The 246,446-nt window shown below is 43.6% G+C and overlaps 2 protein-coding genes and 3 long non-coding RNA genes across 11 annotated transcripts; 3 read left to right on the forward strand and 2 right to left on the reverse strand.

Moving 5' to 3' along the window:
* Nucleotides 1–82,538: 82,538 nt before the first annotated feature.
* Nucleotides 82,539–83,606, forward strand: LOC145422079 (uncharacterized). Its single transcript, XR_013903470.1, has 2 exons — nt 82,539–82,827; nt 82,904–83,606. It is a non-coding gene; the product is annotated as an uncharacterized LOC145422079 (long non-coding RNA).
* Nucleotides 83,607–93,219: 9,613 nt separating this feature from the next.
* Nucleotides 93,220–118,608, forward strand: LOC145422080 (uncharacterized). Of its 3 annotated transcripts, none has more exons than XM_080293386.1 (7): nt 94,028–95,214; nt 97,483–107,782; nt 107,859–110,206; nt 114,522–114,651; nt 115,207–115,238; nt 115,363–115,451; nt 117,957–118,608. In XM_080293386.1, exons 3-7 carry the CDS (start codon nt 110,184–110,186, stop codon nt 118,034–118,036), a joined length of 354 nt encoding a protein of 117 aa, XP_080149512.1. In that variant the 5' UTR covers nt 94,028–95,214; nt 97,483–107,782; nt 107,859–110,183; the 3' UTR covers nt 118,037–118,608. The 3 variants fall into 3 exon arrangements, with proteins under 3 accessions (XP_080149510.1, XP_080149512.1, XP_080149511.1); XM_080293385.1 differs by lacking the exon at nt 117,957–118,608 and adding an exon at nt 115,633–116,011 and having other exon boundaries at nt 94,036–95,214; nt 102,107–107,782; XM_080293384.1 differs by lacking the exons at nt 97,483–107,782; nt 117,957–118,608 and adding an exon at nt 115,633–116,011 and having other exon boundaries at nt 93,220–95,214.
* Nucleotides 118,609–127,470: 8,862 nt separating this feature from the next.
* Nucleotides 127,471–133,611, reverse strand: LOC145421862 (uncharacterized). The gene is made up of 4 exons (XR_013903235.1): nt 132,500–133,611; nt 131,529–131,679; nt 130,981–131,035; nt 127,471–129,548 (listed from the first exon to the last, which is right to left on the reverse strand). It is a non-coding gene; the product is annotated as an uncharacterized LOC145421862 (long non-coding RNA).
* Nucleotides 133,612–139,877: 6,266 nt separating this feature from the next.
* LOC113010981 (sickle tail protein homolog) lies at nt 139,878–235,897 on the reverse strand. Of its 4 annotated transcripts, XM_080292722.1 has the most exons (24): nt 235,161–235,897; nt 210,180–210,505; nt 203,437–203,635; nt 196,760–196,958; nt 192,778–192,871; nt 187,514–187,790; nt 186,668–186,944; nt 181,334–181,648; nt 180,232–180,327; nt 179,959–179,996; nt 179,698–179,867; nt 177,197–177,372; nt 173,513–173,649; nt 168,989–169,136; nt 168,598–168,916; nt 165,077–165,199; nt 159,258–159,549; nt 158,263–158,358; nt 156,426–156,630; nt 156,251–156,335; nt 147,694–147,903; nt 144,455–146,359; nt 143,508–143,630; nt 142,451–142,969 (listed from the first exon to the last, which is right to left on the reverse strand). In XM_080292722.1, exons 1-24 carry the CDS (start codon nt 235,408–235,410, stop codon nt 142,895–142,897), a joined length of 6,135 nt encoding a protein of 2,044 aa, XP_080148848.1. In that variant the 5' UTR covers nt 235,411–235,897; the 3' UTR covers nt 142,451–142,894. The 4 variants fall into 4 exon arrangements, with proteins under 4 accessions (XP_080148851.1, XP_080148850.1, XP_080148848.1 ...); XM_080292725.1 differs by lacking the exons at nt 142,451–142,969; nt 144,455–146,359 and adding an exon at nt 139,878–141,504 and having other exon boundaries at nt 147,694–147,906; XM_080292724.1 differs by lacking the exons at nt 142,451–142,969; nt 144,455–146,359 and adding an exon at nt 139,878–141,673 and having other exon boundaries at nt 147,694–147,906.
* On the forward strand, nt 191,887–206,718 carry LOC113011043 (uncharacterized). Of its 2 annotated transcripts, none has more exons than XR_003270436.2 (3): nt 191,887–192,102; nt 192,792–192,931; nt 205,177–206,718. It is a non-coding gene; the product is annotated as an uncharacterized LOC113011043 (long non-coding RNA). The 2 variants fall into 2 exon arrangements; XR_013903215.1 differs by lacking the exon at nt 205,177–206,718 and adding an exon at nt 198,434–200,611.
* Nucleotides 235,898–246,446: the final 10,549 nt, after the last annotated feature.

The raw sequence follows: 246,446 nt of genomic DNA on the forward strand, positions 1-246,446 counted from the left end.
ACATGTGATTATGCGCAGAGGTCCACCCTACCAGCCAACCTCAGATCTCCACGCAGGCACACATGAATGCACATACATTTGCACACATCCAGAGATAAACTCACCCCAAACAATCCACATTCCAAGAAATCCAGACGTGGCTCTGATTGCACACACATGCGATTATGCGCAGAGGTCCACCCTACCAGCCAACCTCAGATCTCCACGCAGGCACACATGAATGCACATACATTTGCACACATCCAGAGATAAACTCACCCCAAACAATCCACATTCCAAGAAATCCAGACGTGGCTCTGATTGCACACACATGCGATTATGCGCAGAGGTCCACCCTACCAGCCAACCTCAGATCTCCATGCAGGCACACATGAATGCACATACATTTGCACACATCCAGAGATAAACTAACCCCAAACAATCCACATTCCAAGAAATCCAGACATGGCTCTGATTGCACACACATGTGATTATGCGCAGAGGTCCACCCTACCAGCCAACCTCAGATCTCCACGCAGGCACACATGAATGCACATACATTTGCACACATCCAGAGATAAACTAACCCCAAACAATCCACATTCCAAGAAATCCAGACGTGGCTCTGATTGCACACACATACGATTATGCGCAGAGGTCCACCCTACCAGCCAACCTCAGATCTCCACGCAGGCACACATGAATGCACATACATTTGCACACATCCAGAGATAAACTAACCCCAAACAATCCACATTCCAAGAAATCCAGACGTGGCTCTGATTGCACACACATGTGATTATGCGCAGAGGTCCACCCTACCAGCCAACCTCAGATCTCCACGCAGGCACACATGAATGCACATACATTTGCACACATCCAGAGATAAACTCACCCCAAACAATCCACATTCCAAGAAATCCAGACATGGCTCTGATTGCACACACATGTGATTATGCGCAGAGGTCCACCCTACCAGCCAACCTCAGATCTCCACGCAGGCACACATGAATGCACATACATTTGCACACATCCAGAGATAAACTCACCCCAAACAATCCACATTCCAAGAAATCCAGACGTGGCTCTGATTGCACACACATGTGATTATGCGCAGAGGTCCACCCTACCAGCCAACCTCAGATCTCCACGCAGGCACACATGAATGCACATACATTTGCACACATCCAGAGATAAACTCACCCCAAACAATCCACATTCCAAGAAATTCAGACGTGGCTCTGATTGCACACACATACGATTATGCGCAGAGGTCCACCCTACCAGCCAACCTCAGATCTCCACGCAGGCACACATGAATGCACATACATTTGCACACATCCAGAGATAAACTAACCCCAAACAATCCACATTCCAAGAAATCCAGACGTGGCTCTGATTGCACACACATGCGATTATGCGCAGAGGTCCACCCTACCAGCCAACCTCAGATCTCCACACAGGCACACATGAATGCACATACATTTGCACACATCCAGAGATAAACTCACCCCAAACAATCCACATTCCAAGGAATCCAGACGTGGCTCTGATTGCACACACATGTGATTATGCGCAGAGGTCCACCCTACCAGCCAACCTCAGATCTCCACGCAGGCACACATGAATGCACATACCTTTGCACACATCCAGAGATAAACTCACCCCAAACAATCCACATTCCAAGAAATCCAGACGTGGCTCTGATTGCACACACATGTGATTATGCGCAGAGGTCCACCCTACCAGCCAACCTCAGATCTCCACGCAGGCACACATGAATGCACATACCTTTGCACACATCCAGAGATAAACTCACCCCAAACAATCCACATTCCAAGAAATCCAGACGTGGCTCTGATTGCACACACATGTGATTATGCGCAGAGGTCCACCCTACCACCCAACCCCAGATCTCCACGCAGGCACACATGAATGCACATACATTTGCACACATACAGAGATAAACTAACCCCAAACAATCCACATTCCAAGGAATCCAGACGTGGCTCTGATTGCACACACATGTGATTATGCACAGAGGTCCACCCTACCAGCCAACCTCAGATCTCCACGCAGGCACACATGAATGCACATACATTTGCACACATCCACAGATAAACTCACCCCAAACAATCCACATTCCAAGAAATCCAGACGTGGCTCTGATTGCACACACATGTGATTATGCGCAGAGGTCCACCCTACCAGCCAACCTCAGATCTCCACGCAGGCACACATGAATGCACATACATTTGCACACATCCAGAGATAAACTCACCCCAAACAATCCACATTCCAAGAAATCCAGACATGGCTCTGATTGCACACACATGTGATTATGCGCAGAGGTCCACCCTACCAGCCAACCTCAGATCTCCACGCAGGCACACATGAATGCACATACATTTGCACACATCCAGAGATAAACTCACCCCAAACAATCCACATTCCAAGAAATCCAGACGTGGCTCTGATTGCACACACATGCGATTATGCGCAGAGGTCCACCCTACCAGCCAACCTCAGATCTCCACGCAGGCACACATGAATGCACATACATTTGCACACATCCAGAGATAAACTCACCCCAAACAATCCACATTCCAAGAAATCCAGACGTGGCTCTGATTGCACACACATGTGATTATGCGCAGAGGTCCACCCTACCAGCCAACCTCAGATCTCCACGCAGGCACACATGAATGCACATACATTTGCACACATCCAGAGATAAACTCACCCCAAACAATCCACATTCCAAGAAATCCAGACGTGGCTCTGATTGCACACACATGTGATTATGCGCAGAGGTCCACCCTACCAGCCAACCTCAGATCTCCACGCAGGCACACATGAATGCACATACATTTGCACACATCCAGAGATAAACTCACCCCAAACAATCCACATTCCAAGAAATCCAGACGTGGCTCTGATTGCACACACATGCGATTATGCGCAGAGGTCCACCCTACCAGCCAACCTCAGATCTCCACGCAGGCACACATGAATGCACATACATTTGCACACATCCAGAGATAAACTCACCCCAAACAATCCACATTCCAAGAAATCCAGACATGGCTCTGATTGCACACACATGTGATTATGCGCAGAGGTCCACCCTACCAGCCAACCTCAGATCTCCACGCAGGCACACATGAATGCACATACATTTGCACACATCCAGAGATAAACTCACCCCAAACAATCCACATTCCAAGAAATCCAGACGTGGCTCTGATTGCACACACATGCGATTATGCGCAGAGGTCCACCCTACCAGCCAACCTCAGATCTCCACGCAGGCACACATGAATGCACATACATTTGCACACATCCAGAGATAAACTCACCCCAAACAATCCACATTCCAAGAAATCCAGACGTGGCTCTGATTGCACACACATGTGATTATGCGCAGAGGTCCACCCTACCAGCCAACCTCAGATCTCCACGCAGGCACACATGAATGCACATACATTTGCACACATCCAGAGATAAACTCACCCCAAACAATCCACATTCCAAGAAATTCAGACGTGGCTCTGATTGCACACACATACGATTATGCGCAGAGGTCCACCCTACCAGCCAACCTCAGATCTCCACGCAGGCACACATGAATGCACATACATTTGCACACATCCAGAGATAAACTAACCCCAAACAATCCACATTCCAAGAAATCCAGACGTGGCTCTGATTGCACACACATGCGATTATGCGCAGAGGTCCACCCTACCAGCCAACCTCAGATCTCCACACAGGCACACATGAATGCACATACATTTGCACACATCCAGAGATAAACTCACCCCAAACAATCCACATTCCAAGGAATCCAGACGTGGCTCTGATTGCACACACATGTGATTATGCGCAGAGGTCCACCCTACCAGCCAACCTCAGATCTCCACGCAGGCACACATGAATGCACATACCTTTGCACACATCCAGAGATAAACTCACCCCAAACAATCCACATTCCAAGAAATCCAGACGTGGCTCTGATTGCACACACATGTGATTATGCGCAGAGGTCCACCCTACCAGCCAACCTCAGATCTCCACGCAGGCACACATGAATGCACATACCTTTGCACACATCCAGAGATAAACTCACCCCAAACAATCCACATTCCAAGAAATCCAGACGTGGCTCTGATTGCACACACATGTGATTATGCGCAGAGGTCCACCCTACCACCCAACCCCAGATCTCCACGCAGGCACACATGAATGCACATACATTTGCACACATCCAGAGATAAACTAACCGCAAACAATCCACATTCCAAGGAATCCAGACGTGGCTCTGATTGCACACACATGTGATTATGCACAGAGGTCCACCCTACCAGCCAACCTCAGATCTCCACGCAGGCACACATGAATGCACATACATTTGCACACATCCACAGATAAACTCACCCCAAACAATCCACATTCCAAGAAATCCAGACGTGGCTCTGATTGCACACACATGTGATTATGCGCAGAGGTCCACCCTACCAGCCAACCTCAGATCTCCACACAGGCACACATGAATGCACATACATTTGCACACATCCAGAGATAAACTCACCCCAAACAATCCACATTCCAAGAAATCCAGACATGGCTCTGATTGCACACACATGTGATTATGCGCAGAGGTCCACCCTACCAGCCAACCTCAGATCTCCACGCAGGCACACATGAATGCACATACCTTTGCACACATCCAGAGATAAACTCACCCCAAACAATCCACATTCCAAGAAATCCAGACGTGGCTCTGATTGCACACACATGCGATTATGCGCAGAGGTCCACCCTACCAGCCAACCTCAGATCTCCACGCAGGCACACATGAATGCACATACATTTGCACACATCCACAGATAAACTAACCCCAAACAATCCACATTCCAAGAAATCCAGACGTGGCTCTGATTGCACACACATGTGATTATGCGCAGAGGTCCACCCTACCACCCAACCTCAGATCTCCACGCAGGCACACATGAATGCACATACATTTGCACACATCCAGAGATAAACTCACCCCAAACAATCCACATTCCAAGAAATCCAGACGTGGCTCTGATTGCACACACATGTGATTATGCGCAGAGGTCCACCCTACCAGCCAACCTCAGATCTCCACGCAGGCACACATGAATGCACATACATTTGCACACATCCAGAGATAAACTCACCCCAAACAATCCACATTCCAAGAAATCCAGACGTGGCTCTGATTGCACACACATGTGATTATGCGCAGAGGTCCACCCTACCAGCCAACCTCAGATCTCCACACAGGCACACATGAATGCACATACATTTGCACACATCCAGAGATAAACTCACCCCAAACAATCCACATTCCAAGAAATCCAGACGTGGCTCTGATTGCACACACATGCGATTATGCGCAGAGGTCCACCCTACCAGCCAACCTCAGATCTCCACGCAGGCACACATGAATGCACATACATTTGCACACATCCAGAGATAAACTCACCCCAAACAATCCACATTCCAAGAAATCCAGACGTGGCTCTGATTGCACACACATGTGATTATGCGCAGAGGTCCACCCTACCAGCCAACCTCAGATCTCCACACAGGCACACATGAATGCACATACATTTGCACACATCCAGAGATAAACTCACCCCAAACAATCCACATTCCAAGAAATCCAGACGTGGCTCTGATTGCACACACATGCGATTATGCGCAGAGGTCCACCCTACCAGCCAACCTCAGATCTCCACGCAGGCACACATGAATGCACATACATTTGCACACATCCAGAGATAAACTCACCCCAAACAATCCACATTCCAAGAAATCCAGACGTGGCTCTGATTGCACACACATGCGATTATGCGCAGAGGTCCACCCTACCAGCCAACCTCAGATCTCCACGCAGGCACACATGAATGCACATACATTTGCACACATCCAGAGATAAACTAACCCCAAACAATCCACATTCCAAGAAATCCAGACATGGCTCTGATTGCACACACATGTGATTATGCGCAGAGGTCCACCCTACCAGCCAACCTCAGATCTCCACGCAGGCACACATGAATGCACATACATTTGCACACATCCAGAGATAAACTAACCCCAAACAATCCACATTCCAAGAAATCCAGACGTGGCTCTGATTGCACACACATACGATTATGCGCAGAGGTCCACCCTACCAGCCAACCTCAGATCTCCACGCAGGCACACATGAATGCACATACATTTGCACACATCCAGAGATAAACTAACCCCAAACAATCCACATTCCAAGAAATCCAGACGTGGCTCTGATTGCACACACATGTGATTATGCGCAGAGGTCCACCCTACCAGCCAACCTCAGATCTCCACGCAGGCACACATGAATGCACATACATTTGCACACATCCAGAGATAAACTCACCCCAAACAATCCACATTCCAAGAAATCCAGACATGGCTCTGATTGCACACACATGTGATTATGCGCAGAGGTCCACCCTACCAGCCAACCTCAGATCTCCACGCAGGCACACATGAATGCACATACATTTGCACACATCCAGAGATAAACTCACCCCAAACAATCCACATTCCAAGAAATCCAGACGTGGCTCTGATTGCGCACACATGTGATTATGCGCAGAGGTCCACCCTACCACCCAACCCCAGATCTCCACGCAGGCACACATGAATGCACATACATTTGCACACATCCAGAGATAAACTCACCCCAAACAATCCACATTCCAAGAAATCCAGACGTGGCTCTGATTGCACACACATGCGATTATGCGCAGAGGTCCACCCTACCAGCCAACCTCAGATCTCCACGCAGGCACACATGAATGCACATACATTTGCACACATCCAGAGATAAACTCACCCCAAACAATCCACATTCAAAGAAATCCAGACGTGGCTCTGATTGCACACACATGCGATTATGCGCAGAGGTCCACCCTACCAGCCAACCTCAGATCTCCACGCAGGCACACATGAATGCACATACATTTGCACACATCCAGAGATAAACTAACCCCAAACAATCCACATTCCAAGAAATCCAGACATGGCTCTGATTGCACACACATGTGATTATGCGCAGAGGTCCACCCTACCAGCCAACCTCAGATCTCCACGCAGGCACACATGAATGCACATACATTTGCACACATCCAGAGATAAACTCACCCCAAACAATCCACATTCCAAGAAATCCAGACGTGGCTCTGATTGCACACACATGCGATTATGCGCAGAGGTCCACCCTACCAGCCAACCTCAGATCTCCACGCAGGCACACATGAATGCACATACATTTGCACACATCCAGAGATAAACTCACCCCAAACAATCCACATTCAAAGAAATCCAGACGTGGCTCTGATTGCACACACATGCGATTATGCGCAGAGGTCCACCCTACCAGCCAACCTCAGATCTCCACGCAGGCACACATGAATGCACATACATTTGCACACATCCAGAGATAAACTCACCCCAAACAATCCACATTCCAAGAAATCCAGACGTGGCTCTGATTGCACACACATGCGATTATGCGCAGAGGTCCACCCTACCAGCCAACCTCAGATCTCCACGCAGGCACACATGAATGCACATACATTTGCACACATCCAGAGATAAACTAACCCCAAACAATCCACATTCCAAGAAATCCAGACATGGCTCTGATTGCACACACATGTGATTATGCGCAGAGGTCCACCCTACCAGCCAACCTCAGATCTCCACGCAGGCACACATGAATGCACATACATTTGCACACATCCAGAGATAAACTAACCCCAAACAATCCACATTCCAAGAAATCCAGACGTGGCTCTGATTGCACACACATGTGATTATGCGCAGAGGTCCACCCTACCAGCCAACCTCAGATCTCCACGCAGGCACACATGAATGCACATACATTTGCACACATCCAGAGATAAACTCACCCCAAACAATCCACATTCCAAGAAATCCAGACATGGCTCTGATTGCACACACATGTGATTATGCGCAGAGGTCCACCCTACCAGCCAACCTCAGATCTCCACGCAGGCACACATGAATGCACATACATTTGCACACATCCAGAGATAAACTCACCCCAAACAATCCACATTCCAAGAAATCCAGACGTGGCTCTGATTGCACACACATGCGATTATGCGCAGAGGTCCACCCTACCAGCCAACCTCAGATCTCCACGCAGGCACACATGAATGCACATACATTTGCACACATCCAGAGATAAACTCACCCCAAACAATCCACATTCCAAGAAATCCAGACGTGGCTCTGATTGCACACACATGTGATTATGCGCAGAGGTCCACCCTACCAGCCAACCTCAGATCTCCACGCAGGCACACATGAATGCACATACATTTGCACACATCCAGAGATAAACTCACCCCAAACAATCCACATTCCAAGAAATCCAGACATGGCTCTGATTGCACACACATGTGATTATGCGCAGAGGTCCACCCTACCAGCCAACCTCAGATCTCCACGCAGGCACACATGAATGCACATACCTTTGCACACATCCAGAGATAAACTCACCCCAAACAATCCACATTCCAAGAAATCCAGACGTGGCTCTGATTGCACACACATGTGATTATGCGCAGAGGTCCACCCTACCAGCCAACCTCAGATCTCCACGCAGGCACACATGAATGCACATATATTTGCACACATCCACAGATAAACTAACCCCAAACAATCCACATTCCAAGAAATCCAGACGTGGCTCTGATTGCACACACATGTGATTATGCGCAGAGGTCCACCCTACCAGCCAACCTCAGATCTCCACGCAGGCACACATGAATGCACATACATTTGCACACATCCAGAGATAAACTCACCCCAAACAATCCACATTCCAAGAAATCCAGACGTGGCTCTGATTGCGCACACATGTGATTATGCGCAGAGGTCCACCCTACCACCCAACCCCAGATCTCCACGCAGGCACACATGAATGCACATACATTTGCACACATCCAGAGATAAACTAACCCCAAACAATCCACATTCCAAGGAATCCAGACGTGGCTCTGATTGCACACACATGTGATTATGCGCAGAGGTCCACCCTACCAGCCAACCTCAGATCTCCACGCAGGCACACATGAATGCACATACATTTGCACACATCCAGAGATAAACTCACCCCAAACAATCCACATTCCAAGAAATCCAGACGTGGCTCTGATTGCACACACATGCGATTATGCGCAGAGGTCCACCCTACCAGCCAACCTCAGATCTCCACGCAGGCACACATGAATGCACATACATTTGCACACATCCAGAGATAAACTCACCCCAAACAATCCACATTCCAAGAAATCCAGACGTGGCTCTGATTGCACACACATGCGATTATGCGCAGAGGTCCACCCTACCAGCCAACCTCAGATCTCCACGCAGGCACACATGAATGCACATACATTTGCACACATCCAGAGATAAACTAACCCCAAACAATCCACATTCCAAGAAATCCAGACATGGCTCTGATTGCACACACATGTGATTATGCGCAGAGGTCCACCCTACCAGCCAACCTCAGATCTCCACGCAGGCACACATGAATGCACATACATTTGCACACATCCAGAGATAAACTAACCCCAAACAATCCACATTCCAAGAAATCCAGACGTGGCTCTGATTGCACACACATACGATTATGCGCAGAGGTCCACCCTACCAGCCAACCTCAGATCTCCACGCAGGCACACATGAATGCACATACATTTGCACACATCCAGAGATAAACTCACCCCAAACAATCCACATTCCAAGGAATCCAGACGTGGCTCTGATTGCACACACATGTGATTATGCGCAGAGGTCCACCCTACCAGCCAACCTCAGATCTCCACGCAGGCACACATGAATGCACATACCTTTGCACACATCCAGAGATAAACTCACCCCAAACAATCCACATTCCAAGAAATCCAGACGTGGCTCTGATTGCACACACATGTGATTATGCGCAGAGGTCCACCCTACCAGCCAACCTCAGATCTCCACGCAGGCACACATGAATGCACATACCTTTGCACACATCCAGAGATAAACTCACCCCAAACAATCCACATTCCAAGAAATCCAGACGTGGCTCTGATTGCACACACATGTGATTATGCGCAGAGGTCCACCCTACCACCCAACCCCAGATCTCCACGCAGGCACACATGAATGCACATACATTTGCACACATCCAGAGATAAACTAACCCCAAACAATCCACATTCCAAGGAATCCAGACGTGGCTCTGATTGCACACACATGTGATTATGCACAGAGGTCCACCCTACCAGCCAACCTCAGATCTCCACGCAGGCACACATGAATGCACATACATTTGCACACATCCACAGATAAACTCACCCCAAACAATCCACATTCCAAGAAATCCAGACGTGGCTCTGATTGCACACACATGTGATTATGCGCAGAGGTCCACCCTACCACCCAACCTCAGATCTCCACGCAGGCACACATGAATGCACATACATTTGCACACATCCAGAGATAAACTCACCCCAAACAATCCACATTCCAAGAAATCCAGACGTGGCTCTGATTGCACACACATGTGATTATGCGCAGAGGTCCACCCTACCAGCCAACCTCAGATCTCCACGCAGGCACACATGAATGCACATACATTTGCACACATCCAGAGATAAACTCACCCCAAACAATCCACATTCCAAGAAATCCAGACGTGGCTCTGATTGCACACACATGTGATTATGCGCAGAGGTCCACCCTACCAGCCAACCTCAGATCTCCACACAGGCACACATGAATGCACATACATTTGCACACATCCAGAGATAAACTCACCCCAAACAATCCACATTCCAAGAAATCCAGACGTGGCTCTGATTGCACACACATGCGATTATGCGCAGAGGTCCACCCTACCACCCAACCTCAGATCTCCACGCAGGCACACATGAATGCACATACATTTGCACACATCCAGAGATAAACTAACCCCAAACAATCCACATTCCAAGAAATCCAGACGTGGCTCTGATTGCACACACATACGATTATGCGCAGAGGTCCACCCTACCAGCCAACCTCAGATCTCCACGCAGGCACACATGAATGCACATACATTTGCACACATCCAGAGATAAACTAACCCCAAACAATCCACATTCCAAGAAATCCAGACGTGGCTCTGATTGCACACACATGTGATTATGCGCAGAGGTCCACCCTACCAGCCAACCTCAGATCTCCACGCAGGCACACATGAATGCACATACATTTGCACACATCCAGAGATAAACTCACCCCAAACAATCCACATTCCAAGAAATCCAGACATGGCTCTGATTGCACACACATGTGATTATGCGCAGAGGTCCACCCTACCAGCCAACCTCAGATCTCCACGCAGGCACACATGAATGCACATACATTTGCACACATCCAGAGATAAACTCACCCCAAACAATCCACATTCCAAGAAATCCAGACGTGGCTCTGATTGCGCACACATGTGATTATGCGCAGAGGTCCACCCTACCACCCAACCCCAGATCTCCACGCAGGCACACATGAATGCACATACATTTGCACACATCCAGAGATAAACTCACCCCAAACAATCCACATTCCAAGAAATCCAGACGTGGCTCTGATTGCACACACATGCGATTATGCGCAGAGGTCCACCCTACCAGCCAACCTCAGATCTCCACGCAGGCACACATGAATGCACATACATTTGCACACATCCAGAGATAAACTCACCCCAAACAATCCACATTCCAAGAAATCCAGACGTGGCTCTGATTGCACACACATGCGATTATGCGCAGAGGTCCACCCTACCAGCCAACCTCAGATCTCCACGCAGGCACACATGAATGCACATACATTTGCACACATCCAGAGATAAACTAACCCCAAACAATCCACATTCCAAGAAATCCAGACATGGCTCTGATTGCACACACATGTGATTATGCGCAGAGGTCCACCCTACCAGCCAACCTCAGATCTCCACGCAGGCACACATGAATGCACATACATTTGCACACATCCAGAGATAAACTAACCCCAAACAATCCACATTCCAAGAAATCCAGACGTGGCTCTGATTGCACACACATACGATTATGCGCAGAGGTCCACCCTACCAGCCAACCTCAGATCTCCACGCAGGCACACATGAATGCACATACATTTGCACACATCCAGAGATAAACTAACCCCAAACAATCCACATTCCAAGAAATCCAGACGTGGCTCTGATTGCACACACATGTGATTATGCGCAGAGGTCCACCCTACCAGCCAACCTCAGATCTCCACGCAGGCACACATGAATGCACATACATTTGCACACATCCAGAGATAAACTCACCCCAAACAATCCACATTCCAAGAAATCCAGACATGGCTCTGATTGCACACACATGTGATTATGCGCAGAGGTCCACCCTACCAGCCAACCTCAGATCTCCACGCAGGCACACATGAATGCACATACATTTGCACACATCCAGAGATAAACTCACCCCAAACAATCCACATTCCAAGAAATCCAGACGTGGCTCTGATTGCGCACACATGTGATTATGCGCAGAGGTCCACCCTACCACCCAACCCCAGATCTCCACGCAGGCACACATGAATGCACATACATTTGCACACATCCAGAGATAAACTCACCCCAAACAATCCACATTCCAAGAAATCCAGACGTGGCTCTGATTGCACACACATGCGATTATGCGCAGAGGTCCACCCTACCAGCCAACCTCAGATCTCCACGCAGGCACACATGAATGCACATACATTTTCACACATCCAGAGATAAACTCACCCCAAACAATCCACATTCAAAGAAATCCAGACGTGGCTCTGATTGCACACACATGCGATTATGCGCAGAGGTCCACCCTACCAGCCAACCTCAGATCTCCACGCAGGCACACATGAATGCACATACATTTGCACACATCCAGAGATAAACTAACCCCAAACAATCCACATTCCAAGAAATCCAGACATGGCTCTGATTGCACACACATGTGATTATGCGCAGAGGTCCACCCTACCAGCCAACCTCAGATCTCCACGCAGGCACACATGAATGCACATACATTTGCACACATCCAGAGATAAACTCACCCCAAACAATCCACATTCCAAGAAATCCAGACGTGGCTCTGATTGCACACACATGCGATTATGCGCAGAGGTCCACCCTACCAGCCAACCTCAGATCTCCACGCAGGCACACATGAATGCACATACATTTGCACACATCCAGAGATAAACTAACCCCAAACAATCCACATTCCAAGAAATCCAGACGTGGCTCTGATTGCACACACATGTGATTATGCGCAGAGGTCCACCCTACCAGCCAACCTCAGATCTCCACGCAGGCACACATGAATGCACATACATTTGCACACATCCAGAGATAAACTCACCCCAAACAATCCACATTCCAAGAAATCCAGACATGGCTCTGATTGCACACACATGTGATTATGCGCAGAGGTCCACCCTACCAGCCAACCTCAGATCTCCACGCAGGCACACATGAATGCACATACATTTGCACACATCCAGAGATAAACTCACCCCAAACAATCCACATTCCAAGAAATCCAGACGTGGCTCTGATTGCACACACATGTGATTATGCGCAGAGGTCCACCCTACCAGCCAACCTCAGATCTCCACGCAGGCAGACATGAATGCACATACATTTGCACACATCCAGAGATAAACTCACCCCAAACAATCCACATTCCAAGAAATTCAGACGTGGCTCTGATTGCACACACATACGATTATGCGCAGAGGTCCACCCTACCAGCCAACCTCAGATCTCCACGCAGGCACACATGAATGCACATACATTTGCACACATCCAGAGATAAACTAACCCCAAACAATCCACATTCCAAGAAATCCAGACGTGGCTCTGATTGCACACACATGCGATTATGCGCAGAGGTCCACCCTACCAGCCAACCTCAGATCTCCACACAGGCACACATGAATGCACATACATTTGCACACATCCAGAGATAAACTCACCCCAAACAATCCACATTCCAAGGAATCCAGACGTGGCTCTGATTGCACACACATGTGATTATGCGCAGAGGTCCACCCTACCAGCCAACCTCAGATCTCCACGCAGGCACACATGAATGCACATACCTTTGCACACATCCAGAGATAAACTCACCCCAAACAATCCACATTCCAAGAAATCCAGACGTGGCTCTGATTGCACACACATGTGATTATGCGCAGAGGTCCACCCTACCAGCCAACCTCAGATCTCCACGCAGGCACACATGAATGCACATACCTTTGCACACATCCAGAGATAAACTCACCCCAAACAATCCACATTCCAAGAAATCCAGACGTGGCTCTGATTGCACACACATGTGATTATGCGCAGAGGTCCACCCTACCACCCAACCCCAGATCTCCACGCAGGCACACATGAATGCACATACATTTGCACACATCCAGAGATAAACTAACCCCAAACAATCCACATTCCAAGGAATCCAGACGTGGCTCTGATTGCACACACATGTGATTATGCACAGAGGTCCACCCTACCAGCCAACCTCAGATCTCCACGCAGGCACACATGAATGCACATACATTTGCACACATCCACAGATAAACTCACCCCAAACAATCCACATTCCAAGAAATCCAGACGTGGCTCTGATTGCACACACATGTGATTATGCGCAGAGGTCCACCCTACCAGCCAACCTCAGATCTCCACACAGGCACACATGAATGCACATACATTTGCACACATCCAGCGATAAACTCACCCCAAACAATCCACATTCCAAGAAATCCAGACATGGCTCTGATTGCACACACATGTGATTATGCGCAGAGGTCCACCCTACCAGCCAACCTCAGATCTCCACGCAGGCACACATGAATGCACATACCTTTGCACACATCCAGAGATAAACTCACCCCAAACAATCCACATTCCAAGAAATCCAGACGTGGCTCTGATTGCACACACATGCGATTATGCGCAGAGGTCCACCCTACCAGCCAACCTCAGATCTCCACGCAGGCACACATGAATGCACATACATTTGCACACATCCACAGATAAACTAACCCCAAACAATCCACATTCCAAGAAATCCAGACGTGGCTCTGATTGCACACACATGTGATTATGCGCAGAGGTCCACCCTACCAGCCAACCTCAGATCTCCACGCAGGCACACATGAATGCACATACATTTGCACACATCCAGAGATAAACTCACCCCAAACAATCCACATTCCAAGAAATCCAGACATGGCTCTGATTGCACACACATGTGATTATGCGCAGAGGTCCACCCTACCAGCCAACCTCAGATCTCCACGCAGGCACACATGAATGCACATACATTTGCACACATCCAGAGATAAACTCACCCCAAACAATCCACATTCCAAGAAATCCAGACGTGGCTCTGATTGCACACACATGCGATTATGCGCAGAGGTCCACCCTACCAGCCAACCTCAGATCTCCACGCAGGCACACATGAATGCACATACATTTGCACACATCCAGAGATAAACTCACCCCAAACAATCCACATTCCAAGAAATCCAGACGTGGCTCTGATTGCACACACATGTGATTATGCGCAGAGGTCCACCCTACCAGCCAACCTCAGATCTCCACGCAGGCACACATGAATGCACATACATTTGCACACATCCAGAGATAAACTCACCCCAAACAATCCACATTCCAAGAAATCCAGACGTGGCTCTGATTGCACACACATGTGATTATGCGCAGAGGTCCACCCTACCAGCCAACCTCAGATCTCCACGCAGGCACACATGAATGCACATACATTTGCACACATCCAGAGATAAACTCACCCCAAACAATCCACATTCCAAGAAATCCAGACGTGGCTCTGATTGCACACACATGCGATTATGCGCAGAGGTCCACCCTACCAGCCAACCTCAGATCTCCACGCAGGCACACATGAATGCACATACATTTGCACACATCCAGAGATAAACTCACCCCAAACAATCCACATTCCAAGAAATCCAGACATGGCTCTGATTGCACACACATGTGATTATGCGCAGAGGTCCACCCTACCAGCCAACCTCAGATCTCCACGCAGGCACACATGAATGCACATACATTTGCACACATCCAGAGATAAACTCACCCCAAACAATCCACATTCCAAGAAATCCAGACGTGGCTCTGATTGCACACACATGCGATTATGCGCAGAGGTCCACCCTACCAGCCAACCTCAGATCTCCACGCAGGAACACATGAATGCACATACATTTGCACACATCCAGAGATAAACTCACCCCAAACAATCCACATTCCAAGAAATCCAGACGTGGCTCTGATTGCACACACATGTGATTATGCACAGAGGTCCACCCTACCAGCCAACCTCAGATCTCCACGCAGGCACACATGAATGCACATACATTTGCACACATCCACAGATAAACTCACCCCAAACAATCCACATTCCAAGAAATCCAGACGTGGCTCTGATTGCACACACATGTGATTATGCGCAGAGGTCCACCCTACCAGCCAACCTCAGATCTCCACACAGGCACACATGAATGCACATACATTTGCACACATCCAGAGATAAACTCACCCCAAACAATCCACATTCCAAGAAATCCAGACATGGCTCTGATTGCACACACATGTGATTATGCGCAGAGGTCCACCCTACCAGCCAACCTCAGATCTCCACGCAGGCACACATGAATGCACATACATTTGCACACATCCAGAGATAAAATAACCCCAAACAATCCACATTCCAAGAAATCCAGACGTGGCTCTGATTGCACACACATGTGATTATGCGCAGAGGTCCACCCTACCAGCCAACCTCAGATCTCCACGCAGGCACACATGAATGCACATACATTTGCACACATCCAGAGATAAACTCACCCCAAACAATCCACATTCCAAGAAATCCAGACGTGGCTCTGATTGCACACACATGCGATTATGCGCAGAGGTCCACCCTACCAGCCAACCTCAGATCTCCACGCAGGCACACATGAATGCACATACATTTGCACACATCCAGAGATAAACTAACCCCAAACAATCCACATTCCAAGAAATCCAGACGTGGCTCTGATTGCACACACATGTGATTATGCGCAGAGGTCCACCCTACCACCCAACCCCAGATCTCCACGCAGGCACACATGAATGCACATACATTTGCACACATCCAGAGATAAACTCACCCCAAACAATCCACATTCCAAGAAATCCAGACATGGCTCTGATTGCACACACATGTGATTATGCGCAGAGGTCCACCCTACCAGCCAACCTCAGATCTCCACGCAGGCACACATGAATGCACATACATTTGCACACATCCAGAGATAAACTCACCCCAAACAATCCACATTCCAAGAAATCCAGACGTGGCTCTGATTGCACACACATGCGATTATGCGCAGAGGTCCACCCTACCAGCCAACCTCAGATCTCCACGCAGGCACACATGAATGCACATACATTTGCACACATCCAGAGATAAACTCACCCCAAACAATCCACATTCCAAGAAATCCAGACGTGGCTCTGATTGCACACACATGCGATTATGCGCAGAGGTCCACCCTACCAGCCAACCTCAGATCTCCACGCAGGCACACATGAATGCACATACATTTGCACACATCCAGAGATAAACTAACCCCAAACAATCCACATTCCAAGAAATCCAGACGTGGCTCTGATTGCACACACATGCGATTATGCGCAGAGGTCCACCCTACCAGCCAACCTCAGATCTCCACGCAGGCACACATGAATGCACATACATTTGCACACATCCAGAGATAAACTAACCCCAAACAATCCACATTCCAAGAAATCCAGACGTGGCTCTGATTGCACACACATGTGATTATGGGCAGAGGTCCACCCTACCAGCCAACCTCAGATCTCCACGCAGGCACACATGAATGCACATACATTTGCACACATCCACAGATAAACTCACCCCAAACAATCCACATTCCAAGAAATCCAGACATGGCTCTGATTGCACACACATGTGATTATGCGCAGAGGTCCACCCTACCAGCCAACCTCAGATCTCCACGCAGGCACACATGAATGCACATACATTTGCACACATCCAGAGATAAACTCACCCCAAACAATCCACATTCCAAGAAATTCAGACGTGGCTCTGATTGCACACACATACGATTATGCGCAGAGGTCCACCCTACCAGCCAACCTCAGATCTCCACGCAGGCACACATGAATGCACATACATTTGCACACATCCAGAGATAAACTAACCCCAAACAATCCACATTCCAAGAAATCCAGACGTGGCTCTGATTGCACACACATGCGATTATGCGCAGAGGTCCACCCTACCAGCCAACCTCAGATCTCCACACAGGCACACATGAATGCACATACATTTGCACACATCCAGAGATAAACTCACCCCAAACAATCCACATTCCAAGGAATCCAGACGTGGCTCTGATTGCACACACATGTGATTATGCGCAGAGGTCCACCCTACCAGCCAACCTCAGATCTCCACGCAGGCACACATGAATGCACATACATTTGCACACATCCAGAGATAAACTCACCCCAAACAATCCACATTCCAAGAAATCCAGACGTGGCTCTGATTGCACACACATGTGATTATGCGCAGAGGTCCACCCTACCAGCCAACCTCAGATCTCCACGCAGGCACACATGAATGCACATACCTTTGCACACATCCAGAGATAAACTCACCCCAAACAATCCACATTCCAAGAAATCCAGACGTGGCTCTGATTGCACACACATGTGATTATGCGCAGAGGTCCACCCTACCACCCAACCCCAGATCTCCACGCAGGCACACATGAATGCACATACATTTGCACACATCCAGAGATAAACTAACCCCAAACAATCCACATTCCAAGGAATCCAGACGTGGCTCTGATTGCACACACATGTGATTATGCACAGAGGTCCACCCTACCAGCCAACCTCAGATCTCCACGCAGGCACACATGAATGCACATACATTTGCACACATCCAGAGATAAACTCACCCCAAACAATCCACATTCCAAGAAATCCAGACGTGGCTCTGATTGCACACACATGTGATTATGCGCAGAGGTCCACCCTACCACCCAACCCCAGATCTCCACGCAGGCACACATGAATGCACATACATTTGCACACATCCAGAGATAAACTAACCCCAAACAATCCACATTCCAAGAAATCCAGACGTGGCTCTGATTGCACACACATGTGATTATGCGCAGAGGTCCACCCTACCAGCCAACCTCAGATCTCCACGCAGGCACACATGAATGCACATACATTTGCACACATCCACAGATAAACTCACCCCAAACAATCCACATTCCAAGAAATCCAGACGTGGCTCTGATTGCACACACATGTGATTATGCGCAGAGGTCCACCCTACCAGCCAACCTCAGATCTCCACGCAGGCACACATGAATGCACATACATTTGCACACATCCAGAGATAAACTCACCCCAAACAATCCACATTCCAAGAAATCCAGACGTGGCTCTGATTGCACACACATGCGATTATGCGCAGAGGTCCACCCTACCAGCCAACCTCAGATCTCCACGCAGGCACACATGAATGCACATACATTTGCACACATCCAGAGATAAACTAACCCCAAACAATCCACATTCCAAGAAATCCAGACGTGGCTCTGATTGCACACACATGCGATTATGCGCAGAGGTCCACCCTACCAGCCAACCTCAGATCTCCACGCAGGCACACATGAATGCACATACATTTGCACACATCCAGAGATAAACTAACCCCAAACAATCCACATTCCAAGAAATCCAGACATGGCTCTGATTGCACACACATGTGATTATGCGCAGAGGTCCACCCTACCAGCCAACCTCAGATCTCCACGCAGGCACACATGAATGCACATACATTTGCACACATCCAGAGATAAACTAACCCCAAACAATCCACATTCCAAGAAATCCAGACATGGCTCTGATTGCACACACATACGATTATGCGCAGAGGTCCACCCTACCAGCCAACCTCAGATCTCCACGCAGGCACACATGAATGCACATACATTTGCACACATCCACAGATAAACTCACCCCAAACAATCCCTATTCCAAGAAATCCAGACGTGGCTCTGATTGCACACACATGTGATTATGCGCAGAGGTCCACCCTACCACCCAACCCCAGATCTCCACGCAGGCACACATGAATGCACATACATTTGCACACATCCAGAGATAAACTCACCCCAAACAATCCACATTCCAAGAAATCCAGACATGGCTCTGATTGCACACACATGTGATTATGCGCAGAGGTCCACCCTACCAGCCAACCTCAGATCTCCACGCAGGCACACATGAATGCACATACATTTGCACACATCCAGAGATAAACTAACCCCAAACAATCCACATTCCAAGAAATCCAGACGTGGCTCTGATTGCACACACATGTGATTATGCGCAGAGGTCCACCCTACCAGCCAACCTCAGATCTCCACGCAGGCACACATGAATGCACATACATTTGCACACATCCAGAGATAAACTCACCCCAAACAATCCACATTCCAAGAAATCCAGACGTGGCTCTGATTGCACACACATGCGATTATGCGCAGAGGTCCACCCTACCAGCCAACCTCAGATCTCCACGCAGGCACACATGAATGCACATACATTTGCACACATCCAGAGATAAACTAACCCCAAACAATCCACATTCCAAGAAATCCAGACGTGGCTCTGATTGCACACACATGTGATTATGCGCAGAGGTCCACCCTACCACCCAACCCCAGATCTCCACGCAGGCACACATGAATGCACATACATTTGCACACATCCAGAGATAAACTCACCCCAAACAATCCACATTCCAAGAAATCCAGACATGGCTCTGATTGCACACACATGTGATTATGCGCAGAGGTCCACCCTACCAGCCAACCTCAGATCTCCACGCAGGCACACATGAATGCACATACATTTGCACACATCCAGAGATAAACTCACCCCAAACAATCCACATTCCAAGAAATCCAGACGTGGCTCTGATTGCACACACATGCGATTATGCGCAGAGGTCCACCCTACCAGCCAACCTCAGATCTCCACGCAGGCACACATGAATGCACATACATTTGCACACATCCAGAGATAAACTCACCCCAAACAATCCACATTCCAAGAAATCCAGACGTGGCTCTGATTGCACACACATGCGATTATGCGCAGAGGTCCACCCTACCAGCCAACCTCAGATCTCCACGCAGGCACACATGAATGCACATACATTTGCACACATCCAGAGATAAACTAACCCCAAACAATCCACATTCCAAGAAATCCAGACGTGGCTCTGATTGCACACACATGCGATTATGCGCAGAGGTCCACCCTACCAGCCAACCTCAGATCTCCACGCAGGCACACATGAATGCACATACATTTGCACACATCCAGAGATAAACTAACCCCAAACAATCCACATTCCAAGAAATCCAGACGTGGCTCTGATTGCACACACATGTGATTATGGGCAGAGGTCCACCCTACCAGCCAACCTCAGATCTCCACGCAGGCACACATGAATGCACATACATTTGCACACATCCACAGATAAACTCACCCCAAACAATCCACATTCCAAGAAATCCAGACATGGCTCTGATTGCACACACATGTGATTATGCGCAGAGGTCCACCCTACCAGCCAACCTCAGATCTCCACGCAGGCACACATGAATGCACATACATTTGCACACATCCAGAGATAAACTCACCCCAAACAATCCACATTCCAAGAAATTCAGACGTGGCTCTGATTGCACACACATACGATTATGCGCAGAGGTCCACCCTACCAGCCAACCTCAGATCTCCACGCAGGCACACATGAATGCACATACATTTGCACACATCCAGAGATAAACTAACCCCAAACAATCCACATTCCAAGAAATCCAGACATGGCTCTGATTGCACACACATGTGATTATGCGCAGAGGTCCACCCTACCAGCCAACCTCAGATCTCCACGCAGGCACACATGAATGCACATACATTTGCACACATCCAGAGATAAACTAACCCCAAACAATCCACATTCCAAGAAATCCAGACATGGCTCTGATTGCACACACATACGATTATGCGCAGAGGTCCACCCTACCAGCCAACCTCAGATCTCCACGCAGGCACACATGAATGCACATACATTTGCACACATCCACAGATAAACTCACCCCAAACAATCCCTATTCCAAGAAATCCAGACGTGGCTCTGATTGCACACACATGTGATTATGCGCAGAGGTCCACCCTACCACCCAACCCCAGATCTCCACGCAGGCACACATGAATGCACATACATTTGCACACATCCAGAGATAAACTCACCCCAAACAATCCACATTCCAAGAAATCCAGACATGGCTCTGATTGCACACACATGTGATTATGCGCAGAGGTCCACCCTACCAGCCAACCTCAGATCTCCACGCAGGCACACATGAATGCACATACATTTGCACACATCCAGAGATAAACTAACCCCAAACAATCCACATTCCAAGAAATCCAGACGTGGCTCTGATTGCACACACATGTGATTATGCGCAGAGGTCCACCCTACCAGCCAACCTCAGATCTCCACGCAGGCACACATGAATGCACATACATTTGCACACATCCAGAGATAAACTCACCCCAAACAATCCACATTCCAAGAAATCCAGACGTGGCTCTGATTGCACACACATGCGATTATGCGCAGAGGTCCACCCTACCAGCCAACCTCAGATCTCCACGCAGGCACACATGAATGCACATACATTTGCACACATCCAGAGATAAACTAACCCCAAACAATCCACATTCCAAGAAATCCAGACGTGGCTCTGATTGCACACACATGTGATTATGCGCAGAGGTCCACCCTACCACCCAACCCCAGATCTCCACGCAGGCACACATGAATGCACATACATTTGCACACATCCAGAGATAAACTCACCCCAAACAATCCACATTCCAAGAAATCCAGACATGGCTCTGATTGCACACACATGTGATTATGCGCAGAGGTCCACCCTACCAGCCAACCTCAGATCTCCACGCAGGCACACATGAATGCACATACATTTGCACACATCCAGAGATAAACTCACCCCAAACAATCCACATTCCAAGAAATCCAGACGTGGCTCTGATTGCACACACATGCGATTATGCGCAGAGGTCCACCCTACCAGCCAACCTCAGATCTCCACGCAGGCACACATGAATGCACATACATTTGCACACATCCAGAGATAAACTCACCCCAAACAATCCACATTCCAAGAAATCCAGACGTGGCTCTGATTGCACACACATGCGATTATGCGCAGAGGTCCACCCTACCAGCCAACCTCAGATCTCCACGCAGGCACACATGAATGCACATACATTTGCACACATCCAGAGATAAACTCACCCCAAACAATCCACATTCCAAGAAATCCAGACGTGGCTCTGATTGCACACACATGCGATTATGCGCAGAGGTCCACCCTACCAGCCAACCTCAGATCTCCACGCAGGCACACATGAATGCACATACATTTGCACACATCCAGAGATAAACTAACCCCAAACAATCCACATTCCAAGAAATCCAGACGTGGCTCTGATTGCACACACATGTGATTATGGGCAGAGGTCCACCCTACCAGCCAACCTCAGATCTCCACGCAGGCACACATGAATGCACATACATTTGCACACATCCACAGATAAACTCACCCCAAACAATCCACATTCCAAGAAATCCAGACATGGCTCTGATTGCACACACATGTGATTATGCGCAGAGGTCCACCCTACCAGCCAACCTCAGATCTCCACGCAGGCACACATGAATGCACATACATTTGCACACATCCAGAGATAAACTCACCCCAAACAATCCACATTCCAAGAAATTCAGACGTGGCTCTGATTGCACACACATACGATTATGCGCAGAGGTCCACCCTACCAGCCAACCTCAGATCTCCACGCAGGCACACATGAATGCACATACATTTGCACACATCCAGAGATAAACTAACCCCAAACAATCCACATTCCAAGAAATCCAGACGTGGCTCTGATTGCACACACATGCGATTATGCGCAGAGGTCCACCCTACCAGCCAACCTCAGATCTCCACACAGGCACACATGAATGCACATACATTTGCACACATCCAGAGATAAACTCACCCCAAACAATCCACATTCCAAGGAATCCAGACGTGGCTCTGATTGCACACACATGTGATTATGCGCAGAGGTCCACCCTACCAGACAACCTCAGATCTCCACGCAGGCACACATGAATGCACATACCTTTGCACACATCCAGAGATAAACTCACCCCAAACAATCCACATTCCAAGAAATCCAGACGTGGCTCTGATTGCACACACATGTGATTATGCGCAGAGGTCCACCCTACCAGCCAACCTCAGATCTCCACGCAGGCACACATGAATGCACATACCTTTGCACACATCCAGAGATAAACTCACCCCAAACAATCCACATTCCAAGAAATCCAGACGTGGCTCTGATTGCACACACATGTGATTATGCGCAGAGGTCCACCCTACCACCCAACCCCAGATCTCCACGCAGGCACACATGAATGCACATACATTTGCACACATCCAGAGATAAACTAACCCCAAACAATCCACATTCCAAGGAATCCAGACGTGGCTCTGATTGCACACACATGTGATTATGCACAGAGGTCCACCCTACCAGCCAACCTCAGATCTCCACGCAGGCACACATGAATGCACATACATTTGCACACATCCACAGATAAACTCACCGCAAACAATCCACATTCCAAGAAATCCAGACGTGGCTCTGATTGCACACACATGTGATTATGCGCAGAGGTCCACCCTACCAGCCAACCTCAGATCTCCACACAGGCACACATGAATGCACATACATTTGCACACATCCAGAGATAAACTCACCCCAAACAATCCACATTCCAAGAAATCCAGACATGGCTCTGATTGCACACACATGTGATTATGCGCAGAGGTCCACCCTACCAGCCAACCTCAGATCTCCACGCAGGCACACATGAATGCACATACCTTTGCACACATCCAGAGATAAACTCACCCCAAACAATCCACATTCCAAGAAATCCAGACGTGGCTCTGATTGCACACACATGCGATTATGCGCAGAGGTCCACCCTACCAGCCAACCTCAGATCTCCACGCAGGCACACATGAATGCACATACATTTGCACACATCCACAGATAAACTAACCCCAAACAATCCACATTCCAAGAAATCCAGACGTGGCTCTGATTGCACACACATGTGATTATGCGCAGAGGTCCACCCTACCAGCCAACCTCAGATCTCCACGCAGGCACACATGAATGCACATACATTTGCACACATCCAGAGATAAACTCACCCCAAACAATCCACATTCCAAGAAATCCAGACGTGGCTCTGATTGCACACACATGTGATTATGCGCAGAGGTCCACCCTACCAGCCAACCTCAGATCTCCACGCAGGCACACATGAATGCACATACATTTGCACACATCCAGAGATAAACTCACCCCAAACAATCCACATTCCAAGAAATCCAGACGTGGCTCTGATTGCACACACATGCGATTATGCGCAGAGGTCCACCCTACCAGCCAACCTCAGATCTCCACGCAGGCACACATGAATGCACATACATTTGCACACATCCAGAGATAAACTCACCCCAAACAATCCACATTCCAAGAAATCCAGACGTGGCTCTGATTGCACACACATGTGATTATGCGCAGAGGTCCACCCTACCAGCCAACCTCAGATCTCCACGCAGGCACACTTGAATGCACATACATTTGCACACATCCAGAGATAAACTCACCCCAAACAATCCACATTCCAAGAAATTCAGACGTGGCTCTGATTGCACACACATACGATTATGCGCAGAGGTCCACCCTACCAGCCAACCTCAGATCTCCACGCAGGCACACATGAATGCACATACATTTGCACACATCCAGAGATAAACTAACCCCAAACAATCCACATTCCAAGAAATCCAGACGTGGCTCTGATTGCACACACATGCGATTATGCGCAGAGGTCCACCCTACCAGCCAACCTCAGATCTCCACGCAGGCACACATGAATGCACATACATTTGCACACATCCAGAGATAAACTCACCCCAAACAATCCACATTCCAAGAAATCCAGACGTGGCTCTGATTGCACACACATGCGATTATGCGCAGAGGTCCACCCTACCAGCCAACCTCAGATCTCCACGCAGGCACACATGAATGCACATACATTTGCACACATCCAGAGATAAACTAACCCCAAACAATCCACATTCCAAGAAATCCAGACGTGGCTCTGATTGCACACACATGCGATTATGCGCAGAGGTCCACCCTACCAGCCAACCTCAGATCTCCACGCAGGCACACATGAATGCACATACATTTGCACACATCCAGAGATAAACTAACCCCAAACAATCCACATTCCAAGAAATCCAGACATGGCTCTGATTGCACACACATGTGATTATGCGCAGAGGTCCACCCTACCAGCCAACCTCAGATCTCCACGCAGGCACACATGAATGCACATACATTTGCACACATCCAGAGATAAACTAACCCCAAACAATCCACATTCCAAGAAATCCAGACATGGCTCTGATTGCACACACATACGATTATGCGCAGAGGTCCACCCTACCAGCCAACCTCAGATCTCCACGCAGGCACACATGAATGCACATACATTTGCACACATCCAGAGATAAACTAACCCCAAACAATCCACATTCCAAGAAATCCAGACGTGGCTCTGATTGCACACACATGTGATTATGCGCAGAGGTCCACCCTACCAGCCAACCTCAGATCTCCACGCAGGCACACATGAATGCACATACATTTGCACACATCCAGAGATAAACTCACCCCAAACAATCCACATTCCAAGAAATCCAGACGTGGCTCTGATTGCACACACATGCGATTATGCGCAGAGGTCCACCCTACCAGCCAACCTCAGATCTCCACGCAGGCACACATGAATGCACATACATTTGCACACATCCAGAGATAAACTAACCCCAAACAATCCACATTCCAAGAAATCCAGACGTGGCTCTGATTGCACACACATGTGATTATGCGCAGAGGTCCACCCTACCACCCAACCCCAGATCTCCACGCAGGCACACATGAATGCACATACATTTGCACACATCCAGAGATAAACTCACCCCAAACAATCCACATTCCAAGAAATCCAGACATGGCTCTGATTGCACACACATGTGATTATGCGCAGAGGTCCACCCTACCAGCCAACCTCAGATCTCCACGCAGGCACACATGAATGCACATACATTTGCACACATCCAGAGATAAACTCACCCCAAACAATCCACATTCCAAGAAATCCAGACGTGGCTCTGATTGCACACACATGCGATTATGCGCAGAGGTCCACCCTACCAGCCAACCTCAGATCTCCACGCAGGCACACATGAATGCACATACATTTGCACACATCCAGAGATAAACTCACCCCAAACAATCCACATTCCAAGAAATCCAGACGTGGCTCTGATTGCACACACATGCGATTATGCGCAGAGGTCCACCCTACCAGCCAACCTCAGATCTCCACGCAGGCACACATGAATGCACATACATTTGCACACATCCAGAGATAAACTAACCCCAAACAATCCACATTCCAAGAAATCCAGACGTGGCTCTGATTGCACACACATGCGATTATGCGCAGAGGTCCACCCTACCAGCCAACCTCAGATCTCCACGCAGGCACACATGAATGCACATACATTTGCACACATCCAGAGATAAACTAACCCCAAACAATCCACATTCCAAGAAATCCAGACATGGCTCTGATTGCACACACATGTGATTATGGGCAGAGGTCCACCCTACCAGCCAACCTCAGATCTCCACGCAGGCACACATGAATGCACATACATTTGCACACATCCACAGATAAACTCACCCCAAACAATCCACATTCCAAGAAATCCAGACATGGCTCTGATTGCACACACATGTGATTATGCGCAGAGGTCCACCCTACCAGCCAACCTCAGATCTCCACGCAGGCACACATGAATGCACATACATTTGCACACATCCAGAGATAAACTCACCCCAAACAATCCACATTCCAAGAAATTCAGACGTGGCTCTGATTGCACACACATACGATTATGCGCAGAGGTCCACCCTACCAGCCAACCTCAGATCTCCACGCAGGCACACATGAATGCACATACATTTGCACACATCCAGAGATAAACTAACCCCAAACAATCCACATTCCAAGAAATCCAGACGTGGCTCTGATTGCACACACATGCGATTATGCGCAGAGGTCCACCCTACCAGCCAACCTCAGATCTCCACACAGGCACACATGAATGCACATACATTTGCACACATCCAGAGATAAACTCACCCCAAACAATCCACATTCCAAGGAATCCAGACGTGGCTCTGATTGCACACACATGTGATTATGCGCAGAGGTCCACCCTACCAGCCAACCTCAGATCTCCACGCAGGCACACATGAATGCACATACCTTTGCACACATCCAGAGATAAACTCACCCCAAACAATCCACATTCCAAGAAATCCAGACGTGGCTCTGATTGCACACACATGTGATTATGCGCAGAGGTCCACCCTACCAGCCAACCTCAGATCTCCACGCAGGCACACATGAATGCACATACCTTTGCACACATCCAGAGATAAACTCACCCCAAACAATCCACATTCCAAGAAATCCAGACGTGGCTCTGATTGCACACACATGTGATTATGCGCAGAGGTCCACCCTACCACCCAACCCCAGATCTCCACGCAGGCACACATGAATGCACATACATTTGCACACATCCAGAGATAAACTAACCCCAAACAATCCACATTCCAAGGAATCCAGACGTGGCTCTGATTGCACACACATGTGATTATGCACAGAGGTCCACCCTACCAGCCAACCTCAGATCTCCACGCAGGCACACATGAATGCACATACATTTGCACACATCCACAGATAAACTCACCGCAAACAATCCACATTCCAAGAAATCCAGACGTGGCTCTGATTGCACACACATGTGATTATGCGCAGAGGTCCACCCTACCAGCCAACCTCAGATCTCCACACAGGCACACATGAATGCACATACATTTGCACACATCCAGAGATAAACTCACCCCAAACAATCCACATTCCAAGAAATCCAGACATGGCTCTGATTGCACACACATGTGATTATGCGCAGAGGTCCACCCTACCAGCCAACCTCAGATCTCCACGCAGGCACACATGAATGCACATACCTTTGCACACATCCAGAGATAAACTCACCCCAAACAATCCACATTCCAAGAAATCCAGACGTGGCTCTGATTGCACACACATGCGATTATGCGCAGAGGTCCACCCTACCAGCCAACCTCAGATCTCCACGCAGGCACACATGAATGCACATACATTTGCACACATCCACAGATAAACTAACCCCAAACAATCCACATTCCAAGAAATCCAGACGTGGCTCTGATTGCACACACATGTGATTATGCGCAGAGGTCCACCCTACCAGCCAACCTCAGATCTCCACGCAGGCACACATGAATGCACATACATTTGCACACATCCAGAGATAAACTCACCCCAAACAATCCACATTCCAAGAAATCCAGACATGGCTCTGATTGCACACACATGTGATTATGCGCAGAGGTCCACCCTACCAGCCAACCTCAGATCTCCACGCAGGCACACATGAATGCACATACATTTGCACACATCCAGAGATAAACTCACCCCAAACAATCCACATTCCAAGAAATCCAGACGTGGCTCTGATTGCACACACATGCGATTATGCGCAGAGGTCCACCCTACCAGCCAACCTCAGATCTCCACGCAGGCACACATGAATGCACATACATTTGCACACATCCAGAGATAAACTCACCCCAAACAATCCACATTCCAAGAAATCCAGACGTGGCTCTGATTGCACACACATGCGATTATGCGCAGAGGTCCACCCTACCAGCCAACCTCAGATCTCCACGCAGGCACACATGAATGCACATACATTTGCACACATCCAGAGATAAACTCACCCCAAACAATCCACATTCCAAGAAATCCAGACGTGGCTCTGATTGCACACACATGTGATTATGCGCAGAGGTCCACCCTACCAGCCAACCTCAGATCTCCACGCAGGCACACATGAATGCACATACATTTGCACACATCCAGAGATAAACTCACCCCAAACAATCCACATTCCAAGAAATCCAGACGTGGCTCTGATTGCACACACATGTGATTATGCGCAGAGGTCCACCCTACCAGCCAACCTCAGATCTCCACGCAGGCACACTTGAATGCACATACATTTGCACACATCCAGAGATAAACTCACCCCAAACAATCCACATTCCAAGAAATTCAGACGTGGCTCTGATTGCACACACATACGATTATGCGCAGAGGTCCACCCTACCAGCCAACCTCAGATCTCCACGCAGGCACACATGAATGCACATACATTTGCACACATCCACAGATAAACTAACCCCAAACAATCCACATTCCAAGAAATCCAGACGTGGCTCTGATTGCACACACATGCGATTATGCGCAGAGGTCCACCCTACCAGCCAACCTCAGATCTCCACGCAGGCACACATGAATGCACATACATTTGCACACATCCAGAGATAAACTCACCCCAAACAATCCACATTCCAAGAAATCCAGACGTGGCTCTGATTGCACACACATGTGATTATGCGCAGAGGTCCACCCTACCAGCCAACCTCAGATCTCCACACAGGCACACATGAATGCACATACATTTGCACACATCCAGAGATAAACTCACCCCAAACAATCCACACTCCAAGGAATCCAGACGTGGCTCTGATTGCACACACATGTGATTATGCGCAGAGGTCCACCCTACCAGCCAACCTCAGATCTCCACGCAGGCACACATGAATGCACATACCTTTGCACACATCCAGAGATAAACTCACCCCAAACAATCCACATTCCAAGAAATCCAGACGTGGCTCTGATTGCACACACATGTGATTATGCGCAGAGGTCCACCCTACCAGCCAACCTCAGATCTCCACGCAGGCACACATGAATGCACATACCTTTGCACACATCCAGAGATAAACTCACCCCAAACAATCCACATTCCAAGAAATCCAGACGTGGCTCTGATTGCACACACATGTGATTATGCGCAGAGGTCCACCCTACCACCCAACCCCAGATCTCCACGCAGGCACACATGAATGCACATACATTTGCACACATCCAGAGATAAACTAACCCCAAACAATCCACATTCCAAGGAATCCAGACGTGGCTCTGATTGCACACACATGTGATTATGCACAGATGTCCACCCTACCAGCCAACCTCAGATCTCCACGCAGGCACACATGAATGCACATACATTTGCACACATCCAGAGATAAACTCACCCCAAACAATCCACATTCCAAGAAATCCAGACGTGGCTCTGATTGCACACACATGTGATTATGCGCAGAGGTCCACCCTACCAGCCAACCTCAGATCTCCACACAGGCACACATGAATGCACATACATTTGCACACATCCAGAGATAAACTCACCCCAAACAATCCACATTCCAAGAAATCCAGACATGGCTCTGATTGCACACACATGTGATTATGCGCAGAGGTCCACCCTACCAGCCAACCTCAGATCTCCACGCAGGCACACATGAATGCACATACCTTTGCACACATCCAGAGATAAACTCACCCCAAACAATCCACATTCCAAGAAATCCAGACGTGGCTCTGATTGCACACACATGCGATTATGCGCAGAGGTCCACCCTACCAGCCAACCTCAGATCTCCACGCAGGCACACATGAATGCACATACATTTGCACACATCCACAGATAAACTAACCCCAAACAATCCACATTCCAAGAAATCCAGACGTGGCTCTGATTGCACACACATGTGATTATGCGCAGAGGTCCACCCTACCAGCCAACCTCAGATCTCCACGCAGGCACACATGAATGCACATACATTTGCACACATCCAGAGATAAACTCACCCCAAACAATCCACATTCCAAGAAATCCAGACGTGGCTCTGATTGCGCACACATGTGATTATGCGCAGAGGTCCACCCTACCACCCAACCCCAGATCTCCACGCAGGCACACATGAATGCACATACATTTGCACACATCCAGAGATAAACTAACCCCAAACAATCCACATTCCAAGGAATCCAGACGTGGCTCTGATTGCACACACATGTGATTATGCGCAGAGGTCCACCCTACCAGCCAACCTCAGATCTCCACGCAGGCACACATGAATGCACATACATTTGCACACATCCAGAGATAAACTCACCCCAAACAATCCACATTCCAAGAAATCCAGACGTGGCTCTGATTGCACACACATGCGATTATGCGCAGAGGTCCACCCTACCAGCCAACCTCAGATCTCCACGCAGGCACACATGAATGCACATACATTTGCACACATCCAGAGATAAACTCACCCCAAACAATCCACATTCCAAGAAATCCAGACGTGGCTCTGATTGCACACACATGCGATTATGCGCAGAGGTCCACCCTACCAGCCAACCTCAGATCTCCACGCAGGCACACATGAATGCACATACATTTGCACACATCCAGAGATAAACTAACCCCAAACAATCCACATTCCAAGAAATCCAGACATGGCTCTGATTGCACACACATGTGATTATGCGCAGAGGTCCACCCTACCAGCCAACCTCAGATCTCCACGCAGGCACACATGAATGCACATACATTTGCACACATCCAGAGATAAACTAACCCCAAACAATCCACATTCCAAGAAATCCAGACGTGGCTCTGATTGCACACACATACGATTATGCGCAGAGGTCCACCCTACCAGCCAACCTCAGATCTCCACGCAGGCACACATGAATGCACATACATTTGCACACATCCAGAGATAAACTAACCCCAAACAATCCACATTCCCAGAAATCCAGACGTGGCTCTGATTGCACACACATGTGATTATGCGCAGAGGTCCACCCTACCAGCCAACCTCAGATCTCCACGCAGGCACACATGAATGCACATACATTTGCACACATCCAGAGATAAACTCACCCCAAACAATCCACATTCCAAGAAATCCAGACATGGCTCTGATTGCACACACATGTGATTATGCGCAGAGGTCCACCCTACCAGCCAACCTCAGATCTCCACGCAGGCACACATGAATGCACATACATTTGCACACATCCAGAGATAAACTCACCCCAAACAATCCACATTCCAAGAAATCCAGACGTGGCTCTGATTGCACACACATGTGATTATGCGCAGAGGTCCACCCTACCAGCCAACCTCAGATCTCCACGCAGGCACACATGAATGCACATACATTTGCACACATCCAGAGATAAACTCACCCCAAACAATCCACATTCCAAGAAATTCAGACGTGGCTCTGATTGCACACACATACGATTATGCGCAGAGGTCCACCCTACCAGCCAACCTCAGATCTCCACGCAGGCACACATGAATGCACATACATTTGCACACATCCAGAGATAAACTAACCCCAAACAATCCACATTCCAAGAAATCCAGACGTGGCTCTGATTGCACACACATGCGATTATGCGCAGAGGTCCACCCTACCAGCCAACCTCAGATCTCCACACAGGCACACATGAATGCACATACATTTGCACACATCCAGAGATAAACTCACCCCAAACAATCCACATTCCAAGGAATCCAGACGTGGCTCTGATTGCACACACATGTGATTATGCGCAGAGGTCCACCCTACCAGCCAACCTCAGATCTCCACGCAGGCACACATGAATGCACATACCTTTGCACACATCCAGAGATAAACTCACCCCAAACAATCCACATTCCAAGAAATCCAGACGTGGCTCTGATTGCACACACATGTGATTATGCGCAGAGGTCCACCCTACCAGCCAACCTCAGATCTCCACGCAGGCACACATGAATGCACATACCTTTGCACACATCCAGAGATAAACTCACCCCAAACAATCCACATTCCAAGAAATCCAGACGTGGCTCTGATTGCACACACATGTGATTATGCGCAGAGGTCCACCCTACCACCCAACCCCAGATCTCCACGCAGGCACACATGAATGCACATACATTTGCACACATCCAGAGATAAACTAACCCCAAACAATCCACATTCCAAGGAATCCAGACGTGGCTCTGATTGCACACACATGTGATTATGCACAGAGGTCCACCCTACCAGCCAACCTCAGATCTCCACGCAGGCACACATGAATGCACATACATTTGCACACATCCACAGATAAACTCACCCCAAACAATCCACATTCCAAGAAATCCAGACGTGGCTCTGATTGCACACACATGTGATTATGCGCAGAGGTCCACCCTACCAGCCAACCTCAGATCTCCACACAGGCACACATGAATGCACATACATTTGCACACATCCAGAGATAAACTCACCCCAAACAATCCACATTCCAAGAAATCCAGACATGGCTCTGATTGCACACACATGTGATTATGCGCAGAGGTCCACCCTACCAGCCAACCTCAGATCTCCACGCAGGCACACATGAATGCACATACCTTTGCACACATCCAGAGATAAACTCACCCCAAACAATCCACATTCCAAGAAATCCAGACGTGGCTCTGATTGCACACACATGCGATTATGCGCAGAGGTCCACCCTACCACCCAACCTCAGATCTCCACGCAGGCACACATGAATGCACATACATTTGCACACATCCACAGATAAACTAACCCCAAACAATCCACATTCCAAGAAATCCAGACGTGGCTCTGATTGCACACACATGTGATTATGCGCAGAGGTCCACCCTACCAGCCAACCTCAGATCTCCACGCAGGCACACATGAATGCACATACATTTGCACACATCCAGAGATAAACTCACCCCAAACAATCCACATTCCAAGAAATCCAGACATGGCTCTGATTGCACACACATGTGATTATGCGCAGAGGTCCACCCTACCAGCCAACCTCAGATCTCCACGCAGGCACACATGAATGCACATACATTTGCACACATCCAGAGATAAACTCACCCCAAACAATCCACATTCCAAGAAATCCAGACGTGGCTCTGATTGCACACACATGCGATTATGCGCAGAGGTCCACCCTACCAGCCAACCTCAGATCTCCACGCAGGCACACATGAATGCACATACATTTGCACACATCCAGAGATAAACTCACCCCAAACAATCCACATTCCAAGAAATCCAGACGTGGCTCTGATTGCACACACATGTGATTATGCGCAGAGGTCCACCCTACCAGCCAACCTCAGATCTCCACGCAGGCACACATGAATGCACATACATTTGCACACATCCAGAGATAAACTCACCCCAAACAATCCACATTCCAAGAAATCCAGACGTGGCTCTGATTGCACACACATGTGATTATGCGCAGAGGTCCACCCTACCAGCCAACCTCAGATCTCCACGCAGGCACACTTGAATGCACATACATTTGCACACATCCAGAGATAAACTCACCCCAAACAATCCACATTCCAAGAAATTCAGACGTGGCTCTGATTGCACACACATACGATTATGCGCAGAGGTCCACCCTACCAGCCAACCTCAGATCTCCACGCAGGCACACATGAATGCACATACATTTGCACACATCCAGAGATAAACTAACCCCAAACAATCCACATTCCAAGAAATCCAGACGTGGCTCTGATTGCACACACATGCGATTATGCGCAGAGGTCCACCCTACCAGCCAACCTCAGATCTCCACGCAGGCACACATGAATGCACATACATTTGCACACATCCAGAGATAAACTCACCCCAAACAATCCACATTCCAAGAAATCCAGACGTGGCTCTGATTGCACACACATGTGATTATGCGCAGAGGTCCACCCTACCAGCCAACCTCAGATCTCCACACAGGCACACATGAATGCACATACATTTGCACACATCCAGAGATAAACTCACCCCAAACAATCCACACTCCAAGGAATCCAGACGTGGCTCTGATTGGACACACATGTGATTATGCGCAGAGGTCCACCCTACCAGCCAACCTCAGATCTCCACGCAGGCACACATGAATGCACATACATTTGCACACATCCACAGATAAACTAACCCCAAACAATCCACATTCCAAGAAATCCAGACGTGGCTCTGATTGCACACACATGCGATTATGCGCAGAGGTCCACCCTACCAGCCAACCTCAGATCTCCACGCAGGCACACATGAATGCACATACATTTGCACACATCCAGAGATAAACTCACCCCAAACAATCCACATTCCAAGAAATCCAGACGTGGCTCTGATTGCACACACATGTGATTATGCGCAGAGGTCCACCCTACCAGCCAACCTCAGATCTCCACACAGGCACACATGAATGCACATACATTTGCACACATCCAGAGATAAACTCACCCCAAACAATCCACACTCCAAGGAATCCAGACGTGGCTCTGATTGCACACACATGTGATTATGCGCAGAGGTCCACCCTACCAGCCAACCTCAGATCTCCACGCAGGCACACATGAATGCACATACCTTTGCACACATCCAGAGATAAACTCACCCCAAACAATCCACATTCCAAGAAATCCAGACGTGGCTCTGATTGCACACACATGTGATTATGCGCAGAGGTCCACCCTACCAGCCAACCTCAGATCTCCACGCAGGCACACATGAATGCACATACCTTTGCACACATCCAGAGATAAACTCACCCCAAACAATCCACATTCCAAGAAATCCAGACGTGGCTCTGATTGCACACACATGTGATTATGCGCAGAGGTCCACCCTACCACCCAACCCCAGATCTCCACGCAGGCACACATGAATGCACATACATTTGCACACATCCAGAGATAAACTAACCCCAAACAATCCACATTCCAAGGAATCCAGACGTGGCTCTGATTGCACACACATGTGATTATGCACAGATGTCCACCCTACCAGCCAACCTCAGATCTCCACGCAGGCACACATGAATGCACATACATTTGCACACATCCAGAGATAAACTCACCCCAAACAATCCACATTCCAAGAAATCCAGACGTGGCTCTGATTGCACACACATGTGATTATGCGCAGAGGTCCACCCTACCAGCCAACCTCAGATCTCCACACAGGCACACATGAATGCACATACATTTGCACACATCCAGAGATAAACTCACCCCAAACAATCCACATTCCAAGAAATCCAGACATGGCTCTGATTGCACACACATGTGATTATGCGCAGAGGTCCACCCTACCAGCCAACCTCAGATCTCCACGCAGGCACACATGAATGCACATACCTTTGCACACATCCAGAGATAAACTCACCCCAAACAATCCACATTCCAAGAAATCCAGACGTGGCTCTGATTGCACACACATGCGATTATGCGCAGAGGTCCACCCTACCAGCCAACCTCAGATCTCCACGCAGGCACACATGAATGCACATACATTTGCACACATCCACAGATAAACTAACCCCAAACAATCCACATTCCAAGAAATCCAGACGTGGCTCTGATTGCACACACATGTGATTATGCGCAGAGGTCCACCCTACCAGCCAACCTCAGATCTCCACGCAGGCACACATGAATGCACATACATTTGCACACATCCAGAGATAAACTCACCCCAAACAATCCACATTCCAAGAAATCCAGACGTGGCTCTGATTGCGCACACATGTGATTATGCGCAGAGGTCCACCCTACCACCCAACCCCAGATCTCCACGCAGGCACACATGAATGCACATACATTTGCACACATCCAGAGATAAACTAACCCCAAACAATCCACATTCCAAGGAATCCAGACGTGGCTCTGATTGCACACACATGTGATTATGCGCAGAGGTCCACCCTACCAGCCAACCTCAGATCTCCACGCAGGCACACATGAATGCACATACATTTGCACACATCCAGAGATAAACTCACCCCAAACAATCCACATTCCAAGAAATCCAGACGTGGCTCTGATTGCACACACATGCGATTATGCGCAGAGGTCCACCCTACCAGCCAACCTCAGATCTCCACGCAGGCACACATGAATGCACATACATTTGCACACATCCAGAGATAAACTCACCCCAAACAATCCACATTCCAAGAAATCCAGACGTGGCTCTGATTGCACACACATGCGATTATGCGCAGAGGTCCACCCTACCAGCCAACCTCAGATCTCCACGCAGGCACACATGAATGCACATACATTTGCACACATCCAGAGATAAACTAACCCCAAACAATCCACATTCCAAGAAATCCAGACATGGCTCTGATTGCACACACATGTGATTATGCGCAGAGGTCCACCCTACCAGCCAACCTCAGATCTCCACGCAGGCACACATGAATGCACATACATTTGCACACATCCAGAGATAAACTAACCCCAAACAATCCACATTCCAAGAAATCCAGACGTGGCTCTGATTGCACACACATACGATTATGCGCAGAGGTCCACCCTACCAGCCAACCTCAGATCTCCACGCAGGCACACATGAATGCACATACATTTGCACACATCCAGAGATAAACTAACCCCAAACAATCCACATTCCCAGAAATCCAGACGTGGCTCTGATTGCACACACATGTGATTATGCGCAGAGGTCCACCCTACCAGCCAACCTCAGATCTCCACGCAGGCACACATGAATGCACATACATTTGCACACATCCAGAGATAAACTCACCCCAAACAATCCACATTCCAAGAAATCCAGACATGGCTCTGATTGCACACACATGTGATTATGCGCAGAGGTCCACCCTACCAGCCAACCTCAGATCTCCACGCAGGCACACATGAATGCACATACATTTGCACACATCCAGAGATAAACTCACCCCAAACAATCCACATTCCAAGAAATCCAGACGTGGCTCTGATTGCACACACATGTGATTATGCGCAGAGGTCCACCCTACCAGCCAACCTCAGATCTCCACGCAGGCACACATGAATGCACATACATTTGCACACATCCAGAGATAAACTCACCCCAAACAATCCACATTCCAAGAAATTCAGACGTGGCTCTGATTGCACACACATACGATTATGCGCAGAGGTCCACCCTACCAGCCAACCTCAGATCTCCACGCAGGCACACATGAATGCACATACATTTGCACACATCCAGAGATAAACTAACCCCAAACAATCCACATTCCAAGAAATCCAGACGTGGCTCTGATTGCACACACATGCGATTATGCGCAGAGGTCCACCCTACCAGCCAACCTCAGATCTCCACACAGGCACACATGAATGCACATACATTTGCACACATCCAGAGATAAACTCACCCCAAACAATCCACATTCCAAGGAATCCAGACGTGGCTCTGATTGCACACACATGTGATTATGCGCAGAGGTCCACCCTACCAGCCAACCTCAGATCTCCACGCAGGCACACATGAATGCACATACCTTTGCACACATCCAGAGATAAACTCACCCCAAACAATCCACATTCCAAGAAATCCAGACGTGGCTCTGATTGCACACACATGTGATTATGCGCAGAGGTCCACCCTACCAGCCAACCTCAGATCTCCACGCAGGCACACATGAATGCACATACCTTTGCACACATCCAGAGATAAACTCACCCCAAACAATCCACATTCCAAGAAATCCAGACGTGGCTCTGATTGCACACACATGTGATTATGCGCAGAGGTCCACCCTACCACCCAACCCCAGATCTCCACGCAGGCACACATGAATGCACATACATTTGCACACATCCAGAGATAAACTAACCCCAAACAATCCACATTCCAAGGAATCCAGACGTGGCTCTGATTGCACACACATGTGATTATGCACAGAGGTCCACCCTACCAGCCAACCTCAGATCTCCACGCAGGCACACATGAATGCACATACATTTGCACACATCCACAGATAAACTCACCCCAAACAATCCACATTCCAAGAAATCCAGACGTGGCTCTGATTGCACACACATACGATTATGCGCAGAGGTCCACCCTACCAGCCAACCTCAGATCTCCACACAGGCACACATGAATGCACATACATTTGCACACATCCAGAGATAAACTCACCCCAAACAATCCACATTCCAAGAAATCCAGACATGGCTCTGATTGCACACACATGTGATTATGCGCAGAGGTCCACCCTACCAGCCAACCTCAGATCTCCACGCAGGCACACATGAATGCACATACCTTTGCACACATCCAGAGATAAACTCACCCCAAACAATCCACATTCCAAGAAATCCAGACGTGGCTCTGATTGCACACACATGCGATTATGCGCAGAGGTCCACCCTACCACCCAACCTCAGATCTCCACGCAGGCACACATGAATGCACATACATTTGCACACATCCACAGATAAACTAACCCCAAACAATCCACATTCCAAGAAATCCAGACGTGGCTCTGATTGCACACACATGTGATTATGCGCAGAGGTCCACCCTACCAGCCAACCTCAGATCTCCACGCAGGCACACATGAATGCACATACATTTGCACACATCCAGAGATAAACTCACCCCAAACAATCCACATTCCAAGAAATCCAGACATGGCTCTGATTGCACACACATGTGATTATGCGCAGAGGTCCACCCTACCAGCCAACCTCAGATCTCCACGCAGGCACACATGAATGCACATACATTTGCACACATCCAGAGATAAACTCACCCCAAACAATCCACATTCCAAGAAATCCAGACGTGGCTCTGATTGCACACACATGCGATTATGCGCAGAGGTCCACCCTACCAGCCAACCTCAGATCTCCACGCAGGCACACATGAATGCACATACATTTGCACACATCCAGAGATAAACTCACCCCAAACAATCCACATTCCAAGAAATCCAGACGTGGCTCTGATTGCACACACATGTGATTATGCGCAGAGGTCCACCCTACCAGCCAACCTCAGATCTCCACGCAGGCACACATGAATGCACATACATTTGCACACATCCAGAGATAAACTCACCCCAAACAATCCACATTCCAAGAAATCCAGACGTGGCTCTGATTGCACACACATGTGATTATGCGCAGAGGTCCACCCTACCAGCCAACCTCAGATCTCCACGCAGGCACACTTGAATGCACATACATTTGCACACATCCAGAGATAAACTCACCCCAAACAATCCACATTCCAAGAAATTCAGACGTGGCTCTGATTGCACACACATACGATTATGCGCAGAGGTCCACCCTACCAGCCAACCTCAGATCTCCACGCAGGCACACATGAATGCACATACATTTGCACACATCCAGAGATAAACTAACCCCAAACAATCCACATTCCAAGAAATCCAGACGTGGCTCTGATTGCACACACATGCGATTATGCGCAGAGGTCCACCCTACCAGCCAACCTCAGATCTCCACGCAGGCACACATGAATGCACATACATTTGCACACATCCAGAGATAAACTCACCCCAAACAATCCACATTCCAAGAAATCCAGACGTGGCTCTGATTGCACACACATGTGATTATGCGCAGAGGTCCACCCTACCAGCCAACCTCAGATCTCCACACAGGCACACATGAATGCACATACATTTGCACACATCCAGAGATAAACTCACCCCAAACAATCCACACTCCAAGGAATCCAGACGTGGCTCTGATTGGACACACATGTGATTATGCGCAGAGGTCCACCCTACCAGCCAACCTCAGATCTCCACGCAGGCACACATGAATGCACATACCTTTGTACACATCCAGAGATAAACTCACCCCAAACAATCCACATTCCAAGAAATCCAGACGTGGCTCTGATTGCACACACATGTGATTATGCGCAGAGGTCCACCCTACCAGCCAACCTCAGATCTCCACGCAGGCACACATGAATGCACATACCTTTGCACACATCCAGAGATAAACTCACCCCAAACAATCCACATTCCAAGAAATCCAGACGTGGCTCTGATTGCACACACATGTGATTATGCGCAGAGGTCCACCCTACCACCCAACCCCAGATCTCCACGCAGGCACACATGAATGCACATACATTTGCACACATCCAGAGATAAACTAACCCCAAACAATCCACATTCCAAGGAATCCAGACGTGGCTCTGATTGCACACACATGTGATTATGCACAGAGGTCCACCCTACCAGCCAACCTCAGATCTCCACGCAGGCACACATGAATGCACATACATTTGCACACATCCAGAGATAAACTCACCCCAAACAATCCACATTCCAAGAAATCCAGACGTGGCTCTGATTGCACACACATGTGATTATGCGCAGAGGTCCACCCTACCAGCCAACCTCAGATCTCCACACAGGCACACATGAATGCACATACATTTGCACACATCCAGAGATAAACTCACCCCAAACAATCCACATTCCAAGAAATCCAGACATGGCTCTGATTGCACACACATGTGATTATGCGCAGAGGTCCACCCTACCAGCCAACCTCAGATCTCCACGCAGGCACACATGAATGCACATACCTTTGCACACATCCAGAGATAAACTCACCCCAAACAATCCACATTCCAAGAAATCCAGACGTGGCTCTGATTGCACACACATGCGATTATGCGCAGAGGTCCACCCTACCAGCCAACCTCAGATCTCCACGCAGGCACACATGAATGCACATACATTTGCACACATCCACAGATAAACTAACCCCAAACAATCCACATTCCAAGAAATCCAGACGTGGCTCTGATTGCACACACATACGATTATGCGCAGAGGTCCACCCTACCAGCCAACCTCAGATCTCCACGCAGGCACACATGAATGCACATACATTTGCACACATCCAGAGATAAACTCACCCCAAACAATCCACATTCCAAGAAATCCAGACGTGGCTCTGATTGCGCACACATGTGATTATGCGCAGAGGTCCACCCTACCACCCAACCCCAGATCTCCACGCAGGCACACATGAATGCACATACATTTGCACACATCCAGAGATAAACTAACCCCAAACAATCCACATTCCAAGGAATCCAGACGTGGCTCTGATTGCACACACATGTGATTATGCGCAGAGGTCCACCCTACCAGCCAACCTCAGATCTCCACGCAGGCACACATGAATGCACATACATTTGCACACATCCAGAGATAAACTCACCCCAAACAATCCACATTCCAAGAAATCCAGACGTGGCTCTGATTGCACACACATGCGATTATGCGCAGAGGTCCACCCTACCAGCCAACCTCAGATCTCCACGCAGGCACACATGAATGCACATACATTTGCACACATCCAGAGATAAACTCACCCCAAACAATCCACATTCCAAGAAATCCAGACGTGGCTCTGATTGCACACACATGCGATTATGCGCAGAGGTCCACCCTACCAGCCAACCTCAGATCTCCACGCAGGCACACATGAATGCACATACATTTGCACACATCCAGAGATAAACTAACCCCAAACAATCCACATTCCAAGAAATCCAGACATGGCTCTGATTGCACACACATGTGATTATGCGCAGAGGTCCACCCTACCAGCCAACCTCAGATCTCCACGCAGGCACACATGAATGCACATACATTTGCACACATCCAGAGATAAACTAACCCCAAACAATCCACATTCCAAGAAATCCAGACGTGGCTCTGATTGCACACACATACGATTATGCGCAGAGGTCCACCCTACCAGCCAACCTCAGATCTCCACGCAGGCACACATGAATGCACATACATTTGCACACATCCAGAGATAAACTAACCCCAAACAATCCACATTCCAAGAAATCCAGACGTGGCTCTGATTGCACACACATGTGATTATGCGCAGAGGTCCACCCTACCAGCCAACCTCAGATCTCCACGCAGGCACACATGAATGCACATACATTTGCACACATCCAGAGATAAACTCACCCCAAACAATCCACATTCCAAGAAATCCAGACATGGCTCTGATTGCACACACATGTGATTATGCGCAGAGGTCCACCCTACCAGCCAACCTCAGATCTCCACGCAGGCACACATGAATGCACATACATTTGCACACATCCAGAGATAAACTCACCCCAAACAATCCACATTCCAAGAAATCCAGACGTGGCTCTGATTGCACACACATACGATTATGCGCAGAGGTCCACCCTACCAGCCAACCTCAGATCTCCACGCAGGCACACATGAATGCACATACATTTGCACACATCCAGAGATAAACTAACCCCAAACAATCCACATTCCAAGAAATCCAGACGTGGCTCTGATTGCACACACATGTGATTATGCGCAGAGGTCCACCCTACCAGCCAACCTCAGATCTCCACGCAGGCACACATGAATGCACATACATTTGCACACATCCAGAGATAAACTCACCCCAAACAATCCACATTCCAAGAAATCCAGACATGGCTCTGATTGCACACACATGTGATTATGGGCAGAGGTCCACCCTACCAGCCAACCTCAGATCTCCACGCAGGCACACATGAATGCACATACATTTGCACACATCCACAGATAAACTCACCCCAAACAATCCACATTCCAAGAAATCCAGACATGGCTCTGATTGCACACACATGTGATTATGCGCAGAGGTCCACCCTACCAGCCGACCTCAGATCTCCACGCAGGCACACATGAATGCACATACATTTGCACACATCCAGAGATAAACTAACCCCAAACAATCCACATTCCAAGAAATCCAGACGTGGCTCTGATTGCACACACATGCGATTATGCGCAGAGGTCCACCCTACCAGCCAACCTCAGATCTCCACGCAGGCACACATGAATGCACATACATTTGCACACATCCACAGATAAACTCACCCCAAACAATCCACATTCCAAGAAATCCAGACATGGCTCTGATTGCACACACATGTGATTATGCGCAGAGGTCCACCCTACCAGCCAACCTCAGATCTCCACGCAGGCACACATGAATGCACATACATTTGCACACATCCAGAGATAAACTCACCCCAAACAATCCACATTCCAAGAAATCCAGACGTGGCTCTGATTGCACACACATGTGATTATGCGCAGAGGTCCACCCTACCACCCAACCCCAGATCTCCACGCAGGCACACATGAATGCACATACATTTGCACACATCCAGAGATAAACTAACCCCAAACAATCCACATTCCAAGAAATCCAGACGTGGCTCTGATTGCACACACATGTGATTATGCGCAGAGGTCCACCCTACCAGCCAACCTCAGATCTCCACGCAGGCACACATGAATGCACATACATTTGCACACATCCACAGATAAACTCACCCCAAACAATCCACATTCCAAGAAATCCAGACGTGGCTCTGATTGCACACACATGTGATTATGCGCAGAGGTCCACCCTACCAGCCAACCTCAGATCTCCACGCAGGCACACATGAATGCACATACATTTGCACACATCCAGAGATAAACTCACCCCAAACAATCCACATTCCAAGAAATCCAGACGTGGCTCTGATTGCACACACATGCGATTATGCGCAGAGGTCCACCCTACCAGCCAACCTCAGATCTCCACGCAGGCACACATGAATGCACATACATTTGCACACATCCAGAGATAAACTAACCCCAAACAATCCACATTCCAAGAAATCCAGACGTGGCTCTGATTGCACACACATGCGATTATGCGCAGAGGTCCACCCTACCAGCCAACCTCAGATCTCCACGCAGGCACACATGAATGCACATACATTTGCACACATCCAGAGATAAACTAACCCCAAACAATCCACATTCCAAGAAATCCAGACATGGCTCTGATTGCACACACATGTGATTATGCGCAGAGGTCCACCCTACCAGCCAACCTCAGATCTCCACGCAGGCACACATGAATGCACATACATTTGCACACATCCAGAGATAAACTAACCCCAAACAATCCACATTCCAAGAAATCCAGACATGGCTCTGATTGCACACACATGTGATTATGCACAGAGGTCCACCCTACCAGCCAACCTCAGATCTCCACGCAGGCACACATGAATGCACATACATTTGCACACATCCACAGATAAACTCACCCCAAACAATCCCTATTCCAAGAAATCCAGACGTGGCTCTGATTGCACACACATGTGATTATGCGCAGAGGTCCACCCTACCACCCAACCCCAGATCTCCACGCAGGCACACATGAATGCACATACATTTGCACACATCCAGAGATAAACTCACCCCAAACAATCCACATTCCAAGAAATCCAGACATGGCTCTGATTGCACACACATGTGATTATGCGCAGAGGTCCACCCTACCAGCCAACCTCAGATCTCCACGCAGGCACACATGAATGCACATACATTTGCACACATCCAGAGATAAACTAACCCCAAACAATCCACATTCCAAGAAATCCAGACGTGGCTCTGATTGCACACACATGTGATTATGCGCAGAGGTCCACCCTACCAGCCAACCTCAGATCTCCACGCAGGCACACATGAATGCACATACATTTGCACACATCCAGAGATAAACTCACCCCAAACAATCCACATTCCAAGAAATCCAGACGTGGCTCTGATTGCACAAACATGCGATTATGCGCAGAGGTCCACCCTACCAGCCAACCTCAGATCTCCACGCAGGCACACATGAATGCACATACATTTGCACACATCCAGAGATAAACTAACCCCAAACAATCCACATTCCAAGAAATCCAGACGTGGCTCTGATTGCACACACATGTGATTATGCGCAGAGGTCCACCCTACCAGCCAACCTCAGATCTCCACGCAGGCACACATGAATGCACATACATTTGCACACATCCAGAGATAAACTCACCCCAAACAATCCACATTCCAAGAAATCCAGACATGGCTCTGATTGCACACACATGTGATTATGCGCAGAGGTCCACCCTACCAGCCAACCTCAGATCTCCACGCAGGCACACATGAATGCACATACATTTGCACACATCCAGAGATAAACTCACCCCAAACAATCCACATTCCAAGAAATCCAGACGTGGCTCTGATTGCACACACATGCGATTATGCGCAGAGGTCCACCCTACCAGCCAACCTCAGATCTCCACGCAGGCACACATGAATGCACATACATTTGCACACATCCAGAGATAAACTCACCCCAAACAATCCACATTCCAAGAAATCCAGACGTGGCTCTGATTGCACACACATGCGATTATGCGCAGAGGTCCACCCTACCAGCCAACCTCAGATCTCCACGCAGGCACACATGAATGCACATACATTTGCACACATCCAGAGATAAACTAACCCCAAACAATCCACATTCCAAGAAATCCAGACGTGGCTCTGATTGCACACACATGCGATTATGCGCAGAGGTCCACCCTACCAGCCAACCTCAGATCTCCACGCAGGCACACATGAATGCACATACATTTGCACACATCCAGAGATAAACTAACCCCAAACAATCCACATTCCAAGAAATCCAGACGTGGCTCTGATTGCACACACATGTGATTATGGGCAGAGGTCCACCCTACCAGCCAACCTCAGATCTCCACGCAGGCACACATGAATGCACATACATTTGCACACATCCGCAGATAAACTCACCCCAAACAATCCACATTCCAAGAAATCCAGACATGGCTCTGATTGCACACACATGTGATTATGCACAGAGGTCCACCCTACCAGCCAACCTCAGATCTCCACGCAGGCACACATGAATGCACATACATTTGCACACATCCAGAGATAAACTCACCCCAAACAATCCACATTCCAAGAAATCCAGACGTGGCTCTGATTGCACACACATGTGATTATGTGCAGAGGTCCACCCTACCAGCCAACCTCAGATCTCCACACAGGCACACATGAATGCACATACATTTGCACACATCCAGAGATAAACTCACCCCAAACAATCCACATTCCAAGAAATCCAGACATGGCTCTGATTGCACACACATGTGATTATGCGCAGAGGTCCACCCTACCAGCCAACCTCAGATCTCCACGCAGGCACACATGAATGCACATACCTTTGCACACATCCAGAGATAAACTCACCCCAAACAATCCACATTCCAAGAAATCCAGACGTGGCTCTGATTGCACACACATGCGATTATGCGCAGAGGTCCACCCTACCAGCCAACCTCAGATCTCCACGCAGGCACACATGAATGCACATACATTTGCACACATCCACAGATAAACTAACCCCAAACAATCCACATTCCAAGAAATCCAGACGTGGCTCTGATTGCACACACATGTGATTATGCGCAGAGGTCCACCCTACCAGCCAACCTCAGATCTCCACGCAGGCACACATGAATGCACATACATTTGCACACATCCAGAGATAAACTCACCCCAAACAATCCACATTCCAAGAAATCCAGACGTGGCTCTGATTGCGCACACATGTGATTATGCGCAGAGGTCCACCCTACCACCCAACCCCAGATCTCCACGCAGGCACACATGAATGCACATACATTTGCACACATCCAGAGATAAACTAACCCCAAACAATCCACATTCCAAGGAATCCAGACGTGGCTCTGATTGCACACACATGTGATTATGCGCAGAGGTCCACCCTACCAGCCAACCTCAGATCTCCACGCAGGCACACATGAATGCACATACATTTGCACACATCCAGAGATAAACTCACCCCAAACAATCCACATTCCAAGAAATCCAGACGTGGCTCTGATTGCACACACATGCGATTATGCGCAGAGGTCCACCCTACCAGCCAACCTCAGATCTCCACGCAGGCACACATGAATGCACATACATTTGCACACATCCAGAGATAAACTCACCCCAAACAATCCACATTCCAAGAAATCCAGACGTGGCTCTGATTGCACACACATGCGATTATGCGCAGAGGTCCACCCTACCAGCCAACCTCAGATCTCCACGCAGGCACACATGAATGCACATACATTTGCACACATCCAGAGATAAACTAACCCCAAACAATCCACATTCCAAGAAATCCAGACATGGCTCTGATTGCACACACATGTGATTATGCGCAGAGGTCCACCCTACCAGCCAACCTCAGATCTCCACGCAGGCACACATGAATGCACATACATTTGCACACATCCAGAGATAAACTAACCCCAAACAATCCACATTCCAAGAAATCCAGACGTGGCTCTGATTGCACACACATACGATTATGCGCAGAGGTCCACCCTACCAGCCAACCTCAGATCTCCACGCAGGCACACATGAATGCACATACATTTGCACACATCCAGAGATAAACTAACCCCAAACAATCCACATTCCAAGAAATCCAGACGTGGCTCTGATTGCACACACATGTGATTATGCGCAGAGGTCCACCCTACCAGCCAACCTCAGATCTCCACGCAGGCACACATGAATGCACATACATTTGCACACATCCAGAGATAAACTCACCCCAAACAATCCACATTCCAAGAAATCCAGACATGGCTCTGATTGCACACACATGTGATTATGCGCAGAGGTCCACCCTACCAGCCAACCTCAGATCTCCACGCAGGCACACATGAATGCACATACATTTGCACACATCCAGAGATAAACTCACCCCAAACAATCCACATTCCAAGAAATCCAGACGTGGCTCTGATTGCACACACATACGATTATGCGCAGAGGTCCACCCTACCAGCCAACCTCAGATCTCCACGCAGGCACACATGAATGCACATACATTTGCACACATCCAGAGATAAACTAACCCCAAACAATCCACATTCCAAGAAATCCAGACGTGGCTCTGATTGCACACACATGTGATTATGCGCAGAGGTCCACCCTACCAGCCAACCTCAGATCTCCACGCAGGCACACATGAATGCACATACATTTGCACACATCCAGAGATAAACTCACCCCAAACAATCCACATTCCAAGAAATCCAGACATGGCTCTGATTGCACACACATGTGATTATGGGCAGAGGTCCACCCTACCAGCCAACCTCAGATCTCCACGCAGGCACACATGAATGCACATACATTTGCACACATCCACAGATAAACTCACCCCAAACAATCCACATTCCAAGAAATCCAGACATGGCTCTGATTGCACACACATGTGATTATGCGCAGAGGTCCACCCTACCAGCCAACCTCAGATCTCCACGCAGGCACACATGAATGCACATACATTTGCACACATCCAGAGATAAACTAACCCCAAACAATCCACATTCCAAGAAATCCAGACGTGGCTCTGATTGCACACACATGCGATTATGCACAGAGGTCCACCCTACCAGCCAACCTCAGATCTCCACGCAGGCACACATGAATGCACATACATTTGCACACATCCACAGATAAACTCACCCCAAACAATCCACATTCCAAGAAATCCAGACATGGCTCTGATTGCACACACATGTGATTATGCGCAGAGGTCCACCCTACCAGCCAACCTCAGATCTCCACGCAGGCACACATGAATGCACATACATTTGCACACATCCAGAGATAAACTCACCCCAAACAATCCACATTCCAAGAAATCCAGACGTGGCTCTGATTGCACACACATGTGATTATGCGCAGAGGTCCACCCTACCACCCAACCCCAGATCTCCACGCAGGCACACATGAATGCACATACATTTGCACACATCCAGAGATAAACTAACCCCAAACAATCCACATTCCAAGAAATCCAGACGTGGCTCTGATTGCACACACATGTGATTATGCGCAGAGGTCCACCCTACCAGCCAACCTCAGATCTCCACGCAGGCACACATGAATGCACATACATTTGCACACATCCACAGATAAACTCACCCCAAACAATCCACATTCCAAGAAATCCAGACGTGGCTCTGATTGCACACACATGTGATTATGCGCAGAGGTCCACCCTACCAGCCAACCTCAGATCTCCACGCAGGCACACATGAATGCACATACATTTGCACACATCCAGAGATAAACTCACCCCAAACAATCCACATTCCAAGAAATCCAGACGTGGCTCTGATTGCACACACATGCGATTATGCGCAGAGGTCCACCCTACCAGCCAACCTCAGATCTCCACGCAGGCACACATGAATGCACATACATTTGCACACATCCAGAGATAAACTAACCCCAAACAATCCACATTCCAAGAAATCCAGACGTGGCTCTGATTGCACACACATGCGATTATGCGCAGAGGTCCACCCTACCAGCCAACCTCAGATCTCCACGCAGGCACACATGAATGCACATACATTTGCACACATCCAGAGATAAACTAACCCCAAACAATCCACATTCCAAGAAATCCAGACATGGCTCTGATTGCACACACATGTGATTATGCGCAGAGGTCCACCCTACCAGCCAACCTCAGATCTCCACGCAGGCACACATGAATGCACATACATTTGCACACATCCAGAGATAAACTAACCCCAAACAATCCACATTCCAAGAAATCCAGACATGGCTCTGATTGCACACACATGTGATTATGCACAGAGGTCCACCCTACCAGCCAACCTCAGATCTCCACGCAGGCACACATGAATGCACATACATTTGCACACATCCACAGATAAACTCACCCCAAACAATCCCTATTCCAAGAAATCCAGACGTGGCTCTGATTGCACACACATGTGATTATGCGCAGAGGTCCACCCTACCACCCAACCCCAGATCTCCACGCAGGCACACATGAATGCACATACATTTGCACACATCCAGAGATAAACTCACCCCAAACAATCCACATTCCAAGAAATCCAGACATGGCTCTGATTGCACACACATGTGATTATGCGCAGAGGTCCACCCTACCAGCCAACCTCAGATCTCCACGCAGGCACACATGAATGCACATACATTTGCACACATCCAGAGATAAACTAACCCCAAACAATCCACATTCCAAGAAATCCAGACGTGGCTCTGATTGCACACACATGTGATTATGCGCAGAGGTCCACCCTACCAGCCAACCTCAGATCTCCACGCAGGCACACATGAATGCACATACATTTGCACACATCCAGAGATAAACTCACCCCAAACAATCCACATTCCAAGAAATCCAGACGTGGCTCTGATTGCACAAACATGCGATTATGCGCAGAGGTCCACCCTACCAGCCAACCTCAGATCTCCACGCAGGCACACATGAATGCACATACATTTGCACACATCCAGAGATAAACTAACCCCAAACAATCCACATTCCAAGAAATCCAGACGTGGCTCTGATTGCACACACATGTGATTATGCGCAGAGGTCCACCCTACCACCCAACCCCAGATCTCCACGCAGGCACACATGAATGCACATACATTTGCACACATCCAGAGATAAACTCACCCCAAACAATCCACATTCCAAGAAATCCAGACATGGCTCTGATTGCACACACATGTGATTATGCGCAGAGGTCCACCCTACCAGCCAACCTCAGATCTCCACGCAGGCACACATGAATGCACATACATTTGCACACATCCAGAGATAAACTCACCCCAAACAATCCACATTCCAAGAAATCCAGACGTGGCTCTGATTGCACACACATGCGATTATGCGCAGAGGTCCACCCTACCAGCCAACCTCGGATCTCCACGCAGGCACACATGAATGCACATACATTTGCACACATCCAGAGATAAACTCACCCCAAACAATCCACATTCCAAGAAATCCAGACGTGGCTCTGATTGCACACACATGTGATTATCAGAATCAGAATCAGAATACTTTATTCATCCCGAGGGAAATTAGGGGTTACAGCAGGAAGCACGCTAATGGCGCATGCGCACTCACAAAGGAACCTTCTGACCAACTTTACACAAACATCACATTGGGCAGACATGTCAGAAGGTAGGCTGATAGGAAAAAAACAACGAAAATACACTACATGAGGTAAGAGGAGGAGAAAAAAACTCCACTCAGACTGAGCTCCTAGTGGGAGAACAGTTTGATAAAAGAAAAAACACCTCAGCACAAAAGCACATGACTATCAATACACCATAGAAACACGAGACAAGCAACAGGGGCGGGTAAAGGGTAAGAGAGAGCCGGCGTAGACAGCGCATCCGGTCTTGCAGCATCTGTGCTGGTCCAGTTGACTGCTATCATCCCCGGTAGGGCACAAGCATCGAAGGCGTTGGAAAGTGAGGGGGATGAGTGAGTGCTTATCAGTGTAAGTGTGTGTGTGTGCGTGTCCATAGTTTAGCTGAGACAGTGTCCTTCGGCCTATCAGACTAAGTAAACAGTCCTCCAGCCAATCCATTATGCGCAGAGGTCCACCCTACCAGCCAACCTCAGATCTCCACGCAGGCACACATGAATGCACATACATTTGCACACATCCAGAGATAAACTAACCCCAAACAATCCACATTCCAAGAAATCCAGACGTGGCTCTGATTGCACACACATGTGATTATGCGCAGAGGTCCACCCTACCAGCCAACCTCAGATCTCCACACAGGCACACATGAATGCACATACATTTGCACACATCCAGAGATAAACTAACCCCAAACAATCCACATTCCAAGAAATCCAGACGTGGCTCTGATTGCACACACATGTGATTATGCGCAGAGGTCCACCCTACCAGCCAACCTCAGATCTCCACGCAGGCACACATGAATGCACATACATGTGATTATGCACAGAGGTCCACCCTACCAGCCAACCTCAGATCTCCACGCAGGCACACATGAATGCACATACATTTGCACACATCCAGAGATAAACTAACCCCAAACAATCCACATTCCAAGAAATCCAGACGTGGCTCTGATTGCACACACATGTGATTATGCGCAGAGGTCCACCCTACCACCCAACCCCAGATCTCCACGCAGGCACACATGAATGCACATACATTTGCACACATCCAGAGATAAACTAACCCCAAACAATCCACATTCCAAGAAATCCAGACGTGGCTCTGATTGCACACACATGTGATTATGCGCAGAGGTCCACCCTACCAGCCAACCTCAGATCTCCACGCAGGCACACATGAATGCACATACATTTGCACACATCCACAGATAAACTCACCCCAAACAATCCACATTCCAAGAAATCCAGACGTGGCTCTGATTGCACACACATGTGATTATGCGCAGAGGTCCACCCTACCAGCCAACCTCAGATCTCCACGCAGGCACACATGAATGCACATACATTTGCACACATCCAGAGATAAACTCACCCCAAACAATCCACATTCCAAGAAATCCAGACGTGGCTCTGATTGCACACACATGCGATTATGCGCAGAGGTCCACCCTACCAGCCAACCTCAGATCTCCACGCAGGCACACATGAATGCACATACATTTGCACACATCCAGAGATAAACTAACCCCAAACAATCCACATTCCAAGAAATCCAGACGTGGCTCTGATTGCACACACATGCGATTATGCGCAGAGGTCCACCCTACCAGCCAACCTCAGATCTCCACGCAGGCACACATGAATGCACATACATTTGCACACATCCAGAGATAAACTAACCCCAAACAATCCACATTCCAAGAAATCCAGACATGGCTCTGATTGCACACACATGTGATTATGCGCAGAGGTCCACCCTACCAGCCAACCTCAGATCTCCACGCAGGCACACATGAATGCACATACATTTGCACACATCCAGAGATAAACTAACCCCAAACAATCCACATTCCAAGAAATCCAGACATGGCTCTGATTGCACACACATGTGATTATGCACAGAGGTCCACCCTACCAGCCAACCTCAGATCTCCACGCAGGCACACATGAATGCACATACATTTGCACACATCCACAGATAAACTCACCCCAAACAATCCCTATTCCAAGAAATCCAGACGTGGCTCTGATTGCACACACATGTGATTATGCGCAGAGGTCCACCCTACCACCCAACCCCAGATCTCCACGCAGGCACACATGAATGCACATACATTTGCACACATCCAGAGATAAACTCACCCCAAACAATCCACATTCCAAGAAATCCAGACATGGCTCTGATTGCACACACATGTGATTATGCGCAGAGGTCCACCCTACCAGCCAACCTCAGATCTCCACGCAGGCACACATGAATGCACATACATTTGCACACATCCAGAGATAAACTAACCCCAAACAATCCACATTCCAAGAAATCCAGACGTGGCTCTGATTGCACACACATGTGATTATGCGCAGAGGTCCACCCTACCAGCCAACCTCAGATCTCCACGCAGGCACACATGAATGCACATACATTTGCACACATCCAGAGATAAACTCACCCCAAACAATCCACATTCCAAGAAATCCAGACGTGGCTCTGATTGCACAAACATGCGATTATGCGCAGAGGTCCACCCTACCAGCCAACCTCAGATCTCCACGCAGGCACACATGAATGCACATACATTTGCACACATCCAGAGATAAACTAACCCCAAACAATCCACATTCCAAGAAATCCAGACGTGGCTCTGATTGCACACACATGTGATTATGCGCAGAGGTCCACCCTACCACCCAACCCCAGATCTCCACGCAGGCACACATGAATGCACATACATTTGCACACATCCAGAGATAAACTCACCCCAAACAATCCACATTCCAAGAAATCCAGACATGGCTCTGATTGCACACACATGTGATTATGCGCAGAGGTCCACCCTACCAGCCAACCTCAGATCTCCACGCAGGCACACATGAATGCACATACATTTGCACACATCCAGAGATAAACTCACCCCAAACAATCCACATTCCAAGAAATCCAGACGTGGCTCTGATTGCACACACATGCGATTATGCGCAGAGGTCCACCCTACCAGCCAACCTCGGATCTCCACGCAGGCACACATGAATGCACATACATTTGCACACATCCAGAGATAAACTCACCCCAAACAATCCACATTCCAAGAAATCCAGACGTGGCTCTGATTGCACACACATGCGATTATGCGCAGAGGTCCACCCTACCAGCCAACCTCAGATCTCCACGCAGGCACACATGAATGCACATACATTTGCACACATCCAGAGATAAACTAACCCCAAACAATCCACATTCCAAGAAATCCAGACGTGGCTCTGATTGCACACACATGCGATTATGCGCAGAGGTCCACCCTACCAGCCAACCTCAGATCTCCACGCAGGCACACATGAATGCACATACATTTGCACACATCCAGAGATAAACTAACCCCAAACAATCCACATTCCAAGAAATCCAGACGTGGCTCTGATTGCACACACATGTGATTATGGGCAGAGGTCCACCCTACCAGCCAACCTCAGATCTCCACGCAGGCACACATGAATGCACATACATTTGCACACATCCGCAGATAAACTCACCCCAAACAATCCACATTCCAAGAAATCCAGACATGGCTCTGATTGCACACACATGTGATTATGCGCAGAGGTCCACCCTACCAGCCAACCTCAGATCTCCACGCAGGCACACATGAATGCACATACATTTGCACACATCCAGAGATAAACTAACCCCAAACAATCCACATTCCAAGAAATCCAGACGTGGCTCTGATTGCACACACATGCGATTATGCGCAGAGGTCCACCCTACCAGCCAACCTCAGATCTCCACGCAGGCACACATGAATGCACATACATTTGCACACATCCACAGATAAACTCACCCCAAACAATCCACATTCCAAGAAATCCAGACATGGCTCTGATTGCACACACATGTGATTATGCGCAGAGGTCCACCCTACCAGCCAACCTCAGATCTCCACGCAGGCACACATGAATGCACATACATTTGCACACATCCAGAGATAAACTCACCCCAAACAATCCACATTCCAAGAAATCCAGACGTGGCTCTGATTGCACACACATGTGATTATGCGCAGAGGTCCACCCTACCACCCAACCCCAGATCTCCACGCAGGCACACATGAATGCACATACATTTGCACACATCCAGAGATAAACTAACCCCAAACAATCCACATTCCAAGAAATCCAGACGTGGCTCTGATTGCACACACATGTGATTATGGGCAGAGGTCCACCCTACCAGCCAACCTCAGATCTCCACGCAGGCACACATGAATGCACATACATTTGCACACATCCACAGATAAACTCACCCCAAACAATCCACATTCCAAGAAATCCAGACGTGGCTCTGATTGCACACACATGTGATTATGCGCAGAGGTCCACCCTACCAGCCAACCTCAGATCTCCACGCAGGCACACATGAATGCACATACATTTGCACACATCCAGAGATAAACTCACCCCAAACAATCCACATTCCAAGAAATCCAGACGTGGCTCTGATTGCACACACATGCGATTATGCGCAGAGGTCCACCCTACCAGCCAACCTCAGATCTCCACGCAGGCACACATGAATGCACATACATTTGCACACATCCAGAGATAAACTAACCCCAAACAATCCACATTCCAAGAAATCCAGACGTGGCTCTGATTGCACACACATGCGATTATGCGCAGAGGTCCACCCTACCAGCCAACCTCAGATCTCCACGCAGGCACACATGAATGCACATACATTTGCACACATCCAGAGATAAACTAACCCCAAACAATCCACATTCCAAGAAATCCAGACATGGCTCTGATTGCACACACATGTGATTATGCGCAGAGGTCCACCCTACCAGCCAACCTCAGATCTCCACGCAGGCACACATGAATGCACATACATTTGCACACATCCAGAGATAAACTAACCCCAAACAATCCACATTCCAAGAAATCCAGACATGGCTCTGATTGCACACACATACGATTATGCGCAGAGGTCCACCCTACCAGCCAACCTCAGATCTCCACGCAGGCACACATGAATGCACATACATTTGCACACATCCAGAGATAAACTAACCCCAAACAATCCACATTCCAAGAAATCCAGACGTGGCTCTGATTGCACACACATGTGATTATGCGCAGAGGTCCACCCTACCAGCCAACCTCAGATCTCCACACAGGCACACATGAATGCACATACATTTGCACACATCCAGAGATAAACTCACCCCAAACAATCCACATTCCAAGAAATCCAGACGTGGCTCTGATTGCACACACATGTGATTATGCGCAGAGGTCCACCCTACCAGCCAACCTCAGATCTCCACGCAGGCACACATGAATGCACATACATTTGCACACATCCAGAGATAAACTAACCCCAAACAATCCACATTCCAAGAAATCCAGACGTGGCTCTGATTGCACACACATGTGATTATGCGCAGAGGTCCACCCTACCAGCCAACCTCAGATCTCCACACAGGCACACATGAATGCACATACATTTGCACACATCCAGAGATAAACTCACCCCAAACAATCCACATTCCAAGAAATCCAGACGTGGCTCTGATTGCACACACATGTGATTATGCGCAGAGGTCCACCCTACCAGCCAACCTCAGATCTCCACGCAGGCACACATGAATGCACATACATTTGCACACATCCAGAGATAAACTAACCCCAAACAATCCACATTCCAAGAAATCCAGACGTGGCTCTGATTGCACACACATGTGATTATCAGAATCAGAATCAGAATACTTTATTCATCCCGAGGGAAATTAGGGGTTACAGCAGGCAGCACGCTAATGGCGCATGCGCACTCACAAAGGAACCTTCTGACCAACTTTACACAAACATCACATTGGGCAGACATGTCAGAAGGTAGGCTGATAGGAAAAAAACAACGAAAATACACTACATGAGGTAAGAGGAGGAGAAAAAAACTCCACTCAGACTGAGCTCCTAGTGGGAGAACAGTTTGATAAAAGAAAAAACACCTCAGCACAAAAGCACATGACTATCAATACACCATAGAAACACGAGACAAGCAACAGGGGCGGGTAAAGGGTAAGAGAGAGCCGGCGTAGACAGCGCATCCGGTCTTGCAGCATCTGTGCTGGTCCAGTTGACTGCTATCATCCCCGGTAGGGCACAAGCATCGAAGGCGTTGGAAAGTGAGGGGGATGAGTGAGTGCTTATCAGTGTAAGTGTGTGTGTGTGCGTGTCCATAGTTTAGCTGAGACAGTGTCCTTCGGCCTATCAGACTAAGTAAACAGTCCTCCAGCCAATCCATTATGCGCAGAGGTCCACCCTACCAGCCAACCTCAGATCTCCACGCAGGCACACATGAATGCACATACATTTGCACACATCCAGAGATAAACTAACCCCAAACAATCCACATTCCAAGAAATCCAGACGTGGCTCTGATTGCACACACATGTGATTATGCGCAGAGGTCCACCCTACCAGCCAACCTCAGATCTCCACACAGGCACACATGAATGCACATACATTTGCACACATCCAGAGATAAACTAACCCCAAACAATCCACATTCCAAGAAATCCAGACGTGGCTCTGATTGCACACACATGTGATTATGCGCAGAGGTCCACCCTACCAGCCAACCTCAGATCTCCACGCAGGCACACATGAATGCACATACATGTGATTATGCACAGAGGTCCACCCTACCAGCCAACCTCAGATCTCCACGCAGGCACACATGAATGCACATACATTTGCACACATCCAGAGATAAACTAACCCCAAACAATCCACATTCCAAGAAATCCAGACGTGGCTCTGATTGCACACACATGTGATTATGCGCAGAGGTCCACCCTACCACCCAACCCCAGATCTCCACGCAGGCACACATGAATGCACATACATTTGCACACATCCAGAGATAAACTAACCCCAAACAATCCACATTCCAAGAAATCCAGACGTGGCTCTGATTGCACACACATGTGATTATGCGCAGAGGTCCACCCTACCAGCCAACCTCAGATCTCCACGCAGGCACACATGAATGCACATACATTTGCACACATCCACAGATAAACTCACCCCAAACAATCCACATTCCAAGAAATCCAGACGTGGCTCTGATTGCACACACATGTGATTATGCGCAGAGGTCCACCCTACCAGCCAACCTCAGATCTCCACGCAGGCACACATGAATGCACATACATTTGCACACATCCAGAGATAAACTCACCCCAAACAATCCACATTCCAAGAAATCCAGACGTGGCTCTGATTGCACACACATGCGATTATGCGCAGAGGTCCACCCTACCAGCCAACCTCAGATCTCCACGCAGGCACACATGAATGCACATACATTTGCACACATCCAGAGATAAACTAACCCCAAACAATCCACATTCCAAGAAATCCAGACGTGGCTCTGATTGCACACACATGCGATTATGCGCAGAGGTCCACCCTACCAGCCAACCTCAGATCTCCACGCAGGCACACATGAATGCACATACATTTGCACACATCCAGAGATAAACTAACCCCAAACAATCCACATTCCAAGAAATCCAGACATGGCTCTGATTGCACACACATGTGATTATGCGCAGAGGTCCACCCTACCAGCCAACCTCAGATCTCCACGCAGGCACACATGAATGCACATACATTTGCACACATCCAGAGATAAACTAACCCCAAACAATCCACATTCCAAGAAATCCAGACATGGCTCTGATTGCACACACATGTGATTATGCACAGAGGTCCACCCTACCAGCCAACCTCAGATCTCCACGCAGGCACACATGAATGCACATACATTTGCACACATCCACAGATAAACTCACCCCAAACAATCCCTATTCCAAGAAATCCAGACGTGGCTCTGATTGCACACACATGTGATTATGCGCAGAGGTCCACCCTACCACCCAACCCCAGATCTCCACGCAGGCACACATGAATGCACATACATTTGCACACATCCAGAGATAAACTCACCCCAAACAATCCACATTCCAAGAAATCCAGACATGGCTCTGATTGCACACACATGTGATTATGCGCAGAGGTCCACCCTACCAGCCAACCTCAGATCTCCACGCAGGCACACATGAATGCACATACATTTGCACACATCCAGAGATAAACTAACCCCAAACAATCCACATTCCAAGAAATCCAGACGTGGCTCTGATTGCACACACATGTGATTATGCGCAGAGGTCCACCCTACCAGCCAACCTCAGATCTCCACGCAGGCACACATGAATGCACATACATTTGCACACATCCAGAGATAAACTCACCCCAAACAATCCACATTCCAAGAAATCCAGACGTGGCTCTGATTGCACAAACATGCGATTATGCGCAGAGGTCCACCCTACCAGCCAACCTCAGATCTCCACGCAGGCACACATGAATGCACATACATTTGCACACATCCAGAGATAAACTAACCCCAAACAATCCACATTCCAAGAAATCCAGACGTGGCTCTGATTGCACACACATGTGATTATGCGCAGAGGTCCACCCTACCACCCAACCCCAGATCTCCACGCAGGCACACATGAATGCACATACATTTGCACACATCCAGAGATAAACTCACCCCAAACAATCCACATTCCAAGAAATCCAGACATGGCTCTGATTGCACACACATGTGATTATGCGCAGAGGTCCACCCTACCAGCCAACCTCAGATCTCCACGCAGGCACACATGAATGCACATACATTTGCACACATCCAGAGATAAACTCACCCCAAACAATCCACATTCCAAGAAATCCAGACGTGGCTCTGATTGCACACACATGCGATTATGCGCAGAGGTCCACCCTACCAGCCAACCTCGGATCTCCACGCAGGCACACATGAATGCACATACATTTGCACACATCCAGAGATAAACTCACCCCAAACAATCCACATTCCAAGAAATCCAGACGTGGCTCTGATTGCACACACATGCGATTATGCGCAGAGGTCCACCCTACCAGCCAACCTCAGATCTCCACGCAGGCACACATGAATGCACATACATTTGCACACATCCAGAGATAAACTAACCCCAAACAATCCACATTCCAAGAAATCCAGACGTGGCTCTGATTGCACACACATGCGATTATGCGCAGAGGTCCACCCTACCAGCCAACCTCAGATCTCCACGCAGGCACACATGAATGCACATACATTTGCACACATCCAGAGATAAACTAACCCCAAACAATCCACATTCCAAGAAATCCAGACGTGGCTCTGATTGCACACACATGTGATTATGGGCAGAGGTCCACCCTACCAGCCAACCTCAGATCTCCACGCAGGCACACATGAATGCACATACATTTGCACACATCCGCAGATAAACTCACCCCAAACAATCCACATTCCAAGAAATCCAGACATGGCTCTGATTGCACACACATGTGATTATGCGCAGAGGTCCACCCTACCAGCCAACCTCAGATCTCCACGCAGGCACACATGAATGCACATACATTTGCACACATCCAGAGATAAACTAACCCCAAACAATCCACATTCCAAGAAATCCAGACGTGGCTCTGATTGCACACACATGCGATTATGCGCAGAGGTCCACCCTACCAGCCAACCTCAGATCTCCACGCAGGCACACATGAATGCACATACATTTGCACACATCCACAGATAAACTCACCCCAAACAATCCACATTCCAAGAAATCCAGACATGGCTCTGATTGCACACACATGTGATTATGCGCAGAGGTCCACCCTACCAGCCAACCTCAGATCTCCACGCAGGCACACATGAATGCACATACATTTGCACACATCCAGAGATAAACTCACCCCAAACAATCCACATTCCAAGAAATCCAGACGTGGCTCTGATTGCACACACATGTGATTATGCGCAGAGGTCCACCCTACCACCCAACCCCAGATCTCCACGCAGGCACACATGAATGCACATACATTTGCACACATCCAGAGATAAACTAACCCCAAACAATCCACATTCCAAGAAATCCAGACGTGGCTCTGATTGCACACACATGTGATTATGGGCAGAGGTCCACCCTACCAGCCAACCTCAGATCTCCACGCAGGCACACATGAATGCACATACATTTGCACACATCCACAGATAAACTCACCCCAAACAATCCACATTCCAAGAAATCCAGACGTGGCTCTGATTGCACACACATGTGATTATGCGCAGAGGTCCACCCTACCAGCCAACCTCAGATCTCCACGCAGGCACACATGAATGCACATACATTTGCACACATCCAGAGATAAACTCACCCCAAACAATCCACATTCCAAGAAATCCAGACGTGGCTCTGATTGCACACACATGCGATTATGCGCAGAGGTCCACCCTACCAGCCAACCTCAGATCTCCACGCAGGCACACATGAATGCACATACATTTGCACACATCCAGAGATAAACTAACCCCAAACAATCCACATTCCAAGAAATCCAGACGTGGCTCTGATTGCACACACATGCGATTATGCGCAGAGGTCCACCCTACCAGCCAACCTCAGATCTCCACGCAGGCACACATGAATGCACATACATTTGCACACATCCAGAGATAAACTAACCCCAAACAATCCACATTCCAAGAAATCCAGACATGGCTCTGATTGCACACACATGTGATTATGCGCAGAGGTCCACCCTACCAGCCAACCTCAGATCTCCACGCAGGCACACATGAATGCACATACATTTGCACACATCCAGAGATAAACTAACCCCAAACAATCCACATTCCAAGAAATCCAGACATGGCTCTGATTGCACACACATACGATTATGCGCAGAGGTCCACCCTACCAGCCAACCTCAGATCTCCACGCAGGCACACATGAATGCACATACATTTGCACACATCCAGAGATAAACTAACCCCAAACAATCCACATTCCAAGAAATCCAGACGTGGCTCTGATTGCACACACATGTGATTATGCGCAGAGGTCCACCCTACCAGCCAACCTCAGATCTCCACGCAGGCACACATGAATGCACATACATTTGCACACATCCACAGATAAACTCACCCCAAACAATCCACATTCCAAGAAATCCAGACGTGGCTCTGATTGCACACACATGTGATTATGCGCAGAGGTCCACCCTACCACCCAACCCCAGATCTCCACGCAGGCACACATGAATGCACATACATTTGCACACATCCAGAGATAAACTCACCCCAAACAATCCACATTCCAAGAAATCCAGACATGGCTCTGATTGCACACACATGTGATTATGCGCAGAGGTCCACCCTACCAGCCAACCTCAGATCTCCACGCAGGCACACATGAATGCACATACATTTGCACACATCCAGAGATAAACTAACCCCAAACAATCCACATTCCAAGAAATCCAGACGTGGCTCTGATTGCACACACATGTGATTATGCGCAGAGGTCCACCCTACCAGCCAACCTCAGATCTCCACGCAGGCACACATGAATGCACATACATTTGCACACATCCAGAGATAAACTCACCCCAAACAATCCACATTCCAAGAAATCCAGACGTGGCTCTGATTGCACACACATGCGATTATGCGCAGAGGTCCACCCTACCAGCCAACCTCAGATCTCCACGCAGGCACACATGAATGCACATACATTTGCACACATCCAGAGATAAACTAACCCCAAACAATCCACATTCCAAGAAATCCAGACGTGGCTCTGATTGCACACACATGTGATTATGCGCAGAGGTCCACCCTACCAGCCAACCTCAGATCTCCACGCAGGCACACATGAATGCACATACATTTGCACACATCCAGAGATAAACTCACCCAAAACAATCCACATTCCAAGGAATCCAGACGTGGCTCTGATTGCACACACATGTGATTATGCGCAGAGGTCCACCCTACCAGCCAACCTCAGATCTCCACGCAGGCACACATGAATGCACATACATTTGCACACATCCAGAGATAAACTCACCCCAAACAATCCACATTCCAAGAAATCCAGACGTGGCTCTGATTGCACACACATGCGATTATGCGCAGAGGTCCACCCTACCAGCCAACCTCAGATCTCCACGCAGGCACACATGAATGCACATACATTTGCACACATCCAGAGATAAACTCACCCCAAACAATCCACATTCCAAGAAATCCAGACGTGGCTCTGATTGCACACAAATGCGATTATGCGCAGAGGTCCACCCTACCAGCCAACCTCAGATCTCCACGCAGGCACACATGAATGCACATACATTTGCACACATCCAGAGATAAACTAACCCCAAACAATCCACATTCCAAGAAATCCAGACATGGCTCTGATTGCACACACATGTGATTATGCGCAGAGGTCCACCCTACCAGCCAACCTCAGATCTCCACGCAGGCACACATGAATGCACATACATTTGCACACATCCAGAGATAAACTAACCCCAAACAATCCACATTCCAAGAAATCCAGACATGGCTCTGATTGCACACACAAACGATTATGCGCAGAGGTCCACCCTACCAGCCAACCTCAGATCTCCACGCAGGCACACATGAATGCACATACATTTGCACACATCCAGAGATAAACTAACCCCAAACAATCCACATTCCAAGAAATCCAGACGTGGCTCTGATTGCACACACATGTGATTATGCGCAGAGGTCCACCCTACCAGCCAACCTCAGATCTCCACACAGGCACACATGAATGCACATACATTTGCACACATCCAGAGATAAACTCACCCCAAACAATCCACATTCCAAGAAATCCAGACGTGGCTCTGATTGCACACACATGTGATTATGCGCAGAGGTCCACCCTACCAGCCAACCTCAGATCTCCACGCAGGCACACATGAATGCACATACATTTGCACACATCCAGAGATAAACTAACCCCAAACAATCCACATTCCAAGAAATCCAGACGTGGCTCTGATTGCACACACATGTGATTATGCGCAGAGGTCCACCCTACCAGCCAACCTCAGATCTCCACACAGGCACACATGAATGCACATACATTTGCACACATCCAGAGATAAACTCACCCCAAACAATCCACATTCCAAGAAATCCAGACGTGGCTCTGATTGCACACACATGTGATTATGCGCAGAGGTCCACCCTACCAGCCAACCTCAGATCTCCACGCAGGCACACATGAATGCACATACATTTGCACACATCCAGAGATAAACTAACCCCAAACAATCCACATTCCAAGAAATCCAGACGTGGCTCTGATTGCACACACATGTGATTATCAGAATCAGAATCAGAATACTTTATTCATCCCGAGGGAAATTAGGGGTTACAGCAGGCAGCACGCTAATGGCGCATGCGCACTCACAAAGGAACCTTCTGACCAACTTTACACAAACATCACATTGGGCAGACATGTCAGAAGGTAGGCTGATAGGAAAAAAACAACGAAAATACACTACATGAGGTAAGAGGAGGAGAAAAAAACTCCACTCAGACTGAGCTCCTAGTGGGAGAACAGTTTGATAAAAGAAAAAACACCTCAGCACAAAAGCACATGACTATCAATACACCATAGAAACACGAGACAAGCAACAGGGGCGGGTAAAGGGTAAGAGAGAGCCGGCGTAGACAGCGCATCCGGTCTTGCAGCATCTGTGCTGGTCCAGTTGACTGCTATCATCCCCGGTAGGGCACAAGCATCGAAGGCGTTGGAAAGTGAGGGGGATGAGTGAGTGCTTATCAGTGTAAGTGTGTGTGTGTGCGTGTCCATAGTTTAGCTGAGACAGTGTCCTTCGGCCTATCAGACTAAGTAAACAGTCCTCCAGCCAATCCATTATGCGCAGAGGTCCACCCTACCAGCCAACCTCAGATCTCCACGCAGGCACACATGAATGCACATACATTTGCACACATCCAGAGATAAACTAACCCCAAACAATCCACATTCCAAGAAATCCAGACGTGGCTCTGATTGCACACACATGTGATTATGCGCAGAGGTCCACCCTACCAGCCAACCTCAGATCTCCACACAGGCACACATGAATGCACATACATTTGCACACATCCAGAGATAAACTAACCCCAAACAATCCACATTCCAAGAAATCCAGACGTGGCTCTGATTGCACACACATGTGATTATGCGCAGAGGTCCACCCTACCAGCCAACCTCAGATCTCCACGCAGGCACACATGAATGCACATACATGTGATTATGCACAGAGGTCCACCCTACCAGCCAACCTCAGATCTCCACGCAGGCACACATGAATGCACATACATTTGCACACATCCAGAGATAAACTAACCCCAAACAATCCACATTCCAAGAAATCCAGACGTGGCTCTGATTGCACACACATGTGATTATGCGCAGAGGTCCACCCTACCAGCCAACCTCAGATCTCCACGCAGGCACACATGAATGCACATACATTTGCACACATCCAGAGATAAACTAACCCCAAACAATCCACATTCCAAGAAATCCAGACATGGCTCTGATTGCACACACATGTGATTATGCGCAGAGGTCCACCCTACCAGCCAACCTCAGATCTCCACGCAGGCACACATGAATGCACATACATTTGCACACATCCAGAGATAAACTAACCCCAAACAATCCACATTCCAAGAAATCCAGACGTGGCTCTGATTGCACACACATGCGATTATGCGCAGAGGTCCACCCTACCAGCCAACCTCAGATCTCCACGCAGGCACACATGAATGCACATACATTTGCACACATCCACAGATAAACTCACCCCAAACAATCCACATTCCAAGAAATCCAGACATGGCTCTGATTGCACACACATGTGATTATGCGCAGAGGTTTACCCTACCAGCCAACCTCAGATCTCCACGCAGGCACACATGAATGCACATACATTTGCACACATCCAGAGATAAACTCACCAGAAACAATCCACATTCCAAGAAATCCAGACGTGGCTCTGATTCCAACCTCAGATCTCCACGCAGGCACACATGAATGCACATACATTTGCACACATCCAGAGATAAACTAACCCCAAACAATCCACATTCCAAGAAATCCAGACGTGGCTCTGATTGCACACACATGTGATTATGCGCAGAGGTCCACCCTACCAGCCAACCTCAGATCTCCACACAGGCACACATGAATGCACATACATTTGCACACATCCAGAGATAAACTAACCCCAAACAATCCACATTCCAAGAAATCCAGACGTGGCTCTGATTGCACACACATGTGATTATGCGCAGAGGTCCACCCTACCACCCAACCCCAGATCTCCATGCAGGCACACATGAATGCACATACATTTGCACACATCCAGAGATAAACTAACCCCAAACAATCCACATTCCAAGAAATCCAGACGTGGCTCTGATTGCACACACATGTGATTATCAGAATCAGAATCAGAATACTTTATTCATCCCGAGGGAAATTAGGGGTTACAGCAGGCAGCACGCTAATGGCGCATGCGCACTCACAAAGGAACCTTCTGACCAACTTTACACAAACATCACATTGGGCAGACATGTCAGAAGGTAGGCTGATAGGAAAAAAACAACGAAAATACACTACATGAGGTAAGAGGAGGAGAAAAAAACTCCACTCAGACTGAGCTCCTAGTGGGAGAACAGTTTGATAAAAGAAAAAACACCTCAGCACAAAAGCACATGACTATCAATACACCATAGAAACACGAGACAAGCAACAGGGGCGGGTAAAGGGTAAGAGAGAGCCGGCGTAGACAGCGCATCCGGTCTTGCAGCATCTGTGCTGGTCCAGTTGACTGCTATCATCCCCGGTAGGGCACAAGCATCGAAGGCGTTGGAAAGGGAGGGGGATGAGTGAGTGCTTATCAGTGTAAGTGTGTGTGTGTGCGTGTCCATAGTTTAGCTGAGACAGTGTCCTTCGGCCTATCAGGCTAAGTAAACAGTCCTCCAGCCAATCCATTATGCGCAGAGGTCCACCCTACCAGTCAACCTCAGATCTCCACGCAGGCACACATGAATGCACATACATTTGCACACATCCAGAGATAAACTAACCCCAAACAATCCACATTCCAAGAAATCCAGACGTGGCTCTGATTGCACACACATGTGATTATGTGCAGAGGTCCACCCTACCAGCCAACCTCAGATCTCCACACAGGCACACATGAATGCACATACATTTGCACACATCCAGAGATAAACTAACCCCAAACAATCCACATTCCAAGAAATCCAGACGTGGCTCTGATTGCACACACATGTGATTATGCGCAGAGGTCCACCCTACCAGCCAACCTCAGATCTCCACGCAGGCACACATGAATGCACATACATTTGCACACATCCAGAGATAAACTAACCCCAAACAATCCACATTCCAAGAAATCCAGACGTGGCTCTGATTGCACACACATGTGATTATGCGCAGAGGTTCACCGTACCAGCCAACCCCAGATCTCCACGCAGGCACACATGAATGCACATACATGTGATTATGCGCAGAGGTCCACCCTACCAGCCAACCTCAGATCTCCACGCAGGCACACATGAATGCACATACATTTGCACACATCCAGAGATAAACTAACCCCAAACAATCCACATTCCAAGAAATCCAGAGGTGGCTCTGATTGCACACACATGTGATTATGCGCAGAGGTCCACCCTACCAGCCAACCTCAGATCTCCACACAGGCACACATGAATGCACATACATTTGCACACATCCAGAGATAAACTCACCCCAAACAATCCACATTCCAAGAAATCCAGACGTGGCTCTGATTGCACACACATGTGATTATGCGCAGAGGTCCACCCTACCAGCCAACCTCAGATCTCCACGCAGGCACACATGAATGCACATACATTTGCACACATCCAGAGATAAACTAACCCCAAACAATCCACATTCCAAGAAATCCAGACGTGGCTCTGATTGCACACACATGTGATTATGCGCAGAGGTCCACCCTACCAGCCAACCTCAGATCTCCACGCAGGCACACATGAATGCACATACATTTGCACACATCCAGGGATAAACTCACCCCAAACAATCCACATTCCAAGAAATCCAGACGTGGCTCTGATTGCACACACATGTGATTATGTGCAGAGGTCCACCCTACCAGCCAACCTCAGATCTCCACGCAGGCACACATGAATGCACATACATTTGCACACATCCAGAGATAAACTAACCCCAAACAATCCACATTCCAAGAAATCCAGACGTGGCTCTGATTGCACACACATGTGATTATCAGAATCAGAATCAGAATACTTTATTCATCCCGAGGGAAATTAGGGGTTACAGCAGGCAGCACGCTAATGGCGCATGCGCACTCACAAAGGAACCTTCTGACCAACTTTACACAAACATCACATTGGGCAGACATGTCAGAAGGTAGGCTGATAGGAAAAAAACAACGAAAATACACTACATGAGGTAAGAGGAGGAGAAAAAAACTCCACTCAGACTGAGCTCCTAGTGGGAGAACAGTTTGATAAAAGAAAAAACACCTCAGCACAAAAGCACATGACTATCAATACACCATAGAAACACGAGACAAGCAACAGGGGCGGGTAAAGGGTAAGAGAGAGCCGGCGTAGACAGCGCATCCGGTCTTGCAGCATCTGTGCTGGTCCAGTTGACTGCTATCATCCCCGGTAGGGCACAAGCATCGAAGGCGTTGGAAAGGGAGGGGGATGAGTGAGTGCTTATCAGTGTAAGTGTGTGTGTGTGCGTGTCCATAGTTTAGCTGAGACAGTGTCCTTCGGCCTATCAGGCTAAGTAAACAGTCCTCCAGCCAATCCATTATGCGCAGAGGTCCACCCTACCAGCCAACCTCAGATCTCCACGCAGTCACACATGAATGCACATACATTTGCACACATCCAGAGATAAACTAACCCCAAACAATCCACATTCCAAGAAATCCAGACGTGGCTCTGATTGCACACACATGTGATTATGTGCAGAGGTCCACCCTACCAGCCAACCTCAGATCTCCACACAGGCACACATGAATGCACATACATTTGCACACATCCAGAGATAAACTCACCCCAAACAATCCACATTCCAAGAAATCCAGACGTGGCTCTGATTGCACACACATGTGATTATGCGCAGAGGTCCACCCTACCAGCCAACCTCAGATCTCCACGCAGGCACACATGAATGCACATACATTTGCACACATCCAGAGATAAACTAACCCCAAACAATCCACATTCCAAGAAATCCAGACGTGGCTCTGATTGCACACACATGTGATTATCAGAATCAGAATCAGAATACTTTATTCATCCCGAGGGAAATTAGGGGTTACAGCAGGCAGCACGCTAATGGCGCATGCGCACTCACAAAGGAACCTTCTGACCAACTTTACACAAACATCACATTGGGCAGACATGTCAGAAGGTAGGCTGATAGGAAAAAAACAACGAAAATACACTACATGAGGTAAGAGGAGGAGAAAAAAACTCCACTCAGACTGAGCTCCTAGTGGGAGAACAGTTTGATAAAAGAAAAAACACCTCAGCACAAAAGCACATGACTATCAATACACCATAGAAACACGAGACAAGCAACAGGGGCGGGTAAAGGGTAAGAGAGAGCCGGCGTAGACAGCGCATCCGGTCTTGCAGCATCTGTGCTGGTCCAGTTGACTGCTATCATCCCCGGTAGGGCACAAGCATCGAAGGCGTTGGAAAGTGAGGGGGATGAGTGAGTGCTTATCAGTGTAAGTGTGTGTGTGTGCGTGTCCATAGTTTAGCTGAGACAGTGTCCTTCGGCCTATCAGGCTAAGTAAACAGTCCTCCAGCCAATCCATTATGCGCAGAGGTCCACCCTACCAGCCAACCTCAGATCTCCACGCAGGCACACATGAATGCACATACATTTGCACACATCCAGAGATAAACTAACCCCAAACAATCCACATTCCAAGAAATCCAGACGTGGCTCTGATTGCACACACATGTGATTATGTGCAGAGGTCCACCCTACCAGCCAACCTCAGATCTCCACACAGGCACACATGAATGCACATACATTTGCACACATCCAGAGATAAACTCACCCCAAACAATCCACATTCCAAGAAATCCAGACGTGGCTCTGATTGCACACACATGTGATTATGCGCAGAGGTCCACCCTACCAGCCAACCTCAGATCTCCACGCAGGCACACATGAATGCACATACATTTGCACACATCCAGAGATAAACTCACCCCAAACAATCCACATTCCAAGAAATCCAGACGTGGCTCTGATTGCACACACATGTGATTATGCGCAGAGGTCCACCCTACCAGCCAACCTCAGATCTCCACGCAGGCACACATGAATGCACATACATTTGCACACATCCAGAGATAAACTAACCCCAAACAATCCACATTCCAAGAAATCCAGACGTGGCTCTGATTGCACACACATGTGATTATGCGCAGAGGTCCACCCTACCAGCCAACCTCAGATCTCCACGCAGGCACACATGAATGCACATACATTTGCACACATCCAGAGATAAACTAACCCCAAACAATCCACATTCCAAGAAATCCAGACGTGGCTCTGATTGCACACACATGTGATTATGTGCAGAGGTCCACCCTACCAGCCAACCTCAGATCTCCACGCAGGCACACATGAATGCACATACATTTGCACACATCCAGAGATAAACTAACCCCAAACAATCCACATTCCAAGAAATCCAGACGTGGCTCTGATTGCACACACATGTGATTATGCGCAGAGGTCCACCCTACCAGCCAACCTCAGATCTCCACACAGGCACACATGAATGCACATACATTTGCACACATCCAGAGATAAACTCACCAGAAACAATCCACATTCCAAGAAATCCAGACGTGGCTCTGATTGCACACACATGTGATTATGCGCAGAGGTCCACCCTACCAGCCAACCTCAGATCTCCACGCAGGCACACATGAATGCACATACATTTGCACACATCCAGAGATAAACTCACCCCAAACAATCCACATTCCAAGAAATCCAGACGTGGCTCTGATTGCACACACATGTGATTATGCGCAGAGGTCCACCCTACCACCCAACCCCAGATCTCCACGCAGGCACACATGAATGCACATACATTTGCACACATCCAGAGATAAACTAACCCCAAACAATCCACATTCCAAGAAATCCAGACGTGGCTCTGATTGCACACACATGTGATTATGTGCAGAGGTCCACCCTACCAGCCAACCTCAGATCTCCACGCAGGCACACATGAATGCACATACATTTGCACACATCCAGAGATAAACTAACCCAAACAATCCACATTCCAAGAAATCCAGACGTGGCTCTGATTGCACACACATGTGATTATGCGCAGAGGTCCACCCTACCAGCCAACCTCAGATCTCCACGCAGGCACACATGAATGCACATACATTTGCACACATCCAGAGATAAACTAACCCCAAACAATCCACATTCCAAGAAATCCAGACGTGGCTCTGATTGCACACACATGTGATTATGCGCAGAGGTCCACCCTACCAGCCAACCTCAGATCTCCACGCAGGCACACATGAATGCACATACATTTGCACACATCCAGAGATAAACTCACCAGAAACAATCCACATTCCAAGAAATCCAGACGTGGCTCTGATTGCACACACATGTAATTATGCGCAGAGGTCCACCCTACCAGCCAACCTCAGATCTCCACGCAGGCACACATGAATGCACATACATTTGCACACATCCAGAGATAAACTCACCAGCTCTCGGAGCAACTGCAAATGGACGCGGAGCTCACGTTAGAAAAAGCAGTGATACGGATTCGCCAAAGTGAGCTTGTTAAGAAGCAGCAGGATTTTCTTAAAAAAAACTTCAAGCAGGAAAATCTTTGTAACGTGGACATCATTAAAGGAAAAATAAAACACTTTAAACCAAGAAAGACTGTGCCACAAACCACAGAGAGGAATGTGAAAAGCCAATGCAACCGATGTGGAAAGACACCCTTTCACTGCAAGAACCTGTGCCCAGCCAAAGAGGTACTCTGCAATCAGTGTAAAAAGAAAGGTCACTATGCAAGAGTGTGCAGGTCTGGGGCAGTGGGAGAAATATGTGCAGCAGGTGGTGACAGTGAAGAAAGGGAGGAACCTTTTTTTTGGAACACTACCTTCACAGAGAACTGAGGATGCGTGGTTGACTAAAATAAAAGTTAACAATGTAGACTGCTGGCTCAAAATTGACACAGGAGCGGACGTAACCGTCTTGCCTGAAAAAGAGTACAATGCTCTAGCACAAAAACCACAGCTGCAACCCACAGATCTGAAACTGTATGGGGCGGGAATGTCTCCACTAGCAGTTAGAGGGACATTTACTGCTAACCTGAGCACTCTGAGCAAAACTACAGTACAGCCTGTGTATGTAGTAGCAGACCTGACGCAAGGGTTACTTAGCCGCTTAGCAAGTGTAGCACTTGGGCTAGTGGCCAGAGTAGAAGCAGTGTCACTCACTTCGGTAGAGGCAATAAAGCAGCAGTTTCCAAAACTATTCAGTGGGTTAGGCCGAATGGAGGGGGAATACAAAATCGAGCTTAAAGCAGACGCTAAACCATTCGCCCTGTCAACCCCAAGAAGGGTCCCGCTCCCCCTGTTGCCCAAAGTCAAAAGAGAGCTCGCTCGTATGGAAGAGTTAGGTGTAATCTCCAGAGTAGAGCAGCCTACTGACTGGTGTGCAGGAATGGTTCCAGTACCTAAACCAAACAGAGATGAAGTGCGTGTGTGCGTGGACTTGACCAAACTAAATACTTCTGTGAAAAGGGAAAGACACATGTTGCCATCAGTTGAGCACACCCTAGGACAGCTAGAGGGCGCAAAGTTGTTCTCAAAACTCGATGCTAACTCAGGGTTTTGGCAAATACCTTTGTCCAAGCAGTCAGCTCTTCTCACAACCTTCATCACACCATTCGGAAGGTACTGTTTCAATAGACTCTGTTTTGGCATATCCTCAGCCCCTGAGCATTTTCAAAAACGAATGTCTCAGCTTTTGGAGGGGCTGGATGGAGTTGTCTGCCAGATGGATGACATTCTGGTTTATGCTGACACACAGACCCAGCACGACAAGAGGCTGGTTGCAGTCCTCGAACGGCTCACAAAAGCTGGGGTGACATTGAAAAGTGAGAAGTGTGAGTTTGCAAAGACCTCAATCAAGTTCCTCGGACAGATCATTGACACTACAGGAGTCAAAGCAGACCCAGAAAAAGTGAAAGCGGTCAGCAACATGGAGGCACCCACCGATGTGGGTGGAGTGAGACGATTCCTAGGAATGGTTAATCATCTAGGCAAGTACCTTCCCCACTTAGCAGAGAAAACACAGCCGTTGAGAGAACTACTCAGTACCAAAAACATAGAACAAAGGTATGCTCAAATAGAGAAGGAAGTGTTAGCCATAACCTGGGCATGTGAGCGATTCTCTGATTTTCTTATAGGCATTGAGTTCCATGTTGAGACAGATCACAAGCCTTTAGTACCACTTTTGGGCTCCAAGAACTTAGACGAACTGCCACCACGAGTACAAAGACTGAGAATGAGATTAATGCGGTACTCTTTCACCATCTCACATGTCCCAGGCAAACACATCGCAACTGCAGACGTGCTGTCCAGAGCACCAGAAAAAACTGTTTGTGACGAGACATTAAGAGACGAAATGAACCTGTATGCACATCAGGTGATTTCAGGTCTTCCTGCAACAGAGGAGAGACTACAACAAATAAGAGAGCAGCAAGACAAAGACGAAACGCTAAAACAAATCAAACTCTACTGCAAGAATGGCTGGCCGGACAAACTCAAAATACCAGGTCCATGTTTCCCATACCACCAGCATGCAGGGGACCTGACTGTTGAAAATGACCTTCTCCTAAAAGGTATGCATATAGTTATTCCAAAGATATTACAAAAAGATGTTTTGACACGACTGCACACAGGTCACCAGGGCATTGTAAAGTCCAGGGAACGAGCCAAGCAGTCGGTATGGTGGCCAGGACTGAGCTCTCAACTACAACAGCTGGTAGCAGACTGTGAGACGTGTGCAAAGGTGAGACAGCAACCCAGAGAAACACTCATGCCAACTGAGTTTCCTACACGGCCGTGGGAGTTAGTTGGTGCTGATCTTTTTGAGTGGAGTAACAGCCAGTATTTGGTTGCAGTGGACTATTTCTCACGATACATAGAAATAGCTAAGCTGTCCTCTACCACATCAGCAGCAGTGATTGACCACTTAAAGTCCATATTCGCACGCCACGGCATTCCAACAGAGTTAAGGTCGGATAATGGTCCACAATTCTCCTCAGAACACTTCCAAAAGTTTGCTTCAGAGTGGGGCTTTGCCCACACCACTTCCAGCCCGAGATTCCCTCAGAGCAATGGTGAGGCTGAAAGAGCAGTGAGAACAGTAAAGAGCCTTCTGGAGAAAGAAGGAGACCCATATCTTGCTCTCATGGCATATCGCGCCACACCACTTGCCAATGGACATAGCCCTGCAGAGCTTCTGATGGGGAGGAAACTTCGTACCACAGTTCCCATACTTCCATCCTGCCTCAACCCAGGCTGGACAAACATCACTAAACTGAGAGAGAGAGAAGGGAAGGAGAGAGAAAAACAGTGGAAATGGTTCAACAACAGACACAGAGCACAAGACCTCACTGGACTACACCCAGGAGATCAAGTTTGGATCACAGACATGAAAACAAATGGGACTATATCAGGCAGAGCAGATACACCACGGTCTTACCTTGTTGAGACCCCGAGGGGGCTTCTACGTCGAAACAGGAGCCATCTCATCACACTAAAAGGGACCAAAACTGAACCAACTGAACAACAAATCCCTGCCCTGCCAGAAAACAGCAGCAGCCCTGTTTCAAACCAGGTTCAGCAGTGTCTTATACCACCAAGTAACCTGTCTACTGAAAGAAGATATCCTTCAAGAGACAGAAACCCACCGAGGTACCTTAAGGACTTTGATTTAGGTAGATGGTACTCTCGAGCACCTGAGTGACCAGCCCGGGGCAGAATAATCCCCTCACTCAGTTGAAGGACTGGGTTGTCTACCCCACCTTCATAGTTTGAATAAGTTCACACAGTTAAATAAAATAATAGTTATTAATAAAGGCAATAAATGTTTGTTACAGATTTGAGTTAATGTAACAGCCTTGGAGTATCCAGCTACAAGTTAAGTTGCAGTGATTTCAGTATTGACATAAAAGTGATTAATACAGAAAACATTATAGTTTATAATGTACTCAGAAGGGGGGATGTTATGGTAAGGACTAATTCAATGGTTCATGCAGCACCCTCTGGTGGTTGTGCCGTGTGTATTTGTTGTTGCAGCTTGGCAATAAACGGAGTCGCCATGTTAAGACAGAGCTGTCCCAGTCTCGTTAATGGTGTTGCTATTATAAACCCGAGAACTACCAAAACATACCCTACCAGCCAACCTCAGATCTCCACGCAGGAACACATGAATGCACATACATTTGCACACATCCACAAATAAACTCCCCTAAAGAAACTCCCCTGACACTGGCAACAGTGACGCCAGTATGTTACGTAGCGATGAAAAGTCTAACGGTGCAGATTCACGGAGTAATCAGAAAGGTTTAGCATGAATCTGGATATTAGATTCAAGATTTAAGTTTTAAGCTTATCAGATATCACTTGTTAGAAGAGATTTCTTTCTAAGGATACCGTTTGAAGAAATCTCTTCTCAATCTGCTGTCCTTTTCTGCTTGCATCTTTTTTTTTCATCTAACACTGACGTTATTCCATGTTAATTATTTTTTCTCCGTGAAAAACACAGCAACTCATCTTATCCCGGTACCAACTCATCTTATCCCGGTATCCACGGTACCCATCCCTAGTTGTCACATGACATTTGTGGACCCCGCTATTTTTTTAGTTGGACAATTTATCAGTAAAGTTTCAATCTCTGTTATTACCCCTAGACTAGACCGGCTGCACCGCACAGACACAGACACTGCAAACCTCATCTCTGGAGAAAAACCACAAGAACAACATCCAAAAGAAAGAAAACATACCTTAGAAACATGCCGGGTTAGAGGAGACGGCAGCACTGCAGAGGTGAGGACAGGCATCTGGTGAGGACAGGCATCTGTTTGAAATAGACAAAACAGTAAACATAGTCATACAGACTCAGAGACGCTTTCCATCCAATCTGTCTGAGTTTGAGCTGTTTTACAGTGAAGAATGGGCAAATATTTCAGTCTCTAGATGTGCAAAGCTGCTAGAGACATACTCCAAAAGACCTGCAGGTGTAACTGGAGCAAAATGTGGCTCTATAAAGAGCAGGGGGTGAATAGAAAAGAATGACACACTTTTCCAAATTTCATTTGCTTAGAATTTTGACAACCATGTATTATTTTCATACCACTTCACAATTATGTGCTACTTTGTGTTAATCTACCATTGAAACTGTCAATAAAAACATCTTTTGTTTGTGGTTGTAAGGTGACAAAATGTGCACAAGTTCAAGGACTATGAATGCTTTTTCAAGGGACTGTAATGTCAAATCACCCCCCATGCACACATCAGTGCACATGCATGTACACATATGCAGAGTTACATTATCAAAGAAGCTAAAAAAACAAGCTCTGCTTTAACTTTTAACTAAAAAAAAGACTGCAAACTTTAGGAACAATATGGAATGAGTGATAATGTCATCATTCCATGAATTGAAAAAATTTGTTTCACCTTAAATCTTTTTTTCTTTTCTTAATTGCAAAAACTGTAAATTTGGCTCAGGGGGACCTGAAAGCCAGGAGACAATTTATTGACTTTGCCCACAATCTTATGGAGGAAAAGATTTCCAATAAATATTAATAGAGCAAAATCTCTCTCTCTTAAGTATTTGCGCCTAACCACGTCCTAACCTAGCAGTCATATACAGCTATTAATTAATCCTGCATTTTTTTGTCAAAGACATTTCTCACCATGAAATTACCCGATTCAAAACATGAACACACTGTTAGCCTTTGCAGTAATTTCCATATCTTAGTACTGCAAAATCAACAGTAAAAAACTCTAAAGGATGTTGTCGAAGGAGTTTGCAAAGAAAAGACCTGGATGACTGAGAACCTTCACAGTCTAAAGGATGTTAGCAGTTTAGTACTGTAATTTGCATGTAATTGTGAGAAAATTCCATGAGATTACATTATTTTTACGGTAACTCACCGTACTCATGGAAACAGCTGTAAAATACAGCAAATGTAACAATTGGTGATGTTACTGAGATTATACTATTACACCATCCGGATTTATGTTGTTTTCTACTGTAGATCTAAGAGTAATTACTTAAATCCTCATTCAGAGTGTATTACTATAAAATGCAATTCACTGTGAAAGTAGTATAACATATAAACTACAATATACAGCATGATTTTTAACTTAAGGAGTAAGTTGCAGCCACACTAAAATTTAATTCCTTGAACTGAATGGAACCTCATATATTAATAAAGGTATTTGTTTAGTCAAACAATGTGAAACATTATTAATACTATTAATTAATAGTATACTTGTAAGGTTAGTATTGTGATAGAGTCGAGTATATTTTAATTATACCCTTGTAGACATTATGACATTATGCTAGTACAATTATGGTGAACAAAAAGTACATCTAAAAGTTAATTTCAAGAATACTGTTATGTACTAAAACGGGGGCCAATATAGTACCAAGAAGCATTATTAGTATACGTACTAGGTAAGGTATACTTGGGAAATATAATTGAAGTATACTTATTTTTTGTATGGCCAGCAACAAAAACTAATGGCTACATTTAGAGTAATGTTTAAAAATGACTTCATTTAGCAGGATGTTGCTTTTTTCTCTTCTTATTCTTTCTTATACTGAACCTTCATTTGTTTTGTATAAGATGGTAATTTTTAAGACACCTCTGCCTAACTACAGTGAACTGACCTAATAATATGCTCTGGTCGTCATTTTACACAAGGTGTCACATCCATGAAACCTACACCACTAACCAGCATCAGTCCTACAACTTCACTCTCAAAATTAATAAATTCTGGGACAAGCAGAAACTGTATTTTTAGCGGTGCATTTTGCTGCAGGCCAGACTGCTATTAAATGCTCTCCTAAAGAAATAATTCCTTTGTAGCACCACTTCGTCTTGGTTCAGAAGAGATGTCCTGGATATACGTGATAATGTAACACATTATCACAGTTTAGCGCGTTGGGTTGTGTTTTTAAAGCGATTGTTATGTTTTAAAGCTTTGTAATGCGACAGGTGCGATAGCCGACACCACACCTTCACCTGACGTACAACGTGACGTATGACGCACACGTCGGGTATTCACTTTCAAAACAAAAATGGGGATAGAAAATAGAAAATATTGCTCGAGGTGGTTAATGCTCCTTTCGCTGGTTGCCAACCACCATTAAATAACAATAAGAAGAAAATATTGATCTGCTTCTCTTAGTTTTGCACGTTTAAGCTGCAATTCAGACTCAAACAAAGGTGCAAAGCAGGAGAACAACATGGCCATCAACTATTCTGTGCCACAGATTCAGTTCGCTGCAGCACAGAGTGATGATGAGACTGTTAACATGTGCAACTTAGAAGTAGTCAGAGGTAACTGGATGTTCAATGGGATTAAATGCAAGGTTGATTGGATTATATCTGAAGATCATATGCTATTCGTGATAACTCTGCTAGACTCCAAATTGCAGCTCGTCCATGCGGGAGTATCCCAAAATTAAATGAAACCACTTAACACTTTTTCCCTAAAACGGACTGACATGGGACACATTCAAGTTGGATCGGAACCAGCTAATCAGTCTGAAGGTAAGTGTTTTTTTCACTTATTCGAGAGAAGTCCGAAATGCGTTCTTAGTACTGTTTGTTTTGACTTTTAAGCTACCCTACCAGGATATTTTCATTCAAAGACAAAATGTCAATATCTATGAATGTGGAGACTCAAAAGACTGGTTAGGTAATAGTTGCCGATGGATTTATGAGACTTGATAGAAACTTGGACGTTTGCAACAGGTGAATCGGTGAACTACCGAGGTTGCGCCCAAATGCTTAAAGCTGTTAGCTGGTCAGTGTTTTCAGGTGTGCTTGTACTACCTGTACGGTGCGGAGTGCTGACTAAGTCATGTTAAACCCATTAAAGCGTCGAGCTCAAATATCTTTTCATTTTTGTGCACTGTTCTCTTGTTGGCACACATTTTCTGTTTATTGAAGCCTTTTGTGAATAATTTTGATCATGTAAAAACTGGGAATTGGTCCCTATTGACAATACTCTTACTTTTTGCATTGCATATGTCCTTTAGCAAAGGTAATTGGTCACTGAACTTTTTGCAACTGTGTATTTCTAAATTTTGTGGCTTCAGTGCACACAAATTTATATTGTTCAGCTTGCATGTTAAAAGCCTGCCAAGCACCCCAAGGCTGATTATGCTTGGTAAGAAGTCATTTATGAAATAGAGCTGATTAGACCATATTAAAATTTCTGTTTGGCACAGGAGCTTTTCGTGGACACAGGTATCCAGTCTCTGTTTTGTTAGCTCAAATTTCTGTAATTTCCTTTATAAACCAAGGTTGTTGGACATGTGTCTCAGTGAATCCAGCAAAGTAACAATATCAAATTTCACATTACATATTACTGATCAACATAGTAGTCTAGCTACACCAACAGCAGGAATACTGAAGTCAATACTGTAAAGTTTAACAGCAGCACAAACTATAAACTCCAAAATAACCATACAGTTGATTCACCTCCGGTACTTTAACTGGGCTGACTCTTTGTTAGGTGTGTTTAATGGGCAGAATAATTCCCAATTATGTACAATTATAATATGTTAAAATGGACTTATGTACATAAGGCCATTAATAATTAACTGTACGTAGCTATTTGCTTTATGACTATCTAGACAGTGTGAAGAAGTGAAGTATTGAAATTATTTTATGTTGCATAATGACAACATGTTGCCCCTATACATTTAAGGACAAAGTTCAATGACCGCCACCTGCTGGATGGTGAGTGCAGAGGGGCGTGTAATTGTTGAGCTGGACAAAGAGAACATCTTTGCTGATGCAATGTCAGTCTTCTTTGGTTCATTCTATGTATTGAACCTGGAATACCAGGAGTCAGCGTGTGCAAGGTTTTTTGTAAGGATAAACCCAGAAGAGGGAACAAAATGTACCTCCAAGGTTGGGACAAGAAGGACTGGGACCACTGTGAAGCGAAAGGTTGTTCACATTAACCCTCATGTCACAACTTTCCTCCAGTGGCTTACTGAATTTGAGTGGAGAACTTCAAATTAGGTAACTGTTTTTGCCATTTTTAGTAAATTTCTTGTATAATTTAAGTGACCAATGTGTGTTACCCATGTCTCCACAGATGATCCATGGCCCATGCTTTCTGGATATTTACACAAGACGAGCAACAATGAAGACAAGCTCTCTCGCCATCTTGCAAGACGCTGTTTCTGTCCAATAGGTTTTTTGAGTGCAAGTGTTGATTTTTTTTCCTGCTTTTACCTGTTTGTTAAAAATTATTTCAACTACTTACACTTTAATTGTCACATGTATTGGCTCACCCTACAAATCAATGAACTCAGTCCACAAAGCAAGATCAGGGTTCAGTGCAGGTCAGTCAAGTTCCTTCACGCCACACACGCTCATCCATGTCGTGGACCCTGCTTTGTGCATTGATTTGGTGGTGTGAGCCAGTATTTTGGACAAAGTGTATATAAAGGCAGACGTGTGGGGCTTGATATTATATCCATTACAATTCAGTTTGTTTGTATGGTGCCAACAAAATGAATGCCAAGGCACTTCACATTGTAGGTTTGAGACCCTACAAAATATAACTAAGGAAACCCAACACTTGAGCATGTGTTGTCTGCCATGATATGGACATGACATAATATCGTTATTGTTTGTACAACCATCTGAGAAAATAATGTATTACATGGTTTAGTAAAAACAAGTGCTTGCTCAATGAAAATATGTTTTCAGTTCTTTTCAGTTATTGATTTTGGAAATGTGTATTTCAGCAGGGAAGAATCAGAATTGAAATAAAGTGGTGTAAAGCACATGAATTATATTTTGTGTGTGTGTGTGTGTGTGTGTGTGTGTGTGTGTGTGTGTGTGTGTGTGTGTGTGTTGTGATATTATTCTGTTATTATATGTTACCTTATATATGTAATCAAAGTAGTTGAATTAGAATACTGCTGTAGATCATATTATACCCTTTAAAATAGAGTGTGTGATCTGTATGTAGTTTAGTTCTCATTATACTTTTGAGTTAACAGAACATATTCACATATTAGTTCATTAGATAAATGTGCATCACTCTGTATCCTTGATCTGCTGGGAATGTGTTACACTGTTTTCTTGACATGCTTAATTGTTGAATCATGAAGAGAAGGTTGTAAGCAGGAGACTCTGTGTCTAAAGACAGGGGAGATAGATAGACCACATTCCACACCCCCACCTTACAGAAAGCAGAGAAACAACTGCCGAGGTCATAACTTAGGCGCTGTAACAGAGAAAAAATGTGATGTTTTGGCTTTTACGACTAGCTGGGGGCCACTAGAGACTATAAAAAGCTGAGCAACCCGTCACCATTTTGAGACATGTGCCTGACCCTCTGGTAGCATCTCTCCCGTCCGGACGTTCTAATGCTCTTATTGTTGAATTGTATGCAAATAAATGATTGTTGATTGAGCATATATACACCGAGTATTTGTCCTTCCTTCAGCCCAAAGATTCAAAGAACTGCGTGTTTTCAACAACTTGGTGCCGTGTGACCCGGATCTTTGGTGTGCTGAGGAGGTGCAGATTTGACCTTTGGTGAGATCGTGAGGCGAGGTGAACAGAGGACCGGTCCAAAAATAAAAAGGTAAGCACAGCCTGTTGTATTATAAATACCAAATGTGCATATTGGGCTTTCCAAATTAATCTGTTCGCTGAGTCACATGTATTTTCACAGTAAATTTGTCGGTGTCTGGTTTTTGGCGCAAGATACTAACAACATAAGTTGAGGCTGAATTCCAGGGTGTTAAATAAACTGCTTCTACCGAGATACTAATAACATACTACGTTGGTCTAGATTGCAGTAATCTGCTTCTACCGAGATACTAATAACACACTACGTTGGTCTAGATTGCAGTAATCTGCCTCTACCGAGATACTAATAACATACTACGTTGGACTAGAGTGCAGCCACTTTACCTTCCACATTTAATTTTGTCTAATACTGGCTTCTGTAGCAATAATACGTTAGAATTTATTCTGAAGACGCGGCCATAAGTTCAGTACATTGAAGTCGAGGTTTGTTTATTTTGTTTATGGTGTCAGTGACGTCCTGGCTTTTGCCGGCTATGAAATAGAAGTTGATTTAAGGACAAGCAGATGCTGGCTTCACGGTGCAGTTGGACGCTGGCAACGCGAGAGCGAAACACGTCCGTAGGTTTGGTTTATGATACGGCGTGTTCCGGTGGTGCGGCCGTGAAGTGCAGTAGTGGTTGGTGCTAATTTTAGTACATTTGAGAGAGGTTTTGACGGTGGTTTGTGGCGTCAGTCGAGTATAAAGGGCTGCGGCCATAATACAAAGTAAAAATTTAAGTACAGAGCAACACCTGGTTTATGATGTCAGGTATAACTTCGGGGATGCAAGCATCACTTTTATGATGCGACTTTGCCCCGTGGTGGCGGTCATAATCGCAGAGAAAAGGGTATTTTGGTCTATGGTGCAGTGTGCTTTAAGAAGATCTAATAGTTGAGCTCAGAGGTTTCTGTGTAAAATTCCCGCTGAGGAAAAGTGTTGTGTGTGAGTGTCAAAGCGCGCTCTGGGTGAGAGAGTGTGTGTGAAGCTGCGAGGCGCGCTCTGGGTGCTGTCTTGTGGGTGAAGCGCGCACTGAGGGAGAGTGTGACTGAGACGCGCTCTGAGTGTGTTTTGTGTGGAGTGTGAAGCGTGAACACAGTGACAGTGACGGTTAATGTGTTTGATTAGGAGGACATTAGAGCAAATACACATTTTAGGATCAAAGGTTGATGCCTAGTGTACCTGTGGAACTTTGCCTATGGAGTAGCGACCCTCCTGTCCAGGGACGCTTGGCCAGGACCGGCGGCGTCCGGGTGCTGAGGTGGTGACTTGGGGAGGTGAGGGCCCCCGCATAGCCACGGAAATAACACTGGAACGACCGTGTAATCACGGGTTCACATTTATTTCCGGACTAGAACAAGACACATTTTGCGAACAAACGTTGAGTCTAGATTTAGTAAAGAAATATAAAAAGGTTGAATTCCTCGTTTCAGTGGTTGAAATTGTTGTGTGCCTGTCCCCTGACGAGTGTGAAATTAAAATAAAGAGGGAATTTGGAGCCACATAGAGATAGACGGGCATAATTGGGTGTATTACTCTGTGGTGTAATAAAAATAAAAAGGAGAGATAGTAAGAGGTGTGCAGTGGAGAATTATGGAGGAGTAGAGAGAGGAATGTGTTGGGAGACTGGCGTACAGTTTACGCTGTCAAGGTAGGCGTGTTGCCTGCTTATCTGTTTAACAGTGATGAAAATGAAATTAAAATAAATCTCTTAGTGTGTTAATACAGGAAGCTGCGGACCTGGACCAACTGCCCCCACAAGCACAGCGGCCGAAGCAAAATTATAGGTAATGGGAACCACACCCAGCACGAATCAGCAGCTGTGAAAAAGACAGCAGCGAGGAGAGAATTAGAGGAGGAATTAAGAGAAGTTTTAACACATAAAATTGGGGCCAACGGACTTGTGGAGGTTGGGAAGGCGTCCGGAGCATCACAACAAAAAGGTGAAACAAAAACACACACAAGCAGAGAAATCTGAGAGAAAGGCTCCTTTTAAGGTAACGCCTAGTTTGAGAAAAGATAAAATTAACCTGCTTTTATACAAATGCACATACACGCAATGAAGAAACAGCTTACACTCATGAACACGTGAAGATTTTCCAGCAAGGTTAAAGAAAAATTAACATACTTAAATGATGAAGTCTATACATTACTGACAAAGAAACCCTCTGGGTTGCAGGACAACAATTTAACAAAAAAAAAAAAAAAAGGAACACTGGTCTAACCAACCAGGCAAGACACAACAAATTTAGTGGTTAAAAGATTCAAATTGTGACATGTTTTCTGTTGATTGATTAATAAAAGTGATTACTGAATGAAAGAAAGTTCCTTTTTGGGCTTTTAAACATGATCTTAAGAATTTTAACATGTACTTGTGTTGTCCTGTCAACTTGGTGGGTTAGGAGTTGATTATATCGGGAGACAAAAAACAAAAAAAAAGGGGGAGAGAAGGCTGACACAGGGCCTGGCCCCATTGCCTCCCCTCTGAATAACACAGCCAACACAACATCATTTTCCTGTTCGTTTGTTTTTGTTTTTTTGTTTTTTGTTTGTTTTTGTTTTGTTTTTGTTTTTTCTATACATATTTAATTACAGGCTGCTTTGCCGGCCCTGAAAGCCGAGGCTGACTGGACTCCTGCTCTCCCCCATACGTGACACTGACCAAATGCTGCAACAGCTGGACCCACAACAACGACCTGAGAATGTCAACAGACCTGCAGGAATGTGATCTCATGCAGCCGAGACGGAGAGCACTAAACCTAAGGCCCGTTTCACTACACGGGGGAAAATTCCCAGACTGCGTCAGCTGACAGAGCTGTGACGAGACGCCCGCCAAGCCCGAATGAAAAGTAAGGCCGAGCGAAAGAATGCTGACCTTGATAACTTTGCATTCACACTGTGCAGGACAGTGATGGACCAACACGGATGATCGGGTGGCGAAAAAGGGCGTGACCGAGACAGGAGGAGTAACTGAGGTCAGAAGGCACCTCAGAATGGACAAAAACACAGAAGAAGATGCAGGTTTCACCTGCGGTGAACATCGACACTGGAGAAAGGACTGCCCCAATTGGGGTCAGAACCAGGACGGACTGAATTTTGAGCAGCAGCAGCAGCAATGGTCGCAAACAAACTGAAAAGGAGGGGGGCAGGACCCCAGGCCATGCTTCAGGCCGTGGTTTACCCAGAACACCAGAACAGGAAAGTGATGAACACAAACACCCACACAAACACACACATCTACATGCACTGACTCAGAATGAAGGGAAACACACACACACACACACACACGCACACACACACACGGGAATGTTGATTCACTGAGAAGTGATGCACACACATACACATGCACACGCTTGTGCAATAAAGAGTGATCCACACGCACACACACATACACGCTGATGCAATGAAGAATGCTTTGCTTATGCTGATATGCAAAATGCTGCACACAAACATCCCAATGCATAATTTTTATGAGGAGCCATTGATTACCATTAAAAACTTAGAATGTGTTATATGTCCCACAGAGGGCATTTATGTAGATTTTAGGAATAAGGTCTAAAAAAGTTTGGTTATGAAAACAATGTCTGTGCGTGATGTCTGTTTATGGCTCAAGGCCTTGACTGAATTCTTTGCTGTGCTTCACACAGCCCTGATGAGGAACAGTGGCACAGAGTGAAAATGATGAATTAATAGTGTAAGTTTTAGGTCGGAGTACGGCATTTTCTGTGATTGAGTTTTAATTCAAGGAGGAACAAAAGGTGTTACGGCACCTGAGGTTCTCATTCCCACACAATATTGTCCCGGCAGGAAGCAAAATGTTCCTGTGAATTTCTGGTTGATTGTTTGGTTTTGTTTAGCGCTAGCTTGATTTTATCAGTGAGCTTTGTCTTGTGTTCTTTCTCGTAAGCGAGAGAGGGATAGTTTTATGCTTGGACATGTCTGCAACGGGCCCTAATTTGTGTTATTTTAGTAGTATTTTGTTGGTTATGTCTGTTTTCGTTTTTGTTACAGTGCACTGGAGAAAAAACATCTGAGAGGTGTGATCCACCGGTGGTGATATGTTGATATTTTGTGAGTTCATGATTTAACAATCAGCTCTTTAAACCAGGCCTGAAAGATTGAAATTTAAAGCGCTATGAAATATTCTTACAAAAACAGTTGCAAAGTGTGCTTCTCCATGATTGTAATTGGCTTGGGAGAAATTCACTTATAGGGAACACTGAGAAGTTCTGAGTCTAAAAGGATTGCACCGAGTCAATCCGGCCCAAAAAACAACAAGGAATTGTTTTCCTTTAAAATGATGACGTCATCTTGCTGGTGATGGAGGCTCGAATAGGTTGCGCGGGAGACTCCATTATCAGCAACATCTGGTATGAATGTGTATGGAGGTATGCATGCGAATGGACTGTGATGGACTGACGACTAAAAGTTTTGACTGACTTGATACGGAGACAATGACTGCACCCACTTTAGGATTAGTAAATGCCAATAAACAATTCATAAACAATTCACCCAGCCGACAAGAGAAGGGTGGATGCTTCGCTTTGTTTTGTTTTGTTTTTTCAGGAGCAGGAGGATAAGAGAGACTGGAGGAGGAGACTCTAGCTTCACATAAGTATGAACTGCAGACTTAACACTGTGGTTGCTGATTTTGAGTTACTGATGTTTGCATTAAGAAAACTGTGCTATATTAGCTGTGTTTTGATTAAGGTATCATGTTATATTATTGGGAATGCCAAATGCTACAGTGGAGAAGACTTTTGATACCACTCATGACTGGAATATGTTATTATTAACCATAGCAGGCCACTGTAAAAAGTCAATTAAATTTTATAGAGGAAAATCGCCAAAATTGAACAATACCTATGAATGACTGGCCACATTCAGAATAGAGATATGCAATAATAAACATTGGTCCACATGATTTAGGTTCTCACTTGAAATAGTAAGTTATTAAATGTAGAATATAATCGACAGGGACATTTGATAGGATGTGGTACTGAAAAAGAACAAGAGCAAAGTAAATAAAGAAAATATTGTGTTTAGTTTGGATAAATTCAAATTAAAATGTACCATTACACTCAGAGGATCAATATGGAATAAAACATATGCAAAATTTGTAGGAAGTACATGACTGATAACTGTTCTGTCCTGAGCGTTTGTTTCTAGAGCACCCACTTGACCACACCAACAGTTTCTCGCCACCGAGGAGGGGTACTTGCAAAAAAAAAGAATAAAATAAAAATCTGAGTTTAACAAAACATTTTAAATGTAAATATCAAGCTTACCTTTCTTTTTCCATGAAATATGCTTGTGGGCACGCCAGCCATTTTGAAAAGGTGGGCAAAACAATTGGCAAGGCCACACCCCCACACGTGTGATATAATTTTAAAGGTACTGTTGCCCTCTCTAAGAAACATCAGGACTTAGAGGAGTGGCAAGTAGAGTATGCGAGCTACAAGCAAAAACTAAAATGTGTACTACAGTGTGCAAAAATGAAATACTGGGTCATCAGGGGGTCATGAGGGACATTTATAAAACTAAAAGTCCCACTAACCTTAAAGTGCACTTGAAAAGCCCACACAAGAAGGTTAACCTAGCTTACCTAGAAGACCTCATCAGGGGGAGCACACGCCCCCTCCTTGAAGAGCTCACCCACTCAACCCGCATCCCCAGAAAACAGCTAACCCCAGATAAGGCAGCGTGATGTATCCCGAGACAACAGGACTGGGACATCTAAATAAAGGTGTGAAACAATCGCCTTCAAAAGGTTATCAATTCACTTGAACCAAAATTAGGAACACACGGTGCGGCAAGAGTTAATAGTTATTAGTCTCAACACCCAAGGATAACCAGAAGAGCATGACTGATATGGTGGGACTGGGATTTTGTTACACTTAATTTTTGCGAAACACAAATAAAACTAAATTGAAACTAAGGATTTTCAGAAAATAAAAACTACACTAAACTAGCAAAGAATTGGTAAAAACTAATTAAAACTGATATAAAATTGAAAATCTGAAGTCGAAGCTAAATAAAAATAAAAACTGATGAAAATTGCAAAACTATTACAACCCTGGTGCAGAGATTGGCAAATCTGACCAGGAAACGTTATAAAATGGATTGTCAGAACAGTCAGCGTTAAAGCCACATTTGACAGTCCATACTAGGATGGCATTGGACATCTTGGGGGTGGAAAGGGGTTGGTGTGACCAAGGTGTGGTTTGGCTTGTCGTATGTATATTTGAGATCATATGGCTCTGGATGGACCGGTTACCAGGGCATGGAAGGAGGACAGACTCATTAAAGGAGGAGAAGGAACTTGCTGGGATTGGAGATCCTCTGGGTGAGTGGTTGATTAAAAGTATGCATAAAATAGAAGTTATCTGTTGTTATTGATTGGTAATAGATTGATAATTGGCCACATTTACAGCTGTATTGACTTGTTGTGGACGTAGTCGACTTCAGGTTTAAACACTCTAATTAACAGGGTGAAAATAGTGACATTAAAGGAAGAGTATGCAGCACCACCCTGTCAGACGCCAGTGATGGTTTTCATTGCAGGTGTAACCATGATCGTTTTTATACATATTGCAACTTGTTGCTCATTGTAGAGTTGTGCTCAAGTTAATAAGGGTTAAAAGCTACAGTCAGCGCGAATGTCTGACTGATCTATTGAGGGAAAAGGCTTCGAGCATAGAAGGCCGCACGCGCTTACAAAACACTGATATCATGTTATTCTTTGTGATCTTTTCTTAAATTATGTCTTTAAGTTTAGTTTAAATAGTGGCAGTTAATTAAACGAGATTTATTAAAATATTAAATACCTGAGTCAGAACGTTACACGCGGATCACCTTAAGAGTCTGGGAAACTTTGTAGCTGCCTAACTTTTTTGAATGTTCTAGCTCCGTTGATTTGACACATTGGAATGTGTCAAAAAAGGGGGGGAAGGTTGAGCTTTAACATCAAACCAGGATTATTTGAACATTTTATAACTTCATTTGTGTCTTTAATAATTTAGGAATGGTAAAGCTTAAGCTAATAGCGGTCCGAGAAGACGGACCTTTTAGAGAATCAGTGAAAAAGCATAAACTATCACTTTCATGTTTAATCATTACTCATTGAAATGAACTGAATAGCGTTTAGAAGATTTGTTAATTTTTTGTCTTTTGTTAAAAAGAGGGGTTTCAATAATTTTCAGACACACCTTGCAAATGTGCTTATAACGAGTTGGCACTCGGCCTTTTGAAGGTCAGAAGCTTCGTTTGGCGTGACTGTCCGGACTGATAAAGTGTAAGAAATGCCTTGAGTGCGGAGGGCGAAATGCAAACATGCTTACACACACATAAGATATGATTAGAATAAGTCCCTGGGACATTCTGAATGTTTTAGACCAATTCTGAATCACTAGAAGGTCAGTAGATAAGAACATTAGATTATTAGGGTTAGGAAGAGAGGTGCTTTGGTTTTCTGTCTCTTACAGAGAAAGGAACAGACACCAGACGAGGTCACAGAGATGCGAGGATCCTCCGTAGCAGAGTCAGACACAGTGACAGCCGAGACAGCAACTGGGGTCAAGTGTCATGACGTTTGGGCTCCTGGAGAAGATGGATCCCACAAACACAGCAATAACCATGAAGGGGTTGGCGAAAACCAGGAACACCAGACCAACGAGGTTCGAGAGGCTCTTGGCAAAAAGGGGGACACGGCGGTGACCCCAAAACACACAGATCCTTGTTTGAAATCGCAATAATCCCCAGAACTGTGCAATGACTAAAGGGTGGTCTAACCCCGGAGGACGAAGAAAGAAGCTGAGAATCACCCAACTGGAAGACACTGGTAGCTGCAGCAATAAAAATAAAGGTTAAAAGCTCCTTAGACAGAGGTTCTAGTCTAAGTACATTTGAAAGGTATAAGGGGGCATTAAAATGGGAGTGGAAAACTGGAGCACCAAAATAAAGCTGTGGGAAAATGGGGAGTGATGGGAGTGTCATCTGTAACTGCTGTTATGGTTGTAAATCTAACTTTGCTTGCATCTGAACTGCATGAACACAGAGGTCATCCCACATATGGTCCACCCGTTAAAGGGGGACAGAGGGCCTCAGGATCAAGAAAACCTGGACCTTGCAACGCTGAAGTGCTTGTTATTAGTGATCTCTTTAATGAGAGATCAAAAGAGGGTATTGTGATATTATTCTGTTATTATATGTTACCTTATATATGTAATCAAAGTAGTTGAATTAGAATACTGCTGTAGATCATATTATACCCTTTAAAATAGAGTGTGTGATCTGTATGTAGTTTAGTTCTCATTATACTTTTGAGTTAACAGAACATATTCACATATTAGTTCATTAGATAAATGTGCATCACTCTGTATCCTTGATCTGCTGGGAATGTGTTACACTGTTTTCTTGACATGCTTAATTGTTGAATCATGAAGAGAAGGTTGTAAGCAGGAGACTCTGTGTCTAAAGACAGGGGAGATAGATAGACCACATTCCACACCCCCACCTTACAGAAAGCAGAGAAACAACTGCCGAGGTCATAACTTAGGCGCTGTAACAGAGAAAAAATGTGATGTTTTGGCTTTTACGACTAGCTGGGGGCCACTAGAGACTATAAAAAGCTGAGCAACCCGTCACCATTTTGAGACATGTGCCTGACCCTCTGGTAGCATCTCTCCCGTCCGGACGTTCTAATGCTCTTATTGTTGAATTGTATGCAAATAAATGATTGTTGATTGAGCATATATACACCGAGTATTTGTCCTTCCTTCAGCCCAAAGATTCAAAGAACTGCGTGTTTTCAACAGTGTGTGTGTGTGTGTGTGTGTGTGTGTGTCCATCCATCCAATTTTTTTGGAACCCTCCAGTCTCTTACAGTATGTTACTGTTAACTGAAATTACGGTAAATTACGACCTGTTAAAAGAGTAAATGACCGCCTGTTAGGACACGGTATCCTCTAGCAGAGATGAATATTTTTGGTACTGATGATGCGTGATAACGGTAAGTTACTGGTTAATTTATTGCAGTTTATTACCTTGCAGCGGGCTTACAGTGACATACCGTGAATAAACGGTAGTATACCAATTTCTTAATCACAGTATGATGTTACTTTGTTGACGTAATTTACGACATAACGACATAACGGTATCTCACTGACATAACTGTCGCCAGTGAGATACCGTAAAAAAGGCTACGGTGCGTTACCATAATTTGTCCAAGAGTATTATACCACACCAGCAAAAAACGGTATCATCCTGCAGAAAGGTAAGCTACCGTAACACGGCGTCACGGTATGACGCTGGCAGCAGTGACGCCAGTATGTTACCGTAAAGTGGCGATGAAAAGTCTAACGGTGCAGATACACGGAGTAATCAGAAAAGTTTAGCATGAATCTGGACATTAGATTTAAGATTTAAGTTTTAAGCTTATCAGATATCACTTGTTAGAAGCTCCTTACCGTTTGAAGAAATCTCTTCTCAATCTGCTGTCCTTTTCTGCTTGCATCTTTTTTTTTTCATCTAACACTGACGTTATTCCATGTTAATTATTTTTTCTCCGTGAAAAACACAGCAACTCATCCCGGGGTGCCAGGAAGTCGAGCTGCGGATCGCAACAGAAAACTTTTCAAACTGATTGCAGGTTGATCCAGGTATACATTTGAAACAGGTTCTCCTCGGTGACGTGACAGTCGGAACGCATCTGCATAACCATGGTTACAGGGGGACGCTTTGGAGCTCTGCTGCTCAGCAGCAAAATATTTCAGATCAATATGTAAATACTCCAACTCTAAAACCAAGTAAAATAAATATGCTGCATATGTGTATATTGCGTTCATGTGTGTGTGTGTGTGTGTGTGTGTGTGTGTGCGCTGCGTGGTGACGTAGGCGCGTGCATGTGTGCCCCGGTCACAGCTCCTTTCAGCATGGCCGGAGGTAAGTCACTGCCACTTTGCTCGCAGCTAATTAAAGTTTGTTCAGATCCCAAGCTGCAATGTGAATACAGCCAAACCGCCGCGTTTTTGTTTGTCATTAAGAGACTCATTCGGGATAAGTTTTGTGGAGGGCGGAGTTCACTAATATACGCTTATAATGAGTTTTAGCCGAGAACGCAGCTAAAATGCTAGCATGCTAAGTTAGCCTGATTGCTAGCGGCTACTCGCGGCAGTCTTTTTTTAACAGCATGCACTCTTTTTTTCCTTCGTCAGGAGAGGTGTACTGGCAGTCGCGTGACACACACAGATCAGACACATGTTTCTGTGTTGCAGGTATGGAGATGTTCTTATGTTTTGGAGATGCAGTCTTTCAGTCATTGTTTTTATAAGTACAGTGTTGTACTGCCTGTTAGATGGCGGTTATTAATATAATTGTACTGAAGTATAATGTTTGAACTATAAGTACCAGAATATTGGGTCCTGGTTATTGAATTGTATTTATCTGACTGTTTATTTGTTTTTGAATTATTTTGTTTATTGTTCTTAAAAGTTGTTTTTGATGTTTTTTCAGTGACATATTATTTATTTTGTGCTTTTTGTTTTTGAGAGCTTAAGTTAATGTTTTAAAACAATTTGTTGTATTTGATTCATTATATTATTGTAGTGTTAATGAAGCTGCAGACACAGCTGCTTTCAGCATGGCCGGAGGAGAGGTGTACTGGCAGTCGCGTGACACACACAGATCAGACACATGTTTCTGTGTTGCAGATGTGCAGTAAAGAGCCAAAGACCCAGTACTGTCTCCTGCCTCTTACTTTCACGCCAGAACACAACGCAAGAACAACAGGCGTAACACATGAACGGGTTACACATACTGAGGTGAGTTGTTGAGGATATGTCGAGCTGTCGATAAGCACGGCTGTTTCTGTGCTCTTATATACTGTTAGCCTGTTTTGCTGGCGTTAGTGAAGCTGTTTTCAACTGGATGTAACATTGTTGAACTCTGATGATTAATGAATAAACTCTCGATGTGACGACGTGAGCATGTAATTGTAACCCTGTGTTCATTTAGTCGTTTGATACCGTTTAATATCCAGCACATCTATTGGGTGTTTTATAACATGCCCTGGAATCATTTTAAGTTTTACAATGCCGGTGATTTACGACTCTTTCGCGACAGTCAACTGTGGCGTAAACTCTGGCGGGTCTCAGAGCTAGCTTATGTGAGCCAGCAGTGACATCTATACATGCAGTAGCCTTAAAATACTGATTATTTATTCTCCTGCTAGGTAAGAATTTGTGTTTTATACGTTTATTGTCACATTGTGCGCCATGTTATTGTTTCGGTGAAATGAATTTCTACAATGGCGGACTTAGACAAAATAGTGTTACTGTTAATTTGACTCTCTGCAGTGTTTAAATGCTTACACATACACACACACAGTTACTGTCCCTCCACACGTATCAGTTCTGCTTCTATGCCCCATCTTTGTTTACTCTTTCCCACCCAACAAGTGCATAAATAAGATGTTAAAAACGTCATCATCATATCAAACATGATCGATTTGGGGGGAGTTTGTTTGGCACATGCTGACTGCATCCTAATTATAACCAGAAGAGGAGGCGAGAGCAGAGAACGAGAGTGCAGCAGTTTGGTGAAAGGAACAGGTGAAGAAGAGGTGAGCATCCAAGAGACGAGCAAGAGGACGGTTTCAAAGCAGACATTATGGCACAATAAAAGCTGTAAGAGCAGAGATTCATTCATATCTTTACTATTTTTCTTTAGCTTCTACTCCCGCTGCTTACAATAAATCCGAGATAAAGAACAAACAAGAACAACTCACATGGCATTGATTGTTTAGTTCAGTGTCACTCTGTGATTGTTTGACATTTCATATAAATGTGACTCTAAAATATAGCCAATAATATTAAAAAGCTGCTGTTACTGAGTCAAACTTGAAGGATTATGATAAACTTCAGTTCTTACTGAATCTGTAACATTGCTTTTTTTAAAATTGTTAAATGACTTTTGTGTCACTGTGCACAGTGAAAAGCTCACCTGATGTAGTGGTGAGGCCATGTTCACCACTAGATGGAGACAACCTGGCACAGGTTTTTCTATGCACTAAATTTCACCCTGAAAAGCCTTGGTGGGAATTGTTGTTTCATAGAAAGTAAAGGAAAACATGTCTTGAGGACTTTTTCCAGTGTTTTCAAAATTGTGTTTTTCACATACACATCAAAACTTCACACAGACAAACACACACACAAAACAACAAAATATGTCAATTAGGGAGGGCAGAGAGCGCAGCAACAAAAACTAATGGCTACATTTAGAGTAATGTTTAAAAATGACTTCATTTAGCAGGATGTTGCTTTTTTCTCTTCTTATTCTTTCTTATACTGAACCTTCATTTGTTTTGTATAAGATGGTAATTTTTAAGACACCTCTGCCTAACTACAGTGAACTGACCTAATAATATGCTCTGGTCGTCATTTTACACAAGGTGTCACATCCATGAAACCTACACCACTAACCAGCATCAGTCCTTATTAGATTATTCTGTTATTATATGTTACCTTATATATGTAATCAAAGTAGTTGAATTAGAATACTGCTGTAGATCACATTATACCCTTTAATATAGAGTGTGTGAGCTGTATGTAGTTTAGTTCTCATTATACTTTTGAGTTAACAGAACATATTCACATATTAGTTCATTAGATAAATGTGCATCACTCTGTATCCTTGATCTGCTGGGAATGTGTTACACTGTTTTCTTGACATGCTTAATTGTTGAATCATGAAGAGAAGGTTGTAAGCAGGAGACTCTGTGTCTAAAGACAGGGGAGATAGATAGACCACATTCCACACCCCCACCTTACAGAAAGCAGAGAAACAACTGCCGAGGTCATAACTTAGGCGCTGTAACAGAGAAAAAATTTGATGTTTTGGCTTTTACGACTAGCTGGGGGCCACTAGAGACTATAAAAAGCTGAGCAACCCGTCACCATTTAGAGACATGTGCCTGACCCTCTGGTAGCATCTCTCCCGTCCGGACGTTGTAATGCTCTGACTGTTGAATTGTATGGAAATAAATGATTGTTGATTGAGCATTGATACACCGAGTATTGTCCTTCCTTCAGCCCAAAGATTCAAAGAATTGGGAGATTTCAACAACTTGGTGCCGTGTGACCCGGATCTTTGGTGTGCTGAGGAGGTGCAGATTTGACCTTTGGTGAGATCGTGAGGCGAGGTGAACAGAGGACCGGTCCAAAAATAAAAAGGTAAGCACAGCCTGTTGTATTATAAATACCAAATGTGCATATTGGGCTTTCCAAATTAATCTGTTCGCTGAGTCACATGTATTTTCACAGTAAATTTGTCGGTGTCTGGTTTTTGGCGCAAGATACTAACAACATAAGTTGAGGCTGAATTCCAGTGTGTTAAATAAACTGCTTCTACCGAGATACTAATAACATACTACGTTGGACTAGTTGCAGCCACTTTACCTTCCACATTTAATTTTGTCTAATACTGGCTTCTGTAGCAATAATAAATTAGAATTTCTTCTGAAGACGCGGCCATTAGTTCAGTACATTGAAGTCGAGGTTTGAAGTTTGTTTATGGTGTCGGTTACGTCCTGGCTCTTGCCGGCTATGAAATAGAAGTTGATTTAAGGAAAAGCAGATGCTGGCTTCACGGTGCGGTTGAACACTGGCAACGCGAGAGCGAAACACGTCCGTAGGTTTGGTTTATGATACGGCCGTGTTCCGGTGGTGCGGCCGTGAAGTGCAGTAGTGGTTGGTGCTAATTTTAGTACATTGAACAGAGGTTTGACGGTGGTTTGTGGCGTCAGTCGAGTTTTTTTTTTTAAGGGCTGCGGTCATAAAACAAAGTAAAATTTTACTTGCCAAGAAGTACATAGAGCAAAACCTGGTTTATGATGTCGGGTATAACTTCGGGGATGCAAGCATCACTTTTATGATGCGACTTTGCCCCGTTGTGGCGGTCATAAGCGCAGAGAAAGGGGTATTTTGGTCTATGGTGCAGTGTGCTTCAGAAGATCTAATAGTTGAGCTCAGAGGTTTCTGTGCAAATTTCTGCTGATGAGGAGCGCTCTCTGTGTGTCTCACTGATGGTGAAACGCGCTGTGTGTGTAAGGCGCGCTCTGGCTGTGGGTGAGGCGCGCGCTGAGTGTGCTTTTTGTGTGTGTGAAGTCTGAACACAGTGACAGTGACGGTTGATGTGTTTGATTAGGAGGACATTAGAGCAAATACACATTTTAGGATCAAAGGTTGATGCCTAGTGTACCTGTGGAACTTTGCCCTAGGAGTGGCGACCCTCCTGTCCGGGGACGCTTGGCCAGGACCGGCGGCGTCCGGGTGCCGAGGTGGTGACTTGGGGAGGTGAGGGCCCCCGCATAGCTACGGAAATAACACTGGAACGGCCGTGTAATCACGGGTTCACATTTATTTCCGGACTAGAACAAGACACATTTTGCGAACAAACGTTGAGTCTAGATTAGTAAAGAAATATAAAAAGGTTGAATTCCTCGTTTCAGTGGTTGAAATTGTTGTGTGCCTGTCCCCTGACGAGTGTGAAATTAAAATAAAGAGGGAATTTGGAGCCACATGGAGATAGACGGGCATAATTGGGTGTATTACTCTGTGGTGTAATAAAAATAAAAAGGAGAGATAGTAAGAGGTGTGCAGTGGAGAATTATGGAGGAGTAGAGAGAGGAATGTGTTGGGAGACTGGCGTACAGTTTACGCTGTCAAGGTAGGCGTGTTGCCTGCTTATCGGTTTAACATGTGATGAAAATGAAATTAAATAAATCTCTTAGTGTGTTAATACAGGAAGCTGCGGACCTGGACCAACTGCCCCCACAAGCACAGCGGCCGAAGCAAAATTATAGGTAATGGGAACCACACCCAGCACGAATCAGCAGCTGTGAAAAAGACAGCAGCGAGGAGAGAATTAGAGGAGGAATTAAGAGAAGTTTTAACACATAAAATTGGGGCCAACGGACTTGTGGAGGTTGGGAAGGCGTCCGGAGCATCACAACAAAAAGGTGAAACAAAAACACACACAAGCAGAGAAATCTGAGAGAAAGGCTCCTTTTAAGGTAACGCCTAGTTTGAGAAAAGATAAAATTAACCTGCTTTTATACAAATGCACATACACGCAATGAAGAAACAGCTTACACTCATGAACACGTGAAGATTTTCCAGCAAGGTTAAAGAAAAATTAACATACTTAAATGATGAAGTCTATACATTACTGACAAAGAAACCCTCTGGGTTGCAGGACAACAATTTAACTAAAAAAAAAAAAAAAAAAAAAAAGGAACACTGGTCTAACCAACCAGGCAAGACGCAACAAATTTAGTGGTTAAAAGATTCAAATTGTGACATGTTTTCTGTTGATTGATTAATAAAAGTGATTACTGAATGAAAGAAAGTTCCTTTTTTGGGCTTTTAAACATGATCTTAAGAATTTTAACATATACCGGTGTTGTCCTGTCAACTTGGTGGGTTAGGAGTTGATTATATCGGGAGACAAAAAACAAAAAAAGGGGGAGAGAAGGCTGACACAGGGCCTGGCCCCATTGCCTCCCCTCTGAATAACACAGCCAACACAACATTTTCCTGTTCGTTTGTTTTTGTTTTTTGTTTGTTTTTGTTTTGTTTTGTTTTTTCTATACATATTTAATTACAGGCTGCTTTGCCGGCCCTGAAAGCCGAGGCTGACTGGACTCCTGCTCTCCCCCATACGTGACACTGACCAAATGCTGCAACAGCTGGACCCACAACAACGACCTGAGAATGTCAACAGACCTGCAGGAATGTGATCTCATGCAGCCGAGACGGAGAGCACTAAACCTAAGGCCCGTTTCACTACACGGGGGAAAATTCCCAGACTGCGTCAGCTGACAGAGCTGTAAAGAGACGCCCGCCAAGCCCGAATGAAAAGTAAGGCCGAGCGAAAGAATGCTGACCTTGATAACTTTGCATTCACACTGTGCAGGACAGTGATGGACCAACACGGATGATCGGGTGGCGAAAAAGGGCGTGACCGAGACAAGAGGAGTAACTGAGGACAGAAGGCACCTCAGAATGGACAAAAACACAGAAGAAGATGCAGGTTTCACCTGCGGTGAACATCGACACTGGAGAAAGGACTGCCCCAATTGGGGTCAGAACCAGGACGGACTGAATTTTGAGCAGCAGCAGCAGCAATGGTCGCAAACAAACTGAAAAGGAGGGGGGCAGGACCCCAGGGCACGCTTCAGGCCGTGGTTTACCCAGAACACCAGAACAGGAAAGTGATGAACACAAACACCCACACAAACACACACATCTACATGCACTGACTCAGAATGAAGAGAAACAAACACACACACACACACACACACACACACACACACACACACACACACACACACACACACACACACGTCTCCAAACACACAGATTCAGAATGAAGTGAAATACACACATGAACACGTGCACTCGTTGAGTGAGTGAGAAATGACATATACACACACACACACACACACACATTGGAATGCTGATTCACTGAGAAGTGATCCACATACACACACACACACACACGCTGATGCAATGAAGAACGCTTTGCTTATGCTGATATGCAAAATGCTGCACACAAACATCCCAATGCATAATTTTTATGAGGAGCCATTGATTACTTAGAATGTGTTATATGTCACCTAGAAGGCATTTATGTAGATTTTAGGAATAAGGTCTAAAACGGTTTGGTTATGAAAACAATGTCTGTGCGTGATGTCTGTTTATGGCTCAAGGCCTTGACTGAATTCTTTGCTGTGCTTCACACAGCCCTGATGAGGAACAGTGGCACAGAGTGAAAATGATGAATTAATAGTGTAAGTTTAGGTCGGAGTACGGCATTTTCTGTGATTGAGTTTTAATTCAAGGAGGAACAAAAGGTGTTACGGCACCTGAGGTTCTCATTCCCACACAATATTGTCCCGGCAGGAAGCAAAATGTTCCTGTGAATTTCTGGTTGATTGTTTGGTTTTGTTTAGCGCTAGCTTGATTTTATCAGTGAGCTTTGGCTTGTGTTCTTTCTCGTAAGCGAGAGAGGGATAGTTTTATGCTTGGACATGTCTGCAACGGGCCCTAGTTTGTGTTATTTTAGTAGTATTTTGTTGGTTATGTCTGTTTTCGTGTTTGTTACAGTGCACTGGAGAAAAAAACATCTGAGAGGTGTGATCCACCGGTGGTGATATGTTGATATTTTGTGAGTTCATGATTTAACAATCAGCTCTTTAAACCAGGCCTGAAAGATTGAAATTTAAAGCGCTATAAAATATTATTACTGTAAACAGTTGCAAAGTGTGTTTCTCCATGATTGTAATTGGCTTGGGAGAAATTCACTTATAGGGAACACTGATCTAAAAGGATTGCACCGAGTCAATCCGGCCCAAAAAACAACATGGAATTGTTTTCCTTTTAAAATGATGACGTCATCTTGCTGGTGATGGAGGCTCGAATAGGTTGCGCGTGAGACTCCATTATCAGCAACATCTGGTATGAATGTGTGTGGAGGTATGCATGTGAATGGACTGTGATGGACTGACGACTAAAAGTTTTGACTGACTTGATACTGAGACAATGACTGCACCCACTTTAGGATTCGTAAATGCCAATAAACAATTCATAAACAATTCACCCAGCCGACAAGAGAAGGGTGGATGCTTCGCTTTGTTTTGTTTTGTTTTTTCAGGAGCAGGAGGATAAGAGAGACTGGAGGAGGAGACTCTAGCTTCACATAAGTATGAACTGCAGACTTAACACTGTGGTTGCTGATTTTGAGTTACTGATGTTTGCATTAAGAAAACTGTGCTATATTAGCTGTGTTTTGAGTAAGGTATCATGTTATATTATTGGGAATGCCAAATGCTACAGTGGAGATAACTATTGATACCACTCATGACTGGAATATGTTATTATTAACCATAGCAGGCCACTGTAAAAAAGTCAATTAAATTTTATAGAGGAAAATCGCCAAAATTGAACAATACCTATGAATGACTGGCCACATTCAGAATAGAGATATGCAATAATAAACATTGGTCCACATGATTTAGGTTCTCACTTGAAATAGTAAGTTATTAAATGTAGAATATAATCGACAGGGACATTTGATAGGATGTGGTACTGCAAAAGAACAAGAGCAAAGTAAATAAAGAAAATATTGTGTTTAGTTTGGATAAATTCAAATTAAAATGTACCATTACACTCAGAGGATCAATATGGAATAAAACATATGCAAAATTTGTAGGAAGTACATGACTGGTAACTGTTCTGTCCTGAGCGTTTGTTTCTAGAGCACCCACTTGACCACACCAACAGTTTCTCGCCACCGAGGAGGGGTACTTGCAAAAAGAATAAAATAAAAATCTGAGTTTAACAAAACATTTTAAATGCAAATATCAAGATTACCTTTCTTTTTCCATGAAATGTGCTTGTGGGCACGCCAGCCATTTTGAAAAGGTGGGCAAAACAATTGGCAAGGCCACACCCCCACACATGTGATAAAAGGTACTGTTGCCCTCTCTAAGAAACATCAGGAATTAGAGGAGTGGCAAGTAGAGTATGCGAGCTACAAGCAAAAACTAAAATGTGTACCACAGTGTGCAAAAATGAAATACTGGGTCATCAGGGGGTCATGAGGGACATTTATAAAACTAAAAGTCCCACTAACCTTAAAGTGCACTTGAAAAGCCCACACAAGAAGGTTAACCTAGCTTACCTAGAAGACCTCATCAGGGGGAGCACACTCCCCCTCCTTGAAGAGCTCACCCACTCAACCCGCATCCCCAGAAAACAGCTAACCCCAGATAAGGCAGCGTGATGTATCCCGAGACAACAGGACTGGGACATCTAAATAAAGGTGTGAAACAATCGCCTTCAAAAGGTTATCAATTCACTTGAACCAAAATTAGGACCACACGGTGCGGCAAGAGTTAATAGTTATTAGTCTCAACACCCAAGGATAACCAGAAGAGCATGACTGATATGATGGAACTGGGATTTTGTTACACTTAATTTTTGCAAAACACAAACAAAACTAAATTGAAACTAAGGATTTTCAGAAAATAAAAACTAAACTAAACTAGCAAACAATTGGTTAAAACTGATGAAAATTGCAAAACTATTACAACCCTGGTCCAGACTAAGATGGTGTTGGACATCTTCAGGGCAGAAAAGGGTTGGTGTGACCAAGGTGTGGTTTGGCTTGTTGTATGTACATTTCAAAATGTTACAGCTCTGGATGGACCAGTTACCAGGGCATGGAAGGATGACAGACTTTATTACATGAGGAGAAGGGACATTTTCGGGATCGAAGATCCTCAGGGATGACAAGGCTGGAGCAACGGTACTCGAGAGAAGAATTTCTGATATTTTCTGAGATATGATGTCACCAACCTTCTCTTTTAATTGTCTAGCTCCAATGAATTGACACATGGGAGTGTGTCAAAAAGGGGGAAGTTGAGTCCGAGCATCAAACAATGGTTTTATGAACATCTTATGACGTTATTTCTGTGTTTAATAATTTAGCTATGGTAAAACTTAAGCTTATAATGTGTTAGACTTAGAAAGGGTTCACTAATTTTTGATTTCTTTTACACACACATAGATTATGATTAGAATAGGTCCTGAACATAATATTTTAAACCAAATTTGAATCATTAGAACAACAATGGATAACAATATTAGATTATCAAGGCTAGGGAGAGAGGTGTTTTGGTTTTCTGTCTCTTGCAGAGAAAGGAACAGACACCAGACGGGGACACGGAGATGTGAGGACCCTTCACAGCAGAGACAGATGTAGGGACTGCCGAGACAGCAACTGGGGTCAAGTGTCATGACGTTTGGGCTCCTGGAGAAGATGGATCCCACAAACACAGCAATAACCATGAAGGGGTTGGCGAAAACCAGGAACACCAGACCAACGAGGTTCGAGAGGCTCTTGGCAAAAAGGGGGACACGCCGGTGAACCCAAAACACACAGATCCTTGTTTGAAATCGGGGCAGAATAATCCCCAGAACTGTGCAATGACTAAAGGGTGGTCTAACCCCGGAGGTCGAAGAAAGAAGCTGAGAATCACCCAACTGGAAGACACTGGTAGCTGCAGCAATAAAAATAAAGGTTAAAAGCTCCTTAGACAGAGGTTCTAGTCTAAGTACATTTGAAAGGTATAAGGTGGCATTAAAATGGGAGTGGAAAACTGGAGCACCAAAATAAAGCTGTGGGAGAATTGGGGAGTGATGGGAGAGTCATCTGTAACTGCTGTTATGGTTGTAAATCTAACTTTGCTTGCATCTGAACTGCGTGAACACAGAGGTCATCCCACATATGGTCCACCCGTTAAAGGGGGACAGAGGGCCTCAGGATCAAGAAAACTTGGACCTTGCGACCCTGGAGTGCATGTTGTAAGTGATCTCTTTCAGAGATCAAAAGGGGGAATTATTAGATTATTCTGTTATTATATGTTACCTTATATATGTAATCAAAGTAGTTGAATTAGAATACTGCTGTAGATCACATTATACCCTTTAATATAGAGTGTGTGAGCTGTATGTAGTGTAGTTCTCATTATACTTTTGAGTTAACAGAACATATTCACATATTAGTTCATTAGATAAATGTGCATCACTCTGTATCCTTGATCTGCTGGGAATGTGTTACACTGTTTTCTTGACATGCTTAATTGTTGAATCATGAAGAGAAGGTTGTAAGCAGGAGACTCTGTGTCTAAAGACAGGGGAGATAGATAGACCACATTCCACACCCCCACCTTACAGAAAGCAGAGAAACAACTGCCGAGGTCATAACTTAGGCGCTGTAACAGAGAAAAAATGTGATGTTTTGGCTTTTACGACTAGCTGGGGGCCACTAGAGACTATAAAAAGCTGAGCAACCCGTCACCATTTTGAGACATGTGCCTGACCCTCTGGTAGCATCTCTCCCGTCCGGACGTTGTAATGCTCTGACTGTTGAATTGTATGGAAATAAATGATTGTTGATTGAGCATTGATACATCGAGTATTGTCCTTCCTTCAGCCCAAAGATTCAAAGAATTGGGAGATTTCAACAGTCCTACAACTTCACTCTCAAAATTAATAAATTCTGGGACAAGCAGAAACTGTATTTTTAGCGGTGCATTTTGCTGCAGGCCAGACTGCTATTAAATGCTCTCCTAAAGAAATAATTCCTTTGTAGCACCACTTCGTCTTGGTTCAGAAGAGATGTCCTGGATATACGTGATAATGTAACACATTATCACAGTTTAGCGCGTTGGGTTGTGTTTTTAAAGCGATTGTTATGTTTTAAAGCTTTGTAATGCGACAGGTGCGATAGCCGACACCACACCTTCACCTGACGTACAACGTGACGTATGACGCACACGTCGGGTATTCACTTTCAAAACAAAAATGGGGATAGAAAATAGAAAATATTGCTCGAGGTGGTTAATGCTCCTTTCGCTGGTTGCCAACCACCATTAAATAACAATAAGAAGAAAATATTGATCTGCTTCTCTTAGTTTTGCACGTTTAAGCTGCAATTCAGACTCAAACAAAGCTGCAAAGCAGGAGAACAACATGGCCATCAACTATTCTGTGCCACAGATTCAGTTCGCTGCAGCACAGAGTGATGATGAGACCGTTAACATGTGCAACTTAGAAGTAGTCAGAGGTAACTGGATGTTCAATGGGATTAAATGCAAGGTTGATTGGATTATATCTGAAGATCATATGCTATTCGTGATAACTCTGCTAGACTCCAAATTGCGGCTCGTCCATGCGGGAGTATCCCAAAATTAAATGAAACCACTTAACACTATTTCCCTAAAATGGACTGACATGGGACACATTAAAGTTGGATCGGAACCAGCTAATCAGTCTGAAGGTAAGTGTTTTTTTCACTTATTCGAGAGAAGTCCGAAATGCGTTCTTAGTACTGTTTGTTTTGACTTTTAAGCTACCCTACCAGGATATTTTCATTCAAAGACAAAATGTCAATATCTATGAATGTGGAGACTCAAAAGACTGGTTAGGTAATAGTTGCCGATGGATTTATGAGACTTGATAGAAACTTGGACGTTTGCAACAGGTGAATCGGTGAACTACCGAGGTTGCGCCCAAATGCTTAAAGCTGTTAGCTGGTCAGTGTTTTCAGGTGTGCTTGTACTACCTGTACGGTGCGGAGTGCTGACTAAGTCATGTTAAACCCATTAAAGCGTCGAGCTCAAATATCTTTTCATTTTTGTGCACTGTTCTCTTGTTGGCACACATTTTCTGTTTATTGAAGCCTTTTGTGAATAATTTTGATCATGTAAAAACTGGGAATTGGTCCCTATTGACAATACTCTTATTTTTTGCATTGCATATGTCCTTTAGCAAAGGTAATTGGTCACTGAACTTTTTGCAACTGTGTATTTCTAAATTTTGTGGCTTCAGTGCACACAAATTTATATTGTTCAGCTTGCATGTTAAAAGCCTGCCAAGCACCCCAAGGCTGATTATGCTTGGTAAGAAGTCATTTATGAAATAGAGCTGATTAGACCATATTAAAATTTCTGTTTGGCACAGGAGCTTTTCGTGGACACAGGTATCCAGTCTCTGTTTTGTTAGCTCAAATTTCTGTAATTTCCTTTATAAACCAAGGTTGTTGGACATGTGTCTCAGTGAATCCAGCAAAGTAACAATATCAAATTTCACATTACATATTACTGATCAACATAGTAGTCTAGCTACACCAACAGCAGGAATACTGAAGTCAATACTGTAAAGTTTAACAGCAGCACAAACTATAAACTCCAAAATAACCATACAGTTGATTCACCTCCGGTACTTTAACTGGGCTGACTCTTTGTTAGGTGTGTTTAATGGGCAGAATAATTCCCAATTATGTACAATTATAATATGTTAAAATGGACTTATGTACATAAGGCCATTAATAATTAACTGTACGTAGCTATTTGCTTTATGACTATCTAGACAGTGTGAAGAAGTGAAGTATTGAAATTATTTTATGTTGCATAATGACAACATGTTGCCCCTATACATTTAAGGACAAAGTTCAATGACCGCCACCTGCTGGATGGTGAGTGCAGAGGGGCGTGTAATTGTTGAGCTGGACAAAGAGAACATCTTTGCTGATGCAATGTCAGTCTTCTTTGGTTCATTCTATGTATTGAACCTGGAATACCAGGAGTCAGCGTGTGCAAGGTTTTTTGTAAGGATAAACCCAGAAGAGGGAACAAAATGTACCTCCAAGGTTGGGACAAGAAGGACTGGGACCACTGTGAAGCGAAAGGTTCTTCACATTAACCCTCATGTCACAACTTTCCTCCAGTGGCTTACTGAATTTGAGTGGAGAACTTCAAATTAGGTAACTGTTTTTGCCATTTTTAGTAAATTTCTTGTATAATTTAAGTGACCAATGTGTGTTACCCATGTCTCCACAGATGATCCATGGCCCATGCTTTCTGGATATTTACACAAGACGAGCAACAATGAAGACAAGCTCTCTCGCCATCTTGCAAGACGCTGTTTCTGTCCAATAGGTTTTTTGAGTGCAAGTGTTGATTTTTTTTCCTGCTTTTACCTGTTTGTTAAAAATTATTTCAACTACTTACACTTTAATTGTCACATGTATTGGCTCACCCTACAAATCAATGAACTCAGTCCACAAAGCAAGATCAGGGTTCAGTGCAGGTCAGTCAAGTTCCTTCACGCCACACACGCTCATCCATGTCGTGGACCCTGCTTTGTGCATTGATTTGGTGGTGTGAGCCAGTATTTTGGACAAAGTGTATATAAAGGCAGACGTGTGGGGCTTGATATTATATCCATTACAATTCAGTTTGTTTGTATGGTGCCAACAAAATGAATGCCAAGGCACTTCACATTGTAGGTTTGAGACCCTACAAAATATAACTAAGGAAACCCAACACTTGAGCATGTGTTGTCTGCCATGATATGGACATGACATAATATCGTTATTGTTTGTACAACCATCTGAGAAAATAATGTATTACATGGTTTAGTAAAAACAAGTGCTTGCTCAATGAAAATATGTTTTCAGTTCTTTTCAGTTATTGATTTTGGAAATGTGTATTTCAGCAGGGAAGAATCAGAATTGAAATAAAGTGGTGTAAAGCACATGAATTATATTTTGTGTGTGTGTGTGTGTGTGTGTGTGTGTGTGTGTGTGTGTGTGTGTGTGTGTGTGTGTGTGTGTGTGTGTGTGTGTGTGTGTGTGTGTGTGTGTGTCCATCCATCCAATTTTTTTGGAACCCTCCAGTCTCTTACAGTATGTTACTGTTAACTGAAATTACGGTAAATTACGACCTGTTAAAAGAGTAAATGACCGCCTGTTAGGACACGGTATCCTCTAGCAGAGATGAATATTTTTGGTACTGATGATGCGTGATAACGGTAAGTTACTGGTTAATTTATTGCAGTTTATTACCTTGCAGCGGGCTTACAGTGACATACCGTGAATAAACGGTAGTATACCAATTTCTTAATCACAGTATGATGTTACTTTGTTGACGTAATTTACGACATAACGACATAACGGTATCTCACTGACATAACTGTCGCCAGTGAGATACCGTAAAAAAGGCTACGGTGCGTTACCATAATTTGTCCAAGAGTATTATACCACACCAGCAAAAAACGGTATCATCCTGCAGAAAGGTAAGCTACCGTAACACGGCGTCACGGTATGACGCTGGCAGCAGTGACGCCAGTATGTTACCGTAAAGTGGCGATGAAAAGTCTAACGGTGCAGATACACGGAGTAATCAGAAAAGTTTAGCATGAATCTGGACATTAGATTTAAGATTTAAGTTTTAAGCTTATCAGATATCACTTGTTAGAAGCTCCTTACCGTTTGAAGAAATCTCTTCTCAATCTGCTGTCCTTTTCTGCTTGCATCTTTTTTTTTTCATCTAACACTGACGTTATTCCATGTTAATTATTTTTTCTCCGTGAAAAACACAGCAACTCATCCCGGGGTGCCAGGAAGTCGAGCTGCGGATCTCAGCAGAAAACTTTTCAAACTGATTGCAGGTTGATCCAGGTATACATTTGAAACAGGTTCTCCTCGGTGACGTGACAGTCGGAACGCATCTGCATAACCATGGTTACAGGGGGACGCTTTGGAGCTCTGCTGCTCAGCAGCAAAATATTTCAGATCAATATGTAAATACTCCAACTCTAAAACCAAGTAAAATAAATATGCTGCATATGTGTATATTGCGTTCATGTGTGTGTGTGTGTGTGTGTGTGTGTGTGTGCGCTGCGTGGTGACGTAGGCGCGTGCATGTGTGCCCCGGTCACAGCTCCTTTCAGCATGGCCGGAGGTAAGTCACTGCCACTTTGCTCGCAGCTAATTAAAGTTTGTTCAGATCCCAAGCTGCAATGTGAATACAGCCAAACCGCCGCGTTTTTGTTTGTCATTAAGAGACTCATTCGGGATAAGTTTTGTGGAGGGCGGAGTTCACTAATATACGCTTATAATGAGTTTTAGCCGAGAACGCAGCTAAAATGCTAGCATGCTAAGTTAGCCTGATTGCTAGCGGCTACTCGCGGCAGTCTTTTTTTAACAGCATGCACTCTTTTTTTCCTTCGTCAGGAGAGGTGTACTGGCAGTCGCGTGACACACACAGATCAGACACATGTTTCTGTGTTGCAGATGTGCAGTAAAGAGCCAAAGACCCAGTACTGTCTCCTGCCTCTTACTTTCACGCCAGAACACAACGCAAGAACAACAGGCGTAACACATGAACGGGTTACACATACTGAGGTGAGTTGTTGAGGATATGTCGAGCTGTCGATAAGCACGGCTGTTTCTGTGCTCTTATATACTGTTAGCCTGTTTTGCTGGCGTTAGTGAAGCTGTTTTCAACTGGATGTAACATTGTTGAACTCTGATGATTAATGAATAAACTCTCGATGTGACGACGTGAGCATGTAATTGTAACCCTGTGTTCATTTAGTCGTTTGATACCGTTTAATATCCAGCACATCTATTGGGTGTTTTATAACATGCCCTGGAATCATTTTAAGTTTTACAATGCCGGTGATTTACGACTCTTTCGCGACAGTCAACTGTGGCGTAAACTCTGGCGGGTCTCAGAGCTAGCTTATGTGAGCCAGCAGTGACATCTATACATGCAGTAGCCTTAAAATACTGATTATTTATTCTCCTGCTAGGTAAGAATTTGTGTTTTATACGTTTATTGTCACATTGTGCGCCATGTTATTGTTTCGGTGAAATGAATTTCTACAATGGCGGACTTAGACAAAATAGTGTTACTGTTAATTTGACTCTCTGCAGTGTTTAAATGCTTACACATACACACACACAGTTACTGTCCCTCCACACGTATCAGTTCTGCTTCTATGCCCCATCTTTGTTTACTCTTTCCCACCCAACAAGTGCATAAATAAGATGTTAAAAACGTCATCATCATATCAAACATGATCGATTTGGGGGGAGTTTGTTTGGCACATGCTGACTGCATCCTAATTATAACCAGAAGAGGAGGCGAGAGCAGAGAACGAGAGTGCAGCAGTTTGGTGAAAGGAACAGGTGAAGAAGAGGTGAGCATCCAAGAGACGAGCAAGAGGACGGTTTCAAAGCAGACATTATGGCACAATAAAAGCTGTAAGAGCAGAGATTCATTCATATCTTTACTATTTTTCTTTAGCTTCTACTCCCGCTGCTTACAATAAATCCGAGATAAAGAACAAACAAGAACAACTCACATGGCATTGATTGTTTAGTTCAGTGTCACTCTGTGATTGTTTGACATTTCATATAAATGTGACTCTAAAATATAGCCAATAATATTAAAAAGCTGCTGTTACTGAGTCAAACTTGAAGGATTATGATAAACTTCAGTTCTTACTGAATCTGTAACATTGCTTTTTTTAAAATTGTTAAATGACTTTTGTGTCACTGTGCACAGTGAAAAGCTCACCTGATGTAGTGGTGAGGCCATGTTCACCACTAGATGGAGACAACCTGGCACAGGTTTTTCTATGCACTAAATTTCACCCTGAAAAGCCTTGGTGGGAATTGTTGTTTCATAGAAAGTAAAGGAAAACATGTCTTGAGGACTTTTTCCAGTGTTTTCAAAATTGTGTTTTTCACATACACATCAAAACTTCACACAGACAAACACACACACAAAACAACAAAATATGTCAATTAGGGAGGGCAGAGAGCGCAGCAACAAAAACTAATGGCTACATTTAGAGTAATGTTTAAAAATGACTTCATTTAGCAGGATGTTGCTTTTTTCTCTTCTTATTCTTTCTTATACTGAACCTTCATTTGTTTTGTATAAGATGGTAATTTTTAAGACACCTCTGCCTAACTACAGTGAACTGACCTAATAATATGCTCTGGTCGTCATTTTACACAAGGTGTCACATCCATGAAACCTACACCACTAACCAGCATCAGTCCTTATTAGATTATTCTGTTATTATATGTTACCTTATATATGTAATCAAAGTAGTTGAATTAGAATACTGCTGTAGATCACATTATACCCTTTAATATAGAGTGTGTGAGCTGTATGTAGTTTAGTTCTCATTATACTTTTGAGTTAACAGAACATATTCACATATTAGTTCATTAGATAAATGTGCATCACTCTGTATCCTTGATCTGCTGGGAATGTGTTACACTGTTTTCTTGACATGCTTAATTGTTGAATCATGAAGAGAAGGTTGTAAGCAGGAGACTCTGTGTCTAAAGACAGGGGAGATAGATAGACCACATTCCACACCCCCACCTTACAGAAAGCAGAGAAACAACTGCCGAGGTCATAACTTAGGCGCTGTAACAGAGAAAAAATGTGATGTTTTGGCTTTTACGACTAGCTGGGGGCCACTAGAGACTATAAAAAGCTGAGCAACCCGTCACCATTTAGAGACATGTGCCTGACCCTCTGGTAGCATCTCTCCCGTCCGGACGTTGTAATGCTCTGACTGTTGAATTGTATGGAAATAAATGATTGTTGATTGAGCATTGATACACCGAGTATTGTCCTTCCTTCAGCCCAAAGATTCAAAGAATTGGGAGATTTCAACAACTTGGTGCCGTGTGACCCGGATCTTTGGTGTGCTGAGGAGGTGCAGATTTGACCTTTGGTGAGATCGTGAGGCGAGGTGAACAGAGGACCGGTCCAAAAATAAAAAGGTAAGCACAGCCTGTTGTATTATAAATACCAAATGTGCATATTGGGCTTTCCAAATTAATCTGTTCGCTGAGTCACATGTATTTTCACAGTAAATTTGTCGGTGTCTGGTTTTTGGCGCAAGATACTAACAACATAAGTTGAGGCTGAATTCCAGTGTGTTAAATAAACTGCTTCTACCGAGATACTAATAACATACTACGTTGGACTAGTTGCAGTAATCTGCTTCTACCGAGATACTAATAACATACTACGTTGGACTAGTTGCAGTAATCTGCTTCTACCGAGATACTAATAACATACTACGTTGGACTAGTTGCAGCCACTTTACCTTCCACATTTAATTTTGTCTAATACTGGCTTCTGTAGCAATAATAAATTAGAATTTCTTCTGAAGACGCGGCCATTAGTTCAGTACATTGAAGTCGAGGTTTGAAGTTTGTTTATGGTGTCGGTTACGTCCTGGCTCTTGCCGGCTATGAAATAGAAGTTGATTTAAGGAAAAGCAGATGCTGGCTTCACGGTGCGGTTGAACACTGGCAACGCGAGAGCGAAACACGTCCGTAGGTTTGGTTTATGATACGGCCGTGTTCCGGTGGTGCGGCCGTGAAGTGCAGTAGTGGTTGGTGCTAATTTTAGTACATTGAACAGAGGTTTGACGGTGGTTTGTGGCGTCAGTCGAGTTTTTTTTTTTAAGGGCTGCGGTCATAAAACAAAGTAAAATTTTACTTGCCAAGAAGTACATAGAGCAAAACCTGGTTTATGATGTCGGGTATAACTTCGGGGATGCAAGCATCACTTTTATGATGCGACTTTGCCCCGTTGTGGCGGTCATAAGCGCAGAGAAAGGGGTATTTTGGTCTATGGTGCAGTGTGCTTCAGAAGATCTAATAGTTGAGCTCAGAGGTTTCTGTGCAAATTTCTGCTGATGAGGAGCGCTCTCTGTGTGTCTCACTGATGGTGAAACGCGCTGTGTGTGTAAGGCGCGCTCTGGCTGTGGGTGAGGCGCGCGCTGAGTGTGCTTTTTGTGTGTGTGAAGTCTGAACACAGTGACAGTGACGGTTGATGTGTTTGATTAGGAGGACATTAGAGCAAATACACATTTTAGGATCAAAGGTTGATGCCTAGTGTACCTGTGGAACTTTGCCCTAGGAGTGGCGACCCTCCTGTCCGGGGACGCTTGGCCAGGACCGGCGGCGTCCGGGTGCCGAGGTGGTGACTTGGGGAGGTGAGGGCCCCCGCATAGCTACGGAAATAACACTGGAACGGCCGTGTAATCACGGGTTCACATTTATTTCCGGACTAGAACAAGACACATTTTGCGAACAAACGTTGAGTCTAGATTAGTAAAGAAATATAAAAAGGTTGAATTCCTCGTTTCAGTGGTTGAAATTGTTGTGTGCCTGTCCCCTGACGAGTGTGAAATTAAAATAAAGAGGGAATTTGGAGCCACATGGAGATAGACGGGCATAATTGGGTGTATTACTCTGTGGTGTAATAAAAATAAAAAGGAGAGATAGTAAGAGGTGTGCAGTGGAGAATTATGGAGGAGTAGAGAGAGGAATGTGTTGGGAGACTGGCGTACAGTTTACGCTGTCAAGGTAGGCGTGTTGCCTGCTTATCGGTTTAACATGTGATGAAAATGAAATTAAATAAATCTCTTAGTGTGTTAATACAGGAGCGCAGCCTTTACATTGTTTTATTGTAGAGTGACAGGAACTGCCTATGAGCTTCTAATCAAGCAGAAGTGTTGACGGAAAATCTATCAAAGGAAATAATTGATGAAAATCAAAGAAGAGAAATATTTATGTGATGTTCCATTTTCCTGAGAGCTGATTGGCTGTGATGACTCCTTCAAGTACTACATGCTACTTTGTCCTGCTAGTTAAGCCTGCTGTCTGTTCTCAGGCCTCCTCCTGCTTCACTGCCATATATCCACCACCAGAGTGCTCCACTGACCTGCCTGCTGACATCACAGCACACCCCTGTGTCATGTGACCTGGCAGGAGTAGCAAAGCTGGACTCAGACCTGGCCCAGGCAAGTTCAAAGGCAGCTGTGGTAGAGAGAGTATATGGGCTCAAATTGTGCTCATAAATATTTTGTACTTGTAAATCAGGATTTGTGTGTTAGGTGAGCACTCGGCTGTCAGGGAAACTTGTTTTGTAAAGTTCGTTTAGCTAACCTGTGCAGGTGAATGAATTTACCCTGACTAAAGAAATCAAGAGAAACGCACCAGGCTGCTCAGTAACTAACCACAGTTACTGTACTTTTATTATGAGTATTATACTGTAAGAGCAACAGGCTGGACTCTGCTTCTGCTCCTGTGCAGAGCTGATTATTAAATATGTGCAAACAGAAGCGTGTTTTCTGTCGCTTTCCACATGTGGAACGACATTAACGCCAACTTTTAAAAAGCTGGCACTTCAGTAACCCCTCATTAGTCAATAGCTACGGATTAAATAGCAAAGCCCGATACTTATGTACTGAAACCAACTACTTCCGCTTGGCAGCTTAAGTTAAAATGTTAATTTTTTCCTCTGATTATTTTTTAGCACTGACTCTGTGTATTTTTTGTTTGTTGCAAATATTCAGGTTAAAAAACTGTCCGAATTATATTTAATGAGGTATGTTCACAAAGTCACATGTGCAGTACTCTGTACAGCTTGCATCCTTTAGGACAAATAATTTGAAGCATTAATATTTCTTGTTCAATACTGAGCTGATAACACCTCTGTATGTTGTGACCAGGATGCAGCAGCAGACTGAACCTCGACTGAAACCTGCTCCATCATCTCATCTTTGCAGATGTCCATTTATAAAGCATCAACAACTCAAAGGTAAACATGATATTAGAAAATGTGTTAGTATATAAGGCCTTTAAAACAAATAAAAAATAAACAGCTGTCGGCAGAACTGTAGGACTGAACAACTTCAGATCCCGAGTGTGTGAGGCCGGAGAAGGATCAGCTCTATTTCAGATTTGAGATAAACTTTATATTTCAGTTTGTGATGATTCAGGAGCCGTCCTCAGATTCAGACCTCAGCACCACCCAGTGACAGCAGACAGATCATCCTATATCTTCACTCTTTGTAGTAACTGTAACTGTAGTAAATTAACTGAAGCAAACAGTACAAAGGTTAACGTACCACATGTGCTGTCAGTGAAAGCTGCAGCTGTTTTATTGATAAATTTAAAGACAAAAGGTCAAAAGGATTAATCACCCCTGTAACTGTGTCACTATACATCAGCATTAACAGGACCTCAGTTTGGTGTTTCAGAAAGCTGCTGATCTCAGACCTGCACAGCTTCTGTTTTAAACACTGAATGTACTCAGCTACATGAAGAGCACATGATGTTTTCTCTGACACAATTAAATAAAACCTGATTAAACTCAAAGGTTGTTACTTGTTTTTGAACTAAAAACTTGTGATCTGGAATTCTTTCACTGTTTTTGACAATAGTGTTATTTATCATAAAGTAATTCAGAGTCATTCATACCAGAGTAACCAGAGAGCACAACATATATTTAACTTTCTACAGGACTTAAAGCTATGATATTATGTAAAAGTCCAGACCCTCTGAGGATTATCTGAGTACTTCTAACACTTGAGGGAAGATGAACAACTTTAATAATAGACCAACGCATTTCGGCTTGTGACCTTCATCAGGGCCACAGCCGAAACGCGTTGGTCTATTATTAAAGTTGTTCATCTTCCCTCAAGTGTTGCTGGAGTTCCTGCTTTGTGAATTCTTTTATCCTCTCCATGCACCTTGGAAGCAGGTGAAGTTGTGCCAGAAAACTTTTTTTTTGCTACTTCTAACATTACACAAAGCAAAGGTCTCCATCAGTGTTCATGAAATGCTGGGTTCATCCTTCTTGTGAGGGAGCTGCTGGTGAAGATCACGAGCCCTGCTTGATCCTGGCGACGAGTTTCAGTCTTCCTGGTGTTTCTGAAATGATGCCTCTCACTGTGGGTCAACAGAACATCTGGCACAGGACAGCTGTAATGAAAGAAATTGAAGAAGTTTTGAAAAAAAATCTTGGAAATGCCCTATATGTGAGAAGCAGATTTTGTAGATAACTAACAAGATAACTAAAAGTATAATTTTCACCATACATTTACTAACCTTGTCATCTCCTGCACTGTCTGTTTTGGGGCGTGTCCTTCCCAGCGCTCATGAGACTGCTTTGCTGCACTGTGGTATGAGGTGCTAACCTGTTGACAGTGTTAATTTTAAAATGTATTCCACCAAAGATTATAGAAGTAATGTATTCTGAATACTTTACAACTACATGAATGTCCTATTGCTGTGTGATTTATTACTATTACCGAAGGTTACTCTCCATACCAACACCAACTAGATGTTTAAATCTTAATATAAATGAGTAACAGTAGGTGCACATCAGGTCAGGCTGCACTTTTTGCAGCGATCTCGTATAGAAAACAGGTCCGCGGCTCCGAACCGTAGTAAAGGGACCTCTGGCTAATACGTCGGGGTCTTTTTTTTTTTTTTCCTGGATCACCTGTTGAGAAAGAAAAAAGAAAACAAGCAGAAGAAGACTAGAGCAATAAAATAAACAACACCATGATGATCTATGGGAATATAACAGTAAATACTAAATGTTAAACATTATTGTGCAGCACGTAAGATCGACAGCGCACAGTGTGCTTTAAGGTAGGAGCCAAAAAGGAGCAGAGCAGCGGCGTTAAGGACGTCCTCGCCGTACCTGGGTCCATCAGGTCCTCCAGACGCGTGAGCAGTTTGGTGAGTTTCACCATTTGCTCCAGGAGCTGCGCCTGGATGACGGCCGATTCCAGCAATACCACCGTCTTTCACTCGCCCAGTTTGAGGACCTGCTGTCCCGCGTTGGTCCCAGCATCGATGTGCTATGCTATCAATGAATGCTGTCGGTGTTTACTGAAAGCAAACTGTGGTACAGAGACGACTGTTTATAATATTTCTAGTTATACTCAGAAGCTCTCATCAAGTCCCGATTTAATTCGATTTATGCTGTTATCAGTGTTTGAATGATAGCATGGCTGTGGTGTCCTATCAGTGTATGCTCTCGCTGTTTGCTGATATCAGACTGTGGTATGAGGACCACTGTGGGTTAACCTTTGTAGTGATACTCACTCCTTTTTATTTAGACCTGGTTTAATTCTGGGATAGTTGAATATTTGTATATAATCCCAGCAGACTGTTTTAGATTATATCTAATATATATCATGTAATTATCCTTGTAATTACAAAAGGTTTTATGTAAGATTTATGTTTTGTAATTTAAATCTGACATCACAAAAGTATTTTGGAATTTGAATAATGTATTTTGTAACTGCAGCATTTTGTCCAGGTTCCTTGCCACCGGGGACTCCTTCAGGACCATCACATTCAGTTTTCGAGTCGGTGTGTCCACGGTGAGCCAGATCACCCCCCAGGTAGCGACGTCCATCTGGGACTGTCTAGTGGACGACTTCATGGCTGTGCCTTCAACTGCAGACTGGCGGTGCATTGCAGAGGGATTCCAGGAGCGCTGGAACTTCCCTCTCTCCCTCACAGTGGAGGTTGTATCTGCGCTCCATGGAGCTCCGTCCTGAAATTGCGGAGAAGTGCGTGAAGGCAACGTGTGTTCTCCACAATTTTCTGCGCTGTTTGAACGAGACAGGGGCATCTGCTGTGAGGGGTGTGGCACCTGCTGTGAGGGGTGTGGCACCTGCTGTGAGGGGTGTGGCACCTGCTGTGGTGGAGCCGTTGCAAGGCCTGGGTCGTGTAGCAGCAAACAACTCCTCCAGAGAGGCTGTCCTGGTGAGGGAGAAGTTCATGGCCCACTTCTCGGCGCAGGGAGCCGTGTCTTGGCAACCAAAGGAGTAGCCTGTTTGAAGTCTGAGTGACTTCCCCACAACGGCTCTTTTAAGAGCCACCCACAAACCTCTAAAGAGTGTTCCTGTCTTTTTAAAATTTTCTTAATAAATGCAGCTCTACTCCAAAATAAACTAACCTCTCTTTACTCTCTAAATAACTTGGCTTCACTATGTTCCTATAACCAGTGTGATGCAACTGTTTGGGCAACCTTATTAATAGTCATTATTTTCCTGTATGAATCGCTGTTACAGTAAAAAATGTCACTTGCATATATCATATAGGAGACACACACATTGATATACACTAAATATTCATTTCATTTCTCTTTTTTTGTGTTGCCAATTTATGCACCTGCTTTATTTAGTTTAAACAATTATTGCACACTTTCTGTAAATCCAGTGAACTTCATTTCACTTCTCAAATGTCACTGTGTGTGTCTCCTATATGATGTATTTAACTGACAATTTTTATTGTGACAACCAACGATTTGTACAGGAAAATAATGACTTTTCACAGGTTGCCCAAACTTTTGCCTCCCACTGTATTAGAATGTTTTGTCATTAGTATAATATTTGCTGTGTAGTAGAGCTGAGACATTAGTCATTACAAATGTTTATTGGAAAAATATATATAAATTCAGTAACAAAAACATTAAACATAAATATATAAAATGTAACTATTTACAGAGAGACAGGAATAAAAAGGACCCAGCTTGGAGTGGAAGAGCCTCAGGGAGAAGGAGGGGAAAAATAACAGCACTGTTTCTGCCCTGGAGAGCTGCTGCCTCATCAGAAAACGACTGATTGCTAGGGTCCACGGCAATGATGAGCTTTTCCTCCATACTGAATGAAGAATGAAGGGCTTTGGCTGGACCTGCTCCTTTGACCTAGGTCACAGCCACGTCACCAGGCTCCTATTGGTTGTCACGGTGCGATTTGATGCTGGAGTTCAGATTTTTCCAACTTGAGCGGTAGATGCGAAACGCGCGTATGCACAAAATGCAACACAAAAACTGACGCGCGTGGTTTTATTCGCGTGCCAGACGCGGTACACTGATGCCCGTTTCACGCGTTTTCGCGATACAAATCTGCTTCCAAATTTTCGCGGGACACGCAATCGCGTTCTCTGATTGGATAGTTAAATCTGTGATTGACATGACCTTGGCCAATCAGATGAGAGGAAGAAAAATAGGGTCAAAATTCGTACTTGTAACTTGAAAGTTTAGTGCAGACTTTCACACGTATTTTTTGGATAAGTCCACACACAAATCTTTTCTACACACACAAATCCTGATTTACAAGTATAAAATATTTATGACCACAATTGAGCCCATAGTAATAAAGCACTGGAAGGATGAGGTGGAAACAGGAAGTGTGTAGATTCAGTGGACTTGGCTTCCTCCATCTGCCTCCATGCTCTCTTTACTGGTCTTCTAAAAACTTCTCCTGTAGCTGTTTAAATGTTTAGGATATCATTTAGAATTCAACGTTTGTACACATGTCTAAATACAGGGTAACAAAATACAGTTTGCATCTAATCAGTAAGTGCAATAAGAGCAGATTATAAGTTCAGTAGAGAGCAGATATACAGATGTACTGTTGTATACATATGTACAGACATACAGATGGTGTAGCATACAGATGTTCTGTATTGCTGTACAGATGGGCAGATATACAGGTGTACTGTGAACAAATATACAGATGTGCTACATATATGCAGATGTATCGGTGTGAGGTAAACAGATCCACAGAGTGCTATGAATATATCTACAGCAGTGGAAGCGTAGCTCTCTGAACAGCCTGTAACAGTGAACAGTGTAGGCACTATAACAGAGACTCTGTCAGTGTCCTAAAACTATAGCAGTAACCAATGTGAGCATGTGGTGAATGTTGAGAATGAAATGATCATGGTCACTGGGAGGAGTGTAGAAGGGTTCAGTGAGTGAACTGAGTTCAGTAGGGTGACAGCTGTGGGGGAGGAGCTCTTCCTAAACCTGCTGGCTTTAGTCTGAAGGCTCCTGTAGCACCTTCTGGGGGGGAGGAGCTGGAGGAGTTTATTGGCAGGACGAGAGGAGTCCCTGAGAATGATGCGTGCTCGGCATAGACATCTCTTCTTGTGGACATCCTCAATGGCAGGAAGTGGAGTCCCTGTGGTGAAAACTGCCCAACCAGTGCCTTGTGGCCAGCAACAGAGCAGTTCCCATACCACACTGTGACACAGTTGGTCAGGATGCTCTCTATCACATAGTGGTAGAAGTTAACCAGTATGTCAGCAGACATGTGGTTATTCAGTGTCCTCAAGAAAAAGAGGCACTGATGGGCCTTCTTGACCAGGCTGGAGGTGTTAGTTTACCAGGTGAGATTCTCAGAGATGTGGGTCCCCAAGAACTTGAAGCTGGAGACCCATTCAACCCGTTCAACATGTCCCCATCATTTATGTAGATGGGGACATGTTCTCCCTCCTGAAGTCCACAATGAGCTCTTTGGTTTTGCTGGTACTCAGGAGCAGGTTATTGTCAGCACCACACAGCTAGGTGCTTTACTCTTCCCTGTAGCAGACTCATCATTGCCTCTGATGAGACAGTCACCGCGGTGTCATCTGCAGACTGGATGATGGAGTTGGATCCGGACCGAGGTCTGCAGTCATAGAGGAACGGGCTCAGCACACAGCCCTGTGGAGTGCCAGTGTTGAGTGTGATGGTGGTAGAGCAGTTATGGCCTGACCTTACATGCCAGGGTCTGTTGGTCAGAAAGTCCATGATCCAGGTAAAGATAATAATAATAATAATGGATTGCATTTATATAGTGTCTTGCCCAAGGACACAACGACCAGGGGGATCAAACCGGCAACCTTCCGGTTATAGATGAGCTTCCCAATCCCCTGAACCACGGTCGCCTGGAGTTGCTGAGTCCAAAATCCACAAGTTTGGTGATCAGGTTGGAGGGAATGACTGCACTGAATGCTGAGCTGAAGTCAACAAACAGCATTCTTACAGAAGTATTGCATAAATATCTGAGTACACGTTGCAAGAAACTGCATTCCCAGATCACATCCAGTGTGTGCTGGAAAATTTGCAACGATTCTACAAAAATGTTCCACGTGGTGGTTTTTTTTCTTCCTACTGGTGATGATCCAGTGGAGCTCCAGTCACTCCAGGCTCCCTTGTGGTGCCACAAAACAAACATACTCGTGCGTCCATGATGATCCTGCTGCTTCACTTCTGTATGAATTGATCTTTTCATCACGGTTCACTTTGGACAAGCAGGAAACAGAGGTGACGCTGACTTGTGGCTTTGCAGGAAGATTCCCTTTAACAACAAGAGCATGCACACAGTTTGTTTTAGGCCACCATGAATAGCTCACATTGTAAATGACAAAGAGCTAGTATATGATACTGTAGCTTCCACTCACTGTGACAGGATGGCTCGTAGGAGGTGATTACACTCTGCTTCATTGGGTTCCAGTTCAGATTACGGGACAACACATGGAAAGACAGAAACTGGAAACAAATGTTAGAAAAATGTTTACTGTTGGAAAACATTCAGTGAACAATATCAATTTTTCTGTTTGGCAAACTTCAAATCTGAGTCTCCAGAAGCCAGTCAGACAGTAGAGTTGGTATAAACAGAGAGAGGAGATGAAGCTTCTTTTAGACAGAGGAAGGAAAATATTTAGATTCACTTAAAAGGATAATTCTGCATTTTTAGCACTTTCCACTTTCACTTTCATGCCATTAAGCTCTAATTAGCTTTAATTTCACTTCAAATACATAAACACAGACCCTGCTCACCTCTGTCTCTTCACTGCTGTATATGTGCTGGATTATTTGGACTACATTGCATTGTACAGTTAAACTATGATTGTATCTGTGGGGCTTAAAAACAATGACATTTGTCCACTCACTCACAGTGGATTCATTTTCAAAGATCAGCACTTCTTTAGGGCTGATCTGGAGACATTAACTGGCTCTAGGTGACAGAAAGCGCTGCAAGGACTGAGAAAAAACAGGATTCCACAAACGGGATGTTTTTATTGTAGACACTGTAGCAACTGAGACCAGTGAGAAATAAACCAGGAGAGATGGAAGGAACAGATCAAACAACAGATCTTAAGTCCATGATACAATCTGAATGAAGAGAAAAGGCTCACTGTGTGGAAGGCTGAGATACTCGTCACTTCTGCAGACGAGCAGCAGAGACAGTTCAATTTTCCCAAAGGTTTTGGGGATCATCACGATGCTTTCTGGCAGAACTGAGAGCAGCCTTTGTTCCTTTTGCTCAGCAGGGTTTTCATCTTACAGTGTGATTTAGCAGGTGGGGGAACCTAAAATCAGCTGCAGTGGCTCTTTGTAGAAACTGAAATCAACAAGATGTAAGCAGGTATTTCTGTCCTGGCTGATTTCCACCCTCTACACTGACAGGTCACTGTTACACCGTCTTTTTTCTACATTTAAGCATCACCAGCTGAAATTCATATTCATCTCTGTTACACTTGATGTAACAGACCACGAGCACCACAGCCATTGTGCATCAGTCGCACACAGTTCTTTACTGTAAACGAACCTGATTATCCTGCACTAACCTGCAGAGGACTTTCATGTGCTCTTTAAGTAACACAGTTAGTTTGCTTTACAGCGTGTTTCACAATATGAGAACATGAAGACTTCCATGTAAGCTTTCAGTTTATATCAAATGCCACTGAGCAGTCCTTACCTTTAAATATAAGCTCTCCTCTTCCTGTCCTGTATTCTTTCTCCATCTCTGCGTGAAGTTATTTCAAACTCGTTTCTGTCCCTGTGAAATACAGCAGCTGGACCTTTAGCTACAACACACTGTGAGAGAAACTACACAAAAACAGCTTGTGTGTTTGCTGATGTTTGTTGGGCTCATAGAAACGTTGCGTTTGAAATTACCTGCCACAACATGTTACTCCCTTTATGCTTGATCGTCTTCTGTAGGGCTCATTAGATGGCCCACTTGGACCTGTTACTGTGGCACACGTCATCTCTTTGTATGTAACGTCCCCTGGTGATTATTTCAAAGAGGACTGTACGCTCAGAGTGACAGAAACAATAACCCCCTCAAATTTGTTAAACCAAAAGTAAAAACAAAATGTAAGAAGTCCAAAGTACAGTTATTTGTTTACAATGTAATGAGGAAAAGTAAAAAATACTCCAGTAAAGCACAGATATCTGAAAGTTCTACTTTAGTACAGTAGAGTACAAAGTATTTGTACTTTGTTACTTCCCCTTTGTGACGAACCTTTACTGAGGCGAGTGAGTCTCAGCTCTTTGTTCTGGGCTGTTTGGTGACCTCTTGGATTCAATTCAATTCTTTATTTATTTGTCACATGTAGTTATAGCTGGTACAACATACAGTGAAATGTTTTTTCTGGCTAAAAAAGTACTCCCCCCGACTGTGCAAACATGCTAAAAAGGATTTTACATAAGCTAAGAAAAAAAGGAAAAGAAACAAAAGTTAAAAGTAAAAAAATATATAAAAAAACAATGTAAAAGTCCATATGTTTGTGCTTATAAATATATATCCATGACGTGCAAGATATTGCACTGTAATGATTTGAATGAGAAGACTATAAAAATATACATATTTACATAGTACAGATGTATATAATAAGGTACGGATAAGGTTCAGAGAAGAAAGATAAAGTGCAAATTATGTACTGTGTGTGAGATTGTCCATCATGTTGTCCGGTTTGTGTTTTGGTTGAGGAGTCTCACAGTTTGTGGGTAAAAACTCCTCCTGAACCTTTCTGTTCTTGTTTTCAGGCTACAGAGGCGCTTCCCTGACCTCAGTGGCCTGAACAGTTTGTGGGCGGGATGGCTAGAATCCCTAATGATCCTGATGGCCCTGGATCTGCACCTTTCAGCATAGATGTCCTGCAGTGCTGGTAGAGATGTTCCCATAGTGCGTTCAGCTGTGCGCACAACCCTCTGCAGGGCTTTCTGTTGCTGTACTGTGCAGTTCCCGTACCACACCATGATGTTGTTGCACAGGATGCTCTCAATGACACCAGTGTAGAATCTCCTCTGTATATTCTTGGAGATCTTAAACCTCTTTAGACGCCTCAGGTGATAGAGGCGCTGTCTGCCTTTACTAATGAGGAAGTCCGTGTGTGTACTCCAAGTGAGGTCCTCGTTGATGTGGACACCGAGGTATTTGAAGTTGGAGACTCTCTCCACAGGGGTTCCATAGATCTGAATTGGGGTGTGAGTTTTCTCGCCTCTCTGTTTTCTAAAGTCAATCACCATCTCCTTTGTTTTACTGATGTTCATGGAGAGGTGATTTGCCTCACACCACTTTGCTAGTCCATCCACCTCACTCTGGTAGGCCGTCTCGTCGTTCCCAGAGATGAGTCCCACCATGCGTCGTGGCTGGATGCCCGGCCGCTCCGAGGAAGGTTCACCTCTGTTCCATGTTTTCCATTTGTGGATAATGGCTCTCTCTGTGGTTTGGTGGAGTCCCATAGCTTTAGACATGGCTTTATAACCCTGTCCACACTGACAGGTCTCGATTCATTTGTTTCTGAATCTCTTAGGATGCTGGCATGATGTCTGGCTTTGGAGGATCTTCTGGTCTGTGACACGCCACAGTTGATTTATCTTAATAATAAACACTTTCATTTAGAAAGTGCATTTTGTGTTGACTTGTGTTGTTGTTGTGTAATATTTAAATGTGATGATCTGAAACATTTAAGTGTGACACTTTCACACCACTGTATGTTATGTTATTTTATTTTTTATATATTTCTGTCTTTTTCTGGAGCGATCATGATCGGCCACCTAGACCAAAACTGCCAGGGCCGATTTCCTCCCAGTCCAGCCCTGATTCCTCAATCATTCTTGTGGGCTGCATCTCTCAGACCATGAAGATTGAGACTCATTTTACATAGCGGGCCACATACAGCCCACTGTATGCCAGACCAGTGAAACTCCCCTTACTGTGTAAAGAAGTGACATATTTAACTGTTTTTCTACATGATAAAGAAAAAGCTGCTGTGACAAAGACAGAAATCTGTTGGCACGGCTCTTTGTACTTAAATCGTAAGAAATAAACGTGTAAAAGCCCTGACAGCTCATTGCCCACACTGCACAGTTTTTTCCTTTCGTTTTTTAAACTGTAGTCGTGAAAAACAGAAATTTCTGTAGTAAAAACTTTTCTGTCTTTTAATTGTCATTTGCTTGATGATTTTGTGTAGTGTTAAATATCAACACTTCACCGAGTTCCTTTGATTCCTCCGAGGCATCCGATGGAAGACAAAACACTGCTCAGTAGACCATTTAACTCTTTATTACATCTAGGAGGGAGATGCGTCCTGCACGACATGTTGATCTCAAAATGCTGGTGAGCCCCTGACAGTTTTATTACAGAAGCTCTCTCACTCTAGTCTAAACAACAGTGTGTCAGTAACTTTCCACCAGAGATGGTCCCGTCTTATCTACTTTTTCCCAGGCAAGCGTGAGTGAGAGTCTGCAGCGTTTGACTTCTAGGGACACTTGTCTAATGCCTTTATTTTTTAGGGCCGTGTCCAGTTAATACTACACTATATGGTTATATGGCAGAATTGAGGCACTTCAAATAATTTAATCCCAGCAGTAGCATGAATTACAATACAGGAGGTTTTTATCACTAGGAAAGCTGTAAAACTTCTCGGGGGCCAAATATAATTGTATGAAACCGTTGTGGTTTCGAGCCTGTTTCTACCCAATAAACCATCACACAGACCCACTGAAAGCTTCACACGTCTCAGGTTATCTGTGTGCAGTTACCTGTAGCATCAGAAGCTTGAAACTTGCTCCACTCTGTCTTCATCGCTGTGCTCTGCACACTTGTTGCTCACCGCATCATGTGCATGTTCTCAGGTGCTTTTGGCTAGAATTCATAGGATAGACACAGACAGGGTTCATGAATTATTGCCTGTATCATAAAATAATGGAACGGGCAGAATACATATATGCTCAAAATCATTCATACATTTCCTGCTTTTCAGGAATTGAGGTGGTAATTAGCCTTTGGTGCAGTTTTTGACCCAAAACCAATGATGAGTAGCTTACATCACTGTCACTGGTACAGTGCTGCACTGATGCCTTCCTGAGAGCCATCCCAATGCAAGCACAGAGAGTTAAGTCAGGAGTTTTTTCATGCGCTTTCATTATTTCTTTTAACTAAGGGGGAGTGAGGTCAAATTTTACCTCAGGCATGTCATGAATACTGAAACCTGGGCTGACTGAACTGACCACAGCTTCTGACTTTAGCATCACTGTGTCCTTTACACAAGAGGCCGACTATATTATATTATATATATTATAGTATATTTCTATGCAAAACAAGAGGAACTTCAATACACAGCAGTATATTCACAGTTTAAACCACACTGTAAAATATAACTTGTTTCAACTTAAAAATATCAGGTAAAGGGCTGCCTTAAAATTTTAAGTTAAGTCAAGAAATAGAGTTTGTTCTTGTAACACAACCAAATGTTGTGTTGATGAAAAATCACATGTCGTCTAAACTTTCATCTTAGTTTAGTTGACTGAGATTTGTTAGCCAGTTCAACTCCTTTAATTGTCATTTTTACTTGGGAAAACCCTTTCAGCTAAATTAAAATAATCTATTGTTTAAACTCTTGTCCTAGTTCAGTTGACTTGGGTTTTTCAGTTAATTCAAATACTTTAGTAGTTCTTTTAACTTAGGAATCTATTTCAGCTTAACATAATCTGTTAGCTAAGTTGATTTAAGTTTATTAATTAACTGAGCTCCTTAAAGTAGCTGAGTGAACTCGTAAATCAGTTTCATTTTAATTATCAGAGTTGACTGACTGGATGTAAAGAAAAATGTGTATTGAACATCTTAAGTTTTTCTTTTTTAAGCTTTCTAACGTCCATTTCAGCAAAACTACCTGTTAGGCTTATCTTAGAGTTCAGGTTTAAATATCTACATTCCTTTAAATAAATTTTCTGTTGTTTACAGAAAAAAAATAAAAACCCACAGATTCCAATAAAGTGTATCTGATCAATTCAGGCAGAAAGTTTGTTTTAAGAACATGACAAGATAATTACTCATGAGCATGCAACATTCAACATTTATTGTGCCATCTTAGTCATCTGAGAAACAGAAATCAGTGACGTAGCTCATCAGGCTCACAATCCATCAAAACTCAAAAGTTGCTCCCTGCGAAACAATAAATTTGAACTTGGTCTTGAGCCCAGTTTGGGTGAAGATTAAATTCTGACCAATACTCTAGGAGCAGTAGTGATTCTTGTGAAGTAACAACATAAAGTCTGCATTATTGTAATGTATCAACGGGACACTTGCTATTTTAGAAAAGTTATTCTTTACATTTGCAAAATTTTTAAACTTCATTGTGCTCAGTCACACCTGTTAGCACAAAACTTGAAATATTAAAATAGTACAAAACCTTTGATGAGTGACAGTAAAGATCAGTTTATAACAACTAAGACATCAAACTCTTCTATTTGTCTTCGTTTACAATTGCAACAAATTGGGGCCTGGGGCTCGGTCACTCAGGCACGGCTGGCTGCCGGCGGAGCTCACAGGCGCGTCACTGCAACTCCCCCTGGCTTCTGCTCCACGGCTGCTGAGTGAGCCCTCATCTGGGACTCTCCTCAGCTCTTTCTGGGACAGTGGCGCGGCTGCCCCTCTGTTGGTCTTCTTTGGTCTCTTGTGTTCTGGGGGCCTCTGGATGTCTGGAGTTTTGATCTCCTCCATACCTGCTTCATGCCCTGGAGGACGGGGCTGTGGCCCCCCCCACACCCTCTAGCAGATCATTACATGAAGGAACCTTTTAAAAACAAGCGCGTCCATGCTCACAGGTGTACACACGGGTGATCACACCCACAAACTACACCCTTTTTGGCTCCTACCTCAAAGCACACTGTGTTCTGTTGATCTTATGTGCTGCACAATAATGTTTAATATTTAGTATTTACTGTCATATTCCCATATATCATTGTGATGTTGTTTATTCTATTACTCTTGTTCTCTTCTGCTTGTTTTCTTTTTTCTTTCTCAGCAGGTGATCCAGGTGATTGATAGATGCATTTTTTTTTCTTTTTCTTTTTTTCTCTGCCCGTTCTGTTGGTTTTTGTTTTTTGCCCTTCTCCCCCGTCCCTCTTCTCAGCTGTTTCTCTTTCCCTCTTTCTTTCTCCCCTTCTTTCCCCCAGTCAAGTCTGTCCTGTATTTAGCAAGTGAAAATAAAATAAACAATAAAAGGTGAATCAAATGGACCATTACGGCAAGGCTGGGATGGTCAATTTGGTAAAGTAAATCCGTTGGGCATCTTTCTTTGCCTTTAGACAACAACTCTGATGGCATAAGAGCCAAACGGGACAGGCAAAAAAAAAGAGAAAAAAACCCCCCAAAAAAACAAAAACAATTGCAACAAATTCCACAGAACCAATATCTCTGAAAATGAGTGCATGCTTCTGAAACATTTGATAATATGAATATTTCAGCAACATTAGTTTGAGTCTGCTCAGTTGCAAAACAAAGGAAAAACTACTGACTTGATGAGATAAGCATCTGCAGAGTCCACCATTATATTGTTGTTCACGTAAGTTTCTTAAACCATGAACAAATGAGTAATTGTCTAATCTGGAATGTAAAGTGTAGTCATTTAGTGACATACAAAAGTGAGAATGAGAACTTGCAAGAATAAAAAAACAAACAGTAAAATAAAAACTGTCCTTAACACTAAGGCAATTGTATGCTGTGAGCATACAATTACAGTTCTGCATGGCGTTCTGCAAGAGTCTGTTTCTTAGACCATGCACTAGTGAGACGCACTGCCTTCCACCAATGTTCATTAGGATGTTCTGAATGACTTCAAAGATGCCCTTAAGTTCCGTTGGATAGTCTATGTTGAGGGCAAAGAGAAGGCCCATCAGCATGGAAATGGCACTTGAGACATCCCTCAGATTAGACAGGATTACTGCCGCCTCAACGACAACCAACACATCGATGATGTCTTCTTCTTTCACCATCACAATGGCAACTTTCATCCTCTTAGAAAACGTGTCTTCAATACCTGTCGGCTATAAAAGGGTTCAAAGACAAAAAATAAAATAAAATTACACAATATCCCTCGTGCTTAAGAATTCATGTCTTTCCAAAGAAGAGCCACACTGATGCCTTGGCTGATGCTGATTGGCTTTGGGTAACACTTATTAGTAAAGTTTTTTCAGAATGAGATATGCACCCCCATGTTACAAATCCATTTCTTGCTTTAAACAAAGACCATGTTCATAAATAACTGAGCATGTCTTCAATTGCAGAATTCAAACAAAATTTTCCATTTAAATGGTAAATGGCCTGTATTTGTAAAGCGCTTTATTAGTACCTTAAGGACTCAAAAGCGCTTTACACATTCAGTCATTCACACACATGGGTGGATGACTGAATCGTGGCTCAAGAGTTGACAGTTCGTCTTATCATCGGAAGGTTGCCGGTTCGAGCCCCGGCTCCGACAGTTTCAGTCATTGTGTCCTTGGGCAAGACACTTCACCTGTTACCTACTGGTGGTGGTCATAGGGCCCGGTGGTGCCAGTGTCCGGCAGCCTCGCCTCTGTCAGTGCGCCCCAGGGTGGCTGTGGCTACAATGTAGCTGCCATCACCAGTGTGTGTAAATTTAAATCTACTTACGCTAAATATTGGCTGTGCTCTAAACCAAATCTGTCTGAGAATACATGAACTGTGCAAACTGCAGCTACACTACAGGATCAGATTGTGGCTCCATAGACCATGCTTCTTTGATCAGTTTATTGATTCAAGTTTATTTTTTCTCCCTATATTAACAGCATAAAAAAAAAAAAGAGCATATAGACATGGCTGAACAGGTTGCATAATTGGCACTGAATATCAACATCCACCTTTACCCAGCTGCCCAATGACTCTGGGCCAGTAACCTTTATTTGCTATAGTTTATTTGCTTGTTTTATTCAATTTTAAATCATGCTTTTTATTTGTTCTTGTTTCTAATGTCTCTGTAAAGCACTTTGAATCACCTTGTTGTTGAATTGTGCTATACAAATAAACTTGCCTTGCCTTGCCTTTAATTGCTTACCCAGTCTACACAGTCTACATAGTCTCTTTTCCAGGGTCCAGGACACTTCACGAAGTATTGCCCCCCACAGCTGTAGCAGCCACTGCAGCCCCTTAAATATCCTAATGTCTCTGCCATTACAATATACAATGTGAGAAATCAAACGTAAAGCTGAAGTGAAGAGTACAGCAGCGAAATGTCAAAGACCCTGGTGAAGACACGAATAAACACAAGACACTAATAATATCAATGCTAGCTTGCCAGTTAGTTTCTCTGAAACCCAGACCAAATCCAGTGTCAAAGATCTTGTAATAATACATTTGGTGAGGAAGAAGTACACATGTTATCATGTGGCATCTATTGTTTAGTTTAAAATCCACTGTGGTGCTGTCATTATAAAATTTACTAAAATAAACAATGCTAACCTTCACAGTCTTGAGAGTGTGTGAGGTCCTCTGTCCTCTTCCTTTGTGTAGGGCTCTGGTCAAAGAAGTCAAAAAGAAAACAAAAACACTTTTTAAACAGTGTTTATGAAGCATGCAGACAGCTCCAAATTCACAGCTTTTGATACATAATTCCATCAATATATGATTATCATTGGAGATTTTGAATCAGGCTTATCAGGACATTCAAGTAGAATATGATAAATAAGTGTATACTTCTTCCCACTCCCTTTCAACATGTAAATTAATCAGAATGGTTTTTTGTATGTAATTTGTATAGTATCTTTTTCTCTCTCTTATTTCTTTTCTAAATGTACTTGTATATTGTTCACATGTTGAAATAAATTACCAATCAATCAATCAATGATATCCAACCTACCACCAATATACACAGTAAAAGTTACCACACTAAATGTCCAGTTGTGAAATATGATGACAGACTTTACTCATCAGCCTTCTTTCAATGAGTTCATCAGTTGAACTGGATAACCTAAAACTTAAAGGATTAGATTTCGCAGTTGAACACTTACATCATCACCGAAGCATTTTATGAGCCTAGTTAGCCCTCCCATGCCGCTCTTGATTTTGTACAGCTCCACGAACCTCTCCATAATGGTCAAGCATAGCAAAAAGGAACCCTTTCAGGTCAACAGATGTAAGACAGGCAAATTCTGCTTCAACCTGAGCAACAGAAGAAGAGGGGTGGGGAGTACAGGCAGAATAAAAAAAGATTCTTTGAGACCCAAATTTAAGCAAACTGAGGCTTAATCTGAGGCCCATTAGAGAAAACACAAACACACAAAAGCAAACAAACAAAAAGATGCACTTTACCTGCCGTTCAGCGAACAAGGAAGTTCAGAGAACAATAAGCTCTGTCTTGAAATCTTTTAAAGTAGAATGATTGTGAAAATGACTTATGTGATGTAAAACTGGAGTAAATGTGTGATTAAAAGAACACTGAGTGAAAGGACAAGTAACAATTGCCTTATTCCTCAGATGTTTACCTTGATGAGCAACACATTGCTTTAGTCCAACTGTCTCATTAAAGTTACACAACAGGCTTTTTACATTAAAGCCAGCGAGTCCATTACATACTCGCTTTTTATATCTGAAATACTGTGCACATTCTGTGTATATGTAGTGGACAGCAATTTACCCAAAAGAGTGCAAAGTTTGCAAGTCCACCTCATTTAAATGACAAAGTCAGATGTGATCATCTAGACCTGTGAAAATAAATTAATGACAAACCTGCAGTTATGGATGTTATTACAACCACAAGAACCTAAACAGTCTGCTCCACTGCTTTTGTTAATGAATCATTTGTTGGTAGCACGTCTGAATATTTAGTTTATGCCACCTGCATGCGATCATCAATAGTGCAATATTACTTCTTAAGGACCCTGACACTACAATCTTTATATCATTTGTTCTACAGAGCTATTAAGTTACAATATAATCTGTGGTGTTTCCAATATGACAAAATGCACAAATTGTAACTTACCATTCGACTCCACTGACAAAAATAAATCCCCAGCATCAAGTTTGGCTTCACAGACCTAAAATAAGTAAAATAAAAATATGTTATAATTATATTGTTTTCGCCATTTATTCATGTTTGCTAATTTTCTGACATATAAACAATGTTAGTTTTGTTACAATACAGGGAATGCAGTTTAATTAAAAGGTAAATTATGCAAAAAAACAACAACCCAAAAACACTTCTGCAGTATATCATGCCAAAAATCAGTGTCTCTTATGCCAATTATTTTATCTCTACAGCTCTTTTAGTATGGAAACTCACACAATCTAGTCATACTGATCACAAGAGTCCAAAAATAAGTTAAATTAGTGAGCTGTTGTTAAGCATAGAGCATTTCAGGGTAACAAATAACTGCACAATGTAATTAAAGCAAAAAATAAACACACTGGAGGACTATCTGATAAAAACTAATATAATGCTGGTTTGTGGACCATATTTTGTCTCAATCCTCAGTGCACTCTTGCAGCTTAGCATGCAGCACTTAATAACAACTTAAGTGATTACATAGGTGTAAACAGATGACAACAAGCATCGGAGTCCTGCCAAAAAGTTCTTTTTGAACCCAGCCAGTTATTGGAAATATTGCCAAAATGAACTTCCACCAAAATACAACAGCCTGTTGTTACAAGTACAGAGACAATATGAAACAAGCTTAATTAGCTGAGTTAGCTTGCTAATATCGCAGCAGTGGTTGAGTGCACAACCTTAAAGCTAGCGGCACAATACTTGTGATTTGGTCAGTGCCACATTAAACCCATAAAAAAGGCCATATGTCAGTTTATTAGGTCAAGTTTGGTCATGACACACAAGCTGGACCTTGTGGGCTAAAGTTACATTAGCTAAAGCAAACATTTCGGTAAAAGAGAAAACCCACGTCATGCCATGAATTCAAAACATGTTCCAACTTTCGTAGCTCTCTTTCCTTATAGTTATAACTAATGTTACTCACCGTGAAAGCAGATTCCAAAGAAGACGATTAGAAGACGTCCAAGTAAAGTGAGCATGTCGTTAACCGCCAATTCCCCATGATGCACCTCGATAGCAGTCACGTGGGACAGTTTTGAATCCTGCTGTGCTCAACTTACCCACATTGTCAAGTTAAGATAAGTTGCTGATTTAGCTGGACATGAGTTTTCAAGTTAGCTTTTTTTTTTGGTGTAATTGGGACGTTTTTAACTTGTAATTCTATGTTATAACAACAACTTCAGTCATCTATCGTCAAACTGATATAGAATAATATGTTGAAATAACAAACGTCTAGAATTACATTTTACAGTGCACAAAGACATAAACACAAAGCGTTTATGGATCACGGATCAGGATCAGTGAGATGTGGCTTTCTCACCCGACGGCACGGACACGGCCGTGGCTGAAAGCCGACAGCTCGCTGATTCTGATCCGTTGGCCGGTCCGCGCTTTGTGTTTACGCCCTTTTTGCGCTGATTCTGAAGCTGCAGCTTTTATCTCTGTCCAAACAATATTGACTGAACTGTGGTGTAATCTATATGGATGTACATGCATGCGCCACTAGGCGGCAGTACTTACCCACAAACAGGAAATGGGTTGGCACGTGAACAGCCACAAGAAAAACTGCATTAAAGATTGTTGTTGCTCCACATTATCACTTGAGCAGGAGTGTTATTCAAGAGCCCAACACAACATGAAGCAGCAGCCAAAGAAGATCCAAACTACGCTTCACATAAACATCGTCATGAATTCACTCTGACTTTTGCTGTTTCGCTTCGAGCGCGATAAAAATCACACTTCATGCACAGCTCTCTCGCTCTCTCTCTCTCTCTGTGATGGATGCATGCAACCACACAACTGAGATGCTTGGGTAATATTCATTTGGTCTTTTGTCTTATGTTTACGTTATGCTCTAAAGCTTCTGTGATCATAAGTTAACTAATTTGATATTTTGAGTTTACCTGTAATGCATGACAGCACTAAGCTATAGCCCAAATGGTGGCATAGACTTTGCTTTGCATTGTTTGTTATTTTATATAGGTGGGTGATTATATTTCTGCTCTTTCTGAGTTACCTGACCTCCGCTCCAGTCCTTCCTGGTTTGGCTGAAAGAGGAGGCTGAGGGTGGAGCTGGTTCAAATGCAGAAGCCAATAAAGTGGACTGGACCATCTATTGTGATCATGCAGGGGGAATGGGGTTCTTCTTGAATGATGGTTAGCTGTTATCTCTTTAGTTTTCACATTTGGTGTATATAATGGTTTATTCATTTGCTATATAACTGGAGCTGTTTCTCATTTGGGCAGGTCAGTTTGTTGAGTTATGTTTTTGTTAAGTGACTTTTGAGTAGCAGTCTGTTAAGTTAACCTCTTTTATGGGCCCACTTGCTTCTTAAAAACTTTATTTTTTGTTATTTTGAATTTTTGTAATCATCTTGTCCTTTTTGGGGGGTATAATAAAACCCATTTTTTTGAAGATTACATTTGTGCCTGTGTTCCTGCCTGCTTGAATCATGACACTCTCTCTCTCTCTCTGTACTTCAAGAACAGTTTCCCGTCTAAAAATCTGTTTTCTGCATTATTCGCTTGCTTGTTACGCACAAGTCTACCGTTGTTTACAGCCTGTCGGATGCTGTTTATTTCCTTTCACTTACTTCCAAAAAGAAAGCCTAATTTCTGCTGTTCAATACTGAACATATTTAAACTTTTTAAAAATGAAAAACTTTTGCTGTGTCTCTAATCCAACCTCTGTAACCTTGCTTCACTTCAGCAGCATCAGGTAATGTTCAGATGTTGATTCATGGTTTTCTTTCGTTTTTGATTTACTGCAGAATATTTTTATAAAATCCAGGCCAGGAAAATCACCTTCATGTTTTTCTGTTTTATCCTCAGCTACTTTGACACAAAGGCCTCTGCTGTGATGTTTACACCTTTGATAAAGTCTGGCAAGTGTCAGCTTTCTTTTTATTAGGGGTGCAACGATATTCGTATCGATATTGAACCGTTCGATACAGTGCTTTCGGTTCGGTACGCATATGTATCGAATAATACAACATTTGTAATTTATTTTATCAACTTTCCTTCTGACGATGCTGTCTGTGTTGAGCGCTCAGTGAATCTGCGTTCGACTACTCCGCCTAGGCTGCACTGTCGAGCGCAGATCCACTGAGCGCTCAACACAGACAGCATAGTCAGAAGGAAGAGCGCAGGGCACCTCCCCCACCCCTCATTCAGATCTGGCGTTTGGAATTATTTTGGTTTTCATGTGACGTATGACCCTGAAGGTAAGCGAGTCATGGACTAAAGTAAAACAGTATGTTGGATGTGCCACGCAATGCTCAATTACATGGGTGGGAACTAGTGTGTTAGCGCAGTTAGCTCGTTAACGTGTTGGCCGTCTAGCCCCATGCACGGGGCGATCGGCGGTAGCTCGTTAACGGAGATTTGCCGTGTTGTGGCGTTAAGGTCATTTCAACGAGATTAACCTGAGAGCACTAGTGGGAACACAACGAATATGACTGCACATTTACTCCGACATCATCCTAGTGCAAAGACAAAAACAACAAGCATGCTACTAACTTTAGCCGAGTCATTTAGACAGCTGTTAGCACATGATTCTCCTTATGCTGCTGAGAATATAGCCCAGAAGAAGCGGATAGTATAGCTTTTATTTTGGAAAGAGACATTTCTCTGTAATAAACTCTCTTTTCCAAAGATGAGTGATTCCTCAATCAGATACAGGGCTTGCAATATCGCTAGCCCGACGTCCCGGAGCTAGCGATTTTTTCAGTCGGGCTACCAAAATCTATCTCTTCCCTGCCCGTCGGGCTATTGTAGGAAAAATATATGTCAATGCTTTTGCATTCTTTCAGAAATGTAGCTGGGTAATTATGTCATTGGCATCGGTGAGCCACTGTCAATATGTGACATATTGAAGTCGCGTTTGAATTTGCGCTTGTTTTTTTGCTTTCACTTTGCAATCGTGCGAACTGTGTATAGAGAGCGACAGCACTGATCTGTGAGTGATGATAATTTGTGCACCAATTCCTCTGACATCGTCTTATTAATCGTTAGCTTACTATGCAAACATGACAAGTGAAATCTCCCGCAGCTTAAACATGTGAGAGGTTGATCGCGCAGAGAATCGCTGAGCTTATGTGAGTCCGTGTGTAAAAGCAGCAGGATTTATATTTTAGTTCTGCTGAGCCAAATAAGACAGGTCAGGGTGAAGAAGTGACAGCCAAAGAAAAGCTTACCACAAAACGGAGAAGTTATGACAAATCAGACTATAAGGCAAAAAGAAAGTGCAGCTTTATGGTTTCATGGACAAAAGAATTTCTGTGGCTGCAATATGACAAGCTAAATAACCAGGGCTGCACATAAGTGGTCCGCAGGTGCGCATTCGCTGTCAAAATAAAAAACACGCACAAGGGTTAGGGTTAAATTTAAAAACTGTACTTTTGAGTTAAAATATATATTTATAATTTTAATAAATGACAAATTAAAAAGGCATGAACATTTTTTTTGTATCGAAAAAATATCGAACCGTGACACCAAAGTATCGAACCGAACCGAACCGTGAATTTTGTGTATCGTTGCACCCCTACTTTTTATAGATATAAAAATATGGATATGTAGTGATGCATGATCAGAATCCAATCGTGGAATCGATTCTAGAAATCAGTGACGATACCGAGCCCTAACAGTTACACAATCATATCAAAACTCTGTCCTGATAGTTTCCACTTTCTCTTTTGTATCAGACACACTGAGAAAATATTCGGGATAAATAACCATGAAAAGAATGTATATATTCAGTTTAGAGGTTTACACATCACATCATTATAATCACAGAGCCTGTTTCACTAGAATCGTCCACTTGATGGCGCAGTAGAGCAAATGAATCATCACAATGCTTCAAACCATAAATCGACCAGTTGGATAGAAGCTTCAGTTCATCACGAGGCTTCATCTCACCAACACTACTCACCAAGTCTCGTTCAGTTATGTTCTTATTATAGTTATCATAAGAGTCTGAACACATATTTTACCCATTTTACCTGAATTAACATGAAAACACAGTGAAGCAGCAAGTTTTTTAACCTTTAACATGTCTGGGCCTCTTTGCTTAGGCTGCTGCCCCCGCGACCCGGCCTCGGATAAAGCGGATGAAGATGGTTGGATGGATGTTTTTAAACACAAATGAAACACTATACCATGAATTGCATCATTGTTGTTGTTTTTTAATTAGTTTTTTAACCATTATGATCTATTTATTGATTATTTATCACCTGTAATATATTTCTTATGACTGTTTTTACTAGCAGGCTTTATTTATTGACAGCTATGTTTACCAGGGTTACATAGAGCTGCTCAAAGCTCATTCCTGTCTGCAGAGCTCATAGTGCAGGAGGCCACTAGAGGGCGCTGTTACACAGGCACACACTCACATTTAAACATTCAAACATTTAACAGTAAAGTGTGAGCGACAGAGACTTTAAACGAGAACCTGAACATGAAAACAGAAACACTGTGACCACAAACACTGATGACACACTGTGGATGTGACGTCACAGTGGGCATTTACACACTCTTTAACACACACCTCTCTGATTTCACCTGAACTCACACTTTAATAAATTCACCTGCTGATCTTTATTCACACACAAGATACACGGCTTGTAATTCCTTCCGCAATGAGAAATGAAGTGCTGGAAAAACTACACGATGGAAATCAAGGTGTTGTAAAATGTAAAGCTCGTGTACGCCAAACAGTGTGGTGGCCCGGGCTGAGTCAACAAAACTCTGAGATGGTGATGCAGAACATGCATTCAAGAAAGACACAATCACAGTGAGCCACTCATGCCAACAGGATACCCTGCCCGCCCATGGCAGAGTGGGGGAAAACGTACCTTCTGGCTGTTGACTAGCACTCTAGATTTGTTGAGATTGCTTTGTTAAACAAAATCAAACGATGTCATTACTCACCTGAAATCTTTCTTCGCCCGTCATGGCATCCCAGAGGTCCTCATGTCTGGTAATAGGCGACAGTATTCAGGTCAAACCTTTGCAGACTTCACAGCAGCGTACGGCTTTAAGCACATCACAAGCAGTCCTAAGTTTCCGCAAAGTAATGGAGAAGCAGAAGGTGCTGTACAGACTGAAAAAAAGCAGCTGATCCATATCGAGCTCTTCTTGCCTATAAAGCTACACCACTGCACCACGTCTGCGAACCACATTGCCGATACTTCCATCGCAGCTGGAGCCGACACTGCCGGACGGCGCACTGCTTGCTCCAAAGGAAAGGGAGAAAAGAAATATTCTGTTTTTGTTTAAAAGGGGAGATGTAGTGTATTCATAATTGTCCCTGGTTGTGGCATCGCAAGAAATTAGTTGTTTTTATAAATATATGGGTATGCATAATAGTTATTATTCATAGATACCTACATCCCAAGTTCCTGTTATTCATCTGAAAGAAGCAGATAGAATGAGTGTTGTTACCATGGTAATGCCAGGAGAAGCAGTATTGGTTCTGTGTTACATTAATGTTGTAAGAAAGAGGAAGAAGAGAGGGTCCTGTAGGACGCAGTAAAATGGACACTGATGTTCTGAACATGCACTGAAAAGAAGGTTCAGTAAACAAGTCGCAACGATACTAAGGCTCAGTTATCTATTTTTGTTTTTGAAGATGCAACACTTGTTGTATGGGCTGTATGTGTTTATTGTTCGATTGTGTAATTACGTGTTGCACACTGGCAATGCATGCAGGTGGAAATAAAGTGAGTAAAGAGTTGGTCTTAGTGCACACAGTTGTCCCCTGTACTTATTCCGATTCAGAGTAAGAATCACACACAAACTATAACATGACAACACTGACTGGGTAGTTATCAGTGAAAGCAAAAACATTAACAACATTAAATGGAGTTAACAAGGAGCATATTACTGTTTTTAATGGTACAGTCACAGTAAGTGGGCAAAGAACTGCACATCAAAAATGACAGGAAGGTACCAATGGAAGCAACAGCTGAAGTCAATATGACATTAAAAGAGATTAAAACACCGATCCTGTGGTAAATATCAGAGAGCAACACTGACCTCTGTATATTCTTTTTACTGTTTAAATTTGAAATGTTTTTGCTTTAGTTCTTCAACCACGTGGCGCGTCCGTGTGGTCATTCTTTACTTCTGCTTGAGCCGAGTGATTCTTCTCACTGGACTCCTATAATGGTCTAATGATCATACTTGAAAGTGCAATAAAAGCCATCATAAAACATTAAGTGCATTCATTTTGACAAGAGTCACTACAAACAAATGGAAATGAGCACAGTATGCACCAGCTACAGTACAGTGCAAGCAAAAAAACCTACTCAGGGCATCAGTTTTTAACAGTTTAGTTTTAATACCTGAAACATTTGCACAGCACTTCATGTTAACAGTAGCTACATAAAAGCTCTATACTGACAGTTTTACACGTTAAATTCTTAAACAGCTTACAGTCTGTATGGGATTGTCTTTTGGATAAACTCTGATAGTCACAACCTCAATATTCAGCAGTATTGAACCCCCAAAACAGAAAGCTCTCTGCTGTAACATAAACAAACACCAGGAAAAGCTTTCTGGAAAAATGGTTTTGAAAAATACTAAACCATGGCTCCATTATGATGACTACAGCAACTACAGTGTGTTATTCGATTCAATTTCTCTTCTGAAGAACTGACCAATGGGTGTAAATGTTGTGGGCATGTTGTGAAGTTAACTCATAGACGAAGATAATATGACAGGCAGAAAAAAAAACAACACGGCGCCCAACCAATGGGCAATCCAGTCCAATGGATTTCAGCTGATTTATCAACGAATGGTAACTCAATGGAGCAGACTAAACCATAGCAACGTCTGTCTTTCACTGAAAGTCTCGTGAACTCTTTATGGACATCTTTGCAGTTCTTCCAGGAGGAAGAAGTGCTAGGATTTTTTTTAAACTAAGCATTTCAAATTTGCAGCAAAGAGGAAAAATATCTTAAAAATGTTTTCTACAGTAACAATCAAAATATTCACTGACAAACACCAGGGCTGAAAGAAGTATTTGGTTTAATAAATGCCCCTGCAGTATACAAACACTCCACTAGAAGTAAACCTTGCTAGGTTGTGAGCATCATTAATAAAGGTAATTACTCTGTTAAAAATATTCCCTGTGTTCCTGTTATATATTATGCTAATGAACTAAACTAGCCCTAGAATTTATATTCAGTTCATGAAATTACTTAAGCAATTTAGTGCAGTGGACGAGTGAAGCCGAGCTGATTTGAAGTCATTTACAATCTGCTGGGAAATATTTTCACTTGATTATCTGCAGTCGTTGAGCTCATGAGAACATCTGCATGGAGATCGTGTAAAAGAAATATCTATGGATTAAAGTTAATATACGGAGACAATTTTATTCAACATTACTGGTTACATTTTTGACATACAGGTTGAAGACTGGTGAAGAATGTTAAATTTAACACACTGTTCTAACATCTGGACCTCTCTGTGAAGGACTGAAGAGCTAAAGAAATGCCGTCTTCACTGGACCTTAATTTCTTGTCATCTCACATTTTGATAACGGTGATTAGGGGACAAACACACGTTGAGAATAATTTGCTTGTTTATGTGCATGGATAAAATCATACATGTAGCACTTGGAAAGAAAGCAACTGGGCATCTTTATGACACTTTTTATTTATCTTTGCATTTGGGATTTTTTAGACACATTTTTTTTTCTCGGTTACTTTTTTGGCCTGTGTGGTCTTGTGTGGCATTTTCTCTCATAGTAATATTGTTCAGGGATTTTGTGTTTCCAGATGCCATTAAATGCCATCATACATGCATTATACACAGTGATATGTCTGTATGCTTTGAAGCCATGACAGTGCCCGTCATGCACACGTACAGCTTGGCTCCCTGTGCGTTTCTTGCTACATCCTGCAGAGCTGGGGTTGGTACACTCTTTGCCCCTTGAGTCACTGTGATGGGGGGAGAAGAAAATGGGGAAGAAGTCGAGACAGAGGAGGAGGGTGAGGAGTAATATTAGCTGAGGTGGAGGTGAAGACGAGGCGATGCCGACACTTGCCATTGCTGCGAAGCCCACGGTGGGCTGGACTCATGTTAAGGTGGTGTGCTGACAAGGCGTGTCTAGAAGAAGGGAGGAGACGACTCAGATTCAGAGATGGGATAAAAGTTTTGTGAGGACAAGGAAATGGAAGGAAATGAAGAGGATGGAGAGGGGGATCAAGGTGAAGAGCCTGATGGACAAACTGAAGGAGTTTTTCAGCAAAGAGTTCAGGAACGACAGGTAGGCACATCTGAAGGAGGCAGAGAAGGCTGAAGGTGAAGAAGCAGTGGAGGAGCAGGAAGAGGACAGGTTTGGAGGTCATCAGTGGCATCTGGGCAGTGAGAAGTGGACAGATGGGTGTTTCCTCGAGCTAGGCTTTAATCAGAGAAGCACGCAAAGCAACAACACAATGCTTTACTGCTTCTGCTGACAGCCTGCAAACACACACCGCGGGTTACAACAAATCAGTGGCAGTGACATGCACACGACAGAACATCACTTGATATATTTAAAAGTAGAATGGGAGGCAGAGCCTTCAGTTTTCAGGTCCATCTTTTATGGAACCAGCTTCCAGTTTGGATTCAGGAGACAGACACTATCTCTACTTTTAAGACTAGGCTCCTTTTTGACAAAGCTGGATCAGTTATGCTGCAGTAGACCGGTTGCTGGGGGCTTCTAATGATTCACTGAGCGTTTCTCCCTTTCTCACCCCTTTTCACTCACCATGTGTTTATAAATCACTCTGTTTTGGAGTTTGTAAGTGCTTTGTCTCTTTGTCTCTAGGGGCCACCGTAGATTTATGCAGTTAAACTAATTTCTAGAATAGAAACCAATGAGCAGTTTATTTGAAAGACCTGTGTTTTTTCTCTTTTGAATATTTATTATTTCTCATTAAGTACATACAAAAGTATTTCCTATCGGATTAATCAATGGAATGATCAATAGATTATTTGATTACTAAAATAATAAATAGCTGCAGCCCTTTTTCAATGCATCACTAAACAAGAACGGTAAAACATCCATGCAGTGCTTAAAGGATGGGAAACCTCTTCGTGCCATAAACATGAAGTGAATCAGTGGCAGATGTTTCCACAGAATTATTCATTTCTGTAAATGATGAATCCTGATGTGTTTGCGTCTAAAGAAATGGAGTTCTGAACTCAGAAAAACTCACTGCCAGATGAAGGATAGTTGTACAGGTTACATGCAGGTCAAGATTCACTCACTGATGTAGAAACTTCAGTGTCAAATTTGTCTAGTTTCAAGACATTACATGTTTAATTTCGATATAGGAGATGTCACTAAATCTCTAATGTATACAGGGAGTGTATCTTGACAGTACAGGGTACATCTAGAAACTTTAGGACGACGCACATCTGAAAAAAGAAGAACAGGACAAAAATCCACTGCAGAACACACACAAGTGCAATCAAAACATCAAACTCAATTTAAGGTCATTTCCTTGTCCATTATTACACAGCACCCAGCTATCCTGCTCCATTTGGACCACTTTGTGGACTCTCTCTCTACACACACAGTAGGTAGGTAGATGTGGTTGAAACAGCACCAGAGTCATGCAGTGCTTACATTTCTATCATGTAGAGCATGGTTTCTGCTTTTCTAATAGCACAGTTATATTGACTCTTGTCCCATATAGTTACAAGTATAGGTTTATTGACTTGAGTTGGAGACAACTGAATTGAATTGAAGCTTCAGTATATTTATTATAAAACTATCATTTATGTTTTTGCACTGTGAGGTGCAACTGTAGAAGAATATAATGATGGTTGACACAAAAAACCAACAACAAAAACACCAAACAAGAATACAAATCCTTGAAACATTAGATGAACTCCTCTTTAGTCTACGATGACTCAGAGCTGTTAACCTCAGGTGTCCTCAAACTTCATTTACCTGGCTGGCCTGTTTCTGGGTGAACTGCTGCTGGCCCTTAGGAGTCTTTTCTGGTGATCCAGAGGCACGGTGAGATTTGGCATGAGATCGCAGAGCAGAAGAGCTGGAGGTGCTGCTGGAGGTCTGCCATTTACAAAAGTAAACAAAAGGTTAGTATGAGACAATGGTGGATAAACTACATTTATATAGCCCTTTTACTAGTCAAAGCTAAAAACTATACTGTGTGTTGCTGAAAAACATGTAGGAGATACAGAATGTTTTTACAAGATTCAATTAGAAGCAGTCAAGAGCTTTAGATTAAAGCATAAATCAAGATTACAGATGACATCGGACATTTAATGACACTGTAGAAAAAATAAAAATGCATGAAAATCAATGCTGCTGCCAATCACTGACCCATCTCAGGGGAGCTGCCATTTTTTCTTTCTTTTTGGTTTTTACGATAAAAAAAACAAGCAATTAAGCTGTGTATTCATACTGGCCTTTAAAGTAAAAAGAATTATAAATAATTTTTGGTATCTACTGAAGTAGTTTTAAAAGACTGAGTCATTTAAAGTGGAAAAAATCTTGACTTCTTCTTCTTCTAAAGCAGTAGGATTTTTAAGGATCACCCTCTCACATAGTACTGTTTTCCTTTTCAAACATCAGCAACAGCAGCAAAGAATTTCCCTGAAAGGCATACACGAAGAAGAAAAAGGCAAACAGCAATGCAGAACCCACACTTGTGTTCAGAAAACCTAGGTTATGGTAGGAAAACAACTTTCCATCGGAGATGTGATTAAATGCATCAGTTTTCTTGTTAATTTTGGGTAGTTTGAAGATTTGTCTGTGAGAGGAATTCAAAGCTGGTGAAAGACAAATTCAAAGAACACAGAGGTAGATGGTAACGCTGCCCACCACCATCCCAGCAAACTGCAGTGAAACAGCTGGGCAGAGGAATATCAGACCTGTTTCTTGATGCCGTTTCTTTCGCTGGCGCGTGCAGTCTGGGGTTTGGCTCTCTTACTCTCAGGTGGATTTGGACCCTTAGTGATCTGAGTCGCTGACCTTTTGGACGGACTTCTCTCTCGTTCTTGTTTGACTTTTCTTTTAAGCTGAGCTTTGTCAGCTGAGTCACATAAAGAAGCAGGGGCAGTTATACTCTCCACACTGATTTCCAACTGTTTAATCGACTTCTCGAGACTGTCTATAGAGTCGAACGCATTTTTGCAGAGCTCCTCTACCCGGTTATGTGACTCTGAATGTCTGGTATTAATATAAGAGGAGATATTGTCTCTGTCGCAGGCGCTGCTTTCGTCCAACTTCATTTGTTCCATTTTATTAATTTTAAACATCTGCGATTTATTTGTCTGGCTCTTGGTCTCCTTGACTGTTGTGCCACATGCTGCTACTTCCTCCTCATCAACAACAACTTCTTGTTTGCCCCTGTTTCCTGTTTTGATAGCCTGGCTAAATGCTGTCAGTCTTTTTTTAGGGAACTTGAATTTGAATTTCCTTTTTGTCTCAGTTTTTTTAAGTGAAGGTGATTCAGTCTGGCCCTGGTTTTCAAGAGCGGAGCTTTTATCTGTTGAAGGTCCTTCATGCTGTATTTGTGGAGGATTCTGACCATCTCCTGTCGTGAGCGATCCCATATTAATATTCGCGATACTACTTTTTCTAATACCCTGTTCCTCTTCCTCCTGGTTTGTCTTTTCCTCATCTGAAATGCTCTCTGGAGAAAAAATCCCACCAGTATCTTCCTCACTTTCAAAGATTGTAGACAGCCGCTTGTAGGCCGACTGAAAGTCCACGGGCTGGTTCAAGAAAACAATAATAGGTTTTCTGTCAAACTGATCATTACCGTCCTCAAAACCATGGTTCTCATGTCCTACATAGGTGGGCTCACCAGCGGTGTCCCCAGATACTGTTTGTATTTGAGAGCCATTCATTTTGGCTGAGGTTTCCTCTTTGGACTGTGGTCTGACTCTGGTCTTGGAGATTATACGGCTATATTTACAAATCTGAGGCGGTGGAGGGGGCGGTCCCTCACCAGCCTCATCACAGCTCAGGCTACCTCCGTCTTCTGTGTATTGCAGCTGGTTACCTGTTACTGTTTGTTCCCGGTTCCCCTGCTTGCTACTACAATCTAAGATGGGTGACAATGGGGAAGGTTTTGTAACGGAGGTTGAAGTTACACACTCCTGGTCAGGCCTCAGTGATGCATTCTGCTGGACTGGTGGACCTGATGTCCTCTCGTTTTCACTGGATTCTAAAGTTAGAACCACCATCACATTGGACTTCTTCTCTGACGCTTCTTTGGCGGTTTCATTCATGTCTTTGGGACTTTTGGCACATCCTTGAATGTTTTCTTTCTGTAGAGTAACAACTGTTGTAACCTTGACCTTCTTTTCTTTTGTGGCTGGCGACGATACCTGTCCAACAAACTCTTTCACTTGATTAGGAGTTCTGACATTTTCTTTCTGTGAAACTCTTCCTACTCTAAGTTCATCTAGTTTTATATCTTTGTCCTGACTTGATGTTGGCTCCTCCTCATCAGTCTGGAAACGTTTAACATCTTTTAAAGTTCCCAGTGGAAATATCTCCACATCCTTTACTGTTGGACAAGAAGGCACTTGTTCAATTACCGTCTCCACTTTGTTCTCAGTGAGACTGTTTTCCCCACCTTCTCTGTTTGCTTTTAGTCCAGCTGCTGCTATGAGAGGGTAGTCATTTGTAAAGCACAGCTGAGGGTCTGACTGTTGGTCACATGTTGCTAACTCATTAGCTACTTGTGAGTTTAGAGACGTCCTCTCCTTTTTTGCATTTTGTTTATTTCCAACTGATGAGTGATTCTTATTTGTCAGTTCTGTCACCTATGAACAGAAAAGGTGAAATGAAACAACAACAGAAACAGTACATATTTCGCCTTTTCTGCACAATAATTACTTTAAATTTACATCCATGTTTTCTCAGTACAATCATTCATTATTTTACTTTAAATGTAATACAGCAATGATCAGAGCCGATATATGACAATGATGATTTTTTGAATAGCTCTTGAGACAGAATAAATGACTTTTTTTCCTTAGAGAAGGCTTTGGCATACTAATCCTCTATTGCGATGCATGGTGCTGCCACCACCATATTTAACCCATAAACTGATATGAAAAAACCCACAACTCTGTGTTTAGCAATAAATGGTTTAAGGGTGAAAGAAAGTTTGATCCCAGTTTAAAAGGAAATTAATTATTTGAAGAGTCAAAGAACGCGAACAGCTACAGTTTATTTTTCCAAAAAGGTAGGTACAGAGCACGAACAGCACGGGCAGCATGTTTATGAAGAAAGGAACCTTCTCATATGGGCTAAGAAAAACTAAAACTTCATTTTACTCCTAATTCCTCACTGTAATCTTTTTTTTCTTCTTGTTTTTGTAATAGGAAATTAAAAAATCAAAGTGACAGGAATATAATGCAAACAGTTCATTTCAGCCACGATTTAAACAGAATTACATGAGAATGTAACAAACTTCCAGATGAGTTAAACCAGAGCTAACAAAAAACACATAAAGGCCAACCTCTATATTGTAACAATATTTCACACTGCACATAATGACAAATGGTAAAGTAAATGGACTGGTTCTTATAAAGAGCTTTTACTCTACCTGAGCACTGAAAACACAACATGCCTCATTGACCCATTCATACAAGCACGTTTTTAGGCTTAAGTGCTTTCAAGCTAACATTCACACTTGGAGGGATGCATCAGAGGAGTCAGGGACTGAACCACTGAATAGTAAATGATCTGCTCTACCTCCTGAGCTACAGCCACCCCATATGTTTACACAGTGTCCATCTCTAACTACAAAAATCAGTATCTTACAGCAAATACAGCAGAACACTGTCCAGTGATGCTCACTGGAAATTTATTTTTCTGAAACAGGTTTAATGTTTGTTTGTCATGACAAATTCATCATTAACAGGAAAACAATTAAAGTTCAGCTTTTGTCAGTTAAAAGCAGAGAAAATCCTGAAATTATTAGTCAAAGCAGAAGCATGTTTAGTCCACTTAGGGCAGGCTAAACTAAAACACAAACCTGAATTTTTAACTGTTAGATTTAGCTTTCCATAGGCTCATCTCAGTATTAGCAACCTGGTGTTTTCTTCAGATTAAAAATTTTATCTTAAAAATAACTATTTATTTAGTATACCTGCAGTTCTTTCAAGACTTTCTCCTCTTCCTCTTCCTCCTCCCCCTCTTGTCTTTGTGCTGACACTGCAGCAGGGGCAGAGGTGGATATAGCCAGATGTGCAGCAGTGCACATCTGGGATTTGTGTTTGACCTCTGGTGGCTGTCGTGGAGGTTTGAGCTGAGGAACTAGAGGTAGCTCTTTTCCTTTATCATCTTCATCCTGTGCAGACTGCTTGTGAAACACAGAACAGAATGAATTTAGGTGTCTTCTGTCACTGAGAAAGCTCATTGTCTAAAACCATTGGAGTCACTTCATCTTTTTTAAACAAGAATGCGCTGTTGGCTGTTGTGAAAGGATGTGTAACATTAATTAAACTACAATTTGAAGTCATAGGTTTAACATTTTGTCACCCTGACCAGTTCGCCAAAGGGCTAACACAGACACTAGTAATAAACTACTACTAATAAAAAACATACAACTGTCGCTCTAACTTCAGGGTTTGTTGTACTAAAATTAATCTGTGGTTTGATATATTTACTCAGTTACTCTTTTGAACATAGTGCAGTGTTTCAATGTTAAGTGTGAAGAACTAAAAAGAAAGTGCTTATTTGTTGCTTAGATTGTCTGTTTGGGAGACAGACTGTTGGAGTCAAATTGTTAAATGTTGTCAGTGTGTTACTTAAATTTGTAAGTCTTGGTTCAAACTGTATGATCAAAGACATTCCTTTGTTTCTGACTCCCTCCCCAGCCAGTCTGTTGGTGGGGGAGGCTGCAGTGTTTTATTATAGGGCATCCTATGTGAAGATTTTTTCTTGTTTAGTAAACTTCCTGCTTTTATGACCCTTTTGTGGGCAGGAGGTCACACAAACGCACCTCCAAACACAAACACACACTCACGTGCACCTACACATACACACACACACACATTCTCGCGCATACACACACACACACACACACACACACACACACACACACGTGCTTACACGTGCACACACATACACACATAGTATCTTATCCTTTAGAACCATAGGGGGGGTTTACAATGGGTGGTGCTTGTGTGTACTGTAACTGTTTTCAGTTAAAGGCTGCAAGGAAGGCTGCTTTATTTGATGCTGGCTAGGAGGCGGGTGAGGAGCGTTCAGCTCCAAGAGCCTGGTTCCGACCAGCCTCCCTTGCTAGCAAGTAAAACCGGTTAAAGCTGTTCGTCTTGCTTCCTTGCTTTGTTAACGGAAATAAGTTTCTAAACCAGCGGGGCCTGTGGAAGCGCAGACCCAAGACAGACACCCTCTCTGCTTTTAAGACTAGGCTTAAGGCTTTCCTTTTTCACAAAGCTTATAGTTCAGGCTGGATCAGGTGACCCTGAATCCTCCCTTAGTTATGCTACAATAGACTTAGGCTGCTGTGGGCTTTCCATGATGCACTGAGCATTTCTCCTTCTCTCACTCACACTGCATTTAATTATGAGTTATTATTAATCTCTGGCTCTCTTCCAGGGCACGTTTTATGACTTGTCTCCTTTCTCTCACCCCAACCAGTTGCGGCAGCTAGTTGCCCTTCCCTGAGCCTGGTTTCTTCCTGTTAAACTGGAGTTTTTCCTTCCTTGTTGGGGTTACATGCGTTTTCTTTGTGTTACCTTAGTCTTTACCTTACATTATAAACCACCCTGAGGCAACTGAATTGAATCGAACTCTTTTTTATGGGGAATTTTGACTATTCTTTCAGAATTGCAGGTCAGACACTGACGTTGGATGAGAAGTCTCCGCTCTAATTCATCCCAAAGGTGTTCTATCGGGTTGAGGTCAGGATTCTGTGAGGCCACACATCAAACTTCTGCAGCCATGGCTTAATGGATGTTGCTTTGTGCACTGGTGTGCAGTCATGTTTGAACGGGAAGATGTTCCCACAAGTTTGGAGGATGAAAATGTCTTGGTATGCTGAAGCATTAAGACTTCCTGTCACGCGAACTAAGGGATTTAGCCCAGCACCTGAAAAACAACCCTTCACTAAACTTTACACTGTTCTCCTGGAAACCACCAAACCCAGGCTCCTCCATCAGATTGCCAGATGGAGAAGCATGATTTGTCACTCCAGAGAACACGTCTGCTCAAGAGTACAGTGGTGGCGGGGGTTGACGTAGGAGCAGCGACATGTAAAGACGCGTGGCTGAGTTGCTCTGTGGGGATACGCTATTTTTTCATATAAATACTGTGACATTGGGCACTAACGCGTTATCGGTCATCAGCTGAGTTACCACTGCAAATGTGCGCATCGCCCAAGGGAACTTTACAACAATGTCAGGGTCCAAAAACACCAGAAAGACTGATGGAGCCAAGGCAATTGATAGCAATGCTACATCCCCGGACACGGCCGCGCTAATGGCTGCCATGGCTAACTCGGAGAAGAATGTAGTCGCCAAAATTTCTACGCTGGAAGCAAAAGTCGAGACCAAGTGCCAAGCTCTCAATGAGCTGATCGATTCACTTTGCAGCAATGTTTCTGACCAAATAGATGAAGTGCGGACTGAACTTTGTGCTAAGATTGATGCTCTAGCAACTACCTGCACTGACCACCATAGCTGGCTAACTAGCCTGGAAGAAGATGCAAACACGTATTCGGACCGGGCTGTGGACTTGGAGAAGCAAGTTCACGATCTGAAAGAAATTGTGTCAGCTCTTTCGGACAACACCAAAGACCTTGAGGGGAGACAGCGCAGATGCAACATTCGAATATTTGGCGTGAGAGAGCACTTTGAGACTGGGACGCACCCTGTCAACTCTGTGGCCCAGCTACTAAAGGAGGTTTTGGCCCTGGATACCGCTCCGACACTGGATCGGGCACATCGCAGCCTCCAGCCCATCCCTGCGAGAGACCAGAGACCCAGGCCACTTATTGTCAAATTTCATTACGTTCAAGAAAAGGAGGAGGTAAACAGTCCCCTGACGCATGATGGAGTCAAAATCCTAATTTTCCCGGACCTGCCATCTGCAGTCGCGAAGAGACGGGGGGCCTTTAAAGAAGTTAAAGATCTACTGCGCGGATGTCGGGGTGTGAGATTCCGGATGCTATACCCAGCAAAGCTGAGGATTTCTTCTCCTCTTGGTGAGGAAATATTCACCAATCCAACGGCTGCTAAAGACTACGTCAGGAATCGCATCTTGGCTGTGTGTGGGAATCAAGACACGGGCTGAGTGGACTGTGCGACCTCAGTTGCTTTTTGACTCTCTATTGTTCACTGACTCAGACTGCACTTTAGAGAGGTTTGAACTTTTGCTTCTTTCATAATTTAATAGGTCTGCAAATAATTGTTTATCACTGAGTGAAGTAATCGACCAAGAGAAGTCACGTGTGCCTTTCCAATCTGCCAGATGTCTAACAACTGGGTCATAGTTGGCGTTCCCTGCTAGGGGCAACTTTTGTATTTGGGGAGTGAAGAGACATGTTGGATATAAGCTCTTTTTGTTTTTGTTTTTGTCTGTCCCGTTTGGATCTTTTGCCATCAGAATTATTGTCTAAAGGCAAAGAAAGATGCCCAACTGCTTTACTGTACCAAATGGACCATCCCAGCCTTCCGTATTGGTCTATTTGATTCACCTTTGCTTTTATTGTTTATTTCATTTTCATTTGCTGAGCACGGGACAGACTTGACTGGGGAGAAGAAAAGGGAGAAAGAAGGAGGGAAAGAAAAAGAGCGGGGGATATAAGCTCTTTTGGGGGGCAGGGCGTAGTTTGCTCCCGATTTGTGGGAGTTGCGTTTATAGTTACTCTGGGTTTTTACTTTTGCACTTTTGTTTTTTTTAATTTTTTTAATTTCTTTTTTTCTTGTTGGCTGCAGTTTTGTGCGTATACTTACCCCAAATTATTGTTCAGCTTGCCTGTCATGATTGTCTTGAAAGTGTGAATATAGCCAACTGTGTAACCAAAAGTGCTGCAACTACACCTGATTCTACTAAATTTATTACATGGAATGTGAAAGGCCTAAATAATTTTAGAAAATGCAAAAGGATATTCACTCATGTGTCAACTTTCAAACCGGACATTGTCTTTCTACAGGAGACACATCTGTGTTCCATGCAAAGCAAGAGGCTGACACAAAGTTGGGTTTCCCAGGTCTACCATTCTGGATTTAAATCGCGGGGGTTGCCATTCTTGTTAGGAAAAATTTTCCCTTCATCACCTCAAATGTAAAATGTGATGTGAATGGTCGCTTTCTGATAGTTACTTGTAAGCTTCACAACACTCCAGTTATCTTGGTAAATACTTATGCACCAACTTGGGACAATCCACAATTTTTTATAAGACTAATTGGCCTGCTGCCAGACTTCAATACGCATCACCTGATTATGGGCGGGGATCTGAATCTGGTATTCGATCCCAACCTTGACAGGTCTAAGCCGCGTCAGTCTACTGGGACCTCCAGATCAGTGTCCGTTCTGAACACATTTCTTCAAAACTATGGCATTTCAGATCCACTGCGTATCACTGAGCCCTTAGCAAAATACGATTCCTTCTTCTCCCCCGTGCATCATTTGTATTCCAGGATTGATTATTTCCTTCTGGATATTTTATTATTATCCCAAGGGTCACTATGTGTAAATATCATGTAATTGTAATTTCTGATCATGCACCAGTGCAGGTTGATATCGCATATCCAAACGTGTGCGCAAGGCAGCGGTTCTGGAAATTTGACTCAGCATTAATGTCAGATGAGGAGTTTTGCAAGTTCATTGAACACCACATCGAGCTTTTTCTAGAAACAAATAACACTCCAGATGTTTCAAAATCTATAATTTGGGAGTCGCTAAAAGCATATCTGCGGGGCCAAATTATTTCTTTTTCGTCTTATAAGAATAAAAAGCAAAACAAACGGCTCTGAGAGCTGACAGAGCTCATAGCTAACATTGACACACAATATGCTACCTGTCCAACCGCTGATTTATATAAGCAGAAGGTACTGCTGCAGTCTGAATTTGACACCCTCTCAATTAAAGAAACTGAGAAGCTCCTACTTAGATCAAGACATCATAAATACGAGCATGGTGAAAAAGCAGGTAGATATCTTTCGCATCAGCTTCGTCAATCCGCCGCAGCTCAGTCTATACCCGACATACAGTTAGACTCCGGTCAGGTGGTAACACACCCTGACGGAATTAATGCTGCTTTCAAGTTATTTTATCAGGATCTCTATACTTCCCGCACTGATTATTCAGAGGCTGACTTGGATTCCTTTTTGAGGAACATAGATACTCCCACTATTAACCCAGACCAACGTGAGCTACTAGAAAGACCTATTACCTCTGCGGAAATATTGCAGGCAGTTAATTCCTTGTAAAATGGCAAGGCACCGGGCCCAGACGGCTTCTCGTGTGATTTCTATAAATGCTTTGCTGGCAAGTTAGTTTCTTTACTGTCTGAGGTTTTTTCAGAAATTCAGGCAACAAGCACGTTTCCTCAAACTCTGTCCCAAGCCACTGTCTCTTTAATACTCAAAAAAGACAAGGACCCTCAAAAATGTGGATCCTATCGCCCCATTAGTCTACTGAATGTGGATTATAAGATCCTCACAAAAGCTCTTGCACTTCGTATTGAGAAGGTAGTACCTTCTATTATACATGAGGACCAAACAGGCTTTATAGTGAACCACCAGTCATATTTCAATATCAGATGGCTGTTAAATATCCTATATTCTGACCATTCAGTTGATCACCCCGAGATAATAGTCTCACTGGATGCCGAGAAGGCTTTTGACTGCGTGGATTGGCAATATCCGTTCTCCGTTTTGAAAAAAATTTGGCTTCGGTTCTAATTTTATTTCATGGATCAGGACTCTGTACTCAGCGCCCCTGTCTTCAGTCTGCACCAATAAGACCATTTCAGAATACTTTTCCGTACATAGAGGTACCCGACAGGGATGCCCCTTAAGCCCCCTGCTATTCAATCTGGCAATAGAGCCGCTGGCAGCAGCATTGAGAACGGACCCCAGAATAAGGGGGATCACTATTCATAAGTGCTCCTTGTATGCAGACGATCTCCTTCTGTATATTACAGATCCGGAGGCATCAATTCCTTCAGTTCTGGACCTCATTGGATCCTTTGGCCGCCTGTCTGGTTACAGTTTGAACCTGGCTAAAAGCACAATGTTCCCTATTAACAGTCTGGCAAAGGAGGCTGACTACTCAGCCTTTCAGTTTAGACTGGAACACTCCTCATTCACCTATTTGGGTATTCAAATCACAGACACTTATCAGGATTTTTTTAAATAAAATTTTACCCCTTTATTAGAGAAAACAAAATTGGTTTTGGCACGCTGGTCAGCATTACCCATCTCTCTTGCTGGGCGGGTCAACACAATTAAAATGGTAGTCTTGCCTCGATTCATGTACCTCTTCCAGATGATACCCCTTTTTCTTCCTAAAACCTTTTTCACCCAGTTAGACGGACTCATATCATCTTTTATTTGGGACAAAAAAGTTCCAAGAAAATCCCTGTTACAGTGTTCTAAGTCGGAAGGCAGCCTGGCCCTACCAAACTTTATGTATTATTGTTGGGCTGCCAATATTGTGAAACTATCCACCTGGATGCGGGCTTTTAGGGAGGGCAGAGGGCCGCCTTGGTCCACTATGGAGCTAGACGGTAATCTCACCATATCCCCTGTTGCAATACTGTGTTCAGGTCTACCAGTCAGTCGCAATGTTAATTTTAAAAATCCTGTGGTTAAGAACTCTCTCAATGTCTGGTTTCAGGGTCGACGACATTTCGGGCTGAGGCGGTCACTTGTCTGCTCCCCTATTGCATCAAATCATCTTTTTTTACCAGCTCAGAGCGATGCGGGGTTCAAGGTTTGGTACAGCAGAGGAATTATCTGCTTCTCTGATCTGTTTGTTAAAGGGTCATTTTTATCCTTTGAAACATTATCTAAAGATTTTGGAGTGCTTTACCTTGTAAAGCACTTTGTGACATATGTCTGTGAAAGGTGCTATATAAATAAACTTTACTTACTTACTTACTAATTCCAAAGACTCACTTCTTTAGATACTTACAAGCGCGTAGCTTTGTAGTTAAACACTTCACTTCTTATCCAAGTCTACCTAATGACTGTCCACTTGAGGATTGTCTGCAATTTCAATCTATTGCTAGAGGCCACATCTCTAAAATATATAGCACACTGCAGCATATAAAGGCAGACTGTGTCCACAGCCAGAAACACCTGGGAGCTGGACTTAAACCTCCAGATCCCAGACGACCTATGGGACCTTAGTGTGAGCAGGATGCATGAATCCTCAATCTGTATACGGCATTGTATAATACAGTTTAAAATTCTTCACCGGGCATACCTAACCAAAGCTAAACTAGCCAAAATATACAATACCTCTGATGATAGATGTCCGAGGTGCAAGCAATCACCCGCCACTATGAGCCATATGTTCTGGACCTGCTCTGATTTGAACCGGTTCTGGGAATTCGTTTGTAAGGTTATTTTATATGTGTGTGGGAAAACAATTGATCCCAATCCGATGACAGCAGTCTTTGGTGTACTCCCAAACCACCACGGGATAACTTCTTATCAAATGAATGCAGTGGCTTTCTCATCTGTCCTGGCACGCAGGCTAATTCTTCTTAAATTGAAGGATTCAGGTCCGCCAGTGTTTGTTCAGTGGGTGAGAGAGGTGATGAGGTGCTTGCAGATAGAGCATCTGAGATACAGTTTGAGAGGGTCTCAAAGTAAATACTACAAAACCTGGTCATCCTTTGTTGAATATGTGGAGAAGTCGTCATTTACTGAAGTATGATGTATTACTGCTTTTATGTGTGTTTGGGTTTTTTTCTCTTTCTTTCTTTAAACCCACCTACTATCTGTAGCAAGCCAAAAAGAACTGCGCACAATGCAGCCCCCCTTTTATTTATGTATTTATTCTATTCTATTTTTGTTTGTTTTGTTCTTTGGTGGGTTTTGTGGGGGGGGGGGGGGGGGGGTGTTGTTGTTGTTGTTGTTTTTTTGCCTTGTTCACATGGTAGTTTTTATTTGTTTGTGCCCATAGATTATACGTTTTCCTGCATCCAACTGGTTTGCACTGTGTGGCGCAACCGGTTTCACAATGGCTGTGTTTGTAATCACAATTTGAGTTGTATTTTTCTGTACTTTTGTCATATTGGAAGATCATAAATAAAGTTGTCAAAAAAAAAAAAAGAGTACTGCATCCAACACTTTACATTGTACTTGTGATATAAAGCTTCAGAAATGTTTGTAGTGCTTTTGCACAAGTCTGCTTGGTGCTTGATTCTAAATACCTGTGAACACCTGAATTTAATGTGGATGAGTGAATCCCTCCAACAAAATAGTGTTCAGGTTGTTTTCATTCTTTTCTCCTAGCTTGTTCTTTATTGTGACTCTTCTTTATATAATGTAAAACATTTCAAAAACAAAAGATAGTATTTTAAGAAAGTATTTTTGTGGGAAAATGTATAATGTACTTCCACTTGGCAATAGTTAGCGTGTAAAGTTATTCATGTCAGGAGGGTGACGGGCCAGACTGGAAGTGTCCATGGTACACCTGTCTTAGCTGAAGGCACAACAAACCTGGGCTCCAACAGGCTCTTTCCTAGTTACAAAGACCACCTCTCCTGACCTTCCTGTTGTGAGACCTGAAGTGACAGCATGGATTCTGAGAAGACAATAAAACAAATACAAATATTAGGTGAATTGTGATTTTAACCAGTAGAAAGTCCTTCCTGATGCTCAGTGATCAACTGACCTCCGTGGAGGAGGAGGAGGAGGGCTCTTGCCTGCCCTGTCTGGACTGTGCTTCATCTCCTTGTCTAAGCTGGAGCGGCGTGGTTTTTCCACCTGTGGCCGGCTGCTGCACTTGGCACCAGGAGAAGCTGATGAGGTAGCTGAAAGACCAACCGATGACTGAAGGTCCACAGCGGCTGCAGGAAGCTGTGACACTGCTGCTGGAGCTAAACACATCACAATGCTGTCATTTAATAAACTGTCTTTCATATAAATGACAAAGAAAGTAGATTAATGTCTGCCTATTTTGAAATGTTTAATCAGCCTGGTTTCATCATGATGCCATTCAAGATGATCTTGAAACTGCTTTGAGAAGCTACTCTGCTCACTTAAAGGAACAATGAATGAAATTAACAACATGTGCACTAGAGGGACAACTGTGAGACAACTCCCAAAACAGGAAAGGTTTTATAAGATAAGATAAGATAACCTTTATTAGTCCCACACGTGGGAAATTTGTTTTGTCACAGCAGGAAGTGGACAGTGCAAAAGTTATGAGGCAAAAATTAGAATACAATAAGAATAAATACAGTACACAACTGTACAGAATAGAATAAAATAAAATACTATATACAGTAGAATAAAATAAAATAAATATACAATAAGATAAAAATAGAATACAAATACAAATACTATATACAACTGAGTAAAAATACAACGATGACAGAAAGGATTATTGCACTTAGTATTATAGGTGGAAGCCACTGACATTTTTCCTCTCCTCATCTTTTCTGACTGTTGTTTCAGTAGTTTTGCATTTGGCTAGAGTCAGTGTGCCTACTGGTGCCACAAGGTGATACTTGGACCCTACAGAAGTCACAAAGGTAGTCCAACTCCTCCAGGAGTGTCTTTCAGCAGAGTCTCAAGAGCATGGAGGGGATTCCATGAGACAGGCAGTTACCCTATGAGAGAAGGAGGGGTCCGTCGAAAATCCTTAACCCATCAGCAAGGTCAGCAAGGAATAGCGTGAGTGCTGACAAAGTTACAAAATGACCTCCATCAGGCCACTGGTGTGAATGTCTCTGATCAAACAATCAGAAACAGACCTCATGAAGGTGGCCTGAGGACCCGACATTCGCTACTGTGCTTATTGCCCAGCGCTGTGGAGCCCGACTGACATTTTAAAAAGAATAATAACTGGCAGCTGCACCACAGCTGCTTTTCACAGACGAGCAGGTTCACCCTGAGCACATGTGACAGATGCAAAAGGGTCACAGGTCAAGGTCAAGGTTCTTTAGCAAAGAAGAATGTTATGCTGCCTGTAACATCACTCAACATGACCAGTTTTTTGGTGGGTCAGTGGCAGTCTGGGGAGACCATGTGCTGGTGCTGGGGTTTCTGGGTTCCTCATGGTGCCCAACAATGCCCAGCTTCATGTAAGAGTATGGTGGCAGTTCCTGAGTTTGAAGGAATTGATTGACCTGCCTCTGTGCCTGCCTGTGTTAAATCCTGTACAACATCTGTCTTCTCATTTGGAGCACCAATGTTGTCAATCATGTATATAAGCATGTGGGGACCATAATAACTATTGAGTACCATCTTGAGTTGCTGTAACTACTGTGCCAAATCATTTTTTGACTGTGATTTTCGAGGTGTCTTTGAATTCAGTCCTCTTTATATTGATTATTTTAATTTCCATCAAACACTGCAGCATCCTTTTGTTTCTAACACATTATATATCCATATCAGTATCTTTTTGAGCAGTGTAAATGACCTTGATAAGAATGAAAAGAGCTGTATTAACGTACTACAAGGAGGTGATATCTAAGGTGATATCTTTCTTCAAACTGGAGTCATACCTGTGTTTGGGGGTTTTAAATCAGTGGAGTCCCCTTGATCACTTTGTTTGGAAGGTGTGTCTTGCTGGGTGGCAAACACGAGTGCCTGATCCTCCCCTGAGATTTTAGCACAAACACAAAGTATCAGTATTAGCTGGTCACAACCACACTACCACTTTACCATTACTTTAGTGGTAATACTGTGAAAGTTATTATAGTTCACCATTAGAGACTGATTATTGAAGCCATAATGTTTCATATTGTTTTGGGCAGCCAGACACGAGTCCCATGGTCAAATACAAAAATATTTGAAGTGAAAAGTTAAGAACTGTTGAATTTAAACACAACAACAAAGGGTTTCATGCATGCCTTAACATAATTATGACACTATACAGTGCTGATTGGCAAAAAAACCCAAAACAGTTTTCTTCAAATTTGAAGGGTTATAATAATAGGCCAGCGGGGGAGCTGGCTCTAGCCCCTCCCTCACAGACACACACTATCTTGGTTGGCTGCTGCCTCTAAACATATTGTGCGTTGTCAGTCTTGTGTGCCGGTCAGTAACATTCAATATTTATTATTTACTGTGTTGTTCTCTTTTTGCTTGTTGTTTGTTTTTCAGCAGGCGATCAAACAGATTTTTAGTGTCGTTTCTCTCTGGCTCTCGTCTCCTGTCTTTTTCTTTCCCTCTCTTTCTGTTGAGTCTCTTTCCAACTTTTCTTCTCTTTGTCTTTCTCTTTCCCGTCTCCCAGTAATGTCCATTCTGATTGTAATAACTTAAAAGTAAAAAAATAAATACATCAATAATATAGAGTGAATAAACTATGATAATCAAGTGGACCAGTATAGGAAAAGCTGTATTGATCCACTTGGGAAAATAAATCTGTTGGGCATTTTTTGTGCCTATAGACAATAATTCTGATTGTTAGAGTGCTGGACAGGACCGCAACCCCCCCCCCCAAAAAAGAAAAACAAAACAAAGAACAAACTGCATGAGAAGCATTGAGGGACTCTACCTTGCAGTGTCAGGTTCAGAGGTGTGTTCTGTTCTGATTTCGATGCAAGTCGAGCTGTATGTTGTGAGGCAGAATTGTTCACTCTGAATTCTGACACATCCAAACTAGGGATAGACTCCATTACGCTGGCCTGGACCTCTTGTAGGACCTGGTTAAAGCCGATACTGGTGCTGGGAGGTTGAGTGTGGCTAGAATTGAAGGTGGCCGGTTGTTTCACTCGGCTGGGACTGGACTGACCCATACACCTGGCTTTTCCACTGAGGCCGCCCCCTTGAGTTTTTTTCTCTGTTGTCTGTGGAGAATAGTGAAAGTTTGTTTCAAACTAGGCACAAAACTGAATGAGAGCTTTTTTAAAATACCACAAGAATGCAGTTTAGACAGACAATCGTGGTCTGAACCAGACTGACAACAATTACTCTAAAACAGATTGGAAACGATTTCTAAATACGACCTAAATATCCCCCAACCCCAGAAAAAAAGCCAGTGCTTGTGATATCATGACAGTAGGGATAACACAGCCCGGGATGAGGCGAGGCGGGTCAGGTGGGTTGGAACTCTACATTATCCCTGACATGTGTAGAAACCTCTAAAACTTTGAACATGCTGATGGCAACAGATATATGCAATTTTTTCCAGGATATATTTATTGAGCAATTGTCTGTATGACAATGGAATTTACAGCATGAGATAGTTGCTCTGTTTTTGTACATTAACACCACATAGCATAACAAAATATAACAAAACGTAACATAACATGGTACAATACCCTCCCACACGCCCACAACCCCAGTCCCAGCTGTCCAGCTAGCTTGTCATAATGAGAAGCCAAAAATCAGATTGCTGATTGTGCAAAGGCCTGTTTCCAAAGTCTAAATGTATTGTCTAGAATAGACGGTTTAAAAGATGGATTCCCTACAATAGGTGTAATAGGTGATAGAGACTTCAAATCAAAGTGTAGTTTAATCTGCTTAAGAATACGTCATATATAGACTTATCAATGGGCAGGGGAGACAGCAGTATAGCTTCTATACAGTAAGGCTGACAAGCTTCCAGCTCCAGTTGCAACCATGTGAGGGGGTTGCCGTTGTCAACTAACCAGTACGTCATGAATTTTATATGCGAAGCCCAGTAATAAAACAGGAGATTCGGAAGCGCTAACCCTCCCTGCTTTTTAGACTTGCAAAGATGTTTCCCAGCAATTCTGTGTGTTTTATTGCCCCATTAAAAAGGTAAGATGAGTGAATTTAGGTTTTTAAAAAATGTTTTAGGAAGGAACACAGGGAGATTGGGAAATAAGTGCAACCACTTGGGCAAAACTATCATCTTTATAGCATTAACTCTGCCAATGAGTGATATAGGAAGCGTATTCCAGAACTGTATACTTGACTGAAGCTCAGATATTAAGGGAGAGAAGTTAGATTTTAATAGAGAGGGATTGCTTTTTGTAACCTGAATACCCAGATAAGTGAGCTTTGCATAAGCTATACTGAATGGGAGGTTTTGCAGCCATGAGGGGTTGCTCACATGTATCGGCATTAGTTCACTTTTATTCAGATTTATCCTGTATCCAAAGACCCAAAGAACTTAATTTTGTCTAATATGGCAGGAATAGTCTTTCCTGGTTGGGTGATATATAAAAATATATAATAACACATCATCTGCATAGAGTGAGATTTTATTAGTAGTTGTATCAGTATTACAACCAAAAATAGTTGGATCTTTGCGTATGCTTTCAGCAAAGGGCTCTATTGCCAAGGCAAATATCAGTGGGGAGAGGGCATCCCTGCTTTGTCCCTCTGCATAAGCCAAAGGATGGTGATAGAATCTGGCTGGTAAGAACGCGAGCATGAGGACTGACATAAAGCAACTCCACCATCGACATACATTTCTTACTCAATTTAAATCTTTCTAATATTTTGAACAAATAGGGCCATTCGATCTGGTCTAATGCCTTCTCAGCGTCGACTGCCAAAACTGCCAACTCTTCTTTAGGTCTGGCAGTGGAGTAAGTAATGTTAAATATTAGCCTGAGATTAAAAGATGAATTTCTCTGGGGTATAAATCCAGTTTGATCTGGGTGTACTAAAGGGGGCTTAATCTATTGGCAAGTACTTTAGAGAATACTTTCCCATCCAGGTTTAGCAAGTAGATGGGACGATAAGAACCAGCATTCCTACCTATTTTACAAATAACAGTTATAATTGCCTCTGTAACGGTGGGAGGGAAGACTTTATCTACTAGAGTTTGAGCAAATGTTTTATGCAGGTATGGGCACAAAATCTCACTAAATTCAAAGCTCAAAGTATATCTGCTTGGTGTACAAAAAGATTTTACTGATTTTTGCTGAGAGTAGATTATTATATTCATATTTTAAAGACAGTATTCTCTTATGTAGCAGGATGGATGGCGTTTAGGCTTTCTCTTTATCCAAATCTTTAATTTGTTTGTCCAAGTCCAGGAGCTTAGCCCGGTTTCTCTTCCTTCTGGCTGATTCAAAAGAGATAATAGCATCGCTTAAATAGGCTCCCAAAGTGTAGCAGGCTTAGTTTCTGAGTTGCCATTTCCATCAATACGGAGAGATCTGTGTTTCTAAATATTCATGAAAATCCTTCTCGCGTAACAATAGAGGGTTAAGCCTCCATATTTGCTGCGGTCTAGTTGCATTTTAGATGTTTTAGGTTAATGTGACAGGGGAGTGATCTGAGATGACATGATACAGTGGCTTGCAAAAATATTCGGCCCCCTTGAACTTTCCCACATTTTGTCACATTACAGCCACAAACATGAATCTATTTTATTGGAATTCCACAAAGACCAACACAAAGTGGTGCACACGTGAGAAGTGGAACGAAAATCATACATGATTCCAAACATTTTCCCAAATAAATAACTGCAAAGTGGGGTGTGCGTAATTATTCAGCCCCCTGAGTCAATACTATGTAGAACCAGCTTTTGCTGCAGTTCCAGCTGCCAGTCTTTTAGGGTCTGTCTCTACCAGCTTTGCACATCTAGAGACTGAAATCTTTGCCCATTCTTCTTTGAAACAGCTCCAGCTCAGTCAGATTAGATGGACAGCGTTTGTGATAGAGATGGACCGATCCGATATTAAGTATCGGTATGATACTGACGTAAATTACTGAATCGGATATCGGAGAGAAATAAAAAATGTAATCCGATTCATTAAATATCAAAAAAGCACCTCAGAAAACTTGCGACATGGCCTAACTCGGCTCATAACCGTAGCACGTCGGAGCAGTATGCGTCACGTGATAGAACGGCTGTGGCGTGCGAGACCTGTCGGCGGTCTGGTTGAGCATTTGTAGCCTCACTACCATTTCATCTCCGACAAAGTGATCCCAGAGAGAAGTAAAACAAGTGTGTAAGTTCATCTCTGAATGTTTGTAAAGCATTCCCACGTTACGTTTAACAACCGATATATGGAGCGACTGCCTCTTTCTCTCCCTCTCCTGCTGCTACTTCAATCATGAAACTGATAAATGATCAGCTGATCGGCTTTTCTCTCTTCTTTGTTTTTGTCTCACTTTGCACCAGAAAGAGGAAACCAGCGGCTGAACAACAGCAGCACGTTTAAGCTTGATAAGCTGTTGTTAGAATTTATTTAATGTTTCTTTCTACACCAGGATCTTTTTCTACGCAGCTGACGGCTGTAACTGTTGTTTTGATTTGGTGCTGTATAAATAAAATTGAATTGAATTGAGTATTGCTAACTTTATCTCATAATTAAAGAGTCTGTCCTCTTTTGTCTGTTTAATTGTATTCTTGAGCTCGGTTGTCTGTTTTCTTATGTTTTGTTCAGTTCTGTTGTTTTTATTTGTTGTTTTTATTTTTAATGGTGATGTTACTGTAAAAGATAAAGTTTAAAACTCAATAAAGACATGGAAGAAAAAAAAAGAAGGCAAATCCAATTAAATTCAATTCAACATTATTTATAAAGCACTTTGAAATAGCCAGCATAGGACCAAAGTGCTGTACAGTATGTAGTTAGGAATAATAGATAAAACACGCGTTGGACAGCTTGGGTTGTGTCATTCAGCCAGGGATCAGATTGAGTTTTAGGCTGCCTGGTTTTTAATGAAGCCACAGTGTCCAAAGCAGTCTGGCAGGTGGAATAAAACCATGAGCTCAGTTCCTCAGTCCGGCTGCATAAAAACTCCAGGATTTTACAGTTTGGATTAAAAACTGCTGAAAGCTGCTCAACAGTGGAGGAGTTAAAAACGCAACAGCAGCAGCGCTGCTACAGGCAAGAGGAACTTCAAAAATAACAATACTATGGTCAGAAAACACAGCATCACAAATCTCTACGTTGAAAACAGAAAAAACGAGATAAAACAAGATCAAGTGTGTTTCCACGTTCATGTGTGTGACAGTTCACACATTCCACAAGATTAAAACAAAATCGCTGAGGTTTAAAAAGCCCTTTGCCATGGGCATATCAGGGCAACACGTGAATATTAAAATCCCCAACAAGAAGAACACAATCATATTTTGGCATGCTAAGAAGTCATTCACAAAGTCTTTATTGTATTCTGGAGGACAATTGTTAGGGCCAATGCATAGAAAAATATTTTTGGTACCATTTCAGTTATTATGTTACATGTTTGGTTTATATAAGACGTTATCAGAGAATATATGCCGCGTGTTTAATTTTTGTCTGGAAAGATAAAAATGATGGCGCATGTGTGGTAGCAGGTTAGAATGAGCCAGTACGGCAATGGAAATGTGCGCTGTAGCAGCAAAGAGCTTTTTGACTGTGACATCGTTTGTTTGTATGTACGAGTCAGAAGTAGAAGAATTATTTTTTCATCGCTTGGGACAGAAATTCGCCACTACAATGATAAACCACCGCGCACAACACTGTGTGAGAGCAGCCCTGCTCAAACAGCCAGTTCAAAGCTGCTGAATGGTGTGGATAACTGCTTACATTTAAAATGACCTTTAAAAATCATTGCAGCCCAACATCTGCGGTGAATTAAAATAGCAGCAATCGCAGGTTGTTCAGAGAAGATGCTACATTTAACAGTGCTCAGCCACGTCTCACACACGCACAGAAAATCCAGTCCTCGGGATATGAAGAGAGCCTTCAGAATAAAAGTTTTGTTTGCTAGGGACCTAGCATTTACCAGACCAGTCTTGACAGTAAGCGGTGGATCTGCGTTGTTAGCCATCCTAGAAGCCCGACACAGAGGCCACAGGTTCTGCAAATTCACTCCAAGCCAGCTGGGACAAGCAGAGCAGGGTTTTCGGGGCTGGAACGTCCCATCCAGACTGGCGACAGGTACCAGCCAGTCATCGACAGGTTCCAGTGAATGCAGAGAGATAGAGAAGCGAGGCACCGCTCCGTGTTTTTTGGATAAGGGCGTACAAGAGCACCTTAAAGAAACTTCCAGCTTCACCAGGCAGCCATTACAGCGCCCCCGGTGACGGGGCACTTACGCCGGAGAGGTAGAGCTGGGATATGGCACAGCTGAGTTGGGATCTCAAATTTTTATGTCCAGCTTGGTTCAACTTTGCCAGATCTTTGGCAGAAAGTCAAAAAGCATTCATGTGAGTGAAAACTGATGAAACCCACCTTTATATATTTTTAATTTCTTGATTTTATTAAATTTACAGAACTCAAGTAGCCTTGGGATCTGCCAACAATGATTCCTGCAACATTTTCAATCAATAACATGATAAATGATGCCAAAGTGACACAGATTGTTGACATTTACATTTCTGTAGCCTATTGTCCAGAGGTTTATCTATAAGTGAATGAGAGTTTAGTGTTGACCTCTAACCTGTGTGTCTTTGTGTCTTACCATGGTCCGCTCACTGTGGGTGTGTTCTGCTGGTGTTGGTGCCAGTTGGTCCAGTTCGTCAGACTCCTGAAGACCCGTTCTCCTCTGCAGGGCAGGACTGCCCTCTCTGCTGCGAGGATGCACCTTCACAACATGACAACATGTCTTACACACCACAGACAAAATAAGGTGCTCACATTTTGCTGCTTTACAGTTGTTACTGCCATACCGCTAGTTAATGTATTTTGTTTTGCACTATGCATATTTTATATGTCATCAGCAGAGATGGGCAGTAACGCATTACTTGTAACGCGTTACTGTAATCTGATTACTTTTTTCAGGTAACGAGTAAAGTAAGGGGTTACTATTGCAAAAACAGTAATTAGATTACCGTTACTTTCCCGTAGGAACGCTGCGTTACTGCGTCACTAAAACCATGATTTTTTGCGAGAATGTCTCATGACAGTAGGGTTGCCAACTCCCTGAAAAATAAATAAGGGACACCTCGACCCAGTTGTCTTCACCCTTCCCAGTGTGGTGAATTTTCTAGCTCTTTTTTTGTGTGTGAAATTATTTTTTTAACTATTTGACTTGAAGTTGATTTAAGTAGATGCATATTCTATTCTTTGTGATATGAACACATGTGAAACAAATGATCATTTAGCCATTTATTTTTAGCTCAAAATGACAACATTAACACATAAAACAGGTCTCCTTCTTAAACAGAAGCCTGTCATGCTTAACTTTTGAGAATATAAGTAAATCTTTCTTTAAAAGAACTCTGTCCTGCTTAACTTAAAATAATAGAAAACAATAGAAAGAAAAACATTCTTGTAACAGTGCACATTTAGTGCATTTAGTACAATTGGCTTCAGCTGAGGTATTATTTCAGCTTTTCTAATGCTAATCAGCTGCTCCTGTTTGTAAACCCGCTTGTTCCCATGATTACGCATCTTAACTCATCATCATTATTCATCTATGTATTACTTTTATGTATTAGTCATCTATTTGTTGTAATCATCTATTCTTGCAGTTGTTTATTACACAAAATAAGTTATATTATCACACTTCTGGCCACATAGCGCTGATATTCACTGCACATGCCCATATTAACTTTTTCCAGCCAGGTGTTTTCCTTTTCCCATTCTTCCCTTTCTCTGAGGGGAACAAACATTGCTGCTCTAATGCTGGGCTCACACTGTGCAGTTTTAGGCCCATTTTGAGCCGATTTTTGAGTGATCGGACCGATTTTGGCCTTCATCGTGCATCGTGTAGTATACGTGGGGTAACGAGAAGTGATTAACACCTCACGACCAGCTCCCGATCATCAATCGCTCGTGAGGGTCTCATCACAGCCGCTCACACTGCTCGCGCGCAAACACGTAAACGTTGGTGTAAAAGACGGCGCAGCACGGCTGTGCAGCCTGTGATCTGGACACAAGCGATGGAGGCACAACTTGTAGAACTTTGAAAAGCTCATCCGAGCCTTTTCGATGTGGCCTCACAAAATTATCACGACCACAACAACCGTGAAAATAGTTGGATTTACATGCTGCTCAATCACAGCTGCCCGATCAATGTTTTTCATTAGCAATTTAGCAAAGTTGATGGTGGTGGTGTGTCTGTGTGAGTGAAAGACAGAGAGAGCGAGCGACAGATTTTCTGTTATAACCTTCATGTTATGGAGGCACAGTGTGAGCACTCAGGTCGCATCAGAGCATCGGGCGGTATAGTGTGAGACCTGCATCGTGACCTACCAACTTCTAACCCCTGCGAGTCAATCGTGCAGTTTGAGCAGGAGCTGAATAACGTGACTGAAAAAAATTGCACAGTGTCTGCCCAGCTTTAGGTGTACTGTCGTCCGAGACTTGCACCGCAGTGTCGGCGTTTGTTTCCCTGTTGGCCATGCTTCTTGTTGTGGTCATTTGTTGTCTTCCGGTATTTTCTCCGTAAGCGACCTTTCCTCGACCAATGAGATGAGTGGTAATCTGAATTGTCATACTCGTAAGTGTGCTGTCAGCTCATTGGTCACAAAGCAGGAGAGGGGCTGGGAATTATGTTTTCAAACAAAGCGTTAATTCCATTAAAAGTTATAGACTACTTTTGATTCTCACTGTATTACGGGACAAAGTGCGTCCCTTATTAGCTCAATACGGGACGTGTACTTTTGTTTCTAAATACGGGACGATTCCGTATTTTAAGGGACGGTTGGCAACCCTACATGACAGTGACGTAAGCGAGTGCGACGTTCGTGACAACAGCTGTGTGCAGATCAACAATGGATCACATATCGATTGTGGGAGAGAGTATGAGCGTGCAGCGTTTAAAGCGTGGAAGTACTGACCTTACTTTGAGTTTGATTCCATAAAAAGTGACAAAAACATTAGTGTCCGTTGTGCGTGGGAAGAAAACTTCTTTTTACAGCAAAAAAAACCCCTAAACTTCCAACAAGCACCGAGTAGCTACGACGTAATGGGAAACTCACAGAGAAACTCGCGGATTCTTCCACTGACCGCGGCACACCTGCACCAGGGTAAACCTCCGCCCACCCTACTCCTGCTTTACAGGTGAAAATAGAGCAACAGGACCGCTGAGTCTTTGACTTTATTTATTTTCTGCTGTGTTTTACTTGCATCTATTTGAAAGACTGAGTGTAAACACAAAAAAAAAATTATTTTATGTGCTGGAATGTGCAGAAAATAGGTTTAAATGTTAAACAAATTTCTTCCAGTCAGAGAATGTTGCATATAATTTAATTTTTGCTTGATGCATAAAGTTAAAAGATTAAAACTAATAAAACAAGTTTTAAAAAGAGACTTTTCCATTTGATTACATTTTGTATGATGGATTATGCAGAAAAAGTAGAATTGGGCTGTAGAATTGGGCACGATTTACAACCTCTTCAGGTTGTAAATCGTGTTTTTAAAAAGTAACTAAGTAACTAAGTAATTAATTACTTTTGAAAATAAGTAATCAGTAAAGTAACAGGATTACTTTTTTGGGGAAGTAATCGGTAATTAGTTACTGATTACTTTTTTCAAGTAACTTGACCAACACTGGTCATCAGGTCATTTATTTTGGAAATTCTCATGTAGGAACTATTGTACTGCATGTTGTTTCCGCTGGAGCACCTGAGTGACATGCACGCCCATGTTGAAGTATGAACATGGTAAGTTGAAGCAGGAGAGGGCAACTTAAGTCAGCGGAAGTTAAAGTGTTCTTAAAAGTATCTGTAAAGTGCTCATTTCTGCCTCTAAGCATGGGTCAGCCTGCGAGGTATGTTGTATATGTTATATAGATCATTTTATGTCTGTGTTTTACTCGTCTTACAATCTCATTGAATTTTATGTTGGTTTTTTTTCAACGGTGGCCTAGTTTGTGATCAAGGTGCTATAACAATATCAATCCCAAGATTATACAATTCATATGAAAGCCACCTTCATGCCATCAGTAAAAAGAACTCTTAAAGAGTTCTTTAATGACTTTAAGAAGAGATGAAAGTGATCAGTTATGCAGCCCAAGAACTATTATCCATATGGTACCTTAGCCACAGTGGGTGAGTGCCGTCCGGGGATGGGTTTCAGAGGGAGACCGGGGGAATGTTGGGAGGTCTGGACCACAGAAGGTGGTGTGCTCTTCGTTCCGTGGGCCACAATTAGAGACGGCAAGCCCACCAACCTGGTCTCAGCCTGGCTCCCAGAGAGAGAAGGAGTGAGCTGAGGCAGCCTGACTGAGGACCGAGGTTGGGGTTTTGGGGAGTTCTGAAGACTCTGGGTCTTTGCTGGTCCGTTGCCCAGTTCAACAGCTTCTACCGGCTCTAACTGGGCTGATCTGGGTGATGGGACCAACTCTGACACACACCTGGTGAAAACAGGAGCATTTTCAAGAGCGTTTTCTTGAGCAGTTTTAACTCTGAGTGAAAATACTGAGTACCTGCGGAGAGAGCTGAGGGTGTCAGTCAGGGCTTTGACCCTCTTTAACATGGAGTCCATCTTAAGAGGCGCCTCCTTCAGGAAACGCATTGCCTCTACCTCCTGCCTCAACACCAAGCGCATCTTCATCTGCAGCTCTGGAAACTCACCTGGAAGATACCAAACAAGGAAGGGAACTTTACTCTGAGTACACTACCAAAATCTACATGACATTAGGGCTGCCACAAACGATTATTTTGATAGTCGACTAGTCACCGATTATTTTTGCGATTAGTCGATTAATCAGATCATCATCCATTGGGCGTAAAACGTACAGCTTATTGCACCAGCAGCATCTGCTCTTATATAACTATCATTAGCTTACAGCTTTAAGTGTTTAACCCTTTAGAGCCGGTCAGAGCGGGCACGCTCTGTTTTGCGTAACTATTTTTAAATCCTGGTAGCACTGCAACCATGTAAGCTAGCGCAAAAATTTTTTTTGCATATGAAACCGGAGGAGTTGTACTTACATCTTATGCCATCAGCTTGTCCTAGGTCACGGTTTCCTTCCACATAAAGCTTTGCAAAAACTGCATAAAAAGCACTTGCAGCAACAAAAACATAATATTCCAGAAACACGCTTTGCCGATCCGATCAGCTGTTCATAACACTTCCTACGTTGGAATAGACGTCAGCGCGAACTTTTGCATTTCCGCCATTACCTGCCCGAAACCGGAAGTGACGTCATTTTCGCGGAAATGTAGTCTTTTTTACCATCAGGGCCTCAGGGCCTATGCTGGTCTTTTTAAAAGTTATGTTTGACTTTATGACTTTCTGTGTCGTTTCTGGGATGCTTACGACTCATATTGCACTGCTGGAAATAGTTTATTTTGATGCATATGCTGCTTTTTTGCAAATTTGCAGTATAATATTTATTTTCGTTTTTCCTGCAGTGAATAAAAATTGGTGTATTTCAAAAATAAAACTATGAAGACACTCAAAATAAATTTCCTGTGGTGGGAAACTATTTTGTGCAACTTTTTTGTATTTACAGTTTTGAGGGATAAGCCTCTTAAATTTCTCTAACTAGAAATATATGTAAAAAAACAAAAACGATTTTCAATTTTTTTGTAGTTTATTGCACTTTTTTGCAATTTATGTAATTACTATGCACTTAATGAATACATATTATTAAAATCTGGGCTATAATGGTTGTATTGATGTATAGCAACTTGAAATGCTCCCAAAAATGGCTCCACAGCATGTAAAAATATAATATAAGCTCTGGCGGACTTGGTTCTATGGTAGGTCTTAAAAGGTTAAGGTATGTGCTAACTAAAAATAAAGACAAGATGATAGTTTGTTTCAGTGAAGTTTAATAAACTCCTTGCTATCTAAAATATAACAGGACACCAGAGTAGATTCTCCAGCATCTCACACTTCTGATAATCAGCTGTCTGCTTGACGTTTATTCAGCTGTGTAAAAACTATAACTTTAATCTCAGCCAAACAGATTTACTCAGGAACAAATAAAATACTAAAAAAAAAAAAAAAAAAAAAAAGCCAAACAATAACATTTTTAAGTTATCTAAGTGACTCATATGTTTAACCTGAGTAGCGAAAGACGGCGGTGGGTTTGAAAACGATTTGCCGGGAGTCCGGTGTTCTCACTGTTACCCACTAGCTATCGAGCTAGTGGGTAACAGATGTCTCCGAAAACGTCGGAGCGCTTTTGAAAATATGTGGTGTCTTGATAAACTGAGCAGATATTTGAGGTTTACACAGCTACATTCCCGCCTGAAAATATGTTAAACGTTTATTTTGTGACCCATAAAGAATAATAAGAGTAATATTAAAACTAACTAGCTGCCGCCATTGTTGGAAACTGAGCTGGGCTGCGCTATGAATTCTGGGACACAGCTTCTTCTTCTTTGGGGTTTAACGGCAGCTGGCATCCTTGTACATGCAGTGCTGCCATCTTCTGTTTCAGTCCGTTATTACACTCTTAAATCCTGCTACTTATTCCTGCGTCTTTTGGGATCTTACAAAGCTTCAAACGACGCGTCGACTATTAAATCAGTCGTCGACGATTTTGATAGTCGACTAATCGTGGCAGCCCTACATGACATATCAGGTTAATTATTTATTTCATTATTTCAATAACTCCCAGAGGTGACTGATTGAATTTTTTGAGCTTTTAATTAATTAATTATTAAAATCACTATAATATTTATTAGAACATTACATGACCAAACCATTCATATATCAAAATACAGATCTAATGCACCTATTACATGTTGGCCAATAAAATGATTGGTTCAACCTTTCACTGAGTCACCCTAAACCAGGTGTCGGCAACCTTTAACACCCAAACACCGGTTTCCATGGAAAAGAAAATACTGGGAGCCGCAAATACTTTTTGACATCTTAAATGAAGATAACACTGCATATTGTTTTTTCATCTTTGCACTTTGTATAAAAGTGTGTTGCTTTTGAAATCCACGAGGTGCTACAGAGAAAGTTAAATTTTACTTACGTAATGAACACATTTTGAAGATAAATCAATAATAACAAAAACGAAACTTGTCGACTTGAAGGTGTTTTTCAAATGAGTTAAAAAGCTGAACTTAAATCATCCATGTAGCAAACAAAAAATTTCATGTCACAAAAAATGTCACAAAAATGTCATTTTTATATCGCCTTTGACCAGAAATGAGCAGAATTTATAAAATATAATAGAAAAAAAGGTCTATGTCACTAAACAATTAAAAATTAATGTCTGCAAAATATCAGCATAAATATTTATTTCACCTGGTTAATGTTCCTGAACATTTGCTCACAGCGTCTGCAAAGCAGGCCTGTGCGAGGTCACTTTCATCTTTATGCAGGACTGTAAGCTGTCGTCTGTGAGGTGTGAGCGGTGTTTGTGGAGAACATGTATACGTGGATCCAAAGATCGACCGGACTCCAAATGCATATTTCTTCGTGTTTATGTGTCGGGGATGGCATTCCATGTTTGTCCGGTCTTCAAAGGGTGTCAACATCACTCCATTTGTGATCCTGAACAAGAGTGGCCTTCTGATGGGCAACATCTCGACCCTCTGTCAAGCGTTTGAATTCGTACACCCACATATCTTTGTCAGCTATGTCAGCCAGCTCCAGATCAGGTTGACTTACACCTGCAAATGCAGGGAGGGAGGGATCGATGGTCAGGGGAGTGATAATGTGTTTTTTCCTCTCCGAACTCTTGGAATTGTTTCCCAAAACGATGCTTGCATCGTGGTGATTGCAGACTGCAAATATTCTGCATTTATTACCTTGTGACCTTGTTTAAACTCTCTTAAAGAGGGGAAGTGAGACAGTGTGCCTCTCTGTAAATCTCTGACTAAAACTGTCGGCTTGCGCTCAAGCCCTAACACCTCCTCCAGCATGTGCCTGCCCTGAAGAGTTGTATTCAGCTTGTTCAGGTTTGCTATCATGTCCACCGTCAAGTGCAGCCTTTCCAGCCACTCTGGCTGTTCAGAAAAGGCGAGCAGTTTGCTGCTCATGAAAGTTTTCACCTCTTCCAGACGTGCACCAAAGCGTTTCAGCACCTCTCCTCTGGACAGCCACCGGACTCTGTTATACATGAGGAGATCAGAGTACGTGCTCTGCATCTCATCCAATAACAAATGGAACTGACGGTGATTTAAACATTTTGCTATTATTTTATTGCTAATCTGAATGACAACATTCATGACCTCTGTGCATTCTGGAGGAAAGGTTTGCGTGCACAATGTCTCTTGGTGCAGGATGCAGTGAAATGTCAGCAGCTTTCTATCCAGTGACTTCTGCAGCAATGCCAAGAAGCCCCCGTGCACACCAATCAGACTTGGCGCCCCATCAGTAGCCACTGACACTAGGTGGGTTGTTTCCATTTCTTTAGCTCTTAAACAATCAAGCACAGCTTCACAGACGTCCTTCTCCAGTGTCTGGCATTTTAGTGGTATCATCTCAATCATTTCTTCCTGTGGTGGTGCGGCTTCCCATGCCTGACTATTTCCTGAGTGGTCACAAAATCTGCATGTATAGTTGAATTTGCCAATTTCATCCTTCCGCATCAGTTCCGAAACAGCTTTTTTCCTCTCTTCTCCCTCTGGATATTTATCAGCAAAGGTCGTGTGTTTAGTTTGGACATGTCTTGCGACATGTAAGCTTTTATTGTTAGCCAGTCTCTCTCCACAGATTAGGCATACTGGTAGGCCAGAATGAATCTGCCCAGGTATCATTAATTATTCTGTTTCTTCAGATATTTTTCTTTTCTTACTTTTCTCCGGCTTCCGCAAGCGTGACGCTTGTTTAAAATAAAATATAATTTAATTTTAATATTTCACGATCACAATAATCTTCCAATTTGAACTACAATTTAAAAAAGAACTAACAAAAATAAAGTACACCTCAATTAAATACTTATAACTTATTTTCCCACGCCACGCAGAGCCGCAGTATAAAGATGAAAGAGCCGCATGCACTGCAGGTCGCTGACCTCTGCCCTAAACCCACTAACCTTTGAGAATGGCCAGAGTTTCCCCGACCCCCCGTAGGCTCATCGCTCCTTCCTCTACATCTCTCAGAGTTACACTCAGCTGGCTTGAACCGGTAATGGAGCTTCTTTGCAAATGGTCCACATAGTCCTCCAGTTCACTGCAAAGTAAAGAACACAGAAGACAGAAACATGGCATTAACAGTCACAGGCAGCAGAGTCAACTGTGTGACGGCCTGCTGTAGAAACAAGATGGCAGCAGAGAGCAGGTTTAAGGAGTCACAGTCACTGGTCCTGTGTGTGGCCGTAATAATCAGTGATTATTCCGTTAATTCTTTTTGTGAATAACTTGAAAACTGCTGCACCTAAAAGTCTGCTACATGAAATGTTCAAGTGACTGGAATGTTCTGACATGGTATCTTGTAGCTTGCCAGCACTTTACTAGATAGACCAGCCTGACAACATAAACACACATAAGCCATCATCAGAAGTGATGTATGTATAAAAGCTTGGGTGCTGCAAGGTTAGACTAGATTGAACTTCAATTTCATTGCACAGCTTACAAGTAATATAAAAGTACATATGCAGTTAGCCTCTAACCTCAAGGGTAGGAGCAATAAATGCATAGACACTATGCACATAAATATACATAATATAATAACCAGAGCTAAGTGAGCAACATCAAGCAGGTCTACAGAGTGACACAACACCCCCACCTGACATAATCTGACCACCTCTCACTGGTCCTCATCCCTGCCTACATCCCCTGCAGCAAACAGACCCATCCAGGCACCTGGGTCATTAAAACATGGCTAGATGGTGCTCTCCTCCAACTACAGGACTGTTTTGATATAACAGCCTGGTCCATCTTTGAACAATGGGACCTGGAGACCTTCAGTCAGTCTGTCCCTTTCTACATCAAGTGTTGTGTAGATGTGACAGTGACAGAAACCAAACGTGTTTATCTTAACCCAAAGCTTTATGGCTGTGGTTAAAGGCTGCGCAGATCCTCACAGGTGGAATGACTGTCTCACTGCGTCCCACATCAGCAGCGATGACGCGCTGTGAGAAACCCTGCTTATGCAGTTCAACAACGCGACCACGTTCACGTTGCCTTTGTCATCAGAACGTCATGACAGCGTGACTACCTGACAGAAAATGACAATGAATCCACATCTTTGCCACAGATTTGGCCTTTTAAAGGCGTGTGATCCTAACCTTTTGATCAGCTGTAAAACAGCCTGTTTCAGTTTAAGTGCTGTTTTCAATAAACTGCATGTTCAAAAATGTTTTGCTCCCATTTCTTCTTGTTGCATGTTGAAGCTCTACTTGGAAACTTGTTAAGATCCAACCATGCAAAATATGATTTTTGGCCATTTTTCAAGTGGTCTTAAACTTTTGATCGGGACTGTTTACTGAGTTTATTGTCTACTGAAGCATATTTTCAATATGGTTATATGCAATAAAATTCCAAAATAAATTAGGCAAGGAAAAAAGTATTCCTTTTGTTCTATGTTCCAGCCTCAGCTACTTTGACATAGTAACATCTCCTCTAATATTTCCACCTCTGATGAATCTCCCAAGTGTTAGCTTTATTATAGATACCAAGAGCACGAACCTCAGAAAGAACCTTGGGGCTTAAGAGAGTAGGCTGGCTTGATATGTTGGTATCTGGTTAAACGTGTGTTTGAATTCGCATAGAGAAACATAACTGTGTCCCAGTTATTCTGAAACTCCTACTCACGAACCTTCATAAATGCCAAACCATGTTAGCAGAGTACGTTGAAAAAAGAAGTTAATGTGTAGCATGTTATTATGTGAACGAATTATGATGTGTTTGGACGACCATGCCATACCAAATCAAATCACTTCCCACCCCACTCCTCTATTTTTAACAATTGCTTTTTAACATTAGGCCTACAAGTTGATATGTCACGCCATGCATGCCACCAATGATTTGACTTCAGCTGCATTTTACACTATAAAGGGTCATGATGTCAGACCACGTCTGTGAATGTTGGAAGGACTAAATCATGGTCAGTCAGTGCTTTAACTTTAAATGAAAGAGGACAGCTGAAATCTTGACATCAGCATCTATTTAGGTCAGCAACTCTTAAAGTCTGATGTAAAGACACTACACATAACTACTCGTTTATATAACAGCTGGAAGGGAACAGATCTAAACAAGGTTGGACAAGGGCTACCATGGGCTCAAGCAAAGGTAGGACTTTTGGAGTTGCAGTAAAAGCTTTCACTGGGAGTGGGGTGGCTCTGTCGGCCAACGGTGACGTTGAGTCACATCAGGGGATGATTCCTTTGGTTGCAAAAAGAAATCTATGGGAAATCGAACCTTCAGCAGCAGTTATGACCTCAACAAATATTTTGCTGATAAGTTTATGGTTTCAGTTGCTAGTTTCAAGTTTCATTGTAAAACTGCATTAGATAAATTTCAATTGAACATAATGTTAATTTTGTAAATGATTATCCCAGTTATAGTCCAGCATGATGATAAAGCAAGTCATGTATCTCAGTTTCTGCATTAGATCCACTCCTCACTTGTTTGGATTAAAACCACCAAGATATTGATGCTTAGGATTGAAAATGGCATCTGAACAAACCACAAGACTGCCAGAGCAATTTGCTTTAGAGATATGACACCAAAGTGATGTTTATCCATAATGCACAGCATAACGTTTGGAAAAAAACCCCTAATACAGCATAGCAGCACAAACACCTAACACCAACCGTCAGAACGGTGGTGGAAGGATGAAAATTCGGGCATCTTGCCGTTACCAAGTCCACTATGAACTCATCTGTTCACCTGTTCAGTATTCTAGAGTCAAATGTGAGGCCATCTATCTTACAGCTAAAGCTTGGATCAAACTTGGTCATCAACAAGACAATATGGAAATCTACAAGAGCTTATCATCTATAATAATGGCGGAAAAAGAAAAGAATCAAGGTGCTGCAGTGGTCCAAAGTGCAGACCTCAACCGGACTGAAATGCTGTGGCGGGCCATTCAAACAGCTGAGCACAGACCAAACTTAAACAATGCTGTAAAGAGAAGGGAAAATTTCTACAAGTTAATGCTGTGAAATGTGGTTCTACAAGCTACTGATTCATGAGGTGTCCTTAGTTATTAATAGCGTTACATCCCTGGGTGGATCCTATCCACTGGATACTGTGGCTCACAAATAGCTCACATAACTCACAGATGCAGGCCTTGCAGCAGTTAACTCAGAAGGTGAAGAGGAAATGATGTCTCACTATGTTAACGGGTCTTCATATAGGCTGCAAAAACTGCTTGTTTCTTTATTTTAAAAAGGCCTTCGTAAAACTAGAACATTACTATTTGCCAATGATCGAGGAAAAACTAGATCATTTTAAAAGCCCTTAGTTAAACCCAGCTGTCTTAGTTAATTTTAAGTCAGTTTCAAGCCTTCTCTTTATCTCAGAAATTCTTGAAAGAGAAAGTTGTGAAACAGCTAAGTGATCATCTGCAGAGGAACAATTTATTTGAAAAGTTAACTCAGGTTTCAGAGCTCATCACAGCACAGAAACAGCATTAGTGAAGGTTACGAATGATCTTCTTGTGGCCTCTGACAGCAGGTCTGTCATAACAGACCAGCACAGTGTGGTTCATGGCTACTCCTTCAAAAGATTAGTATTTTTAAAAAATTCTTGAATTCTTAAATTCATTTTCTTACCTAAGCTGTGTGAGTATTTTCTCCTCTTCAGCGAGGTAGAGGCTCCTCTCCTCTTCCAATTCAGCTCTCTGTCTGAATGCTGCCTCCTCAAATCGAGCCAGCCGATCACACATCAACACCACTAGCTCATGGCCTGCCATCTGCAGTGTAGAACTCACAGTCTCTTGGTTTGATAGCTGAAAAACATCCAGCAAGTCAGAAATCAGGAAAACGTTTTGGGGTTTTCAGAGCAAATATTGGTAATATGGCCATTTCAACACAACACTTAATCTATAATAGCTTGTTTAAGGCAAATGATGAACTGAGGTGTTGCAGCAAGGCCCAGCATAAGATCATCTTCTCCTTCTGACTGCTCTCTGTAGGGATCACAACAAGTGATAATTTACCTCGATCTCACTATCCAGCCATCACAAGCATCCTCCACTGTGACACCTACCCTCTGCATGTCCTTCTTCACTATATCCATGAGGTCTTCTCCTTGTCCTCCTGCCGTTCAGCTGCATACTCAGAATTCTTTGCACAATATGTTGTTTACCCCTCCTTTGCACATCTCTAACTTTTACTCCAACCTAAGGCGGCAGTAAATTATTGCCACCATAAAAAACACAAGTCGCAGCAGGTCTCACTACCATCCTATAAACCTTCCCTTTCAGTCTTGCTGCTTTCCTTCTGTCACAAATCATCACTGACACTCACACCACTGTGAGCGTCAGTGACACTGCACTCTTCTTCAGCTCTCTTGTGTCTGTTGCTTTGGATGATTGCCTCCAGATATTTAAACCTTGACTACCTCTACTCCTTGCATCTTCATTGTTACACCTGTCTTCCTCGTATTCACACATACATTATATTCTATCTTGCTTCTTACATTCCTGTTCTCTTCAGAGCCTACCTCCACCTCTCCAGGCTCTCTTCCACTGCTCTCTGATCTCACTACAGATCACAGTGTCGTCTGTAAACATCATAGTCCACATAGCTCCCTGGTGTAATCCCACCCACTTAACAGTTTGATACTGTTGACCATAATATTTTATTATAGCAATTAGAGGATTCTGTAGGTATTAATGTTCCACAGGGCTCCGTGCTAGGACCAATTCGGTTTACATTATACATGCTTCCCTTAGGCAGTATCATCAATCATAGCATACAGTTTCATTAATTTGCTATGCAGATGAAACCGAACTCTATCTGTCCATGAAGCCAGATAACAGACATCAATGAGTTAAACTGCAGGAATGTCTTAAAGACATAAAGACCTGGATGTCCTCCAATTTCCTGCTTGTAAATTCAGATAAAACTGAGCTTATTATACACAGCCCCAAAAATCTTACACAATGGTATCTAACCAGATGCTCATTACCTTGGCCTCCGGTAACACTGTGAGGAATCTTTGATTCCTTTTTGACCGGGACATGTCCTTCGATGTCAAATTAAACAAATATGTAGAACTGCATTTGTGCAGTATCTCATCCTGTCTCAGGCTGATGCTGAAAACGTAGTTCATGCATTTATTACTTCTAGGCTGGACTAGTGTAATTCATTATTATCAGGATTTCCTAAAAACTCCCTGAAAAGCCTTCAGCTAATCCAAAATGCTGCAGCAAGAGTCCTGACAGGGACTAGAAAGAGAGAGCATAGCTCTTCCATACTGGCCTCTCTTCTTTGGCTCACAGTTAAATCCAGAATCAATCATCTTTAGGCATGAAAAGATGAAAAAAATCCTGATTGAGGTTGTCATAATTCATGCATGACAGCGTTAAATAACAATAATTACAATGACAGTACAAGAAAACAGCCTTTGAACAGGACCAAAGCAGAATGGCTTCCAGGTCCTTCTTCGGTGAAATCGGCTTCCTGTTTGACAGACACCCTCTCTACTTTTAAGGTTAGGCTTAAAATGTTTTGAGAAAGCATATCGCTGGGGTTGGATCAGGTGACCCTGAATTCTCCCTTAGAGACACTCCGATATTTCTAGGCTGCTAGGGGCTTTCCATGATGCTTTGCATCCTCTTCAGTCAGATGTGTTTTTTTTCCATCACTATGTGTTTATACTCCACTTTGCATTTAATCATTAGTTATTATTAATCTCTGGGTCTATTCCACAGCATGACTTTGTCCCATCTTCTTCCTCTAACCCCCAGGGGGTCGCAGCAGATGGCCTCCCCTCCCTGAGCGTGGTTCTGCTGAAGGTTTCTTGCTGTTAAAAGGGGTTTTTTCTTTCCTATTGTCACCAAAGCACATGCTCATGGGGGGTGGGGGGTCTGATTGTTGAGGTTTTCTCTGATTTCTCTGTATGTAAAGCACCTTAAGGCAACTATCGCTGTGATTTGGCGCTACATAAATAAAACTAAATTGAAGCAAATTGATTTGGCTTGGAGCACTTTGAGTTGTCAGTGAGACAACATAAGTAGTTAAAAAGTACACGTCAGTATTTACTACTATTATTAATAACTTTATTACTTGTGCTGCATTAACTGTAAATAGTGAGCAGAGTTGAGTACCTGTAACTGTCTGAGCTGGTTCAACTGGAGTCGCAGCTCACACACATTCCTCTTGGCTGACACTAAACGCTGTTGCACTCTGCTGTCAGAAGCAGGGGCCCGAGCAGCTGGATGGATGGAGGTAAAGCTGTCAGTCAGAGCAGCAGGATTCTGGGGCTCAGATGATACTCCTGAAGGGCAAAGAAATTGTTTTCTTTTCAGAATTTTCACACCGTGAGACACACTCATAGTGGCAATATGTACATTTAAGAAACCTCTCACCAAGTCTGTTGTTTATAAGGTTGCATTCTGGACTCTCACTGAAAAACACAGACAGACAAAAGACCTAAAATGACTGTTTAACCCAGGTTTATATCGTATGCAGAAATAATCTTACTTTATGAGGCAAAGATCTGTTAGTCAAACTAATATTATATTTGATTAAATGAATTCTTGTTTTATACACATTGTTATTTTAAATACTACCAACAACAAACATAATAAATGTAAGAATAATTAATATAGTAATTGTTAATATCAGTAGATGTTACAGACCTGACAGCATCCTTGTCTCCGGGTCCTATGGACAAAGCGTGGTGCACTAGCCCTGCTAGACTGGCTATCTGCTCCTCCATGGCTTTGATTCTCTCACTGATAAATAGGAATACATACATTATATCCATCACATAACACTTATATGAACCATGAGAACAGCTTGCCACCATGTAACTGTCATAATTTCGTTTAAGCACCATTTCCCAACCATTGGTCTCATGATTCTTTATATTGGAAAGGAAATACACTCCGATATTAGTGGATAAGCAATTTTGAGAGCATCCTGGTAGTTCACCCTGAGTCTACATCATCAGGAGGAAGAAAGGTTCACATGATCAGCCCTAACCATACACTTTATCAAAAGGAACAGTTGAAGCTTAATCTTAAAAACAACTCCCCTCTCCACTTCCTCACTGGTCACATCCCCATTGACACTTAGTTTAGCTATGAATCTGAGCTCCCTGTACTGATCATACTTGAAAAAGCCTTAAAGGACAAAATAAGGTTAATCATTTTATGCATTTTGTGACTTAAGTGGGGTCAGTTTTGGAAGAGTCCAGCTGAACCAAGCACAACATTTGTTAATGGAGTTTTACTTTTATAACACATTTCTACTCTGAGCATTCAAAGCAAATCTCAAGAGGCCTGTTTTTTTACTTTGCAGATATCATCACTGTGTGATATTTTGCAGTTACTGAGTGTCAGATTTTGAAACTTCTACCACGCAATTTCGACCTAGTAATAGAAATATCTCATAGGACAAATGCGAGATAAGTCGTTAGTTGTGTATTTAATTCAAAAAGGGCAACATGTCATGTTTTGTTCTTGGAGCAGAGTATATCTGGGCTGATTATCAGCTACTGGTATAATCTATCACTATAAGCATTCACTGAGTGTAATATAAGGACTATTTTTGTGATGCAACTGGCTAAACATGGAAAATAACCGAACCCACTGCTTAGTTATCTTTCTCATACATTATGAAAGACACAAGAAAAGTTGTTCTTTTTTGTCGTTTAAAAGAACATCTGTGATTTATGTTTCCTGTGGTTTCGTCATAGGCTGCAATGCAACAAGGCAATTACTCTGGCTATCAGCTCACCTTTGGGCATTGCTGGCATTCATATGGCCCTGAAACAGTCTCTCAGTTTGTCCCAGAGGACTGTCAGCAAAAACAGATGAGGTGGAGGATGAGGATCCACTTCCTCTGCTTATAATCTCTAGTGTAGCACTGTTATTGTCCTGCCCCAGGGACTGGCGAATCAGTGACTTCTTCTCAGGAGACACTAGGCCCACACCTCCGATGATTTGTCCACCATCAAACATCCTGACTTCACTGAGTCTGTGAGGGGAACTAGGCGGGATTTTGGTTCCCATTGGGGGAAGCTGACCGTCAGCATACTTCCTATTCTTCCGCCTAGAGAAAGAAAAAGCAGATGGAATAGAAAGTGAATGTATGTACAGCAGTGTAAAACCCACATACAATATGGTCCTTTGACAAATAGATGAAACATCAAGTAATCAGTTTATCAAAGTCTCTAATTTCTATCGTAGTTTTCAGTATAATAGAGATGGATATAATAGCAATCAGTTAGTTATTACAAGTCATCGATTGATTTTCATGTCATTGATTGAAATAAATGTTCCCAATCTTGTAGTTGGTCACCAGGTTTGCACACATCTCAGGAGGAATTGTTGCCTACGTCTCTAACTAACTCTAAATCCTTTAGGTTTCTTGACTACTGCCAAGCAAGTTGAAGCTTCAGCTACCTTCACAGGCTTTCTACAGGATGGTCTGGAGGAAAGAGCTTACATAGAGCTCCAGACCACTGATGTTTTTTACATGACAAAAGTGATTTAGACAAAGAAACAAAAAAACAATTACAAACAACAATATAGTATACACAACTGCACCAAATTGTGGATTATTAAACATTATGTCTCTCCCTTCTGAGTCCCTGTCAGTACATACATTAGTAATTGATGAACAAATTGATTTAGTTTGCTTTAAAGAAACCTGGTTAGAGCAGAATAATTATGTTAGTCTAAATGAATCAATAGCCTTGAATCCTTGAACCACAAGCTACAGAGGGTGTGGCAGCAATCTTCCACTCCATCTTACAAATCATCCAAAGACCCACACAGAGTTTTAATTAATTTGAAAGCTTGATGCTTACCCTACCCTCACTGGAAAACTTAAAAAAACAAAACAAAAAAACAACCCCAATCCTCTTTTGTCTGATCATTTCCTTATAATACTTAAATCTCCAATAGTGGGTTACAAAGCAGTGGAAAAGTACATTTCATCTCTTTCTCAAAGGACTGTAACTAAGTTTAAGGATATAATTTCCCCATGTGCCAACACAGTGCCGAGCAGGTACTTAAACTCTACTCCCTAATATTTTTTTTACAACTTCAATGCATATTTAATTTTCTGTAATATATTTATAATTAGAGCTATTTGCATTTATTAGAGATATTTTGTTAAATTTTGTAACTTTGTAATATATTCTTTTATTTAGTTCAGTTTAGTTCATTACTGTTCTTTTCATTTTGGAGCAATTGTCACCACATCGTTTCCTCTTCGATTATTAAGGTATTCTGATTTTGATTTTGATTCAAATGATTCCTGGAAGAAATATAATCCAGTTCAGTTCAATTTTATTTATATAGTGCCAAATCGCAACAAGGTGCTTTAAACTGATAAAGACTCCACAACAATACAGAGAAAACAAATAAAATCCCAACAATCAGATGGTCCCCTATGAACAAGCACTTTGGTGACAGTGTAGAGGAACAAAAGCTCCCTTTAACAGTAAGAAACGTCCGGTTACTTACGTTCAGGGAGGGGCGGCTATATGTCACGACCGGCTGGGGATGAGGGAAGGAAGACAGGACAAAGACATGCCAGGGAAGAGACCCATGGATTAATAATAACTTAAGATTAAAAGCAGAGGAAAAAAAGCAGAAAAAAAAGAGTGAAGAAGAAACGCTCGGTGATAATGGAAAGCCTACTGCAGTGTAACTAAGGGAGTATTCACAGTAACCTGATCCAGCCCTAACTATATTTTTTTATCAAAAAGGAAAGTTTTAAGATGAATCTTAAAAGTAAATCCAAATCCAAACTGGGAGCACATGGCTCTGCCTCCCATTCTACTTTTGAATACCCGAAGAACCAGAAGTAAACCAGAAGCCTGAGAGCAAAATGCTCTAAATGGTAAATGGCCTGTATTTATATAGCGCTTTTACTAGTCCCTAAGGACCCCAAAGCGCTTTACATACCCAGTCATCCACCCATTCACACACACATTCACACACTGGTGATGGCAGCTACATTGGAGTGAGAAGATATTAAGCGGCCTTTAAGATAAGATGGGGCATGATTATTCAAGACCTTGTATGCAATGAGAAGGATTTTAAATTCAGTTCTGGATTTAGATATATATCTGAGCAATAAAGCTTATGAGTAGGAAACACTGTTGTATCCGGCCTGCTTTATGCACAAAAATAATCACGTGAGTAAATTACTAAATTAATACAATCCATGTAGAGATTTATTTTCCTGTGCCAAGACTTGTTGATTATATGATTTTTGGCCAGGCCTGCCCTCAACAGCACACACAGGCTGTACATTCACTTTAAAATATTTGCTATATAAAAGACTTTCAGGATGGCTGTCTGATCTTGAGTGATATAACATCACCAGTGTTGGGTAGGTTAATTTTTCCAAAATGTATTTTTTAACATATTCCGTTACGTTACATTACTCAATAAGAGTAACATATTCTGAATACTTTGGATTATTTAATACATTATCATGCTTTTTACAGCTACATGAATGTCCTATTGCTGTGTGATTTATTACTATTACTGAAGGCTACTCTCCACACCAACACCAACTAGATGTTTAAATCTTAATATAAATGAGTAACAGTAGGTGCACATTAGGTAAGGCTGCACTTTTTGCAGTGATCTTGTATAGAAACTATTCAGCGCGTATATAAAACAGGTCTGCGGCTCCGAACCGTAGTAAAGGGACCTCTGGCTAATACGTCAGGTTCATGTCGGGCTCGTAGCTGAAAACTAGCTTTACTTTGTTGTCTGGGTCAACTTTGCTAGCAGAGACAGAGAGAGGCGTTGAAAGGCTGCTCCAACGGGACTTATTGTTTCAGAGGAAACACGAACACAGTGTACAGTCGAGTCTTAACAGCTTACTTACAGCTGGGCTCGTCAGGCTCTCTTTTTGGCTGCAGTGGTTATTATTATATTTACATGCTTCATACATGCTATGCCTTTATCACACTGCCTATCGTCTTCATATTAAATAATTTGTTGAATAATACTATTTAAAAATATTTCTTCACGTCATTATGCGGGCCACAATAAGGGGTGACATGTGCCGCGAGGTTAAGTCACACGCGTTAGAGCCTCTTAATGTGCGTTTTGTTTAGGTTTCCATCAGCGTGGAATTACCAGAAATAGAGAGGGCATAGCCTTATGAAACAGGAAAATACCGCCGTGTAATCCATTTATTTCAACAAAGTAACTATTCTGAATACCACCTTTTTAAATGGTAACTGTAACGGAATACAGTTACTCATATTTTGTCTTTTACATACGTAACGGTGGTACATGTATTCCGTTACTCCCCAACACCTAACATCACACTCACATAGGCCTTGCCCAGTCAGCTCCTACTTGAATTCAATTCAGTTTTGTGCCAAATCACAACAATTGCCTCAAGGCACTTTAAACGTTCTACTATTGGATTGCAAAATGACATGCTGTAACTGTCAGGCCACATACCCAAAGTGACTTTTCTATTTCTTTGGTTTAGCTAACCAAAGAAACGGTGTGGCTGTAGCTCAGGTGGTAGTGCAGGTCATCTGCTAATGGGAAGGTTGGTGGTTTGATTCCTGGCTGCTCCAGTCTACATGTCAAATATCCCTGCAAGATACTAATGTCACGGCGGGGTGCGCCGGTGTGTTTTTTGAAACAGGACCCAAAAGCAGATGTGGACGAGGTATTGCAAGTTTAAACAGAAAGCGATCCTTTATTTGGATGATTACAGGGGTTAACCAAGGAACCCTAAGCAAACTAAAAAACACTAAGAAACAAATACTACGAAGTTCTATGATTATGGTGGGGATAACAGACGACCCGACAATGACATTCAGAGAACAGAGGACTTAAATACACACATGAGGTGATCAGGGGAAGTGGAGACACATGAGGAAACAGCTGACTAGGATAAACATAATGATGCACAGGCAAGAGTAAAACTAACCGCATGAGCACAGAACACAAGACCCCTTTTCAAAATAAAACAGGAAACATGCAGACTTAGACACGACAACACAACTTAACAGGCCTAACAAGCATGACAGACTAGACAAGGAACCAAACATAACCACACAGACATGACACATGAACCAGGGAAACTTAGTACAGGGGAGATGACATAACTAAGAAACAGGACTACACAGTAATCTAGAAATTAACTAGGTGCACTAAGCTAAGGCACAAAATAAATACAAAAGATACATAAACTCAAACACTGGGTCGCTTGACCCAGGACCATGACAACTAACCCCAAGTTGCTTTCGCATGCAGCTATCAAGAGTGTGAATGTTAGATAGAAATCACTATAATACTATCAGCTCATTTACCTACATTTGAATTACCGAAAAATGTCGAACTAAAGATTACACTGACAAAAAAGTTTGTTTTTTGTGTGTTTAGATGTTTCTTTTATATGCTGCCCAATGACTGTAGAAAACTGTCGGGTAGTCCAGTTTACTGAAGAACACCTCAGGCTGTCAGGTTAAAACACTCGGTCGTGTTTTCGTAGCGTAAACGCTGGCCCTCCTCTCAGAGCCTACGCTCTATCTGCTATTCCCTAACAGAGATACGCAAGTTTCTCCGTGACTGCAACTGCCAGTCAAAGCTGTTATGATGACGTTTCACCCCAATTTAACATCACTGTGGTAGGAATTAGGAATTAGAATCAAATTTATGGGAAAGGAGACCTCTTGGACATCAATCAGCGTGATGAGAACTATTGAAAACAAAAGAAAGAATCTTTGGAAAAAATTTATCCTAGGAGAATTAATTTATTTTAGTCTGACCCCAGTCCCATCCGCTAACATGGAGGAGGTTTATGACCTATACTGCAGCCAGACACCAGGGGGCGATAGAGACGTTTTGGCTTCATTTTTGTGGAGCTGTCGCGTCCTCCATGTTTTCTACAGTCATTGATGCTGCCCAACTAAAAATGATCATTTTTAACCCATTATAAGAACTACATCTAACACATGTACCTAAACTGGTACAGACTGTTGCCTCCTGGCTGCTGCATACACCCAAATGGTGCAGAAATGAAGCATTAAACTTCAGACATTTCCTATTGCATATGTGTGTAAATAGGCAAGTATACCTGTGGAGGGAATGGGTCCCGTCCTCTAGATTATATTGGCTCTCTCCATAGCCCATCAGGGGTTTAATGGAGGCTCGGTACTGCTGCAGCCCTACTGGGAGTCCTAGGACTCCAACATTCACCACATCTGTTGCGAGAGATGGAGGGGCACTGCACTGGGAGGAGATGCTGCGGCGAGCTATTCCATCCTGCAGAGAAGCGCAGTAGGAGTCTGGATGTGGTCCTCCTTCACCACGCACCACCAAGGCCATGACCTTACTGCTGTCAACGTTCTCATCTGACACATACATGCATTTACACATAAACACACTGTCACTTTAGAATGTGGAGCAAACACACATAAAGAGTAAAAACACAGCCAGTGGTTATGTTTCCAAGAGTGTAGTGCAAGCAAAATCAGTTCAGCATTGTGCACCGGGTTGCCATGTGGAACAAAAAACAAAAAAAATGCAAAAAGCTCAAATACACACACACACACACACACACACACACACACACACACACACACACACACACACACACACACACACACACACACACAAACCCCAGACATTCAGACATTCTGCTTAAATGTGAAACTAAAGCTAGTTTACACAGCAGTAACGAGGTTTCTGGTTATCTGTGTGTATAGCAGCGGCAGACATTGACATACGGCATGTATGTATGTCAATGTCTGCCGCTACTATACACACAGATAATGGGAGATGGCATACATCATTACAACTAATCACAGCCCATAACTTCTTCCCTTATGTCACAGCAAAGGGGGAAAAAAACACTTGCAGTAGTGACTCATTGTTCAGTAGGAATCAGCTAAAAAGCACATTCCTGCTGGAGGAATCTCACCAGGCTTGACATCTCTCCTCTCCAGGATGGCACTGCTGGTGCATATGGTACTGGATCGTCCTGCTCCCGAAAGGCGAAGTGTCTGTGCTAATGTAGTGCTGGGGTCCCGCACTCCCCCACTGCCCCCTCCACCATATGCCACCCTGGAAGGGGAGGAGGGCATAGACCGGGCCATGGGTGGAGACATGGAACCTTGCAGGCTTTGGAGGGTGCCACGACTGGATGATGACAAGGTGTGGACTGGACTGTGACTGCCATACAACACTTCTCTGGGGATCTGAAGAAAGTGAAAAAAAGTGCTCTGAAACTGCACCATCACCACAACTTAGAACCACAGACGGGGGGATAGAGCACTTTCCATAACACTTCATTGACGGCTGGAGTCACATCAGCCTGTTTTAAATCAGCAGTGGTGGTACAATCGTGAAAAAGCCTGGACTCAGTTGACTCAGTTGCAAACTATAGACGCATGTCACATCTATCTTTGTTGTCCAAGATCTTTGAAAAAGTTGTTTCTATGCAGCTCACCGACCATCTGTCAACAATCAGTTTGAGCCATTTCAGTCTGCTTTCAGACCAAACCGCTCCACACAACCAGCTTTAATCAAAGTGGTAAATGAGACAATGATCGCACTTCAGTTTTATTACTGCTAGATCTAAGCGCTGGTTTGACACTGTGGATCACTGTATTTTACTGGATAAGATTGAACGTTTTATCAGCATTTTTATCGGCATGTATCCTGGCTGAGATCCTACCTGTCTGGGAAATCTCAGAATGTTAGTTTTAAAAATGATCTCTCTGAGACCTGTGCTGTGAGGCATGGGGTCCCCTCAAGGGTCTGTACCTGGCCTATTACTGTTTCCTCTCTATCTGCTGCTTCTTGGTCTTCTTCTATGTTATTTTCATGTAACCTTTCACTGTTATGCTGATGCCTGCAACTATATGATCCTTTAATCATTGGAAACTGTGCTGACTTGTCCAAACTGGAAGCTTGCCTATCTGCAATTAGGGGCTGGTTATCTGATAATTTTCAGCTTTGATGGTCATTGGACCACAAAACTTTCACTTGTCTTCGCGTATTGATTATTGTAATGGTCTCCTCTCTGGGTTGACGAAGAAAAGTTTTAGAGGTTTACAGACTGTACAAAATGTGGCTGCCTGCATTTTAACCAAAATAGGGAAATATGAACATATTACTCTAGTACTGAAATCTCTTCACTAGTTGCCTTGTAGGGTTCGAGCAGATTTTAAGATCCTGTTGCTCACCTACAAGACTTTAAATGGTCTGGCGCCTTCATATCTCTCTGACCTTTTGCACCTTTATGTTCCATTCAGTGCTCTCCAATCTCAGGGCAGAGACATAGTCCCAGCAGAGTTTACTGGTTTCAGGTGCTGGATGCCAAGCACTGTTGTTCACACTGGTGCACACTAGTACTGCTGGGTAACCCTCACAATTGCGACATGATACTTCTTTCTGCTCATTTAGTTTAATTTCATGTTTTTGTTCAATCACCTTTTATGAACAGCCCCGTTCTGAGTGAGTTGGGGATTCCTTCCTTTTCTGCTGTGGAGTCCTTTTTGGCCAGTTGTTGTTTAACAGGTCTGAATATGCATTTAATTCAAAAGTGTTTAGCTGATCCCAACAAGTCAGTTTCATCTTTCAGGCTTTGATCATAAAGCACATGTAATGTATTAATGAAACTCAGTCAACCTTCCAATGAAAATCAAGCGGAAATTTCATCATTTCACCAAACCCCAAGAAGTGTATAGCTGAATTTTAAAAGTACTTCCATTTGATAAATGGAATTTTTATGTTTTTGTGAATTCTGGATACACCCTTACATAAAATATATATCACTCACTCAGACAAACAAAAACATTCCTGACTCTGGGTCTTAAGAAAAAGAAATAATGTATAAGAAAGAATAAGTAATCTCAGCTAATTAAAAATAATAATAATACAAACGATACAAAAATGTACCAAATACCAAACCACCACCCCAAAATGTCACATACAAACATTTACTGAAAATGTTGAAAGTATAATTGTGCCTCTTTGTCCTCAAGAGAGGTCAGAAGTGTAAATATAATATAAATGGCACTCAGAAACATAAGTACAAGTTGCAAAGCCATAGCAGATATGAGCCTATCTGATGAATCTGTGTGTGTCTATCATGGAAGTCTTTAGCAAATTTAGCTGAATATGCATGGGTCACAGTGCCAACATGATCAGCATTACAACTAATGTCGTTCCACTGCAAGCTCTAGTCACAAGTTTGGTTTCTGCCAGCAGCTACATATCAGATGAAGGTTTTCCTAGATATAAAAACATTATGGTGTTAGTCATCCTGTCAATTTCATTGCTATTGTCAATTACTGAATGGAGAATATGTCAGTGAACAAGTCATTTCTGAAACCAAATTATAAGCCAAATAATTGTGCAATGGGACAAATGAGTACAGATTCCTCCACCTCCATTTTTCTTTAATCCTACATATTAAATTTCTTTACAAATACTCAAATATGAATCTTCTCATGGTAAAGACTGGTTTGTTTTCTCCATTCTCCATTATTGTCTCAATTCTCCACACTACCAAGTGAAACAATAAATAATGTGTGCATATTTTGACTTAGCTCTGCATGACTACAGTTAATATTCCTATTGTTGTGCAAATAAGAGATGCATATTAGTCTATGTGACTGAGTAAACCTACAAAGAGCTGGCATGCCGAAAGAGATGAACTGCCAGAAGTTTAAAAATCCAACAGGTTGCTTTCCTTTTGTCCAGACCAGTTACACAAGGAGAGCAACCTGTCAAACAGATGATTGTTCGAGTACAAACTGAGTTGACACAAATTCCCAGCAACAACAAAATATTCTTCCAGCTATGACTCTGCCCTGACTGTCTTTCACTTCACCATTCAGACATCCAGTACTACTTACTTGACTTCCATTATTTCCCTCTACACTTTCTCCAACACAAACCCAAACCTAACGTTAGCTCACCCTACAACATAGGGACCTCAAACACATTTCTCTCTCATGAGTAATGCAAGTACAGACAGAAACAAATACTGTTGCAATAGTTCTCTTCTATCAATGTTAAGTTACTGAATTTTCTCAAATTATGAGCTGGTTAGTAACATATATGTAGAGGGCAGGGTAGCAGAATCCCCATTCTATTAAGCAAATGTGGTTCAATATCCAGTCTCAAACTATATGATGAAATTAGCTCTCAAAAGTAGTGGCCCAGGAAAGGAAAACAAAGAGAAGAACCCTTCAGAGTCAACAGGCATCTCAGTGTGGTAGAGGTTGATGTTTACCAGTCAGGAGGTTAGTGGCATGTTACCAAGCCTGAGCATTTGTGAATGTAAGACAAACAAATCTTGGAATGGAAAAAAGTGTTTGTATGAATGTGTGTGTGCCTGGATGAATACGGCTTGTAGTAGGAAATGCTCAGTTAGAGTAGAAAAGCATCATATGAGTACTCGTCCACTTGGGGATTCAATCCTTGGCTTGGCCAAGATACTAACCCCAAGTTGTTCACTGATGCATCCGTGGGAGTATGAACATGTGTAAATGTTTATAGAAAAAGTGCTTGTGTGATGAGCCATGTGGTATAAAGTGCTCCAGAAGAGTAGAAAAGCACTAGTAGCAGAACTCATGACCAAGTTCATCTGTGAGTTTTATCAGTGTACAAGATTCAATTATCCAATCAGTTGGAAAATTACATTAAATAGTTTTGTTTGTTTCAAATACATTCTGAATTGTACCGTTTCATTTTCCACTCTAGTTGAGCACTCAAAGTCCTTTATTCAACATGCCTCATTCACACATGCACGTGTTTTCTACCTAGCATTATTTTTCTTTCTCAGCAAAATCTTACTGTTTATTTCTAACCCAGCATCTACAGCTACAAAGACAAACATTAAGAAAAGCACAAAGGAAATCATTATTTAACCTGCAAAAGAAACTCCCATCGGGTTTCTCCTCAGGCTTCACCAAAATAATGTTGAGTTAAAACAACCAAATGACAAGTATCACTTTCTCATTATCACTTTTTCCTCACATTCTAGTAGGACCAAGTTGTCACTGTAAGTTGTTTGAAATATATGCTCATATCTGGGTAAGAAAGGCCATTGTAAGTTTAAGTTACCACGAGATAGCTTGGAATAAATGCAAAAATAAATACAAATAAGTTGTTATGAGTCAGTGTCATGGAGTCATGTTTTGTACTGTGTGGTTGTTGTCTGTCACACACCAGAGGGTGGCGTAGTTTGTGTTCTATGTTATTGATGTTTTGTGAGTTCCAGGTGGAGGCTGACCATTGGTGGAGCACTGGGAGAGGCCGGCTGTAAATGAGGACCCTTCTGCCCCTGGCTGCTTCCTGCTCCCAATGAGCTGTGGCTGTGTGTGAGACTCTGTTCTCTGGAATGAGAAGCTTTTGCTGTGTTGTGAATAGTTTTGTTGTAAATAGTTGTAAGTATTTTTACTCGGTAGCTGTAGGGCTGAGAAGCTATTTTCTCCTGTTTTTGGTTAGGGAGGCAGATAAGAGACCTGCATTTTCTTTTGGGTTTTCTCCGTGTAGGTGAGTCAGTTTCACTTCATTTATAGAGAGTTTTGTTTGTTGTTTTGGCCATGCTCACCCTGACGCCCGCTACCTTTTGGAATTTAATAAACTGACTGGTTATGTAACTCTGTGGCAGTTTTTGGTTTGTTTTCCTTGAGAGCAGGAGTGTGAGGACATTCTCTCTTTTCTTTTTATTTTCCTTGTGTTGTCCACCGGTTTCCCCTGGGCTGGGGTGTAACAAAGTTCACAGGTTTTAAACAGTTAGAGCTCTGTAAATGGGCCCCGTACTTGGATACATTTTGCTAATCCTTTATTCTGATGGACAGATTAACAACCTAACTAGAAGTTTCTGATCTTTATGTTTAGTTGGCCTGATCCACACCAGACACTGGTTCAGTGTCCAGGCTCTCATATAACTACTGTTAATATTTTTGCATTTTATATTCACTTTCAGTGCTGTGTCCTGAAATCAAAGAGATGGATGTTAATAGCTTTGCTCAAAATTCTAGTACTGCTGAAATGTAATGGGAAAATGTTGTTTGTAGTGTGTTTAACTATCCCTTTGATTAAAGATCTTGTATATACTGTAAATATTAACGACTTTTTGCATGTACCATTTTCTGTGGAGAAAATAAACCACAATGCATTAAATTGAAAAAAAACAAACAAAACAAAAAAAGCTGACTGACTCACCTTTCCTCCTACAGTGGCAGATTTGGCATGATGTTTGAACACATGTTCAGGGTCTTTATGATACGCCTTCAAGAAGGAGTTGGGGGTGATGTTTCTAGAAGCAACAGATTTGCATGATGTGACAAATCAATGTGTGCAACAACTTCTACAAAAGGTATACTGAATCAGTTTTGACACATGTGAAACGCATTATTAAATATTTAGCTTAAGTTGTGGTATGCTGAAATCGCTGAGTAGTAATTAAATGGATCAGACATGTTGTTTGGTCAAAACAGGTCTCATGGCTGTGCAGCGTATATTTTAAAATAAAGGGGTGGTCTAAATTTTGTTTGTGAGAACAGTTTTATTTAGTTTATCGTTGTGATGTTCAGCATGCAATTGTTAACATTTTGCTGTCTATTTCAATCCAGTTACTGTTGATATATGAGGCAAATTGATTTCCTTTTGCTGCCTAAACCTAAAACGCTGAGAAGTCGTTTTGTAGAAGGTGGGAGGCTCTGTAACTGAAAGGAGATGATATTGAGAGTGCCATTATCTCTAGGTACAGCAGGGGATGGAGGATACAAACCATTTAGAGCACGACATGAAGTGTATGCTTTTTTTGAATGATGAAGCCTTTTAACCTCAGGGTTCTTAATCCTTTTGAATTTGACAAGAAGCAAAAAGTGTAGCTGCCAGACTGAGTATGTAAGGTTTAGTGCTAAAAACAAGATTAAGGAAAACTATGTATCAATTAAAGATGGCAAAAGTGAAAAAGATGTTTCCTCAATTTACAATTGACACCAAAATCTTTTCATATAACAAAACACAGTGACAGATAATCTGAATTTGTTAATGAGTAAAAAGGACAGAGGGGATTGTGATTTGTTTATAAACAGTTGTGCTGGTAAGTTTACATACCGTGGCAGAATTTGTCATTTTTGGGCCATTTTCCAGAGAATATGATTGATAATACAAAACTTTTATTTCAATCATGATTAGTGGTTGGGAGAAACCATTTATTATCAAACATACCCTTTTTAAATCATAATGACAACAGAAACTACCAAAATGACCATGATCAATGTTTATATACCATGAAAGTTTTAATAATAACGGTGACCAGTCCGTGATCTGTTTCTTTGTAATTAGTTTGTGTGTATAAAACGTCAGTGAGTTTCTGGGCTCCTGACAAACCCCCAGTGCTGCACTGATGTTGGATTCTGAGCTACAGGGAAAGCAAAAGAATGATCAAAGGATCTGTGGGAGACGATAGTTGAACTTTATGAAACAGGAAAAATGATATCCAGGCAATTGACAGCATCAATCAGCAGTGTTCAAACAAAGAAGTGGAAAAATTCTTTTGTAATGGAAACAAACATTTCAGCCAAAACTGCCACAAAACTTGTTCGGGATGCAAGAAAAACCCCCACAAATAACTTCAGTTGACATACGGGACTCTCCGGGGAAAAAAAGTGGATTTCAAGATACATAATAGGAAGCACTTAAAGAAAAATGGACTGTGTGACATGAATGATGGACCACATAGTTGCAGTTTCGACACTTCATTATTTGGTTGCTCTTTTCTCTAACACTCGGCCGCAGCTTTTCAGCTGCTAGCCACACACAAAACAACAACGCATGTCCTAGTACATTCTTTAATAGGGGAGACGTAATTGGCTGATGGAGCTCCAGTGTGTCTCAGCCTCCCTGCAAGCCACACCCCGCCACATACTCCCATCGCCCAACCTAGCCCGGGGAGCCGTCTGGCCTAGCCTATTCCATCCCTCTGCGGACGGTAAGTGGGGACTGGCCATGACCATCTGTGTCCCGGCCCATAGACCAGCAGCAAGGATGAGTCGGATCAGGGGGCCGACCGTGTACCCAGATCCTCCTTTTACAGAAATAACAGCCTCTAAATGCTTCCTATGGCTTCCAATGAGAGTCTGGATTCTGGTTGAAGGTATTTTGGACCATTCTTCTTTACAAAACATCTCCAGTTCAGTCAGGTTTGATGGTTTCCAAGCATGGACAGCCGCTTTAAGTCACACCATAAATTTTCAATAATATTCAGGTGTTGGGACTGAGATGGCCATTTCAGAATGTTGTACTTGTTCCTTTGCATGAATGCCTTAGTAGAGTTTGAGCAGTGTTGAGGTTCATTATCTTGTTGAAAAATCCGGGCCTGGCGCAACTTCAACTTCACTGATTGTGTGAATGTGGTGAGGCATTGTGTTCCTGTTTCTCTTTAAACTTTATTCTTCTACCTTATTCTAGTTGCTCCGTTTCTTTGCCGCTTAACTACTCCCTCAGTTTTCAGCCGATTGCCACCATTCAAATATTTAAACTGTTCTGCTATTTCTGCTAATGCCAGCTATGTCCTTTGGTGCTCACAACTTTTCTACTTTTTGAGATATTAAGCTTTTTATGCCACTTTTTGGCCCATTTGATGAAAGAGACCACATTTTCAGTGTGATCACCAGTTTAGCTTGCTGGGCTGAGCCATGTTTTAGCTCAGTGAGATAAGCAGCCGTTTTCAGAGCGGGAGGCCAGGGTTAGAATCCCGCTTATGGCAACATTTTTTTCATTAAACAGTTCAAGTTTTTTAACTCTTTTCAACACAAATTCTACCTTCTTCACCCCTTTTCAGCTGTTTTCAGTTCCTTCGCCTCTTTTTAGCACAATTTTCAGTTTCTTCATCTCTTTTTTCAGCACAATTCAGCTTCTTCTGCGCAGTGCACATTTTTTCTCTCATCATATCTTTGTTTTGGGACTGGAACTGGTTTGGCTCAGTGGGATGAGCAGCTGCCGAGAGACCCAGTGATGAAGGTTCGAATCCTACCTGTGGCGGTTGCCGCACATCTTCCCTGCTTGCATGCACACTGCTTTCTTGACACTCTGCAGTGTACCCTTTCAAATATAGCCATCTTCGGCAAGCAGTTCAGCTTCTACACATCTGTTCAGCAGATAATTCTGCTTCTTCAGCTTTTTTCAGCAGATTCCACTACACGGCATTCACACTGCATTTTTGCAGGAAATGCAACTTTTTCTAATTCTTGATTCTGTCACTGATCTTCTGCATCACTTTCCCATACAGCATTTCCTTGTGCAAAGTGCACTGAATAGTTGAACGATGCACAGTGACACTATCTGCAGCAAGATGATGTTGTAGGTCTTTGGAGCTGGTTGGTGGCTTGACTATGACCATTCTCACCATCCCTCGCCTCTGCTTATCTAAGATTTTTCTTGACTTGCCACTTCGGGTCTTAACTTGAACTGTGCCTGTGGTCTTCAACATCCTCACTATGTTCCTCACAGTGGAAACTGACAGCTGAAATCTCTGAGATAGCTTTTTGTATCCTTCCCCTGAACCATGATGTTGAACAATCTTTGTTTTCAGGTCATTTGAGAGTTGTTTTGAAGCTCCCATGTTGCCACTCTTCAGAGAAGATTGCAAAGAGGAGAAAAACGTGTAATTCAGTACAAAAGAAATTTCAGCTCTCACAAACTATTCCAAATTGCAAAACGCTTACCTATGTCTCTAACAAAACCACTCTAACTTTGTAAAAATAGGAAAGATTTCTGTTTTTCACTATCTACTATAGAATTGATTTGTTTTTTAAACAACCTAACTCCAAAGAGTCTAACAGACACATTTCTCACTTTATCATATAAAAAAAACCCCAGTTAAATATGTAATGTTTTTTACACTGACAGAAAGGGGAGTGTCACTGGTGCTGCCTGCTTAAGATCAAAGTGGGCTGCATGTGTACATGATGTAAAATTAGTTTAACACCCCTGATTGTTTGTGTTGTGATTATAAATTTTTATATAGATGGTTTCACCCAACCCCTAACCACGAGCGAGTAAAAAGTTTTTCCATTAGCATTCATATTCTCTAAAACAAAAAAATGGCCCAAAAAAGTCACAAATTCTGACAGGGTATGTAAACTTATGAGCACAACTATGTAATTGTGTATATCATTCTCTTTACCACCCTCACCTAATATCCTCCAGGTCATAGTAAACATTGCGGGTGGTATCTTTGATGTAGATGGCCATGTTTGGAGACTGCAGCATCTTCATGGTGAGCTGTTGAGGGAAAGCGGTAACAAACAAAGCCCGAAGAGCATCCTGATTGCTGATTTCTGTGGGCACCCAGACTTGCTTTGTTTCCTCCCCATACTGCAGGAACAGCACACCTGACACAACACAAACAGGCAGGAAGAGGGGCCATCAGTCTGTGTCAGAACCGTACAAAGAAACATCTTCAAATCTTAATACGCAAACTGATGAGTGGCAGCTAAAATAAATATTTTTGATGTTTATTTTAATATATTTAGCCATATACAACATAAGAATGCTAATCCACAACAAAATCTTTAAATTAAATAGGGTACAGGTGCTTGCTTCTCAATGGCTTATGAAGCAGACAGCTTATAAACTAAACCTTCAAGCTCCAACACAAGAACTTGCAGGTGAAGTGTGAAGTATGAATAGATTCATGTTGAGAGATTATTTAAATCCCAGTGATTCACGAGCTATCCTATGCACTCAATTTGTCTCATATGCATACTGTCATGGTCCACATGACCCAGCGTTTTGTGTTTCATTTTGGTATCATCTTATGTTTTGTATTAATTCTTAGGGTTTGGTTCTTGTGTTTAGTGTTTTAGTGTGCTCCCTCCTGTGCTCTGTTCGTGTCCCTGAGTTAGTGTTGTAGAACAGTTTGTGAATTTCCTGTTTTACTTTGAAGGTCTGTGTCTCGTTGTGTCTATTAGGTTCAGCTGTGTTCCCCTCTGGTGTGTCATTCCCTAATTACCTTGTGTGTTTTTACAGTGTGTGCCTGCCTGTGATCCTTGTCGGTTCGTCTGTGTTATTCAGTGTTTCTCCGCGTCTCTCTGCCCTGCTTCCTCCGTGTCATCTCCGTGTATCATCCTGTGTCCTTATGTTTTCAGGGTTGTTTATTAGTTTTTCCCAGTCTAGGCTTTAGTAGCTCCCTGTTCCTTATTTCCTCTTTTTGTACTTCGTCGTCACTGTAAATAAACACTCACTCGCACCCCTGCCAGTTCGTGCATTTTGGGTCCTTTTCTCGTAACACCATACGACTGCTGCCCCAGCCGTGACACATACTTAGTTACGGACCTACAGGCCTTTTAGCTGTGAGATGACTGAGCTAACCACTGCAACACTGTCTATCTAACAGAAATGCTACTAGGAGAAACCTCAGCAGTCAAATTAGCTGCCAGGATTAATGTTAATTCAGTTGGTAACTTGATAAAATGAAACTTGTTTTAAAGGGATTTCTGCAGCTACAACTCTAATGCCTCCAACTGTGTAATGCTTGACACGCTTGATTAGCAAGCAAAAGGTTGCTGGTTTGATTCCAGTGGGGGACACAAATGCCTTTATTTGTGTTAAGAAGAAAATCGGATGTAAAGTTCTTCACCCTTGTTCAGAACTGTAGTATCAAACTTGTTCTTGAAAAGCAGTACACTCTTTCGCCCACTCTACAACACTGTGTTAAACAGTCTGGTTAAAGAATTAATACATATCCTGACTTCTACAGGTATATCATCTGAAACATCTGCCTTTCCATTTTTCATCCTCTTCATAGCTGCCCTCACTTCCCACTTACTAATCCTCTCCACTTCCTGATTTATTCATTTCTCCCTAGTGCAATAGCAGCATGAAACCCTGTGTGAGAGGGAAGGGGCGGAGCATGGACAGCGAGGTTAGGAGTCTCACGGTTTTCTGACCGTGTGCACAGGTAGTTCTGGATAACTGCTTATTTTTTGGAACTTCCATGCTTATTTAGGAAGGAGTTCATTGTTACATCTTCAGTTTGTAATACATAAACAGTCTTCAAATCATAATGCAACTGGAAGCATTTCTTTTGGAAACCAGGAACACAAGACTCCTTTTTTAAACTTTGTTTATTGGAAATTACCCTACATAGAGTTTCAAAAGTTCTGTTAAGTGACGTGGCGCTAAACAATTGAGACTCTTAAAAACAAGTTATAACATTTTAAAGTGGATACTGAAACGGACTTGAAGCCAGTGTTAGGATGCCAGTATAGGTGTAATGTGATCACACCTTTTCTTTCCTGTCAAAAGGCAAACATCTGCATTTTGAACACTGAAGTAAGAACTGATCAGAGCCAACATATAAAGAGTTACAGTAATTAAGATGACAGGTAATAAAAGCGAGGCAGGCCTTCACCTTACTGAGGAGCCTTAGTTAAAAGAAACTTGTCTTAACAGCTGAGCTGATCTGTTTATCAAATTTTAAAGCACTGTTGAAAGTCACACCAAGGTGCCTTGCAACCAGATGACAGTAAGACACTAAAGGACCAATAGCGCTGTCATACCCATGTAACAGATTGGGTTGCCCAAAAGTTTATTTCCTCACGACTGTACATCTCTGGGACAGTTCACTAGTGCCTGGTTAGAAATATGGCTGTTGGTTTGTATACGCAAATACAAATGTATTTGAACACAGTGTCCAAATACATTTGAACACTGTGTTCAAATACATTTGGACACTAACTGTGTTCAAATGTATTTGGACATTGACACAAGTTTTGTTTTTTTTCTGTTTACTGAAACATATTCCAATTAGAGCTGGGCGATAGAACGATAACGATATGTATCGCGATATAACTTTTACTCGATAGAGAAATTAAGCTATCGCGATAGACCTCGCCGCTCTTGTCCTCAAAGAAAAAAAAAAAAAAAAAAAAAAGGTCAGCCAATCCAAATCAAGTAGCGCAGAGCCGAACCAATCACAGCTGCAGCGTCACGTCGCGTGACTTGTTACGTACAGCACAAGTGCCAAGCCGCACGTGTGTTTGTTTGGGAAGCAGCCAGCGGGTAATGGAGCCAGCGCGTAATGGAGGAAATGAGTGTGCCGACTAGAAAAATCAACCGAGCGTGACCGAAGAGAAAACAGATGATGGTTCCAATGCCGGAGAGATTGTCGAACGGAAGAGCCATAGAAGTTCCGTAGTGTGAAGGTATTTCGGCTATTTCAAGTCTGACAAAAAACAGAGTAGCGTGCACTGTAAATTGTGCCGAAAGCAAGTCTGGAAATACAATAAACTGGTGCATGCGTCACACTGTGCGCCACGTTATTGTTTCGGTGAAATGAATTTCTACAATACTGTTAATTCTACTCTCTGCAGTGTTTAAATGCTTACATATACACACAGTTACTGTCCGTCCACACATACGACTCGGTTCTGCTTCTATGCCCCAGCTTTGTTTACTTTTTCCACTTCTAGACTTCTGATTGGCCAACATTTCGGCACGGTTAGGAATCTAGCGCCACCTGCTGCTTTGGCATGTTCATAGCAGCGTTTTCCTTCATTTCTGCCTTTATGTGTGGACGGGATTATTTTTTAAAACGAAAACGGAAAATCTCCGTTTTCAAAAATACCCGTGTACGTGTGGACGTAGCCTCAGTCTCTGACTGGAAGCGCTAATTCTTCATTCGGCTTTTGTCAGACTAAAGTAACTGTTAAAACTGTTTGAAAAGCTCAGCTATACAACAAGGAGAGATTGAGAATTTCCTTTTAGTTCTCAGTTTATTTGATATTGACAAAAGTTAGTCAGTTTTGTCTGTTCTTCTGTAAAACAAACTAAGATTTATTTTTAGAATTAATATTTTGTTTCTAAGTGGAATTGACAGTTTAGTCTGTTTCGTTTGTTCTATTTTGAAACTTAAACGCTTTAGCGGCTGCCTTTTGTGTAGTTTGCAATATTTGCCTTTATTTATCTGAAAAAGTCTCATGTTCCTTAAGTACATCTACCCTGTTGAACTTATTATGGGAAATAAATATTTAAATAAAAACAAGCTGCTGATTATTTCACATTTTACTTGTGAGCAACGGCACATTTAAATCTTACAAATATAGTTATTTGGCTTATATCGTGATAGATATCGTTATCGCCTGAAATGAAAAAAACATATCGTGATATGAAAAAATCTCATATCGCCCAGCTCTAATTCCAATTATAGTTATATAATGGGCATGGATATGTTTACACTCTCAGCTTTCATTTAAGTCTACACTCAAATTGGATGAAGAGTTTAGGAGTTTCAGCTCATTAACATGTTCCACCCTCTTTTTACAGGGACCAAAGTACAGTGGCCCCTCATTTATTGTGGGAGTTACATTCTAAAAGTAAACTGCGATAGGTGAAATCTGCGAACTAGTCAGCTTTATTTTTAACAATTATTATAGATGTTTTAAGGGTTTAAAACCTCTCACTACACACTTCTCAGACAAGCATGAACATTTTCTCTCTAGTTTAAACAGCCTCAAAGTTCAAACCTTCGTAGAAAAATAAGTCCAGTATTATAGAATGAAACCAAACATCAAACCCTGTTTTCAGGTCCAAAACATGGGAATAGAGCAACCATTGATTGACAATGGTCTATAGCCAATCAGGACGCAGAACACAATGCGCTGTAAAAAAAACAAAAAAACAAGAAAACAAGAAAGAAAAAAGAAAAAAGAAAAAAGGAATGCAAAATTTTAGGAAACTAATTTTGCAAGGCCGCAAAAGGTGAACTGCGTTACAGTGAGGGACCAATTGGAAAATTTACTTAAAGGCTATTTCATGGGCAGGTGTTGGCAATCCCTTCATTATGACATCATCAAATTATCAACTGAAAGCTGCTGCAGTAGAGGCCTGGGAGAGTCAGGAGGAAACTGACTCAGTTTCAGGAGGACATCTAGTGATGTCCATGAGTTCAAGACTTAAGGCTGTCATTGTCAGCAAAGGATTTTCAACCAAGTATTAGAAATGAACATTTTATTTTCAGTTATTTAATTGTCCAATTACATTTGAGCCCTTGAAATGAAGGGACTGTGTTAAAAATACTTTAGTTCCTCACATTTTTATGACATCTTTTTCAACCCACAGAATAAAAGCTAAAGTCTGCACATCAACTCCGTCTGAGTTGTTTCATTTAAAGTTTATTGTGGTAATGTACAGAGCCATGCACACCACTGCATCCTTGTGCTGTGGTGTTCCTCAAGGCTCTGTGCTTGGCCCAATGTTATTCTCATTATACATGCCCCTCTAGACTTAATCTTTGAAAAATATAACATTTGCTCCATCGTTGCACTGCTTTCTCAAGTGCATGAGAGAAGTCAGAGAATTGCTTTTGGGCAATTCCCTTATCCTGAATGAAAAGAAAACGGCAATTGTAGTGTTTGGCAACCATACCCCATGGGACATATTAGCTGATACCTTTGGTTCCTTTGTCACTTCTCTCTCTGACTCGGTTAGTGACCTAGGTGTCCTGCTGGATAGCTCTTTCAAATTTAACAAACAAGTGTCCTCAGTAATCAAATCTAGCTTTTACCAACTGCGCCTTATTGCTAAGGCTAAGCACTATGTCCCTCATAAAGATCTTAAAAAACTCATTCATGCTTTTGTGACATCTAGATTGGATTATTGTAATTCTCTCTACATTGGTCTTCACTCTGCTCTCCTTCACAGACTCGCCTCCTGACTGGTACTAGAAAGCATACCTCTATCACCCCTGTTCTTGCTGATTTGTATTGGTTATCCATAAAATATCATATTGAATTTAAAATATTGTTGCTCACCTTTAAAATTATAAATAATTTAGCCCCTAGCTATCTGGTCGATCTCCATAGTCCACATGTCCCTGGGCGAGCCCTCAGTTCTTCAGCCCAATTACTCCTGGCTCAGCCTAGATCTAGACTTAAATCTAGGGGAGACCGTGCTTTTGCCCTGGTTGCACCTAACCTGTGGAACGACCTTCCCATTGCTATCCGTGCGTCAGACTCCATTTTATCTTTTAAATCCAGTTTAAAAACTCACTTATTTAACCTAGCTTTTCCATCTAGTTGGTGTCCCTATTTTATATTTGGCTCAATTTTTTTATCTATGTACTTTATCTTTTAGCAATATCTGCTCTTGGTAACTTTATTCCTGTATAATTAGTGCACTCAACCTGCTGACATTTGTGGTACTTTGTTTATTTAACCATGTCTTTATTTTCCTGTTTCGATTGTAAAGCACTTTGGTGTACCGCTGGTTTTTTAAATGTGCTATATAAATAAAGTTGTACTGTATTGTATAAAATCAGAAAAAAATTGTCTCTGTTCAAATATATTTGGTCCTAACTGTATATCTGGAGGTCATCTGCAAAGCAATGAAAGGACATTATGCTTTTTATAAATGGACCCCACGGGGAAGCAAATATAAAGAGAAAAGAATGGGCCCCAGTAGAAAACCCTGAGGTACTCCACAGTAGAGCAGGGCGATATGGCCAAAAATATTTATGCGATAACGATATAACTGATGATATAATTGATGTGAGACAAAATACAAAATACAACTCCACAACTTTACTAGCGCAAAAAACCCATCCATTTATTTTCTATGCTGTTTTTTTTAATGTGTGTGTGTGTGTGTTTATTGTATCATTATGTCTTCTAAAAGTAAATGTTTTAAAGAGAGATGGAAGTGATCTGGGAATATGGTATTTTATCATAAATTGGATCCTGACAGCATTTTCATGACCATATTTTCCATACAGCTTCTGCAGGATATTCATATGTGTTGTCCAAATCAATTAAGAAGCAAACTATTTCATACAGTGTTATTGAACAGATTTATTTAGATGTGTCTACATACCTAACGGCCAACCTCTTGTCTGACCACTTGAGCGGCCTACAGGTAGACTTGCTCTAGCCTTAGAGCCCCTTGTAAAGGCAGCAGATAGGGGTATCATCTCTCCACCAGACATGCTACTTGAAACCAGCCTGTTCTGCTCTTTCACCAAGTGTGGGACACCAACACCTTGGGGACTGTCAACAAACCAGGGACTCCTTACCTGGATTGAAAGAAAAAGCAAAAGGATTATGATTATGGGAGAGAGGAGAAAATGGTAAAAAAAAATTATTAAAAGTGCTTCCACTACTAATCAAATCTTATGTTAAGGGACATCCATCCATCCATTCGCTTCCGCTTATCCTTTTCAGGGTCGCGGGGGGCGCTGGAGCCTATCCCAGCTGTCATAGGGCGAGAGGCGGGGTACACCCTGGACAGGTCGCCAGTCTGGGGCGACACACAGGGACAGACAACCATTCGCACTCACATTCACTCGCACATTCACACCTAGTGGCAATTTGGATTATCCAATTAACCTATCCCCACAAGCTGCATGTCTTTGGATGGTGGGAGGAAGCCGGAGTACCCGGAGGGAACCCACGCAAACACGGGGAGAACATGCAAACTCCACACAGAAAGACCCCGGCCTGATGGTGGAATTGAACTCAGGACCTTCTTGCTGTGCGGCAACAGTGCTAACCACCGTGCCACCGTGCTGCCTCATGTTAAGGGACATATATATCCATATATATTAGGGCTGTCAAAATTAACACGTTAATGCAGCTTAATCCATCATCATGACTAATCTGATTACATTTTTTATCTTGGCACATGCGCAAATGGGCAGTTGATCTGGTAGTAACGGCCAGAAGAACCAGTCAACTCAATATGGAAGATGATAAACAGCACATTGGCTCGTTTGATAGAAAATTTTAATTAAAACAACAAGACAGAACAGTTGACCGACATAAAGTACTATGCACATTGTGCAGGAAGTTATTTTCTTTTTACCGAAGCACTTCCAGGGTAAAAATATCACACAAAGCATATGCTACTCGGGGATGCTGCTAGCACTTTGGCTAACGTGTCGCCCAGCTTGTGGCAAACCACTCTCACGGAGCATTGGGGCCTCAGTAAGTCTACCTCAGACAAATTGACAGACACAACTGGCAAGTAGATTGCACCAAACTGCAAAACTATTAATATTGTCGAGGACACAGCCCTTACAAAGGTTTTGCAAGTTGCCTTTCGAGATGCATTGTACAAGGCTCCAACAACAAGCACAATAATGTCAAAAATTAATGGGCTCTAAGACACTGGAAAGGAAAAAACAAGAGAATTTAGCTGCAGCCAAACATGTCACCCTGTCAGGTGTCAGGTGGGAAATTGAAGGAAAAATCACAACTGTAGGGATTGATTGTCCACGAAACTCAACAGCTGCAGCTAAACCTTTGCCATTTGAGCATATGCCTTGTTGCATCACTGTGAGTGTTGGTGACAGTGGATTTGTCCAGGTTTCAGAAAATTGTTGGTCAATTCAAACATATTCCAACCAACGTCCCAGAGCTGGAAACACGACAAACAACCCTGGGGGAGCAGAAGGAGCCATTGATCCAGCAGAGCCACAAACTTGTGATGCTGATGCCACAAGAAAGAAATAAAAAATTTTTTTTAATTAATTGATTAAAGAAAATCCATTTCTTGTTTTAATAACCATTTTGTTCTTCTTCCATCTCTTCCTCTGTCTGTGTGTTTTCACTACAGGTATGTAACTGAGATTCTGGGTGGGGAATCCTATATTTCCTGCTCAGTGGTACTGCCTGCCCTCTCCCACTTGCATCATGTGATGGAAACCTCTAATGATGACTCTGCATATGTAACTAGGTTTAAAACAGCATTCCAAGAACACCTAACCTCCCACCAAGAAAACTTTATCAACAATGATTGTCTCAAGATTGCCACAGCTTTGGATGCTCGATGGAAGTGCCTCCCCAAGAGTGACAGAGAGAGGGTGTGGCCCACACTTGGAAGACTGCTGCATGATCAATCCCCACCTCAGACTTGTGAAGATAAGCCACCCAAGAAAATGAGTCTATTACAGATGAATCAGATGAGGAGTTTCTGCCTGACAGAATCATGCACTTGATTCTGTAGCTCATTCAGGAGCTGGTGACAAGCTGGCACTGCTGGCTTGCAAATATCTGGCCACTCCTGCAACCACTGTTCTGTGTGAGAGACTGTTCTCAGTTGCAGGCAACACTGTAAATCAGAAGCGGTCAGCTCTCCTCTCGGACAATGTAAACAAGTTAGTTTGTCTCAGTAACAGGGCCACATTAATGTGGATAAATGTTTGCAGAAAGTTTTTTGTAAACATGAATGTTAAGATGTTCAATAAACATGTTCTGTAGGGCTGTTCGATATAACGATCTACAGGGTGGGCCTTTATATAGATACACCGTAACAACATGGGAATGGTTGGTGATATTAAAGTCCTGTTTGTGGCACATTAGTATATGTGAGGGGCAAACTCCTCAAGATGGGTGGTGACCATGGTGGCCATTTAGAAGTCGGCCATCTTGGATACAACTTTTGTTTTTTCAATAGGAAGAGGGCCATGTGACACATCAGACTTATTGGTTCACAAGAAAAACAATGGTGTGCTTGGTTTCAACGTAACTTTATTCTTTACCGTCGTTGTTGCGAACCACAACGCATAAAAACAGGCGCTTGTCCGTCCGTAGTGTGGTTATATTAAATATAAGAGAAAGAGAGAAGTTTAAGAAATGAATATAGCCACTACAGTGACATCAAAACCATGAAAAAATATTGCCGTAAAGAGTTTATTTTGCGACACCACGAAACAAACGACAGCGTAAAATGAAACGATAGACGTTTTTATATCGTCATCCGATATATATCGTTATATCGAACAGCCCTACTCCAGAGTTCACTTTTTAATTTACTCGATTACTTCTCCACACTCTGGACTCTTTGCTCAGTTCAGCTATGGTTCCCCTGTTGCTCTGTATGGACAGCAACCCATGCATTTCTCCATGTAATCTGCTCTGTCATGGCTCAATATTCCACCTGAGATCTGCTCAGCTTGCAGTACTGATTCATCTTTTATCTAGCTACAGTCCATTAGCTGCTACATTCACAATAATGGTGTGATGTTGTCTGGGCGGGCCTTCCCCACACCGGACCTACATGAAGACCGAAAACAAAGAAACAATGTATGTATGCACAATTAAGTTAATTCATAACTTAATGAATTAACAACATAATAAAACATAAAGTAACATGTGACTGAATATTTGCTTTAATTTGCTGAATGTTTGATTTTGCTGGCAACATAGTGTTTACACAAAGAAACCTGGGATAGTCAGTGCAGCAATGTTATTCTGACAATAGCAAATCATAGTAAATAAATATATGGAGAGAATAATGTGCTTAATGTGCAAAAAGTCAATACTTCTGGGACAAGTTGAAAGTTTTACGACTGCTCATCCACTTTGTCACACAGGGCACCAGAACCATTGTCTCCTGTGGGCTGCAAGCTGGGGGCCTCTATGGATTGTGTGTTAGTTTATCCAGTAATTGCCAGATGACATTGGAATCTGGGAGTTTAGAGGCTGGGTCAGCTCAATGCCTCTCCTTTGTGTGCCACTAGCTGTTTCTGGGCAGGGTTTTTGGTGCACTGTGTCAAAGCAATCTGGGAAGCCATAGTTTACTCTACTGACTTATCTTAGGAGACAATAGCGATTATGTGGCAGTATGCAATGTATTTTCAGTTGAAAACATTGGAAGCCAACACTATCATGCTGCAGGTACTGGGAGTCTCCCTACAGCCTAGAAGCTAGTCTCTGGTACCTTCTCAGTTTCACCTGGACACAGGTCCCGGTTCCCCTCCAAAGCAGCACAAACAAAGTCATAACACAAAAGAGAAAAAAATATCAAAATTGACAAAGGCAGACCACATAAAATTACATTGTTGGCTGCATACAGTTGTTATCTTATGTTAACCCACAATCGTCGAACTTCTTTCATCTACGTGAAATTCTCAGAGAGTGAGAAGAGGCTGCAGGTCAGACTCAAACCCTGAATGCATCTCTTAATAATATGATGAGGGGGGGGGGGCAATGTTATTTTTGTATGACTGTGTTATGAATGACTATTCTATTTTAATAATCGGATGACTGCTCAAGATAGGAGATTAAAATTTTAGGGTCCACGAGAGAGAAAAGCACACCAGGACATCAGAGGAGACAGAATAAGAAATACATAAAACATCATTAAAAAGTCTTGTAAGGCGAGATTCCCTTTTGTAATGTGATTTAATGCTATTTTAGCATGTTTAAATAATTTGGGACTGAACCTTTCCACAGAAAAGTGTTTATAATTATTAAAATTCAATAGAATAAAACTTATAATAAAATTCAATGCAAACAAAAGAGTAGTCTAGAAGGAAGGACATAATCAAGGTTTAACCATCAGTCTGTCTCTCTCACATTACAGGAAACAACCTGCATTCCAGCTGCATCATCAGCAGGGCACACAGCCAAAGACATAAATCACACAAAAACACACAAAGATAATAATTCAATATGACCAATAAGAGCTTGTGGCTTTGTGTTTTAAAATTTGAAGTAAAAAATGGCGGATATAATTGAAGGAAACTGTTTCCAGGGCCTACTCCGTGGATCGGCTTCCTCCGAGGCGTGGACGTCTATCAGCAGAGAATGTACCTTCACCTATCAGCAGAGAATGTCCCTTAGTCTGTAACACAGTCAAATATATTCTCAAGTAATATTCAAGTATGCCATTCAGCGTGTTAGTACGAGCTCGGGAGCAGCTTGGGAGAACAAGAAAACAGAGACTGCTTTAGATTGTCTTCCCAAAGTGACTCAACTTTATTCACAAGTACAACAGTTTATATAGAGGGTAAAATTCATGAGACAGCAGATTATCAGTTTAAACCAGTACAGACCAAGATAAGGCAGCGTCTTCCTGCCCTTGGGTGAAGAAGCATCCTTTGTGTAGTTTATTAGTTCAGCTACAATTGTGATTATCTCAGCGACATATTTTCAAGGCACAAAACGAAGAGTTCGTACATTAGTGAAATCTGAAACAAACCATTTGGCCTTCAACAGGCGTCTAAAAGATTAAGAAACTAATGTAGCTGAGGGAGTGATCTCTGTGGTATTTCAACCTTGTACTAGCCTGTGATTCTCACACATCAATTCTTGGGTCAAAGAGAAAAACACTGAAACAAAGGGGCCTTATTGAATGACAGAGTTTTCCTGCATAATGTCACTATAAAACAATATCCAGTAAATGCTCCCATGGTACTAAAATACCTAACAATAATTGCTATGAGACTGTTAATATTCCAAAGGTGTGATATTTCGATAGCGAATAATTACACAATTGTTTGTTTGTGAATGGTATGTTAGTTTGTGCAGAGTCTCTAATGCCCATAGGTGTAAATTTGAAGAGAGACACATTTAAAACACACCGCAGCTTCAAAAAGTCTGAAAATAAAGTAGGTTGAGAGGACAGTAATGTCTTACTGCCCCTGTGCCCCCCACTTACTGGAACAGAAAATAAAAATCTCCCCATACAGCTAACAGCACACTGCAATAATCATAATCCCGGCTCACCGCTTCAGCAGGCTGTTATGGCTATTATGACTCATCTGAGCGCAAACAGACATCCCTGTTGTCATTACAGATCAAACTTGTGAGGAATGCTCACCATTCCTGCGCAAATGTGTCATTTTTCTTAATGCCTGCGTGTGGAAAATAGATATTAGGAAACAGCGTCTTCAGTTCTTTTAGTTCTTTCACCTGGTGGACTCTTCGCCTACAACAGCAGTGCTGGGTCAGAACGGATTCCTCCCATTGAATCCCTTAAATGATGGTACCTTTCTGTTTGTGTTGGCTCTCGTCACATGCTGACGTAACAAACAGTGACAGACATCTGGCGCAGACGCTGAATAGCCCGCATAATGACGCGCTGATGGAGCAGCTTGTTGAGCCGGCTCCAAACACTCAGGAGCTTGTGTATCGCAAGTTGAAGGCTAATGTAAAGTTCATATCCTGCTAATCGCTTTGGCTACTTTTACACTAAGTTGTCTTTTAAGTAGTAGAAAAAGAGCGGCTCAGAGGAGCTGTTGGTCTTTACAGATAAATTAGAGGAACTTACCTGGAGGAGATGCTTGGTGTCAGCAGTGCGGCTTTAGAGTTTTAGCACTTCCCAGGTAACTTAGCTCTAAGGGTCAAAATCAAGTCCTGCGGTTTCACGGCAGGTTTAAGGTTCTTTTCTCGGACTTTTGAGACGTCGTAGTTTCTACATGCCGCATGTTTCTCTGCTTGGATCAGGTGCACTGACAAACTCCACCCCTTTCCACCCGTTGCTGTTTCAACACAACTCCACCTTAGCAAATAATGCTGGCTGTACCGGTCTAACTGGGAGATCAGTAGTACTACTCGTGAAATTTATGACAAGCCACAAGACACCTCATGCCCCTTCAGCATTACCACTATAACAACACACATACATCGTTTTAGAAAAGAAAATGCAAAACAGTAACTGATAAATGTCTGTCAGCAACTCATTGAAATCACAATGTGAAAAACATGTTGATAAAGCTTAGAAGATCATTAAAATGAAAACAGGTTGTTGCTGGCCTTAAAATGAATAAAAAAAGTCGTAAATTCACTCCACATTTCATTTTTCAAACACTGCTACTGATGAACAAATCTTACCTGCTCGTTTGTGCAGTCCTGATGTCCTATGATAATGGTTTTATGTTGAGGATATTTTTGCCTCACATGGTCCAGGACCTCTTTCTTCCTCTCCACATGTGTGTGCTGCATTATGAGGCTGTCCATCTGGCTGTGTCTGCTGCTGCTGTTATTGGTGGGGTAGCTTCGAGGTAAGGTATTGGGAGAGCATCGATATGGACTGTAGGAGAAGTCAGGGTTAGACAACAGGCTTCTGGAGGTGTGTTCTTTCTTCTGTAGCAGACAGTCTATGCTGTTGTCCCCCACAGCAGAGGCAGAAGAGGCTCTCGAAGGGGAGATACTTGGATCTAAGTTGGAAGGATGAGAGGAAAAAGGAGTGATGGTAGAAGGAAGTGCAGAGAGAACGAAGATTTACAGGAGAAAAAAACTTATATGACAGGATGACTTTTTTCAGTTCTCAACTTTGAATTTTCAGTGTATCAGAGTTGATCGCTACCATTCTCAATCTAACGCTCTTCTGTAGATTCTTGCGTGGTGGTGTCTCTGTGGTCTTTTTATGTCTTTCCTCAAATCTCTGTTGTGGGAATGGCTGTAGCTCAGGCAGTTGAACAGGGCATCTATTAATCAAATCCCTGGCTATTCCAGTCTGAAAGCGAAGTATTTTGGACCATTTTTCAGGTTCAGTGCCCTAAATTAAACACAGAGAACCAGCTGCGCCTTGTAATTTTTTAAATGTTTGAAACACTATTATTTCTCACATTTTGTTCATTCAACTAATAGTCCTAATAGAATGTAATATTTAAATTATAGTTATCCATTATACCCTGCTGCTTCCTTATGTTCCATCCTTTCAAAATCTTTCCAGAAATAAGCAAACAGTCTCACTGAACTAATATACGATGGAGCTAAAGGCGCCATATGAGCGCATAAATTGTTGACTTCAGTCAGGTTTTTTAGTCTTAAATTGTGATTAGCTTCACTGATGACCTATGATGCCTCTATGAAATTTGTTTACCAATATGACAAGAGGTCAAGACTAGAGTAGATTCAGCAGAGACCTTAATTCAAGTTCAAATTTTATTTGTCATATACACAATCATACATAATACAATATAAAGTGAAATGCTTGTTGCTGTGCAAAGCCTGACCTTAAAAAAACTACACATAGACATAAAAGTAAACAAAACGAAACTAGAAATGAAACTAAACTAACTAGAAATTTGCATAATATACAAATTTAAAATTCCAAAATTAACAGTAAAAAATTACAGTAAAATTGAAGGTAAAAAACAATATTTAAAAAAATAGAACGTGCAAAAAAAGTAAATTTAAGAAAATATAAAAGTGTGCAAGTTGAGAGTGTGCAAATAAACAGTGTGCAGTGTAACAGTTTGAGGTGGAATAAACTGTTGCTGATGTATAGTAATGAGAGAGAGAGTCCAGTCCTACACCTGATTCAGGGACCGAATAGCCTGAGGGAAGAAGCTCCTCCTCATTCTCTCTGTTTGGCCTCCTCACTGTTGAGGTCTGGGAGGACTTCAGGCGAGCAGGTGGAACAGACAGAAGGGAAGCTGAAAACGAGTGGCGTGTATGAGGGGGTGAGCACGCATGGAGAAGATCAGATAAATATGGAGGAGCAAGGTTATGAAGTGTTTTGAAAGTAAGAAGCAGGATCTTGAAATTGATATGGAGGTGAACTGGAGCAGATGGTGATCTGTGAGTAAGTAGTTAAGCAAACCAGAGAGATAAGAGGTTAACCAGCTGAGTGGTATGTTACTGATGCCAAAAGATGTTAATCTATGAGGAAGGATGCAGTGACAGACAGTATCAAAAGCTGCTGTAAGGTCAAGGAGAAAGAGGATAGTGATGAGTCCAGAGTCAGCTGCAAGCAAAACAATCATTTGTGGTTTTTACTAGAGCTATTTCTGTACTATGAAATGAATGATCACCAAATAGAAACTGTTCATACAATTTATTTCTAGTGAGGTGTCTATGAACCTGTGCAGCTACTATATTTTTGTGAATTTTGGCAAATTTGAGGAAAGGCAAATTTAAAATTGCTCTACAATTATTCAAATGGGCAGTGGATTGAGTTTACGCTATGATAACTTTTACTTACTAATAATAGAAGATATTTGAATTATTATAGGAAGTTCAAAACTGGATAGAGAAGATAACAGTTGAGTAGGAGAAAACATGCAAATAGAACAATTGACCACAAGAAGAGGGCAACTGTGAAGATTAACAATTTTGGTATTTAAAAAAGTCCATAAATTTGTTACAGACTGCAGCAGAGTGGGTATGTATGGCAAAGGTATCTGGAGGTTTAACAATATTATGTAATATAGAAAACAAAGTACGAGTATTTTCATCAGTGCACTTAATAATAGAAGTGTTGTAAGATGATTTAGCATGATAAATAGCTTCTTCATAATGTTGTATATGACTGAGATAGATATCCTTAAGTCTTAAGAATAGTACGTCCATTTTTGCTGAAGACACATTCCAGGTGGCGGCCAACAGCTTTGAGTTGGTGAAGTTCAGATGAATATTAGGAGGCAGAACGGGAAAAGGAAGTTCTTCGACTTGAAAAATATAGTAGCTGTGCAGGTTCATAGACACCTCGCTAGAAATAACTTCAGAATGGAGGAATGCAAGAGGTTTAGTCATCTGTGGAAGCTGAGGCATTTAAGGTTGGTAAATGACTAATGCAAACGCCTTACCTAGCAGACAATTTAAATACAGGTATAGGTTCAGAGAATAAAAAAACTTCTCTAACTATATTAAGCAATAAGTATAGAGAGAGAGCAGCAGCAGCCAAAATGCGCCAGCGTCCACTCAACGCTCTCGTGTCTCCACAGAAGATCCAAGCGGTCAAGGAATGACCATTTCCCACCTCCTGAAAACAGCTTCAACGCTTCCTCAGCTTTGCTCATTTTTATCGCTGTTTCATACGAAACTACAGCCAGGTAGCTGCACCACTCACCACTTTCACCTCCACCAAAAAACTCTTCCACTGGAGACCTGAAGCTGAATCAGCTTTCAAAAAGCTCAAACATCTGTTCCCCTCAGCTCCTGTTCAGATTCATCCTGTCACCACTAAATCATTTGTTGTTGATGTGTCTGATGTTGGAGTCGGAGCGATGCTTTTGCATCACTCTGGACCCCGAGCTACAACCCTGTGCATTGTTTTCATGCTGTCTCTCCCCCGCGGAGCAAAATTGTAATGTAGGAGACAGAACTGTTAACTATAAAACTGGCCTTAGAAGAGTGGCATCATCTGCTAGAGCGGGCTGAACTTCCATTCACTGACAATAAGAACCTCACTTACCTCAAGACAGTTAAATGCCTGGATGCCCACCAGGCCTTGTGGTCCTTATTCTTTGACTGTTTCAAGTTTGCTATGTCCTTCCATCCAGAGTCCAAGAACACCAAGGCAGATGCCTTGTTCCACTAGTACGCCCCTGACGCAGATCCCTCAGAGCTGTCAACTGTGCTACCTGCCTTCTGCTGCGTGGGCCTCATCTCTTGGGGGATTGAGGAAATGATTCGGCAGGCTCTGCCAGATCCAGGAACTGGGCCCCTGGGCTGGCGACATGTCCCCTCAGCAGCATTAGCTTTGGTACTAAGCTGGGCCTACAGGTTTTCATGTCATCATGAGGTAGGTCGGACCATCCCTCTGCTGAAGCGTCACTTCTGGTGGGGAATGACAGAGAAGGATGTGCAGGACTAGTGCTGGTCTGTGCTGGCAGCAAGACCAAAACTCAGAAGCCATTGGGCCTGCTTCAGCCTCTATCCATACCTTCTTGGCTATTGTGGCAGGACGTAGGCGGTGGTGCCGCGGCTGGGAAGGCGGACGCACCTGCGCGGCATCGCAATCATGCCTCACCAGCTTAAGAGTGGTGTAGGGTCCTGTCATGTTGTTGTTGTTGTTGGTGTGTGGCTGGCAGTTGGAATGCTGCAGCCTAGTCGTGTGAACAAGCTACTGTGTTAATACAGAGATGCTTAAAAGCATAAACATGCCGTGGTTTATCACACCCCTGTTCCCATATTTCTCTCGTTTTTGTCACTGACTTACCTGTCTCCACAGGAAAATCAGTAATCCCTTCTGTACTTGACAGATTCTCTAAGGCAGCACACTTCATTGGCCTGGACAAACGCCCCACAGCCACAGAAACAGTGAAGCTTGTGGTATATCACATCTTCAAACCTCATGGAATCACCTCGGAGATCACCTCGGACAGAGGCCCCCAGTTCACCTCATAGGTTTAGAAATCTCTCTGTTCTAGGGGCCCAAGTCAACCTCAGCTCCAGTTACCACCCAAAGACCAACAGCCAGACAGAACGGCTGAATCAGGAGTTGGAATCCACTCTCCACTGTGTCATCACTCACAACCTGTCCACCTGTACCTCAAATCTCCCGTCGGTAGAGTAGGCGCACAATGCACACACCTCATCATCCGCCGGTCTCTATTTGAAGCGTCACTCAGCTTGCTTCCAAAGGAGGAGGCTGACATCACAAATCCTTCACTCCAGCACCACCTCCGGGACTGGCGCAACGTTTCGGTCAGAACTCTGGAAGCCTTGCATAAAGCTGTCAACCACCAGCACCACTACTCGGATCAGCTTTGGACACCAGCACCCCAGTACACCCCTGGAAAGAAGGTATGGCTATTCCTCTCAAGTCAAACTCCCGTAAACTGAACCATGGTGCAAGATGGTTCATTGGGCCCTATGATATCGACACCATCATCTCTGCCACAGTTCTGGGTCACTTTGACCTAGCATTTTCAGTTTCTTGTATTTTGGTATTTTTCTGTATTACGGTTTATTTTCAGATTCTTTAGTTGTCCTGTTTTGAATATGATAGTCCTACGTTTCAGTGTTATTCTGAGTTTGTTCTTAGGTTTAGTTCAGTGCCTGTCATGTTTCCTGTTTTACTTTGAAGGTCTGTGTCTCATATTAGTGTGTCCGGTGTTACTCTCCGATGTGTTGTCATTATGTTTTATTCGAGTCAGCTGTGTCCTCATGTGTCGCCACTTCTCCTGATCACCTCATGTGTATTTCTGTGTTTGCTCAATTATCTTAGTTTTTCCCAGTGTAGGTTTTCAGTTAGCTCTTACCCATGTTTGCTTCCATTTGAGTAGTATTCATGTCAGCCACAATAAAGGCTCGTTTTTGGTTTGTAACTGAAGTTCAGTCTCCTCGCCTCTGTCTGCTCCTGGGTCCACTCACTCACTTCACTCGGTCTGCCCCACGCCTCGACCGTAAAAATCTCACCATCCGCTGTCAAACTCAAACTCCCTACATCTCTAAAGATTCATCCCGTGTATCACAGGTTATGCCAGTACTCAGCCCATTACTTTCTTTTCTTTGTGCTACAGCTCTCTGGTCATGAAACTGCTCCACTCCTCAGTTAAGCTTAGACATCAGATCATACTTCCAGCATTTGCCACCCAGCTTCACGCGCCGTCTCCCGGAATGGGGTTTCAATATCGCACCTACCTGCCCTCTTGTTACTACTCCTCACAGGATCCCTTGGAACTCAGGTCAGCCCTCATCGCGGACCGTCACCCCCCCACCCCCCCAAAGCATCACAGACTCTTCCTTCAAACTAAGCCATTCACACTTCACTCCTGGATAAGTAGTTAACAGTTCCCCGCTACCCACCTCTCCTCTGTTCACAGTTCACTGCATTAGACCATTACACCCTTGCCATGTCTAGTCACCAAGCCACGAGTCCCTTGTTGAATTTACTCTTGCATTCACGTTCTGTAAATAAAGCTTGTGTGTCTGCTGTGTCTGCATCGGGCTCTGCCTTTGAGTCCACCATCACATACAGGCGCCTTTTGACAGATGCTAAAAATACTCCATGTATATTTTAAAGACTTCACAAAGCCTGCAGCTATTAACCGCTGCTCCTCTGCTCCTCTTTGTAGTTTTCACAGTTTGCTGAGATGAAACAATATCTTTTACTTGTACATGTAACTTCCCCCCAGTATCTTCACTGTAACTTGATTGCATGACTTTAATAAGCTTTGGCATTACACAGGCCAAGGATTGTTAGTGGAGTTTAAATGTCACTGATTCAGCCCTAACTCCAACCTACTCCCATAGCTGCTGAGAATGATGCCATCAGTATAGATGTGTGGCATTTCCATCTACTCCTCACATCTACAGGCTCCGACATACACACATATTGTGTCGGATCGGTAGTCCATTGTGGCCGACCTGCCCGTTGTGCTCGTGTGTGCTGTTTTTTGTTAGTGTCTCCTTGTGTTTTTGTTTTTCTCTCGCTCCTGGATGTTTTGGTCGCCGATGCAACTTCTCAATCTGGAAGTGTCCAGTGCTGGAGGTAGCCGGACCTGCCGCTCGTCACCCCTCATCAGCTGTGCTGACTGAGTCAGAAGAGCAACCTATTTAGCAGTGCAGCCAGGCTCCAGTTAACGCTGGATCATTGAGTTAATCCTCATCAGTACGGCTGTGATTAATCATGTCTGAACCTCGCTTATTGTTTATCTGTCAACGTGTGTGTGTTTTTGTTGTCAGGAATTGGGAGCAAAGAGTGTCTTTCACGAGAGCAGATTCACGGGAGAAGTACGAGAGAGGAGCCACGGGTCGGAGCACGGTAAAGGATTGTAAAACAAAACAAAACCAACAACGACAGCACAGCTGATTTACAACACAGGTGAAACATAAGAAACACTCTGATTCTGACTGTACTCACTGTTACTTATAAATACTTCGTACAGGTATACCTATTTATCTTCATGTTTCGATGGAAAATATTACAATTATATAATTATAATTTATATAATATATAATTTCAAAATGAACTGTTTTCTGTTTACCAATTTTCTTCATTATGATTTCAGTTATCCCATGACAACTGTAAGTAATCTTGATCAGACTTTCAGGTAGCACAGAAGGAGACTGGCAGGTTAAAACAATGTCAGCTGACAACCATAACAGTTCAGTGCACTAGCATGAGGATATATGTTTATTCAGGAGTGTTTATACACTCCTCAAAAATTATAGGAACAGTTTTTATTAGAGTATATCATCAAGTCATTTACACTTGTGGGATGTTAATGTGGTCAGTTAAGTAGCTGGGGGGATTGTTAATCACTAATCAGCTGCTTTGGTGTTAATGAAATTAACAACAGGTGCACTAGAGGGGGGAAATAAGACAGCCCCCTCCACTCCCCCAAACAGGAAAGGCTTTACATATGGAGGACACTGATATTTTTCCCTTCTGGTCTTTTCTGACTGTACTTTTGCATTTGGCTCAGTGTCACTATTGGTAGCTTGGCCTGGACACTCCAGAAGTTGCACAGTGGTCCAACTCCTCCAAGGTGGCACATCAACATGTGCCATTGCCAGAAGGTTTGCTGTGTCTTCCAGAACAGTCTCAACACCATAGAGGAGAGATAGGAGATAGGAGGTTCCTCAAGAAGAGCTGGACAGGATCATAGAAGGTCCTTAACCTATCTGCAGGACTGGTCTCGGCTCCTTTGTGAAGGAGGAACAGGATGAGCACTGACAGATCCCTACAAAATGACCTTCTGCATGCCACTGGTGTGAATGTCTGACCAAAAATGTGTTTTCAAAGTGCTCCTTTAGTATTTTTGAGCAGTGTACATTGCTGCTTCATAGTTCAAATATGAAATTGTCATATTTCAAACAGCTCTATAGTCTGTCCTGTATTAGGAGAAATATGCAAATTAACCAGCGCACATTAACGCATCACATCTACACATCGTAGGTTACATTAAAACACGTATTAGTGTGTGTATTGTGTCATCAAGTATGTTTTATAAGTTTTTAGAAGTGGTAGAAATGGAAACTTATGTTTAAAATATTTCAATGTTTATTTTGTCTTTTACCTTGTCATGAGTTACCACAGTAAACCAACTCGTAAATCTCCAGTTAAATAGTAAAAATCACAGTTTATCACAGTTATTGCAGTCCTTTCAAGGATTTCAAGGACTGCAATAGTTTCCATGTAGAAATATACAACTAAATATCTTGTTTAATAACTTTGATCCCTGGCTGCTCTAGTTTGCATGTCAAATATCCTTGGGCAAGATTCTATTTTTTGTTGCTTGTATGGCCAAAAATCGTTGAATAATAATGGACACCAGTACTTAACGAGCATAAGTTTTAAATTCACCCATTTCTTGTAGTGTACAGATACAGAGTATATTTACGTCATCTTCTTGACATTTAAACCTGTCCTGGAGCATTGTCTGAAATAAGGACATTTTGTCTGGTTAGATGGAAAATCATTTTCTAACATAGCTGGAAGGATTTGTTTTTTTTATTGTGAGTGGACAAAAACATTTTCTTTAAATGTAAACACTATGATACCTGAACTTTCTTTGTGTAAAAACTAAAAATGAAACTAACACATTCATATGTGATCAAGTTTGGATTTGTCACCTTGCTCAGTTTTCTTAATATAATAGCACTACAAAATAAAAACACACGCACAACATCGTATATCAGCTTCACACATGCAGTTTAAACAAAAGTAAAAATTCTGTTAATCAGCAGTATTGATCTACAGTGCTATGAAAAAGCATTCGTCTCTGTCCTGATTCCTTGTTTTTTCACATTTTTATCATGCTTGAATGTTTCAGTATACCAAACAAATTTTATTATTAGACAAAAATAATCAGAGTAAATACAAAATGCAGATTTGATTGAAATGGTTATTTCATTAATTAAGCTATCTCAAAGTACCTGGCACCTACCGCTGACATATCTATAAGTCTGGAATGTTCTAATGAATCTAATGCTTTGGGACTACAGCAAACCATAGTGACAGCCATTATCCCACAAATAGAAGAAAATTTTAAATAGTGATGAACCTAGGAGTGTCCAGCCTACCAAAATTGCTCCAAGACAACACCAATGTCTCATCCAGGAGATCTCCAAAGAAGCCATAACCAAGAAGAATTGCAGGTTTCACTTGCCTCAGTTAGATTCAGAGTTCATGATTCAACAGCATGAAAAAGAATGGGCAACAATGGCATCCATGGGAAACCACGAAGGCAAAAAACCACTCCTGACCAAAAGGAACATAAGGGCTTTTCCTATATTTGCCAACATCATCTTGGTGATCTCCAAGAAAATATTTTGTGTACCGAGGAGACAACCTTTTGGAAGGTTTGCATTACATCTGGTGTAAAACAACACAGCATTTCATATAAAGGTTATAATACTAACAATCAAACATGGTGGTGGTTGTATGACAGTCTGATGCTGTTTTGCTGCTTCAGGACCTTAATGAATTGCCATAAATAACAGAACTGGGAATTCAGCTCTCTACCAGAAGATCCTGTAGAAGAATGTCTGCACATTACGTCCTGACACCCAAGCATGCGTAGGTTATTCAGCAGCACAATGATCTAAAACCAGCAAATAGACTAAATGGTTCAAAAATGCACAGGCATGACCTTAAATAGCTCATTCATGCTTGAAACCCTACCAAAATGGCTCAATTAAAACAATTCAGCCATGAATACTGGGCAAAAAATTCCTCCGCAGTGATGTGAAAGATTTACCAGTTATCACAAATGGTTTGTTGCCACCCTTGCTGCCAAAGGTGGCACAACTAGGTCTTAGGTTTAGGTTTATTTTCTCACACAGGGTTAAGCAGGTTTGGATAGCTTATATCCCATAATAAATTAAGTCATCATTTAAAAACTACATTTTGTGGTAACTAATGTTGTCTTTGTCCAATATTAAATTAGTGTGATGATCCAAAACATATAAAATATGCCAAAATATGCAAATATGTACATACATTGGGGTTTCTCATAGTGGACGAGAGCCTTTATTCCCTGTGCCTTCGGGTCAGGGAACCAGCCTTCTTGGAGTACCTGGGTGGGGTGCTTGAGGGTGCTCTGCCTGGGGACACTGTTGTCCTACTGGGAGACTTCAGTGCTCATGTGGGCAACGACAGTGAGACCTTGAGGGGCATGATTGGGAGGAACGGCCTCCCGGATCTGTTCTGGTCACTGACATATGTTCTGGTCACTCAGGAAAAGAGAGAGACTGAGCTGTTAACTGATCACCACCTGGTGGTGAGTTGGATCAGGTGGCAGGGGAGGATGCTGGACAGACCTGGTGTACCTAACCGTATAGTGAGGGTGCACTGGGAATGCCTGGCAGAGGCCACAACAGCATTCTGAGGGAGACTGGGGACTGGTCCAAACCATGTTCAGCACCTCCGTTGCCCTGAGCGGCTGCAAGGTGGTTGGTGTCTGTCATGGTGGTAACCCCTGAACCAAACGGTGGACACCAGAGGTGAAGGGAGCCACCAGGCTGAAGAAGGAATCCTATCGGGCTTGATTAGCCTGTGAGACTTTGGAGGGAGCTAATAGGTATTGACAGGACAAGCGGAACACAGCTTGGGCAGATGCTGAGTCAAAAACTGGAGTGTGGGAGGAGTTCAGAGACACCATGGAAAAAGACTTTCAGACTGCCTCGAAGAGATTCTAGCAAATCATCAGGCAACTCAGGACTGTGTATAGTGCAGGTGGAACGCTGACTTCAACTGAGAAAATTGTCAGGTGGTGGAAGGAATACTACAAGGACGTCCTTAATCCCACCAAAATGTCTTCCAAGGAGGGATCAGAGTCTAGGGTCAAGGGGGATGACTGGCCAATCTCTGGAGGCAGTTAAACAATTCCTTGGTGGCATAACCTCTGGGGTACATAATAATAATGTTAATGTATACTGCTGATAGATGAGAGGCATCTGGAATGCTGTATGCCAGGAGGGAACGAGACTTCGATTCACTGAACCACACCAGGATCTACAGCAAAGACTTTGGAATGCCAGTCAGAGTGGAAAAGTGTAGTCGGATGGTAACAAAGAGAAGGATGGTAGTCAGAACAGAGGGAATTACATACCAGAAGGCAACAATTGCATACAATGTGGATAGCTATGAAGAGGCCGCTAGGAAAGCTGCACCAATTACCTACAGACAGTCCTAGTCCTGAGGGGTCAGCTGAATGGGAAGAACAAGATCTGAATGCTACATCCTTCCTGATATCAGATAAAGGAGGAAATAGAAGCCACTGAGATCAAAACCAGAAAACTCCTTAACATGCAGGGAGGGTTTCAAACAAAGTCCAGCACGCTGAAATTCTACACTAATTGTAGAAGGAGGCTGAGGACTGGTAAGTATCAGATCCACAATCCAGGGTGAAATGATAAAGATCCATGAGTACATCAGGAATATAGCCAGAAAGCACAGAGGCACTAATCATGGCAGAAGAAGCTCTAAGCCCAAGATCGATAGAAGCTAGGGTCTACCACACCAGGCACGACCCCATGTGCAGGCTGTGCAAAGATGACCCTGGGTCAATCCAGCACATAACAGGAGTGTGCAAGATGCTAATAGGCAGGGCATGCATGAAATGCTTACAGGAATATCATCAGGAAGAAGGAACACAAGAAGCTCAAGAAATACCAATGACTGAAAGAGAAACTCGAGAAGATGTGGAGGATGAAGGCAACAGTGGTCTCCCATAATCAGAACACTGACCATGCAGTGACCCCCAAACTACTTGAGTGGCTCCAAGATGACATTATTTACACGGTGGAGATTCTCCTCAACCTGTGGCTGGATCACCCTCTGAAGGAGCTTCGCTGCGCAGTTGAAAGCCGGCTACAGCGGCTCTTTTCCAGCCTTCCATGGCTACTGGGATTGCTTCCTCCGATCGCACAGGACTTCATCTTTAACACACCAAACCTTCATCCAGCCACTACTGCTTCGCTGCCCGGCCTGCCGGAGGATGTTCTGTCCGGCCCGTTGGTCCAGCCTTCGAAAAGGAAGTGGCACTCACGCCGTCGATGCCCCTCGCTGTCAGTGCCCCTCGCTGTCGATGCCCCTCGCCACAGTCAGACCCCGGGATTTCAGATCGGCTGGCTGTGGTGAGTAAAAAGGACAATTTTTCTGTTTCGGACTTAAATCCCACACGGCTTGCCCCGTAAATCGTGACAGTTTTGCATTTTTTTAAATGTTTGAATGAAAAATGTTATATACACTGATGTTGGTCCACTCTTCGAGTACTTTCATCTAACACAATGAGAAAAACACAGTGAAGTGGAAAGGGAGTTTTTTCAATTTTACTCAAACAAGTCTGACTTTTAGACCATCAGGATGAAGGATTTTAAAATGACGGCTTATATATCCTTTCAAAACAAGTCAACATTCAGTAATATCTTATCAATAATAACAACTTATGATACAAGCTGCTCTACTGGGAAAGTGCGTGCATGTGTTTGGTTGGACATGCAGTTACTTAGCTCAATGACTGGAGAAAACTGTGACAACCCATGATCTTTAAGAACCATAGACTCAGATTACACCATCAGCATGAAGAGACATTTACGTTGTACTTTATACAGGACAAACAGCTTGTGCTGTTGGGAAGCAGTGATCTTTTATGTAGAAAACCCCACCTCATTCCCACCCCAGCTCTGATTTTCCTTGCATTTGATCAATGCCATCTGACTCTCAGTTAATTAAAAGCATTTTGTATACAAGCCTTATATTCAGAGCTTCAAATATAATTGAACAAATCAGAACTCAGAAATAAACTGGTAAAAATTACCGTGTTAATGCAAATGAATCTGCCATCACAGTCAATGCGATTAAAAATTTTAATGCAATTAATGCATCTGAAGTGCAGAATAACTCAAAATCCCTGAATTTTTTCTGTCAACGCATTTCGGGCAGTTTGTTCAAGTAGAGTTACCATTGCACATGTGCAAATGGGCAATTGATCTGGTAGTGATGGGCAGCTGCACCAATCATTTCAATATGGAAGATGATAAACGCACATTGGCCCTTGATGGGAAATTTGAGTATTGAAAAAATAACAAGATGGAACAGTTGACCGACATAAAGTATTATGCACATTGTGCAAGAAGGAATTTTCTTTTCACTGAAGCACTTCCAGCTTAAAATATCACATTGACGTATGCTGCTAGCACTTTGGCCAATGCGTCACCCAGCTTGTGACAAACCACTCACGGAGCATCGGGGACTCAGTAAGGCTACGTCGGAAATATTGACAGACACAATTGAGAAGTGCATTACAACAAACTGCAGACCTATTAATATCGTTGCGCCTACATAGCTTTGGTTCCTCGTTTAAAGTGCCTCCCCAAGAGTGGCAGAGAGAGTGGATAAATGTATCCAGAGTTTTTTGTTAACATGGACGCGCAAGATGTTCAATAAACATGTTAAGTGCGTATATTTTCCCTTTTTTCTCAAGTATGTTTGGTCATGCAAAATGAAATGCAATTAATATAGAATAAAAAATTTCACAGGAGAGAACCTGTGCTAAAAGATTGAAAACTATTCAAAGTCTCTTTGAATTTAAGCATACATTCTTTGTGTTTATTCTGCATTTATTTCATTATATTGCATAAATGTCTGTTACAAGGTTAAATATAACATTGAAAAATGTAATTGCAACCAGGCTATTGATCAAGTAATTGCAATTAATCGCGATTAATTACAGAAAATTGTGAGATTCATTAGTCAATTTTTTAATCTATTGACAGCACTAAAATAAACAAATTATTTTTCAGATCCAAATCTCTGGAACCCTTAGATTTCAACTTTTCCTTTTTAGGTTTTTAACAGCAACCGTCTTCAGGTGTTTGCTCATTAGTCTTTACCTTACAACATAAAGCACCTCGAGGCTGTTGTGAATTGGTTCTATGTAACTAAAGCTTATTTGAATTGAATTGTTCTGTCTTTAGACAAAGCCATCCCACTGGGATGGGTGTAGCTCAGGTCATTTGCTAATTAGAAGGTTGGATGCCTGACTGCTCCAGTTTACATGCCAAATATCCTTGGCCAAGATACTAACTATCCCCACAAGCTGCATGTCTTTGGACGGTGGGAGGAAGCCGGAGTACCCGGAGTGAACCCACGCAAACACGGGGAGAACATGCAAACTCCACACAGAAAGACCCCGGCCTGATGGTGGAATTGAACTCAGGACCTTCTTGCTGTGCGGCAACAGTGCTAACCACCGTGCCACCGTGCTGCCCACCGTCCAAAGACATGCAGCTTGTGGGGATAGGTTAATTGGAAAATCCAAATTGCCATTAGGAGTGAATGTGAGCACGAATGGTTGTCTGTCCCTGTGTGTTGGCCCTGCGACAGACTGGCGACCTGTCCAGGGTGTACCCCGCCTCTCGCCCTATGACAGCTGGGATAGGCTCCAGCGCCCCCCGCGACCCTGAAAAGGATAAGCGGAAGCGAATGGATGGATGGATGGATGGAAGATACTAACTAGTGATGTGTCGGTCACGAACAAAAGCGAACGACAGGAGCCGGCTGTGTTTTTTCTCTCTCAGCCCCTCTCTCACACAACACGTGAGTCTTGGTGCTTGTGCTGAGCAGAGGGGGGAAGGGTGGTAGTTACACTTGCAGTAGTACACAAACAGAGCAGGAGTAAGAGAGAGAATGAGAGCCAGGGGCAACAACAAGAGACAACACATTAGAAAGGTATAGTAAAGAAAATCAGTGACATCAAGAAAAGAAGCTAAATCTGGAACCATTTCAATTTTACTGACAATACATAGGCAGAGTGTAGAGTCTGCAAGAAAACAGGCACCTGAGAACTGTCCACCCATCAGTGTAATGGGAAGATAAAACAGCTAGTTGAGTGTGATATTAATGAAGGTGCCAGCCAGTGTGTCCTGCAACTGTTGCGGCTGCTGCATCTACAGCATCTTGCAGTATATCACCACAACCACCTGGGACAAACAATGTAGCATGCTGCATCAGGCCAGTGATGTTCCTGGGCCTAGAGCACCGTTCGTCTGACATTCAATGCCAGATAAACAGTGGCCGAAAATGCACCACCAGTTCAGTCAATTTCAGCAGGAAGTCCAGTCGGAACGCTGGGAGCATCAGCCACTGTTGGGAGGTGCAGCAGGTGATGCTGGAATGCTCGTGAGCCCCACAAACAAACTGTTCAAAGTAGTGCACAGCTGCAGCCTGATGCCCAAAAAAAAAGGGTACATGACAGGAAAACCCAGTTCAGTCTCTGTGATGGTGGGTAAGTCAGGGGGTGGGAATGGAAATAGAACTAAAGGCCCTAAGCAAAGTTTTCCAATCACTAGCAGTAACAATGTTAGACCATTTAAACTGAGACCATTTAAATGCCCTTTAGTATGTCATTCTTGTGGGCAGGCAGAGCTGTTAAAGCCTGCTAAATTGATAATTATCTGATACAGATGTTTACAAGGGTGGGTATTCCAAAAGAAATCCCGACAGACCAAGGATCAAACTTCACTTCCAACCTGTTGAAGGAAATCTATAAATCTTGGGAACTTACTGGAGCCAAAACAAGTCTCTACCATACGCTAACTGATGCACTTCATGAGAGGTTTAACAAAACCCTGAAATCAATGTTGAGGAAGTTTGTAAAAAAAAGCTCAGGAAAAGACAATGTCAGAGGTCCACTGGACATACACGAGGAGGTTTGGGAGGGGGCCAGATCTGAAGTGCTCTTCCCTCTCTTATGGGTTGAAAATAAGGGTTTGAACAGTTTCAGGAACTTGATGCATTCTCAATCAACCAGGTAAGTAAATCGTAACGTTTTGAAAAACGCTACGTCCAGATGAACAGAATCAACTTTTGGAGTTTCAGTAACTGGCTCATAGGCTCATAGGATGTGATGGCTGCCTTTTTATCCATTTGTGGATGCACCTTCCTGCCTCTGTAATGAAGGTGTTTATATTTCCACAGTGTTTTTTCTAAAGGAAGGAAACCTTCCTCCAAACGGACAGAGCAGTGGAGCCGCCAAGGGAAAGCACACGATTAAAAAACTGTATAATTAAAATATAATTTATTATATTTAAATAGTTAAAAAATGTAAAATGAATTAAAACAACCCTGGCCAAGGGGTAACACAATACAAATCAATAAAACACAACATTAAAAGTCCAGTGGCATCCGGCACGGTATAAAAGTCACAAAGAACTAAAGAAATCCAGCGAAGTGGTGTAAAAAGGAAACCCAGCGGAGTCCTCGCCTTCCTCCCCGCATTCCGCGTCCCGGTACGCTGGAGAAAGGGAGGGAGCGGCAGTCACTATTCTTTTCAGGCAGTTTTCATTCGTAAAAAGGGGATAAGTCGAAGACTTACCCCGGGTGGGCAGAGCTCTCAACTCCGCCCGCCGCTTCTTTAAAACTGCAAATCAGCACCAGCTCTCCCGCAGTGCACAGGCTGGGCTCTTGTTGCTACTGCCGTCCGACTGTTCGCTCCGCGTCCCTAGTCGCTGGTGCTGTATCGTCCTTTCCTGGAACGCCAAGCTCCAACCGTCTTATGTGTCACTCTTTTCGTGCCGCTCTCAAACCTCATGTCAGGCCTCATGTGTCACGCCATGTGTCACGCCTCTGTGACTTCACCCTGAAGCCTCACGTCAGGCCTCTCAGGCCTCATCTCTTAAGCCTCCGTGTCACTCCAGGCTCTCGTGGGTTCCCGTGACACTCATGGGTGCCTTCATGCTTCGGTCCTCTCTTGCCTCTCGGTCGACTCCTTCCTGTGGTCTGGCAGGCCCTCTTATTGGCCTCTCTGGGATCTCTCGCAGGTGTGATCAGTTTATTATCAGGTAGGGATGGAGTCTTTCCAGGACAAGTCACCAAATAAATACCATTAAAACATGCAGTAAAACTCATAAAAATAACCCAATGTACAATATTAAAACATTAAAAAGATAAAACACAACAAAAACATGCACAGTAAAAAAACTTAGATAACTTGTCCCTTTCCACCCCGTGACACCTCTTTGTGGTACCACAAATATTGCGCCTCCCTCCATCAAACCGCATATTTCTTATCTCTGAAAATAGCTTGTGTCAGGGTCCTGGGTCTCCTGATCCAGTGTTTTCAGTTCTTTGTGATTTTTGTATTATGTAAAGTTCATTTATGATTTATTCTATGGTTCCTAGGTTTTGATCCCTTGCCCCTCATGTTTCTCTGTGCCCTCTGTTCTGTGTTTAGTCTTCTACCCTGCTGGAGGGTCTGATGGGCCGCTTCAGCCGCCGCCTGTCTTCGCTGGAGGGTCTGAGGGATTCATCCGGCCTGCAATATCACTATCTGCAGCTGCCACGCTGCCGTCTGGTCCTGCGGTTGCCACGTCACTTCCTCGTCCACGTCTAGCATGGCTGGCTTTTCCACAGTCATCTCCTCAGCATCACTGGCCACTTTCCAGGCCGCTGGCTGGATGCCCTGGCCATCGTGGAAGGCCTCCAGAACGGTTTCCACGTTGCCGCCGTTGCTTCCCGCACGGTCGGCCTCCAGAACTGCCCTGTCGCCCCTGTTGCCGTCCGCACGGTCGGACTCCTGTGTTTCCGTCCTCCAGGTCGGCCCCCTGAATTATTTATGAACTGCTCCCTGCAGGCACTGTTTTTTGTGGACGTTTTGTTTTTGGACTTCTCTCCCTCTCTCTCTCCAGGCTGTCTCTTTGTACTTCCTGTGTTACGTTTAAGGTTCACGTCTTGGTGTCAGCGTTTTCAGTTTTGTGTCCTCCCCGTCCTGTCAACTGTAATTGTCCTCAGCTGTGTTCCCTGTGTGCTTTCACTTCCCTCATTACCTTCTGTGTATTTATGTCAGTTCCCCTCAGTTCCATGTTGCGTCGTCCCTCATGCTGTGTGTTTCCCAGTGTCTTCTCGTGTGCATTAGTTCTATCAGTTTCCCAGTTTAGTTTAGTTTAGTATCCTTTTCCCCTGCCCGCCAATACAGCTGTGGTTTTTTGAGTTTATTCCTTGTGTCAGTGAGTTTGCGTTTAGGTCCAATCCCTGCACATAGCCGTAACATGACAGCTTGAGCCTAGCCCCCTTCTTTGGACAGGAGCTGCTGCTGTTCCTGGGCCTAGAGCAAATCCTCCCATAATAACTTTCTCAATTTCTGTAGCTTTGCTCTCAGGTCCAGAACATAATACATTTTATTTTTCCCTGGGCTTGAGCGTTATAAGCAGTTTTCTTTAATAATGTCCAGTATGCTCTGCGGCTTGCTACTGATCAATAACTCAAAGGGAGAAGACCCCGTGGAGGCCTGTGGCACTTCACCAGCCTGTCAGTCTGAGGTTGGCAGATGCTGGTCCAAAGACATTTAATGCCCAGTAATTCATACAGGTCCTTTAGTGTGCAAGACATGAAGGCTGTGCCCTCATGCACTGAAAACAAAAGCAGCAATCTCTATTGCGTTCATTCTCATGAATGAACATACGAATCATGGTCTTATTCAGCTTCCAAACATATTTAATGCCCAGTAATTTCTACAGTTTAAGTGTGGGAGACATGAACAATGTGCTCTGGTCAATCAGTAACACTTACGGGATGCTTACTGAAAGATGAGATGACCTGAAACAGCACCACACTTTTCGCAGAAATGGTGCACACCAACACTACTTTGGGATATCGTGTTGCATGCTCCACCAGAACTAATACAAAGAAATGCGCTCCTGTGAAATGGCACAATGAGCTCCATTCCAATGCACTCAAAGACGACCTCTGGGGCTAGGGGGATCATCGGCGATGATGGGCGGTTCCTGCAGCCGGTTGAGTTGTTGCTGCTCCACTGATGCCTGCTCCCAATACATAAACAATTTTGCCAGTTCCAGTACTGACTGTGTCGATCATGGGTCCATTGTCCCACAACTGGGTTTTGGCATGACTGTGACATCGCCGTTGAATTCCTGATGAAGGTTCTCAGGGCCTTGTTGATTGTATACAGTTCTATAGCTCTAGTTCTTCCAGTAGGTGTTTTGCCCCTGTGGTATTCCTGCCAATTCATTTCTGTGCCTCTCCCATGTGCCCTGCCATGTGACTGTTTATGCCAGTAGATAAGCAGCAGCATGCTGGATCATTTGAAACATAACAGTAAATGTAACATAAACTGCATTACAATATTTAAGACGAGTGATCACAAATATATGTAAATCTCTCTCTGTTGTGAAAAGAGATCGAAGGTTTGACTTTAGATAGCTGCCTAAGCTGAACAAAAGATATTTCCCTTCGCCATACTTATTTGCTTTGTCCTTTTTAGGCACTGGTTCAATTTTCACCCCAAAGTTGTTCCATCTGCTTTGACACAGGATGTGAGAGGCTCCAAGTCCAGGCCCCAAATACAATGACCTCTGTTTTGCTATCACTAAAGACTAATGAAATCAGAGCCAGAAATGTTCTGATACCCTTAAATCCTTCTAACATAGGCCTGAGGGGGTTAGGGTGAGTGTGTTTCAGTGGTAAGTACGGTAATGCACTGTTGGAGGAAGCCGGAGTACCTAGAGAGAACTCACACAAGCATAGGGAGAAACATGCTAACGCCACACAGAAAGGCCCCGGTCACATAGTGAAATCAGGACTTTTGCTATGAGGCAACACTGCTAACCACAAAGCTACCTTGCTGCCCATCAATGTAATTGTGGGTCTTTAAAAAAATGCTTGTACTTACTGAATAATAAAGTAGATTATATCTTTTCTTTCTGTGCTTTTTTTTTTTTTTTCAATTTTATTTGATCGGTTGCATCTGTAGCATAGTGTTGAGCCAACACAATTTTCCCTTACAGCAAAGACAAAAATGAGCCAGGACAGGGTCAGTGACTGTTTCAAAGCAGTAGCACAATATGAAGCGAAAGCCCTCTAGCCTTTTGGCAAAGCAGAGTCTCTGGTCTAGGTAATTATTTTCTATTAGTGTCAGTGTCATGTTTTTCTAATAACATTTATAGAGTGATAACATTATCAGAAGAAGAACATCTTTATTGTGTTACTATACTATTGTGCCAAAAATAAATACATAAATACAATAAATAACAAAATTTATCCTACGGCTTTCATTTGTTTTTTGTTTTTTTCACATTTGATTCTATTTCAAGCAATGCCAAAGCAATGTTTTGGAGTTATTCTTGGGCCGCACTATGAATTCTTTAATAGGTTGGGCCACGAAAGATACACCGACCCATCCTTGAAATCCGGGGTGATGAAGGATGCATTTGAATTGGGACAGCCTTCGCTGCCTGGCTGTGATGTAATCAGCCTTCAAATGCAGCCTCGGAATTGGGACAAACACAAAGACTCACAAAAAAGACATGATAACTATGTGGCGGGGTGTGGTTTGTAGCTCAGCTGCAGGGGAGGAGTGGAGTAGGGCTGCCACGATTAGTCGACTAGTCACGATTACAGTCGACGCGTTGTTTGAAGCTTTGTAAGATCCCAAAAGACGCAGGAATAAGTAGCAGGATTTAAGAGTGTAATAACGGACTGAAACAGGAGATGGCAGCACTGCATGTACAAGGATGCCAGCTGGCGTTAAACAACGAAGAAGAAGAAGAAGCTGTGTCCGGTATGGTAGCTGTGTCCAAATTCAGGAACCGTGCGGCCCAGCTCAGTTTCCAACAATGGCGGCAGCTAGTTAGTTTTAATATTACTCTTATTATTCTTTCTGGGTCACAAAATAAACTTTTAACATATTTTCAGGCGAGAATGTAGCTGTGTAAACCTCAAATATCTGCTCAGTTTATCAAGACACTGCATATTTTCAAAAGCGCTCCGACGTTTTCGGAGACGTCTGTTACCCACTAGCTCGATAGCGAGCCGGGGGCAAGGCTAACTAGAGCCGTAAGAACACCGGACTCCCAGCAAATCGTTTTCAAACCCACCGCCCTCTTTCGCTACTCAGGTTAAACATGATATATGAGTCACTTAGATAACTTAAAAATTTTATTGTTTGGCTTTTTTCAGTATTTTATTTGTTCCTGAGTAAATCGGTTTGGCTGAGATTAAAGTTATAGTTTTTGCACAGCTGAATAAACGTCAAGCAGACAGCTGATCATCAGAAGTGTGAGATGCTCGAGAATTTACTCCGGTGTCCTGTTATATTTTAGAAAGCAAGGAGTTTATTAAACTTCACCGAAACAATCTGCAAATTTCATAAAAATGAACTATCATCTTGTCTTTATTGTTAGTTAGCACAGACCTTAAACACTTAAAGCTGTAAGCTAATGATAGTTATATAAGAGCAGATGCTGCTGGTGCAATAAGCTGTAGTTTTACGTCCAATGGATGATGATCTGATTAGTCGACTAATCGCAAAAATAATCGGTGACTAGTCGACTATCAAAATAATCATTTGTGGCAGCCCGAGAATGGAGCAACGGGTTCAAGGGTGTGGTGTCAGGGAAGCCTGGCCCACACAGCTGTTTTCCATCACCCTGTCATGCCTCCCTACTTCAGTAGGATGTCGGGACCTGACAAGAAAGGTGTGGCACGGAACAAGGCACCTGCACAGGTGCGAACATAAACATTGCAAATAAAGCTTCCATGTACCATCAGTGCTTTGTGCCTTGGGTCCTTTATTCTCACAAACAAATTATGGCATTTTCCTGCAGACTTCTTCCACCCATGACAGATCCTCAAGGACAGTATCCTAAACCCAACTATTCTCTAGTTTGGGAACTTTAATGTCTCAGACCAAATGAACTTACAAGAGACAAAACAATTGTCTGTTCAGAAGTGGATATTAATGAATGGGCATCCACTACTAGCTACTCTGTTCTATGCACTTGAGCTTAAGTTGTTTATTTACTTTGTATCCCTATATATCACTAATTTAGAACCAGCAAACTTCTGCATGGTAAGGACATTACAGTGTCTTAGCTATCACACCATTAGACTTTCTCCCTAAGAACCCCCTAACATGAAGTGCTTTGGTGGCAGTGGGAAGGAAGAAACTCCCATTTACGAGGAAGAAACCTCCAGCTGAACCAGGCTCAGGGAGGGGTGGCCATCTGTCATGACTGGTTAGGAGTGAGTGGAAGAAGACAGGACAAAGACATGCTGTGGAAGACAGCCAGAGATTAATAATAACCAATAATTAAATGCAGAGAGATGTATAAACACATAGTGAGTAAAAAGGGTGAGGAAGAGGAAACACTCATTGCATCATCCCCCAGCGAGCTACACCTATTGCCTTAACTATATGCTTTGTCAAAAAGGAATGTTTCAAGCCTAATCTTAAAAGTAGAGAGGGTGTCTGTCTGGAAGCTGGTACTCTAGAAACCACAAACAAACCCACAGTCTGAGAGCAACGTGCTCTATCCGGGTGATACGGTAATATAAGGTCATTAAAATAAGATGGAACCTGATTATTCAAGACTTTCTTTGTGAGGAATAGGATTTTATCTTTGATTATGAATTAACATAAATTTTGATGGACAGGATTTCTAGGTGCAGCCAAGTGGCGGAGGGCTTTCACTTCGGTGGCCGCAGAATCTCATCTCTGTTTGTCGTGGATGATGTGGTTCTGTTGGCTTCATCGGGTAATGGCGTCCAGCTCGCACTGGAACGGTTCACAGCCGAGTGTGAAGCAGCGGGAATGAGGATCAGCACCTCCAAATCCAAGGCCATGGTTCTCAGCCGGAAAAGGGTGGAGTTCCCACTCCAGGTCGGGGATGAGTTCCTGCCCCAAGTGGAGGAGTTCAAGTATCTCGGGGTCTTGTTCGCGAGTGATGGGAGAAGGGAGCCGGAGATCGACAGACGGATTGGTGCTGCGGCCGCAGTGATGTGGCTCAGAGTAGAGCCGCTGCTCCTCCACATCGAAAGGAGCCAGTTGAGGTGGCATCCTGGGCGCCTCCTGGGTGAGGTGTTCCAGGCATGTTCCACTGGGAGGAGGCCCCGGGGCAGACCTAGGACACGCTGGAGAGATTATATCTGTCGGCTGGCCTGGGAACGCCTTAGTGTTTCCCCGGATAAGCTAGAGGAGGTGGCTGGGGAGAGGGAGGTCTGGGCTTCTCTACTTAGGCTGCTGCCCTGGCAACCCGGCCCCGGATAAAGCGGAAGAAGATGGATGGATGGAATTAACATAGAGCCTATGAAGGGAAGCCAATACAGGAGAAATATGATCTTTCTCTCTAGTCCCTGTCAGGACTCTTGCTGCAGCATTTTGGATCAACTGAAGGCTTTTCAGGCAGTTTTTAGGACACCCTTAATATCCTTAATCCTTAATTCATAGTAATGAATTATAGTAGTCCCGCCTAGAAGTAAAAAATTGGACGAACTACTTTTTAACCTGTTTTTTTCACTCTCAGATAGTAAAGTAAGATTCTCTAGCTTCATGTAGAGCTTCTTTATAGAGTATTTTTCTAGGCTAAATGATGATCTTCTAAATTAGTGAGACACCATTTCCTCTCCAGCTTATGAGTTATCTGTTTTAAGGTGCATGTTTGAGAGTTGTGTTAGGGAGTCAAGTACAAGAATTAAAAACAACAAGAACAAGATAACAAGATAATCAACCTTGGTGCGAGTAGTGTTCAGGTAGCTGCTCTGTACTGTGCTGGCACACGGCATTGAAGAAGATGACAGTGGATGAATTACATGTATATCCTTAAACTTACTTACTTACTTAGCACTTTCAGAAAGACATCTACTGTGATGAAATCTATTCTCTACTACTGTGTAATCAATTATTGTAAATGTAAATGTTATCAGGAAATGATCGGACAAAAGAGGTTTTCAGGAAAACTGCTCAGTTTCTATGCCACATGTCAGCACAAGATCCAGAGTGTTACTGAAGTGGGTTGGTTCTTTTTGCATTTTGAAAGAAACCAATTGAGTCTAATACTGATTAAATCTGTTTCGAGGCTGTCTTTTTTAGTATTTACATGGATGTTAAAATCACCTACAATAATTATTTTATCTGAGCTGAGCACTAAATCAGATAAAAAGTCTGAGAAATCAGTGTAGTGGTAGATTGCAACCACTGTTTGGATTTAAGGAAATAGGATTATTTTTTTTGAATAGCACTGAGGTAAAGTCTAACGTGGAGCAGCTTAAGTATATCAGGGTCTTGTTCACAAGACGAGTTCAGCCATCCAGGAGTCCCTCAGACTACAGCCGATACTCCTCCAGACGAAAGGAACGAGTTGAAATGGTTCGGGCATCTGAGACAGATCCCTCCTGGGCACCTCCTGAGTGAGGTGTTCCAGGCATGAGCTAATAGTAAATAGATAACTATAGTTATATCATCATTTTACAATGCAATTGCCAGAAAGGAGTGCAAAGAAATGAAGAGTGTAGTAAGAGGCTTGGAGTGATATGAAATATTTCACAAAATATATTTGATTTTTCATTCAGTATGACCTGTAATTAAGGCAATGAACACTGCAGCATGTTTACAGAGGTCAAGGGAAAAAAGTGTTTTTTCAGTTACAGCTATTTACACATGAGTGAAATTATTAGAAACACGAAAATACATGTGTATGAGGGAGGCATGGGGAGAGATGAACATGCAAGGAGTAGATATATTGAAGGCAGATACGTGCGATTAGCCATCCAAAGCAACAGATACTGCACAAGAGAGTTGAAGAAGAGAGTGCAGACAGGATAGAACGGACCAGTGTCAGCGGGGAGTTTGTGACAGATGGAGAGCAGCAAGAGTGAAAGGGAAGGTTCACGAGATGGTAAAGAGACCTGCTATGATGTATGGAGATGGTGGTACTGACAAAAAGACAGGAGGCTGAACTGGAGGTGGTGGTGGTGTAGGTGGAGTTGAGGACGTTGAGATTTTTATTGAGAGTCACCGGAGTTGATAAAATTAGAAGTGAAATCAGAAAAGCTAGAGAGGCAAGGTTGAAATGATTTGGCCATACAACAGAGGGATGGTTGATATATTGGATGTTGAAAATAGAGTGCCAGGAAGACCTCAGAGGAGATTCATGGATGTAGCGAAAGAGGACATGTAGATGGTTGGTAAAATACATTATGGATAAAGTCACTGCGTTTTTCAATTTAAAACCAGTTTTGTGACAGCAGCTGTGCTGGAAGATTGTTTTTCTGTTTTCTACTTCTGAAATATATCTGGAGAATAACTTTTGTTACATTTTGTTATTAAAGCATTCAGTTAGATTAACAGAGGGAAGACTTCCTACCCTTGCTGGAGGTTATTCTTGTACACTTACTGAGCTTGTCCTCATGGGCTGAAGTTTGTGTCCTGCCATTTGACCTTTGCCCTAATCCAGATGAGGAAGTCTGGTTTTGACTTTGCACTGGAGTGGGTCTCTGGACCAGGTTGCTCTCACTGCCTGCCCTCATCAGCCTCTCTCCAATCCGCAGCATGCACGAGCGATTGAACTGCTGTTCTTTTCTTAAGCTGGGACTTCTAGAACCTGCTGATCCCGGTTGACCAAGATGGGTGGAGGACTTTGGCATCTTTGCTGCTGAGCAGAATATTAGTTCTATACTCCAGGGTTCGTCCTTTTCTTCTTCCAGAGTTTTGGCTTCTTCAAGTTTTGTCTTCAAAAAGTCATTTATGCTGTTTGAAAAAAAAACTGAAGAAAGCTGCCACAGTCTCCTTCCTGTGTGTCCGTTTTTTTGTTTTTTTTTTAGGGATTGAAAATGTTTTGGTTTTGTCAGGTTGTCTCTTTAGTTCATGTTATCCTCCACCTCTGTGGGCTTCTGTTTGTCCAGCTCCACTCCGCTGTTCTTCAATCTTGGATCAGTTTGAGTTTTCTTAATCCCTTTTCAGCACTTGTTATCTGTGTACTGCAGATCTGTCCCTGTGTTAACAGTAGCAATCATTGTGAAAAGCTGTGGCTGCTCACAGAGTGTGAAGCCCTTTTTCTCTATAGTTTCCCCTCTGCTGCTGTCTCTCTGCCAGCACTGTGCTCTGTGTGTGAGCCTCAAGTCCTCGGGCATAGCACACTAGCTCTCTCGCTTTTCCTTTCTCTGTTTTACTCTCTCTCTCTGCCACTTTCTTCTCTGACCTATTCCCACTATGAATTCTGTTGTTTCCCTATTAAAATTTTTCAGCTTTCACTTCCTTCCACTGTCAGGACTCAGCCGTGTTTGCTGAATACTATGCTCTTCTCAAGACACTTTGCTCTTTCACTTTCTAACAGACTGATGTATGTTGATATCTCAATTCCCACATTAACCAGACATTATTCCTTTTTGTTCATTTCAACACTTTTTCCACTTGCTTCTAACATTGATGAATACAATATCCAACTTCTTATATCCATGTTTCATTACGTCACCTTTTGGAACATTTCTGTAACAAACAGTAATGACACTTAAGTTTATTCAATTCAATTTTATATAGTGCCAAATTAAAATAACAGTTGCCTCATGGCACTTTATATTGTATGGTAAAGACACTACAAAAATACAAAGAAAACAGAGAAAACCCAAACAGTCATATCACCCCCCTGAGCAATAGTGGGAAGGAAAAACTCCCTTATAACAGGAATAAGCATCCTACAGAACCAGTCTCAGGGAGGGGCGCACATCTGTGCGACTGGTTTGGGGTGAGGAGAGAAAGACAGAACAAAGAGATGCTGTAAAAGAGAAACCGAGATTAATAATGACTAATGATTAGAGGCAGAGTGGTATTGGCATGATTATGATAGGACTTAATTGAGCAGTCATGTAGGAATATCTAAAAGGCACGTGGATGGTTTGGAAGAAGTTAACTCAGAAAGATCAATTACCTTCACCTTCAATACCCTCTATTTCCTCTACATAACAGAGACCTGGGTGAATGTCAGGGAGTCCAGCATCTTTTCTTACCGCCTATCTGTGCTTATTTTAATTCTTCCCGGACTTTAGGCTGAGGCGGAAGAATAGCGACTGTTTTTCTGAATATATACATATAACATCCATATGACATTTCAAATGCTAGAGGACTGTGGGGACTGTGGGCACCGTGAAAGATGCCAAAATAAAGTATCTGTTAAATATCATTTTGTTAAACTGTTAAACCTTGTGTTTTATTTAATACGGTTGATGTTGTTCTAAATGTTCCTCAGTCTGACGGTATGGAACGTTCCTCTGAAGCATGTGGGAAAAATTTCTTTGTGGAAAAGGTGAATGATGCCAGGGCTCAGATGACACCACCTGCTCTTGACCCTTCAGTCCCTGTTCCTTGCTCTGCTACTTTCTACCAGTTTGAGTCTGTATTTTTCTCTTTATTGTACAAGTGTAATAGTGGATTAACAGATGTTATTCTAAGGAGGGAAACCCTCCAAAAAATGGACGGAGCAGTGGAGCAGCCAAGGGAATAGAACAGTATAAAAACTGTATCACTAAAATATAATTTATTACACAAAAACCGTTTAAAAGATTAAAAGCAATTAAAACAACCCTGGCCAGGGAGAACACACAATAAAAACCAATAAAACATAAACACACTAAAAGTCCAGTGGTGTCAGCCACGGAATTAAAATCCAGTCAATCGGAGCGGGGCAAGGAAAACCCGGCGGCGTCCTCGGCCGTTCTGTCAATCTCTCCGCTCCGAGGTGCTGTAAAGAGAGGGGCAGCGACGGTCACCGCAGCGTCCTCTGGCCGCAAGCTATTCCAGAGCAGCACAGTTCTCACTGCCTCTCCACGTACTGGCCGTTGTATGTCCTCACCATGCACCAACAACGACGCCGCTGCCTGCCACCATCTACTCCGCCATCTCTGCTACTCCCCTTCTCCTTATATTGGGCCTCTGTGACCTCCCACGTGTGCCAAGTTAGAAATCAGGGAGGGGTGGAGTCTCTCCTGGACAAGTCTACAATAAATACAATAAAAGCATGCAGCATGCAATAAAACAAGAATAAAACACTATACTGTGGCAGACCACCAGGTGGCTCCACTCACACCCAAGTTGAAGGGAAGTGCTGGGGTGGAGATTTTGGCGCTTACTATATGTGAAGTTCTGAGAGTCAGTTAATAAAGTTGGAGTGAGACACAGAGACCTCTCCTGTCGTTATTACATACCTCCACATTGGTGACCCCTGTAGCGAACATGCTAAGGCTCGACAACGAAGCCAGCTCCAGCCTGGAAGCATCGGCTGCCGCCGGACTTTCACCTCCGCCGATGGCTGCGTTTGCTGTGGTGCTTAAATTGCCGGATTTTTGGCTTCACGATCCTCCTTCATGGTTCGTGCACGTAGAAGCTCAGTTTGCTCTTCGTGGAGTTTCAGCCGACGATACTAAATACCACCATGTGGTAGCCTCACTTGACCCCGCTGTCAACCCGCCGCGTGATGACTCTCCTCCGGGACCCCCCAGCCCAAGGCAAGTACGCTGCCCTCAAGGCGCTGCTGCTGCTGCGGCGTTACTCTCTCTCTGATGCTGAGCAGGCCAAGAAACTCCATTCCCTCGCGGGCCTGGGCGACGGCACCACTCTCGAGCTCATGGAGAGCATGCTATCCTTGCTGGGCGCGGATGACAGAGGATTTCTCTTCACCCACCTCTTTCTCCGACAGCTGCCGGCTCCAGTGCGCGCTGGCCTTGCCAACTCCCCGCTATTGGCCACGAAGGATGACCGCTCCCTTGCGGAAGAGGCGGATCGTATCCTCCTGGCTACCAGGAGTTTCGGCGTCCAGGCGATTGTTCAGGACTCACCAGCGTTTTCCCCCGCCCCCTCACCGATGCTCCAGGGGCCCTCCGACTCGTCCACGGTGGCTGGAATCGCTGCACGGCGGCACGTGGCTGGTAAATCCAATCATGTGGCTGACTGTTTGTCCCGTGCGCTGGTTTCTCCCATCTTTCTCGGCATAGACTACTCCGCCATGGCTGCCGATCAGAGAGGTGACCCGGACATCCTCGCGCTTAAATCTACCCATGCATTCCCTGCCAGCGTGCGAAGGTTCATAAACACACCAAGGCGCCCCTGGAGCCATTCTTCATACCCGGCAAACGTTTCGATCATGTGCATGTCGATCTGGTGGGTCCTCTGCCGCAGTCACAAGGTTTTACGCACCTTTTGACTGTTGTTGACCGGACCACCAGGTGGCCGGAGGCGGTCCCCCTGGCGTCCACTACCGCAGCAGTGGTGGCCAAGGCGTTTTTGTCAACCTGGGTCTCGCGTTTCGGCCCACCCACGGACATTACGTCAGACAGAGGCCCCCAGTTCATTTCCGAGCTTTGGTCGGCCATGGCTGATGGACTGGGGGCTAAAGTCCACTGCACAACCGCATACAACCCGCAAGCTAATGGGATGTGTGAACGGTTCCACCGGTCACTTAAGGCTGCTTTTCACGTCTCCTTAAAGGATGGCAATTGGGTTGACCGCCTCCCGTGGGTTTTGCTTGGGTTGCGCTCTGCGGTTAAGGAGGATCTCGGCGCTTCTCCAGCTGAGCTAGTGTTTGGTCAGCCCCTCCGCATGCCTGGAGAATTCTTGCCTGAAAATCCTCCTCCCTGCTTCGATCCATCGGTGCTATCTCTCAACCCGCTTTTGCACTCACTTCAGGTTCCTGGTCCGGTGCACCATTGCGTGCCTGACACTTTTGTTCCAAAGACTTTAGAGACTGCTAGTTTGTTTTTGTCAGCAGGTGGCTCCACTCACACCCAAGTTGAAGGGAAGTGCTCGGGTGGAGATTTTGGCGCTTACTATATGTGAAGTTCTGAGAGTCAGTTAATAAAGTTGGAGTGAGACACTGAGACCTCTCCTGTCGTTATTACATACCTCCACAATACAATATTAAAATATTAACAATAATAAAACACAGCAACTCATGCGAGATAAAAACTTAGTTAACTTGTCCATTTCCACCCGGTGACACAAGGTTGTTTGTGATCTGAAGTACTCAGGATCCCCTAATGATGATGTTTTCACGGCTGCCGACGTGAGCCGTGTGGTGTTGGAGGGAGAAAGGACCCAAAATGCAGGCAGTAGACTGATGATACTAGTGACGTTTATTTACAAGGAGTGGAGTGACAGAACAGGCAGTGAGGTGTGATGAATGACTGAAAAAACCTAGACTGGGAAAACTAAATGACAAACCTGAGATCATAAGAAACGGGATGCGGGGCAGAGAGACGCTGACAGAGGAACATTATTTAGTTATATACTGTATAGCTTGGCTGTATCTTTACATTTATGATGCAATTTAGTTTCTAATAGGTTTGTTTTATTATCTTTTGTCTTCACACATGTACATGTAAGCACATTTTTCAGCTTTAAATATAAAGAATGACAACTTTATTTGTGAACTGTTTTCTGCTCTGACCCGACACTCTGGCGAGATTGCAGGCAGGTCAGATTTCATGAAACCTTGGAATCATTTGGAGCCGAATCTGAGCAACTGCTTTAGCCTTATATGTTCAGGATGGAAGAGAAAGACCCATACAAACAGTGTAACTGTCCACACTGATGTAGCTGCTGTTATACCTCCAGAACTGGTTGACTACCTTGCTAAGAACCACCTCCAACATGATGATCAGGTCAAACATTGCACTCATCCAAGATTATATAGGTATAAATATAAATATACATATAAATATAAAAGGACAAGTATGTGTGCAAATATAATGTGGTGTACAAAATTGACAGGGTCCATTTAGGTGTGATTAATTATGTTCCACATGTGTGGATCTGACCCAAGTGGATGAATTAAAAAGTAAAGCCAAAAAAGTACTGCCCATTCTGTGATATTGTGCAGCCTTACCTGAAACAGTGCAGTAACTTCAAACTCTTGTTGAATGAGAAGAACACAGAGTGGATCAAAGCCAATAAGAGGTGCTGGAGATGTACAGTACCTGTGATCATTAAGCCGCTAAGTGTAACCTTAAAGCCAAGTGTAAAACATGGACTACAATGCCTTGAAGTTCTTCGTGACGTTAATACCAGCCAAGATGCTACAGCTTCTGATTCCACGAGTGTGCTGCGGGAAAGCACCTGCTTAGTGAGCTCCATTCCTGAGACTCGCTATGTGGGCCAACCAATAGCAGTCAGGTGTTACTCAAGCTAAGTTATGTCATTATTAAGAGCACGACCAACATGATTGAGACCTATGCTATATCTGATGTGAAGCAGGTGATTGCTTGGAGCTTCATGGGACAGCCAAGGACCTTGCACTCCACACTGTCTGTCAAGACATCGGTACCATACATAGTACCGCTGTGCCATTCTCCATTTCTCCTGCCTCACAGCGTGACACGTCCTTCAAGATCCACTGAGCCTTCACTGCAAAGGAACTTGGCCTAGCATGCCATAGTTACCCAAGTGGAGTGTTGCAGGCGAGGTACCATCACCTTAATTAAGGACCTGCTGTCACGGACTGCCGGGGCAGACCATGTGGAGTGAGTTGAGGACCCAAGAGCAGACAAAAACTGGACTTAACAAAAAGCGAGCCTTTATTTAGGGCCGAAAACGCATGGAAGAAACAACAACAAAGTAACTGAGGGAAAACCTGAACATAGACTAGGAAACTATGACTCTTACTGAGAATTTAAGACTATGACTAAACAATATCCTGACTATGGCTGGGAAACTGTGACAAGGGGTAGGGGAGATAACACAGACGACGCGACACTGAACACAGCAAGGCTGAGGACTAAGTACACACGAGGTGATCAGGGGAAGTGGAGACACATGGGGACACAGCTGACTAGAATGAAACATAATGACAACACAGGGGAGAGTAAACTAAATGCAGTGAACAAAGAACAGACTCTTTCAAAATAAAACAGGAAACATGGAGACATAGGCATGAAACGAACTAGACAACAAGAGCCACACAGACATGACATATAACGGGTAGGCGCACGAACCAGGGAGACCGAGTACAGGGGAAGATGACAGAAGCGACAACATGAACTTGACAACATAAGACACACAAACATAAACACATGAAGGGTAAGGGAGACTTAACACAAGGGTAATGTAATAACAAATGAGCTAGAATAACTTAATGAACCTAAACAAACAAACAATAAACATCAAAATAGACTAAAACTCAAAACACTGGGTCGCACGACCCAGGTCCATGACACCTGCCACTGCCACATGTAAGGAAGTATGCCCACTCAGCTAACTGGGTTAGATAACAGGAGAGGGAGGGAGAGAGAATGAGAGAAGAAGATGCAGCTTCACAATGTAAAGACACATCCGGCCTCCTTGCCTGTAATTGGTCCAGCCCAGAGTTGAACATGACCAATTGGCCAGTCCACCACTTTTTATTGTTTATACTGCCCCCCCCAAAAAAAACAAACCAAAAAAAAAAACATTGGCCCGTAAAAACAAAAAATCACCATCGACCCACCGGGCCTGATGGCCATTCAGGAACATTTTAATTATATCACTTAAAAAGATGATACAGGAAATTAGCCAAAATTAAGCAAAATAATCAGTAATGGAGAAGTATCATTATAAACTGTGGGATGCTCTAGATGCTCAAGATTCCACAACCAATCATGCTAATCCCATCACTGGTCCAGCCTGAATGTGGACAAATGTATGGATACCTGACTAATGAAAGCAAATCAGAAGCCCTGATTTTAGCGCGTGAACGTCTGACTGAATTGAAGGAAAAAAAATATTTCAGTAGGACTGGTAAATGATTCACATACCTGGGTATAATGGATACACCTATTATATCACATCTTTAGGACGCTAACTATAGAAAGCTAATAAGACACATAAAATCAGTGAAGACCTTCCCATATATTTTTTTATCAGGAAGAATAGAAACAGTGAGGATGAATGTACTGTTTATTTACAGTCATTGCCCATCCAATTCATTGTTGGGCATTGGATGAAAAAAATTACTGAAGTTCTTGTGGCAAAGCAAAATAACCCAGATTAATTTCAAAAAACTTCTATCCCCAAAATAAGAGGGAAGATTTGTTTTGCTCAATTTGGGAAACTATTACGGTAACACTTTATAATGCAACATGCGAATAAGGCGTAAATACCCTGTTATTATGGCAATAACGCAGGTTTTTGCAAGAAACAATGAAATAATTACACTACAAGGCACAAGTAGCCTGTATGTGCAAGTACCCTGTGTTACATATCATTATTAAAAATATTATTATAAAGATTTGTAATCCATCCATCCATCTTCATCCGCTTGGTCCGGGGCCGGGTCGCGGGGGCAGCAGCCTAAGCAAAGAGGCCCAGACCTCCCTCTCCCCAGCCACCTCCTCCAGCTTATCCGGGGGAATACCAAGGCGTTCCCAGGCCAGCTGAGAGATATAATCTCTCCAGCGTGTCCTGGGTCGGCCCCGGGGCCTCCTCCCGGTGGGACATGCCTGGAACACCTCACCCAGGAGGCGCCCAGGGGGCATCCTTGTCAGATGCCCGAACCACCTCAGCTGGCTCCTTTCGATGTGGAGCAGCAGCTGCTCTACTCTGAGCCCCTCCCGGATGGCCGAACTTCTCACCCTATCTCTAAGGGAGAGGCCAGCCACCCTTTGGAGGAAGCTCATTTCTGCCGCTTGTATCCGCGATCTCGTTCTTTCGGTCACTACCCACAGCTCGTGGCCATAGGTGAGGGTAGGGACGTAGATCGACCGGTAAATTGAGAGCTTCGCTTTTACACTCAGCTCCCTCTTCACCATGATGGACCGGTGCAGCGTCCGCATTACTGCAGCTGCAGCCCCAATCCGTCTGTCGATCTCCGGCTCCCTTCTCCCATCACTCGCGAACAAGACCCCGAGATACTTGAACTCCTCCACTTGGGGCAGGAACTCATCCCCGACCCGGAGTGGGCACTCCACCCTTTTCCGGCTGAGAACCATGGCCTCGGATTTGGAGGTGCTGATCCTCATTCCCGCTGCTTCACACTCGGCTGCGAACCGTTCCAGTGCGAGCTGGAGGCCCTCACCCGATGAAGCCAACAGAACCACATCATCTGCAAAAATCAGAGATGAGATTCTGAGGCCACCAAAGCGAAAGCCCTCCGCCACTTGGCTGCGCCTAGAAATCCTGTCCATAAAAATTATGAACAGAACCGGAGACAAAGGGCAGCCCTGGCGGAGCCCATCACCCACCAGGAACGAGTCCGACTTATTGCCGGCAATGCGAACCAAGCTCTTGCAACGGTTGTATAGGGATCGAATGGCCCGTAGCAATGGGCCAGACACCCCATATTCCCGCAACACCTCCCACAGGACACCCCGAGGGACAAGGGCAAATGCCTTCTCCAAGTCCACAAAACACATGTAGACTGGTTGGGCAAACTCCCATGCACCCTCAAGTATCCTGGAGAGGATAAAGAGCTGGTCCAGTGTTCCGCGACCAGGACGAAAACCGCATTGTTCCTCCTGTATCCGAGGTTCGACTAACGGACGAACTCTCCTTTCTAGCACCCTGGCATAGACTTTCCCAGGGAGGCTGAGGAGTGTGATCCCCCTGTAGTTGGAACACACCCTCCGGTCCCCTTTCTTAAAGATGGGGACCACCACCCCGGTCTGCCAGTCCACAGGTACTGCCCCTGATCTCCACGCAACATTGCAGAGGCGTGTCAACCAGGACAGCCCTACAACGTCCAGAGCCTTCAGGAACTCGGGGCGGACCTCATCAACACCAGGGGCTCTGCCACCAAGGAGTTGTTTAACTGCCTCAGTGACCTCGCCCCCGGAAATTGGCGGGTCATTCCCCTCATCCCCAGACTCTGCTTCCTCCTCGGAAGACGTGTCAGTGGGATTAAGGAGGTCCTCGAAGTATTCCTTCCACCGCCTGACAATTTTCTCAGTCGATGTCAGCTGCGCTCCGCCAGCACTATACACAGTGCAGGTAGAGCACCGCTTTCCCCTCCTGAGACGTCTGACGGTTTGCCAGAATCTCTTCGAGGCAGTCCGAAAGTCTTTTTCCATGGCCTCTCCGAACTCCTCCCACACCCGAGTTTTTGCTTCAGCCACTGCCCGAGCCGCATTCCGCTTGGCCTGTCGATACCTGTCGGCTGCCTCCGGAGTCCCACAGGCTAACCAAGCCCGATAGGACTCCTTCTTCAGCCTGGTGGCTCCCTTCACCTCTGGTGTCCACCATTTGGTTCGGGGATTACCACCACGGCAGGCACCAACCACCTTGCGGCCGCAGCTCAATGCAGCAGCTTCGGCAATGGAGACGCTGAACATGGTCCATTCGGACTCAATGTCCCCAGTCTCCCTCGGAATGCTGTTGAAGCTCTGCCGGAGGTGTGCATTGAAGATCTCGCGGACTGGGGCCTCTGCTAGACGTTCCCAGCACACCCTCACTACGCGTTTAGGTGCACCGGGTCTGTCCAGCGTCTTCCCCCGCCACCTGATCCAACTCACCACCAGGTGGTGATCAGTTGACAGCTCAGCCCCTCTCTTTACCCGAGTGTCCAGAACATATGGTCGCAGATCTGCTGATACGATTACAAAATCGATCATCGACCTACGGCCTAGAGCGTCCTGGTGCCACGTGCACTTATGGACACTCTTATGTTCGAACAGGGTGTTCGTTATGGCCAAACTGTGATTAGCACAGAAGTCCAATAACAGAGCACCGCTCGGGTTCAGATCAGGGAGGCCGTTCCTCCCAATCACGCCCCTCCAGGTCTCGCTGTCGTTACCCACGTGAGCATTGAAGTCTCCCAGCAGGACAACAGAGTCTCCAGGTGGAGCACCCTCCAGCACCTCCCCCCCCCCAGGGACTCTAAGAAGGCTGGGTACTCTGAACTGCCACTCGGCGCATAAGCGCAGATGACAGTCAGGACCCGTTCCCCGACCCTAAGGCGCAGGGAACAAACCCTCTCGTCCACCGGGAAAAACCCCAACGTACCGGCAGCAAGCCGACGGGATATTAGGATACCCAGCCCGCCGCCTCTCACCAGGGGCAACTCCAGACTGAGACAGAGTCCAGCCCCTCTCCAGGAGCCTGGTTCCAGAGCCCAAGCCATGTGTAGAGGTGAGCCCGACTATATCTAGCCGGTACCTCTCAACCTCACGCACTAACTCAGGCTCCTTCCCCACCAGAGAGGTGACATTCCATGTCCCTATTGCCAGTCTTGGCAGCCGGGGGTCAGTCCTCCAGGGCCTCCACTCCTGGCCGCCACCCGGCACACAATGCACCCGACCCCTATAGCGCCTCCTGCGGGTGGTGGGCCTGCGGGAGGATGGGCCCATGTCTCCTCTTCGGGCTGTGCCCGGCCGGGCCCCATGGACTAAGGCCCGGCCACCAGACGCTCGCCCTCGGGCACCCTCCCCGGGCCTGGCTCCAGGGCGGGGCCCCGGTAACCCTATCCCGGGCAGGGTAAACTGTTCCCTCGGTGTCCTTTTCATAAGGGTCTTATGAATTGTAATGTTTTTATTAATAATAATAAACTGTAAATTTGGATTAACAATTTTAAAAAAGTGAACTAAAAATACTCCTTTAGCCTTAATGACCTGAAGCTCTATCTGTTATAGACAGTGTTGTTGTTAATGTATGTTTGGGGGCGTTGCGGAACCTTCAGAGGATTTTCAGGGTTCCCCCTGCCGGAATATTATGTGTGGGACAGTTTCCT

Source organism: Astatotilapia calliptera, chromosome 18 (assembly GCF_964374335.1).
Source record: "Astatotilapia calliptera chromosome 18, fAstCal68.1, whole genome shotgun sequence".
In the NCBI taxonomy this organism is placed as follows: Eukaryota; Metazoa; Chordata; class Actinopteri; order Cichliformes; family Cichlidae; genus Astatotilapia; species Astatotilapia calliptera.

Bases quoted from the DNA above. Each gene is read 5' to 3' on its own strand.
- LOC145422080 (XM_080293384.1), top strand. From the start codon at position 110,184: ATGAACGGGTTACACATACTGAG. The intron at 114,652-115,206 runs GCAAGTTCAAAG...GCAAATATTCAG, and splicing joins TGGACTCAGACCTGGCCCAG to GTTAAAAAACTGTCCGAATT. The intron at 115,452-115,632 runs GTAAACATGATA...GTGATGATTCAG, and splicing joins AAAGCATCAACAACTCAAAG to GAGCCGTCCTCAGATTCAGA.
- LOC113010981 (XM_080292722.1), bottom strand. From the start codon at position 235,410: ATGCCAAAGTCCTCCACCCATCTTGGTCAACCGGGATCAGCAGGTTCT. The intron at 181,649-186,667 runs GTATACTTGCCT...TTCTTTCTCTAG, and splicing joins GGGACCCATTCCCTCCACAG to GCGGAAGAATAGGAAGTATG. The intron at 156,336-156,425 runs GTCAGTTGATCA...TTGTCTTCTCAG, and splicing joins CCTCCTCCTCCTCCACGGAG to AATCCATGCTGTCACTTCAG.